The sequence below is a fragment of the Micrasema longulum genome, unplaced genomic scaffold (genome assembly GCF_059751315.1).
Source record: "Micrasema longulum isolate JH-2025_06_02 unplaced genomic scaffold, ASM5975131v1 h1tg000251l, whole genome shotgun sequence".
NCBI classification, from domain to species: domain Eukaryota; kingdom Metazoa; phylum Arthropoda; class Insecta; order Trichoptera; family Brachycentridae; genus Micrasema; species Micrasema longulum.
Window position 1 is genome coordinate 294,236 of NW_028277456.1, and position 281,598 is coordinate 575,833.

The 281,598-nt window shown below is 32.2% G+C and overlaps 23 protein-coding genes and 1 long non-coding RNA gene across 44 annotated transcripts; 11 read left to right on the plus strand and 13 right to left on the minus strand.

Annotated features, from left to right (window-relative positions):
* Positions 1-213: 213 nt before the first annotated feature.
* Positions 214-7,980, plus strand: LOC148283249 (uncharacterized). The gene is made up of 3 exons (XR_015821897.1): positions 214-283; positions 559-681; positions 7,920-7,980. It is a non-coding gene; the product is annotated as an uncharacterized LOC148283249 (long non-coding RNA).
* Positions 7,981-12,235: 4,255 nt separating this feature from the next.
* LOC148283250 (ranBP-type and C3HC4-type zinc finger-containing protein 1-like) lies at positions 12,236-14,486 on the plus strand. The gene is made up of 2 exons (XM_088223754.1): positions 12,236-13,015; positions 13,964-14,486. The coding sequence occupies exons 1-2, from the start codon at positions 12,332-12,334 to the stop codon at positions 14,249-14,251; spliced, it is 972 nt and encodes a 323-aa protein (XP_088079880.1). The 5' UTR covers positions 12,236-12,331; the 3' UTR covers positions 14,252-14,486.
* Positions 14,487-18,595: 4,109 nt separating this feature from the next.
* Positions 18,596-22,948, minus strand: LOC148283251 (uncharacterized). The gene is given in 7 exon segments (XM_088223748.1): positions 18,596-19,019; positions 19,022-19,380; positions 19,707-19,866; positions 20,233-20,278; positions 20,532-20,702; positions 22,019-22,077; positions 22,807-22,948. Coding segments are annotated over 7 exon segments (1,089 nt in total). The 3' UTR covers positions 18,596-18,867.
* A 7,087-nt stretch (positions 22,949-30,035) lies between these two features.
* On the minus strand, positions 30,036-39,679 carry LOC148283252 (uncharacterized). 3 transcript variants are annotated; one of them, XM_088223782.1, is made up of 6 exons: positions 39,462-39,656; positions 39,138-39,213; positions 35,231-37,718; positions 34,921-35,156; positions 33,334-34,148; positions 30,036-31,831 (listed from the first exon to the last, which is right to left on the minus strand). In XM_088223782.1, exons 3-6 carry the CDS (start codon positions 37,660-37,662, stop codon positions 31,511-31,513), a joined length of 3,804 nt encoding a protein of 1,267 aa, XP_088079908.1. In that variant the 5' UTR covers positions 37,663-37,718; positions 39,138-39,213; positions 39,462-39,656; the 3' UTR covers positions 30,036-31,510. The 3 variants fall into 3 exon arrangements, with proteins under 3 accessions (XP_088079908.1, XP_088079907.1, XP_088079909.1); XM_088223781.1 differs by lacking the exon at positions 39,138-39,213 and having other exon boundaries at positions 39,244-39,679; XM_088223783.1 differs by lacking the exon at positions 39,462-39,656 and having other exon boundaries at positions 39,138-39,234.
* An 8,785-nt stretch (positions 39,680-48,464) lies between these two features.
* On the minus strand, positions 48,465-52,803 carry LOC148283253 (tetratricopeptide repeat protein 37). The gene is made up of 2 exons (XM_088223776.1): positions 52,671-52,803; positions 48,465-52,456 (listed from the first exon to the last, which is right to left on the minus strand). Exon 2 carries the CDS (start codon positions 52,443-52,445, stop codon positions 48,606-48,608), a length of 3,840 nt encoding a protein of 1,279 aa, XP_088079902.1. The 5' UTR covers positions 52,446-52,456; positions 52,671-52,803; the 3' UTR covers positions 48,465-48,605.
* Positions 52,804-55,171: 2,368 nt separating this feature from the next.
* Pcif1 (Phosphorylated CTD-interacting factor 1) lies at positions 55,172-61,800 on the plus strand. The gene is made up of 6 exons (XM_088223777.1): positions 55,172-56,541; positions 57,003-57,182; positions 57,791-57,928; positions 58,603-58,880; positions 59,889-60,158; positions 60,891-61,800. The coding sequence occupies exons 1-6, from the start codon at positions 55,588-55,590 to the stop codon at positions 61,093-61,095; spliced, it is 2,025 nt and encodes a 674-aa protein (XP_088079903.1). The 5' UTR covers positions 55,172-55,587; the 3' UTR covers positions 61,096-61,800.
* Positions 61,801-71,701: 9,901 nt separating this feature from the next.
* On the minus strand, positions 71,702-82,669 carry Maf1 (repressor of RNA polymerase III transcription Maf1). Its single transcript, XM_088223779.1, has 4 exons — positions 81,890-82,669; positions 79,349-79,469; positions 75,954-76,231; positions 71,702-74,827 (listed from the first exon to the last, which is right to left on the minus strand). The coding sequence occupies exons 1-4, from the start codon at positions 82,117-82,119 to the stop codon at positions 74,764-74,766; spliced, it is 693 nt and encodes a 230-aa protein (XP_088079905.1). The 5' UTR covers positions 82,120-82,669; the 3' UTR covers positions 71,702-74,763.
* Positions 82,670-85,968: 3,299 nt separating this feature from the next.
* On the plus strand, positions 85,969-89,086 carry Amacr (Alpha-methylacyl-CoA racemase). Of its 2 annotated transcripts, XM_088223794.1 has the most exons (3): positions 85,969-86,106; positions 87,059-87,174; positions 87,858-89,086. In XM_088223794.1, exons 2-3 carry the CDS (start codon positions 87,067-87,069, stop codon positions 88,881-88,883), a joined length of 1,134 nt encoding a protein of 377 aa, XP_088079920.1. In that variant the 5' UTR covers positions 85,969-86,106; positions 87,059-87,066; the 3' UTR covers positions 88,884-89,086. The 2 variants fall into 2 exon arrangements, with proteins under 2 accessions (XP_088079920.1, XP_088079919.1); XM_088223793.1 differs by lacking the exon at positions 85,969-86,106 and having other exon boundaries at positions 87,040-87,174.
* Positions 89,087-89,448: 362 nt separating this feature from the next.
* Positions 89,449-91,124, minus strand: JMJD4 (jumonji domain containing 4). Its single transcript, XM_088223792.1, has 2 exons — positions 90,368-91,124; positions 89,449-90,131 (listed from the first exon to the last, which is right to left on the minus strand). Exons 1-2 carry the CDS (start codon positions 90,877-90,879, stop codon positions 89,483-89,485), a joined length of 1,161 nt encoding a protein of 386 aa, XP_088079918.1. The 5' UTR covers positions 90,880-91,124; the 3' UTR covers positions 89,449-89,482.
* A 122-nt stretch (positions 91,125-91,246) lies between these two features.
* LOC148283258 (protein O-glucosyltransferase 2-like) lies at positions 91,247-100,187 on the plus strand (the record flags this gene model as incomplete). The annotated part of the gene is made up of 7 exons (XM_088223749.1): positions 91,247-91,283; positions 92,056-92,158; positions 93,116-93,312; positions 96,041-96,497; positions 97,552-97,789; positions 98,697-98,996; positions 99,221-100,187. Coding segments are annotated over 7 exons (1,455 nt in total), but the record flags the coding sequence as incomplete, so codon positions are not given.
* A 196-nt stretch (positions 100,188-100,383) lies between these two features.
* CYLD (ubiquitin carboxyl-terminal hydrolase CYLD) lies at positions 100,384-110,267 on the minus strand. Of its 6 annotated transcripts, none has more exons than XM_088223786.1 (11): positions 108,210-108,650; positions 107,911-108,033; positions 107,580-107,817; positions 106,759-106,896; positions 106,047-106,252; positions 104,894-105,082; positions 104,597-104,752; positions 104,217-104,514; positions 103,640-103,794; positions 102,580-102,763; positions 100,384-100,852 (listed from the first exon to the last, which is right to left on the minus strand). In XM_088223786.1, the coding sequence occupies exons 2-11, from the start codon at positions 107,959-107,961 to the stop codon at positions 100,659-100,661; spliced, it is 1,809 nt and encodes a 602-aa protein (XP_088079912.1). In that variant the 5' UTR covers positions 107,962-108,033; positions 108,210-108,650; the 3' UTR covers positions 100,384-100,658. The 6 variants fall into 6 exon arrangements, with proteins under 6 accessions (XP_088079912.1, XP_088079910.1, XP_088079911.1 ...); XM_088223784.1 differs by having other exon boundaries at positions 106,759-106,953; XM_088223785.1 differs by lacking the exons at positions 107,911-108,033; positions 108,210-108,650 and adding an exon at positions 110,208-110,267 and having other exon boundaries at positions 106,759-106,953; positions 107,580-107,754.
* Positions 110,268-113,654: 3,387 nt separating this feature from the next.
* On the plus strand, positions 113,655-116,052 carry LOC148283260 (uncharacterized). Its single transcript, XM_088223791.1, has 2 exons — positions 113,655-114,297; positions 114,793-116,052. The coding sequence occupies exons 1-2, from the start codon at positions 114,076-114,078 to the stop codon at positions 115,939-115,941; spliced, it is 1,371 nt and encodes a 456-aa protein (XP_088079917.1). The 5' UTR covers positions 113,655-114,075; the 3' UTR covers positions 115,942-116,052.
* Positions 116,053-119,867: 3,815 nt separating this feature from the next.
* mRpL3 (mitochondrial ribosomal protein L3) lies at positions 119,868-125,444 on the minus strand. The gene is made up of 6 exons (XM_088223780.1): positions 125,213-125,444; positions 124,000-124,093; positions 123,187-123,432; positions 121,367-121,656; positions 121,047-121,211; positions 119,868-120,176 (listed from the first exon to the last, which is right to left on the minus strand). Exons 1-6 carry the CDS (start codon positions 125,263-125,265, stop codon positions 119,927-119,929), a joined length of 1,098 nt encoding a protein of 365 aa, XP_088079906.1. The 5' UTR covers positions 125,266-125,444; the 3' UTR covers positions 119,868-119,926.
* A 1,083-nt stretch (positions 125,445-126,527) lies between these two features.
* LOC148283262 (putative phosphorylase b kinase regulatory subunit beta) lies at positions 126,528-143,935 on the plus strand. 4 transcript variants are annotated; one of them, XM_088223795.1, is made up of 20 exons: positions 126,528-126,742; positions 127,602-127,738; positions 128,640-128,775; positions 130,879-131,161; positions 131,484-131,613; positions 132,113-132,264; positions 132,349-132,521; positions 132,610-132,773; positions 132,851-132,940; positions 133,048-133,202; positions 135,051-135,065; positions 137,121-137,351; positions 137,744-138,047; positions 138,788-139,050; positions 140,929-141,087; positions 141,190-141,315; positions 141,474-141,697; positions 142,292-142,406; positions 142,479-142,712; positions 143,508-143,935. In XM_088223795.1, exons 2-20 carry the CDS (start codon positions 127,612-127,614, stop codon positions 143,688-143,690), a joined length of 3,264 nt encoding a protein of 1,087 aa, XP_088079921.1. In that variant the 5' UTR covers positions 126,528-126,742; positions 127,602-127,611; the 3' UTR covers positions 143,691-143,935. The 4 variants fall into 4 exon arrangements, with proteins under 4 accessions (XP_088079921.1, XP_088079923.1, XP_088079924.1 ...); XM_088223796.1 differs by lacking the exon at positions 126,528-126,742 and adding an exon at positions 127,158-127,176; XM_088223797.1 differs by lacking the exon at positions 135,051-135,065.
* A 1,107-nt stretch (positions 143,936-145,042) lies between these two features.
* Positions 145,043-166,826, plus strand: LOC148283263 (uncharacterized). Its single transcript, XM_088223807.1, has 2 exons — positions 145,043-145,774; positions 165,736-166,826. Exons 1-2 carry the CDS (start codon positions 145,766-145,768, stop codon positions 165,934-165,936), a joined length of 210 nt encoding a protein of 69 aa, XP_088079933.1. The 5' UTR covers positions 145,043-145,765; the 3' UTR covers positions 165,937-166,826.
* LOC148283264 (uncharacterized) lies at positions 145,899-160,423 on the minus strand. 7 transcript variants are annotated; one of them, XM_088223802.1, is made up of 4 exons: positions 160,266-160,402; positions 157,393-157,483; positions 156,815-157,026; positions 151,610-153,644 (listed from the first exon to the last, which is right to left on the minus strand). In XM_088223802.1, the coding sequence occupies exon 4, from the start codon at positions 153,641-153,643 to the stop codon at positions 151,655-151,657; it is 1,989 nt and encodes a 662-aa protein (XP_088079928.1). In that variant the 5' UTR covers position 153,644; positions 156,815-157,026; positions 157,393-157,483; positions 160,266-160,402; the 3' UTR covers positions 151,610-151,654. The 7 variants fall into 7 exon arrangements, with proteins under 7 accessions (XP_088079927.1, XP_088079926.1, XP_088079931.1 ...); XM_088223803.1 differs by having other exon boundaries at positions 157,393-157,517; positions 160,266-160,338; XM_088223801.1 differs by lacking the exons at positions 151,610-153,644; positions 156,815-157,026; positions 157,393-157,483 and adding exons at positions 145,899-148,636; positions 148,815-148,893 and having other exon boundaries at positions 160,266-160,281.
* Positions 149,349-151,293, minus strand: LOC148283265 (uncharacterized). Its single transcript, XM_088223806.1, has one exon. It carries the CDS (start codon positions 151,218-151,220, stop codon positions 149,520-149,522), a length of 1,701 nt encoding a protein of 566 aa, XP_088079932.1. The 5' UTR covers positions 151,221-151,293; the 3' UTR covers positions 149,349-149,519.
* Positions 166,827-168,995: 2,169 nt separating the features above from the next.
* Positions 168,996-177,163, minus strand: shv (DnaJ heat shock protein family member shriveled). Its single transcript, XM_088223808.1, has 5 exons — positions 176,565-177,163; positions 172,847-173,008; positions 170,431-170,613; positions 169,628-169,838; positions 168,996-169,170 (listed from the first exon to the last, which is right to left on the minus strand). The coding sequence occupies exons 1-5, from the start codon at positions 177,015-177,017 to the stop codon at positions 169,112-169,114; spliced, it is 1,068 nt and encodes a 355-aa protein (XP_088079934.1). The 5' UTR covers positions 177,018-177,163; the 3' UTR covers positions 168,996-169,111.
* Positions 177,164-181,023: 3,860 nt separating this feature from the next.
* LOC148283267 (uncharacterized) lies at positions 181,024-188,275 on the plus strand. Of its 2 annotated transcripts, none has more exons than XM_088223811.1 (7): positions 181,024-181,269; positions 182,461-182,778; positions 183,077-183,383; positions 183,479-183,736; positions 183,824-183,986; positions 186,230-186,427; positions 188,052-188,275. In XM_088223811.1, exons 1-7 carry the CDS (start codon positions 181,243-181,245, stop codon positions 188,077-188,079), a joined length of 1,299 nt encoding a protein of 432 aa, XP_088079937.1. In that variant the 5' UTR covers positions 181,024-181,242; the 3' UTR covers positions 188,080-188,275. The 2 variants fall into 2 exon arrangements, with proteins under 2 accessions (XP_088079937.1, XP_088079938.1); XM_088223812.1 differs by lacking the exon at positions 188,052-188,275 and adding an exon at positions 187,178-187,592 and having other exon boundaries at positions 181,070-181,269.
* On the minus strand, positions 188,205-199,084 carry Wdr59 (WD repeat domain 59). Its single transcript, XM_088223810.1, has 13 exons — positions 199,009-199,084; positions 198,545-198,806; positions 197,944-198,148; positions 196,962-197,540; positions 196,682-196,746; positions 195,598-195,942; positions 195,055-195,426; positions 194,371-194,518; positions 193,893-194,088; positions 193,272-193,395; positions 192,567-192,839; positions 191,634-191,917; positions 188,205-188,258 (listed from the first exon to the last, which is right to left on the minus strand). Exons 2-13 carry the CDS (start codon positions 198,791-198,793, stop codon positions 188,228-188,230), a joined length of 2,871 nt encoding a protein of 956 aa, XP_088079936.1. The 5' UTR covers positions 198,794-198,806; positions 199,009-199,084; the 3' UTR covers positions 188,205-188,227.
* Positions 199,085-199,278: 194 nt separating this feature from the next.
* Positions 199,279-210,622, plus strand: PGAP5 (Per1-like protein PGAP5). Its single transcript, XM_088223813.1, has 7 exons — positions 199,279-199,579; positions 201,199-201,394; positions 203,599-203,740; positions 204,112-204,278; positions 204,691-204,779; positions 206,773-207,060; positions 208,466-210,622. The coding sequence occupies exons 1-7, from the start codon at positions 199,481-199,483 to the stop codon at positions 208,634-208,636; spliced, it is 1,152 nt and encodes a 383-aa protein (XP_088079939.1). The 5' UTR covers positions 199,279-199,480; the 3' UTR covers positions 208,637-210,622.
* Positions 210,623-211,865: 1,243 nt separating this feature from the next.
* On the minus strand, positions 211,866-224,426 carry LOC148283270 (uncharacterized). The gene is made up of 4 exons (XM_088223750.1): positions 224,384-224,426; positions 223,507-223,589; positions 217,214-217,429; positions 211,866-213,305 (listed from the first exon to the last, which is right to left on the minus strand). The coding sequence occupies exons 1-4, from the start codon at positions 224,424-224,426 to the stop codon at positions 213,120-213,122; spliced, it is 528 nt and encodes a 175-aa protein (XP_088079876.1). The 3' UTR covers positions 211,866-213,119.
* Positions 224,427-250,893: 26,467 nt separating this feature from the next.
* LOC148283271 (uncharacterized) lies at positions 250,894-255,961 on the plus strand. 3 transcript variants are annotated; one of them, XM_088223816.1, is made up of 5 exons: positions 250,894-251,018; positions 251,715-251,846; positions 253,495-253,625; positions 253,824-253,886; positions 255,222-255,961. In XM_088223816.1, exons 3-5 carry the CDS (start codon positions 253,502-253,504, stop codon positions 255,917-255,919), a joined length of 885 nt encoding a protein of 294 aa, XP_088079942.1. In that variant the 5' UTR covers positions 250,894-251,018; positions 251,715-251,846; positions 253,495-253,501; the 3' UTR covers positions 255,920-255,961. The 3 variants fall into 3 exon arrangements, with proteins under 3 accessions (XP_088079942.1, XP_088079944.1, XP_088079941.1); XM_088223818.1 differs by having other exon boundaries at positions 251,715-251,842; XM_088223815.1 differs by lacking the exons at positions 250,894-251,018; positions 251,715-251,846 and having other exon boundaries at positions 253,266-253,625.
* Positions 255,962-258,188: 2,227 nt separating this feature from the next.
* LOC148283272 (serine/threonine-protein kinase Nek7-like) lies at positions 258,189-264,875 on the minus strand. Its single transcript, XM_088223814.1, has 5 exons — positions 264,498-264,875; positions 263,901-264,120; positions 262,078-262,280; positions 260,405-260,518; positions 258,189-259,156 (listed from the first exon to the last, which is right to left on the minus strand). The coding sequence occupies exons 1-5, from the start codon at positions 264,753-264,755 to the stop codon at positions 258,989-258,991; spliced, it is 963 nt and encodes a 320-aa protein (XP_088079940.1). The 5' UTR covers positions 264,756-264,875; the 3' UTR covers positions 258,189-258,988.
* Positions 264,876-281,598: the final 16,723 nt, after the last annotated feature.

Sequence of the window (281,598 nt, forward strand, 5' to 3'; positions counted from 1 at the left end):
TATTAAGTTTTGTAATCATTTCGGCGAATTAATTATGACCAATCAATTTAATCTTAGAAGGAATGGATTAGATTAGAATTAGATTAGAATAATTCACTTCACTCTTTTCCTCAACATAATTAAGTATGGCATGTTAAGTGTTTCTAGATTTCCTTCTTTCAGCACAAGTTCCTTCGGCAACGAGCAATTTTCATTTGTATGTGAGTGCCAACAAGGAGACTTAAGTCCTCAGAAGCGGTGTGCAGTATATGATGGGCAAGCTGTGAGGCAAAACAATAATTGAGTGGGTAATATTTATTTTACTAACCAAACAAACTATGTACTATACTGCACGGGTACCTATATATTTGTCATGTTCTTTCATTTAGTATGTTGTATTAGTATACTCTACTGCCGAGGCAAGTCTATATGCATCATGTTTCTTTATTTTTTTATTTTGAACGATGATTTTAGAACTTAAGTGTTCTGATGCTATTAACAACTAGTTATACCTTAACTAATAAATATTGAATACTAAAATATCTTTATAAATGCGGACGTTTTCTGGTGACACTCTAGCTACCTAAATGGATGTTTGTTTTGAACAAAAACCATTGCCATCCCGAGAAACAATTCTATAGACCCAGCGCAGCGTCCCTAATCCTTTTCTGCAACACATCACACACCATCGAGTCATTTATGGTAAGAATTGTTTTGAGTTTCTTTGATTCTTGTTTTTGGAAGTCGTCCTTCGTGGGAGAGCCATGAATTTCGTTATCGCGCTGAATATTACTGAAAATGTATTCAACAAGAACATTGCGTAATATTTAAAGTATTTCCAAATATTTGTATACTGAACTTTACCCCTAGGGAGCTTACGAGTATTCAGATAGATAATTATTACAACAGAAATGGAACAATTTCGAAAAAGGAATAAGAAAGTGTTGGCATTTACACGGTTTATAAATTGTCATCGGTTAGTTTAAGTGATCGTATTACACACTCTAACATTCACTAGTTTGCCTATATTTAAATATCCTCGTTTCTTCGATTCTTCCATCTAATCCAAGTTCCTTGATTTTCATATTGTATCCTCGAAAGTAACAATATTATTTTATAAATAAATAAATAAATGCACCATAAAAGGCGAGGAGGCCCAACTACAGTGGTGAATTACAGTATAGAACACCCAGGCTTGAGAAAAATCACATTGAATTTTTTGTTCTCACTGGGAATCGAACCTAAAACCCTCCGTGCGTGACTACACCACGGAAGCCGTATCTTTTCATCTCCATTATAATAATCTATTATGGCATCGCAACAGATGACATCGCTAGCCCAAAGCAACGGCGAGATATCTCTAAAGAACATATTCTGAAATAAACGAACTTTGAGGTGTGCAAAGGGTCTGACTGCATTAAATAATTTGAAGTAGATTATGAATATTACATTTTTACAAAGGTTTACTAACTATAACTCTAATATTTTATTATTTGAAAACATTAGTTTATTTGATTATTAGCGTAATATCTCACTGTTACATTGGGCTAGCGACATGATGACTAATCCATGTATTCGGTTGTATAAATAATCGATTGTGAAAATATCAAAATATTTCAGTATTCGCATTTCGAAATGTCATAAGTCATATCTCATAGCTATAAGTCGTAAGTCAGATTAGGATTTTCAGATTCTTGGTGATGAGTTCTTTTTTCGAGTTGTGTTTTGTGTTTTCATTTGAGCTTTGGTTACTTTCTGTTTTTGCTTTTTTGTGTCTCGAGTGTTTTTACGCTTTACATGGATTCTGCGACTCGTAGCGGGCGCGCAATGTGTAAAAAGTTAAAAAAACTAATCTAAAAGTAGTAGTTCAACGTTCAACCTACTAAATAAGTGAGTCCTGTGTTCTGCTTTCTGCTCTTCATACCTAATATATTGTAATAGTCACCTATTATATTATATTAATTATAGTATAATATGTTGTTACTTGTGCAATTGTTGATGGTTCGTCTAGAAACATTTGACATTAATTAGACCTACATAAATATGTGTCATTGCCCATCGATAAAAATAATAAATACAAACAGTACTACTTATAATGCATCATTGTAATTCTGTCATCGCACATTCAAAGTAAATTCTTTAGTAGATTTAAAACGTACGTAATATTTTTTTAATTATCATTTGGTGCGTCCTGGGATGCTAATCTGTACCACTCTCGCGGCAGGAGAAAAGAGCTTTTCTCGTGTATTATGTATGTAAATACGCGAGATAATACAGCCACGATAGCGTTTGGAATATCAGCCCTGGGCCTCGATTATGATGGGAAGATAAAGACGTCATACCTTCACCTTGACGGTATAATTGAAGATAAATTCCCTCTAGCGATTATAAAGATATACTACCAACCCCCCCTTTAAGTTTTGGGTAGGTACATCGATTCAAATCAAGGGGAAGCGTACGTCACGGTACACATATCTACGCTCTAAAATGACATAGCTTCAGTATGACGTCATAGTTGAAGATAAAAGTCTCCCGACCAACTACAAAGGTATAGATAGTATCGATACCCCCACCATCAAGTTTTGATGTAAGTACATCATTTTATACCGACGAGTATAGAACTCATCGATACGTTTATCTCCGCATTAAAAGTGTCAAAAATTTTGTTCCACCGACCAATTTTTCCTTTAATTATGATTTATTAAAAATTTTAATCGTTTTGAGGCTGGCACTTTTTTTCTTAAAAGCCTATTAAAAATATGAGAGAAATAAGTAAGTTTTGAAGTCGAATTAACTTCCGACATAACTGCCACTTTAATAAAACAAACGCCTAGATGTGGAAATAATGTCGCTAGGTTCTCTCATATTAACAAATAAGAGTATCAAGGCGTCATACATAGATTATATGCATCAGAAAGTTACCACTCTAAAAAAAAAATTTAGTTATTATATTTTTTCCATCTGTTTTACTATCTTTCCGAGTGTATGTATCGAGACGTTATAGGAGCCGGCTTTGGAGTCCATCGGTACAGACAACAGATCGGTAGATAGATACAGACGATCGTTAAGTGTACCGTCTAGGTGATTTCCAAAAGTCATGCAAAATTCATGTTCAAGCGAGCATTTTTTTTTCTTGAATTGGGATTTATTGGAATTTATAATCGCTTTGAAGTGAGCAATTTTTATTACAGAAGCCTATTTAAAATAAAAATGAGAACTATTTAAAATGTTAATGACGTAAGGAACGCGGACTAATTGTTTCCATTGACATTGGCTTGTTTCGATCATATGATGTCGATATGACAAGTAGGTAAAACATACCGAGGTAAGATACAGATAGTATATACAGATGAAGATAGCGTTCATAATCGAGGCACTGGCCAGCATTGCAAACCCTACCGATTTTGAATTCTATCGACTACAAACATTTTCTTTTTTTCATAGAATATTTTTTACTATTTAATCGTCCCCAACATAGGCAATCCCCTTATAAATTAATAAACCAAATACTTACACACTTTTTTCTGTTTGCTCAGAAAGTTACTTTTTCTGCCATCTTCCGTTTATCATTATGAATACTAATTAGTACTTATCCTCCATTTGTACATACATACCGAGACTTTACTGACAGAATTCATCAAGTCATTAAAACAGGATAATCGCCTTTAAAGCCTTTTTATTCTTTCAACGCATTATTTCTCCCAAAATATTATTTTTATTTTTTTTTAAAGCTTTAAAAGAGTAATCTTTACTCTAGGCATTAAATTTGAAATCAACATCTTGCACCTATATTCAAAGCTATTTGAAATATATCGAGGCTATACGAGAATGCATCAAGTCAAAAGTCTTTATATTTAAAAAATATTTTTTTAAATAGGTGCAACCTGTTGATTTTAAAGCTATAAAAAAAAATTAAAAGAAAATTGTGGGAGAAAAAATGTGTTGAAAGAATGAAAAAGCTTTAAATGCGATTATCCCGCAACTTGTTTTTATGACTTAGTGCATTATGTCAGTAAAGCCTCGTACGTATTGGTAAATTGATATTCCCGTTCATTAAAAAGTAGTAAATTAAAATTATGTAATTTCTCTTTATAATTTCACATTTTCTATTTTAGTAAATGTCATGTCAGCCGATCACTAGTTATAATAGTAATAGCCATGCTCATTGTGCTGCTCATGCTCATGCTCCTCGCGCTGCCGCCCTCTCGCCCGATGTTGCCCTCTCCGCCCACACACTGCTCTACTCGCGCAATTAATCGCGACGTTCCGCACTTGTTATTTGCCTTTCTATACAATGGACGGTGTAAGTGTGACAGCGTGCGCGCTATGCATTTTTAGTACAGCTAATTATATCAATGAACATGAATATGGAATAATGGAATATTTTTATGTTTTTTAAAATATTTTTTCTTTTCTTTTTTAATAACTATAAAATAAAAAAGTACCTTATAACCTTTAACAGAAAAATTTCTTTTCTCTTTCTTATATAACACAAAAATATTATACCTGTCTATTTACTATAGGAGCAATAATTCATAAACATTTCTTGTATACCCACGAACAGGCCATTCCTTTGTGGGATTTTTGTTTGCTATTTTCACTGTTAATATGTATTTCATTTCTATGTAATTATCCTTTATTTTTTCAATACTTTGTTTCACCTCTTCTGTATATTGTAAAAAAACAAAATTTAAAAAAAAATGTCGTACAAAGAAATATACATCATTCAAAAATGACGTGTGCGTCTTGTGTGAGTGTGAGCGATCGATGCGTACTGCGACCTCGCAATTATATGGCCCCACTTGCGCCCCTATTGCCGGCCCTTTGACTCGCGCTAAAAAAAAACGACAAGATAGGGAGCGGTAGGCACGACGAGGAGCATGACGTGCGGCATGACGAGTAATGTTGCCACACTACGTCTCTGCCTCCTTTCCTCGCTACTTCCCATGCCAGTCGTCGAGTGTGTGGCAGGCCCATTATGAAACGTTTTTGTCATCTGTAACTATTTTCTGTCAAAATTTAGTAACCCGTTTCAGAAATCAGTAGTTATTATTTTATCATTGAGCTCGAAATTACGATAAACGTAAAAAAATATGTAAATTATCGTGAACCTACCGGAAATCGATTCTGGAACCCTTCGCGTGCCGGGCAAGCGTCACCCATTAGTTCACAGGGGCCGCCATTTGGATTGATTGGAAAAAAATCCACATGTATGTTTAGCGAAATTTTGTAATGAAAAAAGGTAGGTAAATTTTAATTCCCCTTTTCGCCACCCCTAACCGCTAGTACAATGAATCTGCCGATTTATTTTTCACCATCGGCCGATTTTCGCATGATGGAGGTTAGCAACGCTGGTCCTGGTAAATGAAGAGTGCAGTTCTATGCGTGAAATGTAATCAGAACCCTGGGTTAATTAATTCGATGGCTACTTTCAGATGAAAATCCTGAAATATATAATTTAGTGGAATTAAATCGGCCTCGTAATGTATTGTTCAGCGCGTTCCTCTAATGGTTATGGCATGGGCTTGAGGTTCCGGTTTCGATTCCTAGTAGGGTCAACGTGAAATGAATGTTTTAAAAGTGGTTCTACACTGCAATATTTCGCTAGGCCTGGGCTGGCATTCCAAACGCTCTCGTGGCCGTATTATCTCGTGTATTTACATACAAAATACACGAGAAAAACTTTTTACTCGTGCCACGAGAGTGGTTCAGAATAGCACCCCCTGGACTGGTAAAATGATCGGGATACGCTGCATTCAGAGTACCAATGTATTACCCTGTGCACCCCTGGGCCGCGATTACAAACGCTATCTTCATCAGTACGTATCGAGACGGTATAAACTAACATCGATATTTATATACGAAAATGTGTAACCATATTTTTCGGACCATAAGACGCACTTTTTTACTCTAAAAATTCTACTATACAAATGGAAGCTATAAATACGCCCGTACTGAAGATCCATGCAATCAAATTAGTGTGTCCAATATGTGCCTGCTATACGCGGTTTTTCAGGGCCAGATCGCGAAACTTCAGAGAAACATTCCTCATGGTAAGCTTTAAAAAAATTCTAATATTTTTTTCCAAAAAGTCATTTTTATATATTTTATTTTTTTATGATCTCAAAATGTAATAAATTATTCATTTCTCGGACAAGCAGTCCCTCCACAAACCCTCACCCCTTTTCTACCCAGCCGCTTCACTTGTCCGTGTCAGTAGCTCAATCACAGATAACTATCGACGTGCTTAAAAACGTGCTAAGCATTTGAGCGATCACAATGAACAATAATAAACATGCTTAAGTTATCGCAGTTATAAGTCAACGCGTTTGTAATCTCTAAGTCAACGCTCGTGCCCGTTTGTTTTCTTGTTTTTCTCGTAAATATATACAGTTCACTCGAGAAAAATCGGCGTCTACTGTAAAAAATAATACAATATTTTATTTATTTTTATTTTATTCAGAAAACATACAGTCATACAAAATAAGTATTAAAAACAATTTTTTTTTTTACATAAAAAGACCAATTAAGTTTTCATAAATTAAAAAGACATAGACATTAAATGTGACAAAAAAATAAATAAGAATTTTAAGTGAGAAAAGAATAATTGTTGACATTTGCGTTTTCCATGGAGGTAATAAATTAAAATACCGAATGTACACTCCGAGCCATCCACGCACACACATAAACGCACATATAAAACATACACAAACATATACATTACATGCGGCACATATACATAGCATAAACCACTCAAGATGCACATTCAGCAACTATCCCAAATAATCGACCCCATGAGGAAATTTTCTGTACAAATGCAACGTGCAGATAAAAATGTCTACATAATACTGAGTCCGTTATAATTTCTACAGGTACGTCTAATGAATGAATTCGAGGTATAATTGTTTTTACAAGTTGGTACATAAAAAAAGGGAATTTAATCTTGTATAGCGAAGAGGACAACGGAAACCAATATTTTGTAAAAGATACGGCGAATCAACTATATTATTGAGAATTTTGAAAAGAAAAATTAAATAATTTGTAAGGCGCCTTTTTTGTAGTGATTCTATATTAAAATTGATCAAAGATGCGCCATAATCATTTTCAATGTTGCCAAAACGATATTCCAGGCTCCTTATAATTTCTTTTGAATGTTTTCAATTTGATTAATATATACATTATATTGAGGGGACCATACCAATGAAGCGAATTCGAGTTGACTTCGCACATAAGTATAGTAAAGAAGTTTTAATGTATTTGTTGATGAGAATGGCTTGGAGATTCATATATTGCATTTGCAAAAAAGTACAGAGTTTTTAATACAAAAAAGTGAAAATTAAATTACAATTACTATGGCGACTGTTTTTCTTGACATTTGGCTTGCCAACCGCCGCGCCGGCTAAATGCAATAAATAGTATGATAAATAATAAATAAATTTAAAAAATATAGTTTTGGAATATTTTCCATATTTACACCGGTGAAATTCAAATGTGTGATTGCGCAGCAGGATTATACGTCGCGAAACGTAAATATTATGACATTTAATATTAGGTGTTCACGGATGTTGCATTGTGATCGCGAATATGATAAACAACCATGCTAAGAAATTGTTATCATGTCGCTTATTACCACGTCGATAGTTATTTGTGATTGAGCTACTGGTGCGTATCGCTCCGTTAGTCAAAAACGTTTTTATCGTTTTTTTTTGTTGAGGAGGGGTTGGGGTTTGCGGAAGGGGTGCTAGTCCGAGAAATTAAAGATTTACTCCATTTTGAGATTTAAAAATAAATAAATTAAATAACTTTTGGAAAAAAATTATTAGGTTTTTTTTAAAGCTTACCGTAAGGAATGTTACTCTGAAGTTTCGCGTTCTGGCCCTGAAAAACCGGTATATGTAATAATATCGATTAATTAATTAAATGTTAATCGTTTTTTTAAGGGTTTGTTTACATTGACAGTTCTCGCCATTTTTTGTTGAAGACATTTTAATCAAACAAAATAGGTACCTTTATATTTTTAAAGGGAAAAGTGACTTTTGATCATTACGCTGAACTTTTGATTATTCGTGCTAACATGTCCAAGGAAGTTCCGGATGCCAATGGTCGAGTAAGTAAAAACATTGAATTGCTAACAATAGAGTTATTGAGATTACTATATTGCAACAGATATGGAGAACATTTTAGAAAAGAGTATATGGAAGTTGAGGCATTTACGGGGCTTATGGCCTGTATTGTTGATCAAACTAACTAGTCCAAAAAATATTTTAGGCGTTGCCTAGTAGATGAAAATTCAGTCAGACGAATTTCGCGTGCATCAATAAAGGTTTCAGCTCTAATTTAACAAAAATCAACAAATAGAATATGGTTGTTCCAACAGGCAGAATGGTGACAAAATAACAGGTCTTAAGTCCTGTAAATGCCTACGTAGACCTTCATATTTCCTTCTCTAAAATGTTCTTCATCTCTGTTGTAATATCGTCGTTGCGCCGGCAATATCTGTCGAGTGATTTTTTTACGCAATTTTGTTTCAACAAAATATACTTACAATATTTGAGTTAGTCCAAATGTTCGTAGACAAAAGACTGGATTTCACCCCCTCGGGAGTCATTAAGATTAACAAATTACAGTTAATCTTAATGACTCGCGAGGGGGTGAAATCCAGTCTTTTGTCTACGAACATTTGGACAAACTCAAATATTGTAATGAAACCAACTGGTCCAAGAAGAAATTTAAAATTGAAAAATTGTTTTTAGGCGTTGCCTAGTATGTGAAATAATTCAGTCATATGAATCTCTTCACAACAATAAAGGTTTCAGCGCTTTAACTTCACTAAAATCAACAAATGGAAGAATTGAAGAAATATGGATGTTAAAACATAGGCAAAATGGTGAATGTTACACAGTGTGTAAAGTGGCCACTTAAACCGGACAATGACAGGTCATAAGCCCTGTAAATGCCTTAACTTCCATTTTCCCTTATTTAAGGTATTCTCCATCCCTGTTGTAATTTGTTAAAATATACTTATTTAAAAAATCCATCAGCAAAAGATACATTGTTTAAAATGTATCCTTATTTTTTTTTAATTACCTAGCTTTTGCTGGCCCAACAGCGTTAATTTAATTCTTTGATTTAGAACGAGTTATTTGTTATTATTTTTTAAACACATATCCTTATAACTTATAATACATACAGGCACAATTGAAATAAAATACAAATAAAGAGAATTAAAGCTAGGACAAAACAATTAAATGTAATCACTACCTCAAGACAAGATCTGGTATATCTTAGTGATTGTTTGAATCTAGAAAAACTTACACCAACAAAGTCCTGGGCCTCAATTATGAACGCTATCTTCATCTGTATACAGGTGTTCTTTAAACCCTGTCACATCCGAAATCACGATGATCAGTATGAGAAAGAAGACATATTGGCACATAAAAATAATTTTTTAGAACGACTAAAATCTTTTTAAAAAAATATAGAAAAAACAAATGGTCGCTTACTTCTGCAGGGAAGAGGCGAGGGGGGCGCGGCCGTGCAGTTCAGACTCCCCCCTCCCTTCTCGTTTCTCCCCTGCAGAAGTGAGCAACCATTGTTTTTTTTTCTATATTTTATTTTTTATGATTTAAGTCATTCAAAAAAAATATTTTTATGTACCAATATGTCTTCTTGCTCATACTGATCATCGTGGTTTCGGATGTGACAGGGTTTAAAGAACACCCTGTATATCGAGACGGTGTACTTAACTTTTGTGCTATCTATATCTTACCTCGGTATGTTCTACCTACTTGTCATATCGACATTATATAATCGAAACAAACCAATGAATGACCGCAAAAATTAGTCCGCGTTTCTTCATTAACATTTAAAATACTTCTCGTTTATATTTTAAAAATACTTCTGTGATAGAAAGTGCCCACATCAAAGCAATTATAAACCCCAATAAATCCCAATTCAAGCAAAAAAGTTCGCTTGAATATGATTTTTATATGACTTTTAACCATTGCCAAAACGATATGCTTAACGATCGTCTGCATTTATCTGCTGAGGTAGTACTGAGCAATTACAAGGCTGATTCTCGATACCTTCTCTCAGAAATATAGTAAAACAGATAGAAAAAATATAGGTAATAACTAAATTTATTTTTTACAGTGGTAACTTTCTAACGCCTAGATACTCTTATATGTTAATAGGACAGAACCTAGTGACATACACATATATATTACCGATCCCCCCACTATCAAGTTCTAATGTAAGTACATCAGTTTATACCGACGGGTCTAGAACCCCTCAATACGTTTATCTACGCATTAAAAGTGTCAAAATTTTTGTTCCACCGAGCAATTATTTCTTTAATTGTGATTTATTAATTTTTTTAATCGTTTTGAGGTTTGCACTTTTTTTCTTAAAAGCCTATGAAAAATAAGAGAGAGAAATAAGTAAATTTTGAAGTCGAATAAAATTCTGACATAGCTGTCTGACATTCTCTCCTATAAACAAATAATAGTATCTAGGCGTCAGACACAAATTATATGCGTCAGAAAGTTACCACCCTAAAAAAATCATGTAGTTATTATATTTTTTCCATCTGTTTTTACTATCTTTCCCAGTGTATGTAGTCCATCGGTACAGACAACAGATCGGTAGATACATACAGACGATCGTTAAGCGTACTGTCTAGGTGATTTCCAAAAGTCATGCAAAATTCATATTCAAGCGAGCATTTTTTTGCTTGAATTGGGATTTATTGGAGTTTATAATCGCTTTAAAGTGAGCACTTTTTTTATTACAGAAGCCTATTTAAAATATAAATGAGAACTATTTTCAATGTTAATGACGTAAGGAATGCGGACTAATTGTTTGCGGTCATTCCATTGACTTGTTTAGATCATATGATGTCGATATGACAAGTAGGAAGAACATACCGATGTAAGATACAGATAGTACAGAAGTTAAGCATACCGTCTCGATATATACAGATGAAGATAGCGTTCATAATCGAAGCACAGGTGTTGTCTTTAGCTTACAATACGGCACAATAGGGACATTGGGGCCTGCAAGCCATAGTTTGAACTATGTTGGAAACAGAGACGAGTTCGCTTTGTCTTTATAGGCAGTTCAGTGAGAATTATAAAAATTGTTTTTTTAACAAGACATTTTTTTATTCCATGTTTGGTAAGAGATAAAGTGAAATAAATATGACAGAAAAAATGTGAAAATCCTTAAATTATCTTGTTTACTTATCTACTTAGTAGAAATAAGCTATGTTTTTTCTCTACAAATCAGTGGAATTTTTAAAAATCTACACTGTGCCTTTTCACCCCATTGTTCCTTTTTCTGTGAATAGAAATGTTCAAAGGAATCATAGGCTCACAAAAAGGCATTAAAAAAATATTTGTATTCCCTAAATGGGTCGATTTATGAAACTAAAACCAAACCTGAAAACTGAAACCTGTTCATATTTACCCCAGATTACGGTAATCAATTAATTGTTATTTATTTATTTTACTGAAACATACAGTCAACAATGATTTAATTACATAATAAAGATAAGATCGAAAGACAGACCAGCGAATTTTCGAAAAAAAATCCTACATATTTAATTATGGTACATTTTTAAATGTGTGCGTGCATATATATTATTTATATGCAAAAGGGCGTGTGCTCGCCCCTGGGCTGTGTATGTGTATGAGAATAAGTATACAGGTGTGTGTATTCGTGTGAGAGTAAGTTCAAGCGTGTGCATCACTAAAAGGCAAGTGGGAATGTATCACAGCCGGATAAAATGAGTCTTAATTTATTGTTTCATAAATTAAGGGGCATGTTAAATATATCAATAGATGAAAAAAATAATTTTCAAACGAGAACCATAAAGGAAAGAGTGTTGTACATAGTTAGTGCTACAGACTGGCAGATGGAATAAATATTAATTTCTTGTCACGCAAAGGGGGACATTAAAATTAATATTGGAGAGTAGGTTTAGAGTCTACTTTATTATTTAATAATTTATACAAATATAATAATTCAGATGTAGTTCTTCTATTCTCAAGGGAAAAAAAGCCTTTTTGTGTAGTAGATTGGCTGTAGGTGCAAAGCTTGTTATGTTATAAAGTGGGAAAATATGAAGAAATTTTAGTATCCGTCATTAATCTCTGCTATGTCTATATGTAACAATATTATTTCTGAATTGCGCAAACATTGTTGATTTAGAATTCCCGTTCTAAAGAAAGAACGAAATGTTATTTTTCAGGAAAATACCGGTTCCGGTGAAGCCTTTAATCGAGAAGAAGCCGGTACAAGTTCTGGCTGCGAACCCCAACTGTTCCTCAACCCCCGTTATTCCCGTAACAGTATGGCGCAACATTCTGACGATGGCAAAGAGGAAAAGCAAGATACGACACCACTCGGACGTAATTTATATACTTGTGGAAATTGTAAAAAGCGTGATTCTCATTTTGTATGCATACGATGCATAATTGTTAATGTTCAAATGAACTTAGATCTAAGGATGAAATGTCCCGTATGTAACATGCAGAAACGAAAAATCAATGCAATTGTAAGATCTGCCATTTTAAAAAACCTCGAAGAAATGGAAACGAATAACACTGAAAAAGATTTGCACAAATTAAAAGCTAAAAACGATCCATTTGCACAGAACTCCCCCTTTATCTGCCAGCGGTGTACACAAATCTGGGATGACGGAAATCGGATTGTTTTTTTGGAATGCCAGCACAAGTTTTGCATCTTGTGCATTGAAATGGGGATTAAAGCTTTCGACGGTCCTGAATTTTTATGTCCTTATAAAAATGCCAAATATAAATGTCAGAAAGTGATCCAGCAATCAGACATCAAGAACATTATCAGCTCGGCTGTATTTGATGATTTTGTCAAAAAAACAATGACTACCGCTGTAAAAACAATGAACCGTGTAGTACATTGCAACACAACTGATTGTATCGGATCAAGTAGCATCGATGGACTTAAAAAATCGTTTATTTGCCCCACGTGCAATATCACTAATTGTTTGCTCTGTAAGGTATGTCAATTTAACTTTCCGTTTATGATATTTATACATAAAAAATATTGCTCTGTGTCCAGGCGGATGAAGAATACAGTTCGATCGAGTAGATATATGGCCGCCTCGTTGCGCGGTGGCTGACGCGTTCGTCTATCATTCTTGAGGCCCCGGGCTCGGTTCCTGGCAGGGTGGATATGAAATGTTGACTGTAAAGGTTTGAACTGCAATTTTTTTAATGTTCCTGGACTAGCACCAGAAGGGAAATGATAATGATGATGAAAAACATTTTTAGTAGGGAAAGGGCTTCTTTATAAAAAGTTTGTTAAGAAAATTCTACCGGGAAAAAAATAGTAACTATAGTCCTTAAAATGTAGCTTGATTAGAATGACAGCTGTCAAACTAATGTCATTAGTAATGAGAAATTACTGATCACTGATCAAATCGATTTTATCCGTTTTTTCATGTAATCATATAACTCTTTCCGAAAATTGATTTTTAAAAACGCAAAAACAAGCCTATTATAGTGTGTTTGAGACAATTATTCACCAAAAAATAAGACATTTATACTTTTTTCGTGAACATTATCAAACGAACTATTTTTTTATTCGATCAAATTACCTTGATCAATTTGTCCCATCTCTAACGTTTTTGCAAAATGATGTAACCTTATAAGAACGTCGTAATAATTAGGTTTATTTTAGTTTTTTTTTAAAGTTTTAAAGGTAATTTAATATATTTATGTTGATTTATGTGTCAAACTTTGTATTAAAAAAATAAATTAACACGCCAGATACGAATGATTTTTCGTGTTTCAATATAAATAACTCCCTAGACGTTACTACAATATTATTTCCTCACTTTTTCTGACAAATGACATTCTAATCAAGCAACTATTGTACTACTTTCAATATTTTTTTAATTGTTGGCTTTTTTATGTTGTTTTTTTAGAATAATATCATTTTACAGGGTCTTCACGATTCTAATATTTTAAGCTGCGAATACTACAAGCGTACTCTAGAAGATCCTTATAAATATTCGGAAGACCTCATTCGAAATATGCTCGACGCGGGAGAAGCGATGGCCTGTCCATCTTGCGGGATTACAATTCAGAAGGACCGAGGGTGCGACTGGGTGAAGTGTGCCATGTGCGCGATGGAGATCTGCTGGGTCACTAAGGGACCCCGTAGGGGGTCTGCCGGATGTGGATGCGAAGTGGACAGAAAATGCCACCCTGATTGTAAAAACTGCCATTAAATTATTAACCGCGTAAAATCACTTTACTGTTTTTTGTTCAGATACTTATTAAACCCATTACAATTGTGTACGATTGTATATTAATTATAATTAAACGAAGTAATGTTGTAGAGGAACCTAAATATGTGGAAATAACCTCCACGTGTAATGTATGGGTAGGTATATAAAATCTAAGAATTAAAAAAAAGTAGCTTAGATGATTTTGGTTCTTTCTTGATGTTTTACCCGTTTTTTATTTCGATACTCATTTTATTATACCACAGAAGTTTCTGTTTAGTCAAATAATAATTTTAAGCTTCTATTTTCTTTTTTCTTTTTTCTAATAAAATTATCAAATTATTTTGCGAACCTAACTTGTGTCATGAAAAATAATTTAACAAAAAAAAGACAATAATTAAATCGGTCATTTGAGGAACACCCATAGTCATCTAAACTTTTCGGAAATCATAAAAAATTGTTTGTTATAAAATTTTTAATGAAAAATTCAATGAAAAAATAGGTAATAGTGGTTTTTTTTTTTAATTATTTTATTATAAAACATTTTATTTGGATATTAATTTGCCTTACATAAAAATCACGCATTTTCACCACTTTTTCTTTTGTTAGTGATTAGAACATAAAAAATTGTTGCATCGCCTTGAAAAATTAGAAGCAAAGTATGTACGGTTTTTGTTTTGCGCTGAATATACATCAGAAAAAATTAAAGGATACTACATATTCAAATGATACCTGATCACAAACGCTAGATCGGTACATATCGAGATGGTATAAAGTAACATTGATTTTTATGTACGAATATGTGTATATTTGTATGAAAATTCAAAGTATCTTTGTCGGTAACGGTATAGAATGCAGAAGTATTGTATTGAAGGTTGTGAATGCAGAGCACACTGCCGAAGGTAAAATGTTTTTAGCACTAGAATTTCGAGCAATGAGGAATTCCACTGTTTTCTAATTTATTTATTTTCTTTTAGCGTACTATTTAACCAAGAAAAAAAAATTGTGCGTTATTTACAAAAATATGATTTTTTAAAGTTACATTTATCAAATACCGCGCCAAATGACTGTAATCAGTGTGTCGCTTTTCAGTAGTGACGTCATGAAACGGTTGGCGTTCTTACTTTCACTGACCGCGGTAAGTTGTATTTCTCCAGCCAATAACAAAACTTACAAGAATCTATGGAATATTGCTTTGATTACTTCATTTAGTTGATCGTAATTTGCTCATTTCTATGTTATGGTTGTTTTTACGAACGTTTCGATTTAGAAAAACCTAGAAAGTTGACATAATCTCTGGTTGAAATGTCAACAAAGTATTTCTATACTCCATATACTCTATATTTCTATACTGTATACTCTTTTTTTTTCTATGGTCAAAACGTTCCTTACAAGGTGCGGGGGCTTTAAAGCGGAAACCGGAAATACTACACGTAGATATAAGGAGTGACGTCATTATTAACGATTTTAAAATGAATACTATTTTTAACATTTTTTATTTATTTTTGCGTGCGTTTTTGAGATATTTCATCCTACTCCAATTTTTTTAAATATTCACGTGTACACGAAAACATTTTTAAAATTTAATTCCGGGTTGGGCTGGAATTCCTCATTGACGATTTTGCGTGTAAAACAATACCTCCTACTTTTGGGACTATCTGGCATAATTTGGCGACTGCAGACAGATTCTCATATTTTTTTTAGCTCTCCATTTACGTCTCCTAGATATTTTTATGCTGTCGTCAGCTTCCTCGGGCATTTTAATATCTTGCTGGTAAGACGTATCGATGATTTATTTTAGCAGATCACAAGTAACTCCGCGAAAACCGAAACAAATACGCAAAATCATAGACGGAGTACTCACAATATCAACTGTCATTCGCTATGAATGCTTTTAGTAAAGTAACGACATAAGTTATTAGTTGTGTGTTTTCTCTATTATTTACTGTCCGAGCCGGCCATGTTCAGCTTGCGTGAAATAGTCATAACTTACGTGTTTTTTTAATGGAATGACGTGCGTTTCAATATAAAGTATACAAATTTTTAAAACAGTCAAATCCGTCAAAAACCTGACATGGGGGTTTAAATTACCGAACCAATTATTGTAAATATTTAAAGCCACATCATGAAAAGAAAATATTCAAAGTAATCTTTAAATTCTAAATAATAAAAAAAAAACCTCACAAGGAAGTTTAAATCATCGAACACAATAAGACCGTTCCACATCACAGTAAAAATCCACACGGTACGATAAAATAACAGAGGGTGAATTGATTTTTATCGTTTAATAATATTTACTTTTAAAATATTTTATTTATTTAATAACAGGCAACGCACTGACCAGTACACCACGAGGCTGACTAATCTCCATTTGATTTATTTTTGCTTTTTTTTTTTACCTGAGATTAGAAATTAAATCAATACGAAAAAAGATAATTAGTATCCTCGCACCTAATTTTCTAATGCCGTGTGGATCTCAACGATACGTGTGAAATGATCATATAGAGAGTTATATCATAAGTTAGGTACCTATAAAACATGAGAGATTTTTTTATTTATTTTAATAAATGATAGTTTTTTTTATATGGCAACCTACCTATATTTTTTTTATGTTATAACTAACTTTCTAAAAAAGAGACTAGCTCTTATGCTTGGAGAGAGACTTACACCTTTATATTTATTTAGTAATTTGAAGTAATATAATTTCCAATATACTCGGACATGAAAAAAAAATAACTTTACAAATTAAAAAGAAAAACAGAAAATAATAATGAAAACAGAATGGTGTTTTTACTCGGGTTCAAAAAACTTCTTAAAATTTACTTTGAATTTATTTTACTGATATATGAGTTTTAATAGATTTTAATTCATTGGGGAGATTATTGTTATTTTTTTAAAATTTCTAAAGCCTCTTTCATACGGCTTTATTTGAGATCACGCCTGTATGGAGAGGCTATGAATCCTGTATATTTTAGCCATTTAAATATAAAACTTGTGCACCTACTTTATTTACATTTCAAAGTATTTTTACACAATTTTAAAAACTGTTATCAGTACAAAAACATAAATTAATATATAGTTTTCGAAATCAACAAAAAAAAATTTTTTTCTCCGCCTAAATGACTTATTATTGTTGATAATCTTTCTAAGATTTTTAAATATACTTTTTTATTATTATTACATTACATAATTAAATATTTTGTTTAAAAGATGTCATGTTTAAACATTTTTCAATCGTTTGTCAACACGCTAAATATAAATCATTAGTTTGATTGTAATATAAGTTTTGAACAAGCCAAAGGCGGCTGCTTTTTTTTTTAGTATTAATTTACTTGATTTTAAATTTTTTTAATTACCTAAAATAATTTTTATTTTTAAGAATTTAATTGTTTGATTACATATTTTTTATTATTAAAATTTATTTGATACCAATATTGAGTTGATTTATTTGTGTTATATTTAGGGTAAAATATATTTAGGGTCAATGAGAAAATCAGTTAAAATTGGAAAAACTCCCGCGTTACAACTCTCCTAGTACCGAGGTAAGTTGAAATATTTGGGGATTAAATATATTTTTTAAATAAAATCATAACTATTTCTTAAAATAAGATAATTTATTTAGAAAAATACGCGCGAAACCAATTTAACTGCTGTAATCAACCGTTGGTATGTTCATCAATAAAAATATGTTAGTTAGGCTTTATCGTGCAGTAATCATAAATTATAGCTAGAGTCTTTCACACATATTGATAGGGCATTCTGAAACAAGAACAGTTAACAATAGGGAAATATCACATACTACGAATACCGATAAAAATATGTGTAATGGATTTAGAAAATCAATATGGATATTGTAGAATAATGTTTTCATTCTTAATTTTTAAAATAAAAATGTTAAAAAACACGCCTTTATAAGAACGCGATATCATTGGTGGTGACGGTGGTGACGTCACAACCCGCGATCGTCTATGATGTTTGTCATTTTGTCGAAATGTTTGTACGGGCTGGTTTAGTTGCGTGTATTTTATATAGGATTTTGACGTTGTGAGTTATATGTTAAGTTATTTTTGTAAATTATAATTAATCTAGAGTGATATAGAAGTAAATTAAAATAATAGAAGACGGATTTTCAAAAGCTCAATCCGATAATTTGCCGAAAGTAGATGCTATAAGCCAGAAAGAAAAATTGTGAGTGAATGAAATAATCTAGCGAGCGTATTATCACGAAAACAAAACAAAAAAAAAAGAAATCCGTGTTTGCCGATACTTAAATGTGATAAGATTAATTGAGTATATCAGTAAATAAAAACAATTATAAGGTAATACAAATAAACAAGTATCAGAAAATGGAACTACAAAATTATAATATATGTGATATAAAGCTATAAGTAAAAAGTCAATTAAATATTATGACAAGTAAATAAAATAAACTAGATGCTAAAACAGTTTCAAAAGAAAAGTAGAATGATACAAATTTAAAACATAACGCATACATACATGGTGAGATTTTTTATATTGATAAGAGAAGTAAGATATAAAATGAGAATAAAGAAAAGTCCATAAATAACAATGACAATCGCGGTTAAGAGATATAAGTTTTTAGTTTATGTACGTTTTTATCAATAATAATAAGAATTGCAATAATTATCAATAATAGTGGCATGCATTTTAAGCATATGGAACTCTCTGATTCTACTAATTACACGTTCCACATGTGTCCGCAGAGCGGCAATTCTTTTGGATTGTTCACCTCTTGTGGTGTACAATTTACATTGGCAAAAACACTTGGTGGGCGTACAAGTTCACAACCCTGCTGTTGCAACTGATGTGCAATATTTTTAAATCCTCTGTCCGCCATTACAGACATTCCCGGTTTGAGGAAATTAAAAAAACCACAATTTTCTGCAATGGTTGAATCAGTGGCACGTCCTCCATATCCAACTAATATAAAATTAACCATACCATCTGGTGTGCATGAAATTGAGTATTTCAGTGTATTGCACCCTTTGTGATCAGACCATGTGAGAGATTGATGCAACGGATTTGAAGGTCTTTCAATTTGTATTTCGAGACGGTCAATAATGGATTTTACCTTTGAATACCTTGCAATAAATGATATTGGTAGCTGTCGCCTAATATTACGCGCAGATGGCCAAATAATCAAATCGTTTAAATACTTAGCACAGGCACAGTTTTGTTAAAAATTCTACCAACAGTAGCAGGTGATAAGCCAAAATGTGCTCCAAGTAATTTATAGGAAAAATCAAGCCTAATATTTTTTAGTGTAATTAATATATGCAAATTAGGAGCTTGAGAATGGCTGCATAAATGTGCTATGACATGATACATTTTTTGAGGTATTCCCAAATACAGCTGAGGCAATCTTTCTATAGTCGATAAAAAGCAGGTTCGAATATTTTTTCCTAGCAAGTCATTATCCACTTCAATGTCATTATACTCCGAGGGGCTACTACTTGCAGTGCTATGGTCAGAAGAAGAATCTAAATTTTCAGTTGTCATGGCCTTTGACAATGCTGTTTCTTCTGAATGAATAAGATGAACTGGTGGAAACTTTATAGGAGAAGACCCAATATCCTTGAAGTCATTCTTCTGTACTCCTAAAGAGACATTGCATTCTTTGCTCCTGTATTTAGCCTTTATGCTAACTTGGATAGCCTTTTCACAACTTTGATCACACTTTGAAGTCCAAGTCGAGGGTTGAGTCGAAGTTGAAGGTCGATCTGAAGTAAAAGGTGCAGTTGAAGTACAGAGTTGATTTGAAGTTAAAAGTGCAGTCGAAGTGGAGGGTTGATTTGAAGTTGAAGGTGCGGTCGAAGTAGAGTGTTTAATCAAAGTCGAGGATTGAAGAATTTCTTCAATTTTATTTATACGATTTCTTCTCTCACCACTTTTTCGGGACATTTTAAAGGTTTTTTGGCAATCGAAGATGCGTGGAATAACGTTTTTTTTAAGTAAAATCTTGCCTCCCATCATTTTATACCTCATGTAATTCTCCAAATCATCTTCCAACTGAAACAAATAGAAAACCTTATGTAAATAGCAATATGTTATTTATACACTTGAAAAAAATATCATTACAATACAGAAATGATCCGAGACTCATTGGATAAACAAAAATACTCGCTATGAACGTAAAAAAGTATAATATATCGATAGTGTGTCGAAAAAATAAATTTCAGGTTATACGAAATGTCAGAATGTCCGTGATGAATGACAAACTAAATACGTATAAAAACATATTAAAACTTTAAATAATACTTACATTAAAGTGATCTTCACAACTATAGATAGTGGATTTGGAAGTTAACTTCCTATTTTTCTTTATATCTCTCTTCATAGCGAGGCACCATTTTCTTCGAATTGATGCATCTTTGGGCACATATAAAAACAAATTTTCTGGCGTTGTCTTCGTAGTATTCCTGCATCTGGGTACGATTCAGTAATTATAACGCTTTATTCCAGACATAATGCACAAAAAATAGTTGTAAAATCACTTATATATGTAAATAAAAACGGATGAAATAATACACAACAGTCTCTCGGTACGAAATGACACAACATCAAACTCAATCGCGGTTTGTGACGTATGAGGGGCGTGGCCTATGTAATGAAGTGTTTTCGCGGGAATTCAAAATGATGAATTTAAAAATACTTTTTATGCTACTAATAAGCGCAAAAAAATATTTTTTTTAATTGAAAGTATTTCATATATCCTTATGTTTTCATAATTGTTAAAAAAAACGTGATATTTCCCTATTCGGTGTCTAAATTCACACCACAAAACGTTATTGTGATAAAATAAATAAAAGAGGAGAGTTGAAACAACTGTGCCCAAAAAATCGGACCTTGTTCAGAATAATGGCCTTTAACCTCCAAACTAGAGGCTAGCTATAAAAAACAATATCACGCTTTGAAACTTGAATAGTCAGTGCATATTGGAAATAATATCACACCAGTATCGATTAACAGGCTATCAAAATACTGGCCAAAAACTTACTTTTGGTATTTTTTCCCGTCCAAATGTATGACTGCTGTTGCCGAATCCATCAAGTGGCACATAAAAAAAAACAATAAATGCGCGATTTTGCCAGTTCGCCGTCGATCATAGATTTATCGAAATCGCCATTTTTTCAACTCTCTCTGGTCTCCCCTAAGCCTGGTTACCACGTGAATATTGAAAACAATAATATTTATTACAAAATGTGATTGCACGATTTTCAACACATATTTTTACTACATATCTTTACGTCTTTTCCGGGCCAATAAAATACGAGTAAATAATCATTTGTTTGCTTACCATAAATATAGCAAATAAAAACCAAAATAATTTTGCGGCGTAGATAATATTGTATTAAAAAATACAAAGTTTTGAAAAGCTTTAAAATATGTTTTATGCCAGTTCAGAGAGATGTTATGACATAACGTATATTTTTAAAGTTCAAATTTAATAAAAGGCCGTTTACACGCGGACAATACAATATTGTTCTGTCGGTGCTGTGTCTGAGATAGACGGGCAGGCAATCTCCGCGGAACACTGGTTACCCCCACCACCGCGCCCAGTCGCATTGTCCTCAATGACATTATGACAATACCGGCTCCGGCGTATTTTTACTGCCGAAAATGGAGGCAGAAAAAATCCGTGTTATTGGGTTCGTTCTTCTCTCATACATCTTGGTATGGAATAAATATTATTTTTTGTGAACTCGCTCGTAATTAACGCCGTCGTGTATTCATTTTCGCAGCTCTCACCTTGTGAACTGCGGCCGAGTTTTCGTATTGTCCCAGCGTTCTGTCCTGCGTGGCCGAAGCTGTTCACGGAGTTGGGACAAGACAATATTCTCCTATCTATTGTATTGTCCACGTGTAAACGACACTTTATTATTAACCGAACAATGGAGTTACACCTAAGAGTAATAATACGCCACTGGCTAGAGTCGCCCCCTTACAGAGAAAAACCATTTTATGATTATCAACTACGAAGTTAGCTACAGATTACAGCAATACAACGGACCGCTAGTACTCGTGTCGAGAATTGCAGGCGCAAATCGAAACCGTATGTTACACGTTTGTTGTTAAACTAAAACCAAAATTAATTATTAATGTAATTTGTATAGATGGCGTAAAGTATTGTGATTTATGTTTTTTATACAATAATGTTTTCTTACTATTTCGGATGTATTAACTATGTATGGTATTATGTATTATCACATTTTTTTTTATTTTTATGTACAGTCCCAAATGAGTTTCTTTAATTACTCCTGGGAGTATAATATGTACTTTTTGTATTATATGTTTTATTAATAATAAAAAAGTAAATTGAAGTAGGGTAGGTATTTCCTAGTATGTAGTGGTATTATTTTTTTCTGTGTGACGTCAGATAAGTTTTCTCCTAAAAACGAGGAAAACGGCACGTATTACGTTACCGCGCCATACTTGTACGCAATGTTTATTATAGGACCACCTAGGACAAAGTGGTACATATTCGTACACAGTAGCGGCGTTAGGGTAGGGCGCGGTCGGGCGAGCGCCCAGGGTACCAGACATAAAGGGGCGCTGCAGGCGCCCCATTTTATCCACTCGCTCATCGAGCGAGTCCAACTTGATCGTAAATTTCCTAAATCTAGCGACAAACTCGTTATAGTGGCCCACGATGAGACTATAACTACTCCAAAAAGTCATTTGAAGTTGAATTTTTCTACAGCCTTTTGGACACTACCTCAATTTCACTCCATGAAAGATTTGAAAAGTTTAATGAGTACTCAAAATCTTGGTTCAATATAAAAAAGATTCCGGAAAAACCAGACCTTCTCAAACTCTGCGGTAATTTCCAATTGAAATTAACAGTAGATTCTAAATCTGATATAGATGGTTGTATGTTGTGTGATGAACTCTAAGTCTGAAATCATTTTTGCCTGATCAGAATGTGGTTAATCCTGTCATTGTTTTAAATTTTATCAAAGATCGTAACTTACAAGGACTGTACCCAAATTTATGGATAGCGTTGGGAATATTGATCACTATACCTACTTGTAACGATTGCTAGTGGGGAAAGGAGTTTTTTAAGCTTAAACTGAGAAAAACTTATCTACGATCGACAATATCTCAATCTAGATTCACAAACCTGGCATCTTTGTCAATTGAAAATGAAATTGTGGAAAAAAAAACATAAACTTAAGTACGTATAAAATAGTTCATTGATAGAAAGGCTAGAAAAGTAAAAATTTATCAGTATTTTTTTTAATAAATGGTAATTTCATTATAAACCTTGCCTTTTTTCGTATGGGTCTGAAGGAATGAAAAATAGGGGGCGCCGTAGAAATCTTGCCCAGGGCGCTGGTAGTGCTAAAACCGGCCCTGCTTGTACATGTAATTTTCTATGGCAAGTATTATGTCACAAGAGGACGTAGTGATCACAGGTAGATCAGTCTACCACGTAGATTTTTAAACGCAACATGTTTATTATCTTGAAAAAAAAACATATTCAATTAGGTTTGGAAGGCGTAAATCAATACAATAAAGTATCTGATAAAAGCGGGAACTCGAAAATTATAAATGAAAACTTGGTTTTTATACATTGGTAGTTTTATCATTAGAATCGCAAAAATCCGCTCTAAATATTCAAGATGTCGAGCCATAATCGCCAAAACATCGTAACCGATAAAAACAATATTTAAAGGGAGAATATTTTGTCTTCTTATTACTTAGGAATATACCAAATATATAAGAATATACCTACATACTTTTAGAACCAATTTTTGTTTCGAATATTTATTTTACTGTTCAAAGTACCTATATTCTTTAATATTAAGAAGAATAATTCGCCTGTAAAATTGATATCAATTAAATAAATATTTGAAACTAAATTTGGTTCTCAAAGTGTATTCCTTAATAATTAAGACAAAATCAATTAAATTAAGACAAATCAGTCGGTCTCGTGGCGTTATGGTCAGCGCGTTTGCCTACCATGCGAGAGGTCTCGGGTTCGATTCCCAACATGGTTGGTATGAAATATTTATTTTAAATTCTGTAATGTCCTGCCGGTAAAACAACTTTGTGACTACAAATTGATTGTAGATCACTTTGTTGATCCAGAATATAAAAAAAGAGTATCCCACACTCACAACACTAGATTAAAAACCTAGGGCTCCCTGTTTGTTCCTCGAATTACAAATTTCTTCGGAGAGCGAACATTAAATTGCGTTGTTACAAGATTGTTCAATGATCTCCCACAAACCATCATTAACATGAAAAATCTTCAAATGAAAAAAAAAAAAGAACTGAAGAAATATATTCTAGATACTTTATAGTGCCTGTTTGTAAATAAATTTGTAAATAAATAAAATAAATGTAACATAAACCTGTCATAAAAAAAATGTGTCCCACCGAAAAGTCTTTAGACTTGGTGGGTAACAAATTCTTGTATGTGTTTTTTAAATTATAAAATAAACGCTGCTCTGTAGCACTGAAACTGAAAAGGGTATTTTTACACTTGAATATTTCATGTTCCCTGGACTGGTATCTGAAGCGTAAGTCTGATCATCTTGCCTTTACGTAACAAAAATGATCAAGATACGCTGCGATTGGTGTACACATGTAGTGCCCTTTGCACCATTAGGTGCAGAAAGGAAAAGATGAGATGAATATTTTGTAATAGAATATTATTCTCCCTTATAATATTGCTTTTGTCGGTTACGATGTTTGGACGATCTAGCTCGATATTCCCGATTTTTTTAAATAGCCTATTGTTTAATAAAAACGCCATAGTTAGTTTAATACTCGTTTATTTAAATAAAAATGCTACAGTATGTACAAAAATAAAATATTCCTATTTCAATTAAAATAAAATCAATTATTATATTATAATAAAATTCACCAAAACAATAGTTTAATAGAATACTTGTAATATAGCACAGTATTTAATACAGTAGATGTTATACCGTCGGTATACTGTAAAACCCTCTAAACCAGTGGTCCCCAACCCCCCCCCCGGGCTGCGGACAGGTACCGGTCAGTGGATCAAATGGTACCAAAAATCAAAATTCAACAAAACAAAAAAAAAACAAACATACCCTATAAATGATTAAGTGTGTAACTGTATTTATTTTTTGGCATGTTTAAATACAATTAAATTACAATTATTAAATCAAAACAATCTAAAATATAAACAATCAACGTCTCCCCCTCAGCGGGCCGCGGTAAAATTAATGAACGTTGACCGGTCCGCGGCGATAAAAAGGTTTAGGACCACTGCTCCAAACGGCAGAATTCGAGAAAAACAAGCCTTATTTTTAAGTTACATTTTTCGAACTTTATCAACAGATAAAATCATCAAATCCTTCGAAATTTAGTTAAATGACCGATCGAAGTTTCAGTTTCGGCCAATAACACGAGTTTCGGCCGCGGTTCGTAATTCTTTTATAGTTAATAAGTTAAATTTCCTAAAGCGTACATTGAAGAACTGAGGCATATAAGTTATGTGTACAACATGACAATGAACCGAAAAGCGCTAAATATCTCAATTAGTTGCAACAGAGAAAAACATTTTTGAGAAGGAAATATGGAAGTCTAAGCATTTACAGGGCTTATGATCGATCATTGGCTGGTTTGAGTGTCCACTTTACACACCGTCTAACATTCACCATTCTGTCTATGTTTGAACATAACATTTCATCAACTCTTCCATCTGTTGGCTTTTGTGAAGTAAAAGAACCTTTATCATTTGCTTTCGAAATAACTCGTAGTATTTTTTCTTTTCTTTTAAATTTACATTTAATTACTATTCATTTTATGTTCGAGAATCTTTTTTAACTTACTGTGATGCTACTTGTGAAAACCTGTAATTGGCTTATTTGTTATTTGTTTTGTTATATAAATATGAGATAATTATAAAATACAAAATTACAAATAAATAAAATAAAAAATAAAACGTGGGTGAGATTCATCCGGCTGAACCAATTCACAATGTGTAAAGTGGCCACTTAAACCAGCCAGTGACAGGTCAAAAGCCCTGTATTTATAGACATTTCCCTAGACTTCTATATTCCTTTCTCAAAAATGTTTTCCCTCTCTGTTGAAACGAATGTATATCTAAATTACTCCCTAGGGAGGAAATCCAGCCAGTCTGCAAGCATTTGGACATACTCAAAACATTGTTGAAGCGCTAAAAATAATCAAATTTACTCATTAAATTTATGCTCTTCATTTCGTTGCGTATTTAACTCAAAATATTGTTCATAAGTATTAAATGCATTTAGAGGGTTTTATAATTTCCACAAATTTGAGAAACATTGCTTTGTTCCCTTTTTTATTTATTTATTTTTATCAGGAGTCCCCATGTCAAGTCTGGCATGTGTAATTTATTATATGATGTTTCATTTTCATGCACCTTGAGGATAATAGTGGCACAATTCAAAAAACTCATTTTTACAGGAGTTTTCACACACCCGGATACACACATATTTCTGGAATCAGAAAAAAAAATGTATAGCATTGAACTTTTTGCTTTTAAGGCCACACAAATATTTTTAGAATTCACGCTTGTCAATTATGCGGATAGAAAATTTGTTCGGGATCATTTTTGCATACTTAACTCAAAAACTAAATTTTAAAATTCTGCCATTATTATCGCTCAGGTGCGCTGTGTAGGTAAATATGAAATAACCAGGTATTTTTTTTCATATAATGTATAATTCCTACATGTAACTATAAAATAATCAAACTACATATTTTTTCTCACTTCTCGCACCTAATGGTGCATAAGACACTGAATTTGTACCTACGCCAAATCATTGTCGCAGATTTCGATAATTTGTTACTAGAATGAAAATTAACCTTTCGCCTCAGTTAGGAAACTAGGAAAACCTTTCAAATAAATATTTCCTTTCAAGTCGGGAATCGAACCCGGGACGTCATGCGTGGCAGTCAAATGCGCTAACCACTACCAGACGATTCGAGGCTAACAATAATTAAAAGATTTAATATTTTTTCTACAATAATACAATATATATTTTTAGTTAAAGGCTAAGCATTTGAATTATTTTACGTTCGCAAGCATTGACAAATTAATAAATAAACACGTTACAAGCGCGTATTAGACGGCAGTTAGTTTTTTTAATGACTTTCGTCGTGATAGAATGTGGCGCCATGAAGAATATTGCCACCGCGTGTAATAAGGAAAATGCTGTAATAATTCGATTGTAACTTTGAAAAACGCAACATGATGTATCATTTCATTCGTAAAAACAATATTTTTGAAATACCTGTAAATTTAGTTATCTTTAAAGTACATTTTTTACAACTTTATTAATACATATTTATTTATTATGGCATATTCAGAAAGCAAATGTACTAGATTTTTATATTTTTTTAGAAAAGTGTAAGTGAAAAAAAAAACAGGGTATTTTTGATATAATTGTTGACTATTTTGTCACATAATCGCCATCCCGTTCAACGTATGTAGTGAGCCGTGGCACAAGCTTCTTTAAGCCCACAGACTACAGATTTTAAGCCCTCCCCAAAGAACTTTCTCGCCAGCTCCTTCCCCCGCTTCAGAACCTCTCTCTGCACCTGCTCATCGGTTAAAAATTTAATTCCACTCACGGTGCCTTCAGGTAGGCACCAAATGCATTAAACGGGATGGCGAAAATATGGAAAAACAGTCGACAGTGTGTCAAAAAATCCCGTAATTTTTTTTCAAATTTACTTCATCAAAAAAATATTAAAATCTATTAAACTTACTTTCTGGACATTCCTCGTACATAAAAAAAATAACACTGACAGCGTGGTATTTGTGGTAACGATTTACAGAGAAATAAAAATATACCTATTAAGGAAAAATAGACATCTCTTTCTCACATGAATGTTCCCATGTGTATCGTGATTTGCCATATCTTTTTTTTAAATTGAAGTCAACGCAATATATGCTACAATATCTAAGACGTAGTTAGTATATGAATAACATGTCTATTTATTATTTGACATAATTCTGTTTATATTTTATATCGCGCATTTCACTGTAAAGTCATTATATTTTTGAAACAAGAAATTTAAAAGATGATCAGTGATCAATCTTTCAATTTAAAGGTTCATTGGCTAATCCTTTTTTTTTAAGTACACCGTTCCCTATCAACATATTGTAATATAGGTGGTAATAAGTGTACACCAATACAGAAATAACCAACCGTCTTGTTCAATTAAAAAAATATAATTAAAACAACAATCTTATTATGTAAGTTTTACAACGTAAGTATTTGGTTTTTTATGATATCTTCAATTCGTTCATTAAATATAATGCTATTAAACAGATACACATGGTATAAACACAGATCATGTTCATTCAGCATTCCATTATTTTACTACTTAAAATTAATCATTTAAAATTGTAATAGAAAATGCCTACATAATTCTACACAGTACGAGATATAAGTAATCACACATTAAAACATATTTTAATGCTGTTTAAGTTAGTCTGAACTCTGCATGTTAACTCCAGTAAAAGTCCAAACGTCACGCGCGTCGTGCACGTTTTAGAAAACAAAATAATACTTATTATTATGTTTATTAATCTTACGATTGTATTCTGCATTACTTTACGGGTTGTATAACTTATTCGTAATTACAAATTGTAGATATGTACAGCCTTCAAGGCTTTTTTAAATCATGATTGGAAGAAAAACAGAGATGGGGCAGTTTTTAAAGAAATCTCGATATTTACAGGACCTATAAAATCAAGTTTACGCGTTTCCTAAGAGGTGAAATATTAATTGAGAATCTGACGGATATCATTATTGATCTTTATAGATTTCAACTAGATTACATATTAATTGAGATGAGACTATCATGAATATATAATAGTACAGTGAACCCCCCTATAACGTACACTCGTATAAGGTTTTTTCCTATAACGTTTGCGGAAGTTTTTTCTTATAACGGTGGTCCCCCGTATAGCGTAGTAGGTCCGTGTCCCTTGATCTTGATAGACGTGTTCAGCGGAACTAACATTGATGACTCATCGGCACATCGCTGCTCTGTCCCAGGGATATTCGCATGATACAGTAAGTAAATATGTTCTAAGTGATAACAACAACTACAAAATAATAACCCTGAAAATGGCTCCTGCAATGGTAGCCGAAACGTCGGAACAAATCCAACACACACGGTATCACCCAAAAAAGAATCATATTGATAACTGTGACCGTGAAAACCTTCTCACCTATTTAAATGTGTTCTATTTGGAATAAATTATTATCAAGTAAATCAATGCACACTTTTTTATTTTTACTAAAACTAAACATGTAAAAATGTGTTCTACAATTGAAGCCTTCCCACCATTAATGATCTATTTTACATTTGGGCTGTATTAAGTTTTGAATGCATCTACATCATAGTATCCTTATTTACAGTTAAAAAAATATTTGGCAGTCCTGAATAATAATAATAATAATATACATTTTTTTAATTGTATTTAAAATCTAAATTTAATAAAGTATATTAAGCCTAAGATGTTTTATTTGATTTTCTCAAAACACTAAATTGTAACATAGATCACTAATGGTGGGAAGGCTTCAATTTATTAACAGTGTGTGCCAATTATTTCGTCCCTATCACTTTATTTGACGAGCGAGCTATTATTATTATTAGTGTTAACTAGCACCAACTAGGTATCAACTTCTTGAAGTGGTCATAAACTGTGATATAAAAGAATGCATATTTTTTGCGAAGATAAAATCAACTGCCTGATTATGATCCTAGTGCTGCATTATGATAGTTTTGGGGTGTGGTCAACCTTACTCACTTTCAAGTACGTAGGGTAAATACGTACTTCTTACATTACATACAACATTACACTGAGGAATCCGCACCCGGTTCAACGTTCGCGCGGCAGATGTCATACGCATTATCTCTCGATATAGATAATAATACTTTACAAAAAATCAAGAGCCAAGTCCCCCCTATAACGTTTCCCCCGCTAGCTGGAGAAAGTAATTTCAAAAAGATTTCAGATAAAAAAATACTTGTATATAAATGTAAAATATGCATGGTAACAGGCACCTTGGCGCAGTTAGTTAGACGGCCAACTGTGAAACTGGTGTCGCGGGTTCGATTACCGTCAGTTGGAATAAAGAAATCCAAGAAAAAAATATTTCTCAATTAGTCTGAGTGTTGTGGTATATTTTTCATAACTTCCTTCCGCATCCTCTCTTTCCCACCTGTTGACTAGCCTCTAAAATAGAGGCTCAACGGGTTATTACTTTGTTTTAAAAAAATAACTCTAGTTCGCGGAAAAGTTAAATTAAGCTTATATTTGCATCAAATATGGGTTCGGTATTGCATGAGTACAGGTGTTAGAGGACGCAGACCTGACTTGGATTTGACTGCGACAGAGAAGCTTGGAGGCCATTTTTATGGACACCAAATAATTTATTCTAAACTAGGAAACGGAAATTGGATAACTAATGAATGAATGACAATACTTGCACTAGGATGACGCACAGTTGGCAAACCGAAGCGCACGAGTACTAGTAAAATATGATATTAGGAAATCAGGATGGTATTTTAGCGGAGGCTCGGCAATCATATCAATAGTCTGGCCAGGAGCTTACTAGATGTAAGTAGATATATAAGGCAGCATTTAAGAGGAAACGCGGTCCATGGACATGGCTAAGACCATGCATTATATCTGCCGTATACAAAATGATAAATATATTTGAAAAACGCAAAAGGTACTGACACGGACAATTTCGTTTTGATACATTTCTTAAAGGAAAATAAAATTGTTTCTCATCGGCAGTATGAGACCTCGTTTTAGTCGATTGAAGTTAGGCATAATTAGTCCGACGCCGCATCTGCGAGAGAGTGACAGAAAAACTATGTTTAAATACCTATTCATCAAATTGCTCTGCCACCACATACCCTCTTAACCGTTCCGGGTTTGCCAACTAGGAAGAGAGCCATGAGCCCATTGCAGGTGAAGTGAACCAACTAGCGTCGTAGATAGGGGATTGCCAGGCGGGCGGCTGCCAGGGGCCCAACCCGAAATTCAAATTTTGCCAGAGTCGCATAAAGAACTAAGAAAAAATGTTTTTGGGTTGAATTAATCAGAATTGATTACAGAAATGTAAAATTATAAGTAATGAGTTTACTTCACATTCAAAATGTTAGTTAGTTCACTTCACTCGCAATGGACTCAAATAAAACATAACGTCACCTAATGATTCTTCCTAAAAAAGAAAAAAAAAGGAACTAATGGCAATAGTTGCACTTGGGGTGACACTTGACCCCGTTGAGGCCGCACTGGCAGCCCGCGGTCGTGTCCCCCTTGCCGGCGGGCCCCCAGCGCGGACCGCGCGTGACCCAGCAGATCTCGGTCTTGCACATGCTGCAGCGCAGCCAGTCGCACCCCCACTTCTTCATGAGCACCACGCGGCACGAGGGGCACTCCAGCGCCTCCCCGCGCTCCACCAGCTCCGCCAGCATCTGCCGTGTGCGCAGACCATCCTCCTCCCCGCTGCTGGCGCTCATCTGCTCTTGGTACTCCTTGCAGTTCTTGCCCGAGTGAATAGCCTGCGAGAAACGAAAATAGCAGTGTCTTCAAACTTTGTACCATATACTGATAAATAAATAGTATTATCGATGGTTAACCCCAAATTCGTTTGGCCATATACGAGTACACAAAAGTGTGATTAAAAACGCGATTTGATAATCCTGTGGCTTAGTTTTTAAATTCTCAAAGTCGTTAATCGCACATAATAGACGTATTTTGATGGAACTTAATTTTAATTATAATAAATGTTCAATCCCAAAAATGCTATAATGATTTTCTTGTAAAATTTACAAAATGTTAAATAGGCGCCTAGGTTTTCACGGTCACTGTTATCATCTTTTTTCGTTATTTTTTGGGCGTCTGACTACCATTACAGGAGCCATCTTTAGGGTAAACTGTGAGTTTTGTAGAAAAAAATGTGTTTATGTACTAGTCATTTATACCGTGTCGCAGTCGGCAGTAGGCACATTCCGTGTCAGTTTTGTAGTGTGTAGTGCCGGGAACCATTTAGAGTTTAATTTCAGCCCGTCGTCTTTGTTTACGTTATTTAAGTGTTTGCGTATTTCAATTGTTTCTTTTATTATTTGTGCACTAATTTCTAGGCTTATGCAAAATCTTTGGTTCGAAGACGAAAATATGTCCTGTGTTTTTATAAAACACATAGTTTGTTCTACAAAACACACAGTTTGCTCAGTCGTTTACAGTCGAACGACTAAAACGTCGGAACGAATCCAACCTACACCGGATCACCCAAAAAAGATAAGAAATTGGCTACAACATTTTATTCGATGTTGCTAACATCGTTATATTTATCTAATTTATAAACTTCGTTATGTAATTAAATAAATATTGGAAGTTGACTTTCAGGTTTTTTCTCTCGTTCATGTTGTAGAGCTGATTTTAGAAAACACAAACTTGTATAATTGGTAGTAAGATTAGGTACTTACAACTATTCCGTGTAGGACATAAAACCCGAATATCGCAATGAGGAACTTCAGGCCTACGGGCAAGTGGATAAAATACGCTAAAAATAAAGGCATTAAATTGTACTGCAAAGTTTCTTGAAAATGTACGAAAAAAATACAAAAAAATATTTCATTAAAAACGCACTACTTTAAATGACTTCACCGGTTCATATGAATCAACCTATGATATGAGAGCTATGGAAAATTTCCGGTCTGCTTGCCGTTTCTGGATCAATCGGAAGAACAGAATGAGAATAAGCGGAAATGAACCTCTGACGTCACACGTGGAGTTATATCAGCAATACAAAACTTTAAAAAAATGTAGCAAAATTTATTAAAATGTATATATTATACGATACATATTTTTTTTTAAATTGGCTTAGTTTAACTTAGTTAACTAATTAAGTTAAGCTCTATTAACAAATAAAAAAACCACTGAACTTCCTCATAAAAAATGGCAATGACTCTTATTAATGGTTTTGTATCCTAATTTACTATGAATACTATCGGTTACATAACAAAATATTAAATAATTACGCGCATTAGTAATATCTAACCTGACAAGTAAGGCAATTTGTTTTCTTGCACACGGGGCAGTTAAAATCATTGACGTTTTCTTCAAATATACACCATCCCTTACAATCTGGAGATTTACAATGGAAAGCATTTTTCATTTTGTTTTCAGCTACATTGACCGACTTGGCCAAATGTTGTTCGTACATAGTTTTGTTGACCAGAGCTCTAATTTCCCTTTCCTGGATAGTGCAATCGCAGAAATAGTCTCTATCCCTGTACGGACATTTAATTTCGGCTTCTTCGTTGAATTTCACAGTATTGGCCAGACAATCCTTGCAAAAGGAGTGAAGGCATTCCCTTAGGGTGACTCCCGCTTTGGGCTCACAGTCCATCAGGCATACTGGACACTCAAACTTGTCAGTGTTTTGAACTAAATCGGCGTTATCCAAGTTGACAAGCTGTAGATAATGTGTTTTCTTGACCTCTATTGGTTTAGTTTCGTTGCTGGTTTTTATATCACCCTGCTTTTCCAGTCCTGTAGATTTTCGTGCACCACATGCGCTGCATAAAGGACTTAAGAGACTATTGATAAGTGTGCAAGCTGAACATATCCACGTCTTTTTCGTTACATCTTTCAAGGCGGGAGTTTCGAACATGGATTTTACTCTAGACGGACCTGGAGAAACCTGTTCAATTTTGGTCAAAGGAATAACTTCACTTATTTTCGCTTTCTGTAGAATTGGGTCGCTTTTCTTTCTTATAGGTGGTTCAATGTTCTTTATTTCATTTTTAATCTGAGCGCCAGACGCAGTAACAGGTTTTGGTGCATTCAACGCCACCTTATCGGCGTGTACTTCTGAAAAATAAAAATAAAATTTACTAAAACATCTAAATTTGTAAACGTGTTTTACACTGCAATATTTTTTTATATTCGTTGGACTTGGATTTCAAGCGTGAGACCGATCATCTTGCCTTAGTTCAGCAAATATTGATCGAGATACGCAACGATTGTTGTACCAATGCAATGCTTTATTAGATGCCGAAAGGGGAATGATGCGACATGGCAAAATGTTTGATTACATTAGTGATTAATTTTTAGATAAAAAATCATTTATTGATATTATTCCTGGCTGATTACCTTTCTTTCTTATCCTTCCCTTGACCCATCCTTATAATACCTACGTTACATCAAGATGGAAGAAATACAAAAATAGAACATTTGGAATCGTCGGGCGTCTTTGTAAAAGTTATAAATCATTACATAATTCATAGTGAATTTCATCATCCATTGCCTAAAATTAAAGAACATCGGTAGGTCCATTTCCGTGTTCCTTTCCTTTCAAATATTTCCAACCTTTTACAAAACTTAATGAAATTCGTTTTTTCACTCCAGTCCGCTTTTCATTAACAATTCGTATTTGAGCTTACGAGCTTTGTTGCTGACTATTGAATAATTCAACATAATACAGCATTGACAAATTGCTTTTTTTTTACTCTACAGTTAAGTTATAGGTATCCTCATTTATGCAACGTTGATAATAACAGAACTTGACTATTAGGAAATTCACATTTAGACGCGTTATTTCAAGTCAAATTACTAGTAATAATTTTGAAAAATGTTCACGTACCCGGAGCAACAACGTAAAGGAATAACGGAGTGTCAAAATCTTCTCCATTGTAATGTGAAAGTTGTAAGTCATCATCAGTTGTGAGTTGTTTGCCAATAATCCATTTCTGTACTCCTGTCGGAATATGGAGCTCTTCGAATACCCTCGTTTTTAGGTCTGCTATAGTAATATTACTCTTAATTCTTAAAGTAATTGGTCCTTGGTGGGAAAATTGGTCTTCTATATAAATCTGGACACTACAAAAAATATTTTTATTACTACAAAACAAGTTTAAAATAATAAAAATAACCTTTAGTGTGTATTTTTTTACCTTTTAGAATTCACTTCCTTAGCATGAATGGTAGCTGTACTTGTGACTGAACAATTTACTTTTAACAAAGCTAAATCTTTAGCCAACTTGGCTGCTAATAAGTCATTTCCTTGAGCAATCGCTGATTCCAACTGTTTCAGCAATAATTTTGTGTTTCCTGTATTTTTTTCTTGATCAATTTTTGGTTTTGGAAAAGCCAACCGACTTTCGTGTACATTTATGTAAAGTGCACTCGACACATTGTTGAATGATTTTGCTTCGACTAATTCCGTTCCTACATCAACAACCTGGGTTTTTGTTATCATAGAATCATCCTTTAGGCCATCGGAAACACAATTTTTTGAAAATGGTTTATTAAAAATTGCCTGTTCGGTTTTTTTTGCTACTGAACTTGTTTGAGCTGAACTGTTTACTTTATTTGATTCTCGAATAGAAACACGGTCTGCCTTTATTTTTTCATCTTTGGGTTTACATAAAATTACACCATTTTGTGACTTACCGACTAGCGGTTTACTTTTTTCTTCTATTTTTTCTGCATTATGGGTCACGTTCATATCCAAATTCGTTTCATTTGATTGGTTATTTTCTAATATTTTTCGCGAAGAGCTCGCAGGAATAACATGTTTCTCACTTGAAGAAACAAATTTTGAAACGGGATCATCTACTTTACTAGAAGCACTTTTTAATTCAATTTCTTTTGGCTTCACGGGTTTTGGTCGCTTTGGTAGAGAATTTTTCATTTCTTTTAGTAGTTCTCTTAGTCTATGCTTTTCATCTGCATCTGTCAACTTGTCTTGCTTCGTGAAATCATCTCCTTTTATAATATTTGCATTCGATTTGACTGGTGAAGATATTTTATTTTCCGAAAAATTGAATTTTTCTATAGCTGAAAAAACTTCAGCCTCGAACGAAAGTGACGATTCAGAAGACTTATCGTTTTTAATATTTTCTTTGTCTTTTTTGCCATTATTGACTGGAGTTAGTTGAAAATGTATACAGCGGACACACAACTTCCCTGAAGTTGAGTTTTCCAGTCCACATTTAGTGCAAAACTGTATTACTTTTCCCTTTGGATGATTAATAGCTGATTTATGAATAAATTCATTTGAAAACATGTTATCCGTTTTTTTCAATAATGCGGTGGGTGTTGAAATTTCAGTATTTTTTTTATTTTCATCCGTTCCTTGATTATTAGTATCAGCCAAGTTAGTCAACGCGTTGAATTTATTTATTAGGTCTCTGGCAGACGATGGTTTAGTTACATGACCATCGTTTGCGTTATCGGATCGACTTTGCAGATCTTTTTTATGAAGTTTGATTATTTCAGCGGCTTCTCTATCCAATTCGCTTATATTAGGTAAAAGACAAGATGCTCTTTTTTCTTGTTTGTTATCCACATCAGAATTTTCACTCGGTGATACTTTCTTATTTTCGAAAATACGAGAGCATCTAAAGAAACCCACTTCTGGATACTCGTGCTTATTTTTTTTCTTCCCGGAGTTATTGTTTTTTTCGTTCTTTTTTTTTGACTTATTTTCAGTTACTTGCCGTTTATACCACGGCTTCGGTGAGAGTTCGGATGGAACAGAAGTTGTATGTTGAGATTGATCCATATCTAATGCGAGTATTTTATTTCCATTTCCAATTTGTTTTCGAGTTTCACTCACTATCTCCGGCAAGATTCGAGTTTCTTCGGTTACATGACTCGTATAAAATATTTGTTTGGGTGGTGCAGGAGCTTGTCGTTTTTTCCTGTAAGTTTTTGTGTAGTCTACATTTACAGGAGGCTGAGGCGCTTTTCTTTTTCCTTTTACGTGGCAGTTTACGGCTAACTTGGCATCTTTGGAAGATAAACTGGCAGTCTTTCTATTGTTATCGAGTTCTATATCATAGACATCCTTCTTGGCTAATGCGGGTAGACTAAAGGTATCATAAACCTGCACATAATTAACATTGTCCGCGTGAATTACTTTCTGTTTCGACTGCGAAGTAGATTCTATGTGTCCGCCTAAAGTTCCGCTAGAATATAAACTGTATTTTTTTCTTAGGCTTAAATTTTTATCTAAATTTCTTCTTCGATTTCTTTCTACAATAAGCCTGCGGTATGTTTCTGTATAGGGCCCAGAAGCGATAAACTTTTCAGGTTGACATGCATCCCCGTAAGGTTTGTAAATATTAGCTGGCAGGAAGGCAAAGCTCGCTACTGTTGCCGTACTGGAAGCTGAACTATCACCATCTTCGGAACTATCGGACAAGGAACTGGTTTCCGGTTCTACATTCCTCTGCAAATTTTCTACTTTCCTAAACCAATTTAAAAACGATTTGAATCCCGTGGATCGAGGCCGCTGTTCCAAGAGATGGTTTGAATTTACTGTGAAGGTTCTTCTTGTATTAATTATTTGTTCATTTTCCCGCGGTATGTCGGCTTGCATTTTATTAATAAATAATCAAGCTATTTATGAAACGAACTTTTATTTTTATTAATTATCTGAAAAAAAAACAACGTTTTAGTAAATTCAACATTCAATTTTCAAAATCTTGGTATAAAAATGGCATAAATGCCTTTGGTTAAAGCAATAAAATTATTATATTGAATCATGTCAATATAAAAGATTCTTCTTCCCAATAATATTTAGTTAAAAAAAAAAAGAATGCTTAATTAATAGGAATTTTATGAAGATGAACAGATTGATACAAAGTATTTTTTTAAGGAGTAGAAGTTAAGGCATTCACAGGCCTTATAACCTGTCATTGTGCTGGTTTAATTTATCACTCTTCAGTCCATTAGAAATTATAACGCTTTTCCGTTTCTGTTATGTTTTTAGTACCTATGAATCAAAACTATTGAAATAGAAACGGGTTACCTTATTACTGTTATAACCTAATGTAATTGTGATAAATTTTATTATTATTATTATTAAAACCAACTCTTTTATCTTGCTCTCGTAAATATATGCGTTATTTTATGTTTGTGTGTACATATTGTTATCCATTGTCTTTTTTTGTTTTGTTTCTATGTTATTTCCTTGTAATTTGTAAATATGTCTCTTATTTTTGGTCGATACTATAATTTATACAGTATAAATACACAAGAATTATAAGAAATTATAAATACATTAAACAATCACAAAACCAATTAAACGATTACACAGAGAAAAAAATTGAGTTGGTAGATACAAAAAAAAAAAATTAGTACGTTTTGGCAAAAAGCCTCAAGATAAAAAAAAACTTCTTCGAACGTTGAAACTACGTTTGTTTTTGGTTTAGTGAAAATATTTAAAACTTAAAAAGTTTTTTTTATGCATGTAACAGAATAATTAATCGTTGTTATGTAGAAAGCAGCCAGCCATAGGAAAGTGAAACAGAGATAATAGCACTTGTGAAAAGAGTGAATAATCAAATCTACATAAAAGTTAGAATGTTCTTTACTTTTGCAAATGATAAATATTGCATGCATTCGTTTTTTATAATGCGCAAAAGAATTTAACCGTGTATTTGACCATATTAAATGATTTTAATTATAGCCAGATCTAATATTAAATGAAACCTCGTGCAAACTCTAAATGTATGAGGTGACATGCATTTTCATGACATTTTGACATCACGAAATTTTCAGAAGGTGATTATTACAGTTTTTAGTATGAAAGCGGCCTGGCTAATTTAAACAGAACATAGAATTGGCCTTCCTGAATACGATAACACCAAAATCTATTTTTTTAAATTATGGACTGGCTGCTTTCTGCATAACAACGTTCAATTTAACTTATAGTTATTTTACACTATGTGATTGAACTATTTAATTACTTTTTGTAGGTACTTTTAATTTTATCATGACGTTTTGTGTTTACTTTTATGACACTGAATAATAAAAATAAACCAAACACTTTCTATATCCAATTTCACTTACCTAGTTTTATTTGATTGAATAGACGTAGATTAAATACTCCATTCAGCCCGAATAGGGAAGCACCATGCTCAGCTCACTAAAAATAATACATTAATTTAATACTTACTTTGTTTATCTTTTTCTTTGTAAACATTCGCTGAAATTGACACATTTCTTTGTTTTTAAACACACGATTATAAAGAACAAACTAAGCACACAGTCAAAATGACTTTCAATGCACTGAGAACTGCTTCACACTTCCTTTACACAAAGAACTCGGATTTCGGACAGCACACAAGAATTTCACATGATTCAGTAGCTATTTTTAAATATAATTATTCTAACACTCATTGCAGAACTTTTGATGTATCCTATGCATATCAGAATCGAAACAATTGTTTAGTAATTGAGTAAATTTTCGGAAAATGGAATGACGGGCGTACATTTTACAATATGAAGGAGAAAATTGGTTAAAATTAGATCATATTCTTGTCCGTCTCGGACGCTTCTTTCCGTACCATTATAGAACAGGGGACGGGTTACACTCAGAAGTCGGCAAGTATAAAACAGTGCATAAATAAACATCTCATCATTTTTAGTAACTAGCGTCGCGACGTGTCGCGTCTTTATCAAGCACTTAGGGGCCTTAGGGCCGTTGCACCAAAAAAATATAAAGTTTGATCGTTGGTGCATTTTCGTCAAAATTGGCAAAACGGACTCACTTTTTTTTTTTGAATTTATACTCTATTAGGTAGTTTACTGTATAATTCCTGTCGCTGGTTTATTATTCTCGAGTCTCGACAGTCCATGTCCTGTTTTAGAATGTTGTATGTGATATTGTTCTGATGTTCTCGTATTGTGTACAGACACAAGTCTGCTACTGTTTTTTTGTTTTAGGTTTTAGTTCTTTGTCTATAACATTGTTTTTTAACATGTGAATCGCGAACCCCAGGGGGGTCGCAAAGCCATGCTTAGGGGGTCGTGGTCACAAGCTGAAAGAGTAAAGGTAGTAAGGGTAGGTAAGGGTTTTTTAAATTTTTTTATTTAAATTTTATTGATAAACCCTTACGGGTTACATACATTTAACAAAATGTTTTCACTTTTAAAATTCACATTTTACTGTTAATAATAATATTTTTAACATCTTTTGTAAAGGTTGTCTGAGTCTTTTGTTTAGTTTTGTCTGGTAGTTTATTGTATAATTTCAGTCCATGTTTTATAAGTCTCGATTGTCCTTTTCTCGTTTTAAAATATTGTATATGATATTTTTCTGATATTCTCGTATTGTGTTCATGTTTACTACAGTTTTTTTCAAGTTTTAATTCTTCGTCTACAATTACATCAGTGGCTAATTTATGAATAAATTTTAAAGATTCTAGTTTAAAGAGTTCAGTTACGTTTAATTGTTTAGTTTGTTCAAAAAGTTATTTAGTTGCTGTTAGATAGGGAAGGTCATATACTAACTTTAATATTTTATTTTGCTGTCTTTGTAGTCTGTTTATGTCATTTTGATATCATGTTCCCCATAGTAGTTGCATATAACATATTTTAGTTTTTACATATGCTTCATACATTATTTTTTTTTCCTTTATTGGAACAAAGTTTTTGATTTTTAAAAATAGACTCGATAAAGTCGCCACTTTGCTAATTAAATTGTTGATATGAATTGTCCATGTCAATTGTCTGTCTATTGTTAGTCCTAAGTATTTAACATGTTCAATATCAATAAGTCGTTCATTATTTATGTAAGTCCAACACTGCAATAAAAATACTATAATTTCATTAAGAGGCTGTGCTCTTTTATTTTTTATATTTTTTTCAAATCGTAGTTCTATTTTCGAGACGCAAATAATTAAATGAGATTATTTGTATTTTTGGTTTTTGTGTCCACCATATAAGAGAACGGTAGTTCACATACGTAGTAGGTAAGATGTGGCAAATGGCACTAACCATTTTGCCGACCCCCGTGGTGTATTAGGCAAGACGCTTGTTTCACACACAGAGGGTTCCGGGTTCGATTCTGGGTGAGATCACAGTAATTAAATATGATTTTTCTCAAGCCTAGGGAGTTATGTGCTGTAATTGGGCCGCTTGACCTGTTGTGGTGCAAAATAAATTTCAAAGCTTTCCCTGCCAGTTTTGGATTTTTTTTTCTTCATCCAGAAAACGCCAATCTTGTGCGAATGAGAAAGTTCGGCCCTACGGGAAATTGGATATAAAAATGTTTTTTTACGCGCGGTAAAAATTAGAGCATTAAATTGTACGGCAGTTTCTTGAAAATTTGAACTACTTTGAATAACGTCACTAGTTCATTTGAATCAACCAATGATAAGAGAGTTGTAAAACAATTCCGATTTACGGTACGTCAACGGACCAATCGACAGAACTGACCGAGATGTAAAGGAAGAGATCTTAAGACGTCACACGCGGAGTAATTTCAGAAATATAAAACTTTAAAAAATCATAGCGCTGATAATACGACACATAAAATTTTTGACAACTTATTTTAATTATTTTTTCGGCTGAGTTTAATAGCCTATTAAGAAATATATAAAAAACCACCGAACTTTCTCATCATTAATGTTTTTTGGGTTTGCTGTTTGTGGCCATTTAATTTTTATTTAATACTTAACATATTAATTTGTGTATAGTGAAAAACCACTGAACTTCCTCATTATATTATATCTATTTGAAGCATACTTAAGGCGTACGCATACATAATCTTATAGATCTTGCTGCTGACGGCCTGCCGCATGATAATATGGTCCCAATAGAAGAAAAAACATAAAAAAATAAAAATATTTTACAATAAGGTAAAATTGCTGACATATGAGTGCAATGAAATTAAGACCCGGGGGGGGGGGGTTCATTAAGTTATTAGGTGGTCATTAGTATAAATAAATGACAGGTAGGTATATATTAATACAAATATATGGAGATATTTTTTTATACTTTAAGCATTCAAATGAATACGTGCGTAGGCAGTAGTAAAAAGGGTCAACACGAATCGCAATAAAATTTTAAGGACTTAGTTTTTTTTTTACTAATTGTGCTGCATTACTATCTCTCTAGCGTAACGGGGTTAAATGGTGAAGATAGCAATATTCCTAATCGCCAAATGAATATAAAACTGGAAGGTACTGATCGAAATTGTACAAAAATGGACTTTTTGCATTATTCGTGTAAAACAGAAGCGCCGTGCCGCACAGTGGTTTGTCCCTACGTAAAATTTACTCCTAAACTATAAGTCCAGTCCCAAAAGATGTTCTGGTGATATTTGTTACTTTTTAATATAGGAATGAAATGATGTATTATTTTTGTAAAATTACGACTTTGAATTTTTCAGTACCTATCCTATAATAATATAAGCGTATTGCTCGCGTTAATAAAACTAAAATAAAAGAACATCTTGTTTTATTTACCTACTATTTTATGTTTGTGTGAAGTCATCATTAAATGCTGTTTTTAAAATAACTTGAAATTGACTTGGCATTGGTACCTATTACACATTTATGTTTAATTTCAATTTAAACGATCGCCGCCAAAAATTTCGAAAGCAGGTCGTTTGTAGTGATCAAAACTTTGGCTACGCATGATGTAGTAGGTATACCTATTTTTCTTCACAGGTGCTACCGTGTATCGATCCCAGGTTCGATTCCCGAGTTATTAAGGTAGGAAGTGTAAAATATATATTTTTTATATATTGCTTTTTTACATCTGCATTTTTTTTAAACATTCATTTAATTCCCGCCAAATTCCAAAAGCAGTTTTTTTGCAGGGATTTTTCTCTTTAAATATTTTAGCAACACAATATAATGTACACATAAAAACAATCTTCAATATATCAACAAAATAAAAAATATACATAAGTAATAAAATCTATAAAAAGTACCCCCTGCGTGTCCTTCATTTAAGTATTTATTTATTTTGCACCACAACAGGCCAGGAGGCCCAATTACATCAGTAAATTTAGAAAGTAGATTGAATTGACTATTGAGAAAATTCTTAAACTCTTTTGTACGTCAGCTACTATAATTATTGTTTATTTTTTCCTATGTTGTTTTGTCAATACGTTCAATATCATTATAATCATTTCCTTTCTCACAGTCAACGGTGCATAGGGCATGGCATCGAAACAGCAATCGCAGTGTATATTGGTTATTTACACGAAGGCATAGAATCAAGGATCATTCTTACTCTTCAGGAGCCAGTAATATAAAATATTGCAATGTAAAATCACCTTTTTTGTTAAATATTTCATGTAAACCTCGTCAGGAATCGAACCAGAGACCTCGTGAAAGGTAGGAAAACACTATAACCACTAGACAACGAGGCGAACAATGTTTAATATACCTACCAATGTAAATGCCCTTGAGTATGAATTAATCTAACATGAATAAAAAGGCCGATTCAATATTTTAAAATTAACAGATAAAAATTGTTAAAAAAGCACTCCTGAACATGTTCAAGAGAAAGAAAATACTATATTTAGTAGTAAATTTTATTTTTAAACACGACAAAAAACAATATATTACAACAATATGGATGCATAAAATTTATTTAGTATTAAAAGCTTTTGACATTTAAATGCTTACACAGATGAGGAATCAAAAAACATAAAAAGTAAAAACATTTTTAAAAGTTATAAAACAGTCGCTTGCTGGATGCAGAACTATTATAAGTCGCCTTTATGACTAAAATCAGTTTTCTTTCAATGCGTTTATGTCCACTAATATAATACTTACACTGTACAGGAATTTAATAAGTGTATTTGCAATATTTTATAAATAATTATTATTTGTGTAAATGTATTTAATTTTCTAGTATTTAGCTTTGAATTGCTGTCTTGAAAGATTTAGTAAAATGCAGTTGAAATAGTTCTGTATTAAGCCAACTTAGTATGTGATAGAAGTAAATAAATAGCATAATATCAGTAAACTCATAACATTGATATTAAAATCTATTAAAGGTAATTTGACATTTACACTGTGAAATGTAATAGGAACATTTTCAACTAATAAACAACCTTTAATCCGGAGTCCACAAAACTACCACAACTCCGTTCTAATTAAAAATAATATTTTGTGTCTGGAAATCAGAGCGTTGTGGTTGATAGACAAGAAGTCTAGATAGGCAGACAGGTATATTGAGTGACTTGTTATATTGAGATTTGGATGGCTAAAAACTCTTAATGTTGAGGTTCACTCTCTGTGCGTGTGCACGTGTGCTCGTTCATTTGTGCGTGTGCTCGTTGGAATACCAAAGTCTTCTGCAATTCCAGTTTTTTTGTTGGGTTGTTTTCAACACTTTTGATGATTTTGCGTTGAATCTCAACGCTTATTACATACTGTTTCCGTTTGTCAGCCATCACTACTAGACGACATGTACAAATAGTAAAAAAATAAATAAATTCAATTACAGTAGACAAAACTTATTGCATTAGGTCACAACAATATGTACAATGCACCTAACTAAACATGACTGAAAATGAGCAAGAGGAGGGTTGGCGAAGAGCTCGCAAAGATTCATATCAAGACACGTTCATTCGTACATAATACCATTCGTTACATCGGCGTTCTTTTACATGCTCTATTCGTTATGTAGAGGTATATTTTTCATTGAATGCTTTGGCTTGTTCAAGGGGATTTCAAAAAATTTGTTACATTGAGGAATTCGTTATATTGATATTCGTTACATCGAGGTTCCACTGTATAATTTGTATGAAAATTGCCTTTGAAAAGGCAACTATGAAAGGAGACAATATGACGTATGCCGCTTCATACATTTCATTCTTAAGTTTACGCATTCAAAGTTATTTCCAAGATGGCACCCAAAAATAAATTTTAAAATTTGTCAAAGAACAAAATTAGTAAGTAACTTTAAATGGCTCCCCTGAACAATCAGCTAATAGTGACTTATACCTCTTTACCTAAATAACACAGAAATGTGATCTTTTTCAAGCCTGTATGAACTAGGCTGTAAGTTTCACTATTGTAATTAGTCTAGCTGGCAGCCGTAGTGCAAAAAGAAACCATATAAATTGACTTCTCTAGTAATGCATTTCGAGGGTTTACAATAAGGAAATATCACATACTACGAATATTGATAAAAATATACCAAGTGGATTTAGAATAATTAATTGTATTTTCAAAATCAATATGGATATTGCGGAGAAATGTTTTCATACATATAAATTTTTAAAAGATATTTTTTTTTTAAACGTCACTAGAAAAACGCGACATGTTTGGCCTTGATCGTTGTGATGTCAAGATTCGTGATAATGTTCTTAACAAATTTGAATGGTCAGGAACAAATAAACTTGAATCGTGACGTATTAGGGGCGTGGCCAATGGAATGACCGTTTTTGCGGGAATTCAAAATTACAAATTGAAAAATATTTTTTATGCTACTAATAAGTAACAAAAAAAAATATTTTTTTACTGGACAGTATTTCATACACCTTTATTACTTTAACCCTTACGCTGCTACGCAGTTTTTCAAGAATCTAATCAGAAATCCTCTTATTTATACATTTCAAAAATATTTTATCGAATACGTTGTTTTCCAAACACACTACTGTTTTATCAATTAATAGCAATTCCAAGAAAAATCTTCCATTTCATAAATATCTAATTCAAGCCTAATGGAGTGAGCAAGATGGACAACTCGTGCCGCAAATAGACAATTTTCGTACAGCGGTTGTAAACCCTTTCTTAATTGAAAATAAAAACAAACAAACTGATCTCGTACTGCAATCTCAAGGCGCATTGTTATTATTGAAACGAAATAATTATTATAGTTTTTTTGTTAATTGCGGAGCAAAGTGCTCTGTTATAAATTATCAAACCTACCACTTCCATCAATGCATTTAAACAAAAATCGAGTAAAATATATCTTGAAATTTGTTGCAACAGAGAGGTAAAACATTTTTGCCAAGGGAATATGGAAGTCTAGGCATTTACAGGACTTATGATCTGTCATTGGCTGGTTTAAATTACCACTTTACACACTGCGAGATATTCACTATTCTGGGTATGTCTACACATACATATTCATAATTATTTTTACATTACCTCAACTCTTCCATCTGTTGACTTTTGCAAACTAAAAGAGCTGAAACCTTTATTGATGTCGGTAAGTTTCATCTGGATAAATTATTTCACCTCCTAGGTAATGCCTAAAATTACTTTAAATTTTTTATGCAAGTTATTTTAATCAACAATATTTTGAGTATGTCTAAATGTTTGTAGGGAGTTATTTAGATTGAAACCTAAAGGTAACCGGTTAATGTACAAAGTAGTGATATTATTTCTTGGTAGTTGTTATAATATAATTTAAATTTAAAAAAAATATGTTTTTGTACAACTGTCTCACAAATTGATATTTCTTCTAAGAAAAATATTCCGTTTCGATAATAGCTAGTTCACGCATAATGGACTGAGCGAGATAGACAACAGTTGCTGAAATTACAAACAGCTGAGGTAAATTACATATTTTTTACATTTATATATATTTTTAATCTTACTTTGTTACTCTAATTAACAATTTAACTCTGCAAAGCGTCCTTTTTATTATGAATAAATTTACAAAATATATAATTCAAAATGATAACGGATAGTGAAAGTGATAAAGAAATAATAGTACCTCGCCGAGAAACTCGGAGGCTTAGCAGCTCAACCTATTCCGAAAGTGAATATGACAATAACGATATTTTTTTAAGTGGTTGTGATAATAATTTAGATTATGACTCTTACGAAGAGCACAAAATCGAAGAAGCTTTTTCTGAAGTATTTTTGGATCAATATCGAGCTGATATACCTCATTTACGTTTTGTTTGTAGAATAGAGTTTGTATGGTAATAATTACGTTTTGTTAGTAGAGTAATAATTACTACCTAATGAACAGCTAAAACATTTAGATTTCCCATTACTGTGGGTACCCATTATAATAAATTAACAAATGATTTTTTTTATATTCAAACGTCCTAATTGACAATCATTAGGTTCCATGGTGAATTATTTTTATGTTTTATGGCTCTTTACTTATTTGTTTATATTCTTAATTATGGGGTTTTCCGGTGATATAGGGACCTCACTAGATAAGAGTTATTGTATTAAAGGTAAAGTATTCAATTAGTTATTCATTACGGAAGTACATCAATATTTTCGTAATCACTGACTCGGGTTTAATAGCGGGGAAAACACCAAATATAATTATTTTCCTCAAATATCATAAAAGTGATTAAAAATCTAACTATTAACATTGATTTATTTTTTATTTCACTGTTTTTGGAATGTAAAAAAGTTCAGTTTCAGGTCCCGACTAGCTAGAAGTTTCCCGTGTTTAGTCGTTTCTCTTTTCTTAAAAGCACTGCGAATTTAAACAACATAAGTAAATTTATAATGAGGATGTTTAGAGGTTTTAAAAAAAAAATGTTAATAGACAAAGCTTTTTTTTTCAATTTTTATGTATCGTATTATCAGCGCTACGATATTTTAAAGTTTTGTATTTCTGACGTTAATCCGCGTGTGACGTCGCAAGTTCTCTTCCGCTTTTTCTCGGTTAGTTCTGTTGATTGGTCCATTGACGATTAGCAAACCGGAAATCTTACACAACCCTCTTATCATTGATTGATTCATATGAACAAGTGACGTCGTTCAAAGTTGTTCGTTTTCATTAAAATATTTTTAATGATTTTTTATTCATTTTCAAGAAACTTTGCCGTACAATTTAATGCTTAAATTTTTACAGCGCGTAAGAAAACATTTTTTGTATAAAATTTTCCGTAGGGCTGAAATAGGTACGAAACTAAATAATAACCCGTCGAATAAGTCATTTTTATGTTTTGAAAATGTTTTATACCACTGACGGTTAAGTGCAACAAGCAGTTCCCGAATTCATTTACCCTTTTGGGGATTATGACGTCTGCATCAGTCTAGTTAGAACTTTATGATAGGGATTAACAACAACGATATATCGTTGTTTAGCAGTATAAGGGTTAAAAACGTAAAAAAAAAGAGAAATTTCACTATTGTTTTATTGAAATATTATTTCCACACATGTAACTTGTAACCTATCAGACCGATCTATTATGCAATCACTTGTGTATGAACCAATAATAATATATTTATATATATTTGATTGACTTCTTTAGCAATGCATTTCGAGAGTTTACAATTGTTTTATTGAAATATTATTTCCACACAAGTAACTTGTAACCCATCAGACTGGCCTAATATGCAATCACTCATGTGTGAACCAATATTAATTTATATATGTTTATGTAATATATCTAAATTACTCAAAGATTAAAATTTTAAAAGACAAGCGAGATATTTGATAGAGTAAATAAATAAATCCATGATCCAAATGACGATAGCGTCATTTGTCTACTCGTCAAGGATTTTTCTGAAAATTGATTTTTATTAGTTTTAATTCAAAAAAGAATTAATCTCATGCTGGAAAGATATTGAATAACATAGATTAGCTTCAAACCCTCGCCAAGGTGCCACAATGACGTTCAAAGAAATCAAGCCAATTACGCAAAGGCTTGTTTGGATTAAGGGATGTTTTGATAAACTGAAGTAAGTTTTTGATCCAATCAATATGCAGTGCTCCAGATTTTGGTAATAAAATACTCAGAAGCAAGGCCCAATTCTCTGCATTATTGGGATACATATGAACAGCCATTTGTGCTAATTTTATGCTTTCCTTTAAGTTATTGAGAATCATTTCCGCAATACTTGCAACTCTGTAATTCTTATTAATGTTTTCTTTTGATTCTCCTAACAAAATAACTTTTTGCGCAGACTTACTTGCCAATGAAGCGAATGCATTACTTTCGGACACACAATATTTAGATAAATGTTCCCATAAATACGTATTATCCGGGCTTCTGTGGATGTGCTCAATTATTTTTTTAATGGATTGAATAGGATTTTCTTTAAGCAAAATGTATGATTCGAAGAATCCTATATATTTATTATATGCGTTACTATTGTTCAATTTTCGTAATTCATCAATTACAAGATTCGATAGTGCTTGCTCGGAATGTAGCACCCCAATAGAATAGATAGAGAGTAGTCCAGCAATTGAGGGAACTTCCTTATTCAATTGTACACTCTGAAAAAGTAATGTTTTACAGTCATCGATGCCTTGAAATTTATATGCCATCCCAGCCATGGCGACTAGCAGTTCGGACTTTTCTTTATCATTGTTAGCTAGCCATTGGAGAGCGGTGCTGTAAACAGCGAAAGATTCTTCGTAATGTTCGCACTTGTAAAGGGATAAAGCTAATCCACAAGCAGAGTGTAAACTCGCTTCAGATACGGACTTGAACATTTCAATTGCATTATCATATTTACCTAAATGGTATAATATACGCCCACAATTTAAAAGCAAAATATCCTTATATTTTGGATCACTCAAACTCAAAGCCTTCTCGAATGAAAGAAAAGCTTTATTATGCAAACCCATTTTTTCTAACAATATGCCATATATATTGAGGCAGCAAGCGTCATCACTTTCATATTCACTTAACCAAGTTAGTAAATCACATGCTACAGGTATTGCGTGCATGTTGTTTATAGAGTATTCTATTTTGGATTTATTCTGGTCTACTGCATTTGTTAGAGTTTTGCAAACCCATTCTCCATAACCGAGACTACTTTCTCTATGAAAGCCTAACTCGGCAGAGTGTCGGAAGAGATCCATAGCATCTTCGTGACCTACAGACTCTGCAACTAAAGCTTGGCCAATCCAACTTTGCAAATGAGAAGGATCAAATTGTTGAGCTCGTTGAAATGATTTATTGGAAAGCATAGTTTTGTTAAAGTGCAAATAGAAAAGTCCAAGGTTACACCAAATGATTGAGTTGGTACTATCTAAATTCAAAGCTTTAATAAATGCGTGTTGAGCAATAGCATACTTTTTAATTCCTTTGCTCATGCAAACAACTCCCAAAGTATTCCAATACTGCCAAACACTTTGTTCACTACTGATACACCTTTTTATAGCAGCATAGGCTTTTAGAATATTGTTTTGGTTTCCATAACACTTGTAATAATCTAAATAAACAGTGGCTAGATCGTGGTATAAATAACTACTAAATGTCGGAGATAAAGTAATTCCTTTACACAAACAACGTATCGCGAGAAGAAATACACCAGCCTCCGTGAGGAATGTTAATTTGTTCGCATCATCTTCATTGTTAAATTTAGAATTGATAAATAACCACCTGTATTTATAAGGAAGCCTGGCAATCACAGAAACAGCAGTTGATAAAACTTTCCATAAACACATAAAACGGTTTTCCTTTAAGATTGCAGCTGTCACTAAGTCTATCGCTTCTTGTGCATTTTCACGACAGCAACCAAATAAGTTTTGTGAAAATTTGTCCATGGCGATGCATAACTTCACTTCTGCAAATCCTTTAAGAGCGGGTATGTATTGATCATCATCGATAGATTTATAAGTTATATTAGCCTCTTTGAATTGCCCTAATAAACACTGCACAGTACCTATCTGTACTTGCGAATATTTTCTACTTCCATCTAACTCAGTTGCTCGCTGATAACACTTTAAGCCCGAAGAATAAGATCCGCGGGAATAGTAAGCATCGGCCAGAGATTCCCAAGCCTCACTGTCATTGGGATGGAGTCTTACGAAAGTTCGAAGGTTGACAATAGCCTCGTCCCATTGTTCCAGAGCGAGATGATGGAGCCCGAGGGCGAGCCAAGCCCAAGTATTATAAGGGAGGTTTGATTTAGTAACATTTTTCAAAAAATCATAATTTACATCCCAATTTTCCAAATATCTGTATGCATTACTCAAGCTTTTTCCAGCTATGGCAGATTCAGAGTTTAAGGTGAATGATTTTTGGTAACACTTTGTAGCTTTTTCTATATTTAAATCACACAAACGATAGTAATCTCCGAGGTACAGAAAAACTGAGAAATTGAACTTGTCATATTTCGCTGCCTGCAAAAAAGGGATGAGAGAATTTTGGTAATCTTTTTTGTCTTTATAGAATAAGCCTAGTTCCAACCAGCACGATGGAGTAGATTCTTTATTGGTATCCAAAACATGGAAAGCTTCTCCAGAATTCCCATTCTTCTTTAGTAACCTAGCTTTGCAAGGTAAAAACATTTGAGAGTCCTGCAGATGAAGCAGACAATTTTCAGCTTCGCCGAGCATATCTAAGAAAAGATAAGCAGTGAATAGCGCTAAATATTCGTCACTTCCTAATTTAACTGTTTCAAACTTGGCCTTTAAATCTAAAGCCTTATTGCATTTCTCTTTAATATTCTGATTAGACATGGCCACTAACAATATTTTCAGGGCGTTGGTAGAAAGCGCTTCATTAGAACTTTTAATTAAAGGTTGTGATAATTTCTCCGCCTCCAGCCATCTTTGCAGTTTTAAACAACATTTAGCAACTAATATTGTTAAGATGTCATTTTCTTTATCGTTCGCTAGCAAAGTGTTACTTATGTAAAAAGCATTATAGTAATCCATTTTGTGATAAAACAATCCGGCCTCTACAAAATTATGTATTTTTGTATTTGTGTGAGACACCAGAAATTCTTCAACAACAGGTAAAATATCAGAGTGTTGGATTTCTATGGCATCGGTTAGCAATATTTTTTCAATATATGTTTTACAGATAAACTCTTTCAGCTCTTGGGAGATATTTGAAAGTTTGATCAATTCTTTCGTAAACAAGTGAGTAAATCCCATTGTACAATTGACATAATCAAAATATTTCAAAACAAAAGCATTGTTTGAATCATGAAGATTATTGTTGTCCAATACTTGTTGTAAAAGAATGAAAGTTTTGTCATTTTTCTCTAATTCTGAATCTGTAAGCAGTTTTGTTAAAGACACGTAAAGTACATTCTGCTTTTCAATTGGCGAAGTCGAGTACTGGTTGAATAAGATGTTGCCACATCTTATTACATCTTTTAGTTTGAGAGCTACATTGAGAAATTTTGTGCAAATTTCGGAATATTTTATTAAATCTTCTTCTAAAGGAAGAAGATGGGTATATATATCGATAAGTTCATTCCAACTCTCTGGAGATTCAATTTTCTCATAAAACTTTTCCAATCCTTGCCATGCCAAAACTTTATCGTTGTTTATAGAGATAGCTTTCTTAAATGCAAGTAAAGCTTGGTCAGAGTCCTGTAGTGCTACTCCGAGCATAACAAGAGCCATATAGTTGTTTTTATCCTTCTTCAAAGCTAACTTACTGCTTTTTACAGCAGATTCAAAATCCTTTTGGTTTATTGCATCCCGAGCGGCTTTAAGGGCATTTTTTATTTCCTCCATTATATCTGCAACTAGAAAAATATAAGAAATTGTTATTGGAACAATACAACTAAAAGCATAGGTACTGGACTTCCCACTGAGTACATATTCACATCATTGATGATTAATGAAGTAAATACAAAAGCTACATTTTAAAAATATTAATTTATCTGCAACATAAATTTTATAGGTTAAAATAATGTTGATTTGTATCGCTGACAAAAAATCATTATATATTCTACTCACAAATTATGAACCGATTCGTTAATACTTTTCGATAGTTCCAAACAACAATCTAGGATCAATTATTCTGAATTATTGTGACATTCAGAACTGACATGAAAACACCATCAACAATCCACAGATCCCACAGATAAACAACGTGGATTAAGGTCTGCCAAGGTGAAAAATACTTTATCCTTCTTGGCATTTTCACATCCCTACTGGGGTGTTCTCAACACTGACTAGAATAGTAGTGATACGAGCTAAACCTGTTTAAAATATTCAGGCATTAAAAACTTTTGTCCCCGTAAAAATAAGCAAGTATTTTCGTTTTAGATTATAAAATCAACCTTGTTTGTATTGGGAAAAAACGCGGCGATGTTTCAAAATATTTCAATACGAATTTAAATATAACTTTCCAATACATTCTATTGTTTTCTCTAATCTGGGGTTTCTCAGCAATAATGCATTTAAATATAACCTTTTAATTCATGCCAGCCAATTCCGAAAAGAATCCCATTTTTAATTACCGCCTTTACAAATAAATACATTAAAAATAAATCTCCATTTACCCGAGCCGTTACTAGGTATTTACAAATATTTCGTCCATTGTTAATGTCAATTACGACCTCGGGTTAAATTCAAAATGCAGAATGCGCATTGGGCACTGCTGCAATGGTTCTCACCTGTTCAGAATCCATGTCCAGGACTCTGCCATTTGCGAATGTCAGCTAGATGAAGAAGATTTAAACCATATTTTTTTTGGATGCCCCATAAATGTTTGTTATCCTGATTTCCTATCCGACCTCTCTGATATTAACATCCCATTCCCTATTCATATTCTAACTCTCCTGTCCCCACCCAATAAACGTGTATTTAAAATCCTACGTAAATATCTATTTGTAAATGGTGTAAAGCTGTAAATATGTTTTATTATTATATGTATATATTATATTAAATACTAACATACTAACTTGTACATATTATATTACTAACACATGTGTATATATGTAAAAAAAAAAAACAAAACTACTCGACACTGGCCAGAACACCCAAGTTGAGATGTGAAAAGGCCATGAAAAAACGAAGAAGAAGAAGAAGAAATGACCGAGCGGCAAATTACCCGGAATCCCAAAACCCTTTCTATTGAAAATAATAACTTTAACAATAAATATTGACGCATGTTTTCCGCTGGGGAAAAACATAACCTTTTTAATAATAATTCGCAAACCGATGGCCATTAAAATAATATTTGTATTTTAAAAACTTATTTGAAAATAACAAAATAAAACGCATAATTAATTCCTCTGTGATACATACAAACCTTTCATCTTCAAATTTCATACATCTTCATTTGTACGCGCGCCGATTATTCCAACTTGCCACGTATTAACTTTTGCGCCATCATTTTCTAATCCGCGCCCGTGGTACATAAGGCACTGCACCAGTGCGCCAATCGCAACGTATCAGCGATTATTTTATAATATGTTTGGAGGTATTTTACATCCACCTTGCCAGGAATCGAACCTAGGACCTCAAGTATGGTAGGCGAACGCGCCAACCACTTCACTAGGAGGCGAATCATTTCCAATTTTTTTAAATTAATGATTCCTTTTTAATCTTCATAGGTATAAGTTAGTTTGATAATTTAGATTTCCATGTTTAGTTTATGTTTATTTTTATTTAATTAGTTTTAAACGTATTTAATTTTATATACATTCTAAAGCTTAGTTAGTTATAATTTAGTTTTATTAGAAATAATATGCAGAACATAATATTTTAGTCTTAAATATGACGAGGTGTTTATGAATAAGTGTGGAAAAGAGACAATGAGTTTCACAGCCTCCGAGATAATCAAATCTCGTCTATAATCTTTCTCTCATCGCCACTCTCCAAATAACCAAAACTCCCCCTTTAAAACACTCCATATTTAATATTTGCCCCCCGTGATAGTAGGTATTGGGTGTGATTCTAGTCAGTCTCATGTTTGATTTTTTTTTTCATTATTTTTACGAGTGTTCAAAATATATACAAGTTTGTATTTAATATTTACTACACCTTAATGTATTAACACATTTTTACATAAAACTTTATCATGAAAACTTATTGGACAGGAACAGAAGAGGATATGAGTGGGGAGTGGAATATAATAAACATCAGAGAGGTTGGATAGGAACTTAGAATAACAATAATTTATTGTACATCCAAAATTTTTTTTTGCGAAAAACACCTAAACCAAATATAAAACTAGAGATCATCCTTATTTCATGAACTATGATCCATTATAAAAACAACGACGTATCAAATAAATACCATGCATAAACATAATTTCAACTTATATGCTATTTAAAAAAATAAAAGTGACGTCATAAAACCAGTAATATTATTGTATATTTTTCGATAAAATATTATGTATACACAACTTCAAACCCCAAATTTACTTATCGGGTAAAAACGGTTTATTCTACATATTTATTATTGTGCAGCCATTTTTTTGTTATAGTAACATTCAGTTACAGTGTATTTATGTGCAAATGGCGGAGCTTGTGTTTTGCGTTTGTGCTTAGTAAAAATTTAAAGATTTTCGATTTCCAAGTTGTTTGTTGTTTTCGTAATCCGTTTATTAAATTTTATGTATGAGATTTCGCTTAATTAAGTGTTGAGTAAATTTTTACGCATTCCCCTGTGCTCTAAGCCCTATAAACTCGTTATGTTTGGATGTTATTAATAAAATGTCACATATCACTACAGACTTTACATTATTTGGACAATTTTTACTAGTGAAAGCAATAAAATAATGTTTATTTATTTTTTAGGAATATTAACGACCTTTAGTATATTATAAGTTTACCTTTTGGACATACAATAAAACTCTTTAGATGTTCCTTAAGTAAACTCCCGCCTTTTTGTTCTTCGAATAAAGTTGAACAATCCGTCGAGAATGAACGAAGTAAGAGACAAAGTAGTGGCTGGCCCTTCCACTTGGGACACACTGACGGCCAACGATAGCTCCCCCGAGATTCTAAGCTCTCCTATCAAATTACCGCCGACTGTCGGAGATGCCAACTGCTCTCCCGGCCAAGCCACTCCGCAGACTCCCCAGGGGCCCCCCATGCCAGGAGTCAGCTTCACGGAGGATATACACCCCGAGCTCCTCCAGCAAGGGTGGCGGAAGTATTGGTCCAAGCGTGAAAACAGACCTTACTTTTGGAATAAACTTTCCGGAGAATCCATGTGGGAGATGCCCCTGACGAAGCGAGAATTCGATCCTATTACAGACCCACTCGGGATTTGCGGGCCAAACCCGGCCAATCCGGCGCTCATCGTTCCCAAGCGACGAGCTTCCGAAGACAACGGGCCTCCTCCTAAGAAATTCATCCTGGCCGGACCTTGGGATCTCGATATATCTACTAACGTAGTTATATACGAGAGGCCGCCCACCATAAGTCCCCACCCGCACCCCGAGATCGAGTCCTACAGGTATTCGCTAGTGTCCAAGCTTAGAGTTTGTTACCAGGAACTCTGTCATGCGCGGGAATCCATAGACGCTCCTAAAGACTCCTTCAACCGCTGGCTGATGGAGCGGAAGGTGTGCGACCAAGGGGGGTGCGACCCTCTGCTCCCTAGTCACTGCTTTCCCGAGATCTCCCGCTCCATGTACGACGAAATTATGAACGACATTCCAATCAAGCTCGGCCACCCCAAGTTTACGGGGGACGCGAGGAAGCAGTTATCGCGCTATGCAGAGGCAGCCAAGTCTATGATCGAATCCAGAAATGCGTCCCCCGAAAGTAGAAAAGTGGTAAAGTGGAATGCCGAGGACACATTCCAGTGGCTTCGCAGAACAGTCGGTGCTACCTACGATGACTTTCAGGATAGATTAGCTCACTTGAAGGTTGGGATAATTTTATTGACTTAGTCCTCACTGTAACTTTTTGTGTTATTAAAAAAATATTTGTTTATTGAATTTTAAAATCAGTATTATTTATAGCATAAATATTACTGAGTGATGCAAATAACAAATTTGTGTTTTTAAAAAAAACTGTCAATTGTCTGTTCCTAGTTGCACTTCAGCTGCTTATCTTAGGCATTGCTTATACAATTATGGATTAAATAAGGGCCTGTATTACAATGGGAATTCGTTTCGTAAGTTCTTCCTTTTGTCATATTTCCATCTAACTCTAACGCAATTAAAATCATATTTCGCTCTCGTTCCCTCTAAGTATAATACGAACGAACTTATGAAATGAATCAGTGACAGAAAAAGGGCTCAGTTTGATTCTAAAACTATCCTCTGATTTTTAAAATATTTGCAATAATTTCTTTGTACTGAGTATAGTTAATATCTGTTTACAGCGTCAGTGTCAGCCACACCTCACCGAAACAGTGAAAGCTTCTGTCGAGGGAATTTGCCTGAAGATATATCACCTATCAGCGGAATACTCTCGTAAGATCCGAGAGAAACACAGCGCGTTGCTCAAGGAACACGGCATAGCAGAGTTAAGTGCGCCGCAACAACAAGCGGCACTGCGGAAGGTAATTAAACGAGACCTCAAGCGCGGTACTACTCTGGCACTACAAGGCAGACTTATCTACACTCTATTTTCTTCAGGATTTTTACCCGACAATAGTCAAAAACACCTGTCCAGAATTCTGATTTCATTTCAAATACAGAACTGTATTATTTACCCGCCCGGACATGCAGAAAGAATACATTTTTGTGTGATAACGAAAATTCTGTCTTATTTAAATAATCTTTTTCTCCAATTTGATTCAACCCATAAATCAAAATATTTATAACACTAGACTTCTTTTACACAATTCCACCCCCACAACGCATCTAACATGATCTAGCACCCCGTCACTTACGTAAAAAAGAAGGGAATATACACATTTGTTTTTTAACACAAATTAATTCCCCCCTTCCTTTTGAGCTAGTTTCTGGTCCTTTGTGCCAACTGAACCTATACTAGGTCGGGTTCAGCCACCACGCACACTTAAATTTTACAACGTGTACATAATTTAAACTTCTTACAAAACATAGCAGTCTGACGATGTCGCAAGATCGATAAAATCCATTATCATATATATATATATGTAAGTGTCACCCTGTCATAAATGTAACCTTTATTCCTTCTATAAAGGTTTGGTGTTACCCGGTGCAGTTTGCGATTCCTTCCCCTCGACCACCCCTTGTGGACCATTACCTGGACAGAGAACAAGCCATGTTGCGGTATCAGAATGATACCCTCGTTCTCAACGGATTGCACCTGCAGAAATTGGTAAATGATTTTATTTTCACTTGTTTCTATATTAAATTTCCAAATAAATTCCTTTGACTTTTTTAGTTTCCACATTTCAATGCTTTCTATGAATAGCTAGCTGTGCCTAGATATTGTAAAAAACATGGCATAAGGACACTGCGATACAGTATAAAATATTTAATATGTTACCAAACAATATTAAAAATAGTGAGTTAAATACAGGGGTGACCTGCTGAGTTGTATGCTTACAATTCAGCAGGACTTTAATTTTAAGACTATTGTGTAAATAATTTTTAAAAAATAAAAATATCTTCACGTCAGTTCTCCTTACTGGCGAGCAAAGAGGATGGAATTCGACATGCGTCTATCCTAACTTACATTCTTGGCGTATTCCACATTCATACATCAATCTTATTATGCATACCATTTCGATTGCGTCTGCTTTTGACATAATTAAACCAGGGATGTTACGGAGCTCCGCTTCTGCGTCCGCTTACTTTAGAAAATCCACATCCGTCTCCGCATTAATTATTGCGGATGTTTAACGGATGCACAACTCTTTTTTTTTACTTGTTATTTTTGAGTATATTAAGTTTTGCTAGTAATTTGTTATTGTTCCAAAAATAAATAATGGAATCAAATAATTGGCCATGTTTTCATGCTAAATAATAATAGAAACAATTAATTTCCAGGAGCACCTATACAGGTATAGTTGTTTTGACGACAAGAAGTTCGAGCTGTTCCTGGGCAGAGTGTGGTGCCTGAGCAAGCGCTACGCGGCCTTCCTGGGCTCCACAGGCTCCACGTGTGACAGCCACGTGACGCAGTCCTCGCTTCCTGTGACGGTGTTTGAGTGCCTGCACAAGATGTTCGGTGTCACCTTCGAGTGCTTCGCCAGCCCGCTCAACTCCTACTTCCGCCAGTACTGCTCGCCCTTCTCCGACACTGACAGCTACTTTGGTTCAAGAGGGTAACTGCAAATAGACTTGTAGATAAACTTGCACTAAGTATAAAAAATACAGCATCGTAGACGAGTACAGTTATATACGACACCTCGCCGTGCATATAGTTGAACTGTAGATAGGGGTGGCTCTGCAGTTGCTATTCCTGTTTTTTCCGACGAGATAGACTTCTCAGGCAGGTGGCGGAGAGGGCGTAATTTAAATAAAAACACGCTTAGTCTTGATTTATACACAATTTATTTACTAAAAACATACAGGTTTCAATTATTCATTTGTACCGTGTCGCGGTCAGGCACAGTACAAGACAGCATGTGTAAGCCGCAGTAGAAAGCGAGAAAGGGTCGGGCTGTCCCGGACCAACTCGTAGCACCCTCTCTCATTGGCGGAACATTTTTACATTTTGTTTCTTTACTATATTTTCTAAACTGAATAACTATGTTTCTATTAAGTTCACCTATGATTTGAGTATGTAGGCATCATCCCCGTGTCTCAATCGACGTATACATAACAAGCGGGGAAAAATCCTACATACTTGGTAAAAAGGTAACAAAGAGTTTAGTGGGATCTGTGAAGCCTAGTACCTCACAATCCTTTACATATTTGTGGCTGGAGTCTCGATATTCTAACATCTACCCAAGCAAGTGACATAATTAACCGTCTTTATTATAGGGGCAGCTTATTAGATCACAAAATCGAGACTCATAGCCAAAATAGACAAGAAAAAACAACATATAACTTGTGACAGCAAAAACACTCGTATAAATATTCATATTCGGCGTGCGTCGTTGTACTGTAGGTCGTATTTTGTCCTTTTCCTCTAAATGAGCGGCGATGTCCGATACAATTTTGTTGTAGACAAAATATAGCGTTATGGAGAAAATATAATTGAATAGACAATATAAAGCGTTGTGGAGAGAATATTTTGTTCTTGACAAATTATGGCATCATAGCTAAAATACACCAGGAAATGTTACAAATAATGATAAAAATAAATAAAATTGGACGATATTCAACAGGCCATTCCTGGACTTCAAGCCCGTGTCGGGGTCGTTCGAGGTGAACCCTCCATACTGCGAGGAGCTGCTGGAGGCGAGCATCCGCCATATAGAGCGCCTGCTGTCCGAGTCGGCCGAGCCGCTCAGCTTCGTGGTGTTCCTGCCTGAGTGGGGGCCGCAGCCCCCGGGGGCCCTCCTGAAGCTGGAGGCCTCGCACTTCAAGCGGAAACAGATCGTAGTCCCGGCGCTGGAGCACGAGTATCGACATGGCTTCCAGCATGTCATGGTTAAGTAGGGCACTTTTATTTATATCCTTTGAGTAGGTATGTTGATATTGCAAAAGAGATGAACATATTTAAACAGAATTATAAAAGTCATCTCCTTATTTATTATTTTCACCTATCTGTACTAAATATTGCCACTTTTTACAAAGACAGCAATCTCCCCTTTTTTCGTTTGGGGTAATATGCAATAATTGTTTTTTTTTATTATTTTCCCAGGCTGGAAGGATAATTGTTGCCAGAAGTTACTCTCTGTGTACATTCTATTGCACTTAATCAGTAGATTATATAAAATTGAAAAATTGTTTTTGTTTTCCAATAAAAATAAATGACAGTCAAAGCTAGAGACTTGCAGTACAGGGGTCTTAGTCCCAACACTCGTGTATGGAAGTGAAACATAGAATTGGCATAGGAAGGATGAAAACAGTGAACGCACTCAAAATGCGGTTTCTTAGACTAATGTGTGGGAAATTAATGTATGACAGGGCTTCGAATGATGAAATCAGGCGAGAATGTAAATTTGAGACAGATATAATTGATAAGATTAAGAAGGGTCACTGAGATGGTTTGGTCGTGTATAACGAGAGGATGATGTAATAATGGTAAAACAGACATTTATGGGGGGAATGAATAGTAACTTAGAAGCTAAGAATGTATGTCAGGATAGACTTGTATGGCGGTACATCCTCTCTGCCCACGGTATGACGAAACGACACGAATAAATCTTTACGCATCTTTTCAGAAACGAAGTGCACTTCCGATCGGCGCATGGGACGCTGGTGGTGTGGCTGCAGAACGCCGCCGGGCACTCCCGCTGGGGGCCCACGGAGGAGCGCGTGGAGGCTCTGCTGGACGCCTGGCGCCCCGGCCGCGAGCGCCAGCGTGACCGCCCTCCCCCCGCCGTGCCCCCGCCGCCCCACCCCGCCACCCCCATGGGCATCACATGAGCATAACTTACTATAACATCCCCCCGACACTTATTTGCATACTCCTTCCGGTACGTCAGGTCCGTGAGAAACTTAGAAATCAAACAAGTCCGTAAAGACAAGATTAAGTAAACGTATATGCAGATGTTTGTTAAATTTCACTCAAATAATTGCAATATTGACTCCTCGGAATAACATGGTTCTATCTGACACTGACACTGTATTATTTGATACAATCTTTTAACCTTGTTTCATTTCAATAACTGGATGCAGTTGAAACACTTCCTAACTCCTGTAATATCGATTAGATGGTGTTAATTTGTAAAAAATGAATAAAGACTATTGCAAATAGATCTGTAACTCGAGTCAACTTAAATTGTTAGATGGAACCTTGCTATTCCAAGCGGCGATATGCCACCGAAAATCTTCTACCAAACCAAATGATGATTTTGCTTGGGTTATTTAAAAAAACATTCCTAAATATCGTCCAAATAAAATGAACAATTTGCCAATGTTCCCAATCATCAAGCATCTGCTGATAAAATACGTCAATCTCACAGGCACAGATTTTAGGTGACAATTTAAATACGTTTTATTATACTCTGGATTAATATTACCACTCATTTAAGTAAACAACATATTGCTGTTATCATGATGACATGAATCTAAATCTCTAAAGGCTACAATGATGTAACGTCAGATCTATCATTGTGTGAATCTGTTATTTATATGGATCAAACCTCAGAGTAATAATGCGCGAAGCTATAGAAGAGCCCAAATGTAGAAAAAACGTTCTATGATTATTGGGTATTAAGTTAGCTACAGTTCGCAGCAAAACAATGAGCCGTACTCAGGTCGAGAATTGCCAAATGGAAATTAATTTGCATTGTAAAAACTTTTAAATATGTACCTGTGTATTTATTATTGCAGGGTTATTCCAATTTATTTTTCCATAATTCGCCTATATTTATTTAATTTATAAAACTGAAAATACATGTGTGTTTATTTTTTTATTCATTTTATTCACAATATACTTATGTTACATTTATTGAGACATAAATCCCAGCTCCATGGAACTAAAGTCCGGTGTTGAGTTTGTTTGTTTGTCCGTCAGGAAACAGCGAGTCGTAGCGGCCTGAAATTTGGACATGTCATTTAAGATGCGATTTCGAGGTTAACGTTGCTATTTTCGAGTAAAATTTTAATCAACCTCTACTAAATAAAGACTCAAACTTTATATAGATGCCTAGTGCGACCCCGACATATTGCCCTTAATCAACTGTCATTACCAACAGTAAACATACTTTAATTCACAAATTTATCCCCTAAATTGAGAAAAAATAGTATCTGAAGTAAAGATTTTGATATAAGGAAAGTTTTTAAGCAACATAATACACGTGTCGGGACAATAAATGCCAAAAATCAATGTAAATCATGGGAAAATATTAAGAATCAATTACCTGTGAAAACTGACTCCTTTAACACCTTTGACGCTCCTACTGCTGCAACCAAACATACTGCAATTCACCATAGTGGATTTTTATTTATTATAACGTAAATATCCAAGTTATTTACAAACAAAGCCAAGCACACCGACAAAAGCATCCGACAGAACCGTTATGTGTTTGCTATCAAACAAAACAAAATGGTTGCTGCTAACCAACATCGCTTGCGTTCTATGAAACAGAGTGATAGGGCTTCTCTCTGGGTTACGTATTATTACTCTGAGGATCAAACCCTTATTAAATTTCTAAATAATGTTTTCTGTTATATAACATTAATTTGAAATACGTTAACGCTATTTACTAATATCTACTTTGACAGTTTTTGCTGTCCTCTAAAGTTTCAGATTTGCAATTTTCGCACGGACCTGATGTTCATTAATATCGAATTCGTTGGCCGCATCACAAACCAGGCCCATCAAAATAATGAGGTGGTAGGGTACTAATGTTTATTGATATAACCAACTCCGATGCTCTAAAATACATCCTCATCCTGAAATGTATTTATTTGTTCATTTTTAAGATTATTTTGGATAATTTAAAGAGGGCCTAAGTTAAAATCATTTCAATTTTTTATTAATGAAAGTCTTTATGACATACTTTATGTATATGATCAGTTACTACTGATGTTACTGACAGAATTTTGTGAGTTTTATAATTTTCATATGGAAAATTCCAGTTTATTAAATGCATTATCAAACATTGGTAAATCTCTTACCTATCATTGTAATATGGGTCAAGTTTACTCTACTTTGTCTCAGTTAGCCGAGAAAATGATATGTTTTAAAAACATTTTAATATTTTTTTATAATTGGTTTTCTTTTTATTAAAAATATTTTTTTTAAGTATCCCGTGCCGAGGGAACATTTTACAATTTATTTATATGCATATATACTAGTATATTGATCTTTTTGATCGAACAACATCTCATCTTCTTTCCACTCTTCAATCCGTTCATCACACTCTCCATTATTCAGTTCTTTAAAACCATTTTTATAACTAGGTGCTTATTGATCATTTAAAGTGACGACAGTGAAAACTAGTTACACATACATATATATATATATTTTTTAATAAGGGTAAAGAAATCTGTAACAGCATTATTTTTTAATAAGAATATAACCATGTAAAAGTATGTCATTACAAAGTACTAAGATATATTAGACACATCTTGAAGAAGTACAGCTAATATCCCTGAATATATTACACTTTTAAAGGAAGCATAGAAGTTAATGCAACTGAAATTTTTTCATCTACTTCAATCTCAAAAACCTCCTCTATCCTATTCGCGTTTAGTATGCTAGTTGCCAATAATTACTGCCACTTTATGTTACTATAGAGATTTAAAAAAACCTCACTTTTTTTAAAATCTATATAAATACAAATTCATGTCAATTTTGGGTGAGGTCCCAAACATTTTATATGAAATAGAAATTTGAATGTATTTTCTTTAATATTTTTATTTATTTTCTAAAGTTACGATAGATAACATTTGTATTAAACAAACAATAGTAAGTAATGTTAAGTGTGGTTGCTTTCGAGTAGACTTTTCCTGTATTTTGTACCGAGGTCTAAATTAGAACATAGATAAACATATGTTTGTACAAAACAATTAGAAAAATACGTTATTTATCTCTGCTGCCTGCAAATGTTGTAGATAATCCGAAGGCGAATAATACGACCACACTTCGCGTGTATCAAATAGAAAGTGCCAACATTTAATTATCACAATCCAACCCGTTGGATGCAATTTTATTGTGATAAATATTTATAAAAATGAATTGGGGCAGTTTTCTGTTATTATAATTTTGAAAATACATTTGCTGGTACTTTTTTAATTATTAATTTAACTAACATAATTTTGTACTACATCGAAACAATCATTTTTTTTTCCACACGCATCAGTTATAATTACCGTGTAGCCAAACGGGTAGTGATTAACATATGAACAACAACCGCAAGTACCTACCTACTAACGTAGAATACATCTAACTAACCCTATGATATATTGAAACACGTACTTATCCCTAGTGGAATAGATAGGCATTCAGATTCTAAGATAAAATACTTATCTGAAATGTGAACATGCAATGAACCGATATTAACGCTCAAAATACTTTCTCAATCTCTTCAGACAAACATTCAGCTTTTCCGGGTTATTGTGCCATGTGTCTTTCGCACTCTTTGTCGATGTTACGAATCGCATTGCAGCGTCCATCATCAGGGTTAAAGACATCACGCACGCGAAATAATTCAATGTGTATTTGAACTGTCGTGAAAATCTAAGAATTTTAAATAAGTTTTCACTTTGCAATGTAAATTATACCCATGGAATGATGAAAAAATCTATATTCTACTCAATGACGTATAGTTAAATAGACTCGTTATTAGCGCCTAGTCATTTTAAGGCATTTCATTTCGTGGGTAAGTCTTCCCTCCCTTCATTCTCTAACGGACATTTGTCGTGAATTGAACAGATATATCGATTCATCCGTAAGTACAGTTGTATTTATTGAATAAATAGATAGTACCATGACGGGCGGTGTTATTGCTGTGTAACGATTTACATAAAAACATGAACTAAGGAAACATGTATATCTCTGTATCTTATTTCATATTGTTGAGGGCAGCGCGATATTTTTGGAATATGAGATGCGGTTGGTAAGGCAATAATGTGTCTATTTGTTATACAACTTACCTGCTTTAAACTACAAGAACTAAATAAATGATGTACATTTACGAACATTTCCGGGATTCTAAACTATGTAGTCTGTTCTGTAAATAAAAAAAATAATACTTCTTTGTTGATCGTGGATATATTTTATTAAACTTGAGAAATCTAATTTTTCTACTTTTTTGTTAAATGATAAATCACTCAAATTTTTATGTATATTTATAGAAAAATAAATGCTTTATCTTTAAAAAAAAATTACCTGAATTGTACCAGTTCAGTTAGATTGAATAATAATTTACTTCGTACAAGTATGTAATATGGTGCCTCATAAATTGCAATTTATTTATAAGTACATACATAGTTCTAATAAATAAATCATCGTTGATTAAGGTCAAGGTTGCAAGATTAATTCAGGTTTTAAAAATGCACCACACATGGAATTGTTTTATTTTTTCGTATCAATGATTCATAATTTCAGTTATGGTAAAATTATTTTTTTAATATGCGTAATGTATGTAAAAAATATTTATATAATGGTTACAATTTGTACCATTTCTTTTTTTAAATATATAAATCTTTGATCTCGTTGTCAAACAATGTCTGCTGATTTTAATATTTATTGTGTGCGTATTCCAGAAAAAATGTATATTGGGAGAATGTTTCATTACACTTAGTCTTCGTATTTAGTTCTATTGTAACGTGACTAGAAATAGATATTGTGAAATTGTGCTAGTGTATGAAACCAATGCTGGCGAATAGACTGTATTCAATATTATATGGACATATTTTGTGTGCAATAATGCAATGCACATGCGGTGCAGCAATAAGAAACCCTTGCTGTGCGGCAATAAGAAAGAAACACATAAATGTAAGTGCACGTTGGGTGAACAACGATCGAGAACGTACAAAATTATCCTATAGTTTCAGTTCTTGTTCAATTGTTGTTTAATATTATGATTTAAATGGACCAATCAAGCAAGATTTTAATAATGCGTTGTGATATTTTTGTGAATTTATTTACATATTCATTTTATGCACCACAAAATATAGATTTTTATAATAATATATACATAATATGTACATGTAGACCCGGTTTCAGGGCACGACAGCGAAACTTTCAGACGTTCCTTTTAATCATTTATTGGGAAAAAAATTTTTTGCTGATATTTCAACAATGATGAATCTTTGAGAAGGAAATATGGTAGCCATTGTTTGGTTTAAGAGATCACTTTACACACACTGACATGATTGGTCATACTTCTTCAGTTCTTCCATCTGTTCATTTTTATGAAGTAAAAAACCTTTTTTAAAATGAAAAAATTTGTAGCAAAAAATTACTATAAAACTGTCTTACTCTGCCAATGGGAACCCTATCTCAATTTTCAACACACACAATACATAAGCCAACTGCCAGAAGTTAAGGTGTACCTTATCTATATGTATAATTTATTTTTTTAAATCTTTTTTTTATCATTTTTATCAAAAAATAAATAAAAACTGATTTTCTAAATGATTACTATGGAAGTTTCAGTCTTGCCCTAAAACAGGATGTAAAACAAATATGCCCATTTTTAATATTTTCATTTTGTTCCAATGTCATGTTATTTAAATCTCTAAAACTTGCAATTACATAGAATTCTGGAGAATGAATGTTGCGTTTGACACGTGCGACATGAGAAAATACTCCTATTTTTCATCACCCAACAATGTCTACCAAAAGTAAAAATATGTGCCTAGATTTTAGGGTTATGATGGCTAGTTAAGTGATTTCTGTAATTTTTTAAGTGGGAAAAATTTGTATTCTATACAATCATCCGTACCAAATCTTTTACACAGTAAGATCAGGATAAAAAATATATTTAATACCATTTTGTTACGCTGTTTAAATGTAATAATACTTACGATTATTTCCAAAAATAGGGATAAAATTTAATATCTGAGTCAAATAGCTAAAATATTATTTTTTCATCCAATTTCCTAGCAGAAACAATAGGCCTGTTTATTATATATTTTTTATAAACAGATAGACAATGCGATGCAATGATAAAATTAAACAAATATTATAAATATAAATGCAAATTATGTATAATATTTTTCAACATCAATTTTTTTAGTTGCCTGTTCTCTTTATCTGTGGGTATTTGTAATAATCGATGAGTCGATTTTGAGGTATTTATATTTCTGTTCAAATATTCTTCCTACAGTTAAAATACTTCCGATATCCTAATATGTGATGGGATATGAAAACATTTTGATTGGGAATATAAAATTCGTACATTATAAAAAAATATTCTTCTGGAAGGACAGAACTTCCTTTTTTGATAATAAAGAAACTTATCTGCCTCATCTTCTCATTATAAGTTTAAAAAAACATTAATAAAACGAGGTTTTTCACTATTATATCTGTAATTTAAAAATTTGACAAAATAATTTTGGTATGTACATTTTTATTTATATAACGTAGTTTTTCTTTTTAAAAGTTAAGTACTGTAAATTAATACAATTTCCTTAGCTGAACTTACATAAAGTGTATAATTTAGTTCATATTTATGTGATAGGTGTGGTTATTTAAACATTATATATATACAAATCAGTTCAGTTCTGTTCAATTTCTAAAAAATTCACGAGAAACCATTTGAAAATATAGTAAAAATAATCAAAATTACTCACATAAATAATCACAAACTACATATGTGTACAAATAATGCATAACTGTCTCGTTGTTGATCTCAAATAGCACAAAACTCTAAATAATAATAATAAAAACACATAAAAATATATAAAAGTCCCAAGTTTTAAGTTGTTGATTTGGAAATACTGGGAATATGTACATATATTTATTTATTCATCACAACAGACATATTAGATAAAATAGTTACGCATCCCAAACTTCATGGGACCAAGAGCCTCGTGTCGAGTTGGGATACAACATAATGGAAAGTGGAAACATACAAATTAAAAAATACGAAAAAAAATTATAACAAATAATAATTCTATATCACTATCTGAAACAACACGCAGCACTATATGTACACCATATTATGATTTAAAATATACACATTTATGCAATGTCTCGCAGCAGTATCTCGCAATATCCCCTAGACAGAATCCAATTTAGAATATCCCTCCTAAATAGCCATCTTGTTTTGCAACAAAAGCCATTTTGTTTTGGAGAACTTAATATGTTCATCCGAGATATTGAACACATTTTTGCAAAAGCCGTATGTGCTTTAGGCATTAAGTTATATAAATTACAGAAAAACCTTGTAATATGTACTCATACATAATATATATATACAGTAGGTCCTCAACTCACGTGATTAATTAGTTCATGGAAGTCAAAAAACATTTATATTTGAGAATTTTTTGACATATGTAATAATATGTGCCAGTTTCAAAGGATATATAGTACATATGTGAAAACAGAATAGATCTATATGCGTATATTTTATAAAACATTAAGAATCGGGTTGTGGTCCCGTGGCTAGTGTTGCGGACTTACGGATCAGAGGTCCGAGGTTCGAACCCCCACTCTACCCCAACTTGATTTCCATTTTCTATTAGTGAGTTATTTACAACTCGTTAAAAATGGTCACCAAAATTGAAACATTTGGGTAAATTATAAGAACGATAATATTTCTTTTTTATTTGAAAAAAAATATATTTTTAAAAGTTATAATTTATTTAGATACGTACATAATCATTTCTGTGTACAAACCTAGTTACATTTAAGTACAAACTACTTATTAAATTACTGGTCCAGTGTTGTTTGCCTTGTAGCCTTTTTTTCTTCGTAAATGATGGCATAGCACGCAATAGCATCATTCACTGATTTTGAAACTTTCGCTAATTGTTTTTGAGTCTCGAAGCCAGCTAATCCATTTTCAATCATATTTAAGAATATTCATATATTCAGCCATCTTCTTGGTTTCAAATTGGTTCGATTATTCGTATTCTTTCTGTTCTTCCTTCTCAGTTCCTCGATTTCCATCGAAACTTCGTTTTCCTAAATATCGTGTAAGTACGAATTAAGTCAAAATCACATAAGTAGAGGACTAACTGTATATAATCTTATTATAGTTTTGTATCTACTTAGCTTGATGAACCCAATTATTGTCTAATTGCAGAGAACTTTTTTACAGATATATTTGTCTAAAGGATTTTAAATCAAATTAGTCACTTTAAAGATTGAAACCTGTTTTACAATATGTAAAGGGGAAATTAATTTATAAATATTCAAGTACTCTAGTGAAATCTGTCAATTTAGATTGTTGTTAAACTATGAAAATCAGTGATAAAACAATTTTTTGATCTTAACTTTAAACCACCACCACATGGTATATTACTATGTACTGACTACAAACTATTCCTTTTAACAAAACTCTAAATTTGTCACAAGTCATCATATCAAACAGAATACATATTAATTTATTTTATAACCCATTAAAATATCCTTATGTGTTAAATTATTGTGCTAAAAAAATCCATAATCTATGGAAGGTTAAGGCTCTTGCAATAAAGAGAATCAACTTAAAATACTAGTAAGGATTAAAAATAATTTCAAGTCTTTAAAATGTAAATTTGGAAATACACTTATATTTTTACTATTTTGTTAAATTGTTTGAATAGAAAAACAATGACCTAAAAAATACTTATTATTTTCGCATCAATAGAACCCACGATACAATATTTAAAAAGAAACTATTATTTTCTGAATGATTTCCCCTGTAATGGAAATTTTAGCAGCAGTTCGAAGTAAACTTTGTAAGTGATACCGCATCAAGTCTAAAAGACTATCCCGCTATTAATACTCATTAATAAAATTCCAAAACACAATATTTCCTACAATATTTTATTAAGTACATATATGATTTAATAGATTATCATTACTGATAATAATTGTTTTGATGTATCTTCTTTAAAATGTAAGTGTTGATTTTTTTATATATATTTATAATGTTTCTATGAGAAATTTCTAATAGAGTCAATAGGTTAAGATTTATAATTTGTTTTTATTTTTATTACATTAAGAGTATCAATAATTATACATACATGCCAAGTTGTAAATATAGCATTGTAAATATTATGTAATAGTTAATCAACTTTTGTAAATATTCTTTAAAAAAAATTGCACAGAGAATAAAATTTCTCTAAACTAATTATTTTTTATTTCCCTTTTATCCAACTCGAATGAAAACATACACAATATAAATAAAAACACTTAATACTGCATATGTTTTCTTTGAAATTATTAATATTCAAACTTTGTTTTAGTTTCAGTGTTCGTTTATGTTATTTCAAATAATGCCTTGATAAAGAAACATGTGTTCCGAAACCATTCAGATTACTTATTTAAAGAAAGTTTGGTATACAAATCCACACTGAAGTGATTGCACCTATCGAGGTGAATCGCATTTTAGCGAACGGAAACCCAATAATTCAGTGCATATTCACTTATTACTACAAGTTATGTATTGTGAACAGAAGTCAACTGACTTCAACAGATGTCAGATACAGAAACCTATTTGTTCGACATCTGTTTAAGTAATGAAGAACCATTATCAGCAAAGGACCAGCCTATTAAATTTTACCTATACCTTATACACACGCTACGTTTTCAAAAATATATTTACTTTTTAAACAGCAAAAACTTACTAATAACTAAATCTAATCTGGTCTCTCTATGTTGCATGGAACTTCCTCAAAAACAACATTAATTGGATCATTGCTAAACATCAAGCTGTATACCTCATATTTTTAAATCTTGTCATGTGCTTATATTATGTTGCCTGGAACTTCCTCAAAAACAACATTAATTGGATCATTGCTAAACATCAAGCTGTATACCTCATATTTTTAAATCTTGTCATGTGCTTATATTATGTTGCCTGGAACTTCCTCAAAAACAACATTAATTGGATCATTGCTAAACATCAAGCTGTATACCTCATATTTTTAAATCTTGTCATGTGCTTATATTATGCCATGGCAACATCAATCGCACTAAATGCTTGAATGTGGATATCATGCTATCGAATAACCGCAGAGGAAGCGGAATGTATGTCCTTGGTTTGATTTGATTGAGAAAGGTGTGGTAGTTTGAAACCGAAACTTAGAACAATATTTGTGATGAAACAATGTCCAAATTTTTGTAGAAAAGTGCTGGACTTCCCTGGTCCCTTCTCTAAAAGGTTCTACATCTCTGTTGATATTATATTAATGTACATAAATTTAAATTTAAAAAAGAAAAATAACCCAATTCTAAAGTAAATTAAATTATAACAAAATATAGATTCTAAAATTAAACCTCTTGAATAAAACCCCGCTAAAAATGGAATTCCACATAATTATAAAAAATAAATATAGAACTTTCCTTACAGTAATTTTAATTAGTTTGCATTTTCATAAAAACTAACAATACAGTGAAATATGGAGTCAAAATAAAAACACATTTATTTATTTATTCATAATATTTTATTTTCTATACCACATTCAAATTTAACCATTTCTTCATTGTATTTGTACTTTGATCAATTACATACATGAAGCTTTTCTGGATCTACATATTATTACCAATGTTATAGTAATATTTAAATATATTTACACAAAAAATATTTTCTTATTTATATAAACGCATATTATTTTTGAAAAAAAATGTGTACTTATGAAATTTCAAAAACAGCAACGAACATTCATTTTGGCATTAAACAACACAATTGCCATACTTACTGGGAATCGGTTAGGAGACACGTGTAGGGGTTTGTGTTCAAGTGAAATAAAATATAAAGCTCAACCATTCATTCATAGGTCACTTTAGATATAAATATTTAAGAATATTTTTTTTTAAATACTTGCAGTATTTTATTACTTTTAAATTTGTTTGTTTTTATAAGAACCTATAAAAAAATATATTTACCTAGTCCTGTTTGTATCTTAAATTAAAATTATTTTTAAAGTACCTCAGTATACTGTGCAATAGTTTAATAAATTAGTATTTAAATGCATACCTATCGCATACATATTTCTTGAAAAAAAATGAGATGGAATTCTAAGATTCAACTAACTACTCGATATCATTATGAGAACAAGCGCATAAACTGTAGGTACTATAAAAATATTATTTGAGAGTGGCAACATTCTACAACATTAAGGTATCAAAATAACATTAACAGCTCATGAAATATTAACCCAAATTTTAATTAAACTTTAACAACTTCGTCCCGAACAAGAACATGTCTTTATTGTTTTGTTAAATCAATAGTTTAAAGATCCATCTATTATGAATTGGAAATTAGGTTTTGTTACACGAGTCTATAATACGACAATATACGAAGGGAACATGGATGTCTAGGCATTTACAGGGCTTATGACCTGTCATTGGCTGGTTTAAGCGGCCACTTTGGTGCCACAAACACAACGTGTAACATTCACCATCCTGCCTATGTTTGAGCATCCAAATTTCTTCTATTCTTCCAACTGTTAATATTTGTGAAGTTAAGAGAGCTGAAACCTTAATAATTTACATTGACCTCATGTGGTTATCTAGTATGACTGATGATTTGTCATTAATTAGATGTGGGTAAATTAAGGTAGGGGAAGAAGTTATCACTTTGTTACAAGAAGCTACATTTTTCTTTTGATTTATCATTATTTAAGGTTGAATTGAATTTTACAAAAAGTATGCAAATCACAAAGGAAAATATTTAATGCCGCAATGTAATGAAAAATAAAATATGTATTAATAATTAATGAAATAACATCAATCAATATACATATCCTATAATTAACTAGGTACACATTTGAATAAGTAATTATATCTGGAAATTCGCACAAATGCCTATATATTTTGAAGGCATATGGTATATTTTTAAAAGGCCAATTCCATATTATCTGAACTATATATACTTTTTTCTAGCCATACATAATATAATAGAGGTGTTAGTTTTACACAAATATAATATATTTTATATAAAGTCTACTATAAATCTTGTTTATAGTAACAACATAAAATCACAGATCTGAAAATATTACCATGAACAACTATCTATGTATTATTATCAATAATTATGAAATTTAAGTACATATTTTCAATTTACGTACTTAAATGAATACTTACCCGAAATCAACAAATTTCATGTGAATTTTAGAATATTCCGTTAGTGGATAATTATTTTAAAAAGCTAAAAGTACAAACGGTACTATCCAGTTTAGAAAATTGTGTTAATTATTAAACACCTCACAACAAGAAGACATTTTCATTCGCATAACTATGCAGTGAAACTTATTAGTTAAAATTCAAACTCATAAAACACAAAGAATATAAAGAACTCCTTTAAAAAGTTACATACCTAAAAATGAGTTTGTCAACTTTTTAGGCTTGTGTCAAAAAATAAAATGTGTTGAAAAACAATTGTGCAAAAGACAATATGTTTTTCATAATATTTGTACATTGAGGTGAAAAGTATTATTGTTTGTTTCAATAAACAAACCAAGCAAAGGGGGGGCATATTAGCATTAATTTTAAACTTGATATTATATATAACGAGGTAATAGTCCTATTTTTTCTGAAAATAAGTTTTTTATGAGCATCCAAAATATAAATTTGGGTTTATGTTGTCGCCGTGAAGCAAAATGAAGTAACTTAGGTAAATTTTACTTTAAGTTAATTATGGCGATATGGACAAGGTAATTTAAGTTTTAGATTTAAAAATATTCTATTTTTGAAGTTTTTAAAATTAAAAATAAAAAATTACAGCTCAGAATCCAACAGAGAGTACCATTTTGTGCACAAATACACTTATATTTTATGGATCTTTGACTTCAACAAAGATCAGCAAAAGCAAAATTTACTTTTACATCAGTTTGACGGAATAATTTTCTGTTCCGAATATGCCAAACTGGCATAAGATTGAGAAGACTTTCATGAAACAAATTAGTGTTACTCCTATTCTTATTTTGAATGTACTAGGGATACTTTTCAAGAAAAATATAAGCACCAATAGTATTCATTTCAAAATCGCAACTTAATCAAACAAAATTATTATAAATCTTATAGCTTAGGGTGAATTCGGTGCAACTTTTGTGGAGGATTATATAAGATACGCTAAATCAGCAGCAGTTTGAAGTAGTGTCGTTTCTAAATACCCTATTTATAAAACCACTTTACGAAACATTTATTTACTTAAACTCTCCAAGATGTATGTTTTGTGAATACAGCTGCTTATTATCTATAATACAGACTCAATAAAGTAATTGCTAAAACAAATTACCGCAAATTACAATATTGTCAATCGGATCAACAGCACTATGCACTAAAATAATATTAAAGACAGTATTTTATAAATATAAAATTATTACATCAGTACGAGTGTCAGAGTGTAGCAAGTTCTAGATATTGTTAGTAAAACTGACTTTGCTCAGGAGCCAATTAATATTAACAGCTCAACTAAATACAGATGAATTTATGAAAATAAAATCATACAAAGCACTAGATTGTTGAACATTCAATATAATCTAATATATATCATCGTCTTCATCCATAGCAAAGTCCACACCAGAATCTGCCGCATAGATCGGACTGAAAAAAATATTAATAGATTAATAAATTTTTGGGGAAAAAAACATTACAGAAAACTAGAACAGTACAACATATCTGTTTTTAAAAATTATATAGGATAACAAAGACCATTTCTATAAAGAGTATCTATTTATACAAGAATTCGGAATCAAGTACAGAGTTTCGGGAAGAGGTAATGCACAACAATATCAGTTTTAACAGCTGTTAGTGTAAATGTTGGGATAAAAAGGTGAACAAAAACAATTACTAACTAATTTATAAAACTTACAACTGCTACTTTCACCTCAATATTTCCCCTAGAGATAGGCAGAAAGGATAGTAAGCAAAATAAAAACTTCAATTGCAAAAATATATGCACTTTGGCGGGCTTGCTAAAAGTAATATCTTCCAGCCAACCAAAAAACAGACTGATCAAATAAGTTTTTTTTCCATATAATTTCCATGATGTACTAGGCACATCTTACGTATTTCAACTAGTATACATCTTGTCATATATGCCATTTGATGTGTCAGTTTTTAATGACTAGATTTGAGATTTTGGTTTATCTGATCATGCCAAATTCTTCTTTACCATTCTCATCTTACATTATCATTCACTATCACCATATATTATGCATGAATTATTAATTATTTTAGCAATGCAAAAATGTTTGTCCGTCTCGTAGTGTAATGATCAGCACGTTTGCCTTCCATGCGAGAGGTCTCGGGTTCGATTTCCGACATGGCTGACATGAAATATTGAAAATTGTGTTTTTACACTGGAATATTTTATAGTACCTGGACTGGCACCTGAAGTGTATGTCTGATCATCTTACCTTCATGTAACAAAAAATGATACACTGTGATTGTTGTACTGATGCAGTGCCCTGTGTGGAAAGAAAGTGATGATGATAATGTTATATATATATATCTGTTTTACCATAATTTCATCATCCATTTGTTCCATATAACGAAACCATCTTAGCAATCCTCTTTTAATATTATCAATTTAATTTATTACAAATTTGGTAACCGTGTCATACATCATTTTCCTACACATTTATCTACTTTCCTTTATCCTTTCTCTGCCAGTTTCCCTTCTACATATATAAATCTGGATAAAACTCAAAATTTCAAATATACTCACTTAATAGCGCGACAAGTGAAAAATACAATCCGCTTTAATTTCCTGTTATATAGGAAGTAGTTGAATGACCACAAGCATCCGGGTTCCCCAAAGGGGTCCGAGGCAAGGTCGGGATTGTAGCTGTAGATATCACAGTCCTGCATGGCAATCTCATCATCCACCGCCGCCCACAGGGCCCCCCGCAGGCCCCGGTACTGCTCCCCGGCCACGGCACTCAGGTTGGCATCCACCTGCTGCATCACCCACTGCAGAGACGGCTCTTTGCTGAATTCATGGCTCTGAAAAATAATATAATATTTCTTATTCATTCCCTAATTTCTACCAGCAAAATCCTGGCACATTATAATGGTAATAGATTTATTTTCAAGGGAACAGTATTTTATGCATACAGTAGACGCTCTCTTAACCGGCCTTGACGGTACCAACCCAGGGCCGGATAACGAAAAAGCCGGTTAAAGAGAACACATTAAAAAAAAGCACTTTCGCAAGGAAGAAAAAAACACAATTTTTTCAAAACACTAAGAAAACAGAACTTTTTTCTGTATTAGAAACTCACACATTAAAAACTAACATTTCACAAACTGTAAAAATTTGTACAGGAAAAAGCCACACATCACTCCATTTTTTTTTTTTTAATGTAGGCCTGCAATGGATTAAAAAATTCTGTTATTTTTTGCTGCTTCTTGTGTTGAATCGACTTTTTAAAAGCGTAGTCACGCCATTTTTTTATGAATGTTACATCTACTGCAGTAAAATCCTTCTGCTGCTGAATATACATCGCCGCCACCCCTAGAGCCTCTTTTCCTTTGTCGTGGCTAATGTATTGTCTTCTTCATACTCCTCACAGTCGACTTCCTTTTCCTCTAGTGAGTTGATAACAGTCTGAACTATCTCGTCATCATTCAACATTTCATTTTCAAGAGGGACATCACCTTTAAGAACCCATTCCTGAACATTTTGATGTTAAAAATCTCTCATTTCGGGAAGTTGTTGTAAGTCTTTTAGCAAAGTTGCATCGTCATCTGGTTCAGGTTCTGTGTTTGTTTGTTCATCATTTTCCAAGGAAGCGTCAACCTGCACCTGAATGCTGCAACCATCAAAATTACATCCTTTATGTTAATTGTTTTCAAAGCATCAATCACGCTTTTTCCATCAAACTCCATTTTGGCTAAGATTTCAGAAAGCAGTTTTTTCCTGTAGCATCTCTTAAGACACTCCCTACCCCTTGGTACACTATTACCCCTTGGTCCATCGGTTGAATGATACTTGTCACATGTGGTGGGAGAAAAAAACACTTTATTTCAGGTTCCAGGATCTTCACACTCAATGCCTTCAGGATGGGTTGGCGCATTATCACCAAAACCGCCTTAACTGGTAGATTCAGGCTTTTCAAATGCTTCGCCACCTTAGGAACAAATTCTTCTTTGAACCAGTCTTTGAACATATTTGCATCCATCCATGCTGAACGTTGATTCTTGTAACATACCGGAAGTAATGACACATGTACGTTTTTGAAGGCCTGAGGTTTTTTTGGCTTCCCTATGACGAGAAGGGGAAGTTTGTGGGTTCCTGGTGCATTAGAAAAAACCGCTACCGTCAACCTTTCCTTGTTCACTTTCAACCCAGTGGCTGACTTCTCATTGCTGCAAGCAAATGTTTTTGTTGGCAACCATTTAAAATTAAGTCCGGTCGTCCATATTGTAGACCTGTTCCGGCACCAAACTGTCTCTTTCAATCAAATCCTCGAGCTTGATTTTCCATTCATCTGCTGTTTGTGGGTTAGATGAGAGTTTTTCACCGCACACCCTTAGAAAATGAATACTGTCACGTTTTTTTCAGTGATATAGCCACCCGTCACTGGCTACGAACTGGCCCCCACTATTTAAATTCTCATGTAGGATCACAGCTTTTTCTTTTAAAATTGGACCAAATGGTAGTGGTGGTATCGGCGTTCCTTTACGCCGCTCTTGCATGAACCAAAGCCACAACGCATTGTCTACCTGTTCATTAAGCGGTTTCCTTGATGTTCGCCTAACAGACAAAGATTTTTCAGACTCGATCTGTGTGCAAAAATCTTAAATGGCTTTTTTGTTTTGGCGCCAGTCTTTAACCGTACTCTTTCCAACATTTTTTCTTCACTAATTTGTTGTATCAATTCACCCTTTTCAAGTCGCTCGATGGCTTGTAACTTCTGGTCCATTGACACTACAACACGCTTCCTCTAACTCCACTCATTTTCTTTTTAAAAAAACACTTTAGAACATTTAAACGCCACTGCAAAATTTGCGATGCTAATCACAGAGCAGACGCAAAGTGACTGACTCACAGTCGCGGCGCCGCCAGACGTTCAAGTTGCTACTTGTCTGCGTGTATTTTGGGCGTGAGGCATTCCTAGAAGAGGCCGGTTAAAGTAGCGCCGGTTAAGAGAGCACCTACTGTACTTATATTTTTCAGTAAGGATTAACAGCACTGAAGACAATTATATATATATAATTTTATATACTGAGAAATTATTTTATGTTGGCATAAAAGTTTAATTATCAGGATATTACCTAGATTTAAAAATCCACTAAGGAGTTAAATTCTTTGTTTTAAAACATATTGTCGCCTTAATTTGAATACAACCAAAGTCACTAAATGATATCTTTACTTTATAATAAAAACTTCATAGATCAGTAATTTCGTATGAAACTTTAGTGGTTTTTTAAACAAAATGTTTTGTTTTTAAAGTATAGACGATTTTAGTGTTTTTAAAGTATACATGATTTTTGTGTTTTATTTGAACAAAGGACCACTGTATTTAAATTTGTTGCAACAAAGAGGGAATACATTTTAGAGAAGGGGAATATGGGAATCTAGGCATTTACAGGGCTTATGACCTGTCATTGGCTGGTTTAAGTGGCCACTTTACACACTGTGTAACATTCACCATTCTGCCTATGTTTTTACATTTAAATTTCCTCAACTTTTCCATCTGTTGACTTTTGTGAAGTAAAAGAGCTGAAACCTTTATCATGTATTATCATTAAAGGAAAGGACTACTGTACTACTGACCACCTACTGACTTACGCTGTATTCCAAAGAATACACATCTTCGAAATGTGTTTTATCTCCTTTTTGTGAAAAATTTCTTCATTCAAATGGCAGAGATAGATGCTATGGTGAAAAACATTTTTTTAAAATATATAAAATTTTGTTTCAGCTTATGTTGTTTTAGCTTATGTTGTAAAAAGGCATAAGTTACAAAATATTAGAAAATTAAACCTCGGATATCTAAGTCAATATAAATGACATAGTTATAAATTGAGCATGGCAATGTGTTTCTTAAACTGACAATAATTCAATGAAGTGGATGTAACAACTGTATTTGAAAGTTTTGTAAAATATATAACCACCTTTGCATTGGAGAAATCATAATCGTGAAATGCGGAGTTTAGTGTGGCAATCAAATAGAAAAGGGTTTTCCTGGAGATTGTATCACAAAGCATTCCTTCTTCATCCCCAGACAGACTTCGACTGAAAATAAATATTTAATTATAATATGTTATTGCTTCGCTTAAAATCTTCTTGTAAAACATGTAATACAGTAGAACTTGGTTATTATGAGGAAGACAGAACCGACTGAATTTGCTTGTTATAAGCATTACTCGTTATAACAGAGAAAGGTTTTTGTAAGTCCAATTGCCATTGCATATTATTACTCATTATCATCATCAGTGGCGCCTACAGCCCGTTGTGGGCACTGGCCTCCTCCAGAATCTGTCTCCATTCCTCCCTGCACCCTGCGGCTCTTCTCCACTTCGTCAGGCCAATTTTGTTAATTTTGGTCTTCCTCTGCTTTGTCTGCCTCCCGGAGTGGTATAAAGAATCTTTTTTGGGGTGCGATTATCATTCATTCTGCGCACATGGCCCAACCATTGTAATCTTCTTATTTTTATGAATTGTGCAATGTTGGGTTCGCCATACAGTGCCTCTAATTCATGATTAAACCGTCTCCTCCACACTCCGTTTTGGTTGACAGCACCAAATATCTTTCTTAATATTTTTACTTAATCACTTATTTATATTTATAAGTAGTCATATTGCTACTAAGTAAACAAATAAATATACATATTATACGTACGGAAAATTAAAAAAAGAAAAACTGCTTTGAAAAATTAAAATGAATGCTTACATTAATTTACAAACAGAACAGTTTCTAAATTTCTTTGAAGAGAACATTGAGAAAACTGTAAAACATTGCAAAAACCTCCGAAACAAGGGTGACATTCCATAAACTACAAAAGAAGTTGTCAATTATTGTAATGTAATGCTGAGCCGGTAATTACTGAGTTCGCAAAGCTTGAATTTTTACACGAAATTTCAATCATAAGTTTGATACTTTTTTAATGTTGTAGGCCAGCCCCCTAGCCTACAGGGAAGGACACATTGTGTGGTACACCGATGGCTCCAAGAAAGGTGGACAAGCAGGTGCTGGGATACACGGATTTAGACCCGCAAAAAGGTTCTCTATTAGCCAGGGCTCTAACCCACTGTCTTCCAAATGGAACTCTATACCATGTATGCCCGCACACATGAAAATTTGCACAGATAATACAAAAACAAACGAATTTATATTCTCTCAGACAGTCAGGCTGCTCTAAAAGCACTAAACTCTGTCGAGATCAATTCTAAATTGACCCCGGAGTGCCTATGGGCGCTAAATTGCGTTGGTGAGTGTAACAGTATAACATTAATTTGGGTACCGGTACACTCAAACATCGACAGTAACGAGGCAGCTGATGAACTGGCAAGACTAGAGCTGAGACAGTCCCAATAGGCCCTGAACCCTACTGTTGGTTTCCTAAACGTGCTCTTCATAATGAGCTTAGGTCATGTGCCAGGAAGCAGAGTGTGCTCTGGCAAAAAGTACCTGGTCAGCACCAAGCGAAGGAGCTGATAAAAAGGGTACTCGCAAAGTTTTGCTTTTGACCTAATAAAGCTTAGCCGAAATCTAGTGAGGTTTATCACTAGAGCCCTTACAGGGCACTGCAGATTGAAAAAACACCTTGCTAGAATGAACCTTTCCAAAACTTCTAGATATAGGTTCTGCAGTGCAGATGAGGAAACACCTATGCACATTATATGTGAATGTGATGCTTTACATCATAAAAGGAGCTTCATCCTCGGGGGACCGCTGGTTAAACCTGAATATGTTAAAGAGCTCGCCCCTTACCTAATAGCCCGATACTTTACAGATCTGGGCTTGGAGGGGGAAATTTAACAAAACGTAAACTCTCGCCTTCCACACAGTAGCCAGGCTTACCCGTAACAATAGATCTTCACAGGTCGCAGTGACGTCAGGAGTTTGCATGGAGGTACTAAGACACTTCCATAGTGTCATAAACGTAATCCGACGTCCAGCGGCACTGCTCCTTAGTTAGCTGCGGTTAGATTTTATTACTTAGGTTCTTATTTCAAAAATTATGTTTTTAAAGGATTGAAAAGTTTTTCCTCGAATGTTGACAGTATTTTCGTTCGGTACGTCCGACAAGTAGCTTGTTATAACAGTGAATAAATGTATGGAGAAAAACGATGCTTCCTCATTACATCTGAGATCTCGCTATTTCCATGATCGTTATAACCAAGTTCGACTGTATTATTAAAATAACATGCTTTTTGATAAGAAGCAATTTCTTCCAACCAATCGACAGTTGTAAATGTATTGCTAATGGGTAAATATTACTGTTTAATCATATATAGAAAAGTATACATGATATAGGGAGGTGGAACTAGATTAGGGGGGAAAGGAATGGAGCAATAGGAAGTAATGGGGAGGTAAGAGCTTCTGTAATTTATTAAAGACAAATAATAAGGGTGCATCGTTTACATTGCACAACAAGAATACTTTAATCGTTTCAAAGTCTAGTGGAATCATTATTAGTATTGTAACTCACCTGTAAGAGCCACAGCCGGGAGACACACCGAGACCGGTCTGCGGGGGAGACAAAGCCTGCAAGTCGTGGGGAGTGCCACCCTCCGAGGTAAACCTCTTGTACAGAGCCTTGTCCCCGCCGGCCATCTTGCAGCTGTAACTCTCGATCCTGCCCGATATGGCACTGTCCCCGGTCTGGATCGACAGAGCACTGTTGATAGCCTCGAATCGACTGCTTTCCAAAAGCTTCATTATAAGCGATTGAGCGAAAAGCGATGCGGATAAGGTTTACACGGTAACAAATAACAATTATAATAAACACTCGAAACAAGTTAAAATTTAACTCTTAAATGACAACTTCGTTGTGTTCTGAGCGTTGTATTTCCCACTTGAAAGTTTCTGAACATTGTTGTAGGGTGTATGAATATACCTTTTCGTTTCGAATGTATCAGGTTAGCACTAGGGTAAAGAGATATTTTGCGTATATTATCAACATATAAAGGATTCGATAACATCACAACAGCTAGAGAAAGTGTTTTGAAAAGTTCTGTTTAAGGTATTTATAAATAGACCAAAGATTGGCTTTGTTTCAAGGGCGAGTCCAAGTTGAAAAACTAATTTATCGATGAACAACAACTGGTTAGTGTTCAGAGTCTATGAAATAATACATGGCTGAGAAGGAAAAATCACTTTGCACAATCAACACAGAATGTATCAACCGAATTGTATAAATATTGAACAAATTTCCCTTCACAAAATTTACAGCTACCCACTAACAACGGCAGACATATTTTATATTTTTATTTACATTTTGCAATGTTACCACTTTACGAGAAAAAATATAGTATCTACCCCATTAAGCCAACAATATTTAGCCATAAATGTTCGTGAATATAATAGGGGAGACCAAGGATGAAAGTAACAATTTTCAATGTTGTGTTCATATCTTTCGTTCACTTACAGCTATGACAGCCATTGTTTTTTCTTGAAACCCATGTTTCTTAGTTATTCTGCTGTATGTATGATTTTTAAAAACTATACGGTTTAAAAAAAAAAAAAGCAAATGACGGCATCTGATACAACCATTCCTTGGGGTCGGTATGGTTGTAACAAGGCATGTGATAATTGTAACACGGTAAAAAAAAACTAAATAATACTAAAAGTTGATACTGATATAGTAAGTACAAAAATAAATTAAATAAACAATGGCGCCAAATATAGGAACTGTATGAAAAAAATATTCGACAAACATAGCTTAGTTCATTATTAGTGCAAGCTACGCGAGACCACAGTATAAGCGCTCTAGAAACTTCATCCACTTTTCATTTGTCTTAGTGTTTGAAGATGGCTCAGCAAAAATCAAACAGTAATATTCTTCGTCTTCTTTACTTTCATCTTTGTGATTTTCGTTTCATACTTTTTAGAAGCAACTTTTTTGGGTAAATATTCTGTTCGTCATTCAGCACAAATCTTTAATCTGATGTGACTTTCCGTTTTCTCACATCTTCATCCTGAATTTTTATTTATAATTTTGGATGTATTTAATTATTGACAATTTTTTCCATATTCTTCCTGTTCCATTGTTTTGGTGCCACTTTTGGTTTGGTTTTAATATCATAGGAAGAAACTATTTTCCTTTACTTGGCTTGCTCTGAATACTTTTTTCACATAATAAGTGGAAGATGTGTTGAACTTTGTGAAGTAATTGAAGAAGTAAATGGAACTGCTTGCTTGTTTATGTTGAAATTATGCCCAGACTAGATGGCACAGATGAGTTACAAATGATTTTCGGTGGATAAGCAATACCCGTACATGATGTGAATGGCATTGTAGGACCAGCCGTTAAAGTAATCAGAATGGGCAATACAGCAATAGAGCTTGATGTATGGAAAGTAAGAGAAGGAGAATTTCATAAATAGAAGCATCTCGGGCGCTGTCAGCCTCTATCCGTTTTCCTTTTTGTATCTTTCGTTTTATATTACAGTATATTGATATACGTTCTATTATCTCTACCTACACCTAAAAAATGTGATTAAAAGAAAAAAGAACAACTTAAACCTGATACAAAAAGTTACTAGTGTAATCAGGGTAAAAATAACAACTATGCTTCTTACTTTCGTCCCCCATTATTTATTGACTTTCTGTTTATTTTGTCGAATTTCATATTATGATTTTAATATTAAAATCCAACACTTATTTGAGTCTGCTTACAATCAACAATGTTTTGAGTCTGTCCAAATGTTTGCAGACAAGCTTGATTTCCTCCTTGGGGAGTTATTCAGATTTAAATTTGATTATACTTAGCTAACTGGTAAAAAAGGAGTATGAAAATTTGATAATTGTTTTCAGGCGTTGTCTAGTAGGTGATTTATTGATTCAGCCGGATGAATCTCATCCACAAAATAAAAAGGTTTCAGCTCTTTTGCTTCACAAAAGTCAACAGATGGAAAAGTTGAGGAAATATGGTTGTTTTAACATAGGCAAAATGGTAAATGTTACACAGTGTGTAAAGTGACTACTTAAACCAGCCAACGACAGGTCATAAGCTCTGTAAATGCCTGGACTTCCATATATATTCCCTTCTCAAAAATGTTTCCCTGTCTGTTGCAGGAAATTTAGAACTGCTTAAAATCGTTTTTATTATTCTAAACACAAAACGAAAAAATTGGACAATTGTTTCACCTTGGGTATTTTCAAACAAATATGAAGATTAAATAGATTTAATGTCCTTAAAAAAACATTGCTGACATTTCGGGTTTCGGGGGGGGGTAAACATATACCATATACATGCGTAATATCGAAGTACTTCAAAATAATAATGAGGAAGTTCAGCCCTACGGGAAATTGGGTATAAAACATGTTTTATTACGCACAGTAAAAAATTCGAGCAATAAATTATAAATTTCTTGAAAATGCATGAAAAAAATATTTTAATATAAATAAAATAAAAATATTTTAATTTGAATTACGTCGCTTGTTCACCAAAATCAACCAATAATATAACGTTGTGATAGTTATCCTATTTCCGGGAAACAAACTAACAGACGTGAACTTAATACGTAACACGTAGAGTAATTTCAAAACAAAATTTAAATTAATATCATAGCGCTGATACACACGAAAATGTTAAAAGTTGTGAATCTTTACCCACATATCTTAATCAGCTCAGGTTAGTCCCTTTATATTATAAATATGAACCCATAGCAACAATTTATTTAACATTTCATACTTGAATTTTATTGAACGCGAATGATATTTTACACCAAGATCATATCTCGAAATGTAAAGTCCGAATTCATATCTCGATTTTCTCGAAATTCATTCTGAATTAATGTTTCGATTGTCTCAAAATGTCAAGTCCAAATTCATATTTCGATTGGCTCGGAAAACCATTTCGAATGAATTCACTCGAGATATCTCGATTATTTTTCCGATTAGTACGAGTGAACTCGATTAATTGTAAGCATTTCGAAATGTCTCACTCTTTTTAATAATCGAATATTTCTATTATTTTAATTCGATTGTTCCCACCATTACCATTAATCCTACTTATTTTTGTGTTTTTGAATGTAATCTTGCATTCTATAAGTTACTACACTTAAATTTAGGTTTGTCTATTATATACAGCGCCCTTGAGGTGATTTTCACAAAAATGGCGCTATATAAATTATTCAAACATTATTATTATTATTATTATTATGAATACCCGAAAATAATAGTAATATAAATTATCTGAAAAAGGCGCTACAATTTTTTTAAATCATTTGTATTAAAAATTGCACATTGTATAATACAAACTGATTTTTCGTAAATCAACTGGAAAATACAGAATACGATTCATTATAATAGACTTTTTATCTATTTATTCGGTTATTTAAATAGTTTAGTCGTTCAATTTCGCATCACTAACAAAAATAATTGATAAAAATAATCAAAACAAAACGTCAGAAATGTGGTCAAAATAGTTCGTAAAACTTAATTAATTGTCATAAGACTAACTTACAACAATATATTATACATACTACGCATGTACCACGATTAAAAAAATAAATAATATATATGCAGATAACAAGCGAACAGCGGGGTGACCGGTCCAAACGTCAATTTTCTGATGTCGGAGGCATGTCAATGAGAAAAAGTATTGTTATTTATCTTCAGAAAAATCTTTTATAAAAAAAGTTTTGCACTAAAGTTAACTTAATTCGCTGTTAACATTTGTTGCTATTACAATCGCCACAGGTAAATATAAATCTCCTAAAATTTACATATAAATAATGTTTAAAATGTCAAGAATAAAAAAGTTTTATATATATATATATATATAACTGATAAGTAGTAATACCTAGCACCATCAATATTTCTTTTTAGAATAAATAATGTATCATACTCTTTAATTTGCCATTTATTAACTTGGTATATAGCGTAGCATAGGTAGAATTGGATTTTACTATATAACTATGATAACAATCATAGTTTCCTTATCTGTACACAGTGGTGTAATGTGCATAGGATCAATCATTTCTTAAACATCTCGGCATCTAAGCTTGCCTACGTCCATTAGGTAAACTCATATCGTTTATGTTTTAGCCGTAGGCAAGGTTAAGTGGCACGATGTCTATGTAAAGGTACTGAAAAAACATGTTCCTAACAGTGATATTACCTCTATGATTCTTAAGAAATATTTTATATCAAATTAATTATGGTTACTCTTAATTTGTTTGAATATATTGATATCAAAACTAATTAAGAAAAAATGTTACAACAGCTTTCTTGTGTAAACTGAACTTGCTTAACATAATATAATTTTAAGCAATTTTCTTCAAGTCCAACAAATATAATTGTACCTCAATATATTTAACTCAAATTTCCTACTTCAAATTTGGAATGTTATTATTATTAGTTGCTTTTATCAGTTACATACCAACAAAACGTAATACAAATATTCTAATTTTGGAAGGGAAATTTCACATTATAATAATAAATACCCACAAAACACCTCATCAAATCTATTACCATCCCTCTCAAACGTGAATCCTAATCCTAGTGATATTTTTTCCTGCTTTTTAGCTAAAAAAATGTTTAGTGCACCAAGTAATCCCATTAATTTTTTTTCACCTTTGTTAACCTCTGTTAAAATATTTCATACTTAAACCTTCTCACTTTCTATTAAATATGAAATTGACTTTTTCAGAAATAAAAATGGCTTTAAAGGGAATAAAAATTGTGGAAATGTTGGGATTAGCTCCTGGGCCGTTTTGTGGTATGTTGTTAGCTGATTTTGGAGCTACTGTTACCATTGTTGATAAAGTAAGTTTAAATAATTTTTGCCTTACACTTCCCCAGTACCTAACTATAGTATTTTTAATTACGATTTAGTAGAATTATGAGTCCAGGCAGATAAAGAATACAGTTCTGAGTTTGAAATAGAACCAGAACTCTGGACGAGTGGTTTTTCGTAGATGGCTGCTCTCAAGTAAAAATCCTGAAAATGGAAATCAAATGGAGATAAGTCCGCCTCATAGTGTAATAACTGGCATTGGACTTCCATGCTAGTAGAGGTCCTGGGTTCGATTCCTGGCAGAGTGGATGTAAAATATTGCTTTTAATAGTGGTTTTTTTTACTTTTTTAAATAAAATGAAATATTTGCGTTCTTATTATTTACCCAAATATTTCGATTTTTAGGGCCATTTTCAACGGTTGTAAATAACTTATTATTAGAAAATGGAAATTAAGTTGGGGGTTGGGGTAGAGTGGGGTTCGAACGTCGGACCTCTGATCCGTGAGTCTGCAACACTAGCCACGGGACCACGACCCGATTAATTTTTAAGTTCTATATTTATTTTTAATGTTCTATCTTAAGTATGAGACTGGTCATACCTATAGTTTACCAAAAATATCAAGATATGCTGCAATTGGAGCACCAATGCAGTGCCCTTTGCACCACTGGGTGTGGATGGGGAAATGATGTATCCAATGTTATATGTTTCAGATTACTCCTACTATGTTCAACGTTCTGGGAAATGGAAAACGTAACATGGCCTTGAATCTCAAAAATGAATCCGGTAAAAAAATATTCAGGCAACTTTGTAAAGCTTCCGATGTGCTGATAGAACCATTTCGTCCAGGAGTTATGGAGAAAATGGGACTGGGACCGGATGTACTATTAAAGGATAATCCGAGATTAATTTATGCCAGATTGACTGGCTATGGGCAATCTGGAACGTTAAGTTGTAAAGCTGGCCACGATATTAATTATGCGGCGGTATCTGGTATTTTATCAGCACTAGGGAGAAAAGGTGAGAATCCACAGCCGCCTATTAATATTGCTGCAGACTTTGCTGGCGGTGGTGTGATGTGTGCTCTGGGAATAGTAATGGCTCTTTATGAAAGAAAAAACTCCAATAAAGGTCAGGTGTTGGACTCTAGTATGGTAGAGGGAGCCGCATATGTTTCTAGTTGGATCTTTAGATCTCAAAACTTGCCCATATGGGGTAAGTCTCGAGGAGAGAATATTCTAGATGGTGGAGCTCACTTTTACGATACATACAAAACTAAAGATGGAAAATACATGGCAGTAGGTGCCATTGAACCGCAATTTTACAAACAACTTTTGAAGGCATTAAATATAAATGAAGACGAAGATCAGTTTGCGGATTTCGAAAAGCAAAAAACTTCGCTAAAAGATATTTTTATAAAATATACTCAAAAAGAATGGTGTGAAATATTTGATAAATACGATGCATGTGTTACTCCTGTCGTAGCCTTGAAAGAAGCTTATACCCATCCGCATAACGCCTCAAGAAACAGTTTTATAAAAAGTTACGATGGGGACATGGTTCCAGTTCCATCTCCTCGACTAAGTAGAACTCCAGGGTCATCTCTTGCAGCGCATCGTCCTCCTCATCATGGTGAACATACAGAAGAAATATTACTGTCACTTAATTTTTCTCTCGATGAAATCAAACATTACAAAGAAGAAGAAATAGTTTATGCTCACATTAAATCAAATTTATGATAGAAAAATATATTTTGCATACCATCTATGTGTGTAAAGAAAATATTATAATATCGAGGCTATACTGACAGAATGCATTAAGTCAACAGTCTTTATATATTTCAAATATTTATAAATCTTGCACCTACGTGCAAGATTCAGATTGTAAATTTTATGCTATGCCTAGAATAATAATTGCTCTTTCAAAGCTTAAAAAAAAAAAATTGTGGGAGAAATAATGCATTGAAAGAATAAAAAAGCTTTAAATGCGATTATCTCAGAAATTGTTTTAACGACTTAATGCATTCTGTCAGTAAAGCCTCGATATATAACAATAGTAATATTTAAATAGAAAAATATTTATCACAATTTAAAGAAGTACACCAGATCAAAAGATAATTGATTTATTTTTAAATGTATAATTCAAATATTATACATACTATTTAACATGGTTATTATTGTGTATTTTTAGAGGTTTCTATGGTGCATTTTTAAAAAATATATTTATAATAATTTATAAATACAATTTCTTAAAATGACTTATTTTCTTTTATTTAATATAAGTAAATTATTATATTGGAATCAATTTTGTACACATTTCTTTAAAGGATCAACAATGATTAGTTTGATGTTACTTCCAAGATGTCTGATATAAGTTTTTGTAATATGTTTTTTCTACTTTGGTCTAAATAAGGTTCGGCGAGTAAATTCTGTAATATAGATTTTAATGATTCTAAGTCAAAATAAACATGGTTTTTATTTAATTTCCAGTTCGCAAATCCAATACTGCTTTTATTTTTTAGACAATTTAATCTTTTTTCAGTAATATATTTTACAAATTTATAAAAACCGTTAAAGTTCATTCCAAATAATGTTTTAAGCATAACTTGGCAATGTTCCATCCAGCCTTCGGTGTCTTTATATTCTATTATTTCTCTTTCAACCAATTCAACATTCTTTTTTAACGAGTTCCACATGTGATCTATATTGCAACCATTGATCCAGTTGTGATTTATGGAGATAGTATCTTCAACATTATAAACTTGATGATGCCAACCGGAGGGTATAAATATTGCATCTCCCGTTTCCTGAATTACTTGGAAATACGTGTGGCTATCATTTAGCATGCCTTCGATGTCGGTAGGTAAGTTACCCATTGCATCTATAAATTTAAGCTCTTCACCGGGAGGTAATAGCACCCATTTTTTCTGTCCGATTACATTAGCCGACCAGCTAAATGATGTATAAACATCTGCATGAAATGGAGTCCTAAAATGCAACAGAATTGTAAACAAAAAAAATCACACATTACACAATAATAATTTTTAGGTTAATTGACCAATTTAACAAATAAAGTTCAAATAAGTATATTTTTATAAAAAAAATATTTATAAAAGTCTATTATATGAATATATCATAAAATTCTGATATTGTAAAAAAAGTCTGATTGGTTGCGAATGCACTGAACCTTTACACAAATTAAAAGTATGGTAAATAGTACATACCATGATCCCTTTGGTCCAAAGTAAACAAACATATAGTCATCCATTTTATTATCGACAGAATATTCGTTTAACCAGTCGGATCCAAAATATATGGGAACCTCGTAAAAATTGTCTTCTGGATTCTCCCTTTTAAGGTGCCAATCTTTCAAATATAAAATACTATTAATTGAGTTTTCGGGTGAGAAATCTTTCAAGTATTCTACATATTCCTTGAATAATATATATTTTTTACATTGATCTGTATTTTTGCAGTCTGTAACTGGAACTGATACCGATCCATATTTAGAGAGAAGTAGTCGGAAGTCAGGTATCCCATTTGACACCCATTGAGTAGAACTCTCCCAGTCAATAGCAACATTTTTTATAATGCATGGAATATTTTTAAAGAGGTACTTTTTGAAAAATTCTGCATATGATCCTCCGTCTGGTATCTCAGATATGAATTCTGGGATAGATTGCTGTTCTTTATTACAATAACCCATATCGATATTTAACATTTTTAAATCGGGCATTTCGCTTCCAATAATATTATGTTACAAATGTTAAATTCATCACCTTCAATCAAACTGATAAAATTATATAAAAAATGTTTAAGGACATTTCAATAATATTATCCGATTTTGTTAACAGCAAACCGATATTTAGACATTTTATGTTGAAACATTTATTATGTGTTTATTCAGTACTCTAAGGATATAATACTGGTGGTTGGGTGATACATATTTGACCAATTTGACATTTGACGCATTTGACGTAAGATAAGAAATAAGAAAGCATAGATTCTCGTTATCGGGTGTATGAATTATTTTATTAGTATCTAGTACCTATCTATTGTCTAGTATCGTGCGTAGTATATTGATTAGCATGTTGGCACACTAAAATAATAAAAATCATAATTTTTCTAGGCAGCCGAGGGGTAAGTCTTATCTTAAGAAACTATGCAATAAATGTTAAAATTCAGTTTCTCTATTTTGGTAATTTGAAGAAGCAATAAGTAAATAACTATTTCCAGTTTAAAGGGAGTCCTTATTCAAACACATAAGTGTATAGTTCACTTTGTCGGTTAATTGAGAATATTTCAGGTCAATGAAAAAATTTTTTTAACATTATTTCCAGTACGAGAAAGAATGAAATAAAAAGGGTTCAGTTATGCTTCCATACTTAACTTAACTTTTTTTTTAATAAATCAAATAATATAAATACTCTCGGTACTACTTTGATAATTTCACAATCTGGAAATTTTATCCAAGCCAATAAAATATCTCAAAAAGTTTAGAGAAGTATAGTAATGATTGATCAATTTGTAAACTAATCATTAACTTTGCTTGTACATTATTGGTTCTATTTTTTTTTTAGGTAAGTACCTCAACTAAGATTAGATAATTGGAGTAGAATAAGGACAATCTGTGGAATAATGACAGAAACACACAAAAACCAACTGTCAAAATTAATCATTGTTAAATAAGGTTAATTTAAGGTTAGACGTATTAGTTTAGTTGTAATACATAATATCTTAGTCATTAACTAATTGTGGTGATGTACTGCCGTGAACTGTAATACTAATTACCGTTTGGAACATAAACATGTTTTATTTGGATCAGATTTAGTATTGGAAAAATATTTTTTATATTAAAAAGCTAAAATGTTTTTTCCGATAATATTTATTTTTTCCTTACCTTGTATTGTAGCCAATTCAGAAAATATAAATGTGTGGGGACCTGGCTTATCTTCAGATAAAATAACGTTGCCGGCAAGATACTTTTTTATAGAAGTAATAAATCCCGATGATATGTAAGTTTTATTATTACTTATATTATTTATTGTTTCAGCATTTACTTTGTGGAAAAACATTTTGAATTTATTTAAAATGAAACATTGTAATTTTTACCACAATAACACAACTAGTTTCAGGTATTCTGAATTACCCATCATCAGGTGCAAATATAAACTTTATACTAGTTGTGTTATAATATATTAAACTCTTATGTGGTAAAAATTACAAAGTGTTTAATTTTAAATCAATTATTATTTTTTTTTTATAAATTTATTGCAAAAAAATAATATACATACTTAATAACAGGGAATCTATATAAAACCAATTAATGTAAAATGAAAACGGAGTGTTCTCTGTTTATGATGGTCTCCATCTAACATGGCACAGCCTGTTCTAAGATGGAGATTTTTTATCTTTAGAGAGTAAGTAGTCCTATACTAATAAAACAATAACATAAAAAAGAAAAACTAAAACTACTTAATTATAAATGCCTAGCTAATCAAATGTAGGAGATTAAAAATCATTATTATACAAATATAAAGTATATATATGTGCCAAGAATACATGTTACTTAAACATAAATAATATTGTTTAATATATAATAAAGCAATGAAATACATAAAAATATAAATAATATGTGTACCAATTATATAAAGTACTAAATTTATTGATTTACATATATTTTTCAAAAAAATCTCTCGCTACACTATTTATATATGCAGTTATTTTTATTTTAAAATTTGTTTTACATTTTGAGTCTTTTATATTTGGCAATAAATCATTAAATATTTTTGGAGCAATTACATTGTATTGCTTTTTACCAAAGGCGGTCGATACAAATGGGACAAATCAGTTAATTCGTGTTGCTGAACGAGTGTTTATATTTTGTTGGGTTCTTTTGACGTCACTTATTACTTAAAGATTGCTGTTTAATCATTATTGTATTCTGGAATTAACATGTATTTTTTTTTTAGTGTATTAAAAAGTAATTTGGATATTAAGATAACTGGAGATTCTTCATCTGGAACTTGCAGATTATGGCTTGATATTTTGAATCGTAAAGATAACTCTTTTATCGTCCGATACCGCCTTTATGAATCATGCACAAATTTTAAAATTGTAATTAAATATAAAGGTTTTCATGTAGGTGGCTCTCCATATTTTATTCAAGGTAAGCTGTCGCTTGTTTCATATAATACTCTTTTATAAGGTTTAATTATTTAAACAAATTTTACAAAGTTTACTAAGATTTTTTGTCTTCTTTTTACCAATATAACCATACGACGGGTGCATGAGGACACTACATTGACACAATAATATCGCACCTCGAGTGTAAAACCGTAGTATGTACAAATAGTGTAGTTTAGAGTACGGGGGTTTAAAGATTTCACTTTGTTTGAAAAACTGGGTTTTTATATATATTTTATGCGTTAATGTTTTCATTCAAACTTACCTCCCTTTTACATTTTCAAGCTTGTGATAAATGGGATTGTTTAGCATTTAAACCTAAAAAACTATTAAGTTGCTCTTACTTTAGCTTCACACTGACGGTGCAATATGAAGGTTAGACTGTCAGTCTTGGATTATATGACAGTCTAGTGAAAGTATGAAATAATAAAATAGATTAAAAAAATCATTTTAGTTTGTCTAAATCTTTGTAGACAAGAGCTGGATTTTACCTAGACAGATAACATTTCGGTGACAGGATCATGAAGTCTAGGCAGTGGCTTGCACAGGGTTCTTTATCCAGGTAGGCAGTTACTTAACTAAAACAATAGTTTGTTTCATATCCTTCATGGAGGATATTTTTCATAATGAGGACTTAAGCGTCATTATAATTAGGTAATCGCTTCCATTTATCCAATTTACAAGTCAAGTGTACCCTACCACATATTGATATTAATATCTTTGACTACTCTGAAAGACTTTCTCAATGTAATGTTTTTAGTGGCATTTGTAAATTTATATCCCTATTGTAGCCACAGATTTTAGCCGTTTAAGCAGCCACTGTCATTTCAAACAGTTTTAATATTGATAAAAAGGTAAATTTAATATAGTCTTCTTCTTTATCTTTTAAGAGATCCTAAGATCTGTGTTACAGAAAACTAGTTGTTCTCCTGAGGTCCAACTGTTATCCATCTCTTGGGTGGTCTTCTAGGTAGTTGTTGTCTAGATGGGATTTAATTGGCTGCAGCTTACTCAAGTCTGTCATTGCTCATCCCGCCCACATGTTCCCACCAATATCTTCATCTGCATCTGCTCCATAGCACGATATCCTGCATTTCACGCGTACCTTTAATTATAGTTTTACGGGTTCGGTCTCAGAGCTTTTTTCCAGTAATGGACCTTAAGACCTTCATTTCAGTAGTTTTTAGTAGCCCTTTGGTATGAACAGTGTCAGCCTGCGTTTCCACAGCATACGTCATGATAGGTCTCACACATGTCTTGTATGTTCTGACCTTGCTACTGATACGCATATCCTTATTTTTTTATTTATTCAAATTAATTTACAAAAGTAAACAAAATCTAAATTGCGCTAAACTAATAACAAATAAAAGTTTATTGGTGCGTTTCTAATACTTTTTTTTTTTAAATAGTAAATTATCACAAAATATCAAATAAACACAACAAACAAAAACCACCGTAAAAATTAAACAAAACAAATATATTTGGACTGGATAAACACAACTTCACACCTTGAAGTTTTGATTCTTGATGAAATCCTTCAATCGTTTGCTTCTTTGCTTCAAACTGGTAGAGTTCTTTACATGGGCAGGAAGCTTATTAAATAGCTTTGGTACAATATATTTTGTCGTCCTGCTTCCATAGAAGTTTTGTGCTCTAGACTCTACCAGTTTCATGGCTGTTATCGATCGGGTTCCATGTTGGTGACTGAGCAGAGTTTTTTCCTCATCAAAATGCTTTATTATAAGCTTAAAGTGGTAAAGTTGCTTCACCGGAAGTACCCCACAATGCTTAAATAGGAGAAGTCTTTTCTGAAGATTGTAAATTCCGACAGAATTCTGTATGATATAATTGATTCTGCAAGACTTATGTAAACTAACTTAAGTAATTTAAAGGGTAATATTTTCTTCAGCTGATGAAGTTTTACCATATTACATTCCTCAGACACCCCGACACAGTTGATGTTTTCTTTGTTGACCCGTTTTTGGACTTCAGTGTACAAATCGCTGACTTGAGATTTCTACTTCCGGGTATCTGAAACTCACGACCCGTTCCACTGGCTTGTTGTCAATAGTCAGCTTACACCTTTAGTAATTTTTATAATTTGGTAAACAGCAATTTGCTAAATTAATACATAACACAGTCCAATAGCCAAAAAATGATTGAGTCTGAGCAGTATTTTGATTACATGTATCCTATGTACCTACATATTATAGGTATCTGTCAACTGCCAATCCTTTGCTTACGTATGCCTATATCACGAGAATATAAGAGTTAAAATGCTTTATCTTTTAAATTAGTTTATAACAAATTTTCTACACCCACACAGTTTTCTATTCCCATATCCTTTTCACAAAATAAACACAATGATCGAACATGAAAATCAATTTCGCAAGATAGTATTACTGTGCTCATTTTATAATCTTAAAAGCATTGCCTATGCCAATACAAAGTCAACTGAAGTCAAATGTACGTAAATTATGAACTTTCATTGGCTAGGCTTCCTATTTTGTGTTAAATATTAATCCTGACCAATTGAAAAATCGAACTTGAGACCTTATGTAGCCTTGAAGTGAAATTAATAACTTTTTTTTCTCCCTGATCCTTAAAACCCATATTCAGAGACAATATAATGAACTTTCCTCGCCGTGAGTTTTGTCTTTGAATACGACATAAGTGTTTGTATTGCTTGTACTGTGAAATATTTTTTACAGATACTGTTTACAATGAAGATTGTGATTGTCCGGCAAAAGATTTTAAATCTTGGTCTAAACAATATGGATGTCCTGAAAGTATAGAGCAGTTGAATAAAGACTTAAAACCATTCCACGATGTAAATATGACTACTGTGTTAAAAAATGTATTGAAGAATTACAACCATCCCGGTAGCATGAGTGTGTGTCATTATATTGTGAAATCTAATGAGCTATACAGGAAGTGCTACGGCCAACACATTGGATTTCATATATTCTCCGATGCCATATTACTATCTGTGATGAGAAAGGTGGTACTTCCGAACCAGTCGTTCTTTATTAACTTGGGAGATTGGCCATTGGTAAAAAAACATTCTAAATTAATCCCGCTTTTCTCATGGTGCGGAAGTTCTGACACAATGGATATTGTTTTACCAACTTACGATCTGACAGAGTCAACTTTGGAGAATATGGGAAGGTAATTAGCACAAAAATTATTTGATCAAGGTTTGTTCCAATATATGCATTATCCTATACATCATGGGTGGCCAAAGTTTTAACCACTACGGGTGAACTGCTTTTAAAAAAATGGCGGCGGTCTACTAGTACTCTGAAAGTAGTAATTAAAAATAAGTATAGATAATAAATACTAATTCGATCTAGTTATTTTAATAAAAAGCCATTAATGATGACTTAAAAACACAAACATAAAAATAGTGTGTAAATAAAACAAGATATCCTTTTATTTTATTAACACAAGCAATATGCTTATCGATGGAAGCTTTTGCATTACCTTTACAATCCTTAAATATTAATTGTTCATGTAGATCAGAGGGCGCGCTTATCATAATTTGGATCATATCTAACTTATATATTTGTAAACATACTGCCAAATAGTCACCTGTCAATGGGAGTAACGTTTTGTTTTGATTGCATTCATTGTCAAAAGTGTAGATTTGTAGAAGAAAGTGGATTAAAAAAAGCGATGGGTGTCTAGGAATGGATACGCAGTCGACGCTTTGACCACCCGCACTATACTTGGCAATACCTATATTCTATCGATGGAAGCCTTTGGCCATCAATTGGAGTGCTTAATTTGAATAAAGTAGGCGTTATTTAAATTTAACATTAAAAATAGAAGAAAATATGATAAATAATAAGTGTGTAAATATTAATATTAATCTTAAAATAGGCATAAATTATGTTTATAACATAGTACTAAATAAAACAATGAGGCTGAATAATAATTTAGAAGCAAGTTACATGTTTCGGTATTTTTTATCCTCTTTTTTGTTTCTAATAATTTATGAGTTACAAAAAATTTGAGAAATGGCAGATAAAATATTTGGTTAGAAGAAATGTTTTGTAACCTGTTTTTTTTTTTTCTAAAATGAAGTTTCCCACCATTTTTGAAATTTAATTATCGATTGTATGACTTCCACTGAGGTTTATTTAATTTCTCAATATCAAAGTTTATGAAGCAATATTAACTTATCAATGGTTGACTGAATATTTCTCGTTAACTTTTTCAGAGTAATGTTGGACATGCTGTCGGTGCAGGGAAATATTGGACTACCTTGGGAGAGCAAATCTCCCCAAGCTTTTTGGCGAGGAAGAGATTCTTGCATTGAAAGATTAAAGTTAGTGGATATTGCAAGAGAAAATCCATCACTATTTAATGTCTCTATGACCAATTTCTTTTTCTTTAGAAATAAAGAAGATGTTTATGGTCCAAAAGTTCCTCACACTTCTTTCTTCAAATTCTTTGATGTTAGTATTTGCTACTACATACTAGTATTACATTTTATTAAGAGTTTTTAAGCTCATTTAATGGTTTATTAGTAATGGAAAATTACCACATTTATTATTTATTTTACAGAAACATACAGTCAACAATGATTAAATTATATAATAAAGATAAGGTTTAAAGACCGACCAATGAAGTTTGTAAATAAAAATCATACATATTAAATTATGGTACATTTTTAAATGTGTGCGTGCGTATTTGTATAAGAGCAAGTGTATAGGTGAGGGTGTGTTTATTTGTGAGAGAGTAAGTGTGAGCATCATTAAAAACCAAGTGGAACAAGTTCGTAACTAACATTTTATTAGTTGTGAGATACTGCATCTTTAAAGTTAAAAACTCATCCCAAATCAACAATTATTCAAATAAAACCGCGAGTTGAATATTATTAAATATTCTTTTTTGTATTTATAAAATATGTCATATTTTTATTTACTTTATAAACAAAGATTATTTGATGCCAGTATGAAGAAATCTCATTTTTCAAAAATTTGCAGTCTCCAACTTGTCCCAGAAACCCAACGTATTATATTAGACTGTCTATAGTATAGTAAATATTTTCTAATTTAAAAAAAGATTGGTGGGCCACTCGTAGTTTGTTTTGTTTTTTACCTTTTTCGAACCTTTTAGTCATTTTAGTAAATTTTACACTTATTACTTGTAATAATGCGTTAACTCATTTTTAAAGGACATTAGTTGATTTTATTATTTGTGATAATAGTATTTTTGAAAATGTCTCTCTCTACCCGTAACCCCTTAATAACTTTAGTTTTCTGTAGTTTCACATTTTTTTATAATACACATCAGAACGAGATGTTCTGAAATTTTATCATAAAATATATTGAAAACTTTTTATACTGTTTTGAATTTCAGTATAAATACCAAATAAATATCGATGGAACAGTAGCTGCTTATCGCTTTCCTTACCTATTAGTCGGCGATTCACTAGTGTTCAAGCAGGAGTCTTCTTATTATGAACATTTCTATCATCAACTCCGACCTGGGACTCATTACATTCCTTTTAAAAAAGATTTATCAGACCTTAAAGAAAAAATACTTTGGGCTATTGATAATGATGAAGAAGCAAGAACTATTTCAAAAAATGGAAGAGAATTTGCCCAAAATAATCTAATGCCTAAAGATATAATATGTTATTATGCTGTTGCATTCAAGGTAAGATAATTTTATTTTATTTATACTGTAATTTGTTAACTTCTACTTCTTTATTATTTACTTCATTTTGGAGTAGCAGAAAATACTTTATTTATATTGGATTGTCGTCACATTTCTTATTTGATTTGAAAAAGATACATTTTTTGAATGATTAACATCTTTTTAAAAGCATGCAGCACACAGTTCTGGTGTCTCATATAGAATGTGTTGAATTTTGTTTTTAGGAATGGTCTAAAAGGCTTAAAGACCCAGGAGAAATTTATGAAGGAATGGAAAAGGTTCCCCAGAAAGATGAAGCAACTCAAAAATGTACCTGTTCAAATATTTTTCCAAAGGATGAGCTATAGACATTCCTTTTACAAGATTAGTAAAGTCTCTATTACTCCTACCGCCTTAGCAACCTGTGATATTGTATAATTTCTTAATTCATGTTTAATTTGAATAAGATGTAAAGATTTTTTTTAGGAAAAAACATGTACATGTAGAATCAGGAGACTTAAATTTTTGTATTCAATTTTTTTTGTACTTTGTATAATTTGTATTTTAGTGCAAAGTGAGTAGTTTCTTTTTTGTTGATAAATATTTTACAATAAGAATTGATAGACTGCAGAATTTGTGCAATTTATTCACGAGAGTAATTTTGTCTAAAATATTAATTGACCAAAACTATGTAGGTGAATTGAGGATGGTTTTTTCAAAACACGATATTTGCCCTTCTACACAAAATGGGTTTAAAAAAATTCATTAAAGCCGGTATCGGGATGCATCGATTACCTGAAAAAAACTCATCAAAACAGCTTCAAAATATATTAAAGTCTTATCGTTTTTTTCAAAACAAAATATTTTATTATATATATTGATCCCTAATTTATATCGGGTCCTACTGAAATATAAAAGAAAATTATAAACTATTTATAAATTGGATTACCTTCAGGCTTAGTTGTAAGGTGTAATTTTTTTAAACAAAGATTGTTCACGCGATTTGATGTGAATCATAAAAAAACTCTCCTGGTAAATTATATTTCAAGCGATTGTCGAGATTTGAAAAAAAATACTATCCTCAATTATAAATTTTTATTGAATTTTTTTTTTCACTCTTACATTTTAATTACATAAGACGATTATATTTGATCTATTTTGATATAAAAAAAGGATTGTTGAGTTACACCGCAGATTGGGTATACTATGTATGTAGACATATTTATTATGAATATTATGGATTTTTATGTTATCACTCTTAACACTGTGAAAATCACAAGGAACATCAAGCTTATTAAATTTGGAAATACATATTAGATACTTGAAATTTAAAGCTCTTAATATTTTAGTTATTATTTTTAATATTTAAAGAAACTTTAATATTTTGAAAATAATAACAAAATATATATATAATACATATAAATTTTTAGTTTTAATAACAATACATTCTCTACATTTCACTCTTTTTATGCATACTACATTATATTTCATGTTTTATTATGTTAAACTAACATTAAATACACACTATCAACTGTAAATTTGTGGATTTCTAAAATACTTCAAATCACAAATATAATATTATGCAACTATTATGAAATGTTTTTATACAAAATATACTACAGGTACCTCCTGAATTCTTCCAACCAAATTTTCTAAACAACATTGTCTCAAGGAATGGTTGATTTATCTATACATGCTCACATCTGGACTTTGATACATGCACATGTAGGCGTCACACAGTAATCTCTTGGCATGTTCCGGAAGCATCTTGTCATTTGGAGCTGCTTCATGAAGTGATCGAACTCCTTCTTCACTGAGCCACAGTGAAATGTCATCAACAAGAACTATTTCCGGAATGTTGTATCCATTTTGTTCACCTAGAATTTTTCATTTATCAATATATGTATGATTCAATAGCTTTGTGGAAGATATACAGTTACAAACCTTCACTGCATGTCGTCGCGCCTACAAAATCAGCCAAACATTTTTTTTGCAAATTTAGTTTTTTTCCGCCCTGCCATGTAATGAGAAGAGACGGATTGGCCTATAAAACCCTTTTTTTATTTTAAAGCTAGTTTAGAAAAATGCAAAATAAGCTATGAATTTTCACTTGAAAAGTGGCTTTCAAAATACGCTATGAAGACTCCGTTCACATATCGCATTTTTAACTAAAGGTGAAAGCTTACTATTGCGCCCGTTAATGACACAACGGAGTTTGCACCTACTCTTCCCTCAGAACGTTTTTTTTGCCAGTCTTGTTGTGACTCGCAGCACATACAATAAAACATATTTAAGCTATTAAGAATATTGTAATTAATTACATTAGTTTTTTTTTGATGTATACGTTTACTCAAAGAAGTTTTTATTTTAAAAGCTCGGTAAGTAATATAACAGTTTCTTTTTTCATTCAACTATCTCATATTAAAGACATTACAATAACCTTTTAGAACTTTAAAAATATCCTTTAGAAAGTTTACCTAAGAATACTTGTGTTGTTATAGTATGATGTACATTTATACATGAATAAATAATTTTTGCAGACATATTATGTGGTAATAATAACTTTAATATTTGGCTTAAACTGTGGATCGGTGCATATAAAATAGTGTACTTTATTTTTTATCGTACAATTAGAAAATAATAATAGGCTGTTAGGTACAATACTTACCTTAAAAAAACTGTGGACGTTTCGTTTATTGTTTGTTTGTAAATTTTGTTAAGCTATCGAATACAATTTTTTCAATTTAAATTTTTTCAATCAACTGAAATATTATGTACATACCAATCATTTTTGATTTGAATGATTTTTAATGATATACTTAATTATTTTACATTTTTCTTGATTTTGTTTTAAATGATGTGCCTGATCATAAACTTATAAGTATTTTAATACATTTTGTATTTAGGCATTTATAGATAATGTATCCATTAGTTTGAAGCTTACAAATGAACTAATTAGTTCGTTGTTTTGGTTACAACAGGTAACATACCTGTCTGCACCTAAAATTAGATCCTTTAGAGCTTAGCGATTAGTGAACATGGTTCTGAACGATCATCATCATGCTGAACTCCAAGAAAATCAAGCAAACAGCATTAGCAACAAAAGTAGCGCAGATAAACTGGGAACATGTAATTATAGGTTTATATTGAACCACAAAACGGGACAGTTTGAATGCGCTGATTCGAACTGCAACTCGGATGATGATTTGTTGATTAATGAACCAAACATAGAGGACAAGCGAAAAGTGAAAAAAATATTATGAGTCCTGGGGAAAAAATAAAGCGGTATCAAAACAGTTAATGGGCATACAATTTTCCTCAAAAGAGCGCAAAGAAAAATAAGAGAAACATCGTGCATTTATCATGGTTTGAATATATCTAATAGATCTTTTCTATGCGGGTTAGTTACTGAGCAAGCTCGCCAAAATGTGTTCAAATATTTTTGGAGCTTGTCAACCTTGAGAAGCTAAAAACGCCCATATTTTTAATTTTCTGTGACAGTCTTTGAAAACCGCCAGCACTGGACTCACAACAAACGGCTTAACTATGACTTAATGTATTTGTTAATGATGAAGTAAGTAAACAAAATAAACTTTTTACAAACCTTTTCTGTCAGCCATTGAATCAAAAAAACACCATGGAGCTTCGTGTCCGGATCCAGCTTTTACAAAAGCCACATAATGAGATGTTTCTATGCAAACCACAGCAAATAGCTCCATGTATAATCTGGGAACGGGACAGTGCTCTGCCATGATAGCAAAGTCTGATGGGACTGAAAGTACAGTAGGCTGAAAGAATGTGGAAAAAATGAACTTATACATCTAAAAAAAGATTAACTGATGTAAGGCACCAAGTTTCTTAGTGATTTTGAATTATATTTGGCTGTAATTAATATGTACACGATATATCGTCAGTGATACTGCAATACCGGGTAACTATTAATGGAATTTTTAAGCAGGGGAACCTAAAAAGTGTTAGGTTAATACATAACTTATGATTTTAATCAACCAAAAATACTGCTGGAGTATCAGAAAAACTTTAATTTTTTAGAGTAAATATAGCAAAAACTTATAATTAAAGGCACTTAGTCCCCATAATATTTTTATTGCAGCAAAATGCTTACATAAACAGGTTACGCGGTATTGCAGTATCACCAATGATATCGTCATACCAATGCCTAAGTTGCAAACCTGCATTTTTGCCAGTTTTGAGTTAAATATACCAAGAAAGTTAATTTTAAACAGAGCACTCACTACTAAAACAGCAAATTGTGAATTTTGTAATAGGACCGAGATCTAACCACCTACCATTTCACCAATCTGATTAAATACCCATCTATGAATGCCAAATTTGCAAATATTTTTTTTTTGAGACTGAATACGTTTTCACTTGTTTGCCTAATTCACTACTCTAAAATGGCGAATGTTCATCTTAATTAATATTTTTTTAGATATTGAACTTAAAAATTATAAATAAAAGTGGAAAAAAACTATACACATATTTTTATTATTATAATTAAAATGCAGTTCCACCAAGAAATGTCAGTGGAAAAACTATATATATTAAAATAAAATACATTCCACAGCTTCAATTCTCTTGAACGTTGTGATTTTTAACAGTGGAATAGTAATTAATTATATACTTTGTTTCATAAAAGATCATACCTTGTGATTAGCTCTTTTGACATGAGAGTGCGCTTTGTCTAGACAAGGTTGACAAAATGCTGTACTTTCTAGTCCAGTGACATCGGGACATTGCCCAAAGCATTCCCTGCACTCAAAAGCTGCGAGTTTCCCACATATTGTGCACTGTCTTGGAGCTAAAGTAATCATATTTATATTCATTAGATATAAAGAAATAAGACACCGTACAAAAGTTACCGATATCGCAGAAAGAGAGAAGACAAAAATGGCAGTGGGCGGATCATGTTTTGAGTCAAGAAGTTGATAGGTGGACCCCCAGAGTACTGCGTTGGAGACCCTATGAAAACAAAAAGAAGGCGGGGAGACCACAGAGGAGATGGGATTTATGACATTGTTGAACTTGTGGGACATGGGTGAAAATAGAGAGCTCGGAAAAAATAGATATGAAAAAATTTGGAAGATGCCTATATCCAGCAGTGGAGGAAAACGGGCTAACAAGAAGATAAAATTTAAAAATACAAATAACATCCACAATTTTTGCTGAAATGTTATGTTAATAAAGTTTATGTATAATAAAGAAATGTATAAATACACATACCATCTTCAATAACATCCGTAACATCCAGCAATTGGGAGGGTAAAATTCTTGGATACATTTTGTATGATTTTCCAAATCTTGGCATCTGTATGATCAAACATGATGGAACTTCCTTTAGTTTAATGTTGGATGTAAGAAAACTCTGCTCAAATAGCTGTTGAACACTAGGTAGGGAAAGCTTTTCATCTTTCTCAACAAATAACTGATAATGGTATGCCTCTTGACCCGAGTTCAACTTTAAAAATGGTTCAGCGCGTAAAATTTGCGCTACAAGACTGTTTAAGAATTCTTCGGGATCCTATAATAAATATAAAACATTAATGTATTGTTGAATTACATATAAGTATAAAGGATGATACTAAAAATTGAGTATTGCACACTTTCTCTTCTGATGTAAGACCAGATATTGAACTTAATTTTTCCAAAAGTTTCCTTAATTTCATAACCCTGTCAGCACGAACATAAAGATTATGTCTTAGAGGATTTACAATTTCCTCTCTCAAGACTTTTTGTACTTCTTCATAATGTTCACAGTCCTAAAAATAAACAATTCATTAATTTATTTATACTAAATAAACCTAATTAAAGTCGTACTTAATGAAAAAAGTAGAATTGTTATTTTACTACATTAAAAAGTATGTTTCATTTAATAAAACTTTTAAAAGATTATGGAATACCTTGGAGTCTGGTGGCCTAAAGAGGAGAGAATCAAAAACACTAGTGAATGTGAACATAGAAAAGAGAGTAGCATCCAAATAACAAGAATTGTGATGCCCTTGGATACCGCGAAACTTCCCACACAATCTTTCCAAGCCCGTGGTATGGTTTAGTGGAGGAATGCATCCAGGAACTATCGGACAGTCCATCTAGAATTATTATTTTTTTTATTAACATACACGGCGCGTAGTGCCTTTTACGATACAAAAAATACATAGTGTGTAGAAATTAACACTTCAAATAATAAACAGTAGATAAACAAAAAAAAAGCATAAAAAGTTTATATGCACATTATAACAGTGGTTTCAAACAATGAACATATTGTGCAAAAAATAAATCATTAAAAGGCATATAAAAATTAAAAAGTTAGAAAATTGTTTTTTTTTAAGTAGAATATCTTTAATCATAGGTACATTGAATAAAAAAAATATTGAACACATAATATATTTTGTTTTGGAGTTAGTTATACTACAATCACTTCAAAAACTAATTTGTGGTAGAGTGGGATTAGAGTATCGGAGAAATAATTCTCAAGAGAAGCCCTCTAGATCTTATTGCATAGAACAAAAGCGGTTTTTGCAAGCAAATTTTTGGTTTGTTTTTTAAATTTTCATATAAGTTACCAACAATTTTTTGAGTATGTCCAAATGTTTGTTTACATGCTGGATTTCCTCCCTAATTTAGATCTAAAATTTAAAAATTGTTTTTAGGCATTGCCTAGTAGGTGAATTGGTTCAGCCGCATGAATCTCATCCACATGATAAAGGTTTCAGCTCTTTTACTTCACAAAGGTCAACAGATAGAAGAGTTGAGGAAATGTGGATGTTTAAACATGGGCGAAATGGTGAATGTTACAGTGTGTAAAATGGCCACTTAAACTAGCCAATGACAGGTTATAAGCCCCATAAATGCCTAGACTTCCATATTCCCTCCTCAAAAATGATTTCTCTTTCTGTTGCAACAAATTTATAACTAAGTTACCTTGGTGATGTTTGCCTCTTACAGAACATAATTTTACGCTTCGAATAGCATATTTAACTAAACATTGTTATTTTAAGGATTAGTGACGTTTGGCTGAAGCGACGATATATACAATGATAATGTACGAATAACCTGTCCAAAGTCAGTGTGAGAAGTGTCAGGCTGAGGAGTAGTGGGTACATCCTGGAACCTGCCATCCTTCCGACAAAGAGAGATAGGCACAAAAAGTCCCCTCCCCGGAGGACATGAAAAGTATTTTTCGTCTTTGTATGATCCATCACTAAGGCCAGGGCGTTCTTCTTCTAACTCCACACCGGCAAACATAGTTTCGGTAGTTTCTGAAATCATACATTTTTGTGGCTTAATATTAATTAAATACAGTGTTCCAATCTTTTATTTTACACTAAATACTTTATTATTTTATTTATCGATCTATCTAAAAATATACCACAAAGAGGTAAGATGATTACTCTGGGTGCAAGTCCAGAAAAAATCATGGACTATTAAATACTGTAGCGAAAAACAAGTTTTATAATTGATATATAAATAACAGTCGGAAATAGCCGTTTGTTGATTAGACAATAAATACTGTTCAAAATGTATTCAATATATAAATATTATTTCACCTAAAGTAAATACGTACATAGTTGAATCATTAATTATACATGGATAAAAATATTCATTTTTTTCTGTTCAATTTTCAAAAGTTGTGGTCAGCTACATTGTTAAAGGTTGGTGACGAAAATCAATTGAGTTCAACATTATGAAGGAATTGGTAAATATTGTGATATTTTACAAATTTATAAATTCCATGTTTTGAACAAAAGAATTCTAAACAAATTACCATCGGAATCTGCAAATCCAATCCAGCGGACAACACCATAATAAAAGTGGTTGGATTCTGATATAACCTCTACAAGTGTACCCAAACTAATATCTGAAGTATATGGCTCAGTTCCAGGAAGTGAAATAGATGGAGATTCTGGAATATCATAATGCGATATATTCTTGTGTTCACCGTGGCTGGTACTTGGTATAACTAAAATATTAAAAATATACAAGTAAATAACGACACGTTAGGCGCTTATTTTATTTTTTAACACTGAATGAGAGGTATTTACTAGGTTTATTAGCGTCCTCTCTATGTCCAAACTCTAAAACAAAGACGGGTATGTTATCTACGGATATATTTTCCTCGCAGTTGGAGTAATAATCCATAATTATATTTTTTGATAACTTGTTTCCTATGCATTGCTCCATGTCAAACCTTTAAACTGTCTATTTATAAATTCAGTAAACTTCATATGTTTTTCTATAAATAGATCCCTTTTAGTCTTGAAGTTTGCCAGGGTGAAAAGATTTTAAGTATTCTTTATTTAACTATTGAAAGACTGTGCTAAAAAATCCCATTAGAAACATTGTGTTACATTAAGTAAAAGAGGGGATATTTGGAAATACATGAATTCAAAAACATATACTATCTTATAATCTATTCTCCAAATTTTATAATAATAATAATACAATTTAGGCCTATTTTGGCAAAATATGACTTTATTATTATTTTTTTAAATAAGAGAGATTCATTAAGTCTTGTATTCTATGTAGACTATTGGCACCACACTCAACAGTTTAATCTAAGTAGATAAATAAAATCTAAAAACTTACCCATTTGAGTGTTGATATCTGAAAGGATTTGCTCGTAGTCAGAATCAAAATAATTGTTTCTGTTTACCATGACAAAATCATTATTTGTTTTTTTTCCTAACACCTTCTTCTTGTCAATGTGAGAAAACAAATTTAGAGACTTTATTCTTTCAGATCCATTAATGCTTTTCTCTTCCTGCAAGTTTGTTTTCCTCGTGGAGTTTAATAATGTCTGATAACTGAATATATCATTTGATTGCTTAAAAATAGAAAAATGCATTATTTACCTTACAGAAAAAAACTACAGACGATGATTACCTCATATAGTGGCCTTTTTTAATACCAAACAAACCTGTTTTGATTTCCTCAAAGAATCATAGTTAACATTACTTGTGTTTTCCATTTTACTTTAAAAATGCTTATATAGTTCTGAATCAGTAGCTCAGCAGAACATATTTGGGAAAGTAAAAAGTGACTGAACAAAATAACACAATTACATTTTTATCATTTCATTGCTTATCTATAAAACTAAATACAGTAATCTGAATTATGAAATCCTTATCTATTGTTTTTAGTTACCAGTATTTCATTCAAACTCAAATGACAAGACGTTACATGCATAAATATTTTTTAAAAATAAAATAGGGCTACCTGTTTGTATCATCTGAACTAAGGCCGATTTGTTGAGTAACCTTTGAGTGACGGTTAGTTTTTTCATTTAAAGCACAAAATGCTAAAAGAAAACCATGGTAAATGACTTTTGTACATAATATGCACTGATATGCACACGATATGCACGTCAAATATAATATAATGAATGATGATATATATTTATTTATATTTTATCTTGTCGACGTCAAGTGTAGAGTCTGATTTTTCAAATTGAGTTTTTGATTTCTGAGCAATACCTCAATCTCCAGTTCACAGATTATACTACAATCACAGATTACAGATTACAGACACAGAGATTATACACTACATCCACACTCCACACATACACATCTCCACACTACACTACATCCATCCTACAACGCCTACAACTACAAATATTATTGTATTATACCACATCCCTAGTGTCAATTTTTTATATCTAATTTCTAATTCTTGATATGTTTTCTTCTTCTTCTTCATTTTTTATGGCCTTTTCACTTCCTAACTCGGGTGTTCTGGCCAGGGCCGAATTTTCGTTAATTTAGATATTTAGGGAGAACCCGGGGCAGAACAGGGCAGCTAAGCTTTGATAGCAATTTGTGAGAGCTTGAAATGAATAATATCATTATTTGTCAATTTTTACGTTTATTTACTTATTTATCTACGAAAATACAAGTGTTTAACTTACCTTAATACATAATTACTTTTTAAAAAGTAGCGTCTAAAAAAAGTGGAAATTTCCCATTCTGCCCCACCCCCGGGGCACAGTGAGAAATGAACCCAGGACACAAAAGGGTACTTGTTCCTATTATACAACACGATGTAATTATATTTTTTGCATGTTTTATTGTAGTTACATGAAAAATTAAACCAAATAATGACATTGTGCATTTCTCATCTGTGATCTGTGCTAATATTTTTGTAATTATTTGCACATTGGAGAATAAATCCGCACATGACATGTCCGCCCAATTTTTGCAAACGCTTCAAAAATACCGGCCTTCATTAACTGAACTTTCATCAGATCCGGTTACGATTATTTTTGTTTTTTTTTTTACTTAGTTTTTATTCCTTCGGTTTTTTCCGTTTTAATATTAGTTTTTGTCTCATTCTTCCTTCTTTTGCATTCTTGATATTTTTTACCTTTTAAATACACTCTTCTTAATTATTCTTATAAGTTAAAGCGGTAAGGAATGCTAAGTAGCATTAATTTTGTGTTTTTCCATAATCTCACTAAACAGATTTAAAAATTCAATACTGCTACTTTGTTTAAACCTATAGCGCGTGCTCCCAGATGTTGCTTCTGGTTTTGTCAGATTTAAATCGGGATGACGCTACAAAAAGTCTTTAATCCAGTCTTCTCCCACCATTTCCAAAGTTCTGTTGAAATTATGGCTGTAATTATTATTTTCTGCAATATAGTCATTCCGAAGATTTGTTTTTGCATATCTTTACAAGTTCCAACTTTAGTAGTAGTTTACAAGCTCTAGCTGTAAAAACGGTGGCGGAACTTTCTTGACTTTTATCAACAAGAGCTTCTGGATTTTCCCGTCTTTTCCGAACATATCTCTCAAGTATTGATGATGGCACTTTGTACCGATTAGACGCTGCAGGTATCCTATTTCTCAACTTATGACTGCATCAACAGCTTGATACATAGCAACCGTAGACAAGGAGTGCCAGCTGGTTTTTCATATACATGTTTGCACCATTTGCTGTTGAAAAAGTGGCGTAAGAGGTATAAAAGCGTAACCAACAAAGAAAAAAAACTCACTTTCGCATTTATAATATTAGTTAGAAAAAGAGTACCTTTCAAATATTCTCAGAGGCGGAACGGGGTACCACCCCATCGTGCCCAGACAGTAGCGTTCTATAAAACACGAGAGTTATGGCCGATATAAGTGCTGGCCTTGAGTTATCACTAGACTTTTAGTCAGTCAAAGGTAGGTTTAAATTAACATGTTATGTAATTTTTTTAATAAACAATGGTGTATAGACCTTGTATCTTGGTGTAATATAGCAAATATTAGAACTTTCGAGCATTTTTTCCAACATTCGATGAATTTCAAACTAAGCGCACTCTGACACTGACAGCAACCGTTTCATATAGCGCAGCGCAGTGAACTGACTATTGTGCGCGAAGTTCATGCATCTCTGTCGTACGTAGCAACCCAGATAGCAATTTAAACTTGCATCAAGCTTGTATCAAGTTTGAAGTATCAAGAGTTCAAGCTTTACCCAAGTTTGAGATTGCAACTCTGTAAACTTGAGGCAAGTTTAAAGCAAACTTCCTAGTTACCATCCAACAAACTTGCATGATGTTTGGATTTATTTAGCAAAAAAAAAACAAAAAACAAAAACAAAACATACAAAAAAAAGGAAAAAAACAAAAAAACGAAACAAAAAACACAAACCAAAAAAAAAACAAAAAACACGAAGCTTCTTAAAAATATTACTGAAAAAATAATTAAGAGTACACTTCATTGTGTAGAGGATGTCACATTCGTCTTCCATTCTTGAGATCCGAGTTTCGATTCCTGGCATGGTCAATATGAAATATTTGTTTTAAATGTGATTTTACATTGCAATATTCCCTGGCATCGGCGTAAGACTGATCCCCTAATCTTCAAGTAACACGCGATCGAGAAATGCTGCACTTGGGTTCTATGATTGATAGATCGCATAGTCTTCAGAAAGTATATCTCGGGTCTTATCGAGTAGACTACCTCTGATCTAGGGTATGAACGAGGAGACAGGATTCCGGTCAAAACAATTGACAAAATACAATAAAAATGTTTCAGGAATCGTCACCCTATAGCACTCTCGTTTGACCGATTTGAATTGTTTTATTTAGTTATGTTGATAAATATGACTCATCGACACTCACCAAATTTTACTGTCATCTTTTGATATGTAAAAGTCATGCAGTTGTGAGTGCATCAACTTTAGCTAAACTTCGACCAGATTCGTGGTTAGCCAACTCGTGGATCTTGCACTGCAAAGCACCATCTAACATCCTCCAAATTCATCTGATTTGGCTTTGTGTGACTTTTTCCTATTCAATTGATGCAAGAAACTGCTTCTCCAAACTCCTTAAAACCGGGTGGATTTATTAACAATGTTTTGAGTTTGTTTCAATTTAAAGAAGTATATAAATTAAAAAATATTTTCAGGCTTTGCCTAGTATGTAGGTGAAATAATTCAATCATATGAATCTCACACGAAACAATAAAGGTTTCAGCTCTTTAACTTCACAAATGTCAACAGATGAAAGAATCGAAGGAATATGAATGTTCAAATATAGACAGAATGGTGAATGTTACACAGTATGTAAAGTGGCCACTTAAACCAGCCAATGACAGGTCATAAGCCCTGTGGATGCCTAGACTTATATTTCCCTTCTCTAAATCGTTCTTCATTTCTTCTTTTACAACAAAAAATAAAATAAAAAAAGAGAAAAAAAAACAAAAAACCACAAGAAAAAAAAAACGAAACAAAAAAACACAAACCAAAAATCACGAAGCTTCTTAAAAATATTTGTATTAAATAAAATATCTTATTATTATTACTCAGTATATTTATTTTGAGTAAATAATAAAAATTACGGGCTATTTTTGCTAAGAAAGTCAGATGATGTGATGATAAATAATTCATGTCAATTGACTGGAGATCAGAGTCCGGTGCATTCTTTTGTCTCTCAACTCTGAAACAAATAAATAAAACTGTTTAAAGACTTACTAGCTTTTCGACTAGCGGGATTTCTCATGGTAAAAAGTATCCGATATTCAAATCAAAATTTGTTGCAACAGAGGGAAAACATTTTGGGAAGGAAATATGGCAGTCTAGGTATTTACTGGGCTTATGTACTGTCATTGGCTGGTTGAAGTGGCCACTTTACAAAATGTGTAACATTAAGCGTTCTGCCTATGTTTAAACATTTTCATTTCCTCAACTCTTCCATCTGTTAACTTTTGTGAAGTATGGTTAAAGTATTAGTTTATTATATCGATATATTATAAACAGCCTTTTCGTTCTATAAATAAAACATAATTCAATCAATTCAATTTAATAATAGTAAAATGTTTGTGATATTTAATAATTAATCAGATTTAACTATTGTAAGTGTATTGCAGTGGATGAGATATTAATATCATACTTACTTTTAAAGAGCTCTTGACAAGACGGTTTTGTCGAGTAACAGTGCAACAAAAACTCATTTTTAATGTTTTTTCCTCAGTGGCATATCAATAGCATGGATTTCCCAAAATATAATTACTTGATTCGGTAGCAGCTTCGAGAAAAAATAACATTTGACAGAATATTGCTTTATTCCGGACCTCAACTTAAATGTTTACGATTCATATACCTAATTGATTCTACTGCTTTCATATTCACGTAAACATGCCACAGTTCAAAATTCTGCAAAACCTTAAACCCTCAAATCCAAATTCACAAAGGTGCAAAATAAATCCTTTCATTTTTCAAACCCCAAAAGTACATATAATGTGTTTGTAATACCATAAAATACATGTCCCAAATTGCAAAAACGGGAGGTCTTGATAATTAATTCTTATCTAAGACTGGGGAAATTAATTATGATTATTCAGAAGTTTATTAACATCTGTTTGCACCACATGCCAGCATTTTAGCAAACTCCTTTTGGCTTTGGCAACATTTCGAAAGTTCGGGAAAATCTTTGTTTTGTAATAGGGATGCAATATCGCTTACCAAAACATCGATATATTGGGGCGTCGATGTTTAAAGAATCAACATCGAAATCTAAAAACTTATTGAAAAAAACATCGTTATGTAGGTGCTTTTGAAGATTTTGTTAATTCTGGACAGGTATTATACATTTTTACATTTTATATTCTACATTTGTTTTATTCAACCTAAAGTATTTAAAACTAAAAGAGAATAAAAATTGAAACATGTGCGCTCTTAGATTAAAAAATAATTACATGAAAAGTCTATAAAAAAATAAAATAAAAAAAGGGTATTTTTTTAAAACATAGATATATTTATTAAAATTCAGATTTCCCCGCATATTTTTTTAAACATCGATGCGTAAATTATACTCATAAAAAAACATACAAACACACAAAAATTCGCATCGTTTTAAAACCACGATGTATTCGATTCGAATTGATAACGGCGTTGCCTAGTGGAATATTTTAAATCGTTAACTTTCAAAAAAGTAAGTTAGGAGTACGCTTATATTTACGTAGCCGAAACGTCGAAACGAATCCAACATACACGAAATCACGCAAAAAATTGATCACAAAATTCCTAAAAAAATATCTTTCATTTGATAAAAATCACATTGAAAAAACATCGGCATTCAGATACATAGTTTTTTTTCTAAACTAATATCGATGTTTTATCAGTGCGTGATCGTCTGTACAATGTGCATCCCTAGGATGTAAGAAATGAGAAGTTGTTTTGGACGGTTTTTGTCACAGACTACAGACTACAGATAAATCGTTTTAATTTTAGTGAGCGTGTTAGCTTTTGGCTTTGAGCGTGTGCATCAGTGCATCGGAGATCTTTAAATGAAATATCCATAGTTAATTTCCGCATTTTATGTAGCATAAAGCCTGTTCTACTAATATCAAACATCAGACCGAAAGTAAACGCGATTCCTCGTTCAATGGGTGTTATATATTTTTTAAACTGTCGTACGAATTACAAATCTACATAGCGAAATTATCTCAATGGACGCATCTTCTCATAATATAAAAAAATATATTGTAGCACTGTTTGAATTCACGGAGTATTTCTATTCAGCCTCCCGTTTTTTTTATAATAGAATGTGATAGTGACTGAAGCAATTAATGAACTTATTCATTGGAAAAAATAACTAAAGATGTCCGTCGCCTTTGTACAGCGCGGCAACCGTCCTCCGCCTAATTCGGCTCTAATTCAGAAATTATTGGACGAGAATTCTCATTTAATTAAGACCATTAAAGACTTTCAATCTAAAGGACAAATTACAGAATGCATACAATACCAGCAGGTCCTTCACAGAAATTTAGTTCACCTGGCAAATATGGCAGATGTCTTTCGGAATATTCACGATATCTTACCGGTAAGTTTTATTTATATATTTTCATAAACTCGATATGAAATCTTTACACGTCGTGGTAATATGAAATAAATAAAATGTGACGTATTTAATTCTGCATACCAAAAAATACACCACATTTATTATTAACATGCTTGTCACATAATATACCTAGGTAATATAATCATTTTTACCTTTACAAGTAACAACGAAATTTTGATGAAAATAAAATCTTCAGAAAATACACTCACTCGCGCTCCAGAATTATAACGCACGCATTCCATTTGTTTAAATCTTTTGGAAAAATATCTGGGTACAATTCAATTTTCATAAATTATTTAGATTTAATTGCATATTACTCAGTCACTTTAGTTTAATTGTTATGTTGATGGCTACACATTTAACAAAAATAGTTACACCAGAAATAATGAAGCGCTGGTTTGGTCTTAGTAAGAAACAGAGTACATTAGATGTATTTTAGTTATTCCGGTTTCAAAATTATTTTTATGTTTGTTTCAGCTTCCGCCTCAATCACCATCAGGAAATTCACAACCTAACCAGTCTCCTCCCCACGGGCCAACCACTGAACCAAATAGTCCTCAGAATATGAACTCCAACAGTTATCAGTCCCCTCAAGGGTACTGCGGCTCCTCTTCTCCCAACACTCCTCGGCCCGGCGGCCCTCAGCCATACACTCAAAGGGGATATCCACAAAACCAATACCAAGGACAATACCAGAACATGAGCGGAGGGCCGTATCCTCCGCAGACGCAGTCCGGGTACATGAACCCCTCCCAGCAGGGGTATGGGCCTCCCGGGGCGCAGCCACAAGGATATCCGGCCAACTCCAACTATGGCCCGCCTAACACAGCCGCCCCCAACTCTAATTATCCCGCCGCAGGTCACCAGGGGGGTGCGTACCCTCCGTCTTCCATGCAACAGTCCTATGCTCCTCCTGCTACTTCGGGGCCACCCAATCCTGCGCCGTATCCTGGCGCCAGAGCAGCTTCTTCTCAAAATTATTCCGGTGGCAGCGCATTCCAAGGTCCGCCTGCGGGATCCAACTATCCGACAGGGGGTGCGCCGACTCCCGCCAACTATAACGCCAACTCCAACCAGAACTCGACTTATCCCTCCCAACCTTTTGCTGGAGGCGCCCCTCCCGGCGGTTATCCGGCGGCACCCGCCGCCCAGCCTAGCCACTCTCCGCAGCCCGGCTACCCTGGGCAGGCCCCCGCGGGAGCCTATGGCCCGCCGCCGGGGCAGGCGCCCGCGGGAGGCTACGGCCCGCCGCCTGTGCAGGCGCCAGCCTATTCTCCTTCCGGAGCCCAGAACGGGGGCGGGCAGGCCAGTGGCGCAGCCGGTCAGTCTTACCCGCCTCCGGGGCCGGCGGCGGGGGGCTACCCGGGGTCTGCGCAGCCGCCCTTCTCCAACCCCTCTTCGCAGCCGTCCAGCCCCGCTCCGTCGGGGTACCAGGCGGCTCAGGCCGGAGGCGGAGCGCAGTATCCCCCGGGCGGTGCCTACCCGCCCCACGGTTATGGGCCGCATCCCCCTCAGTATCCCCCCGCGCAGTACCCCGGAGGACCGTACCAGTACCCTCGGCCCCCTGCTCCACCTCCCCAAGGGAGCTACGGAGGCTACTCGTATCAACCACCCGCTCAACAGTAGAATTACTAAACACCTCTTTTCGATGCATCTGTGTATACTTAAGCGTAGTAATTATTTATTTAATGTCAAGTGCGAAACTAAATTTGTCATACAATAAATTTTGTTATAATGTTTGAATTTTTTAGTTTCCAGAATTTGAATAAGGGATTTAATAATTATATTAAAAAGTATATCTATTTGATGTATAACTTCCGCTTTCCAAGCCGACTATGTGATTGATAAGATTTGTGGTCCATTATTTCAGAAGTAAGTTCTCAGGAATGTTACAATGTCCATACTCTTTTTTTCCTTTAGTTTTTAAAGCCACAAGTTTAATTTGTTTTGTGTTGGTGAAATATTTTAGATTAAAGATAGGTTTTCTACAAAACAATGCTCTGTGCTATATTGCCAAAGTCAATGCATCTGCAAATAACTATGATTTTACCATTGATATAAATGTTTTTCTGTTAATAACTTTCATAGTTTTTCAATAATCTAAACCATACATACATTATAATATAAATATATTTTTACTGTACTGTATTTTAAATTTACATATTAGTATAATATACTATACCATTCCTTAAAGTTTTTGCATGTTATGAACACGTTTTGAAAGTTAAAAAATCTACTTATTGTTTCATACTATAGACCGTAAAAACATTTTATATTATGACAATCTTTCCACTGCATACACAATATTCGAAAAGATGTCTTCAAATCTACTAGAATGATCTGTAATATCCAAGAAACATTTTTTTTTAAATGTTGCGATGTTCACAATATTTTAGTTTTACAGAGTGAAAGATATATAATAAATGTATTAGGAATATTTTAATTATCGTGGTGTGTCCAAAATAAAAAAATCACTGTTTTGTATAATAAAATAATTGTATGACCATATTATATTAAAAAAATACTATCATATTTTGGCTTTACTATCAATATCATCTCCTAAAACATTGTTTTGATAGCAAATATAATTTCAACAGAAATATCCATCACCCACCAAGACTACCTGTCAATGAGCAAAATAAATAGCTATGAATTAGAATAGTCTCTATCTGTCTTGATAAAAAAATGCTTGAATTTGTTCACTGAATAATAAATATGTTTTTAGAGACCTCGTGTTATTTATAAATCAAAGGTGCAAATGATCTCTGATTTCAAGTTACTATATTATGGTGTAAGGAAAAAAGTTTCCTAGGTAAGGGATAATACATACTATCTATGCTTTTACCCAACGTACTGTATTGGGTTTCTTTGACAATTAATAGTCTAGAGAGGATGTCGACTGCTCGACTGTTAATGAATAATAATGTTACTCTCATCACCAATATCCTAACTCTCCTGTATCTGTAGTAGTATAGTATAGAATTATGCTATAGGTAGTGTAATACAACAGCGAGCCAAATGGATAGGCCATAACATAAGACCCCCCAGACCTGCTTCTTACGCTTGCGGAGGGCATGCGCAAAGGCACAAATTACAGTGGATGACCCTGTTTAAGCTACATGGACCAGATTATCTCCGACATGCGTTGTAGCGGGTAGTCCGAGTTAAAGAGACAAGCAGATTTCCCAAAATTACTGTCCCTGATAAACTTTTGTGAATCCTCAAAAGACCACCAGACTCCAACACATGTTTCAGTGTGAGTACAATAGGACAAATTTTACCCACTATTCTCCACTGGCACGCATCCACAGAATTGCAAATAATTATGCTGAGCCTGTTGGACTAGCTCCACACCACTCCCGCTGCAATCAAATCAGCTATCCTATTCATCGAATGGCCATCCCCTCAATTCTTCTCTTTTTAATGTGTCATGTACTCATCTTAATTTTATTTTCTTTCTTTTTTTAAAAATTGATAACATAAAACATTTAAGTTTGTAAGTGAAAATTCTTGATGGAAGTTCATTGTAATTTATCATATAAATAAAACACGAGTGATACTTTAATCCACAAATTTGGAATATCCAGTGACCGGTTTCATCGCTTTCGCGACATCTTCGAGATTGGTATCTTTATTAAAAAGTTAAATGTATTTATACAGAACAGAGGTAAGGATACATAATTCAAAGTTATATGTAAGTAAATTAAATAAAGTTATTTTTATCTTAAGGATCATTATCAACAAATTTTCTTTGGGTTAACTAATGAATTGATATAATGCTATTTTAATGAGTTGAAGTATTTTATTTTATTGAGTTTAAGTATTAAAAATAAAATAAAATACTTAAAACTCATTAAAATAGCATTATATCAATTCATTAGTTAACCCAAAGAAAATTTGTTGATAATGATCCTTAAGATAAAAATAACTTTATTTAATTTACTTACATATAACTTTGAATTATGTATCCTTACCTCTGTTCTGTATAAATACATTTGACTTTTTAATAAAGATACCAGTCTCGAAGATGTCGCGAAAGCGATATTCCGGTCACTGGATATTCCAAATTTGTGGATTAAAGTATCACTCGTGTTTTATTTTATGTTATTTTCTATAATGCTTTATTTACTTTTAACTGTATATTGTAAGAGCCCTCTGGGCGTTCATTAATAAATAAATTTTCAGAAAGTAAGTGTACTAGATTTTTATATTTGTTTAGAAAAAGTGTATTTTAAAAAAGAAGCACAGGATATTGTTGATACACTTGTCGTCTATTTCTCCACATAATTGCCATCCCGTTCAATGTATGTGGTGAGCCGTGGCACAAGCTTCTTTATGCCTTCCTCGAAGAACTCTTTCCCAGTTCTGAACCTTTTTCTGCACCTGCTCGTCAGTTGAAAATTTAATTCCACCCATGTGTGCCTTTAGGGAGGTAAAAACATGATAATCTGAGATCAAGTCAGTTCAATTAAATATGGATGGTGGTTCATAACATCCCAACCAGATGAGTCCAAGAGCGCCTTGGTGGCTAAGGCTGTGTAAGGGCGGGTGTTGTCATTCAACAAGCACACCCCTCTTGTCAGCATTCCCCTCCTTTAATGTTTTTTTAATGCTCCCTTTGCGTTTTTTAGGGTCTCACAATATCATGCTTTGACGGTATCCTCCTGAGGCAGAAATTTGACCAAATTGATGCCTTTTCATTCCTAAAACACCGAGGTAACGATTGTTTTGTTGGAAATTGTGGTTTTGAATTTTTTGCAGATGTGTCACAACTTGTTTTTTTGACTTAGGCGTGTAATAAGTTAACCATAGAGTTCAGAAAATCCTCACCTTCCGATTCAAGACGCTCAAGAAACTCGTGGTCGCAATTGACCCCATTTTTCTTGTGCTGCTCTGTCAGCTATTTTGGGAACCCATCTTGCGCACAGTTTCCGGTATCCCAGCGTTTCTGTGAGTGTCTCGTAAGAGAGTTGTGGAAACATCGCAGAAATTTCATCCACTGTTAATCGGCGGTCTTCACAGTTTCCTAGATTTTTTTCACCAACTCGTCAGTCAAAATGAAAGGTCTTCCACTCCTCTGTTCGTCATGAACATTTGTTCTGCCTCCACTAAACTCCCTACACCATTTAAACATATTCGTTCTGTTCATAATGTCTTCGCCGTAAACTGTTTTGATTTACGGAAAAAAAATTGGAAAAGCAGATCACAGCATGTGACTCGCACTTGGCGAGATTTCTTATCAACATCTTTCACCCAACTGGACACTACAATGTGAGTTTATGTACTACCGTGTTTCTGCGATGCTCGCTCTGTCAGGAGATCCCCCTCTAACACTTAAAGTTACCGACCCTCAAAAAACCATAGCCTGTTATGATCACAGTACACAGTATTTTCGGAACATGCCTCTTATTTTATGAACTAATTTCGTTGCTTATTTTTTTGTATAGTATTTATTTTACAAAAATAGTTCTAAAGCATTGAATAATTCCTTCTCCATCCCACACTGTCCTATCCCTGTAGATGAATATTTTACAATACAAAACAAAATATTATTTAAATTATTTTTATTAGTAAAACTAAAATATTCTTTTGACAATACACTGAGGCAGAATTATTCACTGAAGGTAATTGATGGATCCTTAAATGGATGAATACTTTCATGGAAGATGTCTTCCTCCTCGTTACCAGTTTCATAATAAGTTGGGAAAGGAGGTGCAGTTTTATGTTTCCTGAGTGGCAATATTGTATCGTATATATAACAGAGGCTGTTGGTTCCTCCCGGAATACTAACTCCCTGTACCCAGAGTACATTATATTTGGTGTTAATGCGAAGAATTGTCGCCCCTTTGAGTATTCGGGATCTGCAATGGATAGGTTAATTTTTAGACAAAAACATAAAGCCTGACGACACTGATATTTTATAAAAAAAACTAACCTATAATATAGTCCATTCAAATCTTTAATTGCACCGAAAATTTTCGAATAAAATTATTGAATGTGCACACTAACACAAATAAAAATTGTTTGTTTATTTGCTTCACCGACAGGCAGCAATTCAACAATTGAACAGATTTACTTTTTGTAAGTGCAGTCATTATATAGGTGCAGATCAATAAGCATCTTCCGAAACAGATGAACGTAGAGTAGCTATTGTATTATCCATTTGTACAAATATAAAGTATGTATTCTGCACAGAAACTACGTATATTATTTCTACCCACTATAGACCATACACAAATGAAGGGTACACGGCTATAACGGGCTCATTGCATTTTTAGAATTTTTGAGATATTAATGAATTTTTTTTCCTGATAAAATAGAATATTAAAAAATAACAAAATGTGGCTCCCTGTCTTATAAACACCTGGCAAAAAAGCAATCAAAATGTGATAATTGCTGCAATGAGGAAAGAAGTTTTTTAAAAATATAAAGCAGTTTTTTTTTATTCTTTTCTGTGATTGTATGTAAAAAAGTATATGTATTAATTGAAAACCTATTTTTTTTATTTATTAAATACAAGAGACTAGAGTCCCACTAATAAGGTTTTTATTCTTCTTTTAATTCTCCTGTAAAATTTGTTATTTGTTAATTAACCCGTTCTGCATGTACCCTTCAAATGTGAATAATACGGAAATCATTATTTTACCAAGCTCATTCATATCATGCTCATTCTAAGATATTGAATATTGTGTGATATTTCACTATTATATTAAGTGTTTATTATTTCAAACCTGTTTCCCATGTGGCCAGGCATTTTCTTGCCGGGCCAAACTCTGGCTTTCTCTCCACCACCGCCAATATTTCCCGGGCGACGATGTGTTTTGGTAACTCCATGGCTAGCGGGCATTCCTTTGAAACCCCATCTTTTAACTACTCCTTGAAACCCTCGATCTATTCTGTAATTGTTGGTACTTTCAATTTATGCCAAATAATTAGCAATATTGTTTATGGAGCCACTATGCTTTTAATGCATAAATAGGCTGAATATTGAAATTTCTTCAATTTAAAACACTTTAGTTAGTTGTGCAATAAATGAAATAGTTTCACTCACGTTTTCCCGCGTACGTCCACAGCATCTCCGACCCTGAAGTGTGATGATAAAAGAGGTGTTCCGGCTGGCAATGCTGCATCGGGGGTAATAAAAAATCTACAAATGTGTTTCTTGGGTAATACACCGGCTTTGTCAAAAATTCCAAAATATTCTTTAGTCAGGAGAGATGGATCTGCTGTTTCCGCTCCCACAAGTAAACAACCTAACTTGTTCCTTATTCTTACTTTACGTTTAAATGAAGCTTCATGTTCTTCAGGCGGTGTATACTTTATGACATGGTTATCTGCGACCTTGAGAAAATAATTCATTAAAGTTAATGTTATTTCATTTCATGTTATAATCAAAAGTAAAAATTATTTAAATTCTTATTAACTAACGTATATCTTTTATCAAAACTAGAGGTTGCTACTTATTTTTTACCTCTTAAAATCACTCTTAAAATAAATAATAATAATTATTGATATTTAGTTTTAAGCTAGCAACTTGAAGCTTAAATTTATTTGAATGAAAGTTGGTTTTTGATAGGTTTTCACCTCTTCATCTTCCTTCTCTGATGAAGGCTTCTTCCATTCGCCTCTATGTTGCCCTGTTACATGCAGACTACATCAAGGTCACACTGACATGCCGGTCTAGGTCATCTCTCTACCTTAATTGTGGTTGCCCTGCACTTCTTTTTGTTGTTAGAGGTCTCCAAGTCAACGGACTTTTTTCCCATTTCTCACCCGTGCTTCTGGCTACATGGCCTGCCTATTGCCATTTTAGGGTCGCCATGTGGTGAATGATGTCAGTAACTTTTGTTCTTCTTCTTATCACTTTATTTCTGACTATCTCTCAAGCCTATCCCCAACATGGCTCTTTCCATGGCTTTTTGTGTCACCCGTAGTTTTATTACAACAGTGTTACCGTTTCCAGGCCATAATACATACATATGTAGCAACCAGCAGCACACATGGTTTATATAAATTTTTCTTCAGGTTGATGGATATTTTCTGTTTTTTTAGAATAAATACAGTTTTTTTAAAAGCAACCCAACTTAATTTTAGCTTTTTTAAAACAAATCTAGCCCATTTTTAAAATTGTTTAGACTACACGTTGAGGCCAGCTCTTGCGGTAGCTTATTCCAACTATCAGAAACCCTTTTATTCAAGGAATGCTTCCGTGGGTGCACAACGAATCTGATTTTTCACCAGTCTGAGACTGTGGCTTCGAAGTTAAGAATCGTTTTTCAGTTAAATCATGGAATTTGAACATTCGGTTTGAATATAATATTTTTATATCCTGGACTCACCAAATATAATATTGAATATCAATAGGCGATTTGTCATAAAAAAATTTACTCTTAATATTTAAATCGAACACTGATTTGAGTCTTCTAATTAGTAGACTCAAACCAGTGTTTGATTTAAATATTTAGATTATAATATGGAGTTCTACAAAATAAACCCCAACTCAATAAACAAAAAAAATTAACATATTTAAATGTCACATCACAGTTCAATAAAAAGAGGCTAAATAGGGAAGTTCACCGCTATGATAAATTGGATACAAAAAAAATGAAATGAACAAACTACGCCACAAGTTTTTAGAATCAGTTAATCAATTACAGCGTTGTTATGTGTTGTGATAGTTTTAGTTGGCAATTTTTTTAAATGTTAAGTGTATTTTTACACTACGGGCTCTACTTTTAAATGTCAATAGAACAAACGATAAATAGTGACATGACAGGTGGAGTAATTTCAAAATTCCTTTTTTTTTTAAAAACCACCGAACTTCCTCATTGCTTTGAAGAACGATCAGTATTTGAAAATACATCGAGTTACCTGTAAAAGTGTTGTTAAAAGTCGTCGACCTTTATTGTCCCAGACCGGATATTCTCCAATTTTCCGAGCTATAAGTCCTGTTCTTTTTGAGTAAGGTTTCCATTCAACAGAAAGCGGTGCATCTGCTTGGAGGGGTGAACTGGATTGACTTTGTAGATGACGCATAGAGGAATTAATTTCTTGTCGGTCTTTTATAACTTCTTGTATAAATTCTCTATTTTCACGTGTAATATAATCTTCATGTACCTAGAAAATGTGTAGAAGAAAAAAAAATAACTGAAAATCGTTTACAATAACTTTTTAATATATAACAAATTATACTTATTTTTGGCATTTAAATAATCACTACATTATTACTAGGTAGTATAAATATTTTAGTGATAATCAAATGATTTTTTTATTATTTAAAGGCTAAATTATTGACTTTATTGCAGAAATAATGTGGTCATTTACTTTTAGAAGCAAGGTGTAAATATACAATTCTCCATTACACAATGGTTTCAGTTCGAGAAAAGAAAAAAGTAAAGGAAAAATTAATAACCATGAAATTACTTTAAGAAACAAGACAGAAAAATTATTACAATGTTTAAAAAAAATCCTAACTGGGTATATAATATACAGCACATAATCAACAAATGAATAAATTTAAGGAATATGAATGTAACTTGGGTAGAATGGTAAATTTTAAGTGTGTAAAGTGAGCCAATAGCAGGCCATATGCCCTATAAATATCTATAAGAATACTGATGAAATTACAAACAACAGGGGATATGATAAAGAAATAAAAATATATTTAAAAACTCAGATACATACCACTCGTTGCTTATGTAAGAACCATTTCGGATATCTTAATTTTGTCTTTGAAATAAACAATTTATGACGCACTTGCTGAGTATAGGTGTTCATTCTGTAAAAAATTACAAAAAAAATAGTCTTTAAAAATGGAGAAAAATAATTTGCACGAGAATCATTGATTACGCAGAAAATCCCCCATGCAGCCCTGACCTAGCGCCATCCGATTACCATTTATTTCAAAGTTTGCAAAACTTTTTGAATGGTAAAACTTTCATCAATTATGATGATCTGAAATTGCACTTGGTTCAGTTTTTGGCCGATAAGAACCAGAAGTTCTATGAGCGCAGAATTATGAAGTTGCGAGAAAGATGGCACAAGGTCACAATAAAAAAAGGAATAAAGCGTAAAATATGGAATTAATTAAAGTTTATTCTTTGTAGAAAAAAAAAAATAGTTCACTTCTCAATACAAAACCAAAATTACTTTCTTGCCAGCCTAATATATGTACTTTAGAGGCAGACGGATTCAAATCCAGAATTTGATGAAATGACATTTCGATTTTTGTATCCAGTTTATGATCATGTCAATTGATTTTGAAGAAATGTAAGTCTTATAATGAATGAACTAATGTATACATACAAATTAATGTTCTGAATTAATATTAATCACTTAGAGAAAGTAGATTCGTTAGGCTACTGTTGAACATTTGATGTTTGGATTTGCATCCGCCTGCCTCTGAGGTATAGATATATACTGTAGACTTGAACCAAGTGTGTGAATGCTGTTTGGTTTGCGTACACTTGCCAAGCGGCTTGTAGCAAGCGTGCGGAGGTACCATAATACCTCAAGCATGTTAGATAAATGGGTTAACTTTTTATACTATTATTTTTTTGTAAGCTTAAAGTACTTAATTGTATTTCAGGAGAAGTATATTTGCTAAACTAGGTACCCGATGACGAAATAGATTGTAGTAAAAATGAAAAGTCGACAGGTCACTTGCCTGTAATAAAATACTCTTAAAATTAAAACTATTTTTAATAAATTAATTTTGGTACTGTTTTTCGTAACATTATTAGCATATTTATATTATTATATCATAATGGATGTAACAAAACAAGGTGGTGTTGCTGAACTGTAACAAATTGAAAATGATATAAAAACTGGATACACTAAAATAAAATTAATGTAAAAAATGATGAGGATTTTTTTAAACATTTAATAGTTTACTCACGTAAGACCAAGAAATCGCTGACACAAGACGTTCTCAATCATTGAAAATGCCATCGTTTTAAAAATAATTTACACAAATGCTAATTCGTATTTAGATAATATGGTTGACACTGCACAAATTATTGTTATACTGTATCAACTTCTAACATTTTTTATGAAACCATACAAAATTTAGGTTATATTTTTTTAACCATAGAACTCACTGTATCTGCAGAGAATCTGTCAAATAATATAGTGTTGTGAAGACCTACTGATTTTTGATGATTCGATTTTTTTATTTCAACAAATATTAAAAAAGTAAAAAACTAATTATTATAAAATACACCCGGTCCTTACACTAAAACAGTTTTTAACAGTCATTAATGTTACTGGTGGTTTCACTATGCGAAGAATTGACGGATGATGGTCCGGATACCCGGATGCTGTATATATATATATATATATATATATATATATATATGGTCGAATAATTTATAAAGCGCCATTTTTGTGAAAATCACCTCAAGGGCGCTGTACAATTAATAAATATCCCAGTACGTCTTGCAGCTACAGAGCGCATGGACGGTTGGGATTCTAGTTCCTTGTTTTCAATTAAGATCAATCAAAAGTTATAACATATAGGAGCTAGATTACAGGACGTCTTGCAGCTACAGAGCGCATAAACAGTTAGAAATTTAGCCCCCATTTACACATTTTAAAAATTTATAAATAAATTTAGTGTATAAAAAAATAATAATATGAATAATAAAAAGTAGTAAGATTACAACACGCTTTGCAGCTACTGTGCACAAGCTGGGCTAATATCTTGGGGAGATCTACCATCCGCCGTCGGGGAGTGGGGGTACGGGCGACCACTCGCCCGGCCCCGCTCACTCTGTCCGACGGCCGGCCTTGTAAATAGCGGTGTCCGCCTGCGCACCGGTTTAGTCAACAGTATGCCGCGTGGCGAGCAACATACAAATATGAGTAATAAATACACAGTATGCAAATATATTAATCTATCCAATATTTTACATTTTATACCTCAATTCATAATCTAAACTATATTTTGCCCTCGGTGTTAGTCAAGGCCGAATCCAAAAGTGAAACTACTCGTCTTTATTGAGGATTCAGCACTTGACTTTCTTACATACACCGAGGCTCTATACTCAGTTAAATACAAAATAATTAACATTCATAAATTTGCCCGCGCGTCCGGAACAGGCATCATTTCGCCTAAACATATTTTAAAAATTATAAAACCAAAATGTTGGCTTCGTTTAAAGATAGACTCGAAAACTGTTCTTTTGTTTATGGTTGAGTTCAACGATATCTGTAGTCTGTGGTTCAACGTAAGTGCAAAAGCTGCTCCAAATTTCAAGTGTCAAATTTAACCTTGTTTTTAACCTTGCTTAAAAGCTAAAGAATGGGTTTCTGAGTGAAGAAAATGTAAACATGAAATTAGTTTAATTTAAAATATTAATGTTATAATTCGTTGAAGTTCTTTTTAAGAGAGACATTGTGTTTATGGAATAAGGTTATAATTATTTATGTAAGTTTCGTTTTATATTTTGTTCTATAATATTAAAACTTAAATAGATTAAAGTCTTCTTTAAATAGATAGCATTATTTCATTCTAAAATAAATCGTAGAAATTTCGTAGAAATTTCTTAATCGGGTCAATAAAAAAACGTTGAAAGTAATTTTATCCAGTCGCATGGAAATCTAATCAATCAGAATTTTGTTTACAAAATATTGGCGAAGTAAGAAATGCTATATTATTTCAAGGGTCTAGTTAAATAAGCAGCCTACTTATTGCAGCTTGCAGCTAAGATGCAGCTTACCGCTACCAACCTATTAATTTGTTATTGAACCTTGGGTCATACTGTCAATTGTTTCTTATCACCCATTTGCCACATAAATAGCTCACACTATTTCTTGTAGTATTTGTATGTTGATATCTGTTTTTCCATATTAACTCCCACTGTGAGTATATCCGAATATTATTTAATTTACTCCCTATTATTAATTTTCATATCCAAAACATATTCAAATCTACTTTTAGTATAAATAAATGTTTTATTCCTATTTGAATATTATCGGCTCGAGTTGAAACATTACTATTATTTTCTATAACACTTTAAGTACGAACGCAACCATATGGTCTCAGTGAACAGTGTCGCACACTATCCTCACTCCTCCTGTTTTTAAATATATAATATATGGTTTCGTTTACTATATTTCTGTCCCGAAAGATATGTTCTTTAGTATATGGTGTGCCACAATGGAATAAACAGTGTGTAGTATTAATGGCGAGTTTTTAAGTAGAACAAATAGTTCTTAAAATACAAAAACCCTCGTCCTTCTTCTCGTGTTAATAAAAAGTGTAATTAAATTAATATGTTTTTCAGTGACTTCAGAATGTTGCGCACACACAAGGAGTCTATTGTGCGACAGGGCAGCATTGATGATATTCATTCGTATCAATTCTTAAAAGTTTCAAATTATGAGGAAACAGTTCGTCAGCTTGATATATACTATGGAATAGGTAACATATATATCTAATAATTCAAATATTAGGAATACCGCTTTGGGATTTAATAAAATCAGCCATTGTTACAAATCTGTGGTTTGGATCTATAAGGGCCAATGTCCTAAATGCAATAACACAGGAGAGTAATATTTCAGCCATTTTGTGGCATTATAATAAACTGTTTGACGTTTTTGATAAAAAATATTAACAAAAAACTTTACCATATATGGATATCTATATAAAATAGATAAACATAAATATATGTTTTTTAATTGACCTTGACCCTTTTTAAAATGTTGGTAAAAAAAAAATATTAATCCGACATTGACCCTATAGATCCAAGCCACAGATATAACTGCTTTGAATCCAAGTATAACCAAAGATAAATATATTGTTTGAAATTCAGTAGAGAAACAGTCCAAAAATATGTCCACCTCCCTAATAGGTATAATTGAACACATTGTCAATATGTTATTTTGCAGAAAGAGAAAGTGAACTCTTTAATAATGTGATCTGAACTAATGATGTAAAAAAAAACAATTTTGCTTTTTGAAATGACTTCTTATCTATCTAGAAAGTAAGAAAATTTTCTGGGTTGGATTTTGGTTCTCTAGGATTCACATTCTCTTGGATAAAGTCTTATATCACCCGTCGATGGTAGGAGTGCTCTCCCGAAACTGTAGTAGTGTTCTTGTAAAAGAATAAAAAAATTGTAGCACTAATAACAAAGTTTTATTTTAATAATAATTTATAAAGAAGTGTTACGAAGTGAATGCCGATTCAATTAACAATATTATTATTATTGTTTTTACCTGATAGAGCTATATCTATGTGCTTCATGCCTGAAACTGTTGTGTGTAAATTAATTATATTCATTTACTGTGCTCTTCTGCATTTTATTGCTAAATACTTACAGTGAAAAGACAACTTCTCCGGTTCCAAAGTCCAATAACTGGGTTGTTTCCCGTGCTGTCAACTGAAACACAAATCGGAAGTGTCCGGGAAAGTATTTACTGTGCAGCGGCAATTTGGAGCTTATACCAGGCTTACAGGTAATCTTGTCAACATATTTAGACCAAGTGTTCTTATCATATTAATGAACTTCACATTTTGGAACCTAATTCTTGCTTTTAGTATTTTAAGTATGTGATTTTTTTTACATAAGTATTGGAACCTTCCAGGGATTTCAGATATACATAACGTTACATATGTTTAAAAAATCTGGGATGTTATGAGATGAAACGCAAATAACAATATTTCAACTCAATTTATGTTTTTTTTAAATTTATTTATTTATGCTTTATTGAGTTAGTTCATACATCTTAATAACTAATATAAACTTTTAATATTATTACAATTTTTTTTTCAAAATTTCATAATAACATAGTTTTTCAAATTAATTTGAAATATTTCGATTTTTTCTATCTCCTTTATCTCTTCAGGTAACTCATTGTACAGCATCAATCCCCGGTACAATGAGTTTTGAGATTCTGTTTTTCTTCTGATTGGTAATCTTATCTTTTTTTTATCCCTTGTTTCATATGAATGACATTGTTGGTTAAATTTTATTATTGTTTTTATTTTATTCATCCCCTTAATTATTTTATGCATAAAAATTGCTACATTATATTTTTTTGCTGCTTTACTGTGAGCAAGCCAATTTCTTTGTGCATTATTTTTAAATTAGAATAGAAATTTCTTTTGAGTATAATCCTCATCTGGAAGAATTTGTATATTTTTAATTTCTCCTTCATTACATAAAAAAAGAATGGAAAAACAGTAATTTATGTGTGGACATATGATTGTTTTATATATAAGAACACTACTCATAATCTTCCCATAAATGAATGATTTTTTTTACATATTGAGAATGTGTTTTGAAATTCAAATATCTATCCAAGTAAACTCCGAGATACTTTATTTCATCCACAGAATTTATATTTAAATTATCAATATTAATATTGTATCCCTGGGGTATATTTTTTCGCCCAATATTCATATATTTTGTTTTTGAGATATTAAATTTTAATTTATTCACTTTTAACCATTTCATTCGTAATAGAAAATAATTATTTGTGTTCTTATGATTTACCTAAATATTAAAATGTTATGGGCCATTTTCTATCAGTTGTAAAAATTTACTGTTTTGGTAGAGCGGAGTCCGAACCTTAGAGTTCTAATCTGTGAGTCCACGACACTAGCTACTGGACCACAAATTCATTTATATATTGAATTCACTTTTTTCTAATAAAACCTTAGTAAGTGAAAAAATAAATATTAAAAAGTATGCGCAAATTTCAATCTGAATTTCACTTGGAAATAATAAAAAATAGCCTCCACACATTTTATTTTTCACTATGAAAACTGTTAAAATGATTTTTTTCTCGAAACTTCATTCCTGCACAAGTGGTTTTTAGCTTCTGTAATGACGATATAATATGAGGGTAAATAGCAACAGAGACATATGAGAAGGTATTAGAAGTTTAGGCATTTACTAGGTTTACGATTTATGCTATTTGATAATATTTAATGATGACTTTTATAGTGGATATTTTACTCAGTGAAAACCAAATGCCGCCTATATAATGCCTGCATAACACCTATTCTCCTCTACAGATGCGAATCATGGCACCTCACTAGGACCCAAAATAGCAAAATACTTAGTTAAGAATAGATGTCTCCGAAGAATCTTTGACTTTGTAAGGAATGAAGTAATAAGAGGACGGACACAGCAAACTCCGATGACAACTGTCATCAAGTGGAGGCGATACGGTTGGCTGGGCCATTTGCTGTAGATGCCTCCTGAGAGCCTTGCCTACTTTATAAGGCATCAGGTTCTCGACGTCCTGGATGTCCGCTGCTGACAGTTTGTTGCCAGTTTATGTCAGAACTACAGGACACAAATCTGACTTGGAAGGATGTAAAGGAGCTGGCAGCCGACAAAGATGCTTGGAGGCTCTTTGTGGACACCATATGCTCCAACTAGGGAGCGGACGTGGAATGATGATGATTTATAGTGATAGCTTAAAACCAGTCAATGACACAATCTATATAAATGCCCAGACTACTACAATACCTTTTCAAGGAATATCTGTGAACATTGACAGAGCTTGATAATATAAATCGATCCAGTTTTGATGAATAATTATTTGCAGGAGGATTGATGACGATAGAGGAAAGTCTTACGAGTTGGGGCAAAGTGCAGTGAAGTGTATGAGAGGAATATTAGAATGCTGGGTGAAACAAGCACCGCGGGTGGAGAAATTCAAAAGGCAACAGTGCAATGCTCACGCCCTGCACTGCAAGTTCCACCTTACCACCGGGGAAACTGTCTATACTGACGAAGAATACAATCATTTGCAAATTGATGTTGTATCAATCTACTTGATATTTCTTGTGCAGATGATTACTTCTGGTCTACAGATTATTTATACTCAGGTATTTTTATTGTGTTTTTTCTAACATTGACATTGTTATGAATTTACGGAGACTTTGTCTCAATTTAAGTACCCTAACAGTAAATCAACAAAACCTTTTGGTGCACGATCTATGCATTTATAAATGATCTAAAATGTACTTTAAAAAATTAAACAAATCAGATATATAACACTGAAAATATTATGTAAAAAAATTTAGAGCATTAAAGAAATAATATACCAAATTTAAAATAGGCTATTATTTTACATTTATTGTAAAACATCCAAGATATACTTGTTTATTACAAATATATGCACATTGGACAGAAATATTATGTTTTTAGGATGAGGTAGCCTTTGTCCAAAATTTAGTTTACTATGTTGAAAGAGCATACAGGACTCCTGATTTTGGAATGTGGGAAAGAGGAACTAAATACAATGATGGAACTCCCGAAATACATGCTTCTTCTATTGGTAAGCTTTTCAAATATTTTGTCTAACCACAAAACAATAAAATGTATGACAAAATTAATATATAGGGGGATTCTTGTTTTTTAAATAAAGATTATTAAATATTAATAATTAAAAAAAAAACGTATGTAAAAGTTATCCCCAAAATACCAAATAAAGAACTACTCATAGTATGTAGGTATAAAAATGTGTGACTGAATCCCCTCGATCATTCATGCAACTTTATTGTTTTTTTTTTTTTAATAAAAAATATTGTTTTTATAAAAAATAAAAACTTTTTATTTATGTACTTTAGTTGCTTTTGTCGCCAAAAATGTATGCACTATTTTCATTTATTGCCTTAATGACTTGCCAAAAAAAGGTAACAGTATACTTTATTTTAAGTACCTACATATTATTATGTATTATGTATGTACTTTCAGGATTTCTGATTATTCATGTATGTAATTGATATTGTACTCAAATCCCGTAAAGAAATGCATATAGCAAGTTTTATTTTAAGGTATGGCTAAATCAGCACTAGAAGCTATCAATGGATGTAACTTATTTGGTGATAAAGGAGCTTCCTGGAGTGTCATATATGTCGATATTGATGCTCACAATAGAAACCGAAGTATATTTGAAACCCTTCTTCCTAAAGAATCTAGTTCTAAGGTATTTTCCTGCATTATAATTAATATTTCAAACTTTATCAAGGATTATAAATTGTCCTTTAATATTTTACTTAATTTAAATCAGGGTGTAGATGCAGCATTGATCCCGACGATATCATTTCCTGCCTTTGCATCACACGAAGAACTTCTCGTGAATCAAACAAAAACAAATGTAATCAAGACTCTAACTGGAAGATATGGCTTTAAAAGATTTGTTCGTGATGGTTTTAAAAGTGTTCTTGAAAATAATGAACGCAGGTAAGCTATATTTTTTTTCAGTTTCTCTGGATTTGAGCTGGTTTAGGTTCCACAATTTTAATTGTTCAAATATTTCTTTTTTTTCCAGGTTTTATAATGAAGGTGAATTAAAAGAGTTTGATGGGATCGAAAGTGAATGGCCATTGTTTTATACTTTCATGATTATTGATGGTGTTTTTAGAACTTTGCCAGATCAAGTTGAAGAATATCAAAAACTTTTAAAGGCAAGAATTTTCACTGATGAATTTGGAGGTGAAAAATTTAAAATGAACAATGTTTTTATGCTATGTAATTTTGATTAATTCTTTATGTGTGAATATATTTTTTAGATCCTGTCATTCCGTGGTATTTTTATGTACCAAAAGAATCTATCGAATCTGAACGAACTGAACCCAGGTCAATGAGAAGACTTCCCGATGGTATGTTTTACATTTTACAATAATCATAAAATGTTTTTTTGTGAATAAATTTACTTTGATGTTTTCTCACTGGATGATTGTTTTATGTTGTGAACTTTTTATTTTAGAGAGTGGTGGAATATTTCTATGGGGTCAGGCGATGTTTGTGATCGCGCAGCTCTTGACAGGTGGGTTATTGCATGTCAATGAGCTGGATCCAATCAGAAGATATCTTCCTTCCTACAATAGGCCTCGCAAGGCTGGCAGATATTCAGCGTTTCAAGTAAAAAAATGTTATTCATTTTTATTTTGACTTTTAATGATTGTAAATTTTTATCACTCTAAAAATTACTTACGTTATTTACATATCCTGGATCCAATATATCCGACATTATTTAGGTATATCTCAAAATTTATTAAAACCTTTTTTGATTGAGTTTTTTAACCCTTAACCCTTATTCTGCGCTTTGATAATTGGAATGTTAGTATATCCTATGACTACAGAGAATGGTTTAAAAATGTTTTTGGCAATTATAATTTAGAAAAGGGGAATCATTCATTGGTTATATCATTGTTAATTGAGATTTGTGTCTCCTTAAAATATGTAAAGCATGTTACAAAAATATTCTTTGACTTATCAATTTTATCCTTCAACATACTTTGGTAACTCATTCTTCGCTATATTTTTATAAATGTGCTTGTTTTTTTGGTGAGTTTTTATCATTACAATTTATTTAGCTAAACTCTTGAACATTACATTTTTCAAATAATCTTTAGAATGTTCCTCAGAGGCAGACGGATGCAAATCCAGACGTCAAATGTTCAATTAAAGCCTAAATAATCTACTTTCTCTAAGTGGTTTCTAATAATTTATAGCATTCATTTGTATTTTTAGTATTTTAATACATTGGTTCTTTAATTATAAGGATTAAATTTCTTCAAAATCAATGGATATGATCATAAACTGTATAAGAAAATCGAAATGTCATTTCATGGCAGGCGCCGTGCGTAGTTGGTTAGACGGCCAACTGTGAAACTGGCGTCACGGGTTCGATTCCCGCCAGTTGCAAGAAAAAATCCAAGAAAGATTTTTTCTCAATTGGTCTGGGTGTTGTGGTGAATTTTTATTACCTCCTTCCAAATCCTTTATCCCACCTGCTGACAAGCCTAAAAAAAAAAGACTTAGCGGGTTATATCAAATTCTGGATTTGCATCCATCTGCCTCTGAGGTGCAGATATTTACTTTAACTGATTAAAAAATATAAATGTATGTGGTGTTTGGCATTTCCAGACAATATTGACAGCTTCAATAAATAATAATTTATTGCATGCATAAAATTTTTTCTAAAGTATTTTAAATGCAGAGTTTTCGTTATACTGTTTTTATTTCCACAAAGTAGTTCTTTGTGTATTTTCATGATTTTTATTTATAAAAAGGATTTTTAATCAAATCCACCATCTTAGAAAAAATCATTGCAAAAAACACCTCACTAAAATATCAGTTTTCAGAAATTTTACAAACCAGCTCATAACTGTGTATTTGTTTATTGGCTTATTGTTGGTAGGGATATTTCATGTGTTCAAAATGTATCTAAAGAGTAATCCTAATTTGTTGCAATATAGAGGAAAAACATTTTTGAGAAGGGAATATTGAAGTTTAGGAATTTACAGGGCTTATAACCTGTCATTGGCTGGTTTAAGTGGCCAGATGGATAATAGTTTTTTGATTGCTGTAATGTGTTAAGAATGTTTTGCCTTAGCAAGGGCACTATCAAATCAGCTTTGAAATTATTGTAATGCTTCAAAGATATTTTATGTGGGAATATAAATGTTGTAAACATTTTTATCTATATTTTAAGAATTCTGTTTTCACTTTTCACCGTATTTTTCCACTTAATTTCATGAAAGAATATTTTAAATAACCATATTATGGATCAAAATGTAAAAATGTAATTTTTTTATTGAATAACAGACAATCTTCGCTTAATTTGTAAGTCAGAGGTACTGTTTTGTAAAAATAATATTTCAATAGTATGAATGACTCCATGTTGTAATATTAATTTACTGTCTGTTAACTGTAGCTTCTAATTTGATTGTGATTTATACTGATTTTTTTTCTATTTTGCTGCAGGCCAAGCCAGCATATGTAAGTATTTATTTTATTAATGTAAATTTGTATTTTAATTCACATTCTTCTTGCCTTGCTTCGCTTCTCTTTAGATGTACCTATAAATGTACTTACTTTTAGTGTGGCTGAACTTTCTTCTTAAACTACCCAGGAGAGCTGAGGAAATTATTAGGGGTCAATATTAAAATAACTTTTATAATTGTTTATAGGTAATGAAGACATCAAATGAAAAATTAACTAAGAAACACAATTGATACCTCTGAAAAAAGTTTTTGCTAACTGTTTTGATTTCTATTACGTTCAGATTTTTTTTATAATTTAAATTTGTTTTCTATATAAACAAAAAAAATGCATATTTGAATTTTTCTCCATCTCATGTCTTCCATTCATTTAATTTTAAAAATCATCTCTCTTGGTTCAGTATAATAAATTTTACCCAAAACTTTTTGCTATCAAAACTCACAAATCTATGTATAATCTAATACTTCACACAATGTAATGTGTTAATAATCATTATCATTAATATTCATTATTAAATTATTTCATTTGTCATGTGTTTTTCTTCAGAACTTAATTGCACATTTATTTTAACATTAATATTTTTATCTACAAAATATTTTGTCATCAAGGAAGAACTCAGAATTTTCAACAATGTTTTTTTTTGTTGTCAAATTCTGTTATCCTAAATAAAAGTTAATAAAGCTGTTAAATGTATTTTAAAACTGAATTTTTAAGCAATTTTCCTCTAGTTTCTTGTATATTATAAAATGAACTGAGTTTTTTTAGTCTATGAGTTCTTCTTTGTGGACACTGATAATTTCAATTGCTATATTTCGTATAAAGACAATTATTCAAAAGGCTTTTTTAATAAACAGAGTTCAGTTCAGTTTATCAGAACTCCAGTCATCCAGATTGCCAAATATCAAGATTGTTATTAGAAAAACAAAATAAAAAAGATGTTATGTTAAGGAGAGAGATAAATAAAAAAGGGCGCTGGCGGGCGGTGCGTTTTTTCGTCAAAGCAATCAACTTTGTTGGACATGTTTAAGTAAATTTCAATGTGATAATATCTGGCACCTATTAATCCGGATAATTGGAGTTTTACTGTTCCTGCGACTACATATTATATAAAATATCGTCGGCTTACTGCCAGAAGTCATTAAGTGACACTGTCAAAACTGATTTAGAGATCACAATTTACCCATTTTATAATGATCTATCTAATAAAAAAGTCAATATATTGAATAACACCTTGCTTATAATAGACCTATAAGCAAGATGTTATTGAACACACTGATTTCTTATTGGTAGATTGTTATTTCTAACTCAGTTTTGACAAAAGTGTCACAAATATGATGTCTGGCAGGATGATACGTATCCAGACATGATTGTATCTAGGATGAGTATTTTTTTTTAAAGTAAGGTTAATTTGGACTAGGTATTTTTTATAATAAATATTTAACTTACATAATTCATTATACAAATATATTGCAATAATGGTACGGACTTTGTTATAAGAGTTTACTATTAAATTAACCTCCGTTTAACAATATATCAAAATTGATTTATTTAGAATAGTGCTTTATCTTACATATAGTATGTATAATATAGTGTTGTGTACGATTTAACACAGGTGTATATTGAATTTGGCCATTAATGTCATATAATAAATATTTATGAATACATCATGATGATCTATAGATTAATATAACATTAAGTCACGAGCTAATCCTTTAATTAAATTGTAATTCTTTGGCCAGTAGAACTGTAAAACAACTATTTGAACAGTTTAGATACTATTCATCTTTTAGTTTTTTTTTAATACAAGAGATAATACTATTTTCAATTCCATATTAAATCTTAAAATGAAAAATAATTGATGTTACATTGTTTAATATTCACCAGTTTAAAGTTGCATGACGGTGGGTTAAATTGATCGGTGAAAAAAAATCAAGAGAAAATGTTTTTTTTTCTTCCAAGACTCACCACATAAAAAATATAATCTTAACTTTTTAAACTTAGAAATGTCAATGTAACACTATTATTTTAATTTGATTGCCATTGTGGTTACAGGGCACAGCTACGGATCTTGTTGTTCAAATTGTATTGATTGCGGAGTCTATGCGACTCCAAGCAATGATGGGGACTTACGGAATCCAGACACAAACTCCTCACGAAGTAGAGCCAGTGCAGATATGCAGCTCTTCACAGCTGGTGAAAGTTTACCAACAGTTAGGGGTATGTCGTAAACTGGGCTTGACGGGTCGACCTGATCGGCCTGTTGGTTCCTTGGGTACTAGCAAGGTATGTATTTTTCTATTTTTCTACTCGTACATTGTCAATAAGTGCCAGTAATGAAAATAAATACATAATATATCATCAACTCACAAGTCAAACATTTGCAAATTATTAGTTTGTGCATACAAAAAAGGGCTTCAATTTACAAGTTAATATGTCAACCAACAAAATTAAGATCTTTTTTTATTATGTGAGCAGCTTACTTTAATTTAATGATTGCATCGGCATTCATTTTGAAAAACTTCATAATAAATTATTTTTAAATAAATGCTTTGTTATTAATGTTTATTTCATTTTTAATGATTTACTTAGTGAAGCAGCTGACGCAAAAATAAACATATTATAACAAACAATTTTAAAACTAAAGTTTTTGTAGAAATCTTTTTTTCCATTTTCAGGTATACAGGATTTGTGGTATGACTGTACTCTGTTATCCTCTAATATTTGAAGTATCTGATTTTTATTTGTATCGTGACATGTCTCTGCTTATTGACGATATAAAAACTGAGCTGCAGTTTGTGGGGCGCTACTGGCGCTTGTCTGGTCGGCCCACCGTGTGTTTGCTCATTCGCGAGGAACACATGAGAGATCCGCAGTTCAAAGAAATGTTGGATTTATTTGCAATGCTCAAAAAGGGATATTGCGATACAGTCAAAGTCAGGATTGGAAGACTACAGAATCTGATATCGAGTTCGTGCATGGGTGAGTTATTAAAAGTATTTATTCCTCACTTGACTTTATTTTAACTTTTGGCAAAGAGTTATCGGTCAAATAGTCTACGATTTTTACTAAATCACCAAATAAAATTAGTAATTTAATTTAATAATGCTATTTATTTGGTGATTTTATAATACATATATACCATCATCATCATTTACCTATCCGAACCTAGTGGTGCATAGGGCACTGAATTGACACTCAAATGAGGAAGGTTAGTGTTTTTTTTATTTGTTAATAGACTATCAAACTAAGCCATTTAAAAAAAAAAAAAAAAATATGCATCGTATTATCATTTCAATGATTTTTTAAAAGTTTTGTGATTTTGAAATTTGAAAGTATTTCAAAAATTTCAACAATATTTCAAAAAATCTTTTATATGAATCTTCTATTTTTCATACCGAGAATTGGATTTTACTTTATTGATAATTGAAGACAACTCTGTTAACTTTGAATGTTAAAACGGGCTCAGGAGCATTAAAATATTGAACCACCTTTAAAAACAATATGTCACATCCACCCTCCCAGGAATCGAACCTTGGACCTCGAGAATGGTAGGCAACGCGCCAACCACTATACTGTGAGGTGGACTTATCTTCACTCGATTTCCTTTTTCAGAATTTTTACTTGAGAATAAAAATACATACTTAGATATTGTCTTGTTGAATAAAAAAAAAATATATTTCTTTAAATATGATTGATATCTTAAAATCTTTAATATGCAGAGCATTTGGACTTCATGAACCAGGGGGAGTTGCCTGAGGGAGCGTTTACCCAATTCAAACAGTTAGAGCACGAATATATAGGCTATCAGAGTTTAACTGATGTTCCTAAAAGTTCCACATTCAAAGAACAAACTATAAACTTATTGGATTACAATGACAAGCACATCTGGGAAATAGTAGATGCTTTAAGGGTAACAGATAATATTTATGCTCAGTGCCAACTGTGGGGTGTTCTTCTGAAGCGAATGGGACCAGAGTATGAGGTTTGTTTTATATTTATTAAAATTATGTAATGTAATTATTCTTACTTTAAGTATTATTTATCTTTTGAGCCTCTCAACGTTAACCTATATCTCAGAGTAATAAGGCGCCACAGCCGTGGAGCCGCCCATGCGCACAAAAATCATTCTAGTATTATCTATCGCAAAGTTAGCTACAGTTTACAGCAAAACAATGGACTATAGGTACTCAGGTTGAGAATCGCAAGCGCAAACTGTAACAGTCTGTTATATGCTTGTTGTTAAACCAGAAACCAAATTGAAAATTGGCAACGCTTTTGTTCTATGTAACAGAGCTAATGCCATCTCTACAGCTGTGGCGCCTTATTACTTATTACTCTCGAGGCCTACATAAACATGGTTTAAAATATTGACATTATATTATTGTATATATTGCTTAACAATTTGTTGTACTGTACATTTGTATGTAATAGGATTAATATTACCGATGACGATTAATGGTACCGCGTAAGTACGATTCGTTTCGATGTTTTGGCTACCGTTGCAGGAGCTATCTTCAGAGTAAACTATGTGTTATGTAGAAAAATAGATGTGTTTATGTACTAGTTATTTGTATCGTGTCACACGAGGGGCTCAAATTAAACTCAACATGGCTCCCGGCAATACACACGACAAAAATGACACTGAATGTACCTACTGCCAACTTGTTCTCTTAGTAACACAAAAACGTATCTGATTTTGTCCAATTTGAGAAAACAGATAAAAACCGCCTAACACGATACAAAAATGAGAATACAATGAATACCTTTCAAAGTTATTACTTTTAAAGCTTCAAATAAAGTGTCATCGAGATACGTATCTTTGTGACTAAATAGAACCTGTTATTTTGAGAAAGGTTATACTTAACTCAAAATTGATCAAAGTCGTGATACATTTTTGTGTTACTAAAGGGACGAACTGCGGCATCGTACAAATTACTAATACATAAACACATTTTTTTTCTATACAACACATAGTTTACCTGCCCTGCAACAGGAGTCGAAATATTGGAAGGAATACAACTTACACGGGATCGCCCAAAAAAGACAATACATATTGATAAAAGTAACCGTAAAAATTTACACATCTATTGGATAAACATTTGCATACCAAATTGCAGAAACTAAAAACTGCCAATTATTTAGTCCTAATTTTGAAAACAACAATTACGCATTTCATAATACTCTGGAAGGCATCTCCGGTCGATCGGTTTAATACTAATGTTTATTCCGTCAAGTCTTTTTATTTCAAATTGTACCAATTTTTTCTGCAATTATTTTTGTACGAGTTTTTTTTTCATTTGATATATTTCTTTTTGTCTGTATAGTTATTTCTTTTGAAACTGTTATGCATATACATTTAAAAATATAAAATTTGAATAAAATATATTACAAATATCTCAACCTACAGGTTGATTTTTTTATTGTAATTTATAAAGTGACAGTAGTTATATTTAACACAATGAAAATGTGGATGAAATTACATTTAATATTATTGATGGAATGATTTTTTTTACTGGTATGATAATTATAAATATGTACCATCAATTATATGTTTTCCTTGCATAAATGATTTATTTTTATGTGTATCTTTGTCTTTTTTGTTTTTATGATATATGTCAATTTAAATTGTACACGAAATTTGTAAATATGCTCTTTGGACGATATCATAATGTTTTGGTGAAATATTTCAGCAAAGGAAATACATAATAGAATGCCTCATGCATAAACAGATGTCATTCATAAGTAGAAAATCATTTTGAATTTGCAATAAATATTATTTTAGTCTTGTGGCTTACGAATGATGTAGAAATGTAGCGAGTTCAAAGTTACGCTAAATTGAAATTTCACAATAATTTCTTAGGTAAATGGGACAAGTGCACAAGAAGCTCTTCAGAATTTGTATCACCGTGCTGGAGTGTTACGTTATTGGCGCGCTGTTCGCTACTGCTCCAGCCTCCTTAATCATACAGTAGATTCCATCAGTCCCTTTATTACTACAGTTCTAGTAAACGGAAAACAGGTAACATAAAAAGATCTATGTTTTTCTTTTCTTTTAAAGTTGATATTTAATTTTAAAAAATTATGATTACCCAATAATTAATTTTTAATGTTATATTTGCAGATTACTGTTGGAGTGATTGGCCAAAAGGAAACTGTGTTTGACAAGCCAATGACACCAAGTGAAATTCAGTCTGTTATGTATAAAACTATCCAGCCTTATGACGTGGTTCAAGCTGTATTGCAACAGGTAGGTACTATTTCAGCTTAAAAAAATAATATATATGCATTAAACTTGAATGAAAAAAATTGAGGCACTTTAATGTATTAATTTTTTTTTTTTTACTGAAAAATGATTTTGTTTTAATTATTTTAAAAGGATTATCATTATAATTAATCTAATTTCAGGAAGTGGTGTTGTATTGCGGCAGGTTAATAGCCACTTCACCAGACATGTTTAAGGGAATACTAAAAATTCGTGTTGGGTGGGTTCTGGAAGCTATAAAACTGTTTCTTGAAATGTTTCCCTCAGATGCAAAGAACCACCTGAGTATTGAATGTTTCTCACCATACGAAGTGCGTCAGGTTTTACATCAAGTGCTAACTGTGTCTGATTGGGCACATGAAAAAGAGTAAGTCTTATATGAGTTATTTAAGTTGAACTGGGTTGTGGTCTCGTGATAGTGTTGTGGACTCGCGGATCATAGCGGAGGTTCTAATCCCACTGTACCACAATTTTTTTTACAAGTTATTTACGACTTTTAGGAAAAATATTGGGTAAATAATAAGAACTCAAATACCTCTTTAAAAAAAAATTGTAATTTATCTCGAAGAAGATACCGAAGAGTAGGTACTTTTTAAAATTACAGTAAATTTTATTCAAATTGTAACCTATAGAGTTTGTTGGTATAGTGTCAAATTAAGATACATAAAACAAATGTAAAATAAAAAATTTGCATGAGGATGGGCTACTACGAAACCAGCCGCGGTAGCTATTTAACTCAATGGAAATCCACCAATAACCGCTAGGTAAATAAAGCAACTGTTATTTATAAATACATATTTAATAGTGTAGTTTTATTAGCAATTTAAAAATGAGTGAGGCTAGACTTTTCGTGATTAAGAAAATTAGAACCACAAATCTGCTCATGTCAAAAGTAGATATAGTAAATGTATAATCGAAGGGCATTAAAGCCGATTGAGAGTCTAACTATCGATACTTGTAGATTAAACACACTTCAGAGAAGACGCTTAGATGGCTGTCTTTGTAGAGTTCCTAAACATTTCTACACGCACGTCTGGGATGTTCTTAAGCGTACACCAAAAGGAATAACAGTTCAGGTATGTTGATTAACCACTTATAGTATATGAAATTTGCATATGCTTCCTATTCTGATGTGTTATGTTTTTTAGGGTCACTGGATACCTGCCCAACCGACTCTGTCCAACATGAGCCGTTCAGATTTAAGTTTCTCATTGTTAGTAGAGGAAATGTTGAATCACATTCAGCAACCTGCCTACAGACAATTGGCCGTTGAGCTTGTCTGTATTATTTCAACAATTCTTAGGAGAAATCCCGAGCTGACTTTCCAGAATGCACTTGACCTAGACCAGATTTTAACAGATGCAGAAAAAATGTACAACAAGGTACTTATATAATATTATTAACATTAAAATTACTATTGTTTTGATCTATCGATTTCCGCCTGCCTTAAGAGATTTTAAAAAACAAAGGAAACAAAATATCAGAACAATCGAACACACATTTTGGAAAAGACAACTTAGACAATAATGTCCTTATATTATTATTTTTTATATAAGTGAAATCGTTAAGATACTCTGAAACCATAAGTTTCACCAAACCAATTCTCCCACATTTCACACAATTAAGTTCTTATAATCAATAAAAATACATTTATTTATAAATAATACAAAGTTTGACTTTGCTTAAAAATGTAGGAAATACTAGTTGTTAGTACATAGTAGAAAAGATATAATAAAAGGAATGAAAATAAAGTGCAAGAAATGGAATATAATATATATTTTGTATGTACATGTAACACAAAATGATTTGTGACAAATCAATACGGACAAACAAAACAAACCATCATGTTGTTTCTCTGTAGGGGTAGGCAGAGAGGATAGAATCCCATATCACTCTGTCTTTGCATACATACCTCACTTCCACTACATTCATACATCTTCTTATGCAAGCACGCCGATTATTCCAACTTTTGACATGTCTGTCTTCAAGTATTTGTTGAATTTGGTAATTTGGTTCATAGTTTGTTTTTTCTAGGTTTAAATGACTTTAATTTTGCATTGATTGATCATAAATTTTTGACTAATAAATAAGATAATCAAATAATTTACAGATTCTTTTCTTTCATTATAAATAATTTACATATTTTGTAAACGTATTAATTGTTTTTGTATTAATAGGATACAAATGACGATGGGGGTTCAAGCGGTGTGGCTGCCGAGCAGAGTCTATACGCCGCCCCATTTTCCTGTACAGCGGGTTACCTCGCCCGAGCTGTGGTCAATACCGTTCTGCAGGGCGGCGCGACCACTCTTTCCACATATATTTCTACCAATCAACAGGAGCACTGTCTAGTTTCTTAATCCTTAATTAATCGGCTTTTGAATTTATGTGCAATATTTAACATAGTTAATTTATCTATAGTTGAGTTATTATATTCAAAGGCTATATTATAAACATAGCAAATAATAAAAACAATAAAAAAACAATAATACCAAATCTTTGTGGACAAGTTTTAAATTTTAAGTTTTATGGAATTTTATTGGGTTAAATAATGATTATTTCGCCTATTAGGCAAAGCCCTATTAAACTAACTGGTGTAAAAAAAGTGTAAAAATTTGAAAAGTGCTTTCAGATGTTGCCTAGTCGGTGGAATAATTTAACCAGATGAATCTCACCCTCATCAATAAAGGTTTCAGCTTTTTTTATTTCACATAAGTCCACAGATGGAAGAGTTCAGGAAATGTGGATGTTCAAACATGATGAATGTAACAGTGTCTACTTAAACCAGCCAATGACAGGAAGTAAGCCCTGTTTATTTGCAACAAATTTCGTGCTGCACAGTGGGGATGCCATGATATAATTGGAATGCGGCGATTAGGTTAACATTGTCTAACACGTAGAAACGTTGCTCCACTACCTCGTTCATTTACTCTATGAACTATGTCCTGTATTCAATATTAAAATAACTTTAAATGACTTATATATCAACAGCCTAGAAGGGAGCTTTCTTCGTACCTGTTTAAATAATTTTACTCGTAAATCTTAAGCCCTGTGCCATATTCATGTAACTTTGATATTATAATTTACTTAAAGATAAAACTTATTGAATTTTTTAAATGTTCATGGAAATAAAGTTTTATCAGTCTATTTTTTTTTTTTTTTTTTTTTTTAAAATAAATATTTGCGTTCTTATGATTTACCCAAACATTTAATTTTGAGGGCCATTTTCAACGAGTTGTAAATAACTCACTATTAGAAAATGGAATCGAGTTGGGGTAGAGTGGGATTCGAACCACGGACCTTTGGTCCGTGAGTCCGAGACTCTAGCCACAGGACCACAACCCGATATTTGTTTTTATTCTATATAATGCAACTAAGAATTCAGTGTTATATTAATCAAGACAAGTTTTATGTAATTGCTATCGAATGGAAATCAAATGATATTATTTTTATAATTATGTTATAAATTATTATTTATTAGATTAATTATGAGCACCATTTGTGGGCATATATTATTAATTACAGTATATGTATTAAAATGAACAAATATATTATATTATTGTTATAAAGTTTTTTTAGTGATTTTAGCACCTAAAAAGTATTATGTTGCCCCTTATTTGACTGATTTAAAGAGTTACTGAGAATCTAAAGTAATGTAGAAGAAATAACTGTTAGTTGCAAACCAATCCCAGGATAGGGGAAAAAACTAGGCTTAAAAATATGCTTCATCAATATCATTTCTCTATCAGGCTTTGTTACTTGGAAGGTAATGTTTTACGCTTCAGGTGCCAATAATAGGAAAATATAATGTTTTTTTTAAAAGTTTTAAATTAATAAGGGTCTATAAAATGCTGTTGAGTATTTTTTACTACTTATTAGGATAAAAAATATTTTTAAATTTATAATTTTTAATTCCTGTGAAAACGGTCATTGCATTGGCCACGCCCCTAACACATCCTGATTCATGTAAATTTTGAACTTTGAACATTTCACGAATCTTCGTTACAATTATCAAGGCCAAACATGTCCCGTTTTTGTAGACATATTTTTTTATAACTTCTTTTTTAAAGTTATGTATGAAAACATTTCTCCACAATATCCATATTCATTTTGAAAACACAATTCATTTTTCTAAATCCATTTCATATATTTTTATCGGTATTCGTGGTATGTGATATTTCCCTATTAAATATTGCCATGTGAGACCACCTTTAAAATCAATATTTTACGTCCTCCCTGCCAGGAATCACACCCAGAACCTCTAGAATCGAAGGTGAAAGTGCCAACCTCTACACAACGAGGCAGACTTATCTCCGCTTGATTTCCTTTTTCAGAATTTTTACCTGAGAGTAGCCATCGAGTCGAAAACACTTTTAATAGGAAGAGGCTGAAGACGAAAATTATTGGTACCATTGATGAATTTGACAAAAATGCAATGAGGAAGGTGGGTAATTTTTATTTCATTCGCCAGTATCCGACAGCACCTTCATAAAATTATGCATGTGATGTATGTAGATATTAATATTATTACTTGATGTCATTAAGTTTAAGTATGACGGATTACTAATTAAAAATCTGTGTATAGAAATAAAATTCAAGCTCACGCAAGTTTGGTCAGTTTTTACTATATAAGTTATTTGATTTTTTTTCTTGGAGAAGGCGGAAAACTAACTTACATCTTTTTTGTTTTTGTAATTTTGATCTCATGAGGTTATAACTATAATTACATCTTTCTTTAACAGAGTCATAGAGGCGTAAAACACGACTTTAGTGAATAAAAACATTCAATTAACATATTATTTGCACAAAATATTATTTTTTTTAAATCTCTATGGCAATCTAAAACATATATCAAGGATAAAGGATAAAGTTATCAAGTTTTACGGAAGAGCCAATTAAAGTTTTTTTTAAAAAATAATAAAGAATCTTGTATGCTAAATTTTTATTTAAATTTTGTAGGAATCCTTCTAAAATAATTAGTATGTATGAGTTTTTTTTTATTAATTAAAAAAAAAAAAAACTTTAGTTGGCTCTTCTGTAAAGTTGGCACATGTTGCTTGGTAACTTTTTCCTTGCTAGCGTAGTTGTAAATGGCCTTCGACACAAACTATAGTTTAATAAATTTGTTCCCTCTCTTGAAAACTAGCAAACATCAAGATATGCCCTAATGCCTCTGAACGGAAGAACTGTTCACACATATTGCATTCACAATAATAGCCTAAAACGCGTATCTCAAAAATTTTATTGGTAAAATAATACAAGTACATTTATGAAATTTTATTTATTTTCTTCTTTTTGCTAAAATAAACAATAATTTTAGTAATATTAATGTTTAATATAATCACAATAACAATAAAGTTTTAAACGGAAGTCATCTATACACGAGCTTTGCTGGCCATATAGATTAATTCGGCTTACTAAGCCAGTAATTTGCCAGCCAACTGTAGTATTTCTCACAGTTGCCTCAAATAGTCCCCCCCCGGGTTTTGTTTGTACAATAATTGTGTAATCTAATACAATGTGATTAACATCCTTTGAATTCATAGTATAAGATGGCTCACCAACCATTAAGTCTATTATATTAGTAACGTTAAGTTTGGCACACTGAACATAATTAGCCAACAAATCATTTATGTGCTTTGCAACAACATTAGAAAGGGTAGATGGCAGAGTGTTGTTAAGATTAAGTTTCCTTATCCGGTGACATGTACACCAGTGCGGTTCAATGGCTGCCATTTGGCAAGTGCGCTTCTCATCCAAGGGAAAGAATAGACTTATTCCTCTAGATTCCATTAATCTTCTTTTTTTATATCTATTCTTTATTTGATAATTTGTTAGTTCATGAACATGTAATAAATCTAGTAATGTTTCGTGTAAATCAAAAGGTGTTGTTAATCTTCTAGTATTCCTTTTCATGTTATAAGTAGCTAGTGGATATTTTTGTTGGAAATGTTTTGGAAGTACAAAAAACAGAAACGGTAATCGTTCTTCCATGTAGCCCTGATGAGTAGAACGAATATCTCCCCATCGTATACCATGATCACTCATCAACACTAATATAGTTTTCTTCATCCAACCTTTTTCTATAAGAGATTTAATTAGATCTAAATAGAGTTCATCACACAGCGGAGGATAGTTTAAGTAATCATGAGTAATTGATGTTTCCCAAAAGAAACCGAAGTAAGGGCTTGTCGACATGGTTTTAACAAATTTTTTGACATATGACAATAAAACATCCACTGATAACCTCGGTCCAAGGCATAAATTGGCATTTAAGTGCTTTTCATGTCCTATTTCTTTATCTGATAAGTAAGCAAATGTTCTCCAATAGTAGTCTGTAGGTTTTTCAATAAAACCTGCTTTTAAATAATTAAATAGACCGATTGGCGCTGCATCTTCTGCAAACGCCGTGTAATACCCCGCTTCACTATATTTTTTCCAAATAAAAGGACATTCATCAAATGAAGGATTATACCCTAAATAGCACGTGGCAGAGAGTTCATCCCCACTCAAACCGGATAGTACTGGGATAAGATTTGGGAATGTATTGTCTCCAACTTTATTGTACCCTTTAAATTCAATAACATCAGATTCTTCCAAATACTTCAATGTTTGTGGCATCGTTCTATGAAAGTTTAATCTAGATACTGCGTCTATTCCTAGTACAAGTACATTAAATTTATTGCTTGGGTTTGTATTGGTATTACTTTCTTTTATTACAAATGAGTGGAAGTCTTTATATATGAGTTGTTGCTTATGTATACATTCAACTTTTATAAATTGATATTTTACCACTGTTCTTTTGGAAAATATGAAACTTTCATTTATAAATTTGAAACGGTTGTCATTTGGTATCTCAGATGATGGTTGTCTGTAAAAGGACGTGTAAAAGCAAACTAATTCATATTCATTTGTTATATTGTAATACGGAAAATATTTTTTTTCTATCCAAATACTCGAGTGATCTGATTCCACTAGGGGTGGATTTGTTTCATTGTAACAACGTACAATCTTTTCCTTGTAAATAAATTTTAATATTGCTTGATTAAAGGGTTCAAAACCTGGAATGGTACATCCTTGGCCTTTGATAAAATATTCTGTTCCATTTATATCAATAAATTTGTAATCATTTTGGGTCCATGAGAAGCGGATATTGTATGTTTGAAAATTAACCTCAAAGTCTATATTCATAATAAGAAGTATGAAAGTGGCTGTTACACTCGGCAGAATTAGAATACAATGTTTATATCTGTTTAAGTTTGCCAGTACTTTTCTTTCGTGAGGTAAAAGTGTATAGTTGTCCACCCTAGAACAGAAATTTATGAAATTATCATGGTAGATTGAGACAACAGATCAGCAGAGATAGATACATTATTTGTGGAGGAATATGGAAGTAAAGACATGGCTTTCTGTCATCGGCTAGTTTACGTGATCATTCACCATTGTTTGAAAATCTATTTTTTTCTCCAATTTTTGAAACTTACGTAAATATGTTGATTGTCATGGGAACATGGAACATTCCCGTACAACGCACAAGTTTCTGAAAAATCCTACTGCCATCTCCTGAAAATTTGTGAGGTAATAGAACTGAAACATTTATTGATCACATGTACTTCTTTCAACCAGTTTTGTTAATCGACAGTATTTTGAGTATGTAATTTTTAACAATATTTACTAAATACTCAATTGTCAAATTAGAAGCAATCACATCATGTGCTGGAATACAGTGTCAAATGTTTTCGCCATATTTTAAAGAGGTTTAAAAAAAAAAAATTTTTTTTTTTGAATGATAAACTGGACAGATGGAGGTGAAATTCTGGACAGAAGGAGGTTTCAATCACAGTGGAGGGATATCTATGCGTAGGAGTGCAGTAATTATATAAAAAATAAATATGAAATTTTGGTTTATTTTTATGTACGGTTTGCTAATAAAGGTGATTATATTTCAAATATATGACTAAAATATTATTTATTCGATCATAAAAAAGTAAAACCTATAAGTAGTGTTGTTAGGTGTTATTACAGTAGCAATATAGTTTCAAATGGCTATTATTTATACATGAACTCTGTTTGGCATGCAGATTAATACGGCTTACTGAGCCTGTTACAATCCAATTTAGAGCAATATTTCTCACAGTTGCCTCAAATAATCCGTCTCCAGGTTCGGTTAATATAATAATTGTGTAATCTTATACTTTATGGTTTACATTATTTGTATAAAATGACTCTCCAATTGTCAAGTCTGTCATTTTAGTTGCCTTCAGTTTGGCACATTGATCGTAATCAGCCAACAAATTATTTATATGTTTTATAACAACATTAGATAGTATAGATGCTATAGAGTTGTTCACTTCAAGTTTTCTCATTGAAAAACATGTACACCAATGTGGTTTGATGGCTGCCATTTTGCAAGTGCGTCCATTATCCAAGGGAAGAAATAAACTTATGCCTCTAGATTCCATTATATATTTTTTCTGACTCTTTGTTTTTATTTGATCATTTGATAATTCATTCGCATTTAATAAATTTCTTAATGTCTCGTGTAGATCAAAGGGTGTTGTCAGTCTTCTAGTATTTATTTTCATGTTATAAGTAGCTAGTGGATATTTTTGTTGGAAATGTTTTGGTAGTATAAAAAACAAAAAAGGTAGTCGTTCCTCCATGTAGCCCTGATAAGTAGAACGAATGTCTCCCCATCGCATACCATGATCACTCACTAATATTAGCACTGTTTTCTTCATTAAGTCTTTTTCAAACAAACTTTTAAGTAGATCTAAATATAACCCATCGCATAGTTGAGGATAGTTTAAGTAATCATGAGTGATTGATGTTTCCCAAAAGAAACCAAAGTAGGGGCTAGTTGACATAGTCCTGATAATTTTTTTGATGTATGACAATAGGACATTCACTGATAACCTCGGTCCAAGACATAAATTTGCATTTAGGTGCTTTTCATGCCCTATTTCTTTATCTGATAAGTAAGAGAATATTCTCCAATAATAGTCGGTAGGTTTCTCGATAAAACCATTTTTTAATAAATTAAAGAGACTCATTGTGGCTGCATCCTCAGCAAATGCTGTATAGTATCCCGCTTTACTATACTTGTCCCAAATAAAAGGGCATTCATCAAATGTAGGCTCTTTTCCTAAATAGCATGTAGCTAACAATTCTGTTTCATCCAACCCGGATAGCAATGGAATAAGATTAGGGAATGTATTATCTCCAACTTTATTGTACCCTTTGAATTCAATAACATCGTATTTTTGTAGAAATTGCAATGTTTGTATCATCGTTCTATGGAAGTTTAATCTAGATACAGAATCTACACCTAGTATTAAAACATTATATTTATTGCCATTTCTTACAATTTGACGTTTATCTTTTATTACAAATGAATGGAAGTCTGTATAGATGAGTTGATGTTTATGTAAACATTCAGTTTTTATAAATTCGTAATTGATCTCTGTCTTTTTGGAAAATATGAAACTTTCGTTCATAAACTTGAAGTGATTATCACTTTGAATATTGGACGATGGCTGTCTATCGAATGGTGAGTAAAAGCAACTTAACTCGCATTTGTTTGTTATATTATAATTAGGAAAATATTTTTCTTCTATCCAAATACTCGAACAATCTGATTCTACTAAGGGAGGATTTGTTTCATTGTAACAGTTTATAAGATTTTCCTTGAAAATGAATTTCAGTATATTATTATCAAAAGGTTCAAAACTTGGAATGGAACATCCTTGTGCGTTGATGAAATATTCTGTTCCATTTGCATCAATAAATTTATAATAGTTTAGTTTACTCAATGAAAAAGGTGTATTTTGTACATAAACATTAGTATCTAAACCGATATTTGTAAAAAGAAACAAGAATATGGCTGCCATGCTTGGCAACAACAGAAAAAAATATTTATATTTGTAGAAATATTTCAGCGTTTTCTTCTTGTTGTGTAAAAGTGTATACTCACTGTTGATCCTAGAACAGAAATAAATAAAATAAGCATTATTATTATTCTAGCGTATTGGTTGGGACAAGCATTTACAATGACTTGTTTTTCAATTTCCTTCTTTGTTTTACAGCAATTCGAAGAAATTTGCTGTTGGTACATATAAAGACTAATAAGTAAAGTTATTTTATTTCAAAACTTTATTAAATGTATGCTAACTGTGGCTTACATATTATACTGATAGCAAAATTATTCACGGGTTTAAAAAATATAATTTAAATCTAAATGGATACTTCATTTCAGAAATATAAATAAGTTAAAAGCAACTTTTCAAATATGATTTATTTTGGCATCAGATAAATATCATTACAATTAATGCAGTACAGTATTATCACAGTAACAATAAAGTTTTAAATGGAAGTCATCTATACATGAACTCTGTTGGCCATATAGATTAATACGGCTTACTGAACCCGTCACATTCCAACCGAAGGCTGTATTTCTTACGGTTGCCTCAAATAGCCCATCTCCAGGTTGTGTAAGTATAATAATTGTATAATCTAGCACTATATGATTTACGTCATTTGAATTCATCGTATAAGAAGGTTCTCCAATTGTTAAGTCAGTTACATTAGTAACATTAAGTTTGGCACACTGATCATGATCAGCCAACAAAACATTTATATGTTTTACAACAACATTAGAGAGGATAGATGGCAAAGTGTTGTCGAGTTTAAGTTTCCGCGTCTGGTGACATGTACACCAGTGTGGTTCAATAGCTGCCATTTGGCATGTGCGCCTGTCATCCAAGGGAAGGAATAAACTTATCCCTCTAGATTCCAATAATTTCCTTTTCTTACATTTTTTCTTTATTTGATCATTTGATAGTTGATTCACATTTAATAAATCTAGTAATGTTTCATGTAGATCAAAAGGTGTTGTCAGTCTTCTAGTATTCCTTTTCATGTTATAAGTAGCTAGTGGATATTTGTGTTGGAAATGTTTTGGAAGCACAAAAAACAGAAATGGTAGTCTTTCTTCCATGTGGCCCTGATGAGTAGAACGAATTTCTCCCCATCGCATACCATGATCACTCATTAATACTAACACAGTTTTTTTCATTAAGCCTTCTTCTATTAAAGATTTAACTAGATCTAAATAAAGTTTATCACATAATTGAGGATAATTTAAGTAATCGTGAGTGATTGTTGTTTCCCAAAAGAAACCGAAGTACGGGCTCATCGACATAGTTTTGACAAATTTTTTGACATACGACAATAAGACTTCTACTGATAACCTGGGTCCGAGACATAGTTTAGAATTTAGGTGCTTTTCATGTCCTATCTCTTTATCTGATAAGTAAGCAAATGTTCTCCAATAGTAGTCCGTAGGTTTTTCAACAAAACCTGCTTTTAAATAATTAAATAGCCCAATAGGCGCTGCATCTTCAGCAAATGCTGTGTAATATCCCACTTCACTATACTTTTTCCAAATAAAAGGACATTCGTCAAAGTTAGAGTCTTTTCCTAAATAGCATGTGGCAGAAAGCTCCTCTTCACTTAAACCCGATAGTACTGGAATGAGATTTGGAAATGTATTGTCTCCAACTTTATTGTACCCTTTAAATTCAATAGCTTCAGATTCTTCCAAATACTTCAATGTTTGTGGCATCGTTCTATGAAAGTTTAATCTAGATACTGCATCTATTCCTAGTATAAGTACATTATAATGATTGCTTTGTTTCATAAAAGGACGATTTTCCTTTATGATGAATGAATGAAAATCGGTGTATATGAGTACATGTTTGTATAAACATTCAACTTTTACAAATTCATATTTTATCACTGTTCTTTTGGAAAATATGAAACTCTCATTGGTAAACTTAAAACGATTATCATCTGTGATTTCGGTTGATGGCTGTCTGTAAAAAGGTGAATAAAAGCAAACTAATTCATATTCATTTGTTATACTATAATTTGAAAAATATTTTTCTTCTATCCAAATACTGGAGTAATCCGATTCTACTAAAGGAGGATTTGTTTCATTATAACAGTGTACTAAATTTTCTTTGAAAACAAATTTTAAGATCGCCTGGTCAAATGGTTCAAAACCTGGAATGGTACATCCTTGGGCTTTGACAAAATATTCTGTTCCATTTAAATCAATAAATTTGTAATCATTCAGTCTATTCCATGAGAAGTGTATATCGTGTGTTTGAAAATTAATATCAAAGTCTATGTTCATAATCAGGAGTATAAAAGTAGCTGCTGCGCTCGGAAGTAATAAGAAATAATATTTGTATTTGTAGAAATGGATCAGCGTTTTTCTCTCGTGATGTAAAAGAACATAATCGCTGTTCATCCTGAAACAGAAGAAAAAAAAAAATATTATTTAAAATCATTATTTTATGTTTTATTATAATCAATTAAGGATATTCACAATGATAGCATTATATTAAATAATGATAAACATGATTTTTTTTTTAAATACAGGTAAATTTTCATTTGACTTTGATTTTTACAATATTATCTCTCATCCCTAAGTGCATTGAAATCTTTAATGGCCCTTTTTTATGTGAGGCGACAGAGTTTTCATATAAAATATTACCTACATTTGTACATTTTTTTTTCAATTCAACATTCATTTTATTTTTATTTGATGACCTCTATAATAATAATGTAATGACTAACATACTTTCCTGATGCAGGGGGGTTACGGGTTTGATTCCCGTTGGATGAGATCACAATCTGATGTAAATTATTATTGTGACATAGCCTTTTGGATTGTTGAGGTGTAAAAAAATGACAAAAAACATTCACCTCCTCCTACTTACATTCTACATTATGTAGCGATAGATAGATTATTTTATTTCTAAATAAAATAAGATACTTTTAAAAAAAACTTTTGTCAAAAAAATTTTGAAAAAATATATTAAAAAGATTCAAAACATACCTACACATGTTACAATGAATTCTTAATAAAACTTTTAAAAATAAATCGTACAAGAAAACTAAGTATTTCAAGTCATAGAAGTATTTTTTAAATATGCAGGTAGGAACTAATTAAAGTAAAAAAAAAAATTGAGTAGTAAAAATATTTTTTCCAATTTTTTTAATGCTTCGTAGAGTAGTGAACATTTTGGAAGAATCGCGGTGGTAGAATATATAGGTAGTGCAGGCATAGGCAACCTTTTCCTAGTCTGGGCCAGATTGCCAATTTTTCACCGAGTTGCGGGCTGGAATATCAAAATAACCATTCACACATACAAAACATGTATAGGTTCTAGTAATCGACGAACACTATAAAAATAAAAATTAAAATTAAAAAAAGATGATGATGCACTTTGGATTGAAATCATTTTCTTGATAAATAACTTTAGTCCTAGTTCAGTAAAATCCTATTTAACATCGTACATACTGACGCGCTCTAGATTGAAATTATTCAAATGTTCCGACTTTATTTATTTATTTTCTCTAAAATCGAGTTCGACGTAATTTTAGATTTTTTTTCACAATTCTTGAACATCTTTTATTAACATATTAATACATAAGCATGCCCTGAGCCCTAAAAAAATATGATACTTAACTCATGCCCAAACGCGGTCATGCTTATTTAGTCGTTCTTCAACCGCCGCGTCAGCAGCTAGGCGCGACGTTTAGAATCGAAACAAAAATGCCTCTACTTGTGTCATGAAAACGTGTAAAAACCTTTTGAATAAACATTGTTAAAAGGATTTTGTAACTTTTCATTGGTAAATATTTGTTCATAAGTGATTAACAAAGCTTAAAACAATTAGTATTCAAATATAAATATTTTTTTTGTAAACGTCAAACTACGCCTAGCGGCGCAATTGGGAAGCTCTTCTAAATTACAGTGATGCACTGATAGAAATACGTTTTAAAATATAATAAACGTGAATGAATATTATTATATTTTAGTTCCTAAAATTCCAATGAAAAGAAATAAACGGGTCAAAATTATAAGGAATTTAAGGAATTCTTCCTGATTGGGATCCACCAAAAACAAATATTGATAGTTAACGTTAAAATACAAACTTTTTCATGTACCAAAAATGAGTATCCTTCGATTTTTTGTAGCGTACGCATGCTCGTTGAATGCAGCCGTGGTGTAAATAAACAGTACTTGGTAACTATGAGTACGTTTTCGTGTCACTACTTTTTAAAATATTTTACTCTATAGGGCATGTCTGTGTATTATGTATGTCAATGTCATCCTTGTTTTCAAATCTGTTCTTCATTTTTTCTAGTATTAGTTTCCGTTTTTTTTCGCGAATAAAAAACGTTCGTGTGTAATGGCTCTCAGTTAAAAGTTATAAATATATTGTTACTATTGAATCTCTTTTGCTGATAATAATAAAGGATAATTTATTATGAACAATTTTCATGAGAAATCCCCCCAAGCTCACTGATAATATTATCGATCAAGGTATTATGAAAACAACTTCAATAAATCACACACACGTTCGATGTTTTGAGTCTATGAAGGAATTTTGGTATGATCAAAATTCCACATTTCCGCGGGCCGCGGGTTGCCCACATGTGCACTATGGGTATAGGTACCACCATGATTCTTCCGAAATGTGTCCTACTTCATTAAAACGAGTATACATGCTAGATTATATATATTGTGTATCAGAGTTTGAATTAGTTCGAAAATATCATGTAAGTATATTAATGAAGTATTTTTGCGATTTTAAAACTTTAGGACTTTTAAGCAAAGGGCTTTAACACGAAAAAAAAAAGCATAATAATATACCTACTTTTAAATATGTTGGAACATAATAGTTTTAAAACGTCGTAATTTTATTTAGCAAATAATCTATTTACTATTTAAATACCCACATTAACCTAATATATAGGTATTTAATTAAGGCAGAGGATCAGTCAAAAGTATCAATATAAAACGAACCAAACGATTTTTCGTGTTTTCCTAGTAAGGTGCATACGCCTACATTATGCAATGAAAACTTATTTATACAAGACCCGCCTATCTCGATGCAGCTAAAATAATTCAAGTAGGTATATAAATACACTATGTATTTGTAAATATTGCATTCACAATGAGTGTTTGTGAGTGTTATTATTATTAATCTTTTTCCAAAATATGTATTAATAAATAAAATTATCTACCTTAAATGTATTCATTCAAGAAATACAAACATATTTTACACTCAACTACGAACTTGTAAACATTGCTTTTAAGGTTATTTAAAATAATAATAAAAATATATGAACTAAAAATGTGGAAATTATCTACGGGAAGCGAGGAATGTAACTGAACTATTTTGTACGCCAGATTATTAATTTATAAACGCATAAAATAATCTCCGTTTCGCTATCGTCATATAGGAAACTGGATACTGGGAGTAGGTACAAGTTCATATCTATTTAAACAGCCGAAATGTGGCAAATGTTTATCCCAAATATTGTATAGTAAAATGAACAGGCAGGATAATGGTTAGTAATACATAAGGAACGTGGATAGTGTGATAGAGTGGACATTTTGGCTCACCTGATCGTTTGATGAAGTCGCGGCGTGTTTAGTCATTGATTTTTGCGCTTAAGTTATACCTCGCAAGAGTTGAGATGAGTTCATCCACCATCACCCTTCCGAGACAAGAAGCCGAGAGGGGCCCCTCGCGCGCGTGCGCCGCCCCCCCTACTAGTCGGGGGCGGGGGTGGTGGGTGGCGCTGTCGGAGTCTGCACACTGATGATGCGCATGGCTATGATAATCGAATCGTTTCAATTTTTCATACCCAAATCGTTCGAATATATAAACGCAATCGTTAAAATGATCAGTTAGGAAAGTTAATCCTTTTAGGAAAAAATAATCACCTACGAAAAATACATTGTCGTAAACAATCGCGAGGATAGTTGATCAGCCCTAAAATCCCAAAAGTGAAGGAAATTAATTTAAATTTCACGAAAGGGGGTAGGTACCTATTATTATATGAGAACTGAACGAAATACTGCAAGGGAATTAATTAAAAAGAAAGGCGAAAAAGTATTTATTTCAAAGCTTAGGGAGCAGCATTTGTTTAAAAGATTCTAAAAATTAATGCCATCGAATAATAGGTAACCGAGCTCACCGACTCAGCGCGCCAGTCTTTGATCCATCGATCCCCATAACGCGCATCGGCGTCGCATCGTCGCTACGCGTCAACGGAAGGGTTGAAAAATCTGAAATAATCATCCTGAATGATTATGAAAAACGCTGAAAGAACGCCAAATGAATCTTACTGATTATTCGATAATTTACAACAGACATTTCTTTAATAATGGTTTTTTTCACAGTAAAACACGATATTCTTACTATCGGGAATAAATTATTTAGTTATATTCATCAATTAATTACAGGTACGCATCACTGTTAGCTCATATGAGTGCACACTTACATACTTATAAATAAAAAATACCATATTATGTACAGGTTTGATTGTTTTGATACCAAAGCTCATTATTTTGCGCAAGTCTTTTGACAAAATGCACGAATACTTTATATTATAATATTTTTTTTCTCTCTTATTTCTAATGGTATTTCCTTATAATATAACTGTACAGCTCGGTGCATCAATGAGTTCTGTGTAATTGTTTTCCTACGAAATGGTAGTCTTACTTCATGTTTATTTCTTGTTTTATATACATGTTTACATTGATTAGAAAAAACCTTTTGAGTCAACTCTTTTGAGGTATAACCATTAATCATTTTATGAACAAAAAACATTACATTAAAATTACATTACTTCTCGGCGCCGGCGACGCGACGCTAGAGTTTCACATAACATCTTGTTCATCAACGACAGTTTTCCAAGGTATTTAGGATAATGTTTCTGGCGACATAAGTTTAGTGAATAGTATCGCCAGCAATAATTTTAGTGATTGTAGTTAATATTTTATAAAATTAGTTGATAACCACAACGTTTTGTCTAGTCCAGAAAAACCAAGCCATGTACCTACACGATACTTGCCATCGTAAAATTGACTGGAAAACGCTGTTTGATATCAATTTTCTGATAAATCAATTATGATCATAACAGTAACGTATGTGCATAATATAACAAGCTAAAACAAACGTTATTCACCAAAACACAAACAACGTACAAACGTTCTATCATTTGACTTCAAGATCCTATTATTTTGTTACCAGCGATGATCCGCGATGAATCGTGGAAGTCGGAAAAACATCAATGACCAAAAATGTATAGACTAGAATAAAATAAACATTGTGATGCTTCATAGAACGTTAGGTTCAAATTATGTTCTAAAAATGAGCGTTGTCGCGTCATGCCGCATCAACATTGCCGTGTTAGAGTAGTACGACGTGTAGTAGAGTAAAAAAGACTGACTCTGTCTATGCCAGTTTACTGTGAATTTAAAGCTGTGCGTTGCGCCCGCCCTTTTACGCTGCTTCACATTTACTGACCGCTGCGCGTAAAACACTATTTTTCAACAAATAAAAGATAAGTTCCGAAGCCTCGGTTGAATGGAGTACAATACGGGTGCTTAGTGCAGCATTTAGTGTATACATGCATAGAATTAAGAATAGTCCATAAGGAGCGTAGAATCATATTTGAACACATCGGACTGTGTCCAAAAAACCCCCTACTTTGCCCCACTTTCGCCGCGCGCATACTTGAAGTCGCCGTGTAATGTTGCTAGATCACGAAAAATATAACCATAACACAAATGTAAGATAATTATATTTAAAAAAAAGCGATTTGTTAATTTCTCTAAAATCTCATTGTACTCGCGGAAACATTGATTGACACAACATAGTACACAAGTAAAGAGTCATTTAATAAGAGTAATTGAATTAATGAACTTTGAAGTTAAAAAATAAAACAAATTTTATTTGACATAAAACGGATATTTTTATGTCATGTCAAATAATATTTGATGTTTTAAAGATAATGTCAGTCAAATGTCCACCACGGCGTTGTTTAATCTGAGAGGTCCAATTTTCGTTAGTTCTCTCATTAGATGCGCAAAGTGCTAGTCCATGATTGGAAAGTTAAACTAAACTATTTTCGAAAAAAAGACATCAACGATTTTTTACAAATGAAGACTGGATAAACATTTTACCAATATCCTCATTTCTATAAATAATACCTTTTAAATAATACAGTCTGCCCGATAGTTTTAATTTCCCCTTTGTTGAGTAAGTTTTTTGTAATATTGCCTTTTAGAAACAGAACTAATCATTGGAGTTTTACATTTAGATAAATTACCTTTTCTGTCATAAAAACATTTCACCTCAAAATGTATTGAGCAAATTATGCTTTGCTTTGTTGGTTTCCAAAACTCATCTCGCCGTACTCTTTGTAATATTTTTATTCACTCCGTTTTCCTTCTTTCATCAGTAGGGAAGCTAAAATTCCACTAAATCAATTAAAACCAATTTTCTTATTAATAAAAAGAAGCGTAAAAAAATTGACTAGCCTGGCAACACTAACAAATATCCATTTTGTTTTCTTTGACAATCTGACAGGTGGAAAAAAAAATAGTAATGCATTTGGTACTTACACATGCATTTGCTACTTACACATGAAATGTGATCCCATCTTGTTTCTTGTTGATCCCAGCGGCATTTCTACACTTTAAAACGACACAACACGGCATAGTTAAATTCAAATCGGGAATTGCGTACTGAGCGACGTCTACAAAGAAACTAATGGGTCAAAACGTAAAACTACTCGTTTAAGAGTAGTTTCGTCGCCTTCTGTTTGATGCGGTTTCTGGACTATTCTTAATTCTATGTATACATGTATATCAAGGACAAAACCAACATTTTTTTATACTTTCGCGATTGATTTCATCCACCCACACTGAATAGTATTGTATATATTGTTTTGTGTGATAATTTTTTTTCGTTATGTAACGAATATTCACTTTTTTGCTATGGTATACCCATTGATCCGATTGGTCGATGGTGTACCTACTGATAAAAAAATAGCATGCTTACATAGAGTAGAACGTCACTTTTATGAAAATAGCCGGGTAAATAAATATATCACGTATATTTCCCATTATAAATTGATTTAAATTCTAAGTATTTATATAAAAACTGTATTAAAATTGTTAAAAAGTACTGTACAAATATAACTGTTTTAGTAAATTATGTCGTATGAAAACCAAAATAAAATTATGTTTTTGAAATAAGAATAAAACACAAAAGTAGATATTGTTGATATTTATTATAGTTTTTGGTTTGTACCTACCTATTAAATAATGTTTTTTTCGAATGAAAATACGTTCAATATTTCAGATAAATTAAAAAAAAAATGTTATGGGGCATTTCATTGTGACTGGTGGGACATTTTATTTCAGAATATGACCAACTTTGAGTTGTAAGTCATCAGAATTAATGTAATAGGTTTTTTTAAAAATAAGATAAAGAACCATTTTATTATACTGTTTTTAATAAGAAGTCTAACAATCAATATGTTCTGTTTGAATAAATGCGACTAGTGGGACACTGAAAAATTCTGCTTTCTACCTTTGTGCATCTGAAGACTGATTTGGCTTAACTACTAAATATTAATGAGAGATTTTTTGTGTTGTAAAGCATGTAATCATAGAATTAAGAATAGTCCAGAAGGAGCGTAGAATCATATTTGAATACATCGGACTGTGCCCAATAATTCCCCCACTATACCCTACTTTCGCCGCGCCCATTTATGAGATCACAGCGTAATGTTGCTTGATGGGAAAAAAAAACCATAACACAAATGTAAAGTAAAAATTCGCTTTTGGCAAGAATTATAACATAATTTTAAAAGGCTTAAGGTAAAACGCGGTCTGACTTTTCTTCATTAACAAGTAATATATCGTAAAATCTGGGTGGCGGTTAAAAAATTAGCGTTGAGTATGATTTGAGTATCATATTTTTAGAGGCTCTGATATATTGTGGTCAGACTATTTTTCATTTGCACGTATTACTGTATTTTCTCCCTGGATTATGGCACTAGAGCAGTATTTTTTGCACAATTTTGATTTAAGCACAACAAGACCTCTAAGCTAATCACATGAGGAGATAGAAAGAAAAACTTACCCATATTACGAATTTATAAATAGCTCAAAAAAGGAATTATAAATAACGTGTGTCCTTCTTTACGAAATAACGTTTGCTGAACCAGCTTATAGCAGCCAAGCTAACGTTCGGGAATAAAAACAATTTTTAGTTTGAGAATTCGACTATAAACAAGTACCTAAGTGCTTACTTAAATTCAATACTTGAATATCAATAGATTTTAGTTTTGGAATCCAATCATAAACAAGTACCTAAGTACATTATTTTTAATGAAAAGCCTTTTTTGTTTAGTTCGAATAGGTTTTGCACGCTTTTACGACACAATCAAGCATTTTTCTTTTCATTTTAAGACAAATATTAAATTAAATTTTAACTGCAATATTCAAACAAGAAATACAAGAGCGTCAAATAGTTTAACTTGCGAATAACCTAGAACTAACAGAAAAAAAACAGTTTAGTATCTACGGCAATAAAGTTCTACAATTCACTTTCTAATGACCTAAAATATATATAAAACATATACGTACTTAAAAAACACCCAAACAAAACAGTTCTTACAGCCCGTGTTAGTGATATGTAATTTTAAATTATCGACTTTTTATTAACTATTGTCATAATAAATTATATACCCTCAGCTCAGACTAGCACTTTTGCTGATTGGGAATATTTCGTACAAAAAATTATGTTATGTAATGAAATATGTAAAGTTAAAACGATGTATTTTGTCATTTTCGTAATTTATCAAAACACGGCTGGCGATTAAAAAATGACTAAATTCGCGTTGGGCATGAGTTAAGTGTCATAATTTTAGAAGGCTCAGGGTAAAATGCTGTCTGACTTTTCTTCATCAACACGCATTCACGTATTTTTTCCATAGATGGCACTCTCTAGTACTCTACTCTTAGTGATTTTTGCACGATTTTGATTTGAGCACGATGGGGCCTCTTAGCCAATCACACGTGGAGATAAAACAAAAAAACAAAAACTTATTACGAATATATAAATAGCTTAAAAAAGTCCAAAATAAATAACGTGTGTAATTAATTACGAAAAAAATGTTTGTTCAACCAGCTAATAGCAGGCAAGCTAACGTTTGGGCAGGACAACGTCTGTCGGGTCCGCTTGTGTATTAATAAAATAAAAGTTTAAAAAAACAGTTGTAGAAGAAATAAATATTGTGACTGGTGGGAGAGATCTTTGTGACTGGTGGAATTTCTAAATAGTAAATGTGTGAAGTAATGTGTCAGTTTACTTCACATAAAAATAAAATAAATTGTGCATTCCTTATTATTTATAAAAAAGTTTTTGTAGAGATTTATGAAAAAAGACGTTTAGCTATGTCATTATTAAATTAGAGGTGATAAATAGAAATTCCAAATTCAAATAATTTTTCTATTTTTCATGGAATGTGTCTATCGTCACCATTCCCGTAGATTTCATGTTCATCTTTTTTTTTAGTTTCGAAAGATATACCCACGAACGTGAACGGGAAGCCCTTGTGAGATTTTTATTGTTCTTGTTACATTTGTTTTGTGCTCTTTTTCATATTTTTAGTCGTTTCCAGTAATTTTATTATACGAGTATACAGAAACACGATTGTTTTTTTACGTATAAAAAATAAATAAATAATATCTATTATAAGTTAAGGGGTAAATGTACACACGTGCATTCCAGAGTTGGTAGTTTGGTCAATAGTTATTACATTATTAGTCTACTCGTATTAGTTACCACAGTACATGGTAACCAGCGTTTTAAACAAACTCATGTCACTTCTGAAATGATAAAGTTAAACCATGTCCAAGCACGAGATTCTTATACGACCATTTGAGCAGCGGCGATACATTGAACATAGAAAAAAGGTATAATTTTTGCAGTAAATCTGTTCATTTTTAAAGCCACCAAACGAAACATGTATTACATAAATACAATATAGATATTAAAATATTCCGATGTCATAGCTAATCTTTGCGCCTGTTTCAGGCAATATGTCTAGCAATGAAATAATATAATATTTCATTCACGAGCGCCGATTATTCCGACTTTTGGCAAGTCCATATTTAAATATTTTTCGAATATATGTCATTTTATATCAGTGTTTTTTAACCCGTGGGCCGTAAAAATCCCTGAGGAGGCCAAAAGCTTTCTCGGTAGATTGAGGAATAAATTAGATAGAAATACTGCAGAACTCACGTATACTTGTAAAACTATAATTATTACAGTGACGAAAATTGAATCAAATTGGAAGAACTTCAAAATAGAGCCATGAGGATAGTGCTAAAGAAAAGTAGATATAATAAATTATAAAAAATGCAAGAAGAACTCAATTGGATACTAATAAAAGAGAGATTTTTTTTTTTTTAATGGGAGTTGCTTTATTATTTACCTTGCTTATAATATACAAGGTTTATATTTCAAAAAGTGGATTTTTCTGCAATCAAATATCTTAAAATTTATCTAAACTATTGGGATCAGGAGGGATATATTAATGTGGGCTAATCAGGAACTTCTCAGCATTTGCTCACGTGGAGAGGAAACCACTTGAAACTCTTCAGGAGAAGCCGGCCTGTTGGCAAATAAAAGAGAGATTGATATAAATATAATATGTTTCTTTTTTTATATTTATTTTTTTTAACAATCGAATGCCCAAATTCTTCAATAATAAGATAGTATAATTAATAATTTGCATACGTTATTACTAGAAATAAGGATAAAATAAGACTGCCATTAAAAAAAAACAGAATCTCAAAATAGCATTTTGTATAAAGGTTTTAAATTGTAAAAAGAGATGCCTGAATGTATGAAGAGTGAAAATAGTTTGAATGAATTTAAAAAGAAATGTTACGTTTACTGTAAGATAATGTAAATATATATGTAATTAAAGTAAGTTTAAAAATTAGTTTACATACTAGCAAGCAGCAATATAAGCAAGGTAAGGCAAAAAAAACTAGGGTTTTAGGTTCTACACCAAACATACAATAATTTCAGTGAGAAGGCTGTGCCTGTTTTTATCGAATCACCGAAACGTCGCGTCGTTCTATTTTTGAGAATCAAACAACCAAATTATTTTCTAATTGGAGTATTTCTTTTTATTTTTTACGTACACAAGATTGTTTATTCTTAAATTTCATTTTAAGAATACCATATAATCTTATAGATCTGCTGCTGACAGTCCACTGTGCCCACTCCTACCCTGCACTTGATATCTCTTTTAAAAAAGAGTATGGTCTCAATTGAAAGAAAAATTAAAAAGTCATATTTACGAGAAAAAAAAATTTTGGTGACCCCTTTGTGTCGCGTATTCAAAACGTTAAAAAACTCTGTTTTTTTATTTTTTTTATTTATTTACATGTTATTATACAAAAAAATCATACCTTAATTATATTCTGAAAGAATTTTATGCTGAATATGCTTGTGGGGACGGGCAAAATACATATTTTTTTCATAAAAAAATAGAAATAAAACGTAAAAAAAAAAAATTTCTGTGGTAAAAAATATCAAGCCGATTTGTCTTGAAAAATCTAATTTCTAAATATAAATAGCGTTTATTTGAAATACTTATTCAATCAAAAAGTCTCGTTCCTATATTATAATATTATTTAAATTGTGAATTGGCAACTGCGTAAATATTACAAAAAAAGAATATATCTCTTGATAAAAACCCCGGAGTTTAAAATTTAGGGCTTGTCTGTTTTTTTTAATGTTTATTGCAATTATCTTCAATAAATATTTAGGATTGATAATTTTATTCGTTATATTTATTACACCTTACCTCATATACTAATCTAATTTTAGATACCTGTTCCACCTTCCAAAACTCTCCCTTTCCTAACGCTTTCTGTGTATTTTCTAGTAATCATCATCATCATCATCGTTCCAATTGCAGCTTGTCTAAATCATTTCTGGGACGTGGAAGGTAAGGCGATTAGTCTTACGCTTTAGGTGCCAGTCCAGGAACAATGAAAGATTGCAGAGTAAAATTACATTATTTTTAAAATTTAAATATTTCTCATTCACCTTCCAGGAATTGAACCTAGGACTTTAAGCATGGTAGGCGTACACGCCAACCAACACTACGAGGCGGACTTATCTTACCCCGGAGAGTTCTCTCTTGAAACTACATTAGTGTTCTTTAATTAGTAATACCAATACGAGAGTACACCGGAACCTCTTTAAATGCGGTATACGTTCCATGTAAAGTATACTAATAAAAGAACAGTTGTTTAAAAATCATTTTGGGATTTAAAAAAAAATTATTTAAAAATGTAACACTACAACAAGATACTTTCCTTGCGCATGCCTTTCTGCATATAGTAAGAAAAAGAGCGATGGAGGGAATTCCAAAAACGGTTCCACTGCATTTTATTACAAAATAATTTGTTTTGATAAATAATTCTCTTTGCAGGTTGCCCTGGCTTCTCCTGCAATTGATAATGAAGCACCTTTAGAAAGGGGTCACGTGGTTGCGAAACTCAAGAAGCAGTTATGGGAAACAGAACGTAAGGAACAGATCAGAAAGGAAAACTTCAGACTCCTACAGTCTTTAGGCCGCATAATGCAGGTTAATAGACTCGACAACCAGTGGAGTGAATCATACAAGAGCTGAATTAAAATAAAATGTTTTCCGTTGCAAAACTAATCCCTAATTCCCAACATTTCAGATAAACGTTCAAAACATGTACAAAGTCAGAGTGCAATAATTGTCAATTGATTATTATCTACCTGCTGGGTTTACTTTATGTTTTTCTTCTTTTGGTGTCATGTCTGTGTGCAGGCGTTGACTCCATCATGTGCCACAAATTGCGCCAACCAGTGGTGCGATTCACCTCGAGCTTATTCATTAAAGCGACTGTGAGAGTCCGTGTTTCACAACCGTACAGGAGCACAGACTAAATGTTACATTTCAAGACTGAGTTGTAATTTTTATGATAATTTGCGGCATGTCAAGAAATTTTTCAATTTTCTAAACTAATTTCTTGCCATTTCAATTCATATTCCGAGTTCTTCCTCTGTGTTAACGTCCTTGTTGATCCATGCACTCAGGTATTTAAAATGTTTCAATTCCATAATTTGTCAGGGACGAACTGTTAGTTGGATGAGATTGACAACTTCTTTTTATCGTAAGACCTCACCTTTGGCAAGCCTCATCTACTAGATTCATAAGCAGATTGCTTGTACTCGTATATCGACAGTAAATGACTAAATGACTGATGGGCCATAAAACTAATTTTGCGGGAGTCGATGAAATATAAAAATAACACTAAAAACGAGCATAACTTTATTTCTTCTCTTAATTCCAAAACAATATAGGTTAGACAGATGTTTTGTAAAACTATAATGGCTATGTAGAATAAACACTAAAAATAGATTTGAATGCAAACCTAAATGACGACTTGTGAAATTAAATTAAATTTTGTGTGATACATTGTTGTTGCGCTGGAAAAATCTGTCAAGTGATTTTTCTTTTTAAAAGTTTTTTTTTCTCATTAAGATTACACAAGTTTGTTTCAACAAAATATACTTTCAAAATAAAATTACGTATTCTTCCTTTGTGTTATCAAAAAAAAAATATGTAAAAATGAAATCCATCATCAAAAGATACATTGTTTTATTAATATCCTTAACAATTTTTATCATGTTACTTAACAGATATTGCCAGGCGCAACAACATGTAAATCAACTGATTTAATGAAAGAGTTTTTTACGTTAATGCCATAATTTATGTCCAATATATGGATATTAGACACCCAAGAGGGTGTCGACTTGTATTTCGCAGCTTAAAATTCTGAGAAAAGTGGTAATATGCATTTTTATATACGAGGGTTGTGTAAAAAAATAAGGTTCTTAATTTTTTTTTTCAGGTTTAAGGCATTTTTCAGTTCAAATAAAAAATGCCTTAAACCTGAAAAAAATTTGAAAACCTTATTTTTTACACAACCCTCGTATTTTATTAAGTAATAACTTGCTAATCTTCTATTTAAGAGGCTTTTCAGCAGGCGAGAAAGAAAAGATATGGAAAGAAGTAATGAAAAATACATCACACCACCCGTATCAATTGAGAAAAATATCTTAGTTGGATTTTTCTCTTGCAGCTAGCAGGAATCAAACCCACAACACTAGTTTAGCAGTTGGCCGTCTAACCAACTGGACCACAGTGCCTGTCTGTATGATTAATTTTGACAGAGGTGCATCAGTCACCCAGCCTTTTTATCATCGACATATTTGAATTAAAGAATTAGGCATGTCTTGTATATTCAGAAAGGATGTTTATCTTAAACGTTTTGAAAATAATAAAGTTCTTAAATAAATTTTATATCGGTATTGCAAAATTTAAAGCAAGTTCATATAGATAAAATTAAAAACGATTCCATTAATAATAGATTAATAGAATTTTTATGAATACTGATGTAGTGAATATTCAGAATAATATTATACATTTTGAAAGACCGGAATTGAGCAGGTTTAAAAATAAATATATTCATTTTGCTATAAGAATTTACAACATTAGGTATATGGAAAATTAGGAACAAAACTGACTGAGTGTAATGAATACACATGGGAGTACACAAATAAAGATAAGACTGGTAAAATAAATTACACTGATGCATTTGTTACTACATAATATAATACGTATGTCTATAAATAAATAAACAATACAATGAAATACACTTTTTATTGGTTTTTAACCCTTTTAGCTCGGGTGTTCATTAAAATATACATGAAATTTAAGATCTATTTACTCATGTACACCGACATTTAAAAGCGGCAAGTGTATTTTTAATAAATAGTATCCTTAAGTAGTTCTCTATTTTTTTTAATGCTTATGTTAGCTGTCGGCATTACATAGAAAATGCCCTAATTTTTACCGCACGTATGAAAACATTTTTTATATCCAATTTCGCATAGCACTGAACTTCCCCATTGTTTGTTAAATGCACCCATTAAAATACTTAAATCGTTTTTGTGCTTAAGAATCCAAAATATTTTTCTGCATTTTCAGCGTTTTTATGTTTGATAATTGAATTCAAAACACTAAATATCCTTGTTTATAAATTTTACATATTACGATATGAATAAAAACACTTTTTATGCAATTTAATTTATTATTCTTATAGAAGTGTAACACATATTGATATTTTTAAACCGTTTGATGAAGGATTCATCTCTCAAAATAATTATTACATAAAACTTTTTTCTCTTATTTTATTCATTGTTTTAGAGCAAGATTTTATTTTTTTAATGTAAAGTACTCTTAGAGTAATAATGCGCAATAATGCAATAATGGCGTATTATTACTCTGAGAAAGTACTTCAATAATACAATAATTTAAAAAGTAGGAAATAAAGGAAAATACGTACATATTTAAATATGTACATATTATTTGAGGAATGGAGATTTGTTATTGTGATGTCAATTCATACTTGAGCCAGCAAAAGTTAAACATACTTGTAGATGGATATGAACAAATAACAGAGGTTATTGTGTGTAGATCACGTAGATATTTAAAAATATATCTTTACTATATTGTGGTCATTGAAAGAGATTACAATTAAGTTCTGGTCAACGTATGTAGTAGATAGAGGGATCATTATCCAATATGATAAACAAGCAATTTTACCGAACTTTTGTTGGCCCAAGTATAGTAACAAATAAATAATACACATATTTTCGTATTTTTTATTTTACTGAGGAACAGCCGCGGGAATGACGAGTTTATAAATAGCTAAGTAATAACACAGACATACCACACTTTAATTTATATCTATTTTAAATATAAAGTATTACGAAAGTCCATTATACACTTTGTTGTTTGATGTTTGCTTTAGAATCCTCCGAAGATCTGAAAAGTTACAATTATTAAAATATTAGTCTTTGCGATAAAAATGGATTTGGTGACCAAGAAAATAAATGTGTAGATGCAAAAGTGCCAAGATGTTTGGTTTTTATTTTTAAACAAATAATAAATAAATACAACTGCTGTGGTACACTAATTCATAAGACTTAAAAACTACAAATTCATAAGACTTTTTCAAACATTGAAACTAATATAATGATGGTGATTTTTAGAATCTCACATTTCCAATAGATATCTATGTAATACATAGTAAATAAAGATCATAGACACATAAAAACAAATTTATATTTGCTTCCGAAATCATCAATTAAGTTGTTTATTAAAAAAAGTCAACTAATGAAAGTGCTGCGTTTTTTACTGTTTTCTACACATTTTAATAATTATGGTTTAAAAAAATATATAACAAATAACATAAGCAAATTTAAATCAGTTATTTATTTACCTTCTTTATCTTCTGCAGAAAGGTCATGTTTAGGGAACTCCACATCAAATGTGATATGCATTATGCCATGAAGGTTGTTATTTTCGAAGTTTGGCATTCCTTCCCCCTTCTTTCTGATTCGGGCACCCGGCCATGTTACTTTATCTCGATTGATTGAAACTTTGTGTCCGTCCAAATGTGTGATTTCCATTTCAAATCCAATCAATGCGTCCTAAACAGTTAAATATTTATAATTAGTCACATGCTAAGAAAATTAAGTAACTTAATTTTATTCGGCCTGTGGGTCCCAAATTTTATATTTGCAAAAATATAAATACTGTTTGGAAACATAGAAAAAAGTCATTAGAATTCATTAGTATTGTCAAAATTAAAATGGCTGATTATGTCGACTAATATTTTTTTGTATTTGGCAAATTTAGCTGTAAAAGCACAGCAAACACAACTACCTTAATATCTTTAATCTCATTTGTACTGTAAATTTACACTGAAATCATTACATTTACGTCAGTGTTAATATGTACTGGATGAAAAATAAGTAATTTGATAACATTTTATTTAAATTCTAGTAAAAAGTACATAATTCCACTTTTAATTGTACGATAGTTTTTACTTAAAAAATCATTTTCCAGATTTATTTGATTTAATATAAACGTTAACTTTTACATGAGCACAAAAAACAGTCTGGTTCATGAGTATTAAAAAAACTTCATTTAAATTTGCTTTCTTCTAAACAAATAATAATCAAACAATAATAATACAAATAGTAATGTAATTTTAAAATCAAATCAGTAAACAAATAATACCTGAAGTGAGAGAGTGACATTTGTGTAGAGATCATCACCCCTCCTTAAGAAGACAGAATGTGGAGCAGTCTCCAGTTGGACCACCAGGTCTCCGGGATCCCCATCCAGGTGTGGTTCTCCTTCTCCGCGTACCCTCACTTGCTGTCCATCCGGTGCACCGGCTTCTACCTCGATTTCCAGCACCTGTTTGTAAAAATTCTCATTTTAGAAAACATTCTGTATTTATTTCTTAAAAATAGTCAATAATAAAATATAACCTTATTATTCAGGTATGGGTTTAAAAGGGTTTACAATGGTCGTGCAATGCCATCATTCATTTGTACATAATTTTGGCTGCCTGAAAACTGAGTGCCTATAACATGTCCATTTTTTGTATTATTTTTTTATACTGAATTTTTAATTCAACCAATTTGAAATTGTGCTTCATGTTTCTCCTGACAAACTTTTTTGGTAATTGCCAGGCTTTGATTATTTTACACAATATTAAATAATAATACACGAAAAAAGCTCAAATACCTTCCCAATTTTGTTGATTAATATTTTATTTTTTTTAGCTGGTTTTTTAACTATGGATTTTACTATATTTTAAAACATTGTTTTTTTTTATCTATTAGTTAATTACAGTAATTTCATCTATATAAATGGTTACTTAAATGATTTTTTAAATATTTTTGGAATGTTAGGTTTTGATTCTTTAACATGTATTTAGCTGCCCGTGTTTACATTTTGTTACAATATTTTGAGTTTGTCCAAATGTTTGTAGACATAAGACTGTATTTCACCCTTTTGGGAGTCATTAAGATAAATAAATTACAACAAGGACGGAGAACATTTTACAGAAGGAAATTAATGCCTAGACTTCCATATTCCCTTCTCTTAAATGTTCTCCGTACAACAGTGTAATTTGTTTATACATTTTGTATTTACTGTAAAGTTACACAAGTATCTAGTCTTCACATTTAGCCACTTGTATGATTTTGTTTTCTTATTTTTTACCCTGAATTATGTCACATTTAATATGTAAATAAACAAATAAAATATTATCATCATTCCCTCATCTTGGTATGCACATGAAGGCAAAATGATCAGTCTTAAGACTGTAGTCCGGTAAAACGCACTAAAAATGAGGAAATTATAAGATTTTGCCATTTTAAAACTAATGTTTTTTAAAAATCGCGCAATAATAAAAAAACATAAATTAGATAAAAACAAAAACTTTTAAAGGTATTTCTATTAAAAAAATATACTCAAGAGTTTTATATAACTAAAATACAATTACTTTTTGACTGGCAGATTACGCCATTTCAAATTTAGGCTAAACTTTGGGGCCTCGATTTTCATAGAAAGACTAAGTATTGAACTAAAATTTGTTTAAATGATTTAAAGATAATAGATTGAAAATGAAGATAGCGGAAACAATATTTTTTTTTTGTTTTTGAAAAGAAATACAAGCATTTTAAATCAAATAAATTTTTGTGACATTTTCTTTTATTTCTATGTAAAAAATTATGCTTTCGGTAATACTTAAAAAAAAAATTGTTATTGAAATATTTTAGTTGAAACCTTTTTTTATAGAATTGTATTCTCGTTTTTTTTAAGAAGATAATTTTGGTCGTAATAATCAATTTCTAACAATATCTTATTTAGGTTTTTGTTACCTTAATACCGGTACCGGTAAGGGCCCTAACTTAATAGAAATACCTTTAAAATTATTGTTTTCATTTAATTTATGTTGTTTTTTTTTTTATTATTGCGTGATTAAAAAAAAAAAACATTCATTTTAAAATGGCAAAATCATATGATTTCCTCATGTTTCGTGCGTTTTACCGCACTACAGCCATGTCAGTTAAGGGGACTATGAAATATTGCAGTAAAAAATCACCTAATAAATAAATATCACAATCATCATTTTCCTATCCGCATCCAGTGGTGTGTACATGAAGAAGGTGATCAGTCTTACACTGCAGGGAAAATGAAATATTGCAGTGTAGAACCACTTAAAAATAAATATTTCAGGTTTATTTTGCCAGGAATAAACTCAGGAACCTCATGTATGGTAGGCGAACGCGTTGACCAGTGCATTATGAGACCACTTATTTCTACTTGATTCCCCTTTCAGGGATTTTTCTTGAGAGTAACCATTGAGTAGGAAGCACTCATCTAAAATTTTCTGGTTCTATTTCACACATAGAAGTGTATTCTTCATCCACCTGGACACACTTAAAAATATTGTAGCTGTGGTCCAGTGGCTAGTGTTGCGGACTCACAAATCAAAGGTCTATGGTTCGAACGTCACATTCTAATAGCTAGAATGCCCCCATAATTGAAACGCTTGTGTAAATCCATAAGAATGCAAATATTTATTTTTCTTAAAAATAAAATAAAATAAATGAAAAAACGCGATTCCGCAGTTTACCTTCTCCTCGTTGATGAGTTTGACATTAGGACATTCTTCACATACGGTCTGTTGGACCATTTGGAACCTTCCAGGGCCGAGGTTTCGGGTGACCATCTCCTGTCGGCAGTTACACTTGCGAGTACCGGGAGCCATCTTTATGACGGGCTTATTACGAGTTATCTAAAAACAAAAATATTATTTTGAATTTCTGAAAACATTTTAAAAGATATCTTCGGTAGTCAATAATGTTATGAGTTTGTTCAAATTTTTGTAGTTCAAGTGTTGTCTAGAATGTACGTGAAATAATTCAGTCAGACGAATCTCACTCGCAAAGCTTTTAGCTCGTTAACTTTACAAAAATCAACAGATGGAAGGAATAAAGAAATATGAATTTTCAAACATAGACAGAATGGTAAAACAGATAGCCACTTAAATCAGCCAATGACAGGTCATAAACCCTGTAAATGACTAGACATCCATATTTCCTTCTCTAAAATGTTCTCCATCTCTTGTGATCGATTATTGGCTGGTTTTAGTGATCACTGTGATGTTAAGAAGGGGTTCGAAGTTACTTCTGAATTTAGGGGAATAAGAGACCCGCAAATACAACCTTCGAAATTCAACCAGTCTCAGCAGCAGTTTTCCTACAGAATCCATCACGAAGTCGATTTGCACACCATTTTCCAGTTAAAATGGCAGTGGACATAATTTTTTTATTCAAGGAAGCTTGCCCGGGAGTATTATCCGCGCTAAATGAAATATTCGACAGTACACGCAGAGAAGACTTTCCTTATTCCATCTTATAGCGATATATTGAACAGACCATATTGAATTGAAATATACTTTAACGTACATATAGACTGAGATGTATTATATTTTAAATCCTATGATGTCTTGCCGGTAAAGCAACTTTGTGACTACAAATTTATTTAGATCGGAATATGAACAAAAAGTTTTTCACAATCACAATGCTAGATAAAAATTGTGTTAATCATTCTGCATGTTTAAAAAATCCATATTATTGGATCTTTTATACTTATACGTATTTTTATTGGCAAGAAAATATTCTCATAAGAGTTACTGAAAATTTCTATTTCCATGCCATCTCGAGTAGGGTTTCCAATCTCGTAGCTGGTTTGGGATCTCGGTATTTGCAGGATTGAAGATATTTAATCCCGCGGGATCTCGGTATTTGCGGGATGCCGCATGTTTCAGAGCGGAGCTTAAATAATTTGGTTTAAGTATTCATCATCATTCCCTTTCTGCACCCAATGGTGCATAGAGCACTGCATTGGTACACCGATCGCAGTGTATCTTGATAAAAAAAAAATTACACAAAGGTATGATCGGTCTTACGCTTCAGGTACCAGTCCAGGTACTATGAAATATTCCAGTGTAAAAAAAACACCTTTTTAAATAAATATTTCATGTCAATCCTTGAGATCTCTTGCACGGTAGGCAAATGCGCTGACCACTACACCACGAGGCCGACAAAAAAGTTTTTAGACATTGTTATATTTATTCAGATGATAATAGGTATAGGAACTAGTGAAGCTGTAATATGGTGTTAAAGGATATATCGTTGTTGTGCCAGCAATATCAGATCTGTTAAGTAACATTAAAAAAAATAAAACAGATTAATAAAACAATGCACCTTTTGATGATGGTTTTTTTTTATTGATAACGAAAACGAAAATTACGTAATTTTAATTTGAAAAAATATTAAGTATATTTTATTAAAAGGGAAAATTCACTTAACAGATATTACTGGAGCAACGCTGATATGACGGGATCTCGGTATACTGAGATTGGAAGCCCTAATCTCGAGTATTTGAAACACACAAATCATCATCATTATACCTCTACTCGCACCTGATGGCGCATAGAGCACAAAATTGGAACACCAAATGCAGCATAACTCGATTTTGAAAAAACATATCGTCGGCGATACTGCGATACTGAGTAATTATCAATTGAATTTTTTTACAGGGGAACCTAAGTGTTCGGTTAATATATTACTTACAATTTTAGGAATAATTTCTAAGTAATGGCTCTTAATCCCTTTAACTAATAGTAAAGCATTTTTGTAAAAAAAGGTTATGCGGCACTTATTGCAGAATCATTTTCATATATTTTTAATTTCATAAATACAGCATGGAAGTTAGGATGGAGTGGGTTTCATATGATTCTTTAGATTGGATTTGAATACTCAAAACAATTATAAAATTGTCAAAATATTTATTTATATATATTGGATTTTAATTTAAAAAACATGAGCCAGTTAAATACGAATAAACAATTCACTAAATGTCGAAAATGGAGATTCTAAAAAAAAATGTACATAATATCGTCAGTAGGCGTGCATTACCGCCAATATACAATTTTGGCAAAAATGATATATTCATATGGGGGGATTTTTGGATGTTTTCTAACCATGCGATACGCGCAGTACCAATAATAGGCGAGCCTTTTGAAGAAGAACAGTATAGCGGATCAGAGTAAATAATGTGTAAGGTTTTATTTTAAAAACAGTTTTTACTGTCTCCTGGAAAGAGTTGACTTAGTAGATCGGTGGTAATGCATGCCAACTGATGATATAAATTAATGTATTGTAAATAATTTACTGAAATGACCAAAAACAACCAAGGGATTCAAAGATCTGGACTGGATCTGGACATGGTGTAGTGGTCAAGACGCTTGACTCACGCACGGAAGGTTCCGGGTTCGATTCCCGGTGAGAACACAAAAATTAAAATGTGATTTTTCTTAAGCCTGGGTGCTCTGTGATGTAATTCACCACTGTAATTAGGCCTCCTGGCCTGTTGTGGTGCAAAAAAAAATGTAAAAATAAAAAATAAAAAAATAATAAGATTCTTCTCATCGTTTCTTTGAATCCCTTAAAATAAATATGTGTTTATGTTTTTCCTTTTTTAAAAAAAATGTTATTACTATTTTATTTTATTTTTACATCTGAGCATGTTTTTCATTCTTTATTTCCATTCTTAATTCTTAATTACTCTTACAAATTTTCTTCATTTTTAATATTATTTCCATTTGTAAATACTCACTACAAACTACAAACCTTAAAATATATTTTTTTCACTTAAATTTTAATTTTTAAACACCTTTCATTTATGTTTTCTTTTTCCTTCTCTTTTTTATACTTTCATAATTAACCTTACATTTAATTGCTTTTTAATATGGAAACTTCACTGGTCCATTAGAATTAAGTCCAATTGTGTAAAATATTAAACTTTGTAACTGTACTGTATGTTTCCTGAATAAAAGAAAATAAAAAATAAAATAAAATAAAATACCACTCCTACAAAAAAAATATAAATAGGCATTTTTTTGTGGTTTGAAAATAAAAATACTTGGTTTTAGACAATGTCATTTGTATTTTTAACATGACAAGTTGTATTTTGATTGGCCGTAAAGCTTTTATTAATTTCAACTTTTTTGATTATACTTAATTTCAGTTTAAAAATGGAACTAAAATAAAATTGCAGTTTTCACATTTTCTCTCTACCATGCCCACCTCTGATGGCCGTTACTTTAGCAGAAACCTTTCCTACATTTGATCCATTTTTTAACACTAATAATAATATAAAATTTTAAAAAGGTATTTATTTTTTTCTTCAAAATGATAACAAGGATTCAAAAGACATAGAAGGTATTCGTAGTAAGCGGACACAATCAATTTGTAACAGTTTATCACCAGTTTTTGAGGACTTACCTCAATAAAATTGCCTAAATAGAGTTCTTCCAATGTGACATACATATTCATCACAATATCAGCTCCCTTGGGCGTCTCATGATTTTGTTCACCGCCCCCAAAGTGGAACCCAAAATCTCCAAAAAAACTTGCGAATGGATCTGCGTGATTCATCATATTGTCCCTTTTTAGACAATCTTCCCCGCACCTGTCATAAAGATCCCTTTTTTCCTGATCTGAGAGCACTTCATAAGCTGCGCCTAAATCTTGAAATTTCTGAGACGCATCCGGGTCATCTTTATTTTTATCGGGATGCAATTCTTTGGCTTGTTTCCTATATGCCTTCTTAACTTCATTTAAACTAGCACTTTTTGTAACACCCAAAATTTGATAAAAGTCTCTACCTCCTACCACCGATATCGTAAAAAGAAATAAATTAACTAAAGCAATGTTTTGAACACTCGAAACCACCATTTTACTTTATTTTTATAATTCAATCGATTAATACAACACTATTTTGGAATAATATTCCACATTATTCCATGGATTAATTTGACATAACCCGATATTATTTCTCAATCCAATCCGGCTGTCACACAACGCAACGAGTACCTCACTACAAAACTCATATGAACACGTATGTTATTCGCTTCAAGCAAAAATGAACTTTATCGGAAACGCGTTCATCTTTTTCACGAGAAAAATCTTCCTTCTCAAGGTTTAAAAATAATAGATTCTAATTTTCCATACATTTGTAACGCTACTTAATTCGTTTTTATATCAATCCCCACGTTATATTTCGACCAATAGAATTTAGCCTCGTATTTCATTATTGCCTGTTCATGAAAATAATGTTACCACTAATCAAATTCTGAGTACACAGCATTTCCCTAGTAGTTTCAATAATAAATTATAAATTATTAAACATAGAAAAACAAAACTTTAAATTTTATAATAATGAAAGAAACCATTATGAAATTTTTATTTTTAATTACCTATACTAATTTAATATAAGATAAGATTATAATAATAGCGAAAAGAGAAACAGAAAAAAATAAATTACAAATAATATTTGTGATCAAAAATGTGAATCAAATAAAGGTTTTTTTCTTGTTTAAAATTAATTAAAGTTATATGAATAAAATTTATATAATTAGCAAAATCATCTTCAAATAATGCATAAAAAGATATGATAAAAAATTATAACTAACAATATCAGTAATCTAAAGCAAAATAGAATTGTACAACAATAATGAATAAAAACATAAAAAAATGTAATGATATTGAAAAAACATAAATATGTAAAATAGTCCAATAGATAGAGAATGTAAAAAAAATAATAAACTAAATTAAAAAGCTACCGTTAAATAAAACAAGATATTATATGTAAAAATACTCCAAATACAAATTTAAAGTACCTTCAGTACACAATTTTAAATAATTAAATATAATATTGCTTTTATAATTTCTTATAGTGGTAGAGGTAAAGCGTTTAATAATTTCGGTGCTAAGAAACAGATTTTTTTTTGTCCAAAACTTGTATTCATAAAAGGTTCTGTGTGTAACAAATGGTTTCTGCCGATCTGGTCTAAATATTTTGTTATGACCCCATTTTGTCATTAGTGGTCTAGAAATATATTAGAGTTTCTTTTATAAATAGTTGTCTCATGTCTAAAACCTTATAATTCTTGTAGACTTCATTTGTTGGATAGGTTCTAGATAATCTGTTGATGATCTTTAAAATTAATTTTTGTCCCTTGAAAATGGGATCAAGTATAGTTTCAGCATCTCCTCCCCATCCGATAATTCTATAGGTTGCTACTGATTGGAAAACTGCAAAGAAAACGCTTTTTATTGTATTTGGATCCAGTATATCACGAAGTTCAAGAAAAACATGAGCCAGTTTTTTAAAGTTTTAGGTTCATATAATTGACATGAGGTTCCCAGTAAATATTTTTATCTATCCCCAGATATTTAATATTATCCCCCTTTTCAATTGGATTGCATAAACACTTTACTGATCTATTGTGACAAGTATGTATTACAAGTGTGTATTAGATTTGCAAGGGAGAAAGACTAAATTTTATGTACTTATTTAGTCTTGCCAATATTCAAAGTGAGCAATAGCTATGGGTTTTTTCGTTATGAATTTTCCGTTATGAACTTAATAATTTCAGCTATGGCACTATTTGTGCTTGTATTTGTTCTAAAACCAAATTGATTATCGGATATAAGTTTATGTTTCTGAAGATAATATTATCAAATCTTTTCTTAACTATTTTTTCTATTATTTTTGAAATTACACTAAGCAACGAGATTGGCCGGTAGTTATTTACAGAGAGAGTATTGCCAACAGCATGTTTCAGAGGCATATGGAATATACCCTTCTTAAAACTCAGGTTAATTTGCAATGTAATTATTAGCCAGTTTAATTATTTTTGGTGTAATTCTATCAAAATCTGGTGAGCTACCTTCTTTTAGTCTGATAATGGTTTCTGTTACTTCTTTGGTGCTTGTCGGAGTCAGGTGAAACGATTGAATAATATTATCATTGTTAGATGGAATATTTTCGGCGAGCTCGTTTTCAGAATAATTTAGTCACTCAGGAGTGTTATTAACCAGGTCTGAACCGATCCTTGTAAAGTAATTATTTATGAAATTAGCAACAAGATCCGGGTTGTCACTCACATGCGTAATTTTTTCGTCTCTTTTAATTTCTGTTATTTTATGTGGTTGTTTTTTGCAATCTGTAATTTTATTGATAATATTCCATAAATTTTTAAAGGTACCAGCTTGTCGTAATATTAGCGTGTAATATTCAACTTTAGTAAATTTCTGCAAACAATTCGGTATCTTTTATAGTTAGCTAAGCCAATGGAATATTCAGGGTGATTCTTACAAAATCTTTGCAGGTTATTTCTTTTGCGTGTACATGGTTTGATAGGTATAGTATTTTTACGTATTTTTTTGGCAGTAATTTTAGTTGAACTACGAGTATTTCAGTGAAAATTAAATACTTTGGTAAATTCATTAGTTGTTTCATTAGGATCAGTCGTTGGATATATTACTTATATGGGGAGAGCGATAAATTGCGAGGATTATGAATGTATCCAATCTTATTTCAAGAGAGTTTGTAAATGGAATTTGTATTTCTGTCACATTGATATCGATTTTCGAAAAAACAACCACTCTATCATTTTGCAGATTAATATATTTTTCAGTACTTACAGAAATGGTTGTTTAACAATAATTCAAACAGTAATAGTGTGAGTAAATAATATAGAAATCGTTACTTTCCTCTAGAATAAACTTACACGTTTCTTTAAAAAATAAGCGAAATGTGCAAACAAATAGTATCAGCATAATGAATTATTCATGTGAAAGATATTTATTACGATTTGGTTCACTATAATCACAAGAATAAACGGGCTGTGGTCCCGTGCGTAATGTCCTGGACTTCGGAAAGTCCGAAACTCGAGCCCCGTTTCACGATAGTGTTTTTCATTTTCTAACATAGTTATTTACGACTCAAACAAAATGTCCGCGAAATTAAAATGTAAATAAAAAGAACGCAAATATTCATATTTTAAAATCGAAAAAAATACTCAATGTCAAATTAAATTAGGTACAAAATTCCAAAAGAACCAGAGCGCGAGCGGTACGATTTTTTTTGTTGCATGTATGTAAGTAAAATTATAGAACCTATACAATATGTATTTAAAGGTTTCTGATTAAATATGGTGGACCTGGCGTAGACACGTGCTGCGCATGCCTCGGGAGAACCTAAACCCAAGTTGCCTCTTTTTTAAACCTGCGGGCTCACGCCGTCCTGGGCTGGTATTCTAAACGAAATTATAGCGCGATATAGCGCGTTTTTACGTACTAAATACGCATTATAGCGCGCTGTAAACGCGTTCGGAATACCAGCCCTGGAAGGCCGTCGATGTCGATCTTTCGACTTTATTCGGCGGAACTAAGGGACGCTGGATTGACATGGGAGGCGAGAATGCTGGCTGGAGATAGGGTCTCCTGGAGGTAAATGGTGATGTCCACATGCTCCACTTAGGAGCAGATGAGGAAAAGAAGACGAAGATGATGATACCGCATCTTTTTCGCTTTCATTTGTTTGCTAGATATATAATTAAAACTCTATTGATTTGTATAGGTCTGCGGGAAGTCTGGACTCAAGACTATGATTTCGTTTTTTATTCGATCATGTATTGTGCATTTTAAGAATCGATCAAATTCTGACTAAGAAAATATAATATATCTAAAGCTGGCTATATGTAGGTATTCGCTAATGCCATTGGCTTGCTAAATACAGACGTTCTCAGATAGGTATCTAATTTTCGTACCTTATCATTGTGTCTAAGGTTTAAATATTAGGGAGTTAAATAATCATAAGTTTATTACTAGTTCATGGCGTAATACGCATGCGTGCTACAGATATTTTATTATGATAGCCACACGCCCGCATCTACCCGCTACGCCATCGTAGCTGTGGCGGTGGTGCATACTTTTGTAGAGGGCAGTGAAAGCGTAGAGTAGGTACGCGCGTGTTTTATCACGAATGCGGTGTTCAATTCGGGTTTTAATTAAGTGAACCTTAAATTAACCACTATTCGCTGATTCGAATATATTACTTATTTCGCGCTCTATTGTAGATTATCAAATTATTTCGTAATTTAGGATAATATGAATGAAGACCAAATCATTTACTTTGGAGGTAAGATTATTAAGTCACATCACATAATATATTTCTGCTCGGCCTCTACGAATGGCATTTCGAGGGGTTAGAATCAATAATACGACTGTTTATGCGAACTCCTGAAGCATGCTGCACCCTAATCTATTTGAAGTGCTACGGCACATAAAATTATTTAATATGATACATTTCAGATACAATCAGAAATTATAATTGAGTGAATATTATTACGATACATTTTTAATCATAACTAAGTGAAAAATAACAGATGTTTGACATATATTTTATACCTTAAGAAGCATAGATTTTAACATGAAGGTGTTTATATTACATATGAAATTTATTATTTTTCGATAACCCGTATCATAAAGTTTTACTTGATGCGTGGATTGCCACCCGGCATTTTACCAGGCGCTTTTGAGCTTGTCACCGACTCTGCATTTAGTATCTACAACTATTATTACAACTATTTATTGTTATTATGAATATAATAACATTTAAGTTATAATATAAGAATATTTTTTAATCAAAAATAGAAAAGACGTCATTGTAAGACGTCACATAGACTTTAACAAGGAAAAAAAAATAATCAGTAATGCATTTGTATTATTGTCGGCCTCGTGGTGTAATGGTTAGCGCGTTTGCCTACCATGCGAGAGGTCTCGGTTTCGATTCCCGACATGTTTGATATGAAATATTTATTCAAAGGCGTGTTTTCACACCAGAATATTTCATAGTCCCTGGACTGATACCTGAAGCGTAAAACTGATCATCTTACCTTCATGAAGCAAAAATAAAATCAAGATACTCTGCGATTGGCGAACGAGTGCAGTGCCCTATGCACCATTAGGTGCGAAAAGGGAATGATGATTATTCCTTTGTGTTAGTCATAGTTGTTTTTATAAAACAAGTTATTGAAGCATATCTTAAAATACAAATAAAAAAAATGTTCACACACTGTGGAGGAAGTAAAAAAAACATGTTTTTGCATATCTATGTGCTTAGAAGTATTTAAATTTTTCCCCACCACTTAAACTGACTACCTGACCATTTTATGCAAGAATGACAGAATACTATAAAACTATCTTCATGCTTCAAGTGTCTGTTGAATTAACGACACAAATATTATGTTAATTTTGTTAGTATCTAAATAATTCTTCCTTAATTCTTATTATTGATGTACCTACTAAACTATTTTATGTTAATATTTAGGTTTTAGTATTATTTTTGCTGTCACTGATACCATGGCCAGGCCCGACAGTATTCAAGATATCTTGCTCTCGTGACAATGCTAAAATAGTCCGCAAGATAGTCCAGAGTAAATGGTTACCCGTTCTGGAGAAACATCAGTTGAAACTTCCCCTAGAATGTCCGTTTCACCCTCTACGTGACATATTTGGACCACAGCATGCAGCCAAGTTCCAGCATCGCTCTTCGCAGTGGACATGCGGTTTTTGTGGAAAATCCTTTTACGAAGACAAATATTTGGACATGCACTTTGATAACAGACATAAAAATAAAATAAATAAAGTAAGTCCACTATTAATTGATTAGGATAATATTAAAAGTATATTGCTTTTAGGTCATACAAATAAGTACCTCTTACTACATAGTAAATTAGTTTGGCATACTTTAGTAGAGGAATAAAGTTAATTGAAAAGTGCCCCATAAAACATATCTATTAAAACGATTGCATGTATGAGAATAAGAATCTATACTAAATTGATTTTTAATATAAATATTGCTATTTTACTACACATCTTCAAAGGATCACATTGCATTATTTCATTTCTATGTAAAATTACTACAATTTTTACTAATAATATAGGCAGAGGATGCAGTGTGTCTAGCCGACTATTGTGACATAATGAGGTGTCAGGTACTGATATCTCAAGATGCAACACTGGGTATGGAGGGAAATATTCTTCCAAATACAGATATAGAGATATGGCAAGAGGCTACAGTGTACCGTACTGCATTAGCTACCTCTGGACCGAGAGAAGTGGCTAGAATATTTCTTAAAAGTAATGAGCAACAAAGCAGCAAGTTAAAAGGCAGATCAAAAATAGAAGAGCACCGAAACTGTCCAAGAACATCAGAACCAAAACCCGAGGAAGATGCAGAAATTGTTGAAGGTAATAATATGTCAATCCTCAAAAGAACACGCTATTTTAATTGTTTCATGGAATAATGTGTCAAATATTTTTTTTTTGATATTCTTTCATTACAGATGAAAATGAGGGGAAGACCAGCGAAAATGACGGAGAGCAAAATAGTACATCAGAGCTCTGTGATAAAGATATGGTAGATTCAGCTCTTCCACCGGTTGACCAAAAGCAACAAAGGATATCTGAGCTGCAGAAGCTTAAAGCAAATTGCAATCCTGAAGATTTACAGAAACTAAAAATTCGCTGTGAATTACTTGTGAGGGATTGTATTGCTGGCTTAATTATTCATTTATCTGTTCATGATTTTAAAGAAATTGAAGGTAACATACTAAACCATTATTATGTTTTCAAATTTTGCTACTTAAATATTTGATGGAATTATAAACACAATCATTTGAAATTTCCAGAAGAAATGAATAGAGCAGTGTGTTGGTATCTAAGTTGCGATCGTTACTGGGAAGACGCGGCAACCACCGTAAGACCATTCCCTTGGCCACTTATTATTGGAATAACAACAGTCCTAACACTTGGTATTTGCATGTGTTACTACATAATTTGGGTACTTTTTGAGTAAGTATGAAAATAAATATATTTAATGCACTAACCTTATATTGTATTTATAGTTATAATAAAGATAGTCAAGTTGCAATCTTCACTAAAAGATAAAAGCGCAAATTGATAAGAATAAATGATAGTAAATATGGCGAAAATTTTAACATTCTGTTTACGTTAAAATACTTGAAATGTTTTCCTTAAAAATCAGTTTTTTTCCTTTTGTTAAAGGATAAAAAGACAAGGTAGTGGACTGGTACAGAGATTCCAGATTTCTGTGTGCTTTCACTTGTATGTAACATAAGATTTTTCCACTGCATAATTTATGGTTTCTGTTGAGACTGTTTATTTTTTATGACTGAAGTACCAATGTACTTCCCTATACACCATTAGATGTAGATAAACAAATGATGATGTTAAATTACAGATAAAATGTAATATTATAATATGTTTTTTATTTCTAAATGTATTAAACAGCTTGCGCGTCCTCTTACTTATCTTTTTCAATTATCAACAAAGTAAGGCACGTTTCCTGAAATATGGAAAAAGGCAAATATTACACCTGTGCATAAAAAAGGAAATAAGAGTCTTGTAGTAAATTATCGACCCATTTCTCTTCTTCCCATTTTTAGTAAAATCCTTGAAAATATAGTAACCGATCAGCTCTTCGATGTTATAAAACCACATATTAATCCCAATCAACATGGATTCTATAAGAAACGGTCAGTTGAATCAAATCTTTGTGAATTTACCGATATTGTTTTGAATGCAATGGATGCAGGTTTTCAGGTAGACGTTTTATATACGGATTATTCAAAGGCTTTCGATAAAATAAGTCATTCGGTCTTACTTCGCAAGCTTTGGAACATTGGTATACGGGGGAATCTGTATCGTTGGATATGTTCCTACATTAGTAACCGCAGTCAATTGGTCTCACTCAAGGGATTTAATTCATCATTTAAACCAATCCCATCAGGTGTCCCTCAAGGTTCGCATTTTGGACCCTTATTTTTTATTATTTATATCAATGATATAAGTTTATGCATTCAAAACTCAAATTTTTTGCTATACGCTGATGACAATAAAGTATTTAAAATTGTGTCTTCAATAAATGATTGCGAAGTTCTTCAAGCTGACTTAGATAGAATCTGTTGCTATTGCAAGGACAATCAGTTATTATTGAATTCTGATAAATGTCTTGTCATGTCATTTACTCGAAAGAAAAAAAGTATTCTATTTGACTACAAACTATCTGGGAAAATTGTCAATCGTTCAATGAAAGCGAGAGATTTGGGTGTACTGATGGATGATAAGCTTTTATTTAGAGATCACATAAATACAATAGTAGATAAGGCATACAGACTTCTAGGGTTTATCTTACGAATCTCCAAGCCATTCTCATCACCAAATACATTAAAACTTCTTTACTATACTTATGTGCGAAGTCAACTCGAATTCGCTTCATTAGTATGGTCCCCTCAATATAATGTATATATTAATCAAATTGAAAACATTCAAAAGAAATTTATAAGGAGCCTGGAATATCGTTTTGGTAACATTGAAAATGATTACGGCGCATCTTTGATCAATTTTAATATAGAATCACTACAAAAAAGGCGCCTTAGATATGATTTAATTTTTCTTTTCAAAATTCTCAATAACATAGTTGATTCGCCGTATCTTTTACAAAATATTGGTTTCCGTTGTCCTCTTCGCTATACTAGATTAAATTCCCTTTTTTATGTACCAACTTGTAAAAACAATTATACCTCAAATTCATTCATTAGACGCACCTGTAGAAATTATAACGGACTCAGTATTGATGTAGACATTTTTAACTGCACGTTGCATTTGTACAGAAAATTTCTTCATGGGGTCGATTATTTGGGATAGTTGCTGAATGTACATCTTGAGTGGTTTATGCTATGCATATGTGCCGCATGTAATGTATATGTTTGTGTATGTTTTATATATGCGTTCATGTGTGTGCGTGGATGGCTCGGAGTGTACATTCGGTATTTTTATTTATTTTAATTTATTACCTCCATGGAAAACGCAAATGTCAACAATTATCTTTTTTTCACTTAAAATTCTTATTTATTTTTTATTTTTTGTCACATTTAATGTTTGTATCTTTTTAATTTATGAAAACTTAATTGGTCTTTTTATGTTAAAAAATTGTTGTTTTTAATACTGATTTTGTATGACTGTATGTTTTCTAAATAAAATAAAATAAATAAATAAAAATGTGTTATTGTCAGCTCGGATGACAAGAGTTTAGAGAGCAACAGTGCATCAGCAACTGCCCACTCCTCTCCATCACGCGGAGGAATGGGTCCTGGAGGACCGATGTATAGTGAGGAGTACTACACTGTGGCGGATTTGAATGATCTCGGACAAAATGAGCACTACATCTATGTCACATATCCACCGGAATTGAAGCGCCGTCTATTAGAAAGGTATGGCCATCGAGTATTTACTTTTTTATTACTGAAAGAACCCAGTGCGCTGAGTGAAGAATAATATGTGGGAAATTAGTCATTCTTATTATTATATTGGATAAAAATCTTCCAATAAGAATTACCAATACAATATTGTTCTGTCCCAGGACTCGACCATTGTCTATGTGTATACAGCAATTTGTAGGACAAGACATTGTTACGTAGATAGACGGGTAGGCTATCTCGCAGAACAATGATTACCTCCACCACCGCGCAAGGCCGAATTGTCCTTATGTGAATGCACGGACCAAATTTTATGACAATAGTGACTTGCTCGGTGAAAAAATCAATTTTATTTCATTCGTTGTTTAACAATGAGAAAGTTCAGTGATCTCAAAAAAATGAAATATTTGTTAATAGACTATCAAACTAAACCACAAAATGATTTTATGTATCATATTATCAGCGCTATGATTTTTAAAAAGTTTTGTGATTACTCCTTCTGGGACATCACAAATTCCCTTCGTTGAGTTGGCTTCCTATAAACCGGAAATCTATCACAACACTCTATTATTGGTTGATTCATTAGAACTTGTAATGTAGTTTCTTTTTATTTTCTCATACATTTTTACCGCATGTAAGAAAAAAAATTATATCGAATTTTCCGTAATGCTGAACTTCCTCATTCCAATACATCTTGGTATAAAATTAATAATATTTTTCATGAACTCGCTCGTAATAAACGCCGTCGTGTTTTCATTTTTGCAGCGCTCACGTTTGAACTGCGGCCGAATTTTCCTATTGTCCCAGTGTTCTGTCCTGCACAGTCGAGGCTGTTAACTGAGCTGGCACAAAACAATATTGTCTTATCTATTGTTTTATCCATGTGTAAACGATACTTTATTCCCTGTTTAATAGGGATCTCCATTAGTTTTTTTTTTGAATATGCGGAGATATTTGAATTACATTGAAATAATTATGAACATCTTACATTTATTTTTATTTACATTATCAAATAATGCTTACTAAGTTCTTTAAAACTAAAATATGTGTATATTACGTATGCATCACAAATTAATGTGTGAATATTGTCTTTTTGTAATAAATGTTTTTGTGAAATACAATACATAACAGAAATTTGTAGAAAATAAATGCTTCTTTAGACCATACTATAATGTATAAAGTAGTTTGGGAGCTAATACCTACTATAGTTATTAATAATTATATATTTTTGAGTAGTTTTACTGGGAAAAAAAACATCACAAAAAAAGGAAATTGGGTAGAATTTATATCACATCAAAAAACATATCAGCAGTTCCTATTTTAAGTTGTCAAGTAGAATTAAATGATTTTAAAAACGGGGTTTCTTTAAGGACTATTTAAATTTAAAAGTGTTGTCAGTATAAATATATTTGTTTTTCTTTATTTCATATTTTGATGACAGCAATATAAATTTGATTACTTTTTTTAAGGAGGTCATTGATAAACACCAAACAATCAACTTATGATGAGACAAAATTGAGAAAGCGTTTTTTTATTATTAAATAAATTACATTTAATTTAGTATCTGCTGTTGTGAATGTATGTTTTTAGTCAACGTGTGTTTTGAATAACTATTTAAGTAATTATATTTCTTCTGTAGCTGCTACAATAGAACCACTCGACTTTGAGGCAACCTCATCCTGATCCAGCTATCATTTGGAGTAGTTTCCCTGAAGTAGATTAAAAGATAAGAAGATCCCTCTATTATTTAGTGTTTTATTAGGTAACTTCTCAGTAGAAGGAAAAATGATACGGTAAATCACCCAAAAGCTGTAATTATTTTATTCTCATAAGTAGATCTTGAAAACTGCAAGAAAAAACAAATGATTTAAAAAAGTGCATTTAAATATGTACCAAAAACGGGATCAAATTAAACAGAAATTTATTTAGAAAACCCATTGTTATAATTGGCATAATTGATTTGGAATATTATTTTATTTTGTAGTACATACTTATTTTTAAATTTACAATTATTATTTTTAGTAAATATTTTATGTAGGATTCCTTATGAAGTAAATATATTTTGTATCTTATAAATTTGATTGTTTGATATTCAGATTATAACATAGGTCTGTAGGTTATAAAAACAATTATTTCACATATAAAAATTCATAGATTCTGTGCAGTTTTAAGAATTTTTAATTACTTTTTGCGTGTATTACAATTTTACAGCAAAAAAACAAATATTAAAGAATGTATAAAATACTTGACCAAATAAACAAAAGATAATATAAATATGTAAAATTCACAATTAATAATGTTGTCTTGTAATAAAATTTTGCAAACATGTATATTGATGCAGAAAAATTGATCTGCAGTAGAACAGAATTAATTTGTACACATAATTTGATCTTAAGATATAATTTTTTCCTATTTTGACAAGATTTCAACTATCATTAATAGTGGATAGATTTTATAAAAAGTTCAGAGAATAATGAATTAAGTTTTTTAAGTGAGAATAAAATGAAATGGGCACTATAAAACAGAAAAGTATTGAGAATTGTGTTTTTAATAGGTACTAAAACATTATAGTATTATCTTCTACAGCACATTTCTTGCACAATGACAAAACGGTAATAAAGGTTGTGTTATTATTTCGATGAGAGAAAAAATTATTAAATCCTGTTGTCTCAATCTGAAAACATATAATTTGCTTTAAGAATAGTAGTAACTACATCCCTCATAAGACTTTAGTAATTATTATTAACAATAAACCGTTCCTGAAAAATCATCCAGTCTTGTAAGCACATAAAATGAGAAATATTATAGTAAGAATCACCCTTACCTCAGTTTCTTCGAAAGAAAACATGTATCTGGGTAGCACATTCGTAAATATCCGATTCGGGATGCTTCGGTATCACTCAGAAATATGTCTCCCGTTCGGGATGTTTCGGAATCAATCAAGCGCTTGTTATTAATTAGCATTGTTCAATTTCACAACGACACAAAATCGCCCCTGAGTAGCGCCTGCTAACGTCACTTAGTAAAAACATTCTTATTTCCATTGTAGTATTTCAGCTACGCCATAAATGTATTATAAAATAATCTGTTTTGTTTCGGTTATCATTCGGGTGGATAATGCGTCAGGTATTTCTATCCAACAAGTCTACTATTTACAAAGCCACTTTAGGTGGATTCTGAAATATCCTGAACGTTAACATGCCGGGTATGGCTTTAATCACAAAATTAACATAAACCAAAATTTTAGTAATAGCAATATTTAGTTTATTATGTATTTTATTTACATTTTATTTTATATTACTGTTCAAATAACATGTTTCACATTAATAATAATAAAGAATCAATTAAAAAAATAAAATCGCACACAGAATGGTTTATAATTAAAATTTATGTGTGTTGATTTCAGTAAAGCAAAAATCAGATAATTATTACTTAAAATATCTTATCCCCTTTCAGTTTAGTGAGCAAAAGTAATTAGCACAAATTATGGCACAGCATTCACCATATTTTTATAGTGCACACAATGAACATTTAAATATAATTACATCCATTCTTTTAAATTATTCCAATGTTTGTATTTACACGAGTTCCACCAATCAAAGAAAACCTGTCAATAAAACTCCCAAACTCTTTAGTTTTAAAACTAATTGAATTCTTTTGAAGCAAAACACATGTGCTGAATAAATTTGGGAGTAGAGTTAAACTTATTATTATACTTAGAATTTGAAGTAAGAATACCATTCATCAGCACAATAAGAAATCCACCTGCACACATCGCTTAGCATAACAATAGGCTGCGCTTTCAGACATTAACCCTCTATAGGACACCTAGAACAATGTGGTACATACATATACCACCAGAATTGAGGTCTATATTTTCTATAGTTTTGTATGAATAATAAGTCTTATGTCACAAGAGTATCGTAACAACATGCAGTGGTAGATTAGTCTACCACTCAGATTCTCAAATGCTATATGTTTATTATCTTAAAAAAGAACAATTTAATTAAATTTGGAAGCAAAAAATCAAAACAAAAAATGTGTCCTATAAAGGGTTAACCGGACCAAACAAGTTTTCTAATTTGCTTAGCTTGAGGTCAGCTGTGGACCTTGTATATACATTTGGGAAAACCTTTGTACAATAACTTTGAAATAAAAAGATTTTAATCAAATGAATTACTATACTTAATACCCTGTTTTATCATTAATACTAATTATGTGAATTATGATGTGGTTACTTTGGTGCTTACGTTACAGGTTCATATAGTAACATTTCCTACTTCTATTTATTTTTTGAAATACAACTAAATAACTGAAAATTACTGCAAAAAAATATTGTCTATTGCCATGTAAAGAGAACCACTCTTTTTCTCAGTGCTCTGTAAAAAAGTGTGAATTTTTTATTAAAAAATTTTAATTGATTTGAAAACATTCAGAGGTTTATACATACATAATAGGGAAATATAGCTTTTTTTACAATTTTAAATTAACAAGAGTCTATGAAATACTGTCCAGTAAAAGATATTTTTTTGGTACTTAGTGGTCTAAAAACGGTATTCTTGCAAAAACGGTTCATTGTATTGGCGGCACTTCTAATACGCCACGATTCGGTCAAATTTTGAACATTGTTTGTAACCGTTAAAATTGAAATATAACATTGTCACGAATCTTGATGTCACAACTGTCAAAGCCAAACATATCGCGTTTTTGTGGTGACATATTTTTAATAATTTTATTCTAAAAAATATGTATGAAAACATTTCTCCACAATATCCATATTGATTTTGAAAACATACTAAACCCATTTCACATATTTTTATCGGTATTTGTAGTATGTGATATTTCCCTATTGTAAACATATACAAATTGATATATAATTCTACCACAATTTGATAGGAATCGGATAGGAATTTACTAGTACTGTTATTTACGACTAGCTAAAAATGGTTCCAAAATTTAAATATTTCCATAAATCGTATAAAAGCAAATATATATAAATGTGCATGAAAAAAAAAAAATCTTTAAAAATAATCCTCTCCTATCACTGAATATTTTGGCGTCAACTTTGTGAAAACATCTTTTAATTATGCATTGGAACAAATAATTTCAGGAGGAATATTACAGTACCTCGGTAAAATATAAATTTTTGTACTGTATCTCAAAACCACATAGCAGAGAAAAACTTAAGTATTTTTTTTACTTTTAATTTTGTTTACTTTACCAAGAGTTCACACTTTTCACACATTGACACCCGCATCCTGTCGGGCAGATATCATATTTGGAGAACCATTCCTCAAGATGTGCTGCATGTCCCCCGTGTCCACAGATCAGGCAGGCGTTGGCTGCACCCCGAACCCCAATATTACACACACAGCAATTCAGGCTCAGCAGTGAACACTGAGAACAACGACTCCCTCTGACAATGTTCTTGCACTTTTGACATTCGCTCACTAGATCTACACCGCTGTGCTTTCCTTCTTCCCCAACAGACACATGCTTCATAACCTGGAATACAATTATTGTAAACATAACAAATATTGTATACACATTTAGTTTTATTAATAGCGTATTGCATTATTGAAGCAGCCAGGTATGTGGAAGTACGCGGAAGGCTCTGGATATCTTAAGTGATAAAAACAATGTTGCACCAAATGTGCGTAAATGGGTATGTCTATTGTCTGGCAGTGTTAGTGAATAATCTTTGTGGTCATTTTTGAAAAGTAATTTTAAAAATTAAATTACGACACAAAAAAACAATAAAATCCTATTTATTGACATCCTGAATTGATTTTTACACAAGGAAATCGATCTATCATTTTTTCATAGAACGTATCCATCGCGTAAAACAGATGTCCGGTGTATGGAAGTCTAGACATTATGGTGCCTATTAATTGTCATTTGGTGATTAAAGTGAGGAAGAATCTTCAATAAGAAGAAGAATGATGCATACAAAGACTGCATAGTCTAACTAGCAAAGCTTGTCGCTTAACATTACAGATGACGCTACCCTACCCTGCCCTACCTCGGCTCTTCCTGCCCTCACCTTATTCTTCACACCATACACAACAAACGTATAAAATGTCAAATTTAAATATATGGTAAAATAGGTTAAAATAGTTTTTAATTGAAAACATATTTTTGATTGAACTCTTACCTCAGCTCGTGCTTCTAAGAGATTCCATTTATGCAAAATATCTGAATACACTCTCATGTAACACTGATACAGGTGAGTTGTGGAGGGGTCTAACATTTGTGATGTAGTATTTTCATCACACTTCCCTAAGGACGTGTCATAAAAACTTGGATTGACATCCGTAGAGTCCGACCAAGAGCTTGTTCTGTCATGCTTTAGAATAGGAACAGCCCAACCTTCTACATTTATCTCACTGATATTATGGATTGTATTGTATGGAGAACTTCCACTGCCCTGTAATTAATCAACTAATTACACAAATACAATTGAGATTTGATTACATCTCATATTAACACTTCTACAGAAATAATAGTAAATCACATAAGATGTATTAAATTCCTGTTGATTTTATGTTTATTGGAGATTTTGAGTGACGAAAAAATTTGTTGAAAAAAAGATGGAGCACTATAATTTTTAATATTTTCATAATCATAAGAATAATCTTGGTATTTCTATCCTTATTTAACTTAGAAAGTGGTTCTGGGCTGGTATTCAGAACACATTTACAGCGCGCTATAATTGCGTTTGGAATACAAGCCCTGGATTGACTAGTAAACAAAAACAGATTTGAATTGGCCTAACAAAAATATACATAAATCTACAATTGTATCTATTACATAGAGAAATTGGCTGCAAGAATATGATTTAATGAATGAGTTAACTCACGTTTGAGTTGGTTGATAAATCACTCGATTTACTTCCAGTTAGAGAGGTCTTGTAGTATACACTAAATGCACAACACAACATTGCAGCCATTTGTATATCTGATATTTTTGCATAGTGGTTGATTCTAAAAATAGAAAAATCTATTACACGTTGATTTAATTCAGACTGCATTTACAGTGAAGGCTGAAATTTTGCAAGTTGAGTTTATTAATTGAATAGAATCTGTAACATGACGAGTTAAAATATTTTGCTACTTTATCTTTTAGATATATGTTAGCATAAACATATACCTTTATATATTATGGTAAAAAAATTGCCTGCCGAACTTTCAAGGTCGCAAGGCTTTTCAGGTGTCGCTGATGCCTATGTCCATAAGCAGACCACTACATATTTATAATTTTAGTCCATTAAATTACATAAAACAAGAAAATTATACATATGTATTTATAAGGATATCAATAGTTTTATCATAATACTATATATCACAGAGATTTTGCAACAAAAGTTATTAGAGTATAAATACAAAGCAATTTGTTGGAAAATAGTTGAGAATTGAGATTTGTTACAAAAATAAAGATGAAAAGACTTCAAAGTTTCAAAATAACTTATTTATGCACTTACAGTGCTTGTATCATATTAGAGCCAAATGGATGGAGAGACCAATTAATTGAGTCATGATCTACAAATGAATTTGACTTATAAAAGTCTGCCTTAATTTGTTCCAAAGATGTTGCGGTCAAAGCTGCAAGTTGCCAAGCCTGCATTAAATCTATTCTTCCCATTGAACTTGCTACTACAGCATTGTGCTCACACATTTCTGAAAAAGAAAACAGTATTTATTTTTTTCAAATGACAAAATATTGATTTAATTTACAGAAAAAATAATTCTCATATTAGCAATTAATCTACTTAGTAGAAGTCAAATTTAAATCAAACATTTATCAGTTAATGATTGTTTTTATTTCGAAAAATGCCTTATTATAAATGCTCGATAAATAATTATGATAATTAAATGTTAAATGAAAAACAAGTTCTTAAAATAAAGTCAAATGAACTTTATAAATATAAATAAATGTAGAATTCATCATGATATATTTACCAGGAATAGAATCATTAGATATTATGTATTTTTCAGCTAGATGTTTATTAAGGAAAAAGAGGTGATCTGCCTTGTAAAGTGTTATCCGGGGAGTAAATTGCTGAGTTCCACCTCTCATTCCACTTCCAGTTCTCCTCGATGTAGTTTTCTGTTGGTAAATATGTTATTTATTTAAGCTCATGGAAATATTCTTAACTACCGAATTCTTCCATATAACTTCTGAACTATTTAAATTTAGCATCAAATGGGAAATATAAACTGTTGAAAAATCGGTACACCAGCATGTATAAAAATGTTGTTTACGAGTCACCCAAACGTAGGAACAGTTTTAGCAGTATTATCAACCCAACCGATATTTCGATAGATATACTGATTTACCGAATTTACCCCAAACTTTGTTGATTTTCATGGATACAATTTTTATGACTTCAGGGGAATAAATTTTGAAATTTTGGAAAAAATCTGTCAAAAAATACAATTGGCAATTTTTTTGGGAAGTAATAACAACCTCGAAAAACATAAACTATAAACATATTCTTGCATAAATTACAAAAAAAAAAAAATCTTCCTCCCAGATTTTTTCCTAGATATACTGATTTTTTATCACTGGCTACCGAATTTCACTTGATGGAGGTTGGCAATACTTAAGTATAGATAAAATATAAGTTAAATTGGAAATCTTACCCATCTATCTTGGAAATAGAATGTTGTTATGGAGTGTGATGGAGGTCGAAGCAATAACTGGGCAAGTCCAGGATTAGTTGGAGATGGAGAAGTCGGGAGATGAGGAGAGAGAGATCTGTATGTTCCGATAACAGGAGTAGACAGGGATGAGAGGGAACGTGGAGTGGAACTTTCCGGCTTCAGTGACATACGCTTGGCATTGGGAGGTCTATTAAATACGACCAGAGTTCCCACACTGCACCACTTTGCGCCACAAGTTCTAGGAAAGGGGATACAATTATCTCCAGCCCCGTTGGATGAACTGTCACTTTCTGATAATGGTCTTTTCTCATCTTGCATTTCAGAATTTACATCATTGGTCTTAATAGGTATCTGAAAGCATCTTATTAAATAAAGGAATACATTTATGATCTTTTTGTGTATTTTAAATTTTTAGATATAATTTTTTTTTTTTATGATTATTATTAAAAATTTTACTAGGACATTTTTTTTCCTACACAAATTTTTTTACTGTGCAAGTGGTAAAAAAATGCATTTATTTACCTGTTCTATACAAGTTACCATTATTTTCAGGCAGTGTAAAAGGCAAGGTGAGTGTTGCCGAATTCTCAGGAATGCAGCTTGGTTAATAGTTTGAAGAATCCTAATAGTTGAATTGTAATCTAAGTTAGTTCCAGTGATCCAAGTGAAGCGAGGTATAGTCAGATCAAATGTGTAGGATCCCGGAAAGCATATTTTTAGGATGCCTGTGTATCCATTCGCCTCTGATCTCACAGTACAAGTTTTATGATCCAAGTCCATATCCGTTACAGATATACTGTCCATGTATTTGATAGATTCAAACTCTTCTCGGAGAGACTGTTGAGGCTCGTGTGACATCATTTTTTTCTGAAAATTTCAAGTGTAATCACTGTTATTACTTATTATTAATGAACATTTCAATTGGCAAAAATTTACATAGCGCTTTTCCCCAGGGCTGCGATTATGAACGGCTATCTTTATCGTTATATGCTGAGACGGTAAAAACTAATATCGATATTTATGTACGAAAGTGTGTATATTTGTATGAAAATTCAAAGTATTTTCGCCGATAACCGGTAATTGAACATGTTTAGAAATAAAAATTGTAAACATATTCCATTTTTCATACAGAATACTTAATTTTACTTTGTAGATAAAATTTAAGATAAATTTTAACTTCCCATCATAATCGAGGCCCAGGTACACTTCTTAATCAATAACCAACCAATTGCAAGTTGCATTTGTAATAAAAACTATATCTAACCAACAATTTGTTTTATTATAAACTTGGTTCTATTCAAACACTCAAAAGCAAAAATTTGTCATTTATTATTCATGCTGCTTTGTCAATGAACCCATTATATATTTTTTGAGCCTCGTGAAACAAATAGGTAGTAAACCTTGAGTATTTTAAGTCATCAACTTACTGATTGATCATGTCAAGCTAGTATGACTCATTTGATATGTTGTGGCCCATCTCTATGTTTGCTGACTTTAAATTCAATTATTTATTCAGCATCCAAGAGAGAGAGCCATCTCACTGGAATACCTCTGGTGCTCGAAAGGTTTAAACAAATATATGGGAAAGTAAATTGAGTGTACTCACCATTGGAATTTCTCCTGTATCTCCAAAAGATTCTGGGAAATCACTGGTTGATATGTAACTCATGGCTGCAAAAAATAATTATTTTTAGAAAAACCGTATTTTGTATGTTCTATACATATTAAATTACAATGGTTGTAATTTTGTTTTGGTATTTGTTGTGTTGAGAGCACACAAACAAAAAACTCTACTTCAGATTTATGTATTATGAATAGGGATAGAGACATTTTTTGATTTTAATATTCACTTAAATAAGGAACATGCTGTTTCAAATTATACTTACTATCACTCAAGCAATCATCCTCCACTTCACTATCAGCAGGAAGATAATGGGAACATATTTTCAAAAGTGAAGGATGCATAGTCCACAGCCTCAGTGTCTGATCCCTTGACCAAGTGACGAGCTGATACCCCGAGGGCATGTTTGGGCGCCACTGCATCTGTAGCACTACATCAGTATGCCCCACAAGGCGATGGACAAGAGTTCCTCCTACCCATATGGCCACCACTCCAGCCTGATCACCTCGTGCTACGCCTCCCCACCCGACACCCATAGTCACCAGACCACTTCCAAATGGTGTATAAATTGCCCTCCAGACTGGATAATTTGTTGTAATAGTACTCTCCACTTTTCTAGGATTATTAATATCAAAATACTTAATAGTCCCGTCATGGCTTGATGTCACTAGCTGGTAATCATGATGAGGACTCCAATCCAATCCATGTATCTTGCACAAATGTGCAGAGATGTATTGGATAGGTGATGAGCCTTTTCTTTTGTCCCAGAGTTTTACGTCACCATCGTGAGCAGTGGCCAACAGGTGACTAGCAACTTTGTTCCACTGAACTTGAGAAGCTCCGGCTGCAAAAGAGTTTTTATTTGAGATCAAAATTATTGGTATCTTTGAAAAGTTTTTATTTACAAAAACTTATAAAATAAATTTACTATTCCTGCACAGAATGGGGAGCAGAAGGTCCTCCATTTGTGTAATCCAAATCTTGTCTTATTTAAGTTATGCAAATATGCATTATACATTATATTTTTGGATAATTAATTAATTTGAATAGCAGAAATGCACACAAAGGCCCCACTTCATACTCAGATTTGGTCTGCTGTGCTTTGAAGTTTTTTAATTAGATTACTTGAAAAAATAACCTGCTCGAGATATTACCCTAAAGTTTTTACAGAGTTAATATTCGTCTATATTAATCAAAGTCTGTTTTTTTAATTATCTCTCATTCTTCTTTGAGATAAGTATATTTACCGACAGCGGAGAGTGATAGGACGGGCCTCCTTGTGTCCCTCAGATCCCAGAGATGGGTGAATGTATCTATGGAGCAAGTGGCCAACAGGTTGTGATCTTCTCGGTGCCAGTGGGTGTCGCTTACAACCCGAGTGTGCCCCCTCAAGGAATGTATACCCGTGAGATCTCCGTTCCTCCAATGGTAGATATCCACTCTCTGGTTACTCTGAGTGAAAAGTAATTAAAAATTAAATGTTACATATTATAGTGGTTCAGTGCAGAAGTCATCCAAACTTAAAAAAAGTATATTTTAAATACTTGGTAACATGTTTTTCTTGACCAACAAGAAACTACTTTTAATTTTACCAGGACTTCAGATTGGTAAATAAACATATGTTATGTTTGTAAATTTAACCAATATTCACTACTATTTTTATTTAGTAGTTTTAAGATTCTTTGGTTTTCTTTTGTTTTGAAAAAGGTAGTGTTCAAACAACTCAATTAAAAATCTTGGCTAAACATTATAAACTTTTTCGCAGTTGATATTCAGATGTGTTTAAGATTATTTCGAGGTGAATGGATTCGGTGAAAGAAAATGCGAGAAATGTGGATTACAACTTACTGATATAGCGCACAACCTTTGTCCTTGTTGTGTTTGACACCATTCCGCTCCAGCGACATCATATTTACTTTGTCTGGTAATTTTTTTGATAGTATCACTACTATCACTCTCTTGGCTGAGTTGTTTTATCGCTAAACACCTTTTACCAGCAAGAAGAACATTATTTCCAGTCCAGTCTACAGACATGGCCGTAGCCTGCAAGTCCCTGAATTCGCATTTTGAAGACTCTGAGCTCCAATGTGCAGACATTACGAATACTCCGCTGAGAATAAGGGATTGTTTTTTAAGGAAAACTTAAAAATCACTCGCTTCGGCAGTACATTTTAATAATCATCTAGGTAATCTTTTACAAATTATGTTTCAATTAATGGGTAAGTTTTAAGAAACAACGAAAAAAAATCAATTAGAGAATTAAAATAAAATTCCTAAACTAAAACAAAATAATACAGTTTCATTGTATTTACCACTGGTATTATTTACAAATATTATTTTGACTTTCGACTAGTTTGACACACCGTACCACAGATTATACCACCGCACCAGACTATAAACAACGATAAACAATTTTAATCGCCTCGCTTATATTTCCTACTAAAAAAAAGAAAACGATATGTATGATTGTGAACGAATTTTCTTGAAAAAGATTTTATCCTTTTGCATACAAAGCGTATTGGCTTCTTCTATGATCTATGAATTTATTTTATTTGTCTATGCTTTTTTAAAGTTAATCTGTCAGTGTCAAATAATATTGAAATCGGTGAAAACTGAAAACCCGGAAGATAGCTGAAAATTGTGAAAAAATTGTATTCGCCGAAATCAATAACATTGATTTGTCGTTTTAGCAGGTTTATCTCGATTGATATACCTTTCGCTTCACTTTATATCTTTGGTGGTCTATTAAAAAAAATACATTCATGGGTTTTCATTAATAAAACCATGAAAGTTCGAAATGACGACCTTTTAAAATTATTAATTTTCGTCATATCAGTTTTTGTTTATTGCGAATATTTTATATATTATGTGGTCCTCTTACAGGTAAGTTATAAAAAGAATATTCCTCTAATATTTAAAGTCAGTAGTTTGAATAATAATGATCCTACAATATTTCTCTATTTCTTGTTATTAGTAGTTTACTGAATGTAAAAAAACCGTGTTTCGTTTCCCTTTTTACACGGGTTTTACTATTGAACGTTATTGATATTTAATCAACGGTTATCTACTTGTTATGACAAGGTGTACATAATCTAATCAAATCACTTATTCCCAATTCTAATGAGACTAAAATAAAATAATTTTATAAATAAATGATTGGGTGTTAAATCCCATTACATCCGGCACTGGTTGCATTGATGTTTTTAAAAACACTGTTTTATTTTATTAAAATAAACGGCACTCAGTGCCTTTTACATATTAGTTACACATACAATTAAATATATATACATGTAAGCATAATTATAAGTAATACAGAGCATTTAAAACAATATGATTAATTAACAAATTAAGAAAGTCTAAAAAAGATAAACTATATAAAAGAATAAAATATTACCAGTTATAGAATTATCGATAAAAAAAGTTAATTTGGCATTAGAAATACTTTGAACCAGTTAAAAAATAAAAAAAACTAAGAAAACAATTTTAAATAATATTAAACATAAAAATAAAAAAGATAAATGTATTATTATTTAAAACTAATACTTAGGTAAATAGTAAATATTTATGGATAAAAATATAAAATGATGTAAAAAAAAATGATCAAGAGAAATATTTTGTACTTATAAATTGATTCAAGAAAACAAACGAAAAAAGAAAAAATGAAAAAAACACTAATAAAGAAGTAAACAATTTTTAACAATAGTAACAAATAGTTACCTAGAACTATTACCAATGAAATACAGGAGAAGAGCCATTCTATATGAACTAAATTTCATGTGAAATGAGTCACCAACGTCCTGGTACTCATTGCCTAGAGAGTGAAGTCTATTGATGATTGCATTTTTACCATATGATGTCGAAGTATTGTTGCCACAGTATTGGTAGGTTTGCCGAGTTGTCCTTTTCGGTACATTAAAATTAATTAGTGATAAAATTGCAGGGGTGTCAAACATAGAATGGATTATTTTATGTAAATTTAATAAATCAGTTATAACTCTCCTATCGCTAAGTCTTAATAATTTCAAAATAAACAGTAACAAATTATAATTTAAAATTTGGATTTTTATATTTTGGAAATTCATTCTTTTTTGTATTTTCTTCTTATGATTTATGATGAATGAAGTATAAAACGATATATTTTTGACTTACATGAGTAAAATAATTAATTATCAAGTAGGTAGTGAGTGAATATTATTTATTTACATTTTTTTGTTGTTTACATTTATTTTATTTTATTTTTTGCACAACAACAGGCCAGGAGGCCCAATTACAGTTGTGAATTACATCACAAAACACCCAGGCTTGAGAAAAATCACAGTAAATTTTTTGTGTTCTCACCGGGAATCGAACTCGGAACCTTCCGTGTGTGAGTCAAGCGTCTTGACCACTACACCACGGAGGCCGCCAATTTGTTACATTTTAATTAAATAATATATCACTTAATGCAATGCAAAAAGTGTATTAAGCGGGTACACCCATAAATAATGTTATACCTATTGCAGTGTGAATGGCCCACACTGGAAAACCATGTTCACCCAGATAATGTTAAGCCTGTATACGCCATGTTCCTCGCTGACACGCATTTACTTGGGAAAAGAAATGGCCATTGGTTCGATAAACTGAGAAGAGAGTGGCAAATGCAAAGAAGCTTTCAGTCAGCCATGACATTACACAATCCCGAAGTTGTGTTTTTTTTGGGTAAGCTTTCAAACTTTTATTACAGTATACCTTTGATACACTGGGACATGTGGTATAAAGAAAACCCGGATATTCTCAGATAATCCCAATATATTTGAAATATTTCACAGGCTAGATAAAGAAAAAAATCAGTGAAGAGAGAGTGCCTAGTAAGATACTTCACACAAAGCCCTAAGGTAGACGTAGCATTGAGAGACCCAAACTCCGATAGCTGGATGGAGTGCAGCAGGATTTTGATTTATTTGTTTATTTTACAGAAACAAACAGTAGACAATGATAGAATAACATAAAAAAAGATACAGTTTAAGGACAGAGCAGCGAAGTTTCTAAATAAAAATCATACATATTAAAGTGTGGTACAACAAAAGGGTGTGTTTATGTGTATTTGTATGAAAATATATGTATAGGTGTGTATGTGGGATTAAGTGTTCAGGTGTGCGTAAGTGTAAGCATAATTAAATAGCAAGTGGGATCGTATCGCAGCCAGAAAGAATCAGTCTTAATTTATGTTGAAATAAATTAAGGGGCGTGTTAAATATATCAATAGATGCAAAAAAATGCATTATAGTTAGAGCAAGAACGATAGAGGAAAGAGTGTTGTGCATAGTTAGTACTACAGACTGGCAGATGGAATAAATATTTATTTCTTGTTACGTGAAAGGAAACATTAAGATTAATTTTGGAGAGTAGGTTAAAAGAGCCTACTTTATTATTTAATAATTTATATAAATAGCATAATTCAGATATAGTGCGTCTATTTTCAAGGGTTAAAAATCCATTTTGTTAAGCAGATATGGATATGGGCTGTATAGCTGATGATAATGATGATGATGTAGATAAAGACAAAGAGAAAGTATGCCTAAAGAAAACTTATCAGCTGATATAATTGAAGTCATATATTAGGTGTACAACATTACTTACGCCTTTTTTCCGAAGTTCTGGCCAGTCAGGATGTGTGCCATTGATCGAAACTAGTGATAGTCAGAGGAAGCATCGTCTGGAGAATACGGAAGGTGAGATAGGGTTTCCCATTTTAACGTTTCCAAGTATATGTCTTGACCACGTTTGCAATATGGGGTCATGCTGCAAAATCACTTTATCGTGTCTCTCGTTGTATTGCGGCTATTTGTCTTTCAATGCGCAGCTCAAATACATATAACAATCACCTTTGATTGTTTCACATGGTTTTAACAGCTCATAATACACGACGCTGAGCTGGTCCCACTAAATACAGAGCATGACCTTAGAGCCGTGAGTATTCAGTTTGGCCGTCGACGTGGAAGCATGGCTGGGAAATCCCCATAATTTTCTTCGCTTCGGGTTATTGTAATGGAACCATTGTTCGCGGCCAGTCACAATTCGATGCAGAAGTCCCTTCCTTCTTTGCCTTTCAAACAATTGTCTACAAGCAAACAAACATATTTTAACATCTCACGCTTTCAACGCATATGCACCCAATTTCCTTGCTTCCGAGTCATTCCCATGGTTTTGAGATGTTTTGAAATTGCTTGTTGCGTCACTCTCAATGATCGTGCTAATTCTTTTCGACTTTTGCGCTAGTCATCATCAAGTAATGCCTCCAATTCTGCATTTTCGAAAATCTTCTTTCTTCCGTGTCTATGGCTGTCTTCGACGTGATAATTACCATTTTTGAAGCGTTGAAATCAATCACAACACGTTCTTTCACTAATAACAGCCTCACCATAAGTATTTGAGAGGAATCGATGAGCCTCAGACGCATGTTTCTTTATATTGAAGCAGAAAATTAAAAACTCCCGCAGATGGCAAGAATTTGGCTTGTGAACTGTAATTTTGCTGTGATGGCAAATGGTTATAGATGCTGTTTTTGTCATTTTTCAAGTTTGTTCCGAAAAATGTCCCAAAGAGTATATTCTTTGATGTGGCAAAGGAATAAAGCAATACTAATATAAGGATAAAGATATAAGATACATGGAATTATCTTTTATAATATCCTGCCCAACCAATTTTGAAACTTTCTTTTTGCTCTCCTGAAAATAGTGTCTGTGACAGATTAGCCTTTTGCCACCACAGTTTAGAAATAATACTTACTACGCAATGAATCTTTCTATAAGATATAGTGTTTTAATAAAGTAATATAAAGAGTTTTATTTTGCTTTTGATTTATAAGTAATCTTTACTAGTTTACTCTGTGTAAGTTAACCTGATTTTAAACATTGTTTTAGGTGACATCTTTGATGAAGGCCTTTGGTGCAGTGGTGTTGAATTCAATGAATATGTAGAACGTTTCCAAAAAATGTTTACTACTCCATCAAGTACGAAAACATATGTTGTTGTGGGAAATCATGATATTGGTTTTCATTATAGGTAATTGTTTTTAAAAATATTAACTTTATTATGTCTTGCAGTGCAGCTCTGTGCATATTATATTTAAATGTTATTTTTCATGTATTATAAAAGATTTTATTAAAAAATTGTATCCGAGATACGTATCACTACCATAACTGTAAAGACAAAGCGCAGTTACAATTTTATTTTAAATTCAATAAAGGATCTATAGGGGCACATTTTTACAAATCACAATAACATTTATTTCAAGCCATTTATTGAAAATTAAAAAAAATATTTATAAATTGTTACTTTAACTATAAAACTAAACAACACAGACATTATTTTAAAACGGCGTATTAGTTTTCAAGAATAGAGTAACTACAAAATTGTGAATATTTTTCTTTCAGTGTAACTCCGTATTTAGCAGATAGATTTTCGCGTTTATTGAACGCTCCGCCTGTGCAGATGATATCCATTAGAGGAAACCATTTTGTGTTGATCAACTCCATGGCAATGGAAGGAGATGGCTGTTTTCTGTGCCATAAGGCTGAATCTGTGTTAAATAATATTACATGTAAGTTACCAATATTACAGCAAGCTAAGGCCGGTTCATATTCATCTTTCTAGTCAGTCCCATGGTTACGAGGATCGTGATCACTATGCTCCCGGACGAGTCTCCTCCATCCTTCTCAGTCCTCCGCCATTCTCGCAAACTAATAAAGTGTGGCATCCATGACTCTTGTTTAGATCTGTCCACCTCATTTGTAAACGTCCCCTTCCTCGCCTATCATCAAATGTTCCAAAAATGATCTGTTGCTCCAAGCTGTTTGTATATTTCACACTAAAAATGTACGCCATTCAAAAAAATTGGAAGCGGGAAAATTTGTTCCTCTATTTTAAATCTTTAGAGATTTTATTTTGTTACCATTGACTTATTTATTTTCATTTCATGAAGATTCCATTCTAATATAATATATTTTTTGCAGCTGTTTTACGATGCATGAAAGGAACAAGTGCCAAAAAATGTGACCATTATAACCATTTGGATCATTACAGCAGACCTATTGTGCTGCAGGTATTGTAACAGAAGGAATTTTTCCTCCAAAATTTCATATTGAGAAAAAAATCCAAGGAAAAAAATTAAGAAAAGTACCTAAACAAAATCTAAACCACTGTTCAGCAGCATAGCTCAATCAAGAGAAACGAAACTCTCAAAATTTATAATAAAAGAGTAATATTACAATGTAGCAAATTAACTAAAGATACAAGTTTCAAGCTGTTTATCTTAATCTTGAAATAAAAGAGTCAGAATGATGAATACAAGTTTATAAAATATTTAAATGTGATTAACGTTCATACATAATTATAGAAGAACAATATAGTTCGTTTACCAGATACAAAAGTTATTCTATGGTATCAAATATATTTCATAAAGAACTTCATGCTTTAAAATATATAAAATACATGAGAGATTAAATATTAAAGTTGTGTTCCTTGTAGAAAAGCATGAGAAAATAACTGAGAGGTAATATACTGTGATCCTGGCATGGACAAAAAGAATACCATATAAAATTCTAGAAAATAAGTAATACAATATGATTTGTTTATACAAATTTTGTTCTGAAAATCAAAGTCAAAATAGTCAAATATGTCAGAACAAAATCTAGCCTCACATTCAATAGTGTTTTGTGAAGTTTTCTTCCATAATATTAAAGAAATTATTAAGTTAGGTTAAAGATTTTATTTTACTATAATAATCCCAGATTGAAACTTACAAAGATATATGAAGATCGTTAGGATAATATGATTTTTAGGTTATCTGAATGAATTTAATACTAAATGGAAAAGTATATTCATCTTTTCACGATTTTTGCTGCAATTTCAACTCTCAACCTACACAAATTCATAATGTGTCGTAAACTTGATGAATACCATGTTGCTCAGTTTGTAGAAGAAATGCATCCTCAAATTTATCCCAAAATTATTCTAGCATTTGATTATGGATATCAGTATGTGAATTTTTGGTCAAGCATCATAAGTAAATGTTTTCCTGGCAAGGATTGAGATGATTTCCAGGATCAAATTTAAGATATCAGATGAAATCAAAGTCATGTATAGCGATGTCTACGTTCAAGGCACACGGAATGAATGCATTACTTTGTTGTGACTCTGTCTGGTTAAGTTTAGATAACATTCGCTGGTCAATACTCGCAAATGTAATATTATATTCTTGAATATTGAGGTGCCAGTTTTTATCGAAATTCAACCAGGCAGCGTTAAAACACCACATTCCTTTCGTACGCCTTGAACGTAGACCTCGTCAATAGGTAAATCACATTTGCATGTGGCGAGGTCAAATTGTTTAAATTCATCAACTGAAAATTAGGTAATAATGAATATTATGTTTGATAAACATGGTATTATTGTAACTAGTCTATGTTAATGAAAAGTCAAGCATTAATAAATAATATGCTCAGAAATATATAAAGGAAAATGGATCCTGTATGGATAAAAATCATACAATTCCATCAGAAAATTTATCTTGGAATGAACGATTATTGGAAAAATGCGATAGAAATTTTTCACGCCTAAATGGACTATCCATTTAATTAATTGGATTTCACATGTTTGTTAATTTTATCTTTCCCGGCATAGCCAACTATCAGAATCTTCTACAAAAAAGAAAGCTCATAACCCGTAGTTTGATAATTCACCACTAGGTGTGCTATTGATCCACCTCAAGGTGGAATAGCGAGGAAGTTCGCAAACATTGGCAATTAATTAAATAACTTAACTTTTAGAGTTTGAAATATTCATTACTGTTTGTCCATCTGTCTTTTCTTTCTTTTTAAATATATAATATATTTAATAAAATAAAGAAAAAGTATTTTTTTTATTATATTTGAGGTCAATAAGAAGACAAAGAAACTTCAATAAATTTATCTATATTGTGAATCTAGCAATCAGTTAATGCCTATTATGAAGGTCCTCATTGAATATTAGTCTAATTTTATTTGACAATATTTTTTCTGCACATTGTGTTTATTGTATCAAATGTTTATTTACAGCATTTTCCGCTATATAGAATTTCTGAAGAAGCGTGTACCGGGTCTGACGCAGCTCCACTATCAGAGAGAACCATAAGATTTCGCGAACGCTGGGATTGTCTGTCTCGGGAGTCTACAGAATACCTTGTGGATAATCTTCAACCAAGAGTTGTATTGGGAGGTCATACACACCATGCGTGTTATATCACCCACAACATAGGACCGGATGGTTCCGATCAAAAGAAAATGATTGAGTATTCGGTTCCATCATTTTCTTGGAGAAACAAAAACAATCCTAGTTACATGCTGGTGAGTGGATTCTATGTTTATTAAAATGTCACTAAAATGAACTATTCTAAACATTTATTCACCGAGTTGTTTATGTTATTTTTTTTGTGTATTTCTGATGTTGAATTTCATTGATAACAAAAACAAATATTGTTTCCATTACATAAAATAAATTACTGAATGATTGTCCATTTTTAACAGTTTGTTCCGCAGTAAGAATTATTTTGAAAATAATGTCTTCTTTTTCTTCAGTTCTCTCCACTTTCTGTCCTCTGCTTTTTTATTTCATGCCCTACGTGCTATCGGGGCAATGTTGAAGGCTTATCTTTTATGCAACCTCCCAACACCTCTTTTAACAGAGATCTAATACTTCTTTGAGAAGGGAATATGGAAGTCTGAGTGTTTACATTGTTTACAAACATTTGAACATACTCGTAATATTGTTAAATGTACTTCATCAAATATTATTACCAGCATAAATACATTTTTGTTATACGAGGTGAGTTAAGAAAATAACGGGAATTTAAAATTTTTGCGGGTTTGGAGAGTCTGATTGTCAAATTTTTTATTATGTTGGTATACATGCCCCTGAAGTATGCAATGTTTTTTAGCTGTATTCATTGTTTACTGATTGGCTCATGCCATTAAATTTTTTATAATTTTTTGGGGATGAAATGCGTGGCAGCAAAATTTGTCCGAAAATGGTTGAATTTTGAACAAAAACAGCGGCGAATGGAAGTTGCTCAGGTGTCACCAAATGAAATCAACGATGATGCAGAATTACTAAAACGTGTTATAACAGGTGACGAAACATGGGTTTACGAATATGACGTCGAAACTAAGGCTCAATCGTCCCAGTGGAGGCATTCTGGATTGCCAAGATCAAAAAAGGCTAGACGAGTGCTTTCGAACGTGAAGGTGATGCTCACTGTTTTCTTTGATTTTAATGGCATAATGCATCACGAATTCTTGCCACGAGGTCGAACTGTCAATAAGAAGTACTACCTACAAGTTCAACGCCGTTTGCGTGAAGCAATAAAAAAAAACGCCCGGATATGTGGCAAAACAATTCATGGCTTTTGCACTATGATAATGCGCCTGCTCACACTTCATTGCTAGTTTGTGAATTTTTGGACAAAAACAATACTGTAACGATGCTCCAGCCTCCATATTCGCCAGACATGGCTTCGTGTGACTTTTTCCTATTTCCAAAAATAAAGAGAACGCGAGAAGACATTGGAAGAAGCGTTGGCACAAGTGCATAATATCTAATGGGGACTATTTCAAAGGCGACAACATTAATGTAGACGAATAAATAAATATTTTTTTCAAAAAACGAAAATTCCTGTTATCTTCTGAACACACCTCCGTATATTGAATGATTTTATGTAAACATCTTTCTTCAAATGTGACTTTTATTTTTCAGGGTGTGTTCACTCCTAGTGAATATAAGATTAGTAAGTGTCATATGCCCAAAGAGAGTACAGTCGTTCGAATATATTTACTGTCAGGCGTACTTTTTATGATTTTCACAGCAATTTACTTGAAACGAAGGAGGAGGTATAGTATTATGTATTCTAAGAAAAGTTATCATTAGTTTTAATACTTAATGTGTTTAATGTCTATGTAAAAACTATTAAAAATATTAATATACATATTTCTAATTAGTTAGTGCTTGAACGTGTGAATTCCACCAAAAATCAACAGTTAGGGCTCAATACAATATATATGACTGTTTGAAGCTTCAGTATGACATTCAAAATATTATACAATGGAGTAAACGAAACAAATTTCTTCTTCAATGTCTCTGAATGTTTTGTCAGGTCGTACACAAGAGCGCCCAAAATAATTTATTTCTGTTATATCATGGAGGATGTAAAACTTGAATGATCGTCGACGGGGTGCTATTTGATGCTAAGTTTTCATTTAATCTTTTTAAATTTGAACTCTTGTATTTTTAATTATATTTTTAATTTATAATTGTTTAGTATTAATATTTATATATACCATGATGTTAACTTTTTTACTTTCCTTTTAAAGCATTAAAAAAAATAATCTTTCTTCTCTTCCTCTTTTTTAAAGCTGCTATTTTCTTTAATTCACCTTTCTTTTATGTAGGTAAATATTTATATTTGTTACAGATGTAATATTTATTTTTTCTATAAATACTGTTTACTATTGTTTAATTTTTTCGATGTTTTTGTTCTTTTTTTAATATTATGCTAATTTTTTTTTCACTGGTTGTATTGTTATTATGTAAATGGTTCCTGGAACCGTAAACAAATGAATAATCTACTTGTAATATCATTATGCTGTAACTCCCTTAAAATGCTTGGATTTGTTCTTAGAAATGCCAAGATTTTTTTAAACATTCAGGTTCTGAAAACATTGTATAATTCCTTGATAAGAAGTCGCATCGAATTTAGTTCCATCATTTGGTCGATAGAGAGGGTGCAGAAAAAAAATCTGATTTATCTGTATCTCAGGGAGTATGGATATTACCGGTGGCTTTTCCCGAATGACTTCTTACTAGGAATGCTGGGCTAACAATCATTGTTGGGGAGAAGGGATATTCATTTGGGTGTTCACTTTTTTCAACTGATTGGTAGTCGCATACATAATTCCGATATTCCGAAGAAATTTGGGCTATTTGTCCCTGATAATTATCTTCGACAAAGGCAACACAGGTTGTTCTACCTACCACGATGCAGAACCGACCTGCCAATGGTTATGCCGGTAGGTAGAGCAATCGTGTTATTCAATCATATCGCCCTGAATGTCGATATATTTCATATATATACAGTGAGATTTCTCTTAGTAAGGCAATTTCCAAATTGTAATATGTATGTTCATTTTACATGTTTTTTTTTTCTTTTCTCTTCTTTCTTGCTATTTAAATTATCTGATGTGTATATTTTGTAATGTATTGAGAATGAATTGTATACTCTGTAACGTTCTCTATGTAAATAAAAATAAATAAATGAAATAAATAAATGTATATACCTACCATAGGTTGATTTAGTTTCCCACAATGTAGCTTGAAAACCCCTTGATTATCGTTTTCTATTTAATTATATTCAGGATGATTTATGTATTGCCATTTTTGTAAACATTAGTTGAGTGGGTTAAATAGAAAAATGCCACCCATGATTACTGTTTTTGGAAAGACCAATAAAATTAGCAGCGAAATACTATTTTCAACAATGTTTTGCTCCAAATATTTGCAGACAGGCTGGATTTCCTCCCTAGGGAGTTATTTAGATCCAAATTTGTTGCAGCAGAGAGGGAAAATATTTTTGAGAAGCTCTTTTACTTCACAAAAGTCGACAAATGGAAGAGTTGCAGAAATGTGGATGTTTAAACATAGACAGAATGGTGAATGCTTCACAGTGTGTAAAGTGGCAACTTAAACCAGCCAATGACAGATCAAAAGCCCTGTGAATGCCGAAATTTCCGTATTACCTTCTCAAAAATGTTTTCCCTCTCTGTTGCAACAAATTTAGATTTAAATACTATTTTGTTCAAGTTCAATGTCCAACTGGTGCGTGGTATAACAAATCACGAAAAGACTATTAATTTTAAGTTCAATGTGCATAATACTGACCTTAAAAGAAATAATCTTTCCACGACTGGATTTGTTGGTCTTTCCAAAAACAGTGATTATAGACAGTGGTGTTTGCTTTTAACCCTCTCACCTCAGGTCTGGAAAATCAGTTAAACAAATTAACAGAGTAATTATTTCCAAAAGTTTATTTTTATTAAAAACTGCCTCCCACCATGACAGAGAGTCAAAGAAGGCATCCTTTATATAAAAATACTGTATGAATACTTGAATAAACAATTACATTACATAATAAGTCTTAACTAATTACTCAAATTAAATATATAGAAGAAATAAAATATTTTTTATATCAGATATGATTAAATAAGGAGCAAGGAAAACTGCTGCTATGAAAGACAGTAGTTTCTTGCCTTCTATTGGAACACATGATGCAATGGAATGATGCATATCGCAGACTAGGAATTCATTTTCCCAATGAAAATGGAGCAAGTTTTTTTGCAAAATGTTTTTTTTTTTATATTTTACTTTATTTCTGCCGTAATTTCATATGCATATCTCCATATATATATTTTGAAATTTGCGTGGCACATATTGGCCAATTTATATGGATTTAAAAGATTCGCCAAAGATATATTAAAACATTAATTTATTGTATACAAAACAATTTAGTAAATTCTTTACAATTTTACTAGATTCTAAGATTTCTATCAAAATTCATACTGTAGTGTTAAAGAAAAACAAAATCAATTGCATGTGCATACTTCAATTTTATTAAAAACATACAAAATAATAAATACTTAAAAATAATATAAAATTGCCACTTCGTAAAAATAGTTTCTCACTTTATATTTCAATATATTCCTTATGTTGAATTTACTTGTATCAATTTCCTTCAACTAAATAAATAATATTTATCTTCAATTTGCATAATACCTTCATTATATTATCATTTTATATTATATAATAGTATACAATTAAATTAGTGAAGTGGCGACATTATCGAGCCTTTTTTCAAAATCAAAAATGGAAAACAATCTAGTGTATGAAGCCTATGTAAAAACTAAAATATGTTATATGCAACTACTATGGGGAACAGGAAATCAAAATGATTTAAACAGACTACAAAAACAGCAAAATTAAATATTAAAGTTAGTATATGACCTCCCTTATCTAACAGCTACTAAAGAATTCTATAAATTAAACAATGAGATATAACTGAACTCTTTCAACTAGAATCCTCTAAATTTATTCGTATATTAGCCACTGTTGTAAAATTGTAGACGAAGAACTAAAATTTGAAAAAAATTGTAGTAAACGTGGACACAATACGAGAATATCAGAATAATATCAACATTTTAAAACGAGACAAGGACAATCGAGACTAATAAACCAGGGACTGAAATTATACAATAAACTACCAGACAAAACTAAACAAAAGACTCAGACAACCTTTACAAAAGATGTTAAAAAAATTATCATTTTCAATAGAATATGAATTTAAGAAAGAAAAAATATTTAATCAAATGAATGTAATCCGTAAGGGTTTATAAATAAATTTAAAATAAAAATAAAAAATACTTCTTATTTAGATGCACCCGTATAAACCCCAAAAAACTTAATACTTTTAAAACTGTTTATAATTTTATTGAAGCAATTAATAAATGGTTGTGAAACATATGGTACAGTAAACACCCTAATGAATCTACTACGCTAATTGGGTATAACATTGTGCTTTCTCCATTTAGAAATACTTTGAATTAGATCATAAAGCCAATTGTGAAGCAGCTGAAATGATCTACAAAATTAGGTTTTTACAAAAGGACACTGACATAATTATGATATATTGAAATCTATAGACATTTAAGAAAAATAACATTAACAATCGAAGGGTACATGGCTACAACAAGCTAATCAATAAGTTTGATAGATGTTTAGTTTGGCAAAATGAAGAATTCAAACCAAAATAAATACTATGGCTGCAAATTTCACATTTTACTCTTGTTTACCTATTTCCTCTTTGATTTTTTAGTCCTGTCAACAGCTTTATAATTTGTAAATATTTTAAAAAAGATTTTGAATCTTGAAGTAGGGCACACATAAACATAAATACAGTAAAACTCTAATTATCCGGATTAATAAGTGCCAGACGTTATCACATAAAAACTTAAATATGTTCAGCAAAGTTAATTGTTTTGATGATGGAACGCGCCGGCGTAAATCTACCTTACATGCATGTTTGTAATATGTACGAGTATATTTGATTTGTTGTCTCTTTCATTTTAAATTATTTTGCCAAATGTGAATGGTGGGTAGCATATGAATAATGTGTCTATTTATACGTCATTGGTCACTGAATGTTTTGTTCACTAGATTACGTCTACTCATTGGAGATTTCACTAAAGTATACAGACTTGTATAGGAGCTAATGCGACATCAGCAGCATTTTAAATAAAGCTTATATTTTTGGAGTTTTATTAACTGTCAGCTAAGTGGGAATGATGGAATGTGAGTAGGAAGTTTAATCGGGCATTCCGCTGAGCTGAATACCCCCGTTCTTGCGGTAGATGCGCTCTTCTGGTGGCAAGTGACCCAGGAGGACTGGGTGCAGGAGGTTAGCCACCCCCGCGCTGTGTCCAGTTCCACGGAAGGCCACTGTTGCATCTCTCCCAGCGTGCTCCAACAGTACATCGGACCCCCCGGGGTGCTAAAATGATACGAGGTAAAGAAAATAAATTTATTTATTTTATTCACATTGCATTTATGTAACATTTATTGAGACTTAAATCCCAACTCCATGGAACCCAAATCCTGTGCTGAGTTGGGACGAATATATTATGCATAACACTTTAACAACATACATATCATCATATATATTATACAGAACAAAAACATCATTAAAAAGTACAATTTCAACATACTCGTATAAAATAACATACAGTGAAAAAACATTTGAAGTACATGAAAAAATCAAATTGAAATAAACAAACTTAAATATTTGAATGAATAAATCATAAACAAAAAAGGTTCTGTTCTTGTTATTGTTATAACAATAATACACCACTTCATTTCTCCATAGGGGTAAGCAAAAAAGATAGAATGCCGTAACACTCTTTTTTTATATTTTTATTGTGGACCTCGCACCCTCTACATTCATATATCTTCTCTTGCACTCGCGCTGATTACTCCGTATTTGAGATCTTCTATATCTTTTGTTATATGTAGAAAAGAGCATCATATCATCATCATGCCCATATGCACATGATGGCGATATATTAGTATATAATATGCAGCGTATTCAATTATCTGTTTCATGAAGATAAGGTGATCAGTTTTACGCTTTAGGTGCAAGTCCAGGGACAGTGAAAAATCGCAGTGTAGAACCACCTTTAAAACAAATATTTCACATCGACCCTACCAGAAATCGAACCCGAACCCAACGGGGTAAATAAGAAGGCTGTTTAGGGAGTTCAAACATCCCTCATCGAAAACTCCATAGGTAACTACTATCAATTTTTGGGTCGAATTCAAACTTTCGACAAGACAAAAAACTATTTTAGACTAAGATTTTAGACACTCTCCCCGTTTCCACTGCAGCCTCTGAAAGACATGTCTTCATCCTGAAAAGATTGAAGATCTACCTTAGGAATCAAATAGGAGACAACAGATTCACTAGTCTCGCTCTCATGAATGTTCACCAGGATGTGAAGGTGGACTTAGATTATCAGTTAGAGGTTAATCATACGAGTAATAATTTTAAACTAAAACACCACCGATTTCTGTGGTGTAATGGCTAAGATACTTGACCCATGCACGGGAGATTTCGGGTTCGATCCTCACTGAAAACACAAAAAATAAATATAATTTTACTCAAGCCTGGGGGTGTTTTGTGTTGTAATTTCCTACTGTGATTGGGCCCCTGACCTGTTGTGGTGCAAAAGAAAGCAACCAAAAAACAAAACAGTACCATTAAATTTTCAATGTTTTTTTTTTAGTGTATGGTATGGTATATGAGATACTTAAAATATAAAGCGAGGCCAAAATATTGGGTGTCATACATAAGTTGTGTAGGTTGTTTTCCAAAAGAAGAGAACAAGAGGACACAAAAAAAATTACTACAAATTAGTCAATAATGTATTCTCCTTCGTTATTTTACAACAAATTAGTTGATTATTCATAGCATTTTTACCGTGCACTGCACAAATATTGCATGCAGCTTTGATCCCTCGGTTGAACGCGAACAGTGTAGGAGGTGTCAAAAGTGCTCACTTTTGTCTTCTTAACATTCAATTTTTGAAGGCTTGTAATAAAATAAAATAATATATAACGTAAAAGCAAACACATTATATTTAAGGGTATAAAACTTTCTTTTGAATGATATATGACTTTCACAATTTTTTACTTCTTTTTGTGCTCGTTTTTAAATTAGGAAAAAAACGGACACAACTTATGTTAATATCAAATACATAAGTAACAACTCGTATCGTTCTTTATTTCTCCAGAACACTCCACTTGTGGAAGCTATAAATATGTTTGTGCTGAGACCTCAAGCGTGGTAAGGGGACAGTCTAACCTCTACACTACGAGGCAAACTTACTGAACTCAGTTTTATTTTTCAGGATTTTTACCTTGTCCAGGATTCTCGTTATATTTTACACACACAACTGTATGCTTTATCAGATTTTTTTTCTTCAGCTTGCATTTATCTATTGCTAGACACAACCACCATTTTAACATCTTTTTATATCTTGTGATTCTTAGTCCCTAATCCCACTATTTACTTAAAACTGTCAGATAATATTATTCTACGAAGTTTTTCCTAGTTATATTTTTAAATAAATAAAATTAAAAGAAATGTAATGTAATGAATTGTAGGTAAATAAACAGAAACATCTGAATCCATGATCATTAATTATTTGGAGTCCGGACAGAAAATTAATACATGTGCCGTTAAATATATATTGATAATATTGATGTTGTTTATCTTTTAAATTAATTGATAGTTGGAAAACTGGTTGAGATCCAGTAACAAACTGGATTGGATTTGAAAAGATATGAATATGCATCATCATTGCTGATTGGAAAAATAAAATAATGTTATTCTTTTATGAAATGTACATAACGTTGCGCTTTCCACTTCATTTGCATTTTCTTTAAACATCGATTACACGTTGTTGCACTTTTCATATTTTTTAAAATTATGAAATTTTAACGTACTTTTTTTCCATATTCGTTTATTTTTAGTTAAATAAAAAAACACGATGATTGTTATAAGCATTTTGGTTAATTAGTATCCAGGTATCAATTTCGAAAATTGATTTTACATATTTCGTAGAATAAGGAAGTTCAGCAGAATGGAAATTTTGATATGAAAATGTTTTCTTACACGCGGTAAAAATTTGGGCATTAAATTGTATGTCATAGTTTCTTGAAAATGTACGGAAAAAATAATAAAAACGAACTTCTTTGAATGACGACACTAGTTCTTATGAATCAACCAATGACAAGAGAGTTGTGATAGATTTCCGGCTAACGGTAAGTCAACAGAACCGAGAAAAAGGAAAAAAGAAGCGGAGTTATTTAAAAAATTCAAAACTTTGAGCAATAACTTATTAAAACATTTAATAACTACGAAATGAAAACAGAAATAATTCAACTACAGCAAAAATGTTTTTTACCTTTCACTAGTATCTGGGTCCAATGCGAAATACAGTTTATTTTTATTACAGCCTCATCATAAAAAAATCCATGGACATTTTGGGTCGCATTTCAGCATCCATCATCACGTTCAAATTTCTAGCATATTTGGTAAATGGTCAAAAACGATATTTTGGCGTTTATTTCATTACTCGCATAGATGTTCGTACAAACTGTATACATATATTCGTACACTCGAGTGTTTCAGCACTTAAAAGAAATATCGAAAAAAAAACTTCATTTACTCTCCCCTGAACAATATTAAGTTTGGAACTTACGAAGTTTACAAGTTAGGCTGACGTATTGGTAATTCGAACGGATATATTTTCAGAATGCAATAAATTAAAAGTTGCATCATAGGTTTTTCTGACATATCAATCGTTAGTGAATTGCGTAATATTATAGTATGTATATTGTAGCACTTGTTAACCAAGCAACATTGTTAAATTAAATGTAAGTATTTTAACTTTTGATAAGCAGTTTAAGATATCTATGTATTTTGTTACAGAATATAGTAACAAAAAAAAAACACTTAGTAAGTTTTTTTAGTAAACACAAGTCGTTTGGACTTTAACCATTATTGAAAATATTTTTCATTACCTTAAAAAATATTTTCTAAATACTCTCCCGATATGAAAAATTACCTGAAAGTAAGTGGAGATCTTTAAAAGTGATATACGATATTATTTTATGCATAATTTATCATTTTCATCTTTAAACTCGTTACGCGTTGTTGCCGAAACTAGTCACTTGTGTCAATAAATAAAGGGGTTTATAAAACAAAGTTATTTTATTTATCTATATAAACATCACAATGACCCACAAAATTTGGGGCTGCAAATATCCTAAATATGACAAATAAAAAATCCACCTGCGCAAGATCTTACTTCTCAAAATCAATGAAATAAAATATCTCACCTTATCCAACAGTGTCGTAATGTCGTATACCCTGTCGTATAGCACGATCCAGCAGTCGCCGGGCTGGTCATGTCCCGAGACTTCCTCCAGGGTTATCGTGGTCTGGTGGGGCGCCGCGGGCAGGGGCACCGCGGGGGCGGCGCTCCAGGGGGAGAGCCGGAGAGCTGCCACGGCGAGGGGCAGGAGCCCTCCGAGCTGGACACTAGATGTCGCCGCCTGCACGGACGCCATTTTTAATTAGATGTCAAAACTTTTTCAAATATATCCGAAATTCTTCTAAGTTGGCTGAGTATTCAACCAACTTACAAACGTATTTTTAAAAATAAATTATAAAACTATCGCATTCGATATAATATTATTTTAAAACATCACCGCAACTAATGTTTTTGTTATAAACATGAGAGTAATAAAATGATGTTAAATCCTATAAACGATCTTATTTTTTCCAAAAACGAAACATTCGAAAATCGCAGTCCGTAATAATAAAGCAACCGTTCGAATAAAAAAAGGAAACAAGCAAACTCTATTGTGGTCAATTAAACAGTGTTAAATGATTACAAGAGCTCACTGACAATGTACGAGTAATTTCCCGATGATCGGAAAACAATATTGTGATTTTTTCGATCAAATTGAATAATCACGTTAGTTCTCCGCAAGCTGGTTTAGTGCGTAAGTTAAAGGCAGTTTGATAAAAAATAAAACATTTTTAATGAGGCTAATGAAATAAGAAAAGAGCCGACGTAAGACAGAACAACGAGCCTCCGCCTCCCTGCGATGACTGGTGATGGAAACTTAACCTAACCTATGTATCGGTTTCAGCCGGCCCGGCATGCGGCAACCGGGTACCAGACCCCTCTCCTGCTAAAGAAACCATGCAAGTGTCATATTGCCTGCGAACCATTAGCGCCGAGAAATATTTGAAGTCAATCAGATTATTTTTAAGGAGTATTTTGGAATGCTTCCTCAATGCATCAAATAAAAAGTTACTTATATTGCCTAGTGGTAGGCGCAAACATCGGTACGAAATAGTAACGGGTAAATCTACCATTAAATAAGTTAAAATTAAACACAATTTCTAAGTTAAGTCTAGGTTTCACTTTATATCATATAAATAATCAAAATACTAACACATTCAACGTAATGTCCAATATTATAATCCTGATTAATGCATTTTGCTTTTGTGTAAGTATATTGAAATAAATAAATGATTAAGTATCCTTGTATAGGTACTAAATACATATTTCAATTAAACATATTATGTTTAATTCAATATTATAATAACTGATTTGTTGTTAATTTGTTTTGTGTAATATTGTTGTTATATAAGTTTATTGTTCTATATAAGTTTAAATACAATAATTGCAAATTAAATTAATATTACGTGTAGATAACTAAATAATTCTCAGAACAGTTATTGGAAAGGTGGTTTTTATTATTATTTTAATTCGATTTTTGATTCGGTTTTAATCTTAGTCACTACATACTGGTTTTAATATTATTAGTATATTACGAAATTAACATAATAATATAATATTGTATTAATCTACATAATAATTTAATGTATACATTATAATATTATATAAATATTATTTACATAATTGGTCGTCAGAAAAGAAACTCGTGGATTCATATAATTAGAAGAGCCTTCATAAAACAAACGGTCAAAAGGATAAATAACTGATGCGCCATAAAGGTCAAATCGTACTACAGCAGCGCTGCGCGGCAATTTTTTTAGTAAAAATAATTTTTCGTATTGCTACGCCGTGCCAAGCAGTGCCACGCAGTGACGCGCTGTGCCGCTTTTGTACTGTTTGACCTTAAAGTGAATTTTGCAGGAGAGTCAATTTTTTAAATTAAAAATGTCTTTTTTTTTTTATTGAATTCCGAAACAATGGAGTAAAATCAAGTATTATGTAAAACTACATATTTGGGTAAATTCAGACAATTGGTTAAAATAAAACTAATTTTGTTTGACAAACAAAGACCGTTAATTTTATGAACGTCGAACAAGGGAGTTTTGATTGAAACCTTTATATGACACATATTTTGCATTGACTTACGTCTTTCAAACCTAATGAAATATGTTATTTTTTAAGATAATAAACCTATTGCATTTGAAAAAGCTGAGAGGATTGATCTACCAGTGTACGTTTTACGCTACTCTTGTGACATAAGACTTATTCATTATACAAAATATAAGAAAATAATTACTTCAATTCTGGTGGTATATTTATGTACCACTTTGTTCTAGGTATCCTATAAAGGGTTAAACGTTAAACTTTATGCCCGATATCCACGTGTGTTGGCTCATAAGGCGCAGCTTGAAATTATTTTTAAAAAGGAGTACATACATATGTATTCTATTTTTTTATTAATTTAAAAAAAGAGAAATATTTGAGTTTTTATTTTTTACTCGAATATTTCAATTATCGGACCATTTCCTAAAAGTTGTGAATAACTTGTGCTAGAAAAATGGAAAACGAGTTGTGGTAGAGTGGGATTTGAACCTCCATCTTCATTGTGAGTCCACAATACCACCACAGAACCACAACCCTATATAATAAATAATCGATTTGGCTAATTTACATTGTGCCATTTTTGTGAAAAATCACCTCAAGGGCGCTTTACAATTGTATACGTAAACTTACATTCTAACGAAGCTATTATATTTTCATATTATATTTTCTGATTTAAAATTGAGGGTATGATAAACTAAAGAAGTGAGATTTTAGTTGGGATCTGAACTGACTAGGACTGTCGATGATTCGTAAGTTTGAAGGCAATTGGTTCCAGGTAGAGGGGCCGGCAACGGCAAAAGCACGATCTCCGAATCTAGTTTTTAGGGAGCGCCGGATTTCGATAAGTTTTTCTCTGCCTGAATCAAATGCTGATCTAAGAGTAGATTTTCTTCGACATGTATTTTCCCTAATACAAAGGTCTGATAGATATCTTGGAGCCATTTCATGAAGGAGTTTCAATACTGTCCAGCAAAGCTTGTATTATATTATCTCAGGGCTTTTTAACCAGTGCAAATCTCGAAGATGTTATGAGATGTGAAAATATTTTTTTATTACCTTAATAAGCTTTGCTGCGGCATTGAACAGATTAAAGTTTATATTTTGGGAGATTTGCGTATATTCCATTACAGTAATCTAGACGCAAAACGACATAAGCATTTACAAGATCTTTTGCGTATAAAGGAATATTTCTCCGTACGGATTTGCTTGGTCGGAGATGGAAGAAACCAGCACTTACCGTTTTATTGACCTGAGAATTAAGAAAAAGATCTGAATCTAAATTAACGCACAGTAGTTTAACATTTTTACTAGGTGTAAGATCACAACCTGTGATTGAAAATGAGATCGGTCTAAAAAGTGTTGTTGCTTTTTTGTCGCTGTCAACAGAAACTCAGTTTTAGACGGATTGAGTTTGAGTCTATTTGATGACATTCAGTTATTGACAGTTGGGATGCCAATGCATCTCAATAGACACGCGAAATATAACTAATTTCGACTATAGTGACGTATTAGTCAGTTGAAAAGAACACCCATAGCAGACTTTTTCTCATCTCGTCTCCCTATTTGCACCAAGTGATACAAATGCACTGCCTTAGAATTCCAATTTTTAAGGATCACTTTGTTACATGGAAGGTAAGGTGATCAGTCTAAAGCATTAGGTCCAGAAATAATGAAATATTGCTGTGTAAAACGACATTTGAAACCAATTTTTTGCGTCCACCCTGTTGGAAATCAAACCTAGGACCTCAATTATTGTGTGCGAACGCGCCAACCACTACACTACGAGATGAACTTATCTTCATTCAATTTCCTTTTTGATATCTGAGAGCCGCCATCGAGTTGAAAACACTCGTCCAGGGTTCTGGTTCCATTTCATACACAGAACAAAATTTTCAATCCGTATGGACACAGAGTTAGAGATTTTTTGTTTCTAAAAAATTGTCTTGCCTTATAATATTAAAATATTGCATTTTAATAAGAAAGTTCAGTGGTACGGGAAATTGGATGCAAAAAATGATTTCTTACACGCGGTAAAAATTACAGCGAAGTTTCTTTAAAATATACGAAAAAAATAATAAAAATGAACTACTTCAAATTACGTCACAAGTTCTTTTAAATCAACCGATAATAAAAAGTTGTGATAGATTTCCGGCTTCCAGGACGCCAACCCACCAATCGAGACAACTCACCGATGAGAACTAGTGACGTCACGCGCGGAGTAATTAAAACAATTATGATAATACGACTGATATTTTTTCCTTAGATTTATCTGATATTTTTTCCTTAGACTATCGTCCAAAAACAAATTAAAAACTACAAAAACCACTAAACTTCCTCACTATCGACAATATTTTTTTCAATATAATTTTAATACAGATTCAATACTACCTTTAAAATAAACAAATATGCACATTTTATAAATCCATACAATCGTTAGTAATAAATACATGTTTGTTTATCCTGAAAGTCTACGATTAATAATTTTAGATTGCTAGTTTGATAAAATTATTTACAACAGTTTTGTTGATACTCGTAGTATCAACACGTTTATAAGAAAATGTTCATGATTTATAACATTAATACTTAATATAGGAAGTGAATCTGAAATAATATATTACATGTATCGCTAGCCCAACGCGACAGTGAGAAAAATCAGAAATTTCCGATTTTCAGATACACATGCAGATATGTTAATAAATGAATGTTTTCAAATAATAAAATATTGAAGTTAGATAGTAAACCCATGTGAAAAGGTAGTATTCATAATCTACTTCGAATAATTTAATTTAGTCAGACCCTTGGCACACCTCAAAGTCCGATTATCTCAGAAAATGTTCTTCAGAGATATCTCACTGTTGCTTTGGGCTAGCGATATGTGACATTGCATTAATTACTTGAATAATTTATTAGATAAACGTAACATAGGTATGTACATTGACGATTAATTGTGAAAATATTGGAATATAACCATATTAATCAACACACAATGATTAATTGAACGTAGTTATGCACAAAGCAGCCAGCCACAGAAAGTGAAACTGAGTTAATAGCACTTTTGTGAGAAATGCTCTTTTTGTGATCGACACCATTTTCACTGTAATACAGTTTTTTCGTGTGAAAGCGGTCTGGTTGTCTTTAGCGAAACATAGAATTGACCTTACTGCGTCCGATAAAATCAAAATAACATTGTTTCAAAACATTGGACTGGCTGCTTTCTGCATAACTACGTTCAATTAATTTACGCTATAAATTATATGAAGTGTTAGATATCATTTAAAAATGTAATGTATATGGTTCCCGTGAAAACACAGTTTTGTAGGTAAAACAAATTCAGAAGCCTCTAGTGTTTTTGACTCGATAGCAGCTCTCAGATAAGAATGGTGGAAAAGGAAATCAAATTATTAGATTAATTACGAGATTATTATACTCGTTGTAATACTTATTAGATTGACTAATGTCAAGGAATAACTATTCCCGGTAAAACTATTTATACCCGGTATAAGAAAAGGGTTACTTATAAAAATATTTACGACCATGTATAACTACTAAGCGACGTACAGGTATTGCCAAAAGTGCTATGAGTCGGCTGGTGAAGATTTGGAAGAATCGCAGTATAACTATTAACACCAAAAACAGACTGGTGAAGGCCTTGGTTTTCTCTGTGTTCATGTACGGTGTGGAGTGTGGACACTAAGGGAATCTGAAAAGAAAAAAAATCGAAGCTTTCGAAATGTGGTGTTGGCGGTTTATAAGTAAGAATGTTTACTATACCACCGCTATTTAGGCGTAATTTTATACCAGGTTTAAAAGTAAGGCCTGAGTACCCTTTTGCCTGAGACCTAGGGAAGGGTCAAAAGTATTTACACCGAGTAATGCGATTTCCCTTGCATTTGTTATTATGTGCAGCATTTAGCCCGTTTTTTTTTAAAATGTATAATATTGTTATGCACATATTTATAAATGAAGTGCCTACGTCCATGTAAAGCGGTTTACTGTCGATAGGTTGTATAGTAAAGTACTTACTAGATTTGTAATTTGATCCGATTGACGCTGTTGTATTATTACATATTACTTTAGCAATACTCGTGTATAGAAATTGACAACCGGTGGTAGATGCTCCTGGATAAAATTAATAATCATATATACAGGGTGTTCTTTAAACCCTGTCACATCCAAAACCACGATGGTCAGTATGAGCAAGAAGACATATTGGCACATTAAAATATTTTTAGAACAAATATTTTTTATACATAAAAAAAACAAATGGTTGCTTACTTCTGCAGGGACAAAACGGGGAGGGAAGAGGGGAGAGTCTGATACACCGCTAACAGCGCGGCCGCGCCTTCCTCGCTTCTCCCCTGCAGAAGTAAGCAACCATTTGTTTTTTCATATATATATTTAAAAAAATTTATTTGTTGTAAAAATTAATTTTAATGTGCCAATATGTCTTCTTGCCCATACTGATCATCGTGGTTTCGGATGTGAAAGGGTTTAAAAAACACCCTGTATATTTACAAATAACGAATCTCAGTACTGTTATTCACGATTTGATAAAATAATTTTTTAAAAGTTCGCTTGTAGGGTTTTTTCTATTGATAAAATTACTTTTATACCCTGGCTCCTTTTTTCGGTATTTTTTTCGAAGATACAGTATACTTATGAACAAACTTAATGTAGAATACATAATACGTAATCTTGTTTGTAATTTATATTAGGTAACAATATTTGATAGGTATTAGAAAAATTGAGATTTAATTAATGTAAGTAAATATTAGTACATAACTATTTACCGACTTTTGATGACTACCGGTTTCGAGATGTAGCCGTCACTCACTACACTAACATGCAAATGCTAAAATACACTTCCCCCTAAACCATAATCGTAGTATATATAGCATTTACGAAAAATACACAAATTACATACGGAGTTAAAGGGGTTGCAAACACCACTGTTCGGACCAATTCTCAACCAAATCCATATCTACCTACCCGTCCTTCCCATTTCCTAGCGCACTCCATGTAACAATAATTCTACGTGTGAGTGCCACAATCTAACATCAACCGAGTGAAGCGCTTAACTAATCTTTTCTCAAGCGAGCTGTGCCTGCGTCCTTTAGACCGCCAATTCATACAAGCTGTGCCAGCGTCTCACGACTGCCAGCTTCACCAGGGTTCCAGCACTCGTCACGCCTCATCATCAGCAGGTTAGTAGAGTTGCGCAACCTTCCTTCCCTAACTTCTTCCTCTTAGGACGAGATATTCTCAACATCTCATCCACTCCTCAACAACCACCATGTCCTAACACGCACTAAAAAATAGGTATACTCAAATAATAAATAAATAATGTTTTACTAAAGTGTTTTAAAAGTAAGCAGAAATACCATTTAAAAAAAAAAAAAATTAAAGCACCATAACAGGCCAGGAGACCCAATTACAGTGGTGAATTACAACACAGAATACCCAGGCTTGAGAAAACTCACAATTTTTTTTTTGTGGACGAATCCCGATATTTTTTTTATATGAAGACAAAATATCAATTGTCTTTTAAATTTATTTTAATGAAAATAAGTAATATCTTTGAAATGTAGTGATTAAAATACGTTTTTTTAGTTTTTAATTTTAAAATGGTCAAAACTATTTTATTTATTACAATACGAAGGCAAGATGATTAGCCTTACGTATCATGTATACGTTCAGGTTCTATGGAACTAATATTTCAGTTTGAAAAATCTTTTAACTTTTTTATTTTAAATTTGACGTTTCATGTCCACTTTATCTGGGATCTAACTATGAGGTAGACTATAGTAATAAATGAAATCAATATCTGAGTGAAAATGGTTTGTTGTCTCTGGGAGAGTAATGGTATCTCAGAATTTAATGTATTTATACGTATATATTATAGATACTACACCTTAGAACTACAACGCAATGTATTTGAACTTTCGTTTGAAAACTTATCTACACATGTGTGCTAAATCTTTACGCCAAAGTCTTGGAGAATTATATAATTTTAATTCTTGGAAAATTGATGGCCGACTACTAGCATACGTTGTTTATAGCATATGCTTCACCTAGGGAGCTGAGAAGGAATAATTTACTAATTGGATATACAAATATGAATATTATTGTAAATTCACATATTCACTGACACTTATTTAATTAATTGTTTCGGCATTCACTGTCGGATGACATGATTAAATAAAAAAAAATAATCACTCAGTACTTTTCCCCACGCACAAATTTATTGAACTTTTTGGATAAAATTGACTGTCCGAAACTAGATTGCTAGTTTAAACTCTTGCGTGATGTGTGATTTGTAAAAAATAATCTTGAATTAATATTAATTACATATTACTCATTTTACGGTGTCATTAATACAGGGAAAGTTAATAAATTCGTATAACGCTTATTCCGAAGTTTTTTTAGTCTATTAAAATATAACCTTATTACGAAAAATACTGGCTTCGGATTGAATCGAAAAAATAACGCATTTAATACCACAATATCTTTATATATATTTTTGTTCTAGCCGATATACTGACATGTTAATTAAAATATGATAATTATAATATAATGATATATAGACACGGGTCAATTGACTAAATACATTGTTGAAAAGGAATATAAAGATACACAAGTAAGAAAATATAATTTGCGAAATATGTTTGCGATAAACGAGTAACAATACTAATAAAATAAAATTTAAAATATAGATGATAACGGAATCACGTGATTCTTTTTATATCCATTGAAGATTCTAATTTAATGGCAAATAGGAATATCAAACTACCTGTTTGATGTAAGAATTTAATATTGAGTTATGTCGTAGGTGCGAGGCTGTGAAAGTGAAGTGATGTTTCGGAAAAAACTTAAAACCCACTTGTTATCTAAATCATTTGAATAAATCCGTAGCACGTGACAACAAAATAAATTGTTTTAATTAAATTACAAATTTAAAAGCTTCAATTAAATTAATTTAACAATAGAATAACCATGTAAAGCGCCTTTGAGGTATTTTATTACGAAAATGGCGCTATATAAGTTATCCATAATAATAATAATAATAAAGTAAGTTAGAATAGTCTAAATAATTGTGAATAAAATAGAGCTCCAACTTTTAAATAGTAACGTTTAAAATAAAATTACGATATCTAGATACGTTAGAAACGAAAATGACACACCTACTAACTCCACTTTAGATATTTTGAGTTTGTCCAAATTGTTGTAGACAAGGATTGGATTTCACCCCTTGTTTTTTTTAATTTAATTATTTGGAAGATCAACAAGGATACATAAAATACATACAATTTGTAAGGGAGCATTGCTAACCTTCTTTATACACATCCTCAATTATAGAACTCCACCATCTTTCATAAATTATATAAAATGAGTGTGTAGCTTAATTAAATCAATTTAAGTAATAATAGAAATTAAGTGAAATATAAAAATAAAGATTCAGTTAAAGAAATAAAATTTAGTTACAGATAAGAAACTATTTTTTTTAAGAAACGAAAAGAGAAAATAAGAATACATAAGATGCAATAAAATAAACTAAAGTCAATTTACATACATAATTGTGATTGAGGAAACGCAGTCTGCCTTTTCTTCATACAAACGTATTCCGGTATTTTCTCCCCGGATTATGGTAGGTACTAAAGCAGTGATGTTTTTATTCACTATATATATTTACCATTGGCGTGTTTCTATTGTTTTGCTTTTTTGATAAATAGTTTCTTATGGGAGCTAGAACCATCCAAAACCTCATAAAAGCGCCCAGTTTTATATCTCATCTTCGGACGTGCGGTAAAAAAATATGATAAATAATTTTGCTAAACGGAAAATATACTTTTTCTAAAAAAAACAAAATCACTTCAGTTTTGGGGTGCAGAAAACGAGACAAAAAACCCCGATTTCGTCGATTTTAGTTAGGCATAATCAGTCCAACGCGAGGTGCAGTTGTCGTTTTCCCACAATATCGGGGAGGGACCCGCGAGAGAGTGACAGAAAAACTATGTACAAATACAGATTCATCGACTTTCTCTTTCTTTTCTCATTCTTTTTCTGTCACATCGTACAACAGAGTTGGATAGAGAAGGAATGTGGAATTTTAAGCATTTACAAGGCTTATGAGGGTGAATCCGCCATTATTTTTGCCAATAGTTTTGGCGTAGAAATTTCCAGGGTCTAGCAAAAAAATAACAATATTTTTTAAAGTTCTTAGTATTGCGGAGTAAATAGTACTAATTTAAAAAACTTTGTAACTTAACTTGCAACTTTGGGCAGAAAAGTGCCCAAGCACCCAAACATAATTATTATTATTATTACTTAATGTGCTTAATTTAGTTATTTACAAAAAATGTTTATATTTTTTTGATGTGCAAACAATTTTTTAAAATTGTTTTTTAAGAGAACTAGGAGCGCTACATTCGATAATAAATAGTTATCGGATTTCAATGAGGAAAATCAGTGGTATAAAAAAATATATTTGTTAAAATTCTACTAATCTAAGCCAAAACAAAATAAATTTTATTTTTATATATCGTATTTTCACGCTATGATTTTTGAAGGTTTTGTATTTCTGAAATAACTCCGCGTGTGACGTCAGAGGTTCTTATCTGTCAGTTATCCCGATTGGTTCGTTTACGGTTAGCAAACCGGGTATCCTTCACAGCTCTCATATCATTAATTGGTTCATATGAACCAGAGACATCGTTCAAAGAAGTGCGTTTTATTGAAATATTTTTTTATTATTTTTTTCGTACATTTTCAAGAAACTTTGACAAACAATTTAACGCTCTAATTTTTACCGTGCGCAAGAAAATATTTTTTGTATCCAATTTTCCGTAGGGCTGAACTTCCTCATTCAGGAAATATTTGACATTTGATCGTTTACGATTTACATTAAAACAATATTATTTATTTATAATACACGTAAGTACGAGTGCTAAAACGAGAACACATGCTTGTTCAACAAACAGATGTATTAAAATATTAAACTTATTCTATTTGAGAGACTAATCTCATGTACCCACCTTCATAGCAAATGCGTCAATTGAAATTGTTAATAAATTATAACAAAGTCATTGGAATAATAAGATAACACCATTTAAAAACAAAACACTTTGTTCAAATAAATCTGATAGTTAAACTATACGCAGAGTAGGACTGGGTATGCGATAATTATGAATTGAATGATACTGGTCTGTATAAATTTTATCAAGAATTTATATTTAACCGTGCATGGTTTATTACTTCCAGTTAATAAAGTTATAATAAAACATTCTGCATTGATTGCAGTTTGCGTTGTTATGTCGTACACCGATATAAATAGCTTTTATAATATTTTTTATACGTAGTTGAAATGCAAGCCTCTTGTTGAGTGTATTCGTTAGCGCAGCAATGTTATCCTCAAAAAAGTACACTTAGGCGTGATGGTCGTTCTTCTGGGAACATAAAATATCTCGAAATGCATTAAAACATTCATAGTTCTAAATCAATACTCTTCCAACCTTAGAGTATATACATCTGATATTATCCATGGCTTTGTCCCACTGAGTTCCTCCAGGGTATGCTTGGTTACAGCAGTTTAAAGACTAGAAGGAATGTGTATTTAACAACGCACTTCTTTCGATTGTTGCGCGGTATTATTGACAACCCTGAAATTATGCGGAGCATTAGCTTTTATGTTCATAGACTGTTTCACATTCCAATATACAGGACCAACCTGCCAATGGTTATGCCTGTTGGAAGGGCTATCTCTATGTTGAACAATATCACTTTGGACATTGACATTTTTCACGTCTCTGAAGGAGTTTTTCGTTACAAGATTGTCTTACTTTTTTAACATATTATTCTTTGGATATTATGTACACTAATTTGTTTTTTTTATATATATATATACCTAATTTCACCTAATTATTTTAATTATTTCTATATGTATGAATTAAGATATTCCATTTTGTAATGTACATATGTATATATGAATAAATAAATAAAATTGAAATTGAATTTGAATCTGCTATACTCTAAGCTTCCAACAGCATTTGCTCGGTAGTATTTTACTTTATGATTTAAAAGGTCAAGAATTAACTGTGAAAAAAAAACGCAGATTTGTAGTGAACTGAAATGAATATGGATTACATAATTAAAATGATTGAATCGAATGCTAAAGTATTATGTTTAGTAATATTGATTTTATTTAAGACGTTTAAAAGAATTTTTAAATTACGAATCATAAGAGAGGGGGTTCTATTAGCCTCCCTTCCCTTTTGACAGTCCATTTCAATGAGGATTCTTTTTGTTTTAATTTAAAAGAAAAAAAAAGTTACTTTAAAAGCCCGTTTCTCATCCGGATCATGTATAATAAATCATAATATTATGGCAGTAAACTGCCCCCCATTTTTCGTTTTGGCTGTGTCATGTCATGTATGAACAGATAACAATAACGCAATTTGTGACCCAAAATAAAACATTTCATAATTATTAGATTATTATTTAACAGATCCTGCATTTCATGTGTTATCCATTGTTTAAAATTTCGTCATTTTATGTTTATTTTTATTATTTCAATAATGAGATTACTGTTGCGACGGGTTCAGACAATATTATTAAATTTGTGATTAATTATATACCTCAATAATTAATGAATATTTTCTTTAATCGGAGATTAGAATACATGTTTATTATATCAATGTTAAGATAAAATTAATAAGTAGTACAATATTTATATTATTTGAATTTCATGTATGAAAACCGGACATCGTTGAATGATAAAACATATTTTTTATAACTAAAAGTTACAAATGATGCATTATAATAAATTGATGATTGAGGGTTCATTTAAATATCCACAATGTCAATTTTGTTTTCATGCAATGAAATTGGAAGTAGTTTGATCCCGGTCTTACTAAAAATGTATGAATTATATTCCTAAAATATTAAACATTAATACACTATGGGAATCGTCTGAAATACATTGATTTAGTAAAATACTGTCTCGAACCTGTTGGTATTGATTGCTATCCTCGCGTAACTACATAATTTGTCTGCTCTACTTATGATGTAAATATAATTTTTAAATGAAATATTTACGTTAAAATGAATCTATTTAACACGTGCGCCATAATTTGTGAATGTGGAAAATCAAAATAATTATTATAAGCAGTCAGATGGATACTCCTATTTAAAACTAGGCACTGCACACTTCAAATAGATAAATCGAACAGTCATCTTGTTTAGAAACATACGGGAAAAGTTTACAGAAAAATATAAATTGATTACAACTAAGAAAAGCAAGTAGTGACGAAAGCTATGATTAAATAATAGTTTTTGTGAATTGGTGAGAAACTTAGTAACAATCGTAGTTTTTAAGGTAATTATCTTATTTTGTTTTGCTTTAAATGATAACGTATTAACAAATTAACATCAAAAGCGTTCTGGTAGCAAATTTGGTTCTGGCCTCTTCGTAAAAGAAAGTCTTAATCCAAATAACGCACATAAAATAAATAAACTTTAAATATTCGTTCGGAAGGTTCGTAGCCAGTGCCTCGATTATGATGGTAAGATAAAGACGTCATACCTTCACCTTGACGGTATAGTTGAAGATAAATTCTCTCTAGCGATTATAAAGATATACTTCCGACCCTCCACCTTCAAGTTTTGGGTAGGTACATCGATAAGAATCAAGGGGAAGCGTACGTCACGGTATACATATCTACGCTCTTAAATGACATAGCTTCAGTTTGACGTCATAGTTAAAGATAAAAGTCTACCGACTGACTATAAAGGTACCACCATCAAGTGTTGATGTAAGTACATCGGTTTATACCGACGGGTCTAGAACCCCTCGATACGTTAATCCACGCATTAAAAGTGTCAAAAATTTTATTCCACCGAGCAATTTTTCCTTCAATTATGATTTATTAAAATTTTTAATCGTTTTGAAGTTGGAACTTTTTTTCATAAAAGCCTATTAAAAATATGAGAGACAAATAAGTAAACTTTGAAGTCGAATTAAATTCCGAAATAACTGTCAGATTCATAAAAAGAACGCATAGATGTGAAAATAGTGTCGCTAGATTCTGTCCTTTTAACAAATAAGAGTATTTAGGCGTTAGAAAGTTACCACACTAAAAAAATAATTTAGTTATTATATTTTTTCATAATCGAGACACCGGGGTACGCCAGGGCTGCCCTAGAACATGTTGAGCCATCCCTAGCCGCTGGCCAAAACTTGCTCTTTGACAAAATATTCTTGCGAAATATTATTATAAGAACTTTTGTTCTAATTAGGTATAAAAAAAACTTATTAATTTACCAATTGAATGTTAACGACGATATTCTTAAACGTTGCGTCGGCGTCGTAGATATTATATAAAGTCGGTTGCACAAGTTATTCAAATTTTAACTGGTAATGTAATGATTTATCGTTTCGCGGTACATAAATATGATATGGAAGAAAATCACTAAAATGGTTTATTATTCAGTGTTTTTAAATATAAATGGCTTAAGATAAATCAAATTTGCAAAATCAAAAATGCTCTAAATACATACCAGTGGTAGTATTCTAAATCTTCTCTACCCTAGGGAAGAGTGATTAATTTGAAAATGTTATTTTCGTCATTATTAAGTCGTCAATTTGCTTCATATAATGGCCATACCGATGATTAAACGTCAAATGGTCTATAAAACTGCTTCTTAAACGGAAATAAAACTAAAACGGTTAGGTCAATTCAACCTATCTAGGGTTTTGGGTAATTCTTAAGGTCGCAATAATGTTCTAAATGAAAATCATCATGTTTGATTTCACGTGTTCATATTCTTTCATCATCAGTGGTGGCCGTATATGAAGCAAAAATTAGTCGCATGGAAAAAATAATTATTCACAAATTAACCACTCTCTAGGGGATAGAGAAGATTCATAATTGCACCCCAGCTTGTATTTAAGTGTTTCTTTTAACGATCAAAACTGGCACGGATTTAAACACTGGGAGATATACTATTTAATGCAGTGCCTTATGCACCAATAGGTGCACATGGGGATATGATTATGATGATATTTTCCTATACATACAAACGTACGCATGCATAAAATTTCGAGCCTGCCCTGATTACAAAGTCTGGTGTTATGTGCCGATGTAGTGTAGCACACAGAGAATAAATATTCGAAGTCCACCATATCAATTAAGAAGACACGAAGATTTTGTATATTAGTTTATTATTTAAAAGACATTACAAAAATCCATTATACTGTTACACTTGAAAGATACCATGTATATTAAAACTAAGTATTACGTCTAAGTGACGTACTGGTGGATTTTTATAAGCTGGCGTGTGTGGTATACTTACACATACGCATTGTGTAGTATCAGTGAACAAGCCCATAGTATGACATCGCACGGCAAACGCATTATGGAAATAATCTCTGTCTCTCTCGCGCTCAAACGCGCTTATGAGCGTGACATAGACAACTATTGCTTTATTAGTTGCTAATGATATGGTAATACAATATACACGGGATGCTTCTGCGTTCGTCTGAGTTTCGCTGCGATTCTTAATAGTAAACATATAATAATATATACGAGTATTAAGTTACGGATTAAAAACACTGGTTTATAAATATGTAGGTATTTTCATTTAATCAAATCATGAATATGTCAATTATGTAGTGATGGCGCTTTCGCAAAACTTACACAAATACATTTTTTATGTACAGAATACTGATTTTGAAAATCTTGATGTTATATATATTGTTATATTAAATCTCTTTTGGATTAGAGGGAAAAAAAACAATTACTTAAGAAAATGTCCTATATTTACGAGTTTTTATTTAATATTTTGTCTTCATCATAATAATAATTAATAAAGTGTAATTAAAATGCACAGTACACATTATTTCGGAGAAAATATGTATACGCACTTATTGATAAACAATAAATTTTGTTATTTATATACTTAAAACAATCTACACAATTTTGCATTCTAGTTCTTTTAAAATATGATTAAAAGAATATAAAATAATGAAACAAAGTATTTTAGTTAATTAATATTACATTTTCTTAACCAATTGTATTTTTTTTTCATATACAGAACCCTCTAATCCAACACCGAATTTTTAAAAATGATGGCACCTTTGGTTAAAATTTGATATAACATTTTTTTAAATCAACATCAAATGCGTTAGTGTGAGTTTTTTGAACGCGCCAGCTTAAGTTAAACCACCAGTAGTAACCACGAGAGATTACAGTTCTAATTCCTCCTCAAAGGACTATGTATGGACTTATATAATACAATTTTGAGTCCTGTGGAAGGGATAAGAAAAGATTAAAATAGATATTTTAATCTTCATAATTATTTATGTCTACATGCCTCTATTTGGCGATGCATGTGGTACTTTACTAATGAATTCCATAAATAGCTATTTTGAATAGCAGCTGTAGATAACAGAATTTAAAATACACTGTTTTTAGTATTACTAATATAATAATTGTCTTTAACACACTATAATAGGTTTGTTTTGCGTTTTTTAATCAATTTTCGGAAACAGAGTTTCATGTTTGCATGGAAAACTGATAAAATCGATTTGATCAGTACATGATCAGTGATCAGTAATTTCCATCACTTTGTATCTTTTAGCTTTCATTTTAATCAAGCTAAATTTTAAGGACCATAGGCGTTGCCTAGTATATGAAATAATTCGACAATTTGGACAAACTCAAAATATTAGAATCTCAAAAAATATCCATTTATTTATGAAATATATTATAATATATTATAATATATCTTGGATATTTGCAGCGAACCGTAAAGGATTTTAATTCCATCACTACCCTCAAAGTGCTATTTACTGCCTTGGTTAGAAGTAATTTAGAATTCAATTCAACAATTTGGTCACCTTATTACAATGTTCATATTTTAAAGTTAGAAAGAGTACAACGTAAATTCCTTAGATTCATCAATTACAAACTTAATATACCCGCTGAAAATATTGATTATGATAATTTATTATGTACACTAAATATGTCAACTCTATGTAAAAGAAGAATTATAAATGACTTATTAAATTTATATAAAATAGCGAATGGCGTATTGGACGTCCCGGAATTAACTAGTGTTATCAGCTTGAAAGTACCTCTTCGAAATACTCGGCAGCTAACGTTATTTTTTGAATCTCCTGGCAGTCACAATTATTATTACAATTCACCAATACCTAGACTACACCGGCTAGGTAACGAGTATGGTGAAGTTGATATATTTTGTCTGTCTTTATATAAATATAGGTTAAGTATTCAAAAGGTTATAAATTAATTTATGTAAAATTTCTTAATATTTTTCTTTTTTTTACTATTTCTTTTTCTCATGTATCTCTTTAATAATGTATAAACTTATATGTATGTATATGTATGCGTGTATGTTTTCATATGTAATTTTTTTAAATATTTTTCTATGTACCATATACCTATGTTGGTACATTTCCTGATTTTTACTTATTATTGTATCTTTTAGCTTTTCTTATGTTATCTTTTATTTTTACCAAATTTACATACTTATGTTTCACTGCTGCACTTAAATGTAATTTCTAAAATATGTAAAAGCCCATTGGGCGTGTAAATCAATAAATAAATAAATAAATAAATATATTTTTAACCCTAAAATTTAATCATTATTTGTAATATTTCCTTTCTGTCACGAACTCTTTTGGCTTGCATTGTCCAGATTATAAGCAAGCAAAAGTCACTAAACCAAATATTAGCCTCTAAACCTAATATTAGCTAAATAATACAAATGGCTAAAATGCTTAATGCATCTAGGAACTAGGTACCTACTTTGAATCCTGAATGGTACGTTATTATCTACCCCAACTGATAAAATGCAACATGTGCCTTATGTAAGTGGTAAAACCATAACACTGGCTACGGCCGTGCTGTTGATTACCGTATTTTGAAGAAATAAAATAATAACAGAATAGTTTTTATGTTGGTTCCTATTACCTACTACGACTTAGATTTACAGTAAAACCACAGACATGAGATTCGCGTGTTGGGAAAACATAACTGAACTAAACCAAGTCGATTTCTTGACCGATAAATTCAAGTTATTGTCATCTTAAAAATTTCAACACCCTGGTTTTGTTGTCAATCACTTATCAACGTAAAACCATGAATCGGTAATTAATTTATTTTGTTTGCTACTACACGTGTAAAGTCATCACCAGATAAGAGTGCCTACGTTAACTAATCTTTTACACTGCGGTCACCATGTGAGCGTGTCCAAGTGGCCATTCTTATCTGGCGGACAGTATTCTGAGTACTAATTAAGTTCGAGGGTTAGGTTTTTAAGCCATACATAAGATCACAAACGTATACAAGCGATAGCGAAAATATACTTAATATGAATACTTACAATATTTGATGTTTCTATTCCCCGAAATGCGAAACCGGTAAGCACAGTATCACTTATAATTATAACGTAGATTGTTTTGTAAATACACAGGTCCCGTATTGTAACTTGTAACCAAGCACGACAAGTCAGACGGTTCGTTTGATCAATCTGAGCGATGTTTTAGGTTGAAAGTCCCGATTCATCTCAATAATAATTTGTCACAATTCGAGTGAAGACAGCGATTCCAGTGGCGAACTGTGACTTTTTTGATAGGTAAGCTATATTTTTTTTTTCATAATTTGTACCTGCATGAATATACATATAAGTAATAAAGTATATACACGGCTTATTTTTCTATGGTTTTATTTTTTTGACTTATTTCTTAAGTTAGCTTATATTATAATACACTAGCGGACCCGGCAGTCGTTGTCCTGCCCGAACGTTGGCAAAAGACTTTTCATTGATAAGTTTTTTATTAATTTTGTTTGTGATTAAATTCCAAAACTCAAAATTGTTAATATTCAAATATTGAATTTAAGTAGGTACCTAGGATTGTCTATGGTTGAATTCCAAAACATAAAATAAATATTTTTTCAAATATGGCATTCTTTTTGCAAACGTCAAACTCCGGTCTTCTCACCAACAGAGGGGTGTACTTATGTAAGAATACGATTTTTAAAAATGTATTGAATTTAATATTATTTAAGTATTACCAAAAATCCAGTAAAAATAAATAAATAGGTAGAAATTATAAGGAATTTAAGGATAGAATCTGATTGAGATCCACATAAAACAAATGCTGTTTGTAAACATTCAAAAACAAACTTTTTCATACACAAAAAATACTTGTTTATAATTGAATTCCAGAAGTTAAAATAATTCATTTTTAAATATTGAATTTAAGTAGGTACCTAGGTACTTGTTTATGGTTGAATTCCAAAACTTTAAATAATTCATTTTCAAATATAGAACAACTTTTCAAATGCCAAACTCTGTTCTTCTCACTAACAGGAGTGCACTTAATATAAAAATGCGATTTTTAAAAATGTATTGAATGTCGGTTAATATTATTTTAGTATTACCAAAAATCCAGTAAAAAGAAATAAATGGGTAGAAATTATAAGGAATTTAAGGAAATAATCTGATTGGGATCCATAAGAAACGAATGTTGTTTGTAAACATTAAAAAAAAAACTTACTTTCGCACATGCATTCTCGGCGAATGCAGCCCTGGAGACGACGAAAAAAAACATTTACGCTCCCAACTTTTTTCTACTTGATAAATTGAAGATTTTCAGAGCTATAAATATGCTCATGGCATAGATCTACATTTCGTTGTAAACCGCACGTAAATCGGTTTAATAGTTATCCAGTCTATCGAGGACACACATACGAACATTATCTTTTATATTATATAGAGAAGATATAAATTATTTAACTCATTTTCCCATGGTTAAAACTACTATGAATAATTTTTATTGATACTCAAATATAGAGTTAAGCTGCGCATAATCGATTATATGGACGATTCGCCCCTGTTACTTACTTGTGTTTATATATTATTCGATTATCGCGCGAGTGCGTAAGGGTAACATCGATGTTACGACAAAATTATTGTTTTTAGAAAACGAAACACGCCACTTAATAATATATTGTCATTCTCTAAATAATTGCCTCATTAAAAAAAAACAAAACATTTTCATAGATGGACGTTTATACGGCATAAATTGAATGGTCCGTTGTTATTTTATACATATAACTTCTATGTAACAGTTCTTCAATGTACGCTATAGGAACATTAATTTATTAATTACGAGCCGAACCCGGCAATGCTTTGCAATTGCTAGATTTTAGTACATACTTGTATTTATATATTTAATTATTACAATCGAAAGTTTGATACAAATTAATTACAATTATATTTAGTTAAAATTAGATGTGTAATGTGTACATATGCATTCTTATTTTTGTGTTTCGTATTACATAACTTGTGAGGATATGCGGTGACAGGTATTTGAACATTGTTTTCTTGTCACTGTCTTGAAGATGCTATGCGAAAAGACAACTCGTCGCTTTAGTTCGTTTTTGTTCAACATACCAAAACTCAAATCTGCAGAAATAGAGCTTTAAAAGTGTGTTTACGAAATAGGCATAAATAATGACCACAACTTTAGACAAATTCGTTTAAAAACCCCTTAAACAAATAAAAGAATATTTTTTTTTTATTAGAATATTCTAAATAAAGGCTTCCTCAGAACTCCTGTACATTTCTCAATTTCGTTAAAAATGGTCTGTGGGACAAAAACAAACTAAAGCGACGAACTGTATTTCGGCCCTTCTTTGCCTAACTACAATCGACATTTCGCTGGCCCATTTTCCGCACCTCAAAACTGAACCGATTTTGTAATAAAAAAAAAGAGTATCAGAATTAAATTTTCTCATATCGATATGTTTTGTGTTTTTTTAAAATAGTTATCATATTTGTAAACCATACCGTGCGCCCGAAGACGCAGATAAAACTAGACGTTTTTGTGGGTTTTTGGATAGTTCTAGTTCCCATAATGAACAATATATAGAAAATACGTTTGTATGAAGAAAAGTCAGACTGCATTTCCTCTAAAGATTAAACATTATTGAGTATACTTGAAAAACGCTACTTTATAATGGTAAACGAATCAGCGTATAAAATATGGTGTAACTTTTTATAGGTAATCTAGGTACTTGTTTATGATAAAATTCTAAATCTTGAAATAATCAATTTTCAAATAAAGAATTATTTTTGCAAATGTCCAACTCTACTCTTTTTACCAACGGGGGCGCACTTTGTGAAGAAATACGATTTTAAAAATGGTTGAAACGTTATTTTAGTATTACCAAAAATACAGTAAAAAAAAACAAATGGCTAGAAATTTTAGAAATTTTTTAAGGAATTTAAGGAAAGCGTGTGATTTGGAGCCATAAAAAACGAATGTTGTTTGTAAACATTCAAGGTACAAATTCTAAGTACCTAACGTAACACATATTAATACACAAATAATGTTAAGTGCCAACCTTTTGCCTTTTGTTATATTCAAAACTAGCTCAAACCCTTGTTAGATAATTGCCATCTCCCACACCTTAATAACTTATATGGTATCGTAACTATTATATTTTTGATCTTTGGCTTGACATTTTATTTTAGCCAAGGGTTATTTATTAGTCGTAGTCTCTACCCATTTGACGATTTATATCTAGAGTCTATACGCGCCTAATACGCGCCTAATACGCGCCTAAAGTCTATACGAGCCCCAAAAAAGCACCGGGCAATGACTACTTTACATTAGATATATGCACTAAGGTCACAGAACTATTTGAAAATGAAGTTTTAGAAATGTACAACGCATGTTTACGACTTCATTGCTTTCCTATCTGTTGGAAGTGCTCTAATGTTATTGCTATACCAAAACCTGGCAAAGTCGAGAAAAACGATGTTAAATCATATAGACCTATTGGGCTCATTCCAGTTTTTGGAAAGGTTTTGGAGAAACTTATGATTGAAAGAATTTCTTGGCATCTTAATAAAAAGCTAAGCCCAAAACAATTTGGCTTCACACCCCAGAAGTCTACCGAAGACGCCTTAAATGCAGCCATCAGCTCTATAAATGAAGGAAAAAATAGCCGCCAAATCGTCATAGCTGTCTCATTGGACATCCGTGGAGCCTTTGATCATGCTTGGTGGCCATTCTTAATATGTCAACTACGTCGAAAAAACTGCCCTAAAAATATTTTGGAACTAGTTATCGACTATCTTGAAAACAGAGAGGTCAAAATAACACACGCAGATATAACTAAACACAAAAAGACTTCACAAGGATGTATTCAAGGTTCAGTTTGTGGTCCAAGCTTTTGGAATATAATTTTGGATGATCTTTTACAAATAGATTTTGGAAATGGAATTAACATACAAGCGTTTGCTGATGATGTTTTTCTGACAGTTAGAGCTCAACTTATGTCTGAAGCCGAAGAAAGAACAAACTGTGCCCTTTCGACAATAGCTGATTGGGGAAAAAAGGTTAAACTTAACTTCTCAGAGGAAAAAACGAAAGCGATGTTAGTAACCAAAAGAAAAGAAACTCTTCCTAATTTATTCATGAACGGTGTAAAGCTAGCTCTTGCTGACTCTATTAGGGTATTAGGTGTAACTGTAGACAAGCATCTCAACTGGTCACTACATGTGGATAACGTCTGCAAGAAGGCTGCCAATCTTTCTGGAATGCTTGTGAGAGCGGCAAAACCAACATGGGGGTGCTCTCCTGCGGTAATGCAGCAAATATATTATGGTGCAATTGAACCTCTTGTTACATATGCGGCCAGCTTATGGGGTGAAGCGGTAAAAAAGAAATGCAATAAGAAAAAACTTGACAGCTTACAAAGACAATTTGCCATAAGATCTTGTAGAGGATACAGAACCATTTCACTCATCTCTGCTCAAGCTCTAACAGGATTTACACCGTTAGACCTAAAAATTCAAGAAAGGAAGGACATTTATAATGTTAAGAAATTTGGTAAGCTGTATTCCATTCCAGATGATCGCAAGTATCAAGGAACTGCAAACTATTTCGATTTACCTCACCCGTGCGAAAGAATTCCCGAAAATATTCTTTTACTTGACAAAGATATACCTCCTTATGCTTTCAACGAAATTAGAATCTTTACGGATGGTAGCCTGCTCGACGGAAAAGTGGGAGCGGCATTCGTTCCTTTTGAGAGTAATAAAGAATTACCAGGCAGAACATTTAAATTAGATAATTTCTGCTCAGTTTTCCAGGCTGAACTACTCGCAATACGAGAAGCTCTCGAATGGTTATTAAAGAAACCACCAGAGAGATGGGTTATTGCAAAAATATTATCAGATTGTCTTTCGGGCGTTCAAGCTATAACAGATACTCGGTCGGTAAATCCATTCATTGTAGATATTCAGAGTAAAATTAAGCATCTAAAAATAAGAGGGATGAACATTCAAATATGCTGGATAAGAGGACATGCTGGTATCGTAGGAAATGAGAGAGCGGATGAACGAGCAAGATCCGCAACTTGTAAAAGAACGGCACCTTTCTTCTCAGAATTTCCCCTTAGCTTTGCCAAACGCTGTATAAAACAAAATACGCAGCAGCGTTGGGAGGATCATTACCGCGCTTCTTCTGCAGGTAAAATCACTAAAATGTTTTTCCCAACGCTGGCTGATGCAGCAAACTTCCGTCATCATCACCAAAGTACTTTCGAAACGACTCAAATTTTTACCGGACACGGAGCTATGAGAAGTTATCTATATAGGTTTAAATTAAGGAATGATGACTATTGTCCATGCGATGATATTTCTTCACAGAGTATAGAACATCTGTTATTTCAGTGCCCATTTTTCAGTTTGCAACGCCATAATCTTGAAGCAGAATGCAGGAAAGATGGAATATCCTTAACAGATATCCACACTGTAGTAAAAAGTAGTTATCATGCGCAATTGTTCTTGAACTTTGCAACAATGGTGATTGGACTCATAAAGGTAATAAACCAAAATCAGTGATCGAACATCCCATTTCCAAGACAAACAAAAACTTTTTTTTCCGAGTACCTTAGCCTTGTACATGACACGTAAGGCTACTAAATACAGGGGTCCAAATATATAAAAAAAAAAAAAAAAAAAAATATACGCGCCTAATAATTGACCTATCTTAATGCTCTCACCTGCAAGGGGTGGATGTCCCAAGGGACAATATTGTCTTTTTAAGGATTGACTATTTAGATGCACCTTGCGATGCTCCAAACTGAACCTTTCATAAATTAACATATTATAATCCCCTCCATTTACTAATAAATGTACACTTTATAACCCAATACATTGGTTCCAGGAGGACACATTGAAATTAGATTCCTAACTTAGTACGTCGTGACTACGACAATTTATTATTAAATGTAAACTTGAATATTATTAAATTATAAGTACAGTAAACCCAACGAGTGTAGTTGGACACATCTTGTTCTCTTCAAAAGTGAACTAAATAAAACAATACCATCTTCGAAGCTGCCTTTTATTGACTACTGGAGGGCGATTCAATTACTCATTACAAAGTGCTCCTCAACACCTTACACGGCACATAACAATAACATCAACCCTGATGATGGACGCTGTAACGCGATCCGAAACGTCGGTAAAAAGTACGAACGACACACGGCATAATAACCCAGAAAAACTTATTGTGCATCTTAAGGGCCGTGAAAATCTAAGAAGTTTATTCAAATACAAAGTTTAAAAAAAAATAACATCCACTCAATTTTTTAGTATATATTATGCTTTCTCCTCGAATATTGCCTTGGTGAATGATCAATAAAACATTTAAGCTCCTAACTTTTTTTTCTAAAGAACAGATTAAAGATTTTGAGAGTTATAAATATACCCATTACAAAGCCCATCAATGACGCCCTGGGGACGATGAAAAAAACATTTCCGCTACTAATTTTTTTTCTACTTAATAAATTAAAGATTTTCAGAGCTATAAATATGTTCATGGCATAGATTTACATTTCGTTGTAAACCGGACGTAAATCGGTCCAGTAGTTATTTAGTATATCGAGGACATACATAAGAACATGGACTTTTAATGGAGAATAGAAAATAGTTAAAGGACATTTAAGAGAAGGTAATATAGAAGTCTAGGCATCTACAGGGCTTATGACCTGTCAATGGCTGGTTTAAGTGGCCACAGTGTGTAAAGTGGCCACTTAAACCAGCCATTGACAGGTCATAAGCCCTGTAGATGCCTAGACTTCTATATTACCTTCTCTTAAATGTTCTTCATCTCTGTTGTAATATGTTAATGTTAACAGCTCCCCAGGGAGTTGAATCCAGTCCTTGTCTACAAAAATTTGGACAAACTCAAAATATTGTTGATAGTTAAAGGAATTCCAAAAATATATATATATGAAAAATCTTAGAACCCAAGAGAACTTTGTCACAAGCCATAATATTATAAGTTGCACCCGAGTACAGCCGAACGTAGCAGGTTTCGGGTGAGCCTAAGTTTCGGACATTTTTTTTCCGAAACCGAAACCACGGCCCAAACTCGTTTTATTGGCCGAAATCGAAACCGAAACTTCGGACGATCACTACTTACTCGTATTACTCCGTATTCTATTGTGGATTGACATAATGCAAAGTATACTTTCTTTAGATACGGTACACTAAGAATGTTTCTTTTATTTTTAAATAGGTAAACAAACTTTTTAATTTTTATATGAATGATTTTAAATATGAAACATGAGTTTCATTAAAACTTAAAACTTTCGATTTTTTTTCATGCAACTACTTTAAATGTTTTTTTTATTACATATTTATGAATATGTTGATATGCGATGTAATTTTTTGTGTTCTGTATAATAAAGGTACCTACATACAGGTGTTCTTTAAACCCTGTCACATCCGAGACCACGATGATCAGTATGAGCAAGAAGACATATTGGCACATAAATATATTTTTTTAGAACGAATAAAATTTAAAAAAATAAAATATCAAAAAAAGCACATGGTTGCTTACTTCTGCAGGGGTGAAACGAGGAGAGGGAAGGGGGGAGTCTGACACTGCGCGGCGCTCCCCTCACTTCTCCTCTGAAGTAAGAAGTAAGCAACCATTTGTTTTTTAAACATTTTATTTTTTAAAAAATTCTTTGATCTAAATGTTTTTGAAAATATGCAAATATGTCTTCTTGCCCATACTGATCATCGTGGTTTCGGATGTGACAGGGTTTAAAGAACACCTGTATATTGTAATATTTATTGTTAAAGTGTTATACATAACATAAATATTTAAAGCATTAACTATGTGGTTAAACATTTTACTAAATGTTATTAAATATATGTATTACCCACTTAACGACTTTTCTATGTCTACCGGTTTCGAGACGTACCCCGTTATACGATGTTCCATTGTAACGGTCACCCTAAACCTATTAAACTCAAGATCCTCCTTCCATCCCCTTTCCTTTTTTCAACTACCTATTTCTCAAACAACATAAAATATTTTTGCATTTTTGCAGTGCATGTTTGTCCTCATCAGTGCATGTGCTTATTAAATTGCATGTCGTGTTAATTTTATATTTTTGTGCAACAACTATAGTAAAGGTTTATAGTGGGTTTTGCATGTTGGTTTAATTGGTGTCTTGACGAAGAGACGGGTACGGGTACGTCTCGAAACCGGTAGACATAGAAAAGTCGGTAAGTGGTTATATACAAATAATAATTAACATTTAGTGTTATACATATGTATATTCGTCCGAACTCAACACAGGACTTTGGTTCCATGGAGTTGGGACTTGTGTCTCACTAAATGTTTCATAAATATATTGTGAATAAAAATAAATAAATTTTTCGTTGTTTATTCATAATGATCTATTCTGGATTTGATTATAATTGAAGGACAAGATTTTCTAAATTTATAAATACAAAAACAGAACTAATACGTAATTTATGAGTACATGTATTCATACATAATAAATCAATGACGTCTTATTCTTCAATGGGATATAAAATAATTATCGGGATCAGGTGCACTTAGAGTACCAATGCAGTGCCCTATGCCCATCGGGTGCAAAAAGGGGTATAATGATGACTATGGTTCTTGCACATTAACGGGTTAATCAAATTCATTTTAATATTTAAAGTAACCCCATTATGAACAAAGAGATGATGACGCTTACTTAGGACGTACTAATCTTTATCAAGTTGTGGCATAGCGCCTTTCTGATATTATTATCTCTCTACTACAACAATAATTATTTATCAGGACAGTATTCAAAATACTGAATTATACTTGAAGTAAAAATTAAACAAAAATCTTATCACTACGCGCGAAAATTAAAGCAAACATTGACAGTTATTAATAGGAGACGGTGTGACAAACACGTTTAAAATTTGTTGCACCAAATAGGGAAAACATTTTAAAGAAGGGAATATGGATGTCTTGGAATTTACAAGGCTTATGACCTGTCATTGGCAGATTTAAAATGCCAATTTACACACGGTGTATCATTCACCACTCTTTCTTTGTTTAAACATCTATCTGTTGACTTTTTTTAAGTAAAAGAGCCGAAACCTTTATTTACGTACTCGTATGTGAGATTTATGTGCCTGAATTATTTCACCTACTAGACAACACCTAAAAACAGTTTTTCAATTTTATACTTCAATTCGGTTCCCATTTTCTAATAGTTAGGTATTTACAACTCGTTGAAAATGCCCCTCCAAATTATATAAACCACGATATACCCAAGTGAATCACAAGAACGCAAATATTTCTTTTTAAATAAAAAAATAGTAAATATGAACACGTGAAATCAAACACGATGATTTTAATTTTGAACATTATTGCGACCATAAAATTAAGGATAGTCCAGAAACCGCATACGGACATCAAACAGAAGGCGACTAAACTACTCATAAATGAGTAGGTTTACGTTTTGACCCATTAATTTCTTTATAGACGTCGCTCAGTACGCAACTCCTGATTTGAATTCAACTATGCCGTGTTGTGTCCTTTTAAAGTGTAGAAATACTGCTAGGATCTTAAAGAAACAAGATTGTATCACATTTCATGTGTAATTAGCAAACGAATGTTTAAGCAGCAAATGCATTACTTAGAAATTGAATTATTTTTCCATCTGTCAGATTGTCGAAGAAACAAAAACGAAATGAAACGAAATTTCGTTAGTGTTGCCAGGGTAGTAATTTTTTTTACCCTACTTTGCTCATCTAATGAAAGAACTAATGAAAATTAGACCTCGGATTAAACAACGCTGTGGGGGACATTTGAACGACATTATCTCTAAAACATCAAATATTATTTAACACGATATAAAAATATCCGTTTTATGTAAAATAAAATTAGTTTTATATTTTAAGTTCAATGTTCATTAATTCAATTATTAAATGACCCTTTACTTTTCCACTATGTTGTGTCAATCAATGTTTCCGAGTGCACAATAAAATTTTAGAGAAATTTACAGATTGCTTTTTTTTACCTTACGTGTTATGTTTATTTTTTTTCCCATCAAGCAACATTACGCGGCAACATCACGAATGCGCGCGGCGAAAGTAGGGCAAAGTGGGGGGATTATTGGACACAGTCCAATGTATTCAAATATTATTCTACGCTCCTCCTGGACTATTCTTAATTCTATGATTGCGACCTTGAGTATTACCAAACCTAAACTATATTAGTTTTGTTAAGCTTTTTAAATAGTTTTAAACATTATCATTTGACGTTTAATCATCAGTGTGGGCATTATATTTTTATTTTTTTTATTTTATATGTTTTGTGAAGGCAACATAATACAACACAATAAATATATCAAAACAACAAGTAGGGAGAATAATGCTTAGGTATACAATGTCATATTAGTTGTATTCCAATTAGAGCCTAAATTTTTACTAGGTATGTCAAAACAGGGTGTGTGTGTGTGTGTGTGAGTGAGAGAGAGAGGGTGTGTATGTGAGGGTGGGTTTATGGACAGGGCCAGTATGTTTTTGATACGAGTGAATAGAAACATCTTAAATTTACAATGAAAAAACAAATTTTTATCAAGAAACCGAATTTTAATAATCATTTTTGAATTCTTATTTTAAAAATGGGTTTTCTACAGTTAAATTTATCTATGCTATTGAAAAATACATTATAATTACGTGCCAAGGGAATCAAAGGAGAGTTCTGTGCATAGTCCGTGCGAACTGTTGGTATATGGAAAAGAGATATATTCGTGTGACGGGTGCGGTAGCCTGGTACATTAAGAGCTAACTCAGAAACCAGAACAGGACTATCAAGACGTCCATTAAGAATGTCATCTTAAATCCCCATATCTAATACCAAACGACGATCCTCAAGACTCAGAATATGATGTTTATTTTTATATTTTTATGTGATGAAAATTTTTTTTTTTATTTTATGAAAAAAAAAACATTCCCTCGGGAAAATTCTTAGTAAAGAATATTTAATATTTAAATAAAATAACCATGCCACTTCACCATATACTGACGGATCGTCGCGTCGTTTTTTCTCTCTATCGATTCGGCATCGGCAATCGGTTTAGGCTACATTTTCTCCCGAAAACGACAAAACTAATCAATTAACTAATTTCTTCCTAATACCACGCGAGCGAAGCCGAGTGTAAAAGATAGTACAAATATAATTAAACCCTTTTTTGCCCAATGTGTCAAATAACTTTGTTTTCAATGTTTTTCGTTATTAAGACTTGGTTAGGAGTAGAATAAGACGAAATGTTTCTTGAAATATTATAATTATTTTTTTATTCTGGTTTTATAACAATAGGACTTTCGAGTCCCTTCAGGCAATTAAAAAATAAACAATAAGCATTATGATATTATGATAGGAGTACAAATGGATGAACATATCTGCTGGCGAGCTCATACTAATGACTTAAGCCGCAAAATATTTTTCAGTCTACACTCACTTAGAAGGTTGCAAAAATTCTTACCCATTAGTACTAAATGCACTCTTCTACAAGGATTACTACTACCCATTCTAGATTACGCTGATGCTTCCATGACTGATTTAAGCTGTGAGCAACTCGATAAACTTGAACGACTTCAGAATACATGCATAAGGTACATTTTTGGTCTTAGGAAATATGACCACATTTCTTTATATCGTAGGCAACTGAAATGGCTCAAAATTGGACAGCGGAGAGACTATCACTCCCTCTCACTTCTGTTCAATGTACTTCATAGTCCTAACGCTCCTATATCAGTTCATGGTTAACCTTTTCGTTCTTATTCTCAAGGCACTCTCTTAATACCCATACACAATTCCTCTTTCTTCTCTAACTCATATAGTCTCCATGCGGCTCGACTGTGGAATCATCTCTTATCCACCATCAAAGATGTTACTACATTATCTCTGTTTAAATCACGTCTGAAGAAACATCTCCTTTCTCTTCCTTAATCTCTCCTCCTTTCCTTTTTCCTCTTTCCTCTTTTTTCCCTTTTCCCATTGAGTAATAGTTTTGATTTAAGGTAATTTATAAACAAATACGTTTATTTCTATTTTTATATATTTTAAACTTTTTAATCTTTTTTTTTCTGTTGCATATGTTCTGTTACTTGAATTATAAAATAAAACTTTTATTTTATTGGTTGGTTGGAATAAATTGCCATTTGGCAATAAGCCCGCCAATGTACAAATAACATTATGTACAAAAAGTTAAATAAATAAAATAAATAAATATTCGTTAATACAATTATTATTATCGTTGCAGAAACTTTCCAATGTGAACACGATCAGTAAGGCCTTGATTCTATTTTCTTCAAACTACACATTTTACGTCGATCTTTTTTCACCCAGAATAAAGGCCAATGTGCTCCTTTTTTTCCTACCCGAACATCACTGGAAACAGACATATTATTCGTCTTTCTTCTCTTAATAGGATCACTGTTCAGATCTGATGTCGTGGGCAACGATATGCGCTTTTGAGTCTAAATTTTATGGGATATCAGTCTTTTGGCAATGGCTTGAATACGAAAAAAAAATACTGATAAATATTATAGTAAATGCATAAAAACACAATAAAAAACCAGTAAAAGTAACTTTGAAACACTTTCCTAGATAAAAATCAGCAATAAATGTATGTTGAAGACAAAAAAAAAACAAATGTTTCAAAATGTTACCGGTATTATTAAAAATGCCGCCGCTTTGAAAATATGGGCAATAAACTGTCAATAATTTAAATAAAATAAAAATTATGTTTGAAGCACTAACTTTGCTGTTATTCATTAGGTATAATAAAATAAATATAAAACTATTGATTGATTTGGTGTTTATTTTGTAGAACTCCATGTTTAAACTTATAATATTAGAAATAAAACACTGATTTGAGTCTACTGTTCAGTAGACTCAAATCAATGTTTAATTTCTAATATTATAATGTTAAACTACTTTGTTTTTCACCACTTACTGTAATTGTTTTTCTGCCGACCGGTTTCAAAGCTACACAAGCTTCTTTATCAAGGTATAATAAACTAAATAAAGCTTGTGTAGGTTTGGAACCGATCGATGGATTAAAAAAATATAAGTTGTTAAAAACAACGTTGTTTCATATTTATTTGATTAGTTTTTAATTTAGCCGATTGGTGTGAAAGTGAACATATAATTCCCATCCGACAGAAAATGATGAGAATTTTTTACAAGTATTTAAATAATATTCGCTAATAAACTTAACACGACTTCCAAGTCCCGTCAGGCAGGAAAGGGTTAAAAAAACTTTAGCTTATTTTATGTTGCTTCCAAGAATAAAGGGTATGTTTGTGATCATATTTATTACAAAAGTGACGCATTATTTTTTGGTTTAGTTTATTTGTAAAATGTTTTCATTGCACAATTGTTTGTATTTTTAGTTTTACAGTAAAACATTGTTCAATCATTGATATATATGGATACACACCCCAGTGTGTTCAATAGACGTCACGGTAGATGATATCTAAATGACGTTTTAAACATCTTGTTTTGTATAAATGTTATTAATAACAAATAACTCTTGCGTATTTGGGCCTAATTCGTCTGATGAAATATTTTAAATATACATAGGTAGGTCAACTTTTGGAAAAATATATGCTATTGCGTTTCATTATAGTATTGTGCAATTAAGTTACATAATATGTCTATATAAAAACTCTAACATTCCAACATAGGTACCTGGTACCCGGCATCAACTTTGCAAAATAAAAAGATTTAAAAATAAATAATTCAGAAGACTAAGAGAAAAGGTGGAAAAGGGTGACTTAATAAACATAATACTATCATAATATATGTTTTTTTAAGACTAAAGTATTAAATCAACCTTGTATATTCAATCAATTAAAAAAAAGTTTTTTAATCAACAATTTAAATTAATTTACATCGGATGTGTAATAAGGAATCGACATAACATCACACGCAAATATTTATTTAAATTTAATGACTGAAATCTCAAAATTGCTCGTCTATAAATTAAAAGTGATATTAAACATGTTTTGAATATGTCCAAATGTTTGTAGACAGGCTAGATTTACTCCCTATGGAGTTGTTACGATCTAAATTTCTTGCAACAGAGAGGGAAAATATTTTGAAAGGGAAATATGGAAGGCGTTTATAGGGCTTATGACGTGTCATTGGTTGGTTTAAGTGGCCACTTTACATACTGTTTAAAATTCACCATTATACCTATGTTGAAATATCCACATTTACTCAACTCTTCCATCTGTTGACTTTTGTAAAGTAAAAGAGCTGAAACCCTTATTAGTGTGTGCGATTCATTTGGCTGAATTAATTCACTTATTATGAAACACCCGAAATCACATTAATTTTATGTCATAAGCCCTGCAAATGTCTATAAATGTTTTATTTTTAATACGTAACAACTGAGATGAAGAACATTTTATAGAAGGGAATACAAAATTCTAGGCATTTACTTATTAAATGAGTTAAACATATTTGTTTTATTATCATTAAAGTATTGCACACCACAATCCGGACGCCTTAATAATCCGCCAAGGTCCTGTTTTTTGCTTGTCCGGATTCTCGACGCGCTATTGTACTATAATATATGTATGGTACAATATTTTACTGTCAACATATTTAACACAAGTAGCAATTATCAAATCATGAATACAATCGATATTATATTTTTTACAAGAAACTGTAGCAGGTATGCGTGGTTTCCTGTAAATAATATTACTATGGTTAGCCAGAGAAAAGCGAATCATCACTTGCGAAAAATATCGATTTTATAAATAAGTAATAATAACTTTATGTTCTAGTAAAAGTTGCATCGGGAAAAAATAACAAAAAATCGTATTTACCATAATATAGCTCTAGGTACAACATGATATTTATGTAAAATAATTTGCAATAAATATAAATGAATAAATAGGTATTTAGAAACAGGTTAAGAATACCTTAATTAATTCTCAGTGGGTATGTAAATTTATGAATAGGTAAGTTAATTATTATCATACTCTCAAGAAAATATTAATGAAGAAATAATGATACAAGATGCACACGAGGAAGTTTAATGCTACGGTAAATTGTAAATAAAACATGTTTTCTTACACGCGGTAAAATTAAGAGCGTTTAATTGTGCGGCGAAGTTTCTCGAAAATGTATGAAAAACAAATCATTGAGGTAAATAACTAGAGTAAGCATCAGCGTTTAAAATATGGTCCCTCAACCTGCGGTCAGTTAGCATATATTTGATAGAACGGACTTCAGTCTATTGCGAGCAGTCCCCGGCTACTTTTGAACTTTTGTTTCCTCCCAATGACTAAAATGCCTATATTTACGCTAAGATACTGCACACATCGATCTGGAAAAGCGACGGTATAACCCTTCACCGGTAAGTAATGTTTTTATCTTAATCAATACTCGTTTAAAATATCTACTTTAATGTTAAAAAACGCTCTCTTAGTATGTTACCAGTTAGTCATTAGTCGTGAAATATCTCGTATCTTTGTCCTGCTCAGTTAGTCGGGCGTATAGTGAAACGATAAACAAAGGTGACGCGTATGCGGAAGGGAGCGACATACTGAATAGAACTTAAGACCGATGTAAACAGTGCGTGCTTTTTACTGTACTACGTGTATTGCTTGCAAAAGTCGACGTGATATGACGTGACGACATTTGCTCCCTCCGCTGGTCATTCCCTTTCTTTTGGGGACGACATTTTAGCTCCGATTTGTATGGAGTGTCATCTCCACATATTATATCTCTATGATAAAAATGAACTACTTTGAACTATGTCACAAGTTCTTACTAATCAACCAATCAACTACCTACTCCGTTGGATTGATTTCCGGTTTCCGGGAATCTATCCTCACTCCATCCTCCTATCCTTCTGTATCTCGCTACTCGGGACTCGGGACTCAGGATAACTCACCGAAGAAAACTAGTGACGTCACGGGCAGAGTAATTTCAAAATTACAAAACTTTCAAAAATCGTAGCGATGATAATACGATACACAAAAACAAAACTATCATTTTTTAGCATAGTTTGATGGTCTATTAAAAAATTCCCTATTAAATGAACTTACAGGGTCCTCATTAAACGCTGCCCTCAATTTGGCCACTGACCGAGAGGACTGGAATCGCATTATCCAAGTGCTTGACATCCCATTATATCACGCTCAGCATTGCGCAAGACGATGGAGAAGTAAATAAGATGTTGGTAATTATGATTATATTTAATTTGAATTTATTCCATTAAAGGTGTTATCGTTATTATGATGTTTGTGTAATATATCTCTATTTTTTAAATCTGTTTATATGCTTGCTTTGTGATTGGTAGGTGTTAAGGCAGGGCCGTAGCCAGATTTTGTAATCGGGGCAGGCTCAAACAATATTAAGGCAGGCTTCATTTTTCAATATTATACACACATTTACGTATGTGTAGGAAAATATAATTATCACAATCCGTCTGCACATAATGGTGCATAAGGAACTGCATAGGTACACTAAATTCACTTATATTGATCATACGTCACATGAAGGTAAAGTGATCACCCTTGCGCTTCGGTGCCAGTCCAAGAACATGAAATATTACAGTGAAGAACGTTTTTAATAAATATTTCAATGGTATTTCCGTAGATAAGCACGTAGCATTAGCTGGTATTGACAGCATTCAGCCACTTTGATTTATATGCAGGTAAGCCATTTACATTCTAACTGCCAAATAAGCCGTTTTTTGTGGTGTTCCGCAATATACATCGCGGAATGTTGGTTCATTTGCAGCCAAAAATGAGGAAATTGTGCAACCGACTTTATGTAATATCTATAGTGTTTATGAATGTAAAGTCATTATATTATTCATCTCTCATTAAAACAGATGTTCGTAATAATAAGTTCTGGCTAGCAGGTGTTGAGGAGTGAACAAGGTGTGCAGAAATACCTCGTCCCAAAGAAGGAAAATCTAGCGAGTGAACTGTATTGTTAAAATGAAGGTTGCGCAACTCAATAACCTGCTCTGTGTTGAGGAGTGACGTGGTGCTGGAACCTTCCGGTGAAGCTGGCGGTCGTATGACGCTAGCACAGCTTGTGTTTGAAGCTGGCGATTTGGGTGGACGCTGGCACGGCTAGGTTGTTGATAGTTTGAGTTTGGTGCTTTTCACTAGTTTGGTGTTAGTTTGCTACTGAATTAATTGTGGTTTTGACTGAAACGCACAAACGAGATTATTTTTGTGTTGAGCTACGCTAGGTAAATGGGATGGACGGGTTGGTAAACACAAATTCAGAACAATATAAACGAGTTGGTCCGAATAGCAGAATATTTTGTTTTTGTTATTTTTTTAGTGTTATTTGCTTTCTGCTCCAATTTTTAATTATTTCAGTACATGAAATCATAAAAACTGGCAACCTATTTTTCTCAAGATAGCTTGAGAAAATAAGGTTGTCAGTCTTGATAGCATCATATTGTTTTTTTTATCGCCGTAAATAAAGAAAAACATCTTCCGTAAAATTTCGTGCACGTCAAATTTTATTTTACCGGGCGCCGCCGTGCGCCAGTTCCAAAAAAATTGAACGCAGCCCCGAATACGGCATTGAATGGTCGCTGCGTGTTGGCGCAGTGGGTCTAAAAGAACGCTGTACGCAACCTATTTTGAGAATGCAAGACGCAAGAACACCAACATAACGCCGAACAGCCGAACGCTTGTAGCCATTTTATGAAGTGATCACGTTTTCTTGATCCGGTTGATCATGATCATGATGGAGTGAATTAACAGACCGCTGTCTGATCTGACGTTTGAAGTTTGAATGTTTTGAAGTTTGTGTTCAAAACTACTTTAAGCTTTTTATTTGTTTCTTTCTTATTGTTTGAGGTTCATTATGTCTTCTGAGAACGACGATAAAATAGAGCCTGGTGAAATAGTGTATAAACATATTTATGAATACAACGGAGTGTACTATAGTGTTACCGAGAGCTCCGATGTTCACGAACAATTGCAAAAAGGTTAGTTAAATACAAATAACATATTGTTTTAATGATCAAAGTTTTAACAAAATTATGGTGATATCATCACGGTCTTTGTAATATCAGTATTGAACGTATTGCACCCACCTTTTCGCACATGATCATGTCATTATACTTTAATTTTATTTTATTTGCACATGATCATGTCATTATACTTTAATTTTATTTTATTTGCAGATTCTGATTACTTTATCGAGTACATTGGCAACCATACGAATGAACCAAAGTCTACGGCAGATGGTAAATATTTATAAATCTCTAAATAAACGGAAATTAAAACAAATCAATAAGTATCAGGATGATTTATTTTATACCATTTTAAAAATACTTAACTGGCTATAATATAAAGTATAATTATGATTTAACCCTTAGCTACTATATATGAGTTGAAATGGCCCATACGCAACTCAATTCTACAAACTACGCTATCAAACTATGAGATATCCGTCTTATGTTTTTGGTATTCCCAATGGATGTATTACGGCTGTTTGTTTTATAGTTTCTTTAATAATAATATTTATGGTCATTCTTCCAAGTCGGTTCCTCAATGCTGAGGATCGTGATCACCATGAACACTTCTGATTAGTCTGTTCCACTCCATTCTGTCCTCAGCTCGATGAACTGATTCATGAAATTTTATCCCCGTAGCCACCTTTATTTGGTCATTCCATCTATATGGGATTCTACCCCGGCTTCTCCTACCTTCAACTCGGCCAGACATTATTGCCTTTTCTAGATTGTCTGGCTCACGTCTAGCAATATGTCCAAAGAAAGACAATATCCTTCTCAAACACACCACTGATAGACGAGTTGTAATATGGAGCTCTTCCAGTATCGATGCATTCGTCATTCTGGCTGTCCAAGGCACACGCAGCAGCCTTCTCTAACATCACATCTCAAATGCACCGATCCTCTTCCTCTCGTATGCACGCATTGTCCATAAATAAATAAATACGTGTAAAAAAAGTCCATAATAGAATCCACGTACAAATATAGCGCTGATAATACGATACATAAAGATATTTAATTAAAAAATTTGGCTTAGTTTAATATCTATTAACAGATATATATATATTTTAAAACCACCGAACTTCCTCATTGTACACTTGATTAGCAATATGGTATGACCATGTCAGATTTTACGTTGTTCACAGTATTTTTCAATTTTCTAATTTAGTTATATACTTTTTAAATCCGATGAGTGTTCTTTCCTTTCATAAATAAACAATATTTTAAATGAGTCAGGATTTTTATTTATATTTCTACTATACACGCTCATTAAACTGCATTTGAAATTATGGTCTTAATTGACCCTCATATAGCGAAGACGTAATATTTTTGGACGATAGTAGTTAAGGGTTAATAATAGGTGTAGATAAAAGATACCCACAATTTGTAAAATACATTTTTATTTTGACTTGAATGTTTTTAAGTAAATTTAAAAGGCATGATCAATATTTTAGGAGGTGGTTTTATTGATTGAAAAAGTACGGATGAAATTTGTTTATAATAAAGGTGTTTAAAGTTAATGTTAGTAGAAATAATAGTTAATGTGTTATTTTATATTATTTTCAGAGGAAGAAACGCAACATCGTTGGTCGCAACGAGCTACTAAGTTTCTTTTGGATATGATCATGAAGCGGTATAAAGACTTTCGTGATCCCGAAAAGAAAAGAAAAATTTTATGGTTGGAAATTAAAAAAGAATTCGAAGAACACGGGTTTGGTAATTTTTCAGAAGAAACTTTAGACCGCAAGATGCGTAACCTCAAAAGACGTTACAGAGCAGCGATCGAGAGAGACAAGAAAAATCCCGATACTCCCAAATGGGAGCATTTCCACTACTTGGAAATGATCTTCGGTAACGATCTCTTTAAAAGGTTTAACGGCGAGGGTCCTCCAGTAAAGAGGAGGAGATTTTCCCCATCTCCCTTGGAGAACCCCTCATCACCGACTAGCGATGATAATACCCCTCTGTCCGCCTTCTGGAGTTCACCGGTAGTGAAAACTGAGAATCTGGATAACGATATTACCTTTTCATCTCCTCAACGGCATCCTAAAGAAGCTGCTGTTGAAAATGAATTGAATTCTACGAATGAAAACTGGGTAAACATCCAAGAACGACAATTGGAAGTACTAAATAGAATATCTCAGTCTATGCAAGAGAATAACATGATTCAAAGAGAACGAAATAAGATTTTGAAAGACCTCTTAGTAAATTTTGACATAATGAAGAAAAAAGATATTATAGGAATGTTGCAAACTGAAGAATAGTCAAAACAATAAACAGTTTTCAAAATACATGCTCTGCCTAAATTGGATTTTTTTTAAATTATGGACATGACATAATATCAATATGTAATTTTACTGGAAAGATATGTAAAAGACTTTCTCAAGAATACTACAATTTGCAAAGAAATTTACTGTAGAAATAAAAGATAGGTGATAGATATACGAGATTTAGGTATTATACTTGACACTAAACTTTCTTTTACAATTCATATTGAACATGTTATCAATAAATCCTTAAAACTTCTTGGATTAATTAACAGAAGCACAGCTGACTTCAAAAATATCAATACCCTTAAGACTCTCTAAAACTCTCTTCTGTTCCCTAGTTTGCCCTCACCTAGAGTATCCTCTGTTATCTGGTCTCCATATAATGATGTTCACATCAAGAATATTGAATCAGTTTAACATCGATTTTTGAGAAAGATGGGCTGGAGGTTGGGCTTATCCAGAGACCTATATACGTATAATGAGTTAGAAACTACCTTAAATATATCTTCTCTTCAAGACCGTCGAAATAAATCCGACCTTATAGTCCTATTTAAAATTCTCAACTCACTTTTTGATGCGCCTGAACTACTAAGCTCAATAAAATTAAATATCCCAACTAGAAACCTCAGACAAAACATACTCTTTCATACCGATATCCATCGAACTAACTATGGTTTTCATTCCCCTATGCCCAGAATTCTTAGGCCTGCCAACAAACATACCAGTCTTGATTTCTTTGATAACAAGTTGTCTTCTTTCAAACGATCGCTGAATCAAACTCAATTATAAACACCTCTCTCCCGCTTCCACTCCCACAAAGTCTACTATAAACCATTGAGTCTTTCTAATTTTTTAATAATAATTTTCTATGTATAAATGTGTCCATAAAAATGCCCATTGGGCGTATATATAAATAAATACTTAAATGCACAGGTTTTGGATAATGTGTAAGAACCTAACTATATTTTTTACATCTGCAGCATTCCAAGTCCGATATACATTTTTATTATAAAAAAATAATTTGGAGAAGTCGGTAAACAGCCAAATCTAAAAGGCGCTTGCACTCGGCCACTTACTGAAATGGGACGGGAGTATACACCTTTGTAAATTAATACGAGTAAATTATTCTCCCCCCTTTCAAGCAAGTGTCTGAAACTATTTTACTAAGAAATATTTTTCTGATTCATTTTAGAAAATAAGAACCATAAAGTTTATCAAAATGTTAGGAAGTGTTGGTAATCAATAATATAATTAAATTTTTCTTGAAAAATAAAATTAAAAAACATTGTTTTTTCAGTTATGAATTTTTTATTGAAAAATTCACCACATTTTTTAACACAATCAAATATAAAAAAACCTTCATTCCATCATATTTTTATCACTACGGTGGGGTTTGATTTGTATGACAAATAAATTTGAATTTAACATTGTTGGTATATGAAAAAGAAACATAGTTGTTTATTATTGTTTTTTTTATTTATTTTACAAGACAAATATAATAGTATTCTTCGTAAAATATTTCAAAATAAATGTGCCTTTGATAAAAAATAATTTATTATTTTGAATCGTGAATATAGAGAAAGGGAGGGCAAAATGTAAAACTTAACTTTTGGCCAAAATAAAGACACAAAGTAATTATTGTATTGTTTTTAGCGTCTTTATAGAATTATCTAAGCAAACTTACGTCACGTCACGTCGTTTTTAGTCACATTGTCAACATGAGTCGTTCTGTTTCCAAGATATTGAGATTTGTAATACATAATCCTAAACACTTCGCAGAATTGAATACCATCAAATTTATATATACAACTTTAGTGCGTAGCATTTTGAAGTGTGGTGCGGTGGTGTGGGGGCCTGAAGAAGCTACTTATTCACTAACAGTGGAGAGAATAAAGAAGAAGTTTCTTCGTTACCTGTACGCGAGAGAGTATAGATACTACCCATTGCAGTACCCATCATTGTTCCTTTGTATGCTTGGTATCACAAGTTTGTGTGCCAAAAGAAGCATTGCCCTGCTTATGTTAGCCTTTAAACTTCTGAACGGGTTAATTTATAATCCCAACATTTTGGAGCGCATAAAATTATATGTACCGAGCAACTATTTAGGAGTTAGGCAACACATACCATTTGTTATTCCTGAATGCAGTACAAATATACTGTTCACAATGCTTGTGTGTAGGATGATTGGTCTTTTGAACAACCTACCGAGAGAGATGGATCTTTTCCATGCTGGGATTACTAGTTTTAGACTCTTTCTCTCCACGTATCATGATGTGTATTAGTGACTTTGAGTATTGGTTTTTAGTTTTTATAGACTACATTAATACTATTGTGCACTTTTTAAAACATGTTTTTGTAAATGACTAACTTGTTTTTTTGCCTTTCAAAGAGGTGACATGGGGTCGGTCTCTTAGAAGTCAATGTTTTATCCGTATTAAAGATATCGTCTGGGCAGCTCAAGAAGTCGTGCTGAGATAGAACAGTCCACAAGTTGTCGTTGAAATGGTTCTAATTTTTTTTACTAAATGCTGAACAACATGCAACGGATGCAGGCTCAGGAGCTCTATATCTCTCCCCTTTGCTTTCTAGAATTTTTGATGCCCAACTTTGTATTACAAAAACATGTTTGTGTTGAAACTGTAAAAAATACACTAAGTTTGGGTGTTCAATGCTGTGGTTCACCATTGTAATTGGGTCTCAAATATAATTTCAAGACTTAAATGTAAATCTAAAAAAGGCTTTCAACTTGTTGAGAGTTGTCAAATGTGTATTAATATTGTTACTTTACTACCATCATGACATATTCCTAAAAACGGTGGACAGGAGGATGGAACGCCACACGTGTTCAATATCTTGGTATATTATCTTAGCTTCTTCCACGTTCTTATATCTTGTTTGTTTTCTACACCTTTTGATCGTATAGAACATAAATCCATTTGCATAGTTAATTTAGCAAAACTCGTATTTAAAATAGGTAAACATTATATTGTTTATATACATTTTTCTGACGAGACAATAGAACAATAATAAATTTGATTGTCGTATCTAATATGTTTTTTATGCTTATTTAGCAAATGAATAAGGTTTGGATGCACTCGGTTCATAGGTGGATGGAACCTGTTCTTCAGTAGCTAAGTGGGAGTGCATTTGTCTCGCCACTGAGTATACATAGCTTATACTCGGCCTTTCTAGCGGCTCCGGCTTGATACATGCAGCCACTAAGCTGCGATACTGAGAAAAATAAAGACATTCATAAGAGACTAGAGATAAACATTATATGTTAAAAAGAGTGTTACCCAGAATGAACAAGACTTCGACAAATACACATATTTATTTTTTTATCTCTTTTTAATAATAATAAAAAACAAAATGTCATGTGGAATTCATGATGACACAAAATATTGGTTATTTGTATACTCGTTTTTAAAAGCGAAGAGAGCTGAATCCCTTATTTAAAAAAAAAAAAATTAAAATTAATTGACTTTACATTTCTTGCATTTATTTCTTGTTACTGAAATACAGAACTACATTTTTTACTTGTTAATTTAAAAATGAAGAATACACACAACAAAAGTAAGCCTCACAGGTCTAATAAGTGTTAGTTTAAATGATTTTATTTTTATTTATTTAACAATTGAGGGTACTACTTGCAAACCCGGCAAAATCCAAAATCTAAAAAAAGTGAGATATTAATTGAAACTCATCCAGATTACAATTTTTTACAATAATTATAACATTGTCAGTTAAAAGTATGGCTTTATTTGTAAGAACTTGACTTTCAAATTATCAGGTTGGTTGCAAACATGGCAACCTCTACTTGAGTATTGTAAAGTTGGAATGTATAAAATTAATTTTATTATTTCACGACTGTTTCTTGACATAATCATGCTTATGTCATCACTGCTTATGTATAAAATATTTACTGATTATAATAAAAAAATTAAGTTTAAAAAAAAAGTTGAAGTTAAGTATTGTTTCAGTTTTTTGTGATTTGCTCAAAATAAGGAAATATGGATTTTGCTAGGTTTGCAAATAGTACCCTCAATTGTAGTCAGCATTATTTTACGGGTTATTTAACCCATTACATAACGTAAACTGTGAACCTCAGGAAAAAAAACATTACAAATGACAAGATAATGCATATAAAGGAGATAGCTGCTAAATTGCATACATATGTATAGAAAAATATGTCCATGTGTACCGAAGCCATATTCAGCAAGCGAATTGCCCTATTTATAGGTGAATTCTGATTTGCATTCGTACACCTGGGTGCGTAGAATAGCGCACGATATCTCGCTCTGGTATAGTTATTATGAACATACAAATTATTGATCTCTTTCAATATATTTTAATTTATTCATTTTAATCTAATTTAATAAAAATAAGTTTTCTTAAATGCTTATTTAATTTGCATAGGATAGTTCTATTTTCTTAACAATATGTGAGTTATATTGAAAATTATTTGACTCTAATACTTACTTTTTCTGAATAAGCGTAGGCTGGTAGTGGTTCATAATCACATTGCTCTATTTTTTGAATTAGAGAAAATAAATTCATTTTGTTTCCATAGAAAGGTGATTGTAAAGCTGCCATCTAAAAAAAGTGTAAAATAATAAAAAAAGATCTTACTAGTATTTTTCATTTCCCATCCATGACAAAAATATACATGAGTATAGTTTGCACTCTATGCATGTTTATGTTTACAGTGCATTAGTTAGTTTAAGTAAAGACTTTTAAAACATTCAGTGTCCATTAGCGTTCCTTTTGGGTGTGCTTGGTGTCACAAGTTTGCAGGCTAGAGGAACATTGCTCCGCTTATTTTTAAAATTTTATTTAAACCAACAAACAGGTTATTTAATAAACCCTTATTTATTGGTATATATGCAGTAATGAATTAAATGTACACAAAGTATTTTCAAAATAACTGTTAACTACATATAAACAACAAAACATACAAAGATAATATTTTTTTCGAATAAAGACAAGATATTGCCTTGTCAGTAAGTTTCGTCAAAAAGTGAGCTAATTATTTCCTTTTATATAACCAGGCTATCTTTGGATACTTAATTGTAAAGCCTAAGTATTCTATATATTCGTGAAAAGAATAGGTTGGTATTGGTTCTGTAGTTCCCCCAAAAAAAAGTGTGGGTGGCGCGATTTGGAACATTAATGTTAATTTAAGATAGAATATCTTGAGCACCTTATGGTGGCCTTTAAACTTCTTAACGGGTTAATTTATAGTCCCGACATATTGAAGCCCATGAAATTATATGCACCGAACAACTACTTAAGAGCTAGGCAAAACAACCATTTGTTCTTCCCGAATGTAGGACCAATAATTGATCGTGCATTCAGGAATATTAAATTGTTAACCGTTGCCTGTGAGGAGGATAATTGATCTGTTGAACAGCCTTCCAAGAGAGACTAATATTTTCTACTCTAGCTATCTATATATTGGATTACATGTTCGTATACCTTTTTTTAAATCATTTTTTTGTAATACTTGTATGTGTGTGTTGTGCTGTACTGAACACATAAAATGCCGTCCTTCGTGGTGAAATGGCTAAGACGCTTGACTCACGTGCGGAAGGCTTCAGGGCCGACTCCCGATGAGAACTCAAAAATCAAAAATGATATTTCTCAAGTCTGGGTTTTTTGTACTATGATTGTAATGAGAAAGTTAAGTGCTACGGGAAATTGGATATGAAAAATTTACACGCAGTAAAATTTAAAGCGTATAATTGTGTGGCAATGTTTCTCAAAAATGTATGAAAAAACTGATAAAAATGACCTACTTTGAACTACGTCACAAGTTCTTCCAAATCAATCAATGATACAGATTTCTGGTTTCCGGGAAGCCAACTCACCAATTAGCAGACACCACAGGCGGAGTCATTTCAAAATTACAAAACTTGAAAAAATCATTATATAATATATAATACCATACATATATGTTTTTTTTAATTTTGGCATAGTTGGATAGTTCATTTACAAATAAAAAAAAACCACCGAACTTCCTACTTGGCCTGTTGTGGTCCAAAAAAAAAAAGAACACTACTAAAGGTCCAGATTTCAATATTTTTTTTAATACTCTGGTAGGTTAAATCCAGCATTTCTCTGTAAAGGTTTGTTGATTATCAAGAACATCTTACTTCATATAACAGACAGCCCAAGGACCAGATGTCTGACTGGAAGCTATATCCCTTCTCTTGTATACGCTCGGGGCTCATGTAGTAAGGAGTCCCGACAAGGGAGTGTGCTGCCATGGTCTTGTGACTAAAGAACCTCCCTAAGCCGAGGTCGCCGAGCTTCACCACCCCTTCAGAAGTTATGAACACATTCTCAGGCTTAATATCTAAAAAAATGGCATTGTTATTCACTAAAAATACATGCGCCTATTTTATTCTGACATTTCACCAATTAAATGTGTTATTTTAATTTCAGGCTAAATATTTTTTTAATGCATTCATCATGCAAAAATTTCACACACGAGTTGTTGTGAAAGCTTGCCAGTACACATTTTTTGCTGGTATAGCATAATACTGGTATGGATGATGTATATCGATATATAAGTGTCGGGTTGTAGGTCAAAGGTCTACCCCACTCTACCCCAACTTAATTCCCAGTTTTAACGGTGAGTTATTAAACGCAACACGTTGAAAATAACCCCCAAAATTGAAATATTTTAGTATAATATAAGAACGCAAATACCAATTTACAAAAATAAAAAATAGTTATTTGGTTATATAAAAAGATATTTTCTGGCAAACTCATTGAATACTTTCAACATTAAAATAAGTTGTTTTGAGTTCTAGTTAGTCTCGCTTTTAAGGTGATTCTAAACGAAAATATGAAACTATTTATCTTATTTTTTGTTTTGTACACGATTTTGTGAAAATAACCTAAATTATAATTGTTATGGTATTTGTTACAATCAATATAGTGTAAAGATTCCGCAAACCAAGTTTTGTAAAATTTCCATTGAAAATAAATGTAAAAATGGAATTATTTCATGAATAATTAGTTTCATATTTTCGTTTAGAATCACCTTAAAAGTCTGAATTCGTCAGCACTTATTTGTTAGTTGCGAAAGTGTAAAATGCAACGAGATAAATGGCGCATTACGTACAGTCGTATGAAAGATAAGTAAATAATTTATTGATTTGGCTTTTAAAATATGTACAGTAGTAGAACTCTAATTATCCGAATAAATTGGGACCGGACCCTATTTGGATAATCGAAATACGGATAATACAATAATTAAATTATATTGATTATCATTTTATGTCATCTATTTTAATTTTTGTAAATAAATTTTGTGTGAAAAATAGGTATGCTTTTAGTTCTTAATAATGTTTAAATTACTTTTTAAATTTATATAATTTCTCTAACGTTTCTCTTTGTAAAGGAAAAATAAAAAACCTGCGGACAAGCCGGTTTCGCGGTTTAGTGGGTTTTATTATTTTTCCTTTTATATTTTCTGTTCATGTTTTACCCTCTTTAATAAAAAAAAAAAATAAATATATATATATATATTTAAAAAATTACTGTATGTATGTTGAAAATGGGAGAAAAAACTATTGTTAAAGAAAAGTGCTTTTAACTAATCAAATGAATAGGTCACACTTTTACACGTCAAGCGTAGTTACAAGTGCTGTACATTAGTACAGTATGTACGTACCGTAGGTACTGTAAATGAAAGTCATTGCTTGCTGAACATCTTGTTCAAAGTAAGCTGTTTGACTGTCATCCGTTTCCGGGCAGCCAAGTCGCGCATCGGCTTTACAGTGAGAAGTTGCATGTGGTCACACTCGGGAATTCGATTCGGATAATCAGCGATTCGAATAGTCGGAGTTCGGATAGTTCGAGTTCTGCTGTATTTTCAATCGTTTATTTTTTATTAATTTAGTTAACACATAATTAATTTGATTAAAATTGTTTTGATTCGTTTGATATCGGTTGTATAATTTTTTACCCCTGTGCATGATTCTTCTCGAGTGCATGTGATGCAGGGCGGCGCAGAGCTGCACGAAGTAGCGCCACACCACGCGCTCCAGCAGCAGGCGGTGGCGGCGGCGCGCCGCCCTCAGGAGCCGCCCCAGGTCCCCGCCCCCGGCTAACTCCAGCACCACGTGCAGGCGGCGCGAGGACACGAAGCAGCCCAGGTACGAGATTATGTTCACGTGGGACAGTTGCTAAAATGTCACCGATGTCACAAACAAAGCCAAATTAAAAAAAAAGAAATATGTATGGTATTATCAACGTTAAAGAACAATTATTGTAAGTGTATAAGGATATTTTTTAAACATTTAAGTCAATTTGATAATGTCCAAAGAAGACGAAACGCGTCACATATATATTCTTTTTTTAATGTAGAATTAAATCCAATAAAAGGCTTTTATTTTTGATATCTTACCAAATTTCATTATGGAATTCTACCAATCATCTGCATACACAAGAAATAAACAATAATTAATATCCACGGTTACTATAAAATATTATTATCTAAAGTAAAATATAATGGTAAGCTGTGGATAATCGCTTATTTAGACGATTCGCCCCCGCTACCTACCTGTAATAGATTAATTTCTTTGAGACAGTCACTACGTGCAGCCGCATCTACCATGTCATAGAAATGTATTTTCTTGATTGCAACTGGTTTTCTTTCTTCTTTGACGATGGCGAGGTAAACTTCCGAAAATTGACCCCGTCCAATCCTCTTCTCGATATAGAACTGTTCCAACGAGCGATATTTCCCTCCGCTAGTCGAGGATAGTCCCACTTCTTCGTCGTCACTTTTATCAGTAAACTTACTTGGCGTCAGCATCATACTTATTTATTATATTTCATTATGCTGAAATCCTCTCAACTAGATTTAATTTGCTCATTTATTGGACCTTACGGAAATATATTATGCTGCATGAATTTTTTCAACAATTGCACGAAGTGAGTGGCATGGTAGCTTAAATATAACATAATGTGTAAATCAATAAGTCAACACGTCGGGCTTTGTTTATTTTATAGCGTGCATACACCCACTTATCAATATTTTAATGTTTTTATAATGATACTGATCTCTGACCTTCTAAATTTAATCCAGTATTGCAACTCACTAGAAAAAAAGCAAATTACGTATGTAATCTTTACGAGTTGTGTTGAAAAAAATACTATGATTCAATAATATAATTTCCTCGATAAGTTCAGCATAAACAATGGCTTGCGTGCTTCAATGTCCCGATTGTGTCGTATTGTAATATCGAGGGAGGATCTAGACTCTTTTGGTGAAAGTCTTTCTAGATTTAAACAATCACTAAAGTAGTCCAGATCTCGCCTCGATTTAAAAAAAAAATATTATGCCTTAACGGACTGAATAAGTCCACGAAAAAAGAAAATTAAATAAATAATTGAATCTTCAACTAGTTGAAAAAGTAAAGTTGATTCACCCAAATTGTATTTAAAAGTCTATCATAGTTTAATGGTCTAATAATTCAAAAGTCCTAATCACGTTCATTAGTAACTTACAGTCGCCTACCAAATACTTTAAATCATAGAATTAAGAATTGTCCAGAAGGAGCGTAGAATCATATTTGAATACATCGGACTGTGTCCAATAATTCCCCCACTATGCCTTACGTTCGCCGCGAGCATTCGTGAGGTCGCAGCGTAATGTTGCTTGATGGGGAAAAAAAATCATAACACAAATGTAAGGTAAAAAAAATAGCAATCTGTTATTTAAAAAATAAATATATTGTGCACGCGGAAATATTGATTGACACAACAGAGTAGATAAGTAAAGGGTCATTTGATAAGAGTAATTGAATTAATGAACTTTAAACTTAAAATATAAAACAAATTTTAATTTACATAAAACGGATATTTTTATATCATGTTAAATAATATTTGATGTTTTTAAGATAATGTCGGTAAATGTCCACCACAGAGTTGTTTAATCCGAAATCCAATTTTCGTTAATTCTCTCATTAGATGAGCAAAATAGGGTAAAAAATTTTACTACCCTGGCTACACTAACGAAATTTCCATTTTGTTTCTTTGACAATATGACAGATGGAAAAATAATTCAATTTTTAAGTAATGCATTTGTTATATACACATTCATTTGCTAATTACACATGAAATGTGATTACATCCTGTTTCTTTAAGATCCTAGCAGTATTTATACACTTTAAAATGACACAACACGGCATAGTTGAAATTAAATCAGGAGTTGAGTACTGAGCGACGTCTACAAATAAACTAATGGGTCAAAACGTAAGCCTACCCATTTATGAGTAGTTGATGTGCGTATGCGGTTTCTGGACTATTCTTAATTCTATGATATTATGCGATGTCATATCGTTGTATTTATGAGTGGGTAACAGAAAAAAGATACGTCGATTGTTGTTCAAGAAAAGATATGCGCAATATGGTCTCATTAAACCTATTTTTTAAATCTGTTTTTTACTTTCGAAGCGTGAAAATAAATATTCTTACTAAAAAAAATTCCTTTCTTTGTCTGCTCACAGATTGGTGGCAGTTTTTTTACATGTCTATGACATATTTGTTTTTACTCTCCCGTCATAATTAGTTTCAAATCAATTTGTGTACCTATTGGAAGCAATCTTAACCATATAAGACATGCTTAATTTATCGTCGTTGCGCTGGCAATATCTGTGTTAAGTTACATTAAAAAAAATAAGGAGATGATTTAAACAGTGAACCCCTTGATAAATGTTTTTTTTGACCATCGCAACGACGTTATGTGAATTAATTTATATTCAATTATTCGTAGTCTGCATTTCTTTCGAGTGAGAGGTTTCTAACTTTCTGGTGAAATAAATGAACCTTTCAGAGCTACTGTGGAGTATCAAATCGGTTCCTAAATAAATAGTGAGCGAGGAAGATAATATGCGCCCTTTCGCATGACAAGAAATAAATATTTATTCATCTGCCAGTCTGTAGCCCTAACTATGCACAATATTCTTTCCTCTATCGTTCTTGCTCAAACTATAATTCTTTTTTTTCATCTATTGATATATTTAACATGCCCCTTAATTTGTTTAAAAATAAATTTTGACTCATTCTATCTGGCTGCGATACGTCCCCACTTGCTTTTCAATTATGCTTACGCTTACACACACCTGAACACTTACTCCCACACAAACAAACCTATACACTATACACTAATACAAATTCCATTGAACTCCAAATGCAATTCGAACTTTGGAGTTCAGAAGAATGATTGCCGATCACTCTTCTGTAACAATGTCATAGATTGCCCTATATTTACGAGTTATTTAGAATATCTTATGCCCAACAGGACAAGACTCCAAACTACATTTAATTTGCCGATACCCAGGACGAATTCAATAAATAATATTTTTTTCTATAGAGCATGTCATTATTACATTACCGTTCTCTCTGGTCACGCAGACATTTTTCATATTTCCTATACTAAATATAAAATATAAAATATTACTTATAGGTGTTGATAATACGCCCGTATAATATATGAGAATGTCATAAAAATTGTACATTCATGTTTATGTTTTGTACCTTCTTCAATATTATTACGCAAGTTGTTTTTTTATTTTTATTTTCTTATTTGAAAAAATGTATTTGTAAATGTACCTATTTATCAAATATAAATTAAAATTTTATTTATTTTTATTGTTATTATTTTTTCTTTTTTATTATTATATTTTTTTCTTTTTTATTATTATTTAGGTATAAATATTTACATATTTTATTTGCAGTTTCTGAATTACTAACTAACTTTTAAATGAATTTTATTATATTACTGGGTTATTTTAATGTGTACACTTGATTAATAACTTACGTAGCGGTCGAAAATGATTATCGACAGTTTTTACAATTGAAGTTCCAATGTACTTATCTTCTATATGAATTATTTGTAAAAACGGTCGTTTTTTTTCCCAAATAAATAAATAAAATAAAATAAAATACAAATACACATAAACACACCCTTTTGTTGTACCATAATTTAATATGTATGATTTTTATTAAGAAACTTCGCTGGTCTGTCTTTATTTATTGTCTTTACTATGTAATTTAATCATTGTTGACTGTATGTTTCTGTAAAAAAAAAAATATATATATTAAATTATTATTGATTTATTTATGCTTAAATATGTTTAAAATATCTAAAGAACTACTATAAACTTTTAGTAACATGCATCATCTTCATAAGCCCGACCGTCCTGGGTGGGCCTTGTCTACATCGGGGAGTCTCCTCCACTCTTGTCGGTCTGCTGCCCTTCCTCTCCAGTTCCCCACTTGCAACGTTTCCATATCCACGCTGATGCAGTTCATCCATCGCATTTGGGGCTTCCTGGTCTTCTTCGTCTTCGTGGCACGGAGAGAGTTAGGTGTTAGGCCGCAAGTAAACGACTATTTATAGACATAAATGATTTATTGTCATTAAAACGATTTTCAATAAAAAAAATAGGTGATTCTCTAATTTCCAACAATTTGATAGGAAGAATGAAACTGTTCACATCTTTCAACATTTTTTTAAATTTCCGGTATTACTTTTATAGTTAGTGGGAGCTAACACTTCATGCGACTACGATGTATCTTTTTACATAGTCTCAATTTTTTTTTTTAGAGAAAAATAAATATTTGCGTTCTTATAATTTACGCAAATATTTAATTTTGAGGGCCATTTTCAACGAGTTGTAAATAACTCATTACTAGAAAATGGAAATCAAGTTGGGGTAGAGTGGGATCCACGGATCTTTGATCCGTGAGTCCGAGACACTAGCCACGGGACCACAACCCTATTCTAGATCGATCTATTTAGGATCGATGTTTATAAGTCGATAAGTTCTACAATATTAAATGATTATTTTTTACGTTTAAAAGGAGGGAAAAATATTTTTTTTTTACAAATACCATTATGGCTAGCGAGCAGCACAAAATTCAAATCGGGCCACAGTTTGCACAGGCCTGATCTAACCTATTTCGCAACTGCTTATCAACGATATATTTTTTTAGTTGGAATAAAACTACTTAAATTACATTGACAGGAATAAAAAAAAAGATGCATAGAATTAAGAATTAAGAATAGTCCAGAAATCGCAAATGCGCATCAAACAGAAGGTGACTTAACTACTCTTGAAGGAGTAGTTTTACGTTTTGACGTAGTTTCTTTGCAGACGTCGCTCAGTACGCAACTCCTGTTTTGAATTCAACTATGCTGCGTTGAGTCGTTTTAAAGTGTAGAAATACTGCTGGGATCAAAAAGAAACAGGATGGGATCACATTTCATGTGGAAGTAGCAAATGCATGTGTAAGTAGCAAATGTATTACTAAAAAATTTAATTCTTTTTCCATTTGATTGTCGAAGAAAACAAAATTAATATTTTGTTTTGTTGTTGTTGTTATTTTTTAAGCTATTTTTTATCAAATATTATTTAAACATGGCATAAAAATATCCGCTTTAGGTTAAATAAAATTTGTTACATTTTTAAAGTTCAAAGTTCATTTATTCAATTACTCTTAATTAATGACCTTTTACTTATCTACTATTTTGTGTCAATCAATGTTTCCCCGTGTAGGTACAATACAATTTTAGAAAACTGAAAAAAAAATATATCCTACATTTGTGTTATGATTTTATTTTTCGCAATCTGGCAACATTACGAGTCGACTTCACGCATGCGCGCGGTGAAAGTGGGGGGATTTTTGGACACAGTCCGATGTATTCAAATATGATTATATGCTCCCTCTGGACTATTCTTAATTCTATGATAGTCTGTATTTAAAATAAAAACTAAAATGTATTGTATTACAGAAATAAAAGACGAGTGATATTTAAATCCTCAAATTTGGAACAAATAGTATTCAGTAAACGTGTTTTCAGTTTTAAAAAAAGGTATGGAATATTAAGTTGTTTTTTTTATAATGAGGTGCGTATCAGCATTTTGATGTTTTGCCAATGACATGTGATGACAGATGGGAATCACAAATAAATAAGGTGAAATTTAAGGAATTCTAAAAGGAGTTTGAAGATCGGAAGTTTGGGGGATTTGATGTTAGTAGGGAGGGGTTAGTAAGAGTGTTTGGATAGTTTATATAGAGAAAAAGGAAAACAATCTGCCATTGATGAGGCAGTAGACGAATATATGGTTGAGGCTCTTCTCGTTCAGAACGCACTCACAAGAGGTTGGAAATAAAATAAACATTTTCAAAAATTAAACAATTTTACTATTTTTCATTTGGTATTGACAAGTCACAATCTTAGGTTGTAATTTCTTGTTAAGTGTGATCATTTTATATCGTGATTTATTTTGTTAATATCGTTTTAATTTGATTGTTATTTTACATAATGCATTGATTCTCTAAATGTAATTATTTATGTAACAATTTACATCATGTAACGACTTAAGAGTAAATAGTATTAAATACAAAAACTTTAACACATAGGTATGTCACATGTACTATTAGTAGGTACACATCAATCTTCAGCATTATTTCCTATTAACAGAGGCTTTCTTTACGAGTACTAAAGATATTCATGTTTAGCATAATGTTGAATGTAATGAGTTTCTTAAAGATGCTTTGAAATGAAGAACAATATAATATCATTAGTATTGCAATTTTTCAGCAGAAAATATAATGCCGCTTTTATTATACAATATAAATTATTTATAAATATGAATATTTTGTTAATAAGGAGATGCGTAATTAGTGACAGAGTGATGGTGATGATTTAAAAATATTTGTGTAGAAAATTATCAATATTTACAATTGAGATAAATTTACAAAGCTTCCGCGCATTATAGGATCGGTCTACGCGTGTAAAATAAGCATTCAAAATAAATCACACTGGACAATCTAGACTGTACCATTTCTGTACATGTGTACAGAAATTCTAAATATTTGCCACACACCAATTTAATTTATGTTTTCTGGTTTATGACGACGATTGATGACGTAAATGATGTATATTTTTGATATAAAACTATTGGCGATAAACGTATTTGTAAATATGAAAGATGAACAGAATTATTTATTGTGGCGTGACTTTATGCCGTATCTCAGAATAATGCGTCGTTTGAAACAGTCAAAATGAGGACAATTCGCGGCATTTTCCAAAGACATTCATTTTTAGTTCTAGAAATCGTGGACCAGTCATGCTTTTAGAAAATAAAACATTGTATGGTGTTGTCTACAAAAGGTTTGAGCTATGTATATTAATAATGTGTCTCTATCGAAGCTCGGCTGGAATACTTAAGTTAATACCATTCATTAATGAGTCTTGTGGCTATACTTCTCACTGCTTGTCTTTAGAATTATTTACCTTCGCTTTCAGAAGGCCGGACTGAAAAGTATAGAAATCAGTTATCCGCGAGTTTCAACTCTCACTATGTGTGTGAAATAATTTGTCACCGAAAACAATGGGGTCTGGAGTAAATTACTTTAATCTCTAAATTTTAATTAGCAGTGAATAATATGTCCGCGATAATTATTTAGACCTTAGATCTATTATTTGTATAATTTGAGAATACAAAAGACTCTCATTTCACTGGGACCTGTTGTAAAAAATAAGAAATTGCCATGTTAAGAGTGAAAACAATACCTATCGTAAAATGTTTTATAAAAAAAGTAGATCTGTGTGTATTTTATAGAAAAACTATGATTTATTATATAAATAAAACGCGAGTGATACTTTAATCCACAAATTTGGAATATCCAGTGACTGGTTTTATCCACACGGATGGGACACAAAAATAAAATAAAATACTTAAACTCATTAAAATAGCATTATATCAACTCATTAGTTAACCAAAAGAAAATTTGTTGATAATGATCCTTAAGATAAATATAACTTTATTTAATTTACTTACATAAAACTTTGAATTATCTATCCTTACATCTGTTTTGTAAAAACACATTTAACTCTTTAATAAAGATACCAGTCTCGAAGATGTCGCGAAAGCGATGAAACTGGTCACTGGATATTCCAAATTTGTGGATTAAAGTATCACTCGTGTTTTATTTATATAAAAAATTACAATGAACTTCCATCAAGAATTTTCACTTACAAACTTAAATGTTTTTGAAACACTATGATTTAGGATGAATTATTTTCGACGGATTGAAAATTTGAGAGTGCTCAGAGATGCGCTTGTTCGAATATTTATTTATATCTAAATGTTAGCCGAAAACTCAAATGTCAGTTTGGTTACAAAATTTAAAAATATTTTGACTTAAGTTGAAAACTTTCGAGTCTATACACCGATTGAGGGCCGGTCACATCACAAAAAGTTAAATAATTGTTGCGTTTTTATCCGAATCGCCAAAATAGGTTGTTTTATATTACTTTTTCATACAACCCATTTTGACGAAAACGCAACCGTTAACTTTTTTTTGGCAACTTGCTGGGGCCAAATTAGGAAATGCACCCGATAAATCGAGGGTCTGCAATCTGTGTTGTCTATATTTTTTTAGTGAAAGAATGTTGAAGTCAGAATACGCACGTGTGGGTTTTAGAAGTTTTTTCTTTCTTTATTATTATGCTGAGAAAATTACATTGAAATGAGGTTCAGAAATTGGCCAGATAATTCTTGTCTTGGACTAGTGTAGTAGATGAATGATGAGTTAGTATAACTATTATTAATGGCGATTGTTAATTATGATAGTGTTTGATGATTGGTAATTGGATGTATGTTATATTATGATGCAGTGGTACGTAAAATGGTAGTGTGTAGATGTAGAATGCATAATATTGCCCAAAATGTAATGTCAAGGAAAGTTTTGCAAAGACAACCCTCGAATAAAGCGCCTGAAATGAGGCGTAAGGCAATGACAGATATGTTTTCATCAAAAATCTTTACACTTAGAATTTATACAGTCACATATTGGATCATCAGCTTAGTTACACGCGTCATTCGTAATCAGTACAATATCTTATGCAAAATGAAATCCTAACAAGCGTGTCTTACCAAAACTATAGTTTATACACATTTCTGCTGATAACAATTCCTAACAACAACTTTAACAATTGTATTCACAAGCTTGTATTACAAGTAAATAGTACATACAATAAAGTATTTGTGAGAGTTTACGCAAAAATTAATATAATGTTTAGTAAGCTAATTGAATGATCGTTCTCAAGAACCACAAGCAAAGTCAAAACAAAGTATCGTATTAATAATATTGTATAATTTACGTAATCGTCCATAAGTTGTTTTAAGTGCGATTGATACACAATTAAATTCATTCATTAGGACGGAAAAAATACATTTTTCATCGATAGTTTTTTTTTTATTCAATTTTACACAAATTGATCGTTTTATAAATATGATGAAATACTAATTATGAAAAATGCAAATGAGCTGTTAAATAAAATTAGGTTCTAATTAATGAAATTGAAAACATTTGAAAGTTTTATTCTATAATAGTAACAGCAGGTATTTAGACAAAAGAAAATATAATATTTTCTGTAAAGAATTTATGTGAAAAGATTAAGAATAAAGTATTGAAATTTGATGGAATAAATAAGGATTACTATAAAAATAATTTAGATTTCCATACAACATTGATGTAAGCTAAATAGTTACAGTTATTACAGCATGATTTTGTACTAAATATTTATAGTAATTACCTAAAGAACCTTTGGAAGCACAATATTATCAGAAACTTACTGAAAACTACGCTATTTATTTTATAATTGTTTTAAAACATCGACAAATCATATGATGTATAAGCAAAATACACACATTGACGCTAAAAGCAAGATGTGAAGACAAATTATACACTCTTATTTTATTGGTAAAAATATATATGTATGGATATAAAATCTTTTAGTAATTTTGTATTTGATAAAATCAATCACTCGCAAATGAGTGGAGGCGTATATAAAAAAAATTAAAAGATAATAAACATGTATTACAAATTGTGCACTTTATAAATTGGTGGATTAGTGCACACACAGTAGGTACTCGTTAGTTTAAAAGGTGAGTTTATTTTTCAAAAATATATTAAACTCGATGTGGGTGTAGTATGCTAATGATTATAATTAAACAATAAACCGTCAAATAGACAAAACTTATGAAAGCATATGATCAATGTATATATTATTCTTGCCCATAACATTAAATGAATTATACCATCAAGAAAAAAAAAATTCAATTAAAAATACCTGCATAGTTTTTAACGAGCATTGTTAATTTACCTCCACAAAAACATAATTTAGGCTTTATAGCCCCAAGATACTATAGGTATGAATCAATGCGAAAATTTTATTTTCCACTTGCAAGAATTTGTTCACCTGGACCTGTATTACAATGAGGAGATAATAGAGGAACTTTAATAATTGCCTATAAACAAAATAAAATTTTATGTTTAATCAATATAATATTTCTATAAAATATCTTTTAAAACATGTTCCATGACAGGTTAATGAAGATACTTCAAATTTTCGCAAAGAAAATTCGATTTTACTTTGTAGACAATTGGAAATAGTTTTGATAACTTCCTATTGTAATCAGGGCCCGGGCCAGTTTTTAAATTATTATTACAATGCCAATAATATAACATTTATTTACAAAGTTCCTAACCGAATATGGAGTATCTACATACAAACCAACATAATGAATTCACCCCTTGATGACGCAAATTATTCCACATGTATAAATTAAAAACAAATATTAAAGACTATATTGCTTGATCAAATAATAACATAATATAAAAGGTGTCCAACTAAATTTAATTTAATTGACTCTTTTTGTTTTATGGACCCACTTAAATATTATATCGATGAGAGGGAAATGTGACAGTAATAACTTCTTAATATTTTCTACGATATAAAATAATGTGTAGGTAGATTGAAAATATTTTAATGCAATGTGAAATACGTAAAAGAGTTCCCGAATTATTTTTTGTATGCATTGATTGTTCTTAAAAAAAATCAACAGATTGTCAACGTGTCCTAAACCTATAGATGCATTATTGTATATCTGTGTAAGATTTAAAATATTTGAATCATGTATATTTTAGAAACACTCAAGATTGTAATATTGAAAATAATATACAAGGAGCTTGTACGTATAATAATTATTATTCATTGAATTTGATGTATTGGCACACAATAATATAATGTCAAAACGCTGCCCTAGTTCTTGTATATTCAATGGACCATTTTTAGAAAATTGAGTTATAGTTGCTAATATGCTCATTATCCTATTAATCGTCCACGTAGCTAAAGAATTATTATTTTTTCCGTTAGTAAACAGAATTTTCAGCATTTTCTGAGTGCCAATCTCCACTTACTGATTTTACTTATTTGACTTTAAAAATAAATCAAATTTCTTTTGCACAATTTGAAAAATGGTCTATTTAACATACAAAAACTAAGGCAGCGCAAAGGAAAAAACCAAAATAATTAATTTTTAAAAAAAGAAAAAATTTCTTGTATTTTTCTACATGAAAAGTAAAATATGAGTATAATCACTTTAGTTGTGTGTTTTTATCTTATCTATAAAGTTGTAAATGTTTAGTAATGAAAATTATTTAACCTCCAAAGGAAATTATTGAAATATAAGTACATTCATTGACGTATAATTAAATAGACACGTTACAAGCGCGTAATATAGGACATTCTCATTGGTGTGTAATTGTATTACTTGCCTTCATTTTCTTATTTAAAAAAATAAAATATCTGAATCTTCTAACGGATTTTCATTGTGATCAAAGGTGACACTACGAAGAATAATGCTGCCGCATGCGATGAGAAATGACTGTAACTTTATTGTAACTGTAAGAAACAGTAAATAATACATAAGTCACATAATTTTATTCGTAAACATATTCAATTTTTAGAAAAAGGTAGATAACTAGTTACATTTTTTAAGCTAATTTTTCACAATTTTACTAAGTACCTACATCTCTTCTGGGTCTGTTCAACGCCGTTTTCTAAGAAAAGTGGCATGGTTGCTCGGATTATAAAGGGGTAATTATTTTTATTTTGAAATAGAGCAATCTCTTAATCTGTCTTTATTGGAGAGACGTAGAACTGAGATGGACCTTATATTCATTTTCAAAATACTTAATGCTATAAGTGATTTCATATCTCTGTTGCAACCGATTTCTTTTCACGTTCCCAACCATGTCGCCAGAAATCAAAATCTGCTATTTATTAAATCTTTTAAGAACAACTTTTTTTTATGCCCCAATGTCCAGAATGTGAAAATTAGTCAAATCATCACAAGACTTGGGATTCTGCGGGATAGATCTTCCGGCTTTTCGTAGATCTCTTCGCGACTCTTTAGTTTTTTAGTTCTTCAGCAGTGTGAGATGAAGTTGGATTGGATGTCTTTCGTTTTTATGAATATATTGTATATCATTATTGTATTGCCCTTGTTTGTCTTTGCTACATAGTTTTATGTTCTTTTTGTTCCGTTTCTTGTATTTATGTTTCTTCGCGTAACTGTTGTAATTGGCTTAGGTCGTATATATAATAAATACATAAATATAAAAGAACACTGAAAGCTGCCAGCCTGTTATCTCTGTATGTAGTTTGTTATACTATTAGGCACTTTGTAATTATGGCAACGAGTTACACGGCAATAAAAATGAACTAATGAACCAACATACTACCTGCATCTTTTTGTTACCTCTTTTTTTCTTCAAATTATCGAGGACAATGCAATATTTGTCATATCTAAGACATAGCTAGTACGGGAATAACGTGTCTTTTTATTACGTCATTGAGTTTATTACGTATTTTTTGGATTTAGAAGAAATTAAAATATTTATATTGACAAAGATACAAAAATAAAACAAGATTCGATGCTTTATAAAAAAACTTTAAAAAGAAACAATCTTAACTATTAGAAAATAAAACATAACTTACAGCACTGATTTTAATGAATTTAAAGCATAACGTCAATTTAACAATCGAAATAACTACTAAAATAGAAAAAAATTGATTCTGTAACAACTTGGTGAATTTTGTTTGTTATTTTATAAAATAAATTAAGGCAAATACAAATGTAGTATGTTTTCAATGTATGAGTGGTTTGTACAAAAATAATTCAAAAACGAAAAAAAAACAATTAGCTTATTATGTACGTTATACAAATGTTAGCCATGAAGCCTTACACTGTCGATTAGCACATTATGTCACTTTTGGCACTAATATTAAATATTTAGGAAATAAAAGATAAAACTTATCTTTACATGTCAGTAAAATAAATTCGTCTATTTTACATTTGTACAAATCTAAATGGATATTATGTACATTATGAAGAAGATGAATCGTGAGCTCGCTAAGTAGGTACTAAAATAGATTGTAAAATCTAGCAAACATCAATCAACAAGTAAGTTGTACATATTACATTACTATATAATATATTATATTGCGAATGTATCAAGTCTCAAGAAGTTTTATTCGTAATCGAATAAAGTGATACGTAATTCTAAACTAACAGAAAATCACTCGTTACATACGGTTAAAACATCGATTAATGTACATTACTCGAATAATATATTACAATGTTTGTCGGGCACATAAATCCCTCTCCGCCAAAATTTCCATATAGCTCACCGCAAATTACTATAGCAAGGATGGTTCTGCGTATAATAAAATAATATCGCTAAGCAAACTGCAAGCCGCGGTGGAGTGAGGGTCGCGCTGGCGTCGCGGCGCGCCCGCGCTACGGGCACTGGCGCCTTCCCGAGTAGGGACGTTTGCTTAGAGAATGCATCACGTGACGTTCCTTGTCTCTCCCTTCGTGTACTCAGCTCTACTGGATGCGATGCTCTATCGATCACGATGAAGTATAATAACGGTAGTTCTAATAAAAATATATTATATGTCTTCTCTTTAAGCTTGCAAATTTGTATAATTAGTCTATGAACTTATATTAAGTCTATTAAGGAAAAGTAGATTATTATATAAAACGAACTAATGCCGAACGAGGCGGGTCGCGAGGACCCCTCCTTTCTATCGAACATTCTAAAATTTTCAAAATGCGAAGATGATTTTAAAAGGTGTTTTATGCACAGATGATAAAATCCATTTTTATGGAAAACTACCGAATGATTTTTTTCTAATTTAAACTAATATATAAAATTTTAAATTTTTAAGAGATTTGTAAAAAGTCGACGTATCAACATAAGGAGAAAGGTCAGTTTATTCGGGTTGAGGTAATAAACTGGTTCCGATATTGAGAGAATTATTATAACATCATCCAAACTGTCAGTTTGGCAAGTTGCCCCTTCGGTGCCTTCTCAGAGCGGACGGTGTCGCGTCCCGCGGGGAGCTGAGCGGACGAGGGCGACCGCGTCCTGCAGCCCCTCAGAAGAGCATGTGACAGCGCACGTTGCTCTGCGTGGAGCTTATTCCGTGATGCGGGCGGTGAGGTCGACTCCCTGGCGAGCCGGGTCCGTCCGTTCGCCGGGGTCGGTGGCGGGGAGGGAAAGTAGATGTTAGGCCTCTAGGAAAATGAGTGCCGTGGGTTTCGGCTCGAGGTTGGACTTCTTGGCCTCCACCACGAGGAACTCGATGTCCTGGCGGTCGCGCTTGGCGAAGGACTCCGCTATGAGACGCGCTACGGCCTGGTGCGGCAGACCGTCAACTCTCCTACCGTCCACCTCCAGGATAAGTTGCCCCACCTCGAGTCCTCCCGCGTCGTGCGCGGCGCCATTTTCCTGCAACACGAGGTGGACATTTTTAGATTCAGAAAATCAAAATACCAGCATTACATTATTTTATATTTTATTTTATTTGAAGTTATTTTCAAACCCTTACGGATTATTACATTCATTTAATCAAATAATATTTCATTTTTAATTTATACTCTGCTGTTGATGACAATATTTTAAACATGTTTTGAAACCGTTGTCTGAGTCTTTTGTGTGGTGGTTTATCGTATAATAAATTTCAGTACTTGGGCCACGATTACAATCTGAAGTAAGGGACATAATACCTTTACCATGGCGTCATGGTTGTAAACAAATTCTCCCGAGCGATTACGAAGATACTATCATCATCATCATCGTTCCCTTTCCGTTCCTAATGGTGCATAGGGCACTGCATTGGTACACCAATCTCAGCGTATCTTGATCATTTTTGTTACATGAAGGTAAAATGATCAGTTTTACGCTTCAGGTACCAGTCCAGGGACTGTGAAATATTCTAGTGTGAAAACACCCTTTCAAATAAATATTTCTCATCAACCATGCCGGGAATCGAACGCGAGACCTCTTGCATGGCAGGCTAACGCGCTGACCATCACACCACGAGGCCGAAGTAAGATACTATACCGACGGTCTATTTTCAAGTTTTGAGGTAGGTACCTACATCGGTATGTACCGACGGGTCTAGTACCCCACGATACACATAATATATTATTTAAAAACAATATGCTTCATAAGTGCAGTCGGTAAATGATGGATTTAGGTTTTGAACTTTTAATATTTTTATAGGTATAAGTACTTTACTAGGGCTTAAAACTATCCTAGATACCTATGGAATGGTTTGTCAAAATAAAAGTGCCTGAAAGTAAAAACATGGAAGAAGAAGTTTATAACTCACGTGTATATTGATAATCCTGGGAAGCGGATGTTTAGTGTTGGCTCCGCCTTCTATTGCAATCCCGAGGATGGGCTTTGTCTTCTTAACCGTGATATGCAGGTTCCCGTGGTGGTCCGGGATGACGCGCGCGGGCCAGGGCTCCGGCGCCCCCAGCGGCAGCCTCTGCATGGACTGGTGGCGCCGCAGAGGCCCCCCGGGCCCCCCCGGCCCGCCGTCCCCGAGCAGGGCTCCCGTCTCTTCCTTCATGTCGAAGCTGCGCGACAACTTGTGCGCCAGTTCCTACACACGATCGTGAATATTACATTATTTTTTGTTAAAAGAACTGTAAATTTATCTTGTTCGCTGGTTTATGATCGAGGATATGGTGACGGGAAATATGCTCGTAAGTATTGCTCCAGTTGCGACCGAGACTAAATTTCAATGCCATTTGTCTAAAACTTATAAATAATGAATAATAAACTCACAACGAAAATAAAATAAAAAATGGAAAGAAAACAGTTCGAGGAAAACTATTATAGAAACCAATATATTGGTTTTAGAAAGGGTTTCGGGTCTATGATTGGAATTTTTACTATAAAATATTTCTATGACATCATTTTTACATTATTACCTATCTTGCGTGTATTATAAAGGAAAAACATAAAACTATTTTATAATATAATTTACTGTAAGAAACCCATTGTGGCACCGAAGTCGTTTATCAACTATCTACAGTTAGAGAAAGAGTCACGATTTTTGATGACAAGGAAAATGACAAATGAGAAGTTAATGTTGCATGAATAATAGATATTATTTAAATGGTACTCCTCAGAAAGGCAATAGATGGCAACTCACGAATTATATCTCTTAAATTGAGTGCATTTAGTTTTCATCTATGATCAATAAAAGTTACTCTTACTTAAGAACAAATAGTACGACAAATGAAATGATACGCGAATATCATTTACCCAAAGGTGAGAAAATAATTACCTGGAAAACACTTTCGTTATAATTACTTCATTTGAATTGATCAATTATTCATTCAGAATTACTTTACTTTGAAATGGTAAACATTGAGTTTAAGATAATAACAATATTGAATATCAATTACACGAGCACATAACAACACAAATAAATATCCAAACACTATTTTATGAACACAATTAACTACCATTAAATTAACAAAAATACAATTTTGATAAAAGATGTGAACTAACTCTAAAAATGTACATTATTAAGGATCAGTAGAGCAAAATTTTGAATTACACTTTATCATTTATCTACCAAACTATCTATACATTAAATTTAAAATTAAAGTTATCATTCATTTCTCATGCAATGAAATATTTCACACAGGTTTTTTTTTAATATCACAAATCACGGACGAGGGACACAAACTAAATTCACTTGGAAGTGATAATTTATTTAAATAACCGCGTGAAGATTTCATTCAATCAATGGTTGGGACAAATAAAACATGAATCGAAAACTATTGCCAATCATGCTTTTTACAAGCAAAATACATACCAATTGAAGGAAATTTGGAAACCGAATATCGTGCACAAGCAAAAATATTCATTAACGTCTTATATTGATCTTTTTGAGATGTTGTAATCATTACGGAATGTTGATATGTCCAAATATTGATCAGTTTGCATGCAAAATGGATGCCTTTAAATAGCACTCGAAGTTGAAAAGACGAATTATTGTAAGAAGGCAAAATTTCAAACACACAAATAATATTAACAAAATCTTTTCGGCTTAAATTGTAAACAGAAAACCATTTCGTACAAGGACATTAAAAACGGTTTGTACAAAATTGACTCTAGGGAGCGAACTTAATGAATGTTACCTTCTATAAAAAGTTAGTACAGGTGTCTAATCGTATTGTCATATTGCGATGATCACATACAAAGTACGAGTTTAAATATACTGATAAGTATGCTTGTACAATTTCGGGAAGGGTGGGTTCGGGGGTGGCGCGTGGCGGGTGGCGGAAGTGGCGGAAGTGCGGGATGGCGGAAGTGGCGGTGGGGCGGTGGAGGGTGGCGGGGGCGGCCGCCACGCGTGTAGCTGTGTGTGTGGACTGGAGAAAGTCTCTCACGGAGAAATGACTCGACTCGGTAACATG

Bases quoted from the DNA above. Each gene is read 5' to 3' on its own strand.
- LOC148283250 (XM_088223754.1), top strand. From the start codon at position 12,332: ATGGCGCAACATTCTGACGATGGCAAAGAGGAAAAGCAAGATACGACA. The intron at 13,016-13,963 runs GTATGTCAATTT...ATCATTTTACAG, and splicing joins CTAATTGTTTGCTCTGTAAG to GGTCTTCACGATTCTAATAT.
- LOC148283252 (XM_088223781.1), bottom strand. From the start codon at position 37,662: ATGCAAGCCGACATACCGCGGGAAAATGAACAAATAATTAATACAAGA. The intron at 35,157-35,230 runs GTAAAAAAATAC...TATTTTTTGTAG, and splicing joins AAGGAAGTGAATTCTAAAAG to TGTCCAGATTTATATAGAAG. The intron at 34,149-34,920 runs GTACGTGAACAT...TTTATTTTTCAG, and splicing joins CCTTTACGTTGTTGCTCCGG to AAGTACACGCCGATAAGGTG.
- LOC148283253 (XM_088223776.1), bottom strand. From the start codon at position 52,445: ATGGAGGAAATAAAAAATGCCCTTAAAGCCGCTCGGGATGCAATAAAC.
- Pcif1 (XM_088223777.1), top strand. From the start codon at position 55,588: ATGAACGAAGTAAGAGACAAAGTAGTGGCTGGCCCTTCCACTTGGGAC. The intron at 57,929-58,602 runs GTAAATGATTTT...ATTAATTTCCAG, and splicing joins GATTGCACCTGCAGAAATTG to GAGCACCTATACAGGTATAG. The intron at 58,881-59,888 runs GTAACTGCAAAT...GATATTCAACAG, and splicing joins AGCTACTTTGGTTCAAGAGG to GCCATTCCTGGACTTCAAGC.
- Maf1 (XM_088223779.1), bottom strand. From the start codon at position 82,119: ATGAAGCTTTTGGAAAGCAGTCGATTCGAGGCTATCAACAGTGCTCTG. The intron at 79,470-81,889 runs GTGAGTTACAAT...ATTTATTTTCAG, and splicing joins CCCGGCTGTGGCTCTTACAG to TCGAAGTCTGTCTGGGGATG. The intron at 74,828-75,953 runs GTGAGTATATTT...TATTTTTTTCAG, and splicing joins TTCACTTGTCGCGCTATTAA to TCCGATCTATGCGGCAGATT.
- Amacr (XM_088223793.1), top strand. From the start codon at position 87,040: ATGAAATTGACTTTTTCAGAAATAAAAATGGCTTTAAAGGGAATAAAA. The intron at 87,175-87,857 runs GTAAGTTTAAAT...TATATGTTTCAG, and splicing joins CTGTTACCATTGTTGATAAA to ATTACTCCTACTATGTTCAA.
- JMJD4 (XM_088223792.1), bottom strand. From the start codon at position 90,879: ATGCCCGATTTAAAAATGTTAAATATCGATATGGGTTATTGTAATAAA. The intron at 90,132-90,367 runs GTATGTACTATT...GTTGCATTTTAG, and splicing joins TTTGGACCAAAGGGATCATG to GACTCCATTTCATGCAGATG.
- CYLD (XM_088223784.1), bottom strand. From the start codon at position 107,961: ATGGAAAACACAAGTAATGTTAACTATGATTCTTTGAGGAAATCAAAA. The intron at 106,253-106,758 runs GTAATTTGTTTA...GTATGATTTCAG, and splicing joins TGGATTTGCAGATTCCGATG to AAACTACCGAAACTATGTTT. The intron at 100,853-102,579 runs GTTTGTAAAAAG...GAAAAATTCTAG, and splicing joins TTCAATGGCTGACAGAAAAG to GTGAACAAAATGGATACAAC.
- LOC148283260 (XM_088223791.1), top strand. From the start codon at position 114,076: ATGTCCGTCGCCTTTGTACAGCGCGGCAACCGTCCTCCGCCTAATTCG. The intron at 114,298-114,792 runs GTAAGTTTTATT...TGTTTGTTTCAG, and splicing joins ATATTCACGATATCTTACCG to CTTCCGCCTCAATCACCATC.
- mRpL3 (XM_088223780.1), bottom strand. From the start codon at position 125,265: ATGGCATTTTCAATGATTGAGAACGTCTTGTGTCAGCGATTTCTTGGT. The intron at 121,657-123,186 runs GTAACTCGATGT...TATTTTCTCAAG, and splicing joins TTTTAACAACACTTTTACAG to GTCGCAGATAACCATGTCAT. The intron at 120,177-121,046 runs GTTTGAAATAAT...TATCCATTGCAG, and splicing joins CCTGGCCACATGGGAAACAG to ATCCCGAATACTCAAAGGGG.
- LOC148283262 (XM_088223795.1), top strand. From the start codon at position 127,612: ATGTTGCGCACACACAAGGAGTCTATTGTGCGACAGGGCAGCATTGAT. The intron at 128,776-130,878 runs GTAATCTTGTCA...AATTATTTGCAG, and splicing joins AGCTTATACCAGGCTTACAG to GAGGATTGATGACGATAGAG. The intron at 137,352-137,743 runs GTATGTATTTTT...TTCCATTTTCAG, and splicing joins GTTCCTTGGGTACTAGCAAG to GTATACAGGATTTGTGGTAT.
- LOC148283265 (XM_088223806.1), bottom strand. From the start codon at position 151,220: ATGGCAGCCATATTCTTGTTTCTTTTTACAAATATCGGTTTAGATACT.
- LOC148283264 (XM_088223799.1), bottom strand. From the start codon at position 160,330: ATGGGAAATATACGTGATATATTTATTTACCCGGCTATTTTCATAAAA. The intron at 153,645-160,265 runs GTAAGCATGCTA...CTTCTGTTTCAG, and splicing joins AAAGTGACGTTCTACTCTAT to GATGAACAGCGATTATGTTC.
- shv (XM_088223808.1), bottom strand. From the start codon at position 177,017: ATGGTGGTTTCGAGTGTTCAAAACATTGCTTTAGTTAATTTATTTCTT. The intron at 173,009-176,564 runs GTAAGTCCTCAA...TTTTGTTTTTAG, and splicing joins ATTTAGGCAATTTTATTGAG to ATAACTCGTAATAAGCCCGT. The intron at 170,614-172,846 runs GTAAACTGCGGA...TTTTACAAACAG, and splicing joins AACTCATCAACGAGGAGAAG to GTGCTGGAAATCGAGGTAGA.
- LOC148283267 (XM_088223811.1), top strand. From the start codon at position 181,243: ATGAAGACCAAATCATTTACTTTGGAG. The intron at 181,270-182,460 runs GTAAGATTATTA...GTTAATATTTAG, and splicing joins CCAAATCATTTACTTTGGAG to GTTTTAGTATTATTTTTGCT. The intron at 183,987-186,229 runs GTAAGTATGAAA...TGTTATTGTCAG, and splicing joins ATAATTTGGGTACTTTTTGA to CTCGGATGACAAGAGTTTAG.
- Wdr59 (XM_088223810.1), bottom strand. From the start codon at position 198,793: ATGTCTGCACATTGGAGCTCAGAGTCTTCAAAATGCGAATTCAGGGAC. The intron at 195,943-196,681 runs GTGAGTACACTC...TGAAATTTTCAG, and splicing joins ATACAGGAGAAATTCCAATG to AAAAAAATGATGTCACACGA. The intron at 195,427-195,597 runs GTAAATAAATGC...AGATGCTTTCAG, and splicing joins TGGTAACTTGTATAGAACAG to ATACCTATTAAGACCAATGA.
- PGAP5 (XM_088223813.1), top strand. From the start codon at position 199,481: ATGAAAGTTCGAAATGACGACCTTTTAAAATTATTAATTTTCGTCATA. The intron at 204,279-204,690 runs GTAAGTTACCAA...TATTTTTTGCAG, and splicing joins TGTGTTAAATAATATTACAT to CTGTTTTACGATGCATGAAA. The intron at 207,061-208,465 runs GTGAGTGGATTC...TTTATTTTTCAG, and splicing joins ACAATCCTAGTTACATGCTG to GGTGTGTTCACTCCTAGTGA.
- LOC148283270 (XM_088223750.1), bottom strand. From the start codon at position 224,426: ATGAGGCGTGACGAGTGCTGGAACCCTGGTGAAGCTGGCAGTC. The intron at 223,590-224,383 runs GTGAGACGCTGG...TTACTTCTGCAG, and splicing joins CCCTGGTGAAGCTGGCAGTC to GGGAGAAGCGAGGAAGGCGC. The intron at 217,430-223,506 runs GTAAGCAACCAT...GCGTCCGTGCAG, and splicing joins CCCGTTTTGTCCCTGCAGAA to GCGGCGACATCTAGTGTCCA.
- LOC148283271 (XM_088223818.1), top strand. The intron at 253,626-253,823 runs GTTAGTTAAATA...TTTTATTTGCAG, and splicing joins TCACGAACAATTGCAAAAAG to ATTCTGATTACTTTATCGAG. The intron at 253,887-255,221 runs GTAAATATTTAT...TATTATTTTCAG, and splicing joins ACCAAAGTCTACGGCAGATG to AGGAAGAAACGCAACATCGT.
- LOC148283272 (XM_088223814.1), bottom strand. From the start codon at position 264,755: ATGATGCTGACGCCAAGTAAGTTTACTGATAAAAGTGACGACGAAGAA. The intron at 260,519-262,077 runs GTAAGATGTTCT...CACTTTTTTTAG, and splicing joins TGGGCTGTCTGTTATATGAA to ATGGCAGCTTTACAATCACC. The intron at 259,157-260,404 runs GTAAGTATTAGA...TATTTTTCTCAG, and splicing joins CCTACGCTTATTCAGAAAAA to TATCGCAGCTTAGTGGCTGC.